The 263,466-nt window shown below is 41.7% G+C and overlaps 3 protein-coding genes, 1 long non-coding RNA gene and 1 pseudogene across 11 annotated transcripts; 3 read left to right on the plus strand and 2 right to left on the minus strand.

Moving 5' to 3' along the window:
* The first annotated feature begins 22,480 nt into the window (after window positions 1-22,480).
* NDUFV2 (NADH:ubiquinone oxidoreductase core subunit V2) lies at window positions 22,481-72,416 on the plus strand. Of its 2 annotated transcripts, XM_074944629.1 has the most exons (9): window positions 22,481-22,639; window positions 24,452-24,517; window positions 49,193-49,255; window positions 49,337-49,453; window positions 52,609-52,777; window positions 57,390-57,499; window positions 65,084-65,160; window positions 66,706-66,807; window positions 72,069-72,416. In XM_074944629.1, the coding sequence occupies exons 1-8, from the start codon at window positions 22,595-22,597 to the stop codon at window positions 66,797-66,799; spliced, it is 741 nt and encodes a 246-aa protein (XP_074800730.1). In that variant the 5' UTR covers window positions 22,481-22,594; the 3' UTR covers window positions 66,800-66,807; window positions 72,069-72,416. The 2 variants fall into 2 exon arrangements, with proteins under 2 accessions (XP_074800730.1, XP_074800729.1); XM_074944628.1 differs by lacking the exon at window positions 72,069-72,416 and having other exon boundaries at window positions 66,706-66,834.
* Window positions 29,691-32,024, minus strand: LOC141983474 (negative elongation factor A pseudogene; annotated as a pseudogene).
* On the minus strand, window positions 43,324-78,485 carry LOC141982486 (uncharacterized). The gene is made up of 3 exons (XR_012638099.1): window positions 78,010-78,485; window positions 43,781-43,915; window positions 43,324-43,500 (listed from the first exon to the last, which is right to left on the minus strand). It is a non-coding gene; the product is annotated as an uncharacterized LOC141982486 (long non-coding RNA).
* An 83-nt stretch (window positions 78,486-78,568) lies between these two features.
* Window positions 78,569-190,639, plus strand: ANKRD12 (ankyrin repeat domain 12). Of its 6 annotated transcripts, XM_074944630.1 has the most exons (13): window positions 78,569-78,736; window positions 112,434-112,571; window positions 125,759-125,906; window positions 133,379-133,447; window positions 141,172-141,318; window positions 144,374-144,574; window positions 148,488-148,630; window positions 151,255-151,402; window positions 155,834-160,557; window positions 176,485-176,583; window positions 186,170-186,313; window positions 188,885-188,980; window positions 189,389-190,639. In XM_074944630.1, exons 2-13 carry the CDS (start codon window positions 112,485-112,487, stop codon window positions 189,572-189,574), a joined length of 6,192 nt encoding a protein of 2,063 aa, XP_074800731.1. In that variant the 5' UTR covers window positions 78,569-78,736; window positions 112,434-112,484; the 3' UTR covers window positions 189,575-190,639. The 6 variants fall into 6 exon arrangements, with proteins under 6 accessions (XP_074800731.1, XP_074800733.1, XP_074800732.1 ...); XM_074944632.1 differs by lacking the exon at window positions 133,379-133,447 and having other exon boundaries at window positions 189,389-190,638; XM_074944631.1 differs by lacking the exons at window positions 188,885-188,980; window positions 189,389-190,639 and adding an exon at window positions 188,136-188,387.
* A 17,753-nt stretch (window positions 190,640-208,392) lies between these two features.
* On the plus strand, window positions 208,393-253,358 carry TWSG1 (twisted gastrulation BMP signaling modulator 1). Of its 2 annotated transcripts, XM_074944637.1 has the most exons (5): window positions 208,393-208,524; window positions 211,931-212,095; window positions 236,297-236,396; window positions 240,502-240,768; window positions 250,468-253,358. In XM_074944637.1, exons 2-5 carry the CDS (start codon window positions 211,973-211,975, stop codon window positions 250,647-250,649), a joined length of 672 nt encoding a protein of 223 aa, XP_074800738.1. In that variant the 5' UTR covers window positions 208,393-208,524; window positions 211,931-211,972; the 3' UTR covers window positions 250,650-253,358. The 2 variants fall into 2 exon arrangements, with proteins under 2 accessions (XP_074800738.1, XP_074800739.1); XM_074944638.1 differs by lacking the exon at window positions 211,931-212,095 and having other exon boundaries at window positions 208,502-208,524; window positions 250,468-253,005.
* Window positions 253,359-263,466: the final 10,108 nt, after the last annotated feature.

Consider the following 263,466-nt stretch of genomic DNA (forward strand, 5'->3'; position numbering starts at 1 on the left):
TAAGATACTGCTCATCCCCTTTTGATGTCATGTCTATACTTTCCATGTTGTAGCAATTCCAATGGACTTATTGAGTGTCTCCTTTGAGTGTCTTTTTTTTCATTTTAGCTTATGTCTCTTTTGAAGAGGTTTAAGCTAAACTGAAAAAAGTATGCTAAACCCTGAAATGGTGTGTCACAGGGAGTTATACCATCATAACTCTAGCAATATAATTATACCAGAATAGCTATGCTGGTAAATTTCCCCATGTAGATATGCCCTAACAGGAGCCCTTTAGTTCTGGACAAGGATACTCCTCCTATTCCTGTTAGTAAAAATGTGTGTAGTGTACATAAACCCTATGCCCTAGTATGTAGCATTGTTACACATCTCATGCTGTACTCTATAGTGAACCCACTATAAATTGATCTGTGCAACAGCATATATGTGCATTTGCCAATAAACTTTATGCTTCTGAAAATGAGTATGTCTCAGCTGAACAGTTAGCCCCCTGAGCTAATTAATCTTCATGTATTTCAACGCAGAGTGACACCTAGGGCCCGAAAGCCTTCCCTTGAAACTAGTAATCATCTTGAATGCTACAGTTCCCTGTCAAGTACCACAGGCTTCTGACCTAAATGCAGCAGGGTGGAAAATTGACTTTTTGCAAAGCTCAGGATACAAGCCTTCATTCAGATTTAGGTTTTTATGATTACATATAGCTCATGACAGGCACAAGATGCCTTACTGTACTCAATAAGCTCTCTGTACGCCTCTGAAATTTAACCAGCTTGAGAGGTCAGAAGACATCATTAATGTCATACTTGCCTGAGGCAAATTTATGTAAAATGTTACTCCAGAGGAATAAATGATGATACAGCATAAGGTGCGAAATGCTGCTGCCCCTGTGCTACTGTCTTGTAAATGTTAGTTAATAGGGTGAAAAATATTACAATAATCTAGGCTGACCTAGACAATACTTTGCTTTGCCATTTGGTTTGCAGCAAGGTCCCTCACTCCCTGGATCAGCAGAAACAGGGAGTTGCCCAGTCCCATGCATGAATAAAAGGGGTTGGTGGGCTCTGAAGATAGTACAATCTGCCTTGGTTGAAGATCTTTGGGGCTCCAGTAGGGATAAGGAGGAGAAGAAAAAAAATCCTAAAAATTCTTCTGCTACTTTCATTTTTAGGAGAGTCAGTTTTCACTGTACAGTGGTACTCAGACAGTACTTGATCAGTAAAGTTCTCCTCAAAGGCTAACGAGGACAGAAAGCACAACAGGCATAAATGAGCAAATAATGCCAGTTCCAGGATGACAAACGTAGAATATTTTGGAAAAATCAGGTGTATGACATAAATGAAGCTCAACTGATGGATTTAAATGCACACAGCACATCATCCCGCCAGACACAGACCTTGGCAGCATTACAAGGGTAACCTATATGCAAGGATGAGCTGGTTTTGCTCAGTGCCCCATATCTATTCAACATCTTTGTTACATCCTCTCTCACCTACTCTGGAGAATATTTAGGCCTTATTGCACAAAATAGATGCCTAAACTGATGCCATGCTGGCAACCAAAACAATTCTGAATTTGGAATTGGATAAATGAGTCTCGGGGTTAGAGACATTGGGCCATATGCTGGACTTGGACTATTAATGAGAGTTCCACTACGGATCAAGGCTGGCACATGCCGCTTAGGGCAGGTTTACTCTTAAAAAGCTACAGCACCAGTGTAGTGCTTTAGTGAAGACACTCCTATACCGATGGGAGGGTTTCTCCTGTCGGCACACTTAATCCACCTCTGCAAGAGGCAGTAGCTATGTTGACAGGAGAAGCTCTCCCATTGACATAGTGCTATACACACCAGGAGCTAGGTAGATATAGGTATGGACTTTTCACACCGCTGAGTGACACAATCATACCATTGTAAGTCTGTAGTGTAGACCTGGCCTTAGAGTCACGGGGTGACACATCAAGACTCTGTGAAGTTGCCAAGAGAAAACAGTGATGTAGCTCAAGGCTTGATTTCTGGCACGAGAAAAGATAGCCAGTCACTCAGAAATGGAAGGAAACACTTAGAAAACCAGGTGAGAATAGCTAATGTACAGGCACTATCCCTGCCTCATGATAGCAAGAACTTACAGTTTTCTGACATAATTTCAAAGCTGCCAAAACTAGATATAAACAACACTTTGTATGTGAATAAATGGCTCCACATTTCCATACATGGGTTCAGATGTTATGGGAGACATTCAGGTATTAGTGATGGAGGTCATATAAGCACCTTCTCAAGCAATATTGTAAAGGTGAAGGGCTTGGCAGGATTCAGATATATTAGTTATTTATTTAAATAACAAGTATATGCACATCTACTTGTGGCTGTATGATTACTTTAGGGAAAGCATGGTCAAAGAAATTGACATGTTACCTGGCCAACATGTAGAGCTCCTGGCGTTGGGAAGATACAAAATCATTGAATAAAATACATGTAGAATGGGACGATCTGAAAGATAGCTTAAAAGATGGGGTGCCAGACTGTATTCCAACAGCGATGCTGGTGAAAAATGATATTTTGAATATGTCCAAAGGTGGAGTTTATATTGTAACCCATAGTAAGAAGGAATATTGGTCAGTCATCGCAGAAGGGAATAGCTAAAAACACAGAAACTACTGTGGGGGGACGGGAAGACGCATTTAATCCTGTCTCAGCAAAAGAAAACAGTGTGCTCTCCACTGTGGGAGGGGTTAATACAAACTCAAATCTATCAAAGGGAAGTAGCATGCCCACGGGGGTTGGGGGGGGGGGGAGGCGTTAACAACCATTACTGTAGAAGTTGTCCCTGTTGTTGACGTCCAGCATGAAGAAAGGGCAGATCCCAGTCTAGACTACATAAGGGGGCATGTCCTAGAGGGAACCCCAGCAATGAGAAATGGGGAAAGGTATTGGGTTTTTGGGTTTTCTTTTCTGAAGAAGGAAAGTAGTACAGAAAAGCTCCCATGGGGAAGCTCCCTTGAGGAAGTTGTGCCTGTCCAGTACCATGGGCACCCTTCACGTCCTCACCCTCGTGTCCCGCCCCGACACTAAGTGGCGGGACCTCCTGCCACCTCTAGAGGGTAAAGAGCCCCAGTGGGCCGGCCTATATTCCACCCTGGTCCCGAGGCCCGCCGGCGATATCAGTTGGTGGCTCCTTCATGGGGCTGTGAGCACGGGCGTGTACTTGGCGCGGTTCACCCCAGGCCCGGACACCTGCCCCTTTTGCGGCATGAGGGAAACCCTGGCGCACATATACCTGGAGTGTGCCAGGCTGCAGCCCCTATTCCGGCTCCTCATAAATATTTTGTTAAGATTTTGGTTGCACTTTTCACCTCACCTCCTTATCTATGCACTCCCTATCCGTGGCCCCACTAAGTCACGGGACCTCTTGGTCAACCTCCTCCTGGCCCTGGCTAAAGTGGCCATCTATAAAACCAGGGTGCGGAGGTTGGCCGATGGAGTCTCCTGTGACTGTGGGGCCTATTTCCGATCCTCCGTCTGTTCACGCCTCCGGGCAGAGTTCCCCTGGGCGATGTCCACTGACTCCCTTGACGCCTTCGAGGAGCAGTGGGCACTGTCCGGGGTTCTCTGCTCGGTGTCCCTGTCCGGTTCCCTTCGTTTGATCCTTTGACTGCACTCCTGTCCCTGTTGTCCATTAGTTGTCCCCCGTAATTATTTGGTTTTCCAGGTCCTGTGGACCCCCTTCTTAGGTTTGGGGGGGGGGATCCTTTAGCAGTGGCCCGCCCACTTCCTGGATTCCAATAAGACCATGGGGAGTTACTGTTGCTAGCCCACAGCTGGTCACTTGTGGGCACAGAGAATGTGCAATAGGTTAAAGAAGAATTTTTACTGGCTCGGAATACAGAATAATGTGAGAGACTATTGCAGATCTTGTGACCCAATGTCAGAAGAGAGAGAGACCCAGAAAGCTCCTTTCACCCCTGGCCTGTGATACAAGTAGGGTGATCAGATGTCCCAATTTTATAGGGACAGTCCCGATATTTGGGGCTTTTTCTTATATAGACTGTTACCCCTCACCCCCATCCCGATTTTTCACACTTGCTATCTGGTCACCCTAGATACAAGAGATATTTTTTAGGGTAGCAATGGACATTGTGGGCCCTATGCCATGTACTACCCACAGGGAGAAGAGAGATATCTTGGTTGTAGTGGATTTTGCCACTAGATATGCAGAGGCAGTAGCTCTGTCTAACAAAGAAGCTGACTCTGCGGCAAAAGCCATTTTTAGCAGAGTAGGTTGCCCTAAAGAGATGTTGTCAGATTGTGGGTCATATTTCATGTTCCAACTATTCAGTGAATTATGGAAGTTGTGTGGAGTGAAACAACTGAAGGCTGCCCCATAGCACCCTGTCACAGGGTCTGTGCTTGCACTCCCACTTTTGTGCCTGTACCCTGTGTTTAGGCTGGTATAATAAAGAGTCCCACCACCTTCTTCAGTGGTTTCACTTTTGTGTCTTTATTTACAGTGTTCTTGTGCAGTCCCAATTCCCCTAACAACAATCACACCACAGACCCTTCCCAGGGTCTTCTGGCCCTTGAGGCTCCTTCCAGTAGGTAAAGAGAAAGAGCCCTCCTGTCTCCTCCCAGGCCAGCCCCTCACTGAGGTGTTCCCAGGGCTTTTATAACCCTCCCAGTCTTTAGCCCAGCTGATCCCACTCAGCCCAGCTTGTTGCTCTGAGCTAGCCCTCATTAGGGCTTACAGCAGGGCTCCCTGCTGCATACCCGTGTCTCTCTACCTGGCCTTTTGACCAGAGAGCCGTCTGCAGCCAGCATTTTGGCAGGGCTTTAAAGGGGGTTTTACCCTTGCCCTGCCACACACCCAAAGACAAATGTTTTGGTGGAGAGGTGCAATGGGACACTGAAATTAATGCTGGGGATGTGTGCCAATAAGTGGGCTCCGGACTGGGTTGAAATATGACCCTGTCTGTTGTTTGCTTATAGGGTAGTGCCCAAGAGTCTGGAGGGTTTGCCCCATTTTATCTTCTGTGTGGAAGGAAAATGAGAGGACCTCCTAGAGCTCATCAGAGACTCCTGGGACGGGGACACTAAGACAGAGTGGGAGCCAGTGACTGAGTATGTACAAAGGTTCAGAAGAGAATTAAGAGACATGATCAAGGTTATTTAAACTAACTTGACTGACAGCCAGACCAAACAAGCATGATAAACATGCTTGTAAATGCTATTTTGAAGTAGTGGACTTATTCCTGTGAAAAAATGCATAAATCATGGGAGGGACCTTTTGAAGTGGTAGAAGTGGTGAATGAATGTACCCCTATTATGTTAAAAGACCTCACACAAAGCTGCCCCCCAGATGGTATATGTAAATAAGCTGTAGGGATTTCACAATAGGGAAGCAATGGTAAATATGATTTATTGTGTTGAAGAGGAAACTGAGGCATCACTCCTCATTCATTTGACGGTTGAATGCCAAAATGACTCTCCACTTGAAAGTACTGAGATATGCCATGGGTTAACACCAGTTGAAAAGGCAGAAGTAAGATCTGTGCTGTGATCACACAGGTAAGTGTTCTCCAGAAAGCAAGGGAGGAATTATAAATTCATCACTGAGGGATCCCAGCCTGCACCAAGCTAGATCTACTGTACAACTGGCAAGGTACAAATTTGCACAGAAATATAGACCATGCTGGACATGGGGTGATTAAAAGAGTCTGACAGTTCCTGGGCCTCTCCAGTTGTCTTGGTCCCCTAGAAAGATAACACTATAAGATTTTTATGTTGATTATAGAAAAGTCAATGCAGTTACTGTTCCCTGTGGTTATCCTATGCCCAGAATTGATTATATGTTTGATACTATGAGCAAAGCTAGCTTTCTTAGCACGTTTCACCTTGTGAAAGGGTATTGGCAGATCCCTTTAGACAATTGAAAGGTGTGTTTCCTTTGAATACTAAATGCAGTGATAAAGAGCTTGGCCCAGATAAAGAATAGAAAATACACTGATTGGTCTAAAAATATATTTTTTCTTCCTAATATTTCTCTTGTTGCGTAACTATTGAAAGGTGTGTGTGCATGACAAATAACCATTTTTATATACCACACAGTCATAGATATAGATATATATACACATATATATAATATAAAATGTCTGCGTGTAAGTACACCTAGAGAAAGAACTCATGATGCTTTGATTGTAGCATAAAGGTTTTATCAACAAGTTTGGGATTGGGTGCATTACTCACAACTGGTAAATGCATGAGTGAATTATGCAGAAAACCATAAATGAATTATGATAAAACCTTCATATGACCTCACCCCATCATTTATTCCATATATATATATATATATATATATTACAGAAGAACTATTTTAAGCAGAAGTGAAAATAAATAGTCCTCATATGTTTTAAACATTCCCAAATGTATCTAAAATACTTTTTCTGAAACATATATGACACATACAATAAATGATAGGATAATATGAAGTATGTAGTGACGTTCATTTAGGATGAGCTGCATAACTCACTCATGGTTTCACCAGTCATGTGTAATGCATCCATCCCAAACTCATGCTGATGAATACCTTGAATACCACATCACACTATCATGTATTTCCTAGACCTCTATGTCAGTACAATACATATAGTGGTGATACCTATGTGGCCATTTTGGATTACTTGCATAACCCATTTGTTGCTTTGCTTCCTGTGTGTAATGCAACTATCCCAAACTTATACTAAAATTAATTCCCCATCATCAACATGTATTTTCTCTATATCTATGTGTCAAGACTTGACTCTTCTTTTGCATCCCTACCTGCATGCTAAAACTATTTAAAGCTGAATACCTTTTCTGTCATTATCTTGGTAACCACAGGTCAGAACAATTGACATAACTGTCCACTAGGTGGCACTACGTAACAAGACTGGGCAGTGATAGTTCCTTGTTTGAAGCAATCACTGTATCAGACATTAACAAATAATTTTAATCTAAAAGGTTACATGATGCTTCTGGCACATTTTTTTCTATTCCTAGGAAATTCCTGAATCTCAGCTACATGCTTGCCAACAGGCTGGCCTTTAAAGTTCACAAATGCACTACTGTACATCTTTGTTGCTGTGCAAAAGAACCACTGTATGGAAATAGAAGCCATCACATGACAATTTGTATTAACTCAAACGGACAGAAATCAATAGTTCAGACTGTATCTCATTGCACTAGTAATATGATTTTTAAACATCTATGTCTACATTTATTTATATAATACCTCTATAATTGATAGAGATATATTACATTTCCACTGAATGCATCCAATGAAGTGAGCTGTAGCTCATGAAAGCTTATGCTCAAATAAATTTGTAGTCTCTAAGGTGCCACAAGTCCTCCTTTTCTTATTACATAGATAGTGATCATGGTATACATGTTTTGGTATGGCTATTAAAATTTTATTGGGTATGAGTTTGAGGTGGCGGCATTACCCACAAGTGGAGAAACCACAAGTCAGTTATAAAGGTCTTCCAAACCACCACACTATCATGTAATTTGTGTGTGCCACAGATGTTACAGAGAAACGTTTTAGAGTTTTCAGAAATATGTATTGAGACTATTTTTTATCTCTCCACCTGTAAAATTAGGTGACTTAGTTCCCATGATTCCAACAGCTACAGATAGACCCATAAAACCTTTAGAAAAGATCTAGAATAGCTTTCTAGTGATAAAAATGACAGGAAATAAATCTCAGGCCTTTCCAGGGTTAGAATCAAGTGTTGTATCTCCCAAAGGAACATGAGAATTTCCCCTCCCCAATGGTATAAAACTCCAGACTCTGTACTGCATCTATGAGGGCAGCGGTGGGCAACCTGCGGCCCAGGGGCAGCACACGGCCTATCAGGGTAATCTGCTGGCAGGCCGCCAGACAGTTTGTTTAGATTTGCACAGCTGCTCACAGCTCCCAGTGGCTGGGGTTTGCCGTTCCCAAAGGATTCACCCATAACTGGAGGAGCCACAAGTCCACTATTTAGGACATCATTTGAAAAATATCTATATATTTAATATGATTAAGATCATATGTTCTGCATATGACAACCAGGTTACAAAACAGCTATTATTATTATTTATTTAAATGTTTTAGAGTTTTTATATATTTTATTTTAAGTACTTTTTTATCCCTTTCATGAGTCCTAATGTAAAAGGCTCAGATAAAGCAACAAAAACATCCTAAAATGACATAAAATAGATTTCCTATACCTAAAGATATCAACATTTTAAGGTTCAATATCTTTGAACCTTCCAGGGACTGTATCCAGTTCTGTCTGTCCCATTGGGAAGTTCCATCTTTCCTCTTTCCAATGGTATAAAGCTCCTATTTCTATCCCCTACTGAGGCATGAGCTATGGGACATTAAACCGTGCATTGGCACAGGACCGAATATTGTCTGTCCAAGGCCTCAGCCCAGTGCAATTGAGGACACATTTGGAAGGAAAAAGGAAACTGTTTCTTGAGAAACTTGCTTTAAATTTAGTCGTTGAATTATTTTAAACAGAGAAATAGAATAATAACCTCAAAATGCCACGCTGGGAGTAGGGTTGCCAACCCTCCAAGATTGTCCTGAAGTCTCCAGGAATTAAAGATTAATCTTTAATTAAAGATTCTGTCATATGATGACACCTCCAGAAATATGTCCAACCAGAATTGGCAATCCTAGCTGGGAGTGTCTTGAGAAATGAAATTTTTCACAAGACAAAAACAGGCCTGTGCGTTTGCTGAGCCTAACAAACATGTATAAAATCTCTGACAACCAGTCAGAAAGCTCAATGTATGCCCAGAGTTTTAAAGCCATTTTCTAACGGTGAATAGGTCCTCCATGAATAAGGTTCACTGAGCTAAATTCCTTTCTAGTAACAAAATTGAAAATTTAATTACATCAACGGTGAGAAATTTGACCCAATGTGTTTGTAAAATATTGTCTAAATATAACACATATTTGTTGAGCAAATAAATCAGAATAGTGCATCAGAGTTTAAAATATGCTTTAGTAGCCACAAGGGTACATAGTGAGCTGAAGAAGGCCTTGCCTCCTGGAAGATACTAAATAAGGATTCAAATCTGCTCTGACATATTTACCGTTGTTGTTCTTGTTGCATTCTCTAGTTTATTTTGCACAGCAGCAAAATGTTAGATGATAAAATGAGCCAAATTCATCCCAGGCATAAGTAAGCTGAAACTGAGCGTGAATATTAATTGGTATATTGATCCCTGAAGAACCTCAAAATGAATGAAAAATATTGGCCAAGGCCTCAATTTAGTAAGTACTGACTTCCGTGAGATTAAGCAAAGACTTAAAATTAAAGGATTACTGATGTGTGTAAAGTTAGCATCATGTTAGTGCGTCCATGAATCAGAGCCCATGTTAGCAATAACAATAATTTATTTACTGAAAAGTGGAATACAGATACTAGACAGTATATGTGAAATATTGTTGCAGTTCAGCTGTGAACTAGAGCAAATGGTTTTAGGCTACTGTTTAAGACTAATGTAACACTGTGTATTTCAGGAATAACTAGGAATAATTTAACACTGATAACGCTTAGTTCATATAAAATGGAATAGACAAAATCTTAAAAGTGCTGAGCAACCACTGAACAGGCAGATTTTTGGTATGAACACAAAATCTGGGAATTTTAGAAATTCATCATACACTCTAGTTCAGGGGTGGCCAACTCCCAGTGCCTCCCGCCCACCAGCAACCCCACTGATCAGCACCTCTCCCTCCCAATCACCTGTTTCGTGGCCTGCAGGAGGCTCGGGGGTGGAGGGGGAAGGGAGAAGAGCAAGGGCATAGCAGTCTCAAGGGAGGGGGCGGGAAGGGGCAGGGCCTGTGGCAGAGCCAGGGGTTGAGTAGTGAGCACCCTCCAGGACATTGGAAAGTTGGCGCCTGTAGCTCCAGCCCCGGAGTCGGTGCCTATACAAGGAGCCGCATATTTACTTCTGAAGAGCCGCATGTGGCTCTGGAGCCACAGGTTGGCCATCCCTGCTGTAGTTAATTATATCCTTTTGTGATGGATCAGAAAGAGCTCTCTGTAATGAGACTGGGGATTTGGGTTCCCCTCTGGGTTACACCACTTTTACACTGAAGTCAATGGCGTTAGTTCTCGTCTACACCCGTGTATGACCCTGATCTGGCAAAGACTTATGCATGTGAGTCACTTTATGTATGTGAGTAGAACCACTGACTGCAATGGGACAACTCCTGAGTAAAGCTATGAAGCTGTTGCCATCTATCTAGATTCTGATACCAAAGCCATCAAAATGGTGCCCGAGCAGCTTGAGAAGGATGAGGAAGAGAAGGGAGGATGTTGTTGGATAGGTAGATGGGGGAAAGGAATATGGACAGCACAGGGAGTTTCATTTGTATTTTATCTTGCAAATAATTAAAAAGAATGTGATTTTCATGTTAGTTCTCAGGGGACTAAAGTCTCCCTCCTCCCCTACATGGCCACATATGACCTACTTGGATCATAGCTTTAGGTGAGCAAGGGCTGTGTGCCCAATACTCACCCTCAATGAACAAGCAGGCAATGAGGGGCAAGGCCGTGGCTCTGCTTGCCATGTGCCGGCCAATGGAGCTGAGTGGATGCAAGGAGAAGACTTGTGACAGGGTACTATCAGCAGCACCTTGATTATTGACATTGCTGCAGCCTGGAGAAGACTGCAGGCCCCGCTGAGGGCAATTATACACTTCATGGTGCGGGATTGTGAACATCTGGGTGACAATCACTGGGCTAACAAGGTAATTGGGAGGAGAATATACAGGAAGAAACAGGAAGCAAGAGGCAGCTCAGGAGGTGCTTAGAAGAAAGCTTAGAAGGTGAGTTTGGCCTGGAAAGCCAAGCCAAGCCAAGCCAAGCCAACCTTACCTTACCTTACCTTACCTTACTTGTAAGTCTGTATTGCACAGTATTATGATGTAAGAGGGAAATAAATACACATCTTGGTGTAAGATAAACAGCCTGGTGTGTATTTGTGACTGTGAAACTATCTGAACTGGCCAGAAAATAAGGTTCACCAGGTAGGGATGGAGGTGCCCTGTGACATGGATGACACAGCATACTTTCCTCTTCCCTTCTCAGTGAAAATAGGGACTCCTAGAGAAATTGGACCTCAGAGAGGTTTCTGGAAAGGTTGGAATAACTTCCCAAACACAATTTGCTGTGTATGGCACATCGTGTGACTGTTTACATGATGAGAGGCAGTAAGATGTAATAATGAATGGGTGGCCTACAATGTTATCATGAATAGTTATTTATATGACTAATAATTTTCTAATATTTAAAAATACAATTCTCTCTAGTTGCATTTCTTCTCCTTTTTGTTGTTTTTTAATTCCTTGGTTTGCCTATTATATTACTGTGAATATATGTTTATATAGGTCAAGACGTTTTGACCAAATATATTTTTGTCCCACCCCCGGACTGCCACCCATGATGTATATATGAGTTTGACATTATTCAAAATTATTAAGCTGAAGTGCAGAACACTGGGAGGATTCAAAAGATTAATTCTAATACCTGCCTTGCTTTTGACAATGCATCTCATTGTTGCCACCATAAAAGAACAAAGTCGGCCTGAATTGTGGCAGTTTCTTTTCTTGAAGAGAACGAATGCACAGCTGCTAACACAGCAGTACTTTGCTCTCATCCTGTAAACACAATCTGTGCGTAAATGTGATTCTGCCACAGGGCAGTCATTTTACCTTTTGATATTGAAATGTAGAAACAGCTGAATTTGAATAATCCACAAATATGAGAAATGGGCTTTCCTGTCCCTGGCAGATTTAATTATTTTAAAGTTTTTAAAAATAAGACTTAGTTACCATGCTCATAATTATTATTCACAGAGCATTGTGACTGCATGTGGTGATTTACGTTAAGTTAAAATATACTAAACAAATAATAAATTCATTGTCCAAAGAGTCTTAATAGCTTAGTATCTTTAAATTGCATTTTAAATACCAGGAGCCCAAATTCATTCCTGATATAACACTCTTGTCTCCAGAGTTACACCAGAGATAAATGTGCTGCCTCCTATTATATATATATAATATATATATATATATATCACTGTTTTCTTTGTAACCTCAACCTCAGAAAGACTACAGGTTTACACTTTCTGCAAAGTAGTCACTTTTTCCCATATACGTTTCTCTTCTTATAAAATAATTCTTATTCTGAACCTTTTTATTTTTCTTCTCAAAAATAAAATAACCAGTCAGTTTTAACAAAACACTATCAAATGTTGCTAATACCGAAAAAAAGAAAACACTGCATCAACAGTAGGTTCTGACGGAAATTCTTAGCCAAATGTCATAGTTCGCATCCCTGAAGGCTTCTGAGCTTATGAATGATTTATTTATACAGTAACATAAATGTATATGGCACTTTACAGACAAATAAAATACAGGATCCCTGCCCTGAAAGCCTAATCCAGAAAGCCCTTCCCACATGGGTCTCCTATTGAAGTCAATAGTAGCTCCCCATCTGCAAGACCACCACTCTCGCTGGATTAAAACATGGCATGAGGAGAGAAAATAGTGAATGCTGTGCAAGGTGGGGAGGAAGTTTGATGAGAAGATGCCAACAGTTACAACAATAAGATCGTGTGGTTGCTATGGTTACTAAGGTTCATGCCTGGATGGTTCTGTGCAATTTTTTTAAAGATACCTTTCTACACAATGCTTGGAAGGCAGGGAGAATCTTCTGATGGCTCATTCCCTCAACACTGTAGAGGCACCATATAAATGGTTGGTTTGTTCATCACTCCTCATGCTGTCATGTGATTTGGGCAGCCTGGGTCATGTCATAGTGATTGGTGTGTCACTTGAGTCCAGCCAGAGCAAGCAGAATATCAGTCAGACTCTCATTTCTCCCAGAACCAGATGTGAGGTTCTAAGATGCTGCAGGTTGAGTACACAAATAATAAATGAACAAAATAATGAAGACTAGATGCACCTAATTATCGTTCTAGCTGCCCGTTTAAATAAAAGAAGTTCAAAGCTGTTGCAAAAAAAAGACACTGATCGCTTTTTGAACTGCTTTTGAACATCCCCTATCTGATTAACGTGGAAAGTAATAAGCCATCAATAGAAGTCAGGTCACCCTTTTCATATTACTGTTGAGCAGCAATGTAGTTAGTGTCTCTTGCAACAACTCATTTATTTCCACACTGAAGCATTTGCAAGCTTAAATTAATATATTATAAATAAAGAAGAAATACAAGAAGTAAAAATAAATAGTTCATACAATATTATTTAATAGATTCATTCAAATAACAGTTCTCCACTTTAGAAGACTTGGCTGTTAGTCTTTCTCACACACACGCAAAATGCCCAAATAACTACATGTGACTGGGCAACAAAATGGCTGACGAAATTCAATGTTGATAAATGCAAAGTAATGCACATTGGAAAACATAATCCCGACTATATATACCAAATGATGGGGTCTAAATTAGCTGTTACCATCAAGAAAGAGATCTTGGAGTCATTGTGGAGAGTTCTCTGAAAACATCTGCTCAATGTGCAGCAGCAGTCAAAAAAAGCTAACAGAATGTTAAGAGCCCTAATAAGACAGAAAATATCATAATGCCTCTTTATAAATCCATGGTACACCCACACCTTGAATACTGCATGCTGCTCTGATCACCCCATCTCAAAAAAGATATGTTAGAATTGGAAAAGGTACAAAGAAGGGCAACAAAAATTATTAGGATATGGAACAGCTTCCATAGGAGGAGTGATTCAAAAGACTGGGACTGTTCAGCTTAGAAAAGAGATGACTAAGAGGGGATATGATAGAGTTCATAAAATCATAAATGATGTGGAGAAAGTGAATAGAGAAGTGCTATTTACCCCTCCACATAACACAAGAACCAGGGGTCACCCAATGAAATTAATAGGCAGCAGGTTTAAAACAAACATAAGGAAGTACTTTTTCACACAATGCACAGTCAACCTGTAGAACTCATTGCCAGGGGATGTTGTGAAGGCCAAAAATAAAACTGGGTTCAAAAAAGAATTAGATAAGTTCATGGGAGGGTAGGTCAATCAATGGCTATTAGCCAAGATGGTCAGGAATGCAACCCCATGCTCCGGGTACCCCGAAGCCTCTGACTGCCAGAAGCTGGGACTGGACGACAGGAAGTCACTCTCTCAATAATTGCCCTATTTTGTTCATTCCCTCTGAAGCATCTGGCACTGGCCACTGTCGGAAGACGGGATACTGGGCTAGATGGACCATTGGTCTGACGCAGTATGTCCTTTTTTATGATCTTTGGGATCTGAATTCCTCTCAGACTATCGGAGGCAGCATGGTCCAGAAGACAGGACACCAGGTTGTGAGTCAGGAGATTTGAGTTGTATCCAGCTCTACCATGGACTCTGTGTGTGACCTTGGACAAGAGAATAATATCTATTTGCCTCAGTTTTCCACCTATAACATAAGGGTAATAATCTTTACTCCCATTCTAAAATACCTTTTCATCTATGGATTAAAAGGTCTATATAGGTGCTAAGTATTATAATTATTATTATTTTAATAACCCACATAAATGGAAAGAAGAAATCAAAATTGACATAGCTGATGCATTCCCACCTTTAAACAATTGCATTGTAATCTATATACAGTACAGATCTACCCAAGGGATATAATATATATGCATAAAATGGTTAGTATAAACAGTAAGCATATTAAGAAATCCTTAATCATTCTTTACTCTATCAGTGAAAGATTTTTCAGATGACTGAGTGTGGAGCACTGATTAGGGCCCACACTACTAAAGCAAATCTAGAAACATGAGCTATTTGTAACCACACTGTGAATAAAGTACAGTGTGTCCTTGCCTAAAGGAGGTATATTGCAAAGGAAAAGCTTACCATGTGATATGATGCTAATCATATAAAACACCATTTATATACAGAATCAGGAATATCATAGGGATGTTTAAGCCTGCTTTGTGTTTAATCACACATTTTATGATTACTGTATTACTTAAAAAATACAATACATTGTATGGTGTAAAGTGACTTTAGCTACAGCATTTATTGACATTTTACTAAGTTCATTTCTCTGTAGCTAATGCAAAATTTATTCACTCAGTGGACCTTTACACAAGGTGTTGGATCATATTAAAGAAGTTCTGTATTAAAATCACAAATGAGTTTGATTCCCCATAGTTTAAATTCCAGGGTATTACTAATTAAGAGGTCTCTTGGGTTTTGGTACTGTTTCTCTCCCTCTATGTGTGAAACTTGCAAGCTGCTAATTGTGTTAGTACATTCTAAGACAGAATCTGTTCTCAAAGCAATTCACAGAGACTCAAAGCAATACTCTAACAACAGAAACAGCACCCAGAGACTCCCCGCCCTTTTGTTGTATTAACAATTGTGATTAAAATAGAGATAGAGGATGTATGTGGACGGATGCTTGGTGTGGATAACAACTGAATGATCAGGGAGGTGCCAGCCTAAGAATCCAGTGTCCATCGGCTGAAGAAGGCGTCAAGTGGAAATAACCAGAGGACCCCCGGAGGGCAGACTGGAATCCACCCAACAGCCTCAAGAATGGGAGAACCAAAGAACAAGATAACTTCTTGGAGCCGTCAGGAATGTGCTATCTGCTGATTGATTCAGCAACAGCATGATGAAGCAATTCCCATAGACTGGCATAGGAAGAAATTCCTATAAAAATAGACTCTTAAAAAGTGAGAACTTTGGGGTCTGATTCTGCAAACCAACTTCCAGGAGCATCAGATGAGCATCTGACAAGGCCCTGCTCCCTCCTCATGTCCAGGCCACCTGGCCAGTGGCTTGGCATGAGCAACTCTAAGGCTGGTAACTATGATGACAACCTTGCAGAACCTCTGTGTGTGTGTGTGTGTGTGTGTGTGTGAATGTGTGAATAAATATGAGATTGAATGGAATGTTATAGCTATAACTAACTGCTTACTATGATAACAACCTTGCAGAACCTGTGTGTGTGAGTATGAATGAATGAGTGAATAAAGATGAGATTGAATGGAATGTTACAGCTGTAACTAACTGCTTACTATGATTCTTTCTGTATTCACAATAAATGTGGTATTTTGCCTTTTTCCCTTTAATAAGATCCTGCTGGTTTTTAATTTATTGGTACAACAAAGGTATTGTTTGAATATTGACAAAGTTGTATGTATGTTACTTAGATTAAGACACCTATTTAGTACTGGAGTATGCTAAATCTTTCTTTTTCATTCTCCATTTCTGTAGTTTTCTGCCACTACTACCATTCCTTTAATGCAAGTTGTGGAACAGAAAATACAAGCTAGCTCTTAGATCACTAGAACAAACAGAGAAGCAACAGCAGAATTTAAATGTCATGATTGTATACAATGGACAGTGGAAGCTACTTTCTTACAAACCAATGGACTAGATCCTTAGCCAATGAAAATCAGTAGAGCTTTATTCACTTCAGTTGGGACTATGCCAGTTTACATCAGTTTAGGATCTGGCCACAGTAAGTGTATGTCACTTCTTTTCTAGTGTAAATATAATGCTAACATCCATACCTTGATTTGTTATGACATTTCTAGCAAGCTTTGCTACACTGTTCCAAGATGTATTACATTTATAACAAGATTTTGCTATATTCATAACAAGATAGCAGACGCGCTGGAGTCATTCATATTATTTCCTCAAACAGTTTCTATTAATCCGTTGATACCTGTGGCTATCTTGGTGGGATTATTGGTGCCGTTTAGAGAATATAGGTATGAATTATCAACTTTTGCCTTTTATAGCTGTTCCTTGTCTGTAATCAGTAGTTATTTTTCATGTGTGCTGCAGGTGACACATCTATGGAAGAGAACTTCAGAGTTGACCTTGTCTAGCTACCTTGTGGTAAAAGCTAAAGGTTCCTTGTCTCCACTAGGTTTTTACAGAAAAATAACTGTCACACATTAGTTATCTGAGTTAAAGGTAGTCAAACATGATTGATAGGTTAAATTATTTGCACATATGCAGCTGGGAGTGCTACCTTTAGATTGTCCAAGATAGGAGTTATGAATGTCCCTGTGTGAATAATAGACTGGACATTAATTAAAGCTGATTTGTTTAGTTATGCCTTCAAGATGGAAGATAGTGAAGCACAGTCATTAAATATCCTCAGTACATTGTTATTTAAAACAAAAGTCTGAAAGCAATTGATATTTGGCATAAGGCACTTTAATAATTAAATCTGATAATAAAATAAATAACTCTTTGGTTCCAGAAAAAGCTCTATACCAATTAAATACAAACTATTGCATAAACTTAGACAATTAAAATATCTGACTATATTATTCCTTTCTGATGTATTTTTTCATATACAGTGCAAAACTATTCTTTATTATGGATAATGCTGTGGTATGATTCTTAGTGACAGTCTAGACCCCTTGATCACACATTGACATCAATGGGTTTCCACATGTGTGAAGGGGTACATACTAAGAGATTTTGATGCAGGAGCAAAGCCCAAGTTTGTAGAATCAATTTGGAGCAGCTCCATTCTTTCTGTCTGAATAGCCAATATCTGGAATACTACTAAATACAACTGTTTCCTCTGCTTAAAGTGTGGTATGTTGTGAAAGTAATTTAGTGGTAAAGAAACTTCTAGAAACTGAGGAATTATTCAACAGGGAATTAACTTGCAGTTGCTAGTAAAGCTAGATAGTGCCTTAAGTACATTCATGAGAAATGGGTAGTACATTTGTTGCAACACCCTAATTATATCCCAGGGAGGCACTGTGCTGCAGACACCCCCTAAGGCACAGTTTGCTCTCTGATTTCCCCTTGCTCTGAGAGGTGAGGGGAACGAATTAGTAATTTGCTGCTGTCCTATATCTGCAGCAAATTATGATACCTCCCTCCTCCCATCCCAGTCAGTAAAGCTAAAGCATGGAGAGTGTGTGAGGAGCAGACTCTGACCATTTCTCTCCTTTCTTTGCTCACCTCTCTGGTAAGAAAATGTATATAGGTGTGCATTGTCTATGTACTGCTGTGTGTCCAGACCAAGACAGAAGTAGCACATACATGGGTATACTGGGGGCTTTTCCTCTCATTTATGCCTCTGCACAGATGCATAGTCCAAATCACAATCACTCCCTTATTATTGAGTCATGTTGTCTGTAAAGGAGCTGTCATCCATCCAGCACTGAGTGAAAACAGTGTGGCCCAGAAAAGCACCTCTAATATATGTCTGACTATACGAGTACTTGTATATTATATTTTGTTCTGAAGTATTAGTTAACACATTGAGCCTGTACCTGGTGTTTGTTTGTTTTGTTTTGTTTGTTTTTTCAAAAACTGCTCTGTGGATAACTTTTTGGTGTTACAGTCATGCTGTCAATCACAATCTAGTGCAAGCCCCTTGTGTAGGCAAGCAAAACTGCTATAAGCCATGATTTCCACCTGTGCAGCTTAACCCTGCTTGAAACCAGGAAAAACTACACTGGGGCAAATCAAGGTTTATAACAGTTTACACTAGGAGTTTGCACCAATGAAGCGACACTTGACAAGTGTCTTTGAATAAAGATTTTGTGTGTCTGTATTGTAATTTCCATTTTTTAACACAGAATGTTTTTCAGTTTGTACAAGCCAAGTAGTCTGTGGTGCTGACCCTGTGGGAGGACTATTGCTGTTTAAATCTGTCTTTGCAGTGACTGAGGGGTTGCCTTTCTGCTGGCCCTTCTTCATTTATGAATTTTAGGAGATCCTACAATCATTCAGACTGTGACAGGCTAGGCTTTTTGTTGATTTGCTTTTCCTAGTTCTCTGGTCTCATATACTTGATTCTCCACCCCATATATTAGCCTGAGATTAGTTCCTTAGACAGTTAAAAGGCTGCTTAAAGGCTGCTATTCCAGTAGGGATAAGGAGGTTTTAATACCGTTATACAAGGCACTGGTGAGACCTCACCTGGAATACTGTGTGGAGTTCTGGTCTCCCATGTTTAAGAAGGATGAATTCAAACTGGAACAGGTACAGAGAAGGGCTACTAGGATGATCCAAGGAATGGAAAACTTGTCTTATGAAAGGAGACTCAAGGAGCTTGGCTCGTTTAGCCTAACTAAAAGAAGGTTGAGGGGAGATATGATTGCTCTCTATAAATATATCAGAGGGATAAATACCGGAGAGGGAGAAGAATTATTTAAGCTCAGTACCAATGTGGACACAAGAACAAATGGATATAAACTGGCCACCAGGAAGTTTAGACTTGAAATTAGACGAAGGTTTCTAACCATCAGAGGAGTGAAGTTTTGGAATAGCCTTCCAAGGGAAGCAGTGGGGGCAAAAGATCTATCTGGCTTTAAGATTAAACTCGATAAGTTTATGGAGGAGATGGTATGATGGGATAACATGGTTTTGGTAATTAAATATTCATGGTAAATAGGCCCAATGGCCTGTGATGGGATATTAGATGGGGTGGGATCTGAGTTACCCAGGAAAGAATTTTCTGTAGTATCTGGCTAGTGAATCTTGCCCATATGCTCAGGGTTTAGCTGATCGCCATATTTGGGGTCGGGAAGGAATTTTCCTCCAGGGCAGATTGGAAGAGGCCCTGGAGGTTTTTCGCCTTCCTCTGTAGCATGGGGCATGGGTCACTTGCTGGAGGATTCTCTGCTCCTTGAAGTCTTTAAACCACGATTTGAGGACTTCAATAGCTCAGACATAGGTGAGAGGTTTTTTGCAGGAGTGGTGGGTGAAATTCTGTGGCCTGCGTTGTGCAGGAGGTCAGACTAGATGATCATAATGGTCCCTTATGACCTAAATATCTATGAATCTATGAACACAAGTATAATGGTGCAGAGATGCTCAAGCACAGATTAAAGATTCTGATGCTAAACCAGTATTTTCATGTTTTATTGGCACCCGCCTTAGGAATTTAAGGCACCTGCCTTAAGAATTCAAATCTATGAATAACAAAGGGCATATATGATAGATTCATGGAATGTTCCTACATTCCTTGCAAACTAGTGCTCATAAATCACTAAATTAATAAACCTTTGACTATATAATAGGAAATGCATAGTGTTAATGACACATTAATTGTATAGGGGCCACCACCAAACACATTATTCAATTGCCTTGTATAAATAGAAACATACGATGTCTACCATTTTCTGCCATATATTTTGGTGTTGTGCTGGTCTCTTCAGGCTTCTGAGTGTCATGTTGATGGATACCCTGTCTTAAAAGAAAGAAAATGACATCAACAGTTGCAAACATTCATAATTCAAATGAAAATTACTTATTAAATTTGACTTTCATTTCGACATAAATTAAAAGCCAAACCCGACCAAACCAATGAACAACTTTGAATGGGGGTCCAGTAACTGCACTACCCAGGAAGTGTAGCTGTTGGGTTTGTGCCACTCTGCCTTTTACAAATATGTCATGCTGTGTCTGAGGAAGAAAATTATTCAGTTATCTAATCAGATTAATTTCCTCCAGTTCAAATATCTTAGCTGTACATGGCGAATTTTAATGTAAAATGGGAAAGGTTATTACGGGTCAGGGATTAATAGAGCAACTGAACAAAGCCTTTTGCTGACCCATGGTGATAACAATATGAATGCCTGCAGCTCAAGCTTCAAATATCCCCACAGCCCTGCCTAATGAGGAAGATGAGAAGGAAAAACTGTGGTTATTAATGACACATTAGTCCCTACAATGTAATTTCCTTTACTCTTTTATTATTACAAATGTATATTTGTTCAAAAAGGGAATAATTATTCTTCTCTCTAAAGTGTGATATGGGGAGTTAATGTTTATCGAAGGTTCTGTTTGATGATACAGATCTTGGGGTTCGTTTATGTAGTTTGATACACAATATGCATTCAACAGGATAGGAATGATGAGTTCATAGGCAAAACAGTCAGGATAGCCTTTCTCTTTCAGAATCACCAGTTATGTGTTGGCACTTTCTGGTACGCTGACATATGTGGTGAGCTCCTGAACCATGAGGTTCAGGTTCACTGTGCTATCCATGCTGTGGCAGGAAATTGTTACCAAGATTGCTGATAAAAGCGTTCTCCTTTGTGCCCTGTTTAATTTTTCTGGGCTTTGACAGGAGAACTTTTTGCTGTTTGAGGGACAGCTGGATATAAAAGGGCATTACATTGTGGAATTTTCTCTGCATTTTGCAGGGGATGTGCACAACTTTAGGAAAATTCAAACCTCTTAATTGCTTCAGTAAACACATCCCTCTTCTGAAGAGTTTGCATGCACTTTTGTAGCTCTGTCCTTACAAATGGGGTGGAGATGCCAGCAGCACATCCCATTTACAATCTGGTAGCTAGTATCAGCCCTGAGTGTGCTCATTTTCCACCATGGATCTGCCACTGATAGGACAGCAGGGACAGGAGAGCACCCCCCTTATTTTAACTATATTTGTGTAGCTCTCTGAGAGCACTGTGACTAGGGAGGACACTTGCCTGGTTTTAAATCTGACAGTCCTTTTTTTGGATGGTTTGTCCCCAGTCCAGGACTGAAACAAAATTGGATGTGCTTTTGTCTGGTATCAGATGGGGGACGCCATTTTGAAGAGTATGCCACTTTACCTCTGCTGGCATGAGAGTGGTGGTGGGGCATTACCCTCTTCAGAATGGTTCCCCTGGTGCAGTGTGACCTGGCATGCACAGTGAGTGCGATGCCACGCCAGGACAGGCTGGGGGCCACGTCAGTCTCAGAATGTCTGGCAATCTGGAAATGCAAGTGGTCACCCTAATGACCACTGATCAAATGTGGTCTCTTCTTGTATGTGTAGATTGCAAGAGTACATTGTGGGTGCTGCTGTTGCAGTACTGCCAACCTTCAAAAAACAGGAACACCCCCCCCCCCCCGCCAGTGCTTAATTTGTAATGAAAGAGGTGCCATGGCTCAAGCAATTTTTTTTAAATCTTTCATAAACTGACCTGGCAAGCCCAGAGGTGCCGGGGCTATCATGAAGTGCCAGGGCTAGAGGTGCTGGGAATCTGCCCTGGCACAAATTAAGCACTGCACCCCAGAAAATAATAAGATTCGTTTAAAAATAATGAGATTTGGGGATCTTTTTCACTGGCAGCAGAGATGCCAGTGCAGGGGAACAAATAGGTATTTTGCCCTTGCTCCCCACCCCGTGGGCAATGCTTGTGGTACAGGGCTGGGCACGTGGCGCACGGTGCTTCGCGCCAGACCAGCGCCGGCGAGTCGCCCAGCATCCCCGTGCGCGGGGCCTGAGGTACCGACGAGGGTTAATACAGCTCCTGAGCCCCGGCGGCTGCCCGCACGCCACGCTCCCACCCAACCCTTGGAGACAGGGACCGGCGCGCGCACGAGGCTGTCGTGGAGCGCGCGCTCCTCCCTCCCTCTCCCGGCCCGGCCCGGCCCGGCCCGGTCGGCAACAGCGCGCGGCCCCCAAACGTGAGGCGTGCGCGCTCCCGCGCCGACGCCGACGCCGGCGGCACAGTGGGAGGGAGCGGTAAGGGGAGGAGGCGCGCGGGCTCCGAGTGGCGGCTGCAGTGAGCGGGGCTGCGGCCTGCAGGGCCGGCACCATGTTTCTCGCTGCTCCTGTTCGCGCCGCCGCCGCCGCGCACTCGGTAAGGAAACCCGCGACCGAGGTGCCGCTCCCGCCCCCCTCCCCCGCCCCGGTTTCTTCCAGGCGCCGCGGCGAGAGACGGCTTCCTTGGTAGGGACAGGCCCGAGGCAGCCGGCAAGGGCACAGCGGCCTTCAGCTCCCCGGGAGCCCGGCCCATGTCACACCACCACCCCCTCCCCCGCAGAAAGGGGGGAAATCCTCCCCCAGTAAAGTCAGGAGAGGAGGGGCTCGGGGGGTATGGAGGAGGAGGAGGAGGAGGAGGAGGAGGGGTGCATGGGGCTGTGCACACACTTCTTAGTTATGATTTCTGTCATGTGTGATGTAGTCTAACCACAAAAAGAACAGGAGGACTTGTGGCACCTTAGAGACTAACAAATTTATTTAAGCATAAGCGTTCGTGAGCTACAGCATCCGATGAAGTGAGCTGTAGCTCACGAAAGCTTATGCTCAAATAAATTGGTTAGTCTCTAAAGTGCCACAAGTACTCCTGTTCTTTTTGCGAATACAGACTAACACGGCTGCTACTCTGAAACCAGTCTAACCACAGTGATCGTTGGTTGATTTGTTTTTCTTTTGAGTATTGTATTTGTGTTTATGGTTCATATATCCCTTGAGGCAGAATACTGTTCATCTGGCTCCATAAATAAATAGCTCCATACACATCAACATTTGCTATAAAAATGAGGGGTAGTGTGTAGTCTTTTTTTAGCCCCTCATGACATACACCTGGGAGATGTATCTCTTTTGTTCTCTCTCTCTGATCTTCAGCAGACTTGACATTGCCAAATTTATGACTCCCTATATGTTTATTTAAGATCAGTGAGATATAAAGTTCATGTCTCTACTTTCAAACTGGAAAAGGCTAGTTTTAAGGAAATGAATACTTGATATGTATCTTGGGTTATTAGGACTAAAGTTTGGAAAATAAAAGATCTTTTTCTACTCGGAAAAATAGATTTCCAGTGTTGCTGCTAACAATGCATTTCTCTTGTAACTAAGACTAAACATAGGTTAATAATCCTTCTAATTCCCTTACTATGGTCTCTCTCATACCAATCAAAGAGTTAGATTAAAAATAAGGTCTAATCTAACACTTCTAACTCTGATACTTAGAGGTTTCATTTTTTGAAAAAGATACACATCTTTTGGACAGGTTTCAGAGTAGCAGCCGTGTTAGTCTGTATTCGCAAAAAGAAAAGGAGTACTTTTCATCGGATGTGCACTGAATGCATCCAGTGAAGTGAGCTGTAGCTCACGAAAGCTTATGCTCAAATAAATTTGTTAGTCTCTAAGGTGTCATAAGTACTCCTCATCTTTGGACAGGGCCAGATTTACAAAGATACTTCGGTGCCTAAAGATGTGGATAGGCACCTAATGGGACTTCCAGACTTCCCTAAATGCATTAGATTTGAAAGAGTAGTTTATGCATACATTTAAAAACATACATGGCTGACGTGTATTTATAAAGTATGTGTTGCGGCAGTAAATTATTTAGTACATTGTTTGATATATGCTTACATGTGAGGAGAGGATATTAAGTTATGTAAAATTCTGGCTTTGAGATGGCAGGGTTTGTTTTCTAATTCAATCTGCAGGGAGTAGGGTGTGTTAAATATACAAAGATACTCCTGAAATCAGGAGAGGTCTTTAATATTCTCCACTTTGCCTTGTCAAATAATAAACCACTCGGTCTTTTGGTTGTGTTTCATTATGATTGGTATAGAAATCAAACTGTTACTGAAAGCAGTGTATGGCAATTAAGCACATAAATTTTTGCCTATAGTTTTTCATACTTCAAAAATGTTGTTTAAAGGTGAGACAGATCCGCTACTTGCATAAAACAGCTGTGCGCAGTGGAGGTGGAGGAGCCTTGTTTCTGGTAAGAAACTTTTCTAGATACTGAAAACATGAATGAATGAATGAATTGAAGTTGTGGGTTGGGTGAAGTATGGTTTTTATTCACTTTTGATTGGCAAAAATTGTTCTTCCAGACCTTAGTAGAAACTTAAAAGGAAACTTATTTTTCAGTAGAGCTCCCTGCTCTGGGGTGTGTGTGAAAATCTCTAATCACCCCCACCCGCCCCCCTCTATCCCTTCCCTATCTTATATAAGAGGCCACAGGTTTTTAAATCCTTAAATGAGGTTACTTAATGCTTGACTTCATAAGCCTCTGTTTTCATTTGGTTATAACTTTGCCAAACTTTCACTGTTAAACTTTTAAACAAAAACAATTCAGCTATTTTCTAAAGAGGTTTTGGAGAATAGTTAATTTTGCTCTGAACATTGGGATTTCCTTGAGAGGGAAGGTTTTATGCATGGCCCTGTGTAGTCATTGATTCCACTACTACTGAATTTGCCACAGAATTCACTTTGCCACTGAGCTGAGCTCCAGAATTTGACCTTTAATTTTAAAAATGTTTCTAGCCCATGTTTGTGTGGTTCCCAGTACAATAAGGCCCTGATCCATGACTGGGGACTTTAGTTGCAAATGCAATACAAATATAAATAGTTGTAATTATAGTTGCAAGAATCTAAAATGTGAACTGGGGTACACGAATCAATGGCATCTGCCTGAATCTGAAGAGAACTACTGTGAGAGGTGTGATCTGTCCTATTCCTGTCATTCATGGCCTTGTGAACTCTGTAGTTACGTAGCTGCACATTTGGCATTTTTTTTCAAGATGCAGTGGAATTCAGCACTTCTGCCACAGACTTCACCTTTTGCTGCAGCCAGGCACCCAAAATTTTGTTTTGTCTCCCTGCAGTTCTCTTCCTCTGCAGCTTTTCCCTGAAGGGAGAGTTAATTGGATTACAGTTCATGCCCTCTGCACTTTTCAATGAAGTGAGGCAGGAAGGGGTTGGAGACTTAGGGAGTGAGAGCTGATCTCCAAAGAGGGGGAGGGAGAGGGGGAGGGGGAGGGGAGAGGCTAGGCATCCTCAAGAACAGGTCAGCAGCTGAAGGCCTGGGAAGCCAGGGAGATAAGCTGCCAAAACCAGCTACAGGCTCCCCTGTTTCCTGGCACACACGGTAGGTTCTGAGGACAATTTCATGGATGCTAAGGCTTATGGTGTGGAGCCAATAGGCTTGGAGAATTTAACAAAAAAGTCATCCTCAAGACCTATTTCACCATTTGAATTTAATTTATAGCAACCTGGGGTACTGTATCTTATTAGTTGTTTGATATTTGCTGTCCTTTAATGCTCCTTTTTCTTCACAGTAGCTTTGAATTTTGGATACAATTTTATCTACTTGTTTGCCTCAGTTACGCAATGGCTTTTTTAGCTATAACTTTCAGGCATTAATTAACATAGAGCAGTGGTTTTCAGCCTATGGACCATGGACCCCTGAGGGTCTGCAGACTATGTATAAGATTTCCAAAGAGGTCTGTATCTCCATTTGAAATTTTTTAGAGGTCTGCAAATGGAGAAAAGATTGAAAATCACTGATGGGATATTTAAGGACAAATTGGGAGCATATCTACTAGATCAGTGGTTGTCAAACTTTTTTTTCATGGACCACTTGAAAATTGCTGAGGGTCTCGGCGGACTGCTTAATGATCGTTCCAAATGTTGTTTGTACTGTTAGCTAATTATTGTAAAGCGCTTTGGATAAAAGCACTGTATTTAAAAAAAATAAAAACCTTAATAATTAATGGTTTTTTGTTCTACAAATAAAAGCACACAACTCATATTTTAATATCAGTAGTCTTACCTTTCTAATGCAATGGATATGGCCTGTCTCCACCGCAGCGGCAGCCCCTGAGCTGGGGCTGGGAAGAAGGGGCGTCTTCTCCCCAGCAGCTGTAGCCCTGGAGCTGGAGAAAGTCGCCTCTTTCTCTGGTCGCTGCAGCCCTGCATGTCCCAAATTCCCCCCACCCTCTCTTGTCATCCCACCGCCCCCTCCTACCTTCCCTTTATTTCCCCAAGGCCACCACCTCACCTTACATGTGCATCTTCTCCAGCGTGCAGGCACCTAATTCGTGGAGCCACGCCTGTGCAGTTCCACAATTATGTGAGTGGCCCTTTATTCTCTCGTGTGTGGCCTCCCAGGTGCGCACCTTAGAGGGAACTGTCCGCGGACCAGCTGAATGAAGCTCGTGGACCACAATTTGAGAACCTCTGTAATAGATAATTGGTCAATTGCTCTGACTGGTTTGAGGTTAAACTTTTTTGAGTTCTTTAAGCAATATTGGGTGTTTTAATACTATCAGAAGGTGGATGTCTTATTGGCTGCCTGGTTTGTACAGAGAAAACCATACACAATTTTAAGTAATCATGTTCTTGGAGTATCACTAGTCTCAATCTTCTTTCTTGCCGTTTGCTTTGTGGTGTCGAAGGTCAATAAAGCCTGCTTGGAGCTGAAGGGGATTTACTGTGTAGCAACACTAACTTTCCTTCCAGTGTGGTGGTTCTGTTTTGATGCCAGTTTCAGTGTAAATGGTTTGCTTTCTCTTTTCACGTGTATGTTTGTTTAGATTTGTCTTGCTTATATTGTACTTGTTGTCACATTCCAAGTACCTAGAATCACAGAAATGTAGGGTTGGAAGGGAACTTCAGAGGTCGTCCTGTCCAGCCTCCCTGTGTGGAGGCAGGACCAAGTAGATCTAGACCATCCTTGATAGGTGTTTGTCTAACCTGTTTTAAAAACCTTCAACGCTGGGGATTCCACAATCTCCCTTCGAAGCCTATTCTAGTGCTTAACTATCCTTATGTTTAGTATTTTTCCCTAATCTCTAACCTCAATCTCCTTTGCTGCAGATTAAGCCCATTACTACTTGTCTTATCTTCAGTGGACATGGAGAGCAGTTCATCACGATCCTTTTTATAAACAGTCCTTAACATATTTGAAGACGGTCCCACCACAGTCGTCTTTTCTCAAGACTAAACATGCACAGTTTTTTAGCCTTTCCTCATAGGTCAGGTTTTCTAAACCTTGCATTGTTTTAGTTGCTTTTAGAGACTCTGCAATTTGTCCCCATCTTTCCAGAAGTGTGGTGCCCAGAATTGGACACTGTACTCTGGCTGAGGCATCATTAGTGCCAAATAGAGTGGGACAGTTATCTCCTGTGACTCACATATGACACTCATGTTAATACACCCCAGAATATTAGCTTTTTCGCAATGGCATCTCATTGTTGATTCATTTTTAATTTGTGATTATGACTCTCGGATTGTTTTCAGCAGTGCAACCAGCTAGCAGTTATTCCCCATTTTGTAGATTTTTTTTTTCCTTCCTGAGTGAAGTACTGAGGACTTGTCTATTGAATTTCATCTTGTTCATTTCAGACCAATTCTCCAATTTGTCAAAGTTGTTTTGAATTCGAATCTTGTTTTCCAAGATGTTTGCAATCCCTCTGAGCTTGGTGTCATCCACAGATTTTATAAGCATACTCTCCACTCCTTTACCGAGTTGTTAATGAAACAACTGAATAGTATTGGACCCAGAATTGACCCCTGAGAATCCCATGGGGATATGTCCCAGTGTAACAGTGAACCACTGATAATTACTCTTTGAGTACGGTCTTTCAACCATTTTTTTGTAATTTCATCTAGACCAGTGGTTCTCAAACTAGTGCCGCCGCTTGTTCAGGGAAAGCCCCTGGTGGGCCGGGCCGGTTTGTTTACCTGCCGCGTCTGCAGGTTCGGCCGATCATGGCTTCTACTGGCCGCGGTTAATTGCTCCAGGCCAATGGGGGCTGGAGGAAGGGCAGCCAGCACATCCCTTGGCTATTTCTTATAACCCTGTTATCCTCTAGGTGCTTACAAATTGATTGCCAGTATCTTTCCAGGTATCAAAGTTCGGCTTACTGATCCATAATTCCCTGGATCCTCTTTCCCCCCACTTTTTAAAGATAGGTACCATGTTTGCCCTTTTCCAGTCCTCTGGGATCTCACTGATCTTTCATGAGTTCTCAAAGATAATTGCTAACAGTTCTGATAGTTTTAGCTAGTTCCTTAAATACCTGAGGGTACATTTCATCAGGTGCTGCTGATTTGAATACATCTAACTTTTATCTAAATATTCTTTAACCTGTTCTTTGCATATTTTGGCTTGTTTTCCTTTTCCCCCTTATTGTTAATGTTAATATTGTGGTAGGGATGTGATTACAATTAACCTTTTTAGTGAGGCCTGAAACGAAATAGGCATTAAACATGTCAGCCTTTTTGAGTTGTCCATTATTAGCTTTCCTTCCCTGATTAAATAGAGGGTCTACACTTTCCTTCATCTTTCTCTAGCTTCTAATGTATTTACAGAACCTCTTCTTATTGCCTTTTTTTTGTCCCTTTTAGTTGTAACTCATTCTGTGCTTTAGCCTTCTGATTTTGTCCCTGTATACTTGTGCTGTTCTTTTGTAGTGATTCCTTTTTGATTTTCAGGTCATTAAAGAGCTCCTCTTACTAGTGTTTCTACCTTTCTTTTGTGTCGGGATAGTTTGCTCTCCCCCCCCCCCCCCCAGTACAGTAGAGTTAACAAAGCTTCTCAAATCCCCCTGTGACCCTGGCAAAGACAAGCTAAATATAGTGTGGATGCTATTAAATGCTGGACATCTACCACCTGCAGTAGTTAGATTTACTGAAATCAAATTATAGGAATAACTGCAAATATTGTAGTGTGCAAGTGTTCATATTTAAACTAAACCCATATAGTCAATGTAAATATTTCTGCAGTAAAATCTATGCCTTTGTTTAATGGTAAACTGTGATTCTACAATTGTCCTTTTCCCCCGGTGCTTGGAATTAAACTGCTCCCAACCTGGGAAGCAAACTTTCAGTTGTAGCCTTTATTTCTGGCATATTGAATCACAGAACAAATGTTAACTCTTTTCCCCTTATTTTTATTTTATTTTATTTTTTTTAAAAAGATCTTTGTCAGTTTGGCACCATCTTCTTGTTGCAGTCACCTAAACCCAGTTAGTTTGGATAGCCACAATTTGTGTTCTGGAAAGTAAAGAAACTGACACATGAATGCCATTTTGAACAGTTGAGACACACTATATGTGCTACCTGATTCTATGCTTGATTTGGTCCACAGTTTGTTGCTACTGAATCTTTTAGGAAACATCAGGTATAGTTTTGTACTACTTGAGCTGGGTCCACTGTCCAGTAGTACAGTTCATTTCAAACACTGTATCCGCTAACAAGATGATGCGTCCAGTGCCATTGACTTTTGGTGAAACTTCTGTATGCTCACTAAATTTAATCTGAATGATGTCATCTTGCTCTTGGCAAGGATTCTCTCTGGGTCCTGCCAGGAACCCAAATATAAGCGCCTTTTCTGGCCTGGTAACCTTGCAGTCTTCAACATTTTCTGTGGTGCATATGCTTGTTCCCTTGTGAAAGAGAGACTTTTCTTGGGTCCTGCTGCTGCTGAATTTGAGGGGCTACATGTGGTGCTTGTGCTGCAAGGGAAATGGCAGGTGGCATAGTAGATGTTGGGGCAAGGTTGGTATAGCTACAATTGGATTTGAGTTACTGTTAGTACATGTATGTTTGTTGTTTGGACTGAACAGGAAGAGAATGATGTTTGGATGTTCTGGTTGCCTGTTAGCCTCTTGCACAGATCCAGCTGTTTGAGCTTCAGAGCTTGGGATATAGGTAAAGGATGACAACATGTTGGGGAGTTGCAGGCAAATAGCTTGTAGAAGATAGTGTGGACTCATTGTTCAGAGGGCCATGGTTCTGTTTGCACTTCTAATATTGTTTCTTTGAGAAACTGCCCGTTCTCCTGAACTCCTCCTTTTTACCTTAGATTTTCATCCCATGTGACCTTACCGAGTAGTTCCCTGAGCTTGTTTAAAATCTGCTTCTTTAAAAGTCCATTGTCCTTATTCTACTGCTCTCACTCCTTTCTTTCCTTAAAATTGTGAAATGTATAATTTCATGATCACCTTCAGTCAACTTGCCATCAACCTTCAGATTCACAACCAATTCCTCCCTGGTAGTCGGAATCAAGTCTATTATGGCTGTCCCCTTGATTAATTCCTCCACCTTCTGACACAAAAAGTTGTCCCTAGTACAGTCCAAGACTTATTTGACATTTTGTGTTTTGCCATGTTGCTTTTCCAATAGATGTTCGGGTAGTTAAAGTCCCCTACTACTACCAGGTTTTGTGTTTTGGATATTTATTTGTTCTAGAAATGCCTTGTCTGCATCTTCCTCGTTCGGTGGTATGTAGTAGGGGCAATGTCATGCGGGGAGGGAGGGGGGGGTCTGTTTTCACCCCCATTTTAATTTTCGTCCAGGCATACTCAATTAGTCTGCCTCTCATCTTCTTTTGGACTCTAGAACAAGTGTACGTAATCTGGATGTATAATGTAACGCCTTCTCTGTTTTTTCCCCTGCCAGTCCTTCCTGAACAAGCTATACCCTTTTATAGCAATATTCCAATCATGAGATTTATCCCATTAGGTCTCCGTGATGGCAGTTTAGTCATAATTTAGCTAAAGGACTAATACATCCAGTTCTTCCTGTTTATTCCCTGTACTCCATGCATTTGTGTGTAGATGTCTGAAATATAGAGCAGATTTCCCCTACCATTTTCTATCTTGTTGCTCCTAAGAGCTAATTGTAATTTTCTATTCCCCTCTCTTAATAACTGGCTCAGTATTGAGGTCACCTTTTTTTATACCTACCTGGGGCTTTTGTTACTTGCCTCTTTTGAACCTAGTCTAAAGCCCTCCTCGCTAGGCTGGCATGTCAGTGGGCAGTATACACAGTGTGCTATATGCAGTGTGTATGTGATGAAGGAAAGTGCTTTATTTGCATTCCTTGGCCTGCAGAACCATTTTGAGAACTTAAAAGGGACATGACCAACTTAAAACATACTCCTTTTTTTAAAATTGGCTAAAAGTAGTCTGGGGTGCAAAACTCTCTAAGATCCTTGCTGTGACATGGGGGTTAGGTAGCCCATATGTGCACTCTCTGAGGAGTCTCTGGGAGCTCTCTGAGGAGTCTCTGGGAGAGTGGATTCTTCTTGATGGGCCATCAACACATGTCTGGCTGGTCCTGATGTAAATCTGTCTTGTCTGTGTTAGTTGCTCCTTTGTTGCCACTGAAAGGCTTGTTGTGGGCATTTCCCACTTACCACATATTTCAGTAACAAACATAACAATACTTCATTACTTCATATACAATGATAGTACATACAATTCAACAAGATAGTAATTTTCAACAGATCAAGACTTTTTAAATGGTACCTCACAAGGCATGCATTGTACAAAACAATTCATAATCGTACCACGGTGGTGAATATGGGAGTTCCAGGGTGCTATTTTGAGGTACAGAATGTCACACTGGGTATACAGAGGAAACAGTGGAACTGATTACACAAACAGAAAGGATGTGTCTGAGTGAAGCATGACCCTGCCCCGCCCACACACCTGCATAGCTGTACTCAAGAAACTCTGGCTGCACTTGTTCAACAAGTGTAGCAAGGGGCACTTCCTAATATGCTCCCTCCAGCACTCAGGCATAATTGCCTCCAGGCACTGATGCTTCAGCGATTGAATCTTCTCTTGCTCTCCAGTATTCTCCGCCTAGGAAAAGGCATAAATGAGCCTTTATTGTTCAGGGATAAAATGAGCTAGTGTACGTCCAAGATAGATGTTAGATTTCTATGAAATAGAAGAGATTAGAGACCATGAGAGAAACCGATCCTGCACAGCTGTGTGACTGGAACTCTACAAGATCTTGGTGAAAATTCCCTCAAACTCTACACAAACTCTTCCTCTTAGTCACTCAAACGAACATCAATAGGCGCGTGCGCTAAGAAGCCACCAAATGGAAATTTTTAGCTTTAACTTGCTGTATAGCTTCTAATGTAACCACTCAGAGCTCTGCAGCACAGAACTGTGCTGAGATTGTGGCAGCAGATACAATCCTCATTTATTATTTCCCCCCTCCCCCACACTTGAGATTCTTCAAGCAGACAGATACATAAGAAATAACAGCTGTAATCCAAATAGAGATGGAGGTTTTATAAATCAATCTGACTTTTTTTTGCAAACAGAAATTAAGAACATATTAACAAGGATAACTGAGTCAGAGAAGCACAACAGGCAAACAAAGCAAGCAAACAGCAGGCTAAAATCCTAAAATAAAACACAGATGAAAGAACTGAAATTTTAGGAGGAAAAACAAAGATCTAGAAATAGATCCAGGATGTGTGGCATATGTCTGGTGTGCCTATTAGAAATGACAGAAGATTGCTATGTAAAGAACTCTGTGAAGAAGCTTCCAAGAACAATAAAAGGATCCTCTTTCTGTAACTCGGAGCCCATCCATATGCTTGTACAAAGTCGCTTCTTTCTCTTCAGGTAATTTTCCTTTGGTATTCTAGTGTGTAACCTTGGTCCTCCCCCACCCTCCAAATCTTTACACTGACCAGCGGAAATCTACTGTCATTTATAACTTCTCTTATTTTTCTGTGTATTTGACATCTAATCTTAAAATCCAAAGATGGAATTTCCCAAATTCAGGAAAATCCTCCGTTACAGTAGTGCATGTATTATGCTATGTCCTGCCGAGTTGAAAATTGAATTTACAACAAATAAGTATATTCCAGTTGGGGGTTACATAATTTGGAATTGAAGTAGGAGCACATACTATTAACGTGCACTTCGAGAGCATTAGTTTTGTTAATTTTAGCATTTATATATGTAGCACTTTGAACGGGGAAGTAGTCTCCATGGTATTTAGCAAAAGTAATTTTTCTGTGGACGTGTGTTTAAATAAGGAGACTACAAACTATGCAAGGAGACACTGTAAAATGGCTAAATCAGTTGTGGGTCTGAGTATGTGAATGTGGTACTCCCATGGGGATGGCTGGTTCTATTGGGATATTCTGGATATGAATTCATATATGGGAGAAAAACTCAGTCTTACCTGGTTACATGCCACTACATGCTGCCAGTTCCTGTTTCCTGCACACTGGCGTCCAGATGGCCCCACTTCTAAATTTGCTCGCTATTATGGGTGGGATTTCAACAGACCGTAAATCCAGATCTTAATCTTTCAAGGTACCCTTCAAGGACTGATTCAAAGCCCAGTGATGTCAATCGAAAGACACCCCTGACTTCAGTAGGTTTTGGATCAGGCTCTAAGTGAAGAGAAGATCAGAGAGCATTATGTGAAACATAAATGGGTCTTTCAGATGCGTGGTGAATTACCCTTTTAGTCATTTCCCTATCTCTGAAATCAAATGCATATTTCAAGAAAGAAACCACTCCTGATACTCAATGAGAAGCTCTCAAAGAGACCAGTCAGTGTTCTGGAAAAAACAATATAGCACTAACCAAAACATTCATATTAATCTTGTTGGAACAAGAACCTAAGTCTGTCTCCTCACAAACACCAGAAAATGCAAAACTAAAGCTGTCAATTTTAATCGCAGTTAACTCACATGATTAACTGAAAAAATTAATCATGATTTAAAAAATTAATCTCGATTAATGGCAGATTTAATTGTGCTCTTAAACAATAGTGCCAATTGAAATTTATTAAATATTTTGGATCCTTTTCTACATTTTCAAATATATTGGTTTCAGTTACAACACAGAATACAAAGTGTACAGTGCTCACTTTATATTATTTTTGATTACAAATATTTGCACTGTAAAAATGCTAAACAAAAGAAATAGTACTTTTCAATTCACGTCATACAAGTACTATAGTGCACTCTCTTTATCGTGAAAGTGCAACTTACAAATGTAGATTTTTTGTTTTTGTTTTTGTTATATAAACTGCACTCAAAAATAAAACAATGTAAAACTTCAGAGCCTACAAGTCCACTAAGTCCTACTTCTTGTTCAGCCAATTGCAAAGAGAAAGAGGTTTGTTCCCATTTATGGGAGATAATTAGGGCCCTACCAAATTCATGGTCCATTTTGGTCAATTTAATGGTGTTGTAATTGTAGGGGTCCTGGCCCAAAAAGGATGGGGGGGGGGTGTCACAAGGTTATTGGGGGTGGTGTGTGGTACTACTACCCTTATTTCTGCTCTGCTACTGGCGGCGGTGCTGCCTTCAGAGCTGGGCAGCTGTAGAGGAGTAGCTGCTGGGTGGAAGCCCAGCTCTGAAGGCAGAGCCACTGCCAGGAGTGGTGCAGAAGTAAGGCAAGTGACACACAGCTGTGTCGCATCTAGCAGCGTGTGTTCAGGTGCCCCTCCCCCCGCTACTTTGCAGCCACGTTGCTCCTGCAGCTGTTCCTGGGACCCTCCTGCTGGCTGTGCAGAGTGGGGGAGGAGGATGCTGATGTCAGGGTGTCCCCTGCCCCATACCCCATCTCTGCAGAGCACAGAGCTCTCTGGCTCAGGACTCGCGGCTGCTTCTGTCCTGAGGTCTGAAGACTCCAGCCTCTGGGCGGTGAGAGTCTTTTTCTTTCTTTAAAAAAAAAAGAAAAAAAAAAAGCTCGCTGTCTCTGAGACTTCCCCAGCAGCCAACTCACAGTCTGTCTCTTTCCGCGCCCCCCATCGCCCATGTACCGCATCTCTGCAGAGCAGGGGCAGCGGAGACGGGCTCAGAGTCAGGACAGAGCAGGAGAGCTTTCAGTGAGTGCCTTAAAGAGACAGTGCACAGTGCGTCTCAGAAATTTCCCCAGCAGCCAGCACACTCTCTCTCACACTCACACACTTATACTTGTGGTGGTGTTTCTTCATTCAATGCACATATATTCTCTGTAATTCTATTCTTTCGAAGTGTGTTATTTTAGTGTTTTGACTAGTCTATGCATTTCATAATTTTTATTTCTCTTACACTTAAATTTAATTATTTGAGTAGTGAGTTCTAAAATGCCTAACCTGTCCTAGATGGAGTAATTATCCCTATGGTAACTTTTAAAAAATATATATATTATATCTAGGTTTTTTGTTTCTACTGGTGGTGCACATCCACACTTACCTTGGTGCACATAAGAAAGTGTATTCTGCACATGGAATCGAAAAAATTAGAGGGAACATTGGTGGCAATCCTGTGACGTCCTAAAATAACCCAACCCCCCCCCCCCCCCCCCCGCGACTCCCTTTTGGGTCAGGACCCCCCAGTTTGAGAGACACTGGTCTCCTCCAGGAAATCTGTATAGTATAGGGAAAAGCCCACAAAATATCAGATTTCACAGAGGGAGACCAGATTTCTTGGTCCGTGACGTGTTTTTCAAGGCCATGAATTTGGTAGGACCGTAGAGATAATGCTGCCTGCTTCTTATTTACAGTGTCACCTGAAAGTGAAAACCAGCATTTGCATGGCACTTTTGTAGCCAGCATGCAAGGTATTTACATGCCAGATATGCTAAACATTCATATTCCCGTTCATGCTTCAGCCACCATTCCAGAGAACATGCTTCCATGCTGATGATGTTCATTTAAAAAAAAAAAAAAAGTATTAATTAAATTTGTGACTGAACTCCTTGGCAGAGAATTGTAGGTCTCCTGCTCTGCTTTACCTGTATTATACCATATATTTCATGTTATAGCAGTCTTGGATGATGACCCAGCACATATTGTTCATTTTAAGAACATTTACACTGTAGATTTGACAAAACGCAAAGAAGGTACCAGTGTGAGATTTCTAAAGATAGCTACAGCACTTGACCCAAGGTTTAAGAATCAGAGGCCCTTTCCAAAATCTGAAAGGGATGAGGTGTGGAGCATGCTTTCAGAAGTCTTAAAAGAGCGACACTCTGGTGCGGAAACTACAGAACCCGAACCACCAAAAAAGACAATAAACCGTCTGCTGGTGGCATCTGACTCATGATGATGAAAATGAACATGCATCAGTCTGCTCTGCTTTGGATCGTTATCGAGCAGAACCTGTCGTCAGCATGGACGCATGTCCTCTGGAATAGTGGTTGAAGCATGAAGGGACCTATGAATCTTCAGTGCAGTGGTCACCAACCTGTAGATCGCCCAATCCTGGAGCCTCTGCCAGGCGATTGCAATCTCCGGCTGCTAAAAGTCCAGCGGGGCTAAGGCAAGCTCCCTGCCTGCCTCAGCCCCACACCCTCACAGCATCTGGGGTGGGTGGGGAGCAGGGGTCTCCGTGTGCTGCTCCTGCCTGGAAGCACTGCCCCTCCAACTCCCATTTGCCGGGAACGGGGAGCTGCGGCCAGTGGGAGCTACGGGGGCAGCATGTGCAGGCAGGAGCAGCGTGTGGAGCCAAGGTCTTCTCTCCCCTCTTTCCCCCCCACCCCCAAGGGGCCGCCGGGGCGTATTGGCTGCTTTTGGGAGTGGTGTGGTGCGGGGCAGGCAGGGAGCCTGCCTTAGCCCCACTGTGCCACCGACTGGGAGCTGCCCAAGGTAAGTGCCTCCCGGCAGGAGCCCGAACCCCAGCCCTGAGCCCCCTGCTGGAGCCACCACTCCATAGCCACTCCTGCCCCAGCTCGGAGTCCCCTCCTGCACCCAAAGTACCTCCCACCCTCTCCTGCACCCGAACCCCCTGCCCCAGGCTCAGCCTGCAGCCCCCTTCCACACTCCAAACCCCTTGGCCCAAGCTCAGAGCCCACATACCCTTCCAAACCTCAACTCCCTGCCCCAGCCCAGTGAAAATGAGTGAGGGTAGGGGAGAGCGAGTGATGGGGGGCAGGGGGATGGAGTGTTTGGGATGGGACCTCGGGGAAGGGGCGGGTTAGATCCTGGGTTGCACTTAAATTCAAAAAGTGATCTTGTACATAAGAAGGTTGAAGACCACTGCTTTAGCGCATTTGGAATGTAAATATCTTGCGACACCAGCTACAACAACGCTGTGAGAATGCCTGTTCTACCTTTCAGGTGACATTTTAAACAAGAAGCAGGAAGCATGATCTCCTGCAAATGTAAACAGATTTGTTTGTCTGAGCAATTGGCTGAACAAGTAGGACTGAGTGGACTTGCAGGCTTTAAAGTTTTACATTGTTTGTTTTATTTTTGAATGCAGTTATTTTTTGTACATAATTCTATATTAAAGTTCAACTTTTATATAAAAAAGGGTTTGTGCTACAGTACTTGTATTAAGTGAATTGAAAAATACTATTTTTGTTTTTTTACAGTACAAATATTTGTAATAAAAATGAGCACTATATGCATTGTAATGTGTTGTAATTGAAATCAATATATTTGAAAATGTAGAAAACATCCAGAAATATTTAAATAAATGGTATTCCATTATTTAACATCATGATTAATCGTGATTAATTTTTTTAATCGCTTGACAGACCTATGTGAAACCTTCGAAGTAGCTAAATTGGAGTTTGGTCTGTTAGAAACTCTGACAATTCTGATACAACCTACTGAAAGAAATCAGTGAAGATCCCACACCACAATTTACACAAGAATTTAAGGAAATCATCAAATCTGTCCTAAATGACTCCAAGAGAACCTCTACTAACTCCTCCCCCACAAACCCACACCAGGGACCTTCTACATCAGGGGTAGGCAAGCTTTTTGGCTTGGGGGCTGCATCGGGTTCAATAGTGGAACCTTATGGACAACTATATACAAGAAATGCACAGATCACCACACCTACCTTCACAGATCCAGTAAACTCCCCAAACACACTAAGAAATCTGTTATCTACAGTTAGGCACTCTCATGCCACAGAATATTCTCTGAGGAGAAAGTCTGGGATATATACCTTAACACACTTAACCCTTAGGACAACCTAAGGATATACACCTTAACTTAACACACATTCACCAAACAAGGACATTCCACCAGAGAAGTAGGTCACATCACAGAACGAGCCACCCAAATGCCCCAAGAGAAGCTGCGTCAATACAGAAATAGAATCCCCTTGGATCACATACCCCTAGTTGTAAACTATCACCGCACACTGGAACCCATATGGGGTATCATCAGACTATAATCCATACTCGATGAGTTCCCCATCCTGAAAGAAATCTTTTCTGAACCCCCTCTTCTGGCATTCAAACAACCCCCCAACCTTTCTAAGCTCATCAGAAGCAAGCTTCCCACAGAGCAGGACACAGCAACTCAAAGCAGCACCATACCCTGCCAGAAGAACAAAACCTGCAGACATATCTCCTCTGCTACAATGATAAAACACCACCCCACAACAAAGCTTCTGAGATTAATGGGTTCTACACGTCTATCATATGTGGTGTACCTAATCCAGTTCACTAAATGCCCCAATAACAACTATGTGGGTGAGCCCTGACAATCACTGTGCTCTCATATGAACTTGCACTGGAAAATGATAAAAACATAAACACCCTATCACCTGTGGGCAAATCCTTTTCTCAGACCCATCACTTTGTATCTGACCTATCGGTTCTCCTCCTCAAAGGAAACCTGCACAACGCTTTCAAAAGACGAGCCTGGGAGCTTACATTCATATCTTTGCTAGAGACTAAAAATCATGGTCTTAGGCTGTGTCTACGCTGCACTTTCAGCGCTAAAACTTTAGTTGTTCAGGGGTGTGGAGGTGGGGGGGGAGCCTGAGCGACAAAAGTTTAGCACTGAAAAGTGCAGCATAGACACAGACCATAGACAGCGCTTTATCGGCGATAAAGCTACCACCCCTTGTTCGGGGTCAGGGTGGATTTGATTTAAATCACTAGTCAGGAAGACTCTATTTAATTGTGGATTTCTACATAAAAGTGCATTCTTGTTGGTTGTTATAACCTTTATATATATTCTTCACAACTCAGATGTAAATTTCATTTTTAGGCGGAACACACTATACTTTTTTAAAGTGATTTATTTTGAAAACTTGTCAAATTTAGTTTTACAGCTATCTCAGAAAATCAATGATTGGTTATTTCATTTACCAAAGGTAATTGAAGGAAATAGTTCACCTCCCAGTGACTTCATAAATATCGCCAACAGGTTAATCGTTAATATTTGGAGGATTTTCTTGCCATGCTGTATTAGGAGGAGAACATCACCAGACAGACATTAAAATTGTTTTATTTAACTAAAACAGCAATGTTATGCATTCTGGATTTTTTTTATTCAACAGCAAACATATAATATTTTTAAAAACAAGCATATGAATTTTGGAATTTAGTTAAACATTGAGGTTTTTTAAATTCAGGTTTGTTATTTTGTTAACTAAAATAGTTAAATGAAATATATTAAAAAAATTAAATCGACTGTCAGCCAGCTCAACATGAGAAACTTAAAATATTGGCTCCTACTGCTAACTCAGTTGTCTTTCACCTTCATTTTCCTGTTTGTTCATAATCTGGAAAAGAAAAACAAGGTTTCCTGCTTTTTCAGGTCCCAAACGATTTCTCAATTTGGAATGAATTAGTCCAAAGGAAGAAAATATTCTTTCTATACCGGCAGAAGATTAAAGATTAAAAGTGAGATTATCACTTCAACAGTCTCTGAATACAAGTGCTTAAGTGATAGAATCATAGACTTTAAGGTCAGAAGGGACCATTATGATCATCTAGTCTGACCTCCTGCACAACGCAGGCCACAGAATCTCACCCACCCACTCCTGTAACAAACCTCTAACCTATGTCTGAGCTATTGAAGTCCTCAAATCGTGGTTTAAAGACTTCAGGGTGCAGAGAATCCTCCAGCAAGTAACCCATGCCCCACGCTGCAGAGGAAGGCAAAAAACCCCCAGGGCCTCTGCCAATCTGCCCTGAAGGAAAATTCCTTCCCAACCCCAAATATGGAAGTCAGCTAAACCCTGAGCATGTGGGCAAGACTCACTAGCCGGACACCCAGGAAAGAATTCTCTGTAGTAACTCAGATCCCACCCCATCTGACATCCCATCACAGGCCATTGGGCATATCTACTGCTAATAGTTGATAGCCTAATTTTGGCAATTAATTGATTATCCCATCATATCCTATCCCTTCCATAAACTTATCAAGCTTAGTCTTGAAGCCAGATATGTCTTTTGCCCCCACTGCTTCCCTTGGAAGGCTGTTCCAGAACTTCACTCCTCTGATGGTTAAAAACCTTCATCTAATTTCAAGTCTAAACTTCCTGATCGCCAGTTTATATCGATTTGTTCTTGTGTCCACATTGGTACTGAGCTTAAATAATTCTTCTCCCTCTGTGGTATTTACCCCCGATATATTTATAGAGAGCAGTCATCTCTCCCCTCAGCTTTCTTTTGGTTAGGCTAAACAAGCGAAGCTCCTTGAGTCTCCTTTCATAAAACAGGTTTTCCATTCCTCGGATCATCCTACTAGCCCTTCTCTGTACCTGTTCCAGTTTGAATTCATCTTTCTTAAACATGGGAGACTAGAACTGCACACAGTATTCCAGATGAGGTCTCACCAGTGCCTTATATAATGGTACTAACACCTCCTTATCTCTACTGGAAATACCTCGTTTGATGCATCCCAAGACCACATTAGCTTTTTCTCACGGCCATATCGCATTGGCGGCTCATTGTCCTCCTGTGATCAACCAATATTCCAAGGTCCTTCTCCTCCTCTGTTACTTCCAAGTGATGCGTCCCCAGTTTATAACAAAAATTCTTGTTATTAATCCTTAAAGGCATGACCTTGCACTTTTCACTATTTCACTTTTCACTATTAAATTTCATCCTATTACAATTACTCCAGTTTGCAAGGTCATCCAGATCTTCCTGTATGATATCCTGGTCCTTCTCTGAATTAGCAATACCTTCCAGCTTTGTGTTATCCGCAAACTTTATTAGCACATTCCCGCTTTTTATGCCAAGGTCAGTAATAAAAAGATTGGTTTCAAAACCGATCCCTGAGGAACTCCACTAGTAACCTCCTTCCAGCTGACAGTTCACCTTTCAGTGTGACCCATTGTAGTCTCCCCTTTTACCAGTTCCTTATCCACCTTTCTATTTTCATATAGATCCCCATCTTTTCCAGTTTAACTAATAATTCCCTATGTGAAACAGTATCAAATGCCTTACTGAAATCGAGGTAAATTAGATCCACTGCATTTCCTTTGTCTAAAAAAATCTGTTACCTTCTCAAAGAAGATCAGGTTGGTTTGGCATGATCTACCTTTTGTAAAACCATCTTGTATTTTGTCCCAATTACCATTGACCTCAATGTCCTTAACTACTTTCTCCTTCAGATTTTTTTCCAAGACCTTGCATACTACAGATGTCAAACTAACAGGCCTTTAATTGCCCGGATCACTTTTTTTTCCCTTTCTTAAAAATAGGAACTATGTTAGCAATTCTCCAGACATACGGTACAACCCCTGAGTTTATAGATTCATTAAAAAATTTTTGCTAATGGGCTTGCAATTTCTTGTGCCAGTTCCTTTAATATTCTTGGATGAAGATTATCTGGGCCCCCCCAGTTTAGTCCCATTAAGCTGTTCAAGTTTGGCTTCTACCTCGGATGTGGTAATATCTACCTCCATATCCTCCTTCCTATTTGTCATCCTACCATTATCCCTAAGCTCCTCATTAAAGACTGAGGCAAAGTATTTGTTTAGATATTGGGCCATGCCTAGATTATCCTTAACCTCCACTCCATCCTCAGTGTTTAGCGACCCCACTTCTTTCTTTGTTTTCTTCTTATTTATATGGCTGGTGTGACTTTCTTGAACCATCATCAGCAAATATATATTTCTTGAATGGTTCACCCTTAGCTCTGAAGTTTATTATAGTTGACATTATGGAGGGATGATTGCTGGATGTCCATGTCATAGCCAGCTCCTCTTCTTCAGCAGTTCAGGTTTGACCCTGGTACTGAGTATTGAGAATAATTGCGAGAAAATGATCTGGAGATGGTGCTTGTCCTGTTCGTTTTTTTAATGCTTGTAATTTAACTGTGTCATTGCATAGTTCTCTTTTTAAACTCTCACTCAGTTCCTTCCAAATTTCAACAGCGTCAGCAATAAAACAGCTATTTCCCTGTATTTTGTTCAAGATTACAGAAATAGGCTTCAGGGTACTCAGCATGTGTTCAACATTTCTCTTAACCCCAATGTTGAGAACTTTGGCTGTGACAGTGCCATCTATTTTTTCATGTTTTCGTTCACAAACTGTCATCAGATAAGGCCAGTTCTTGATATAGTGCTCAAAACAGTCCACTACTGAGTTCCATCGCACGTCTTGTTGGAGAGGTAGCTTAGTTCCTCCCACTTTTTTTCAGAGCAGCTGCTGCAAAGTGATTGTTACGGAAGTATTTTGCAATTTCAACAACATTAGCCTTTATTTCTGGAACACTGAACTTTGGCTAGGAGGTGCATCAAATGAGCACTGCAACCATATGTTATTAGCTTGGGACTCTCTTCTAAATAATTTCTTCTCATCTTGGATACATTTGCAGCATTGTCTGTGACCAAGCTGCGTACTAGACATTTGAATTTTTTCCCCACAGTTTGTTATAGCTTTTCTTGCTGCTACTTGTAAGTATTCTGCTGTGTGTGCAATTCCTAATGTACCAATTGTTTCTGTAAATAAGACATTCCTTTCTTCTGTTGTCAGACAGTCACAACAGGATCATTGTGGACATTGCTCCACCCATCAAGACTCAGGTTAACAATTTTACCCTCTAGACCTTTTGCACACTGCTCAGTTTCTTTCATACACTTTATCCAGCAATTTGCCTGCGACATCTGCTCTGTTGTATGGACTGTGTCCTGGTCTTAATGACTGAACCATGTTAATGAAGTGTGGGTTCTCAGTCATACCGAAAGAAGAGTTTGTTGCATAAACAAACTAGGTGATTTTTTCATCAATTACCTCTTTTTGTAGTCTGCTGGTTCTTATAACAAATGTATCTATGGTTGTTTCTGGATGATGAAAATTTTTTTTCCTTTTTGCTACAAGTGATATACTATGGCTATGTGACATACATGATGTGACTGAAACACTATCGTTGGCAGATAATTCTGAAACTATAGAAAGTGATGGTGATCTGAAGGTGGATAGTCTTCAGAATCCTGAAGTTTGAGGATAGATTCTCCTAAACAAAATAAGTCAATGCAGTTAGTTGTTTATTACCATACTGCTCATTTAGTATTACTCATTGCATTCACTGACGCTCAGTACTACTCTAAAGGTGAAATTGTAAAAGGAAGATCTGCCTATTTCAGCTATTTTTTTTTATCACAACTGCATCTAAAATGATAGTACCATAGAGTAACAACTATATTTTTTTGCTCAAACATGAGAATGCAAGAATAGTCCAGAAGGAAGATAGGCAGTCCTTAAGAAAGAAGCATGAAATAAAAAACTTTACCAACCTGAAGATCCTGCATGTTTCTTTCATAAGCTTCCTCCTGAGAAGGAACACTTCTCACGATGTTGTTTCATTCGGGCAACCAGGCCTTGCATTTCTTTGTGGCACTGTTTGCATTTTGCATGCATGCCTGGCTCTCCTACAGGTAGAGGGACTTGATTAAAACATTCCCAAACTGGGTCTCTCTTACAGCCTGCTCCCATTGTAGGTTTTCCCTTCTAGTGAGAGAATGGTATGGTCAGTGATGAGCTGCCAAAATCTTAACAACGGGTTCCCTCCTCACCCCACGAGGGAGTCGTTGCCCACCCCTGCCCCCCGGGACTCCTGCCCCATCCAACCCCCCGGCATTCCTTGATGCCGCCGTCCCCCCCCCCCGGACCCCTGCTCCATCCACCCCACTCCCCTGTCGGCCCCCAGAACCGGGCAGGAGGGTCTCGTGGGCCACCGTAGTGGGTGCCCACCGAACCCCTAAGAGCCAGAGGCACCTGCTGGGGGGCGAAGTGGGGAGTCCTAGAGGTGCTTACTTGGCGCAGCTCCCAGGAAACATCCGGCAGGTCCCTCTGGCTTCTAGGGGTGGGGGATCGTAGCTGGGGGGGAGCAGCTGCTCCCCCACTGATCACATCAAAAGTGGTGCCTTAGGCGCCAACTCCGTGGGTACACCCGGGGCTGGAGCACCCACGGGGAAAATTTGGTGGGTGCAGAGCACCCACTGGCAGCTCCCTGCCCCATGCCCGGCCCCAGCTCACCTCCTCCGCCCCGCTCTGCTTCTCTACTCCCCCCCCCCCCCCCCCCCCGGCTTCCCGCAAATCAGCTGTTCAGCAGGAAGCCGGGGAGGGCTGAGAAGCAGGCGGCGGTTTCCTGCTCAGGCTGAGGGTGGCGGAGGTGAGCTGGGACAGGGAGCGGTTACCTGCTGCGGTGCGGGCAGCTCTCCTCGCGCCCCCCTACCCCGGCTCACCTCCGCCACCCTCAGCCTGAGGAGGAAGCAGCTGCCTGCTTCTCAGCCCGCCCCAGCTTTCTGCGCGAACAGCTGATTTGCGGGAAGCCGGGGGGGGGGGAGGGGGGCGGAGAAGCAGAGCGGGGTGGCGCGTTCAGGGGAGGAGGCAGAGGCGAGCTGGGGCTGGGGAACTGCCGGTGGGTGCTCTGCACCCACCAGATTTTCCCCTTGGGTGCTCCACGGCTGGAGCACCCATGGAGTCGGCGCCTAAGGCACCACTTTTGGCCGGTTACGTTTGGAAGGCCTTTTAGAACCGGTTGTCCCTTGCGGAACAATTGTTAAATGTTAAATTTAACAACTGGTTCCAGCTCACCACTGGGTATGGTAGATCTCAAATCAATGAAGGCTACACTCAGACCTCAAGACTTCTCAAATATGCTGCTCAACCGGTTTCACTTTTGTTTCTACTGCCTGTCCCTCCCTTCTCACGTTTATCTCTAGACTTCTTTTCCTTGTCCAGATCTATTTGGTCCCCAACAATCTTCTGTTCATTGAACTTTTTGAAACTTTGCACTTTTAGAGAGAGGTAAGGGATTGACTCTGTACACAACTTTGCAGAGGGACAATAGGGTTGAGGTCTGTTATTTCTTACCTCTATCTAGCCATCCATCCATTTAAAAACATTTTTGCTGTTAACAAGCGTGTTACCTCTGGGGAGACACATCCACAGTTTGAGAACTACAAAACTAAGCATCTCTGATGGTATCTTCTAGACTGAGCACTGAGTCCCATTGGGTAGATAGAAAGATTAACCTAAATCTATACAGGAGCCCATGGAAGCCCAGAAGATTGGGTTCCTAATCCATGAACTATTGGAACTCATTTACAAAACTTTTCTTAAACATTACATTAATATATTGTCTCATACTCTAGAATTAGAATTTATAATCCCTATTCCATGATGAGATATCTTTGGGCTATAATGTATCTTAATTAAAACTATCTTTAGGTAGGTTTTTTCCTCAAAAAGCATTTTATCAAATTTATATATATATAAATCAAATATATATCAAAATATCAGATTTAAATTAAAAAAATTCGAATTTTTAATTTTTTTAAATTGATTGATTTTTATCCACCCTGGTGGCCAAATGGACCTGAACTAGTAGTCTGCAACTGTGCATGTTTCAGATTGCTTAGTGCTCCAAGCCTACAACTCTGCACTATTGTTTATTTTATATAGATCTAAAAGGAAAAATAGAGACAAGGTGAGAGAGGTAACATCTTTTATTGGATCAACTTCTGTTGATGAGAGACAAACTTCAGTGCTTACATAGAGCTCTTCTTCAGGTTGACTTGTTACTACTTGGACTGATTTTTCAGAGCTCAAAATTCATAATTTTAATTCAGATGATTTAAAATAAAGGATGGTCTGTTTTGCTTAAAAGGCAATTTACTTCAATTTTTAAAAGTCTTTACAGTTCACACTAGATGATGATTTTTATTTTTTAAAATGCCCATCCTAATGTCTTGAAATGATCCAGTGTGATAGGTTTTCCTATTTAAAAATAGAGAAGTATTTCTTTAGGTACCAGTGCTGCAGTTTATATGTCATCTGAACCCTGTGCCCTTGCTGAGTTCCACTGATTTTAATGGGGCTCTGCATGGGTACAGGGATCTACCCACATAGTCAGGAGCAGAATCAGGGCCTTAGTGATAAACCTTCTAAATCCAGAAGTTTTGTCAGAGAAGAAATAAAACAAAATAAAGGTACAAAAAGAGGAAACACCTTCAGATGGGAATTTTTAATTTTATGTCTGAGAGAAACTGAAAATAGGCTCATACCTTTTTATTTTAATCAGGGCAACTAGGATCAATTTGGACATAAATGGTCCATTAAATTGGAATAATGGTGTAATAAATGTATGCTTTTAGATGTTAGAATACTTTGTATTGCATCTGACATCCATTTTGAGATTAAAGACTAAATGTAGCATTATTAATTTCTGATAACTTTCTAAGAGTGACTTAGGAATTTGCAGGAATACTGTGAAATTTTCTTATTTGAAATTTTTTTGTCAAATCAGGTTATTTATTATTGTATTGAAACTATGTAGTGTAGGCTAATGTATCCTGATAAGATGCCTTTTAATAAATGCTATAAAGAGCATAGTATTGTTCTATGCTTTTACCAGGTAAGATTAAGAGCCAGGATTCATGGATCAGACCTTACTGTTGTCACAGAATCTCTTAGTTCGAAAACCGAATTAGATCCTGTCTACAGTAAAAAGAAAGTATTGTGCAGGTATATATTTTTCCTTTAACTGCTAATACAAATTTTCATAGTTGCTGGCCTAACATTTAATATTAGAATCCCAACTTCTGACATGTAAGAGTTAAAATTCAAGGTGAGATTTTAAATGCTTGTCGACTCATCTGAAATATTAGATAGTTTAGTGTTTATAGATATGAGAATACCTTATTAAAGTATCCTTAATTTTTCTTTAAAAACAGATTTAATGGGACCAGATGTAGGGGTTCCCAGATAATCTCCATACAAGAATATTAAAGGAACTGGTACATGAATTTGCAAGCCCAATAGCAAGGGTTTTTAATGTATCTGTAAACTTGGTGGGTTGTACCCTGTGTTTGGAAAATTGCAAATATAGCACCTATATTTAAGAAAGGGGGGGTGTGGGGAAGTGATCCAGGAAAGTGCAGGTCCATTGGTTTGACCTCAATTGTATGCAAGGTCTTAAAACAAATTTTGAAAGAGTAGTTAAGGACGTAGAGTTTAACGGTAATTGGGATAAAATTGGGTTTTATAAAAGGTAGATCGTGCCAGACCAACCTGATCTCTTTCTTTGAGAAGATAACTGATATTATTTTAGACAAGGGAAATGCAGTAGATCTAATCTACCTGGATTTCAGTAAAGCATTTGTTACAGTTCAATGTGGGGAATTATTGGTTAAATTGGAGAAGATGGGGATTAATATGAGAGTTGAAAGGTAGGTAAGGAACCGGTTAAAGGGGAGACTCTAACTGCTCATGCTGGAATGTGAACTGTAAGATTGGAGGGAGGTTATTATGGAGTTCCTCAAGGATTGGTCTTGGGACTGATCTTCTTTAATGTTTTCCTTAATGACCTTGGAACAAAAAGTGAGTGTGTGCTAATAAAATTTGTGGATGACAACTAAGTTGGGAGATATTGCCAATATAGAGGAGGATCAGAGTATCAGACAAGGAAATTTGGACAACCTTGAAAACTGGAGCAGTGGAAGTGGGATGAAATTTCATAGTACAAAGTGCAAGGTCATGCATTTAAGGACTAAAAATAATCTTTTTGTTGTAAGCTGGGGACATATCAGTTGGAAGTGACAGATGAGAAAGACCTGGGTGCATTGGTCAATCACAGGATGCCTATGAGCAGCCCGTGTGATGTAGCCATGAAAAAGGCTAATGCAATCCTCAGATGTATCAGAGAAGATATTTCCAGTAGAGCTAGGGAAGTGTTATTACCATTATACAAGGCCCTGGCGAGACCTTATCTGGAAATGTGTGCAATTCTAGTCTCCCATGTTTAAGGAAGATGCACTCAAACTGGAACAGGTGCAGAGAATGGCTACTAGGATGACCGGAGGAATGGAGAACCTACCTTATGAACGGAGATTTGAGGAACTTGGCTAACAGAATGAAAGATGAAGAGAGAGAGAGGATTGTGCTCTAGAAATATATCAGAGGGATAAATACCAGGGAGGGAGAGGAGTTATTTACATTAAGGGCTAATGTTGGCACAAGAACAAATGGCTATAAGTTGGCCATCAGTAAATTTTGGCTTGAAATTAGATGAAGGTTTCTAACCATCAGAGGAGTGAAGTTCTGGAACAGCCTTCCAAGCGGAGTAATGGGGACCAAAAAACCTTACTTTTTTCAATATCGAGCTTGATAAGCTTGTGGAGGGGGATGGTATGATGTGATTGCTATACTGGCATTTGGCGCATCCATGACTGCTAATAGTAAATATCTGCAACGGCTGGAGATGGGACGTTAGAGGGGGAAGGCCCTGAGTAACTACAGAGAATTCTTTCCCAGGTGTGTGTCTGGTGGGTCTTGCTTACATGCTCAGGATCTCATTGCCATATTTGGGTCAGGAAGGAATTTCCTCCCAGGTCAGATTGACAGAGAACATGGGAGGTTTTTGCCTTCCTCTGCAGCCTGGGGCAGAGGTCACTTGCTGGCTTGAAGCAGAGTAAACAGTGGATTCTTGTAACTTGAGGTCTTTAAATCAAGATTTGAGGACTTCAGTAACTCAGCCCGAGGTTATAGGCCTACTGCAGGAGTGGGTGGGTGAGGTTCTGTAACTTGTGATGTTCAGAAGGTCAGACTAGATGATTGTGATGGTCCCTTCTGGCCTTAAAATGAGTGAGTGTGTGTGTGAGAAATCATATTTTGAGACATTTTATTTTCTTTTTTCCTTGCAGCACAGAGATACTCCTGAAAATAACGCAGATACACCGTTTGATTTCACACCTGAAAACTATAAGGTATGGAGAAAAGGGCATGTTAAGTATCCAAATCTGAATCTTAAATAAGTGTTGTAAACAATTTTTTTTTTTTTAAACTAGAGAATAGAAGCAATAGTAAACCACTACCCAGAGGGACATAAATCAGCTGCTGTGATGCCGGTACTAGATCTGGCCCAGAGACAGAATGGATGGTTGCCCATATCAGCGATGAACAAGGTACTTAATCTGTTTGGTTTTTTTTTAAGCATTATTGTTACAATTTTTTTTTAGCTAAATCTTAGCTTTACTAATAAGATGAGAAAATTATAATTTCGATACTAAAATAAGCTAATTCAAGGATTTAAATTTGGCACAGGATCATGAGAATCCCAGGCCAAATTCATTTTAGAAATTTCCCTGTAGGAGAATCCTGCCCCTGGGAATATTTCTGCACGTGATGCTTGCCTAATACTAGAAACTCCATAAGTATCAGCAGAACAAAACTTAAGTGAAATTTATTCAGACTGGCTGTGATCTTTAATGAAGAAGGTTGAAGCAGAGGTGTGGGACTGTTCACTGCTGATGGGAAAGGAAAGAGGGACAAAGTTCTGGTTAGACTCCCTTTCTTCAGTTAGGAGGAGAGAATCCCATGTGTGCTGCTGAATGTAATACTTTATCTGGAGGAGGTGAGAGAAACTGTGCTGTAGACCAGCATTTCTCAGATGGGTCCACGGACCACTGGGGGAGGTCTGTGAGGGTACTCCAGGAGCTCTGCAGGTCCTGCGCTGATCAACTCCTTCCCCTCCCTCCCAGTGCCTCCTGCATGCCAGGGAACAGCTGTTCAGTGGTGTGCAGGAGGTGCTAGGAGGAAGAGAGAGGAGCAGGGATGGGGCGCACTCAGGGGAGGGGGCAGAGGCAGGTGTGGAGCGGGGGTGGGTAGACGTGGGACAGAGGTGTGGGGCCTTTGGGGAAGGGGTGGAGGCGGGAGTCATAAGGGTTTGGGGAGAAAAAAAATGAGGGTCCTCAGGTTGCTAAAGTTTGAGAACCGCAGCTCTAGACTATGTCTACACTATGAGCTAGGGGTATGATTATCTTGCTTATGTTCCCATACTCATGCTAGCTCTTCTTGAGCAGCACAGGTATAAATAGCAGTGTAGCCACAGTAGCATGGGTAGTGGCAGTGGAGGCCTGCCTGAGCCATGGTGAGTACACACCCACCACTTACAGGTGAGTTTTCACTGTGTACAAATGTGTAAATACAGCTACAGACAAAGATTCTCGCTCCTGTGCGCGAGAGGCTGGGGCAAGCAGGGTTCTGTCAGAACCCTGTCTGCTTTCTGTTGGACCTTTGTCCAAATAGAACTGTTTCTGTGGAACATTTCAATGAAGTTGGCGTTCTCCAGTGAAAAAATGTTCCTTTGGCAAATTTCTGACCCGGTCTAATATTAATTATGTTCTTCTGAGGAGCAGTGTTTGTTGTCTTTAACAATCTTTCCCAGCACAGCTTCAGCTGAAGTAATGTAACGGAAATGGAGACATTTTCTTCATAAATAACCCAGAATTTTGCTGGGAATAATCTAGCTGTTTCAACTCCTGTCTCCTTATATGCCCATCTAAGAGGTAAAAAAGCACTTTCCAAAATGTCTCCGGGAGAGAAAAGTCATTTCAGAAAAAAAAACGGTCTTATGGCTTTGATAGGTGATGACCATATCGCTTTAGTAGTTTTTACAATTTTCTCAGTCATGTTTGCCAGATGAAGTGACACTAAGCTGTTTTTGTGCATGGAAGTCCTATAAGTCCTTTCCCACTTAGTTGATCATTTGTAGCATCCAGTTTAAAATGAGCTTTGCTGTAATGCAGAGGCTCGGAAACAATATCATTCAATGATACAGTAATTTGTACTCTGACCTAGTTCTCCAGTGTTTTCAATTTTCATTCCGGCAAAGAATTATTTTTGATGTTGTCACGCTGCCTGCAGTGGCTCACGACTGTGAGTGCCAACCTCAGTGCAGACTGTCAAGAAGCAGGGCAGAAACTCCAAACTGGCTGTACACCTTCTATAATTAATTTCACCAACCTAGTAACAAGTTTAAGCTCCCTTAAGTGCAGTCACAGTCATACCTTGGAGTCATGGACTGTCCCCTATGGCATTCCTATCTATCTTGCCACCCAAGCAAGCTTGACTTTGTGATAAGTTGTTTTACACCAAAAATCACATCAATATTCAGGTTACTCCTAGTCCCAAAGACTGACTGGTCACTTACCCCAGGTCAGTTTGCACCTTAGATCTCACACCAAAGACAATGCTTATAGCCAGTTCTGTAACAAACTAACTAAAGGTTTATTAACTAGGAAAAAGAAGTGAGTTATTTACAGTGTTAAAGCAGGTGTGCATACACATACAAATGAGTTAGATTTTGAAAGATAATAGAATCTGCTTATTATAGAACTTCCTATCTTTTAGAGCTAACCCAGGCAAAACAGTTGGGGACTCCTTGCTTGTGCTTAGAAATCCTCTACCGTCAGAATTCAAGCAGCATAGAAATAGTAAATTCTTTCACAGGCATTTTTATTCCCTTCCCCAGTGTTCAAGCTGTGATGGGATGAGGGCTTGGGCATGCCCTCTTCAGGGCTCTGAGGGAAGCAGTTAACAGTCTTTTGTCCACAATGGCTTGTCTGATGTCTATAGACCTTTTTTGGGGGAGAAGATGACACATCTTCATGGGTGCAAACCAGTATTTCACACTTTGTGAGATTTCTTTCCTGACTGGATTTGCAGTTTCAGAGTAAACATTTTTAGTTACAGAACAAATACTTAATTATTACCTTATAGCATGGGTTACAGATATTATAAGTGAGATTAACACATGCAGCAATTTACAAATATTTAATGAAATCTAAACACTAAATACATCTTTACAAGTCTAATACCTGTTTTAGCAATATTAACAGAAAGGTGTGTCAGACTAGTGTCTTGCTATGCACTGTTCAGTGAGGCTTGGGGCTGGGCATGAGCTGGCAACTGGTCTGCCAGCATCACAGATGTAATTTTGTTCGTTTGGATATATCTTAAGTATTTTCTTTGAGAATCTGCTGTTGGTAAATCTAAATCAGAGTATGCCTGGTTACTGCTGATGAGAAGGTTTAATAGCTTAGAAACATGAACTATATAAATTTCGACCTATCGCTTGTCAAAGGTCTGAGAGTCACAGTGGTGATCTGTTTTGGCTATCTTCAGAACAAAAGAATGCAGAAGTAATTTTTGTATTTTTTCAGTGTGTACACTACTACAGTGTTGTGAACCAGAATTAATGTAATTAGTGCTTTTGAAAATATTGCATTCAGCTGATATTGTTCTAATTCCCTAAAAAAATTTCTTCCCCATCCTGTAGGTTGCTGAAGTTTTACAGATGCCTCCCATGAGAGTATATGAAGTAGCAACTTTCTATACAATGTATAATCGGAAGCCTGTTGGAAAATACCATATTCAGATCTGCACAACTACACCGTGTATGCTGAGAGACTCTGATGGTATACTAGAGGCTATTCAGAAGAAGCTTGGTATGATGCAAATGATATGTTTTCTATAACTATGTGTGTGTTTATAGGCTTACAATATTTAACATTTCACCTATCCAACAAAAACTTTCTAAACAAGGAATCGATATGGTGGTGACGGTACAAAGAGAAAATACACTTAAATTCATAAGTGAACTCTTTGAAGTCTAAATTTGAAAAACTTTAGACTTGAAATAAAATAAGTGTATTTAACAGCAGAATAAGATATAAGTGTGATGGTTGGGGAAAACTATTGCCTAGGAGTGCCCGTTGATGTTTTTATAGGCAATTTGTCAGATAATAAATCTGTCCTTTTTGAAGTTAAAATGTGAATTTTTGGGACCTGAGAACATTCAGATTATCCCATCCCCTTGAGGGTGAGGCATGTTCTCTTGTGTCAATATCCTCAAACAATTGGAACGGGGGTCTCAAATCAAGTTTTTTGGTTTTTTTTTTTATGTAGGAGAGCATTTATTTTCTCTAATGTAGCTGTGCACCATATTTTTTTCTCCAGTAATCCAAGTAATGATTGAATATACCTGAAATCAAGGACTGGTGTTGAAGGCAAGCCCTTGCTCAAAGTTCTGAGTAAAAATAACTGTTTCCAACTTAATAGGGATTTAAATGTGTTGATATGAGCCTTTATTTTTTTTCAAGCAATGTATCTTAGAGCAAGACTACCAGACATACAACAGTGAACTCAGCTAGTCAGGTTCCCTTCAGCATCCTTAGATGCATATCTACACATGGTTCAGTGTGTGGGGAAGAGACATTTGCTATATGAATGTGTTACTAATCTTTGTTTAATTTAAATGGGATAATGGGAATGTAATTTATAAATCCCTAATAGTAAAGTAAATTGAGTAATTCCTGCCTGTATATGAGAGGCAGTGATGTTCTCCCCCCCCCTTTTTTTTTTGGAGGGGGGGGTTTGTTTGGCAGGAGGGGAGGGAGAAGAAGGCAGCAGAAAGGAATATCAAGTCATGGGTTTGTGTCACAGGCTGTGCTGCTTAGAGGAAGCTGTTGGTACAAATCACTATAATTAAGGCAGTAAACAGTTTATTATAACCTTTTATTATGCACACAGATTTCCATGCTTGGTCTCTGTCCAAAGGTGAATTTTTTTTAAAGTTTGAACAAAATCCCGATATCAGTTTTAAAGGAGAGTAAAAATTGTTTTTTTCCAGTGTTAAAATTTTTTAAGTTCAGATTTTTTTGATGGCTAAAGTTTTAAAATCGTGACAACATAGTACTCATTGAGAACTAATGCCTTTTTTTGGTTTTGGAGGGAGTGGGGGGTGGGGGGGAACTAAAAAGTTATTTGGGAAAAAACACTTCTAAATATGCTCCATGGGCACTTGCTAAGAATTTTAGCAGAGCCTAAAGAAGCCCCAAGCATTTGTGACCTCACAGTGCACATTCTCCCTCCATAGTCTGACAGGAACAGGGACTGCCACTTTCATGCTTTCAGTGGGAAAACTGATATGAGAGAGATTGTAAATGTCTTGCTTTAACACCCAGCTCAAGTCTCTAAAATAATTGCTTTAACATTAAGGACAAGAGAAAAACTCAAGCTGTGTAAAACATTTTTGTTCCTCAGTTTTAGGGTGTTTGCAATATTTCCTGCATTCTACAATATTCCATAAATTCTAAGCTTTCATGAAAAGTTGGGGGGGTTTCTGTAGCAAAGATAAGTACCCCCAAAATGTAAGAGAGAAAACTCTACCACCAAAATAAAATGGCAGGAAAAGGGGTGAAATCAACACTCCATGCTGTGAACTAATGGGGACCATTTTAATAGTGGTGCTATTAAGCACAAGTTCTTCCCCTCTTAATTGTTTTAAACAAGTAAATGGAATTAAAAATATCTACAATGATTTAATATTAAGGTTGCACAGATAAAATAATAAAATCAGGAAATCGGTGAAATGATTGTCTAACATTGTTATTGTAATGGTTCGCATTTGTACATTACACTTCTCAAACACTGCTATGTATATTACTTACTAGAAATTACAGTACAAATGCCAGCAACTAAATAGCTGGTAAAAAGGGTAGCCAATGCAGCCAGACGGGCTCCCCGATCAAACAATCAAAACTGCTATGTCTTGCAAAGTGTCCTGAAGGTAACTCCCACTAAAAACCTTTGGCTTGTTAAGTCAGGGAGGAAGGGTCAAAGGCTGTCCAGTTGGCTGGTCTGTCTCTGGTATACCAATAAAATAAAAACGAGCAGGATCTTATTAAAGGGGAAAAGGCAAAATGCCACATTTATTGTGAATACAGAAAGAATCAGTTATAGCTATAACATTCCATTCACTTTCATATTTATTCACACATTCATTCATACACACGCGCACACACAGGTTCTGCAAGTTTGTTATCATAGTTATCAGCCTTAGAGTTGCTCATGCCAAGCCACTGGCCAGGTGGCCTGGATATGAGGAGGGAGCACGGCCTTGTCTGATGCTCCTGGAAGTTGGTTTGCAGAATCGGACCCCAAAGTTCTCACTTTCTAGAGTACATTTTTATAGGAATTTCTTCCTGTGCCAGTCTATGGGAATTGCTTCATCATGCTGTTGCTGAATCATCAGCACATGGCACATTCCTGACGGCTCCCTGCTGCCAGATGTTATCTTGTTCTTTGGTTCTCCCATTCTTGAGGCTGTTGGGTGGATTCCAGTCTGCCCTCCGGGGGTCCTCTGGTTATTTCCACTTGACGCCTTCTTCAGCCGATGGACACTGGATTCTTAGGCTGGCACCTCCCTGATCATTCAGTTATTATCCACACCAAGCATCCATCCACATACATCCTCTATCTCTATTTTAATCACAATTGTTGACAAAGCGAGATGAATACAACAAAAGGGCGGGGAGTCTCTGGGTGCTGTTTCTGTTGTTACAGAGTATTGCTTTGAGTCTCTCTGTGTATGAGTAGTTGTTGTTACAAAGAATTGCTTTGAGAACAGACTCTGTCTTAGAATGTACTAACACAATTAGCAGCTTGCAAGTTTCACACATGGAGGGAGAGAAACAGTACCAAAAACCAGGAGACCTCTTAATTAGTAATACCCTGGAATTTAAACTATGGGGAATCAAACTCATTTGTGATTTTAATACAGAACTTCTTTAATATGATCCAACATCTCTAGCCACAAGTGATCATATCTAAGAACTTGCAGCTCAAGAATCTCAACCAATCTTTAGTGTCAGTTTAAAATATAGGCAGTTTTTAAGATACGCAGATCCCAAATAATGAAGGACTTTATAGGTCAAAACCAATAACCTGAATTTCACCAGGAAACAAGTTAGAAGCCAGTGCAATCTCCTGGAGTACACTTGAATTCTTCCAGTTGTTTTGCCTTATAATATATGTGGTGCTTTTGCATATGTACACAAAATATCATGAATGCTTCTTGATAAATAATAAAATGTTTGACAGGCTTGCTATAATGTCCTTTAATATATGCTATATGCTTTTAGTAGTGTAGCTGAATTTAACATAACAAAAACAGTCTGTGTAGCAGTTATCCTGGTATAGAATATAATCTTTGTAATACTTAGTAATTTTGGATCTTTAGTATTTAAAAAATTAGTTCCTTAAATATTGACTCAAAATCTACATGGCTGATATAATTGTGTGGATCTGACATTAAGATGACATTTCTTGTTTGCAACCTGCTATCAAAATGGAATTTGTTGGAATAAAATATGGTTTGCAGTGCTCTTTGTAGTCCCCTGGGAGCCACATGAAAAAGTATTTCATGAAGCTGTTCCAGGGAGTATACTTTGAAATGAAATACATTTCACTGCTACAGTTGTCGTTACAGAAATTAACCACATTCACAAAATAGTGATCTCTTTGGTTTCTTCCCAGCTGCTGCTATTCATCTAATTTTGTTTGCATAGTTTCATTGTAATAATTAACCCATTGATAATTTATGCCCAGTACTGATCCTCTTTAAATCAACGACCGTATTCTAATTGACCTAGCACTGGTCATGCATATCAACAGCACTTCTTATGGTATTAAAGTTAAGCTCACGGACAACTCTTAGCAGGATTGGGGCCTTAATGCCTGAATCTGCAAGGTTCTGACTACCATGTCCTGTGCTAAGCATGCTTAGCCCTGCTCTCAGTTTCTTCAGTGGGTGTTGAGAGCACTCAGCACCATGCATAGTTAGTCCCCAGAATGGGAGCAGGAGCAGGCCCTTACATATTAGAGCTGCTGTAAAATATATATATATTCCTTTTTAAGTAACTTCTCCTATTGCATTGCTTCCTAAAAATAGAATAGCAGTTCTACAATTAATCAATAATACCTATAATTGGTTTAATAAAATATTTTTATGAAATAGGAAGCAAGTCTGTAAATCAGTTTTTAAAATGTATCTGAGGGGTTTCAGTTTATGAAGCTTTTTTTTACTTAATGGGAAGCATCTTGGAGCTGTTTAAGTGTTGATATTAGGAAAATTGTCCAAATCATGTAAAAATAAGATACAAATGTTTTACAACATGAAGTGAAATAACAGTAATAGATTAGCTAGGAAATATTTAAGATTTTGCTTTAAATGTATTAAATAATCACCACTTACCCTAATATTCCTTATTACTGTAGGTATACAAGTTGGGGAAACAACACCTGATAAACTTTTCACACTGGTAGAAGTTGAATGTTTAGGTGCTTGCGTAAATGCACCGATGGTACAAATAAATGATGATTATTATGTAAGTATTTCATTCTGTTTGAAAAGTACAATGTTTTGTTTAACTGGCATGTTAATTATTTACACTAAATTATTGTCATTGTTCTAGATTATGAAGTTCTAGTAGCTCAATATAAGTTATTTGACTTATTAATTTGATAGTTTATATTGCTACTCTGTGGGTGGCTTGTCTCTCAAAATGATATTGGAACAGGACTTCCCCAAGCTTAATTATCAATGTAAAGAGAAGCAGCTCTCATTTTGTGGGAGAGGGACAGTTTATGAGCTGGAACATCTTCTAGTGACATGATATTCTCTACATGAAAATACACATCAATGCACTGTGATATAGGTAAAGTTTCTGAGACCAGTGGAAATTTTTTTAATGTACTCATATTTTCGTAAAAGAATCATGAAGAGAGATAATTAAAATACATATAGAAATATATTTTGGGGTATCCTGGCAGTAGAACTAGGGCACTTTCATAGATACCTTTTAGTTGAAGGAGGATTTGGTTCTCTCTGGGATTATTATTATTAAAAAAATGTATATCCCTCTATCAAATCCTTTTTCAATCTTTGAAGTTTTCTGAGTGACATTCTCCTCTGTTGATTGTTTCCCTTAATTGACTACATTAATAATAATAAAAAGCTAACATATTCTGGAGTTGTAGCAGCCTTAGCAAATTTAGTTTCCATTATATGAGAGAGATTTTCCTTGATTTTTTTTTTTGCGAGCCCTCCCCTCTTCCTCTTCCCTTCCTCCTTCTCAAAATATTTTCAACATCATTATCAACATGAGTTCTCTGAACATGGTATACTTTTTCTAGCCAATTTTAAGTAAATCAGACAAGGGTTCATAAGTTATGTGACATTAAAAGTATCAAGAGTCCAAGAAGTCTTAGGTTGGTTTTTTTGTTTGTTTTTGTTACTAGAAAGCATAAAAATGGAAAAGAGAAGAGAGAGAAAACAAACATTGGATTAATCTAGTTCTAGTGAACAAGGTCAAAGTTTAGGTGTTTGAACTGTAATTTAAAGCTATGAATATTTTAAACTAGAATTTCAGAGTAGCAATTTGACTTTGGGCTTAAAACAGGGAATCAAATGACTGCTGGAGATGTGAGTTTTCATTTATTTTAAAATGTCTCTAAGCCTTTTTCTTGCATAGATGGGCCTCGTGGAAATTGATCTTTAGGGAGGCTTGTCAGTGGAGAGCAGAAGAGTTTTCTACTGTAACTGAAATTTAGAGAAACAATTTGTAAAGTAAGAAAACTAAAAAAACCCCCAAACCTCCCCCCAAAAACCCTTTCTTCCCCACACAAATCTGTATGGATACGTCATATTTAAAAAATTGATATGACACTTTAGACAGTCCTAGTTTGAGAACAGCAACTGGATGGCATTTATAATTAAGCTTATTGGATTCATGAAGTCAAGATTCAGCGCACAACAAATTTCTGCAGCTTACAGTCAAATTTTAAGTTAATGTTGAAATAAGAATTTCAGATAGTCGCAGCCCAATATGCCAATCTTTGTTAGGTTACTTAGGAGCTCAGCTGGAAGCTAACCAGTGTGCTGATGACTTTGCAGAGTTATTAGTTCAGATACTGTGCCCCAGTGTACCCATCAGCACACACTCCTACACAGATAAGATGTGCAAGAGTAGGGTACTCCTGGGCATCATGTTGGTGATGCACTTTCCAAACAGAGATGATGACGAGACTAAGGCATGACAGGGTGATGCATTTTCCCCAGATATACCAAAGACAGAAAAGCCTCCAAAGGCACTCAAGCCACCAAAGTGACTCTGATCATTTGGTACAGTGACAGGGGACCAGGTATTTGAGACACTGATGTGGCTCTAGGTGCTTGGAGCCCTGATCTAAGAATGTCTGCAGGAGAGGAGCCATGCAGCTGTAGATCAGTGTAACCCAGTATGCTTTCTATAGCTTGCTGTGCAAAAAGACACTTGAAGAGTCGTAGGCCTGGTGCAGTGTGCATTGTATGTGATGAAGGGAGCTAATCACTCATTCCAAGCTCTTAAGAAGTCTGTGGCCTAATCTAGTATGCTTTCTAAGACACTTTTATGGAAGAATGTATAGAAAAGTACTAGACCAGTGGTTCCCAAACTTGTTCCGCTGCTTGTGCAGGGAAAGCTCCTGGCAGGCCGGGCCGGTTTGTTTACCTGCTGCATCTGCAGGTTCGGCTGATTGCGGCTCCCAGTGGCCACGGTTTGCTGCTCCAGGCCAATGGGAGCTGCTGGAAGTGGCGCGGGCCGAGGGACGTACTGGCTGCTACATTTACTAATACGATCCTCGTTTTACTTGTACTAAACTGTTGGCCTCAGTATCTGTCAGTAAATGAGTTCCATTGGCTAATTATGCATTGTGTGATAAAAGGAAAAAATGTTAAATTTGCTGTCTTTCAGCTTCATTGTCTCCTTGTTTTTATATTATGAGAAAAGGTGACGAGAGAAGTGCCTAGTCTTTCTCTAAACCATTAATTGTTTTGTAGACCTTTATCATGAGTTTCAGGCTTTTCATTCTACGTATCTAAGATCTTTCCATGCATAGCCATTGTCACTGCCCATCTCTAAATACCCTCTATTTCTGTTGCGTCCTCTTTGAGATAGGGTGACCAGAAAGGAACCCAGTATTCCAGTTGAAGGTGTATCATTGACATAACATAGTGGTGTTTTCCATCCCATTCCTTATGAATGCTAACGTTCTCTGCTTTTTTGACCATTGTTGAACACTGAGAGGTCTGTTACCTTACATCTATCAATGTTGAATTTCATCTGTCATTGTGATGCCTATCCCAGCTAGCTTTGCGAAGGTCCTGCTGAAGTTTGTCGAAGTCTTTTCTGGTCTTGACTAACCTAAATAATTGTGTGGTCTACACATTTTGCAACCTCATGGCTCAGTCCCTTTTCCAGATCATTAATATGTTATAAAACACTGGTAAGATGGAACCTTGTAACGCCCCAGTATTAACATTTTTAACTTGAAAGTGCTTTATTTATTCCTAGTTTCCTGTCTCTTAACCAGTTTCTAATCCATGACAGTACTTTGCCTTTCATCACATGATTTAGTTTTCTTAACAGCCTTTTGTGACTGCAGTTTAATGAATATTTTTGTCTGGTATCATTTTTGCACCTGGTTCTCTTCATAAAGCTTCCATCAGTTGCTTTGAACACTACTGCCTGACTCTTCCTTTTCCATGACTAATTATGGGTCAAAAGAATGAAAGGGGTAGAATCACTTGCAGCTGAATATACCTGAAAAAATATTAGGCCACTGTGGGAAATCCACAACCTTGCCTTTAAGGGAAGGGAAGATGGAACAATGTTGGGAGACAAAAAGCATAGAAATAAGACAAAGGGAATCCAGATATGATTGTAAAGCGGGCTTCAAAATTTCTTTTAAACATTTTTTCTTATGCAGATACACTGGCTGTGTTTTTGTGATACTCACCAACTTATAGTTCTGAACTGTGCAGTCATGTGATTAGTGTAGCCAATAGCAGTCCAGGATTTAAACCTATTAGTGATCTTAGCTAATGTCTTTTTCAAAAACAAGTGTGATAATTTGAGAATCTATTAAGAGCTCTGAACTGAATATACAAGCCTATATTAAGTCTACAGATTGTCAAGACAGAATCATGAAATTCATAAACACATTCCTTTAACAATTTCAGTTCGGACTGTGTTGCAGTGTAGTTTGCCGCAATTCTAAACTTTGCAAATTTAGACTGTATGGTTGCTTCCAGTTACCAGTCAAAACCAAAGTAATAAACAGAAAATGTTCTTAGCTGTTGAGTGAAATGTTTTTAAATAACAATATTTCAAACTGGAACATTTAAAAAAAAAAATCAAGATGCAAATAAGAATATTAACAGTGCACTTTATTTTTAGAATTGGCCTTCCATTTTGCATCTACAGTTTTGTTGGCACAGTGGAAGTCATTTAGATGTCTATGCAATTGCAGTTATAAATCAGATAGACATGAGTTGCAGCCTGTGACAGGGCAAGCTCCGCAGAAACTACTCTGACTCCACTGGTTGTGTATCCACACCATGCCGTTCATTTATGTTCTCTCCACCAACAACTTTACAGTCCTGTGTAGTGACCCCTCTGCGTTTGGCCCTTCCCCCAGATCATGAGAGGAGCAGAGGACTCCCTTCTCTGAGACCTCTGTGAAACAGCTCAGTGAGCCCTGTTGCTTTCTCTTTCCACTTCCTGTGCCCATCTTATGAGTCTTGAGGTGATGGGCTAATTGGCTCTTTAGCTCACCCAGCCCTCTCAACCTGATTATCTCATCAGCCATCTCTGGCTGAGCTAATTGGTGTCAAAATGATCAGAGTGCTGGTTCACCTAGCTCCCAGCACTGTCATATACTCACCCACCTTGCTTTCCTCACAACCTCCCTTCTTTAGAGGAGTCACAAAGCTCTGTGCTCGCTCTGGCCCCCTAGAGAGCCTCAACCTGCAGTCACATAACTGTTTCTGCCCACAGGTCTTCTCACCGTGGACCTGTTGCTGCCCCCTTCTCCTCTATAACTAGGGATCCTCGTTCTCCTAGCCCCACAAATTGGTGCCGGGGTGGTTCTTCCCTCTGTGCTGGTGGCAAGGGTTCCTGGGAGACTTCAACTCTTGTCAACAAACTAGGGTTACTCTTTCCCCCCACAGTCTTGTCCTGGACTACTTTTTTCTACCCTCCCTTTCATTAGGGAGGTCGTATTTTACTCCTTGCTTGTTTCCTTTGATATAGGGTTTTCTGATTCTCCCCTCTCATGCCTCATTTCCTGGTATCCCTGCTTCCTGCTGCAAGGGATCCCAGACCCCTGTTCTGGTAATAAGGGAAGTGGCTCCAATATGTTCCTATAATGACTTCATGAGGCAGTCCACCCACCACCCCTACTTCCATTTAAATTTCTCTTTAACCTTTAAGGGTATCTCCACCATTAACCAGAGTTTCCTTGCCTTGTGAATGCATTTGAACTGTAAACTTCCACCTGACAACATCCTGTTGGGTTTCACCAAATCCTTCTGGATCATTGAGCATCCTGAGGCAGTGTCCGCCAGTCCCTTCTGGTGTCTCCTCCACACTTTTACAGGGATGATTGTTTTCTTCTTCTGCCCATCCTTTAGTTGTAGTCCACATGCAGAATTCTGCAAACTCACATTCCGTGACAGGGCAATCTTGCTTTATGTGCCCCAGAAGCCCACCCTGGTAGCAAAGCACTCCATGGTTACCTGAAGGAGTTCTGCTTGTCTCCCTTTTTTCCTCAGTTGTCCATGCTATGATTGAGGAAGCTCTGGAGAAATTTTTCCAATATTACGGCTGCTGCTATTTTCCTCCACACCTTGAATATCTGGCCTTAGCCAGCAGGGAGCCCAGTCAGTTAACTTTTGCAGAAAGGCTAAGCGCCATACTCCATAAGAGTACCTAGTGTCACAAAATCTGTATTGTTCTGCCAAAGGCCTACCCTGTCCAGGATAACTGCCTTTACCACATCGTAGTTGTAGGCCTGCTCCTTGCACAGCGCCATACAGGCAGCCTAGGCTTCCCGTGATAAATACGGTGCCACCCAGAAGACTCATGATACCTTATCCCATCTGGCTCCTGTTGCTACCCTCTCAAAAGTCACTAAAAATCTGTCAGGGTCATCCACTAGGCCCATCTTGCACAGGGTAACCCCCAGGAACTACTGCTGTTCACTGTCACAGGATTCGTCAGGTTCTGTGTTGCAGGCCGTTCAGCTGCTCAGCCTGCTATGCAGGGAGGGACTGCTTTTCCATTTGATGGGACTGCTGGAATGAGTGCATGGTCTCTTGTTTCTCTTTAGTTGCTCTACCAACCATTGCAGACTCTCCTCCATTGCCCTGATCCGAATCCTTGCACTGGCTCCCCGTCTGATCCTCTGCCACCACGGATGGGGGAATCACAAACTCTGATAAGCACCCACATATAACAGGGCATTCTCTGCTCCTGCCTTCTAATACCACAGAAACCATGCCAACTTCACTGGTGGTGTATTCACACCATGCCGTTTATGTTCCCTTCACCAACACCTCTATAGCCCCGTGCAGCAGCGCAATTTACAGTGCAGTTCCCTGTGCTCTCGGCCCTTTCCTCAGGGCTTGAGAGATTTCTGAGACACTGAACTCACCTAGTCCTGTCCCTGTCCCTCTCCCCCTCCCTTCCTTCCTGTGCCCTTTTTTTATCAGTCTTGAGCTGATGGACTGAATGGCTCTTTAGCTCACCCAGCCCCTCCACTGACCTGATCAGGTAATTAACTTCAATTACCTCCATCCCATTCAGCCTTCTCCGGGACAACTAAGTGGTGTCAGAGTGCTGGCTCACACAGTAGCTCCTATGACAGGTTTCAGAGTAACAGCCGTGTTAGTCTGTATTCGCAAAAAGAAAAGGAGTACTTGTGGCACCTTAGAGACTAACCAATTTATCTGAGCATAAGCTTTTGTGAGCTACAGAACAGTAGCTCCTAGTACTTGAACACAGCCCCTTTTAAAACATGGCCATTATGTGTTGGTTTAGAAACGTAAATGGCTTAAAATCAGTTCATTTTGACTAACAATTTCTTGTGTGTAACATTGCTAAGAGTGACATTAGAATGTCACAAAACTCAAATCTTTTAAGTTTGTTAATTCTTCTTTAAACTTGGATGCATATATTAACTCAGGGACGGGAAACTTTTTTTCGCCTGAGGGCCACATCGGGTTTCCAAAATTGTATGGAGGGCCAGTTAGGGCAGGCTGTGCCTCCCCAAACAGCCAGGTGTGGCCCAGCCCCTGCCCCCGCTTCTCGCCCCCTGATGGCCCCCCCAGGACTGCTGCCCCATCCAACCCCCATTCCCTGACGTGCCCCCCTGCCCCATCCACCCCTCCTTGTCCCGTAGCTGCCCCCAGAACCCCCACCCCTAACTGACCCCCTGCTGCCCCATCCAACCCCACCTCTCATTCCTGACTGACCCCCCGGGACCGCTGCCCCATCCAACCCCCCTGTTCCCTGCCCTCTGACTGCCCCAACCCCTTATCCACATCCCCACCCCCTTACCACCACCCCAAACTCCCTAGCCTTCTATCCGACCCCCGCTGCTCCCTGCCCCCTTGCTGTACTGCCTGGAGCACCGATGGCTGGCGGCGCTACAGCCGTGCCTCCCACAGCACCAGGACAGGCAGCCGTGCTGCCTGGCTGGAGACAGCACAGACCACCAGGTCAGGCCGCGTCTCTGCAGCAGCGCTGCCCAGCAAGAGCTCGCAGCCCCCTTTTCCCAGAGCATTGTGCCAGTGACACAGTGAGCTGAGGCTGCAGGGGAGGGGAAACAGCACGGGAGGGGCTGTGGGCTAGCCTTCTGGGCCAGGAGCTATGGGGCCGGGCAGGAGGGTCCCGTGGGCCATAGTTTGCCCACCTCTGTATTAACTGCTAGGATCATAGTTATCTGTGCTGGAATCAAAACTGAGTGAAGAATTCGGTTAAAAGCTAAAAACTGTTGTTTTGAGGAATTGTGAACACTACATTTCACACAATTGCTTACAAATGTTGTTTTAAATTTTCTTTAATAGCGTGGTCTCTTTCATTTTACAGGAAGATCTGACACCAAAAGATATTGAAGACATAATCGATGAACTAAAGGCTGGCAGAGTTCCCAAACCTGGCCCAAGGTAAATTGTATAATACAGGGATGAGTAATGAAAGAGAAAATCTTTTTGGAAGGAAAGCTATTTTTAATGTCGGCGACTAGTTCTAGGAAAAGTTACTGGAGTGATTACTGTAGAACTGAAGGCATTATTAATTCACTGAACTGCACAGGCATTACACATTTTCCACATTGACCTGCTTTATGCATAAACCTGAACCTGGAGAGGCTGTGTGTAGAGGTGAGAGGAAAGCTTCATGTCCAGAACTCTTCGATCCTTGGCCTGTTTGAGACTACCAAAGAAAGTGCCAGTTGAGATGTTGGGTCTGAAGTGGCTATATGCCTGATAGGAAGTGGAATGTAATCACAAACTTATTTTGCATAAATCACCCAAAACACTACTAGCTGGTAGACTTTTGATCCCTACAAACCTAGGCTGGATTTGACCCTTGTGAAAGACTGACTTGTTTCCCCCACCCCCCTTTTTAATTCCCACTGTTCCTGCACAATTTCAAACGCATAGGAAGAGGTATGAATGGGGGAGCTAATTGATGCTGAACAATAACATGAATGATAATCACCTGAACATGCATTCCCAGTGTAATGCTGTGGCCCAAAGGGCTAATACAATCCTTGTTGGACGCATAAATGGGAATCTCAAATGAGTAGAGGTTATTTTACCTCTGTATTTGGTGTCACCACTGCTGGAATACTGTGTCCAGTTCTGGTGTCCACAGTTCAAGAAGGATGCAGATAAATTGGAGAGAGTTCAGAGAAGAGCCATGAGAATGACTAAAGGGTTGAAAACATCCCTTATAGTGATGGACTCAAAACAAAGTATGTTAAGAGATAATTTTGATTATATTAATCTGTAAATACCTATATGAAGAACAAATATTTGATAATGGGCTCTAGTAGAGAAAGGTATAACACAATCGAGTGGTTGGAAATTGAATCTAGACAAATTCAGACTGGAAATAAGGCATACATTGTTAACAGTGAAGGTAATTAATAATGGGAACAATTTACCAAGGATTGTGGTGGATTCTTCATCATTGGCAGTTTTTACGTCAAGATTGGATGTTTTTCTAAAAGGTATGCTCCAGGAATTTGGGAAAGTTCTATGGCCTGTGCTATACAAGGAGGTCAGACAATATGATGATGATGGTCAATTCTGGCCTTGGAATATATGAATTCAGATGGATCTGAAACAAATAATCAGATGTTGCCATTGGTACTGCTGGAGTAAAAAAGCCATTGGCTCCTGGTTTTTTTGTTAATCCTATAGGTTTAATTTTTGTATCTATGAAGTATGTATTTTGGTTATCAAGTTCCATATTTGACATTCTACTTGAATGCCTTTGATTTACCACTAGTATTTTTACAGATACTATGTTCTGTTGTTCCTCCTCCCCTTTCTCTCTGCTCATCCTTCAGAGAAACAGGAAAAATGGTAGCCCAAAGATTGAGTCAGACTTGTCATTCATGGGTAGAAGATGATTGTTACAATACTGATGAACAAATCTGAACAAATTGATGAACAAATCTGATTGCTCTTTCATCTTTTCAGAAATGGACGCTTTTCTTGTGAGCCAGTTGGTGGTCTTACTTCTCTGACTGAACCCCCCAAAGGACCTGGATTTGGAGTTCGAGCAGACCTCTAAGCATTTCTGTAATAAATTATAAAAACATAAGTTGTCTGAAAATAAAACACCTTTAACTTCATTAAAATGGCTTTAATTATGTGTTAAACTTTTTTTAAAATTGAAAATAGTAACACCATTAAAGATGCCACAGCAATAAAAAAAAAAAATTAGTGCTAAGTGGAAAAAAAAAAAAATCTGTAGATTACAAATGGGGAAAGTTTGGCAAAGGTGTATGCGAAACATGTTGCCTTGCCCTCACCCTTCATCAAAAATCTTTGGGTGAAAACCTTGCTCTCAGTTTTATGAACACAAAAAGGACAAAATAGTTTACTGTCTTCTCTGCTGAAGATGCTGTCCTGCTATTGAGGGCATTCAGCACACAAAAGTACATACTGTATGTCTAGATGTAGATTACTTTTAAGGCATTATGACCAATATGATTACATTTGGGAGCAAGGGTTAGGAGAACAATGGAAAGTAGATTGATTGGCTGATAACACCTCACATGGTATCACCACTCAACAATAAACTTAATATTGTAGGGAATAATAAAAGGGGAAAAATAAGTAGCAGATTTACCTCTAACAATCCTGTCACCTAATCAATGAAGTCTGAGCAGGAAAGAAGTGGAAGAAGATCCTTTTGGTACAATCGATCCCACTCCCTAACAATAAGACTAATCAATGCTGAGAGGGATATGATTGCTCTCTATAAATACATTGGAGCATAAATGGCAGGGAGGGGGAGAAGAGCTATGTAAGCTAGAGAGTGCTGGCACAAGTGAGTATAAATTGGCCATGGATAAATTTAGGCTGGAAATTAGGTGTCTAACCATCAAAGGACTGAGCTTCTGGAACAGCCTTCTAATGGAGAGAGGGAATAAACCTAATTAGTACTAAAATAGAGCTTGATAAATTTATGGATTGGTTGATATGATGGGGTTTCCTGCCTTGGCAGGGGACTGGACTATACATCAGGAGGAGGTCCGTTTAGTCCCATACTTCTATATGGTAACAGAAAGACATCAAAAACTTGACTGACCAGGTCTTTAACAGGAGCATTCAGGGAATTTCTCCATTCTCAGTGGAGAAAGCAAACAAAAACCCTGAGAGCTGAGGGCACTGATGAACTATATCACTGATTGCAAGGTTGGAATCTTCCATCCACTGAATAGGGGGAGAGAGGAGTACATCCCTTCAGAATCCTTCAGCTTTGGGAGTTCTGGACCGTCTTCAACTGAGTTAAGAATCCTTTGGGAATATTTATAAAGAAAAATGCCTCCATGCAATGAAATATCCAGTGTGCACTCTTTTAAACAAACGCCAGCAATATTTCCAGTCAAATACTGCAGAACTGCATAAGAACCATGAAGTGAAACTGACTAGTAACAAAAGAGAAACAGGAGTCTAGTTTCATTGGTCCGGTCAAGAGCAATTCAAAATGTAAGCAAACAGTCTAATAAAAGAAAATTAAGATTTTTTTCAAATTCATTTATAGTAACCTGTAAAGGTGGTAGCATAACTAAACTATAAAAAATGCATTTAATAAAACAAGTTATACATTTAATAATTGAGTGACAAGAATGAGGTGTCATGTAGGGATTTGAAGCTACTTGGTTTTGTGTTCACATAATATCCAAGAGGTAGTGCAAGTATAGGGCAACTTTGCCCACATAAAAAAACCCAACCATCTTTAACTCTTAAAACTGCCTTATTATTGTAGAAGATGAAGAACCATTACAATTTTTAATGTTTATTTGACTTAATGCGCTTCACTGAGCCTGGATAGTGAAACTAAACTGTCAGTTTCATTTTCTTTTTATAGTTAAATTCACTGTCCAGTTCTCTTGCACTACTGGTACCATCATATTATTTTCATTTATTTTAAAATGTTATCAGTCCATTTCTGTTTTAATTTTGTAATTCTTCAGGCCAAAAACTTTTAAAATTATTTGTGTATCTTCACATTAATTGGTCTTATAAAATTAGACCAATTTATTAATTAAACAACCTGTTCTTAAACTGTGGTCCATGAACTGGTGCTCTGGAGAGCAAAGACCTGGCAGGTAATCTGGAGTTGGCTCTTTTCAGGTGCTTCCATCTCTGTCCAGAATCCATACATTACCATTACTCTCATCTTCTCTCCTGTTGTGTCAGACACACATCTGTGTCTCCTGAAATTACACTGTTCTGAAAAGCTTACAGGGATAATGTCTCATGTGCTTGTAAAGTACTTAACCTAATGCGGCACTTATCCTGATTGGGACCTTTGGGTGCTGCTACTAGATAGATAAATAATAATAATAAGAGCCTGGATGCCAAGAAAAGCAGCTGGAAATGAGGAAGAGCTAGCCTAGCTCCATTAGTGAGCATTGTTGATTCATAAAAGGAAAAGAGAGCTTATGTGCCAGTATGTCAGGAGAGTAGGTGGAAGAAAGGATCAGTTGCCTGGGAAGCATGTGCCAGGAAAAAGTGGCAGGGAACTAGGTGCAAAGGAAGAGGATATGTTTCAGAAAGCGGTGGTAACATACAAAAGACAAAACATCACATGAAAAGATAGCTAAAATTGCATACATTTTGTTTCCTTTAAAAAATTGTTGTAGTTAGTACTAAGATGTTATGCTGTTGCATTTGGCCAGGTAACTATTCAGCATGATCATTAAGGGAGCTGTTAATGAAGCAGTCTCACAATAAAAATGTGATCTGCACAAAGGAAAAAGACTGAGAACTCCAGAATTGCTCCAACCCATGCACATAAACAACTATTTCAAATGGAGACAAACGAAGACAACTTTTGAAATATTTCCTGAAGTCAATCTTTCATAGTCCTCCACTTCCTAAAAAAATGTAAAAAGCTGAGCCAAAAATTGCTAAATATCATAGTACGTAGTTTTATCAAATTTCCCTACCTCATTTATATTACTAATTCATGCTGAAAAGTTTCTACTTTTTTTAGCTTACAAAAAAAGCAAGTGTCCTAATTCCCTACAGCTGTCTCAAATATAGTATACTTCTATTGATTTAAATTAAAAGATAGGTTTTATGGAACTATATGTGCAATTTAATAATACAGTAGAACCACAGAGTTACAAACATCTCAGGAATGGGGGATATTGTTCGTAACTCTGAAGTGTTTGTAACAGAACAAAATATTATGGTGGTTCATTCAAAAGCTTACAACTGAACGTTGACTTAATACAACCTTGAAACTTTACTATGCAGAAGAAAAATGCTGCTTTCCCTTTATTTTTTTTTTAGTAATTTACATTTAACACAGTACTGTACTGTATTTGCTTTTTTATTTTATTTGTTCTCTGCTGCTGCTGCCTGATTGTGTACTTCTGGTTCCAAATGAGGTGTGTGGTCGACTGGTCAGTTGGTAACTGTTGTTCATAACTCTGAAGTTCTACAGTACCATCAGATGTGCCTATATTTAATTATTACATTCAATTTATTTTATGCTATCCCAGCACTTTATTTTCAGTATGCTGCAGAGTATTATCTTTAGGTTTCAGAATTTACAATCCATTAAGATAAATTAGGTGGTTTACACCTCTCAAAGGTATTGTTTCAGGCTTTCTGTAAATTGTGTGTATGTGAATGCACTGGTTCACATTTTAAGCATTTATTTTCAACTATAACAGCTAGAAATAAGGTACATGTATTTTAACAAAAGGCTAGATGCTGGAGCACACTTTAGGGGTAAAGGGTGAATTCCATAACCATTAAATACATGGGCCCTGGCTACTACTAATGCTGACACAAGTCTTAATTGATCATTGCAGAAGGTTCCTGCGTGTGTACCTATGGCAAAGTGCATGATGCTAGACTTTCAAAAAACAAGCCCAAGAATGACTAGAAAGGATCTCCAGGTCTATCAAACAACACTGACATTAGAAGGGTCTTCATCCCTACTAATTCTGGGTAACTCTGTGCATGCTCACTTTTACAATGGTTAATGAAACCACAGACTACATAAATATGGACAGCTACCACTTTAACTATAACCAATCTACAGGCACAAGTCAATGGTGGAATGTGCTTTTGCACAACTGAAATGGCTGTTAACCTCCAATAACAGTTTAGTGACTAATGTAGCCATTATAATACCTGTCTGAATACAGTAGACACCCTTGGTAGCAACATATAGGTGCTCTTTTGCTATGTTGCTCCTAAGCACCTGTTGCTGTTACAGTGTTGTCTGACTAAAAGCATATGAAGCGTTAAGTGTGTTTTGGAAAGTGTGGGTCAGCTAGGCTGTAAGGGGAAGAAATTGTGGGGTGGGGGAGAATGGGGCAGGGGAGGCCCCAGTCAGCAAAATGGTTGAGTGCAGCTACTGGGAACAGGCTGATGATGCTCCAGGTGGCAGCTTCATGCTCCATACTGGCAAGGGATGGATGGTTGGGGAGGGTACCATGCACAGCCTGCAATGGAGGGGGGAAATGCAGTAAAGATAGGAGAGGGGAAGGGGACAGGTAAATACCTTGGGGAGTGTAGTCCCCTGATCCCCCACTGCAAAATAGCACATCCACATCCTGCTGCCAGCAACTGAGATGGAGGGGACAGCTCAGTGCACAGGGGGTCCCCAATACTCCCCACTGCAAAACAGCAACCACCACTGCTTGCAAGCCAGATACTGAGGAAAGATGGAAGAAACTTTCCAGATGCTCCTCTGACCCCAGAAGCCCGCCCCGCCCCCAAAAATCCCTCTCTTCCAGACCTGCCTCCCAAACTCCCCAGTACCTATGCCCTCCATGCAGGCTCTGTCAGACAGGGCAAGTGGACAAAGCTGTGTGCCCTGGAACCGTGCTGAACATTCACTTTGGGGGGCAATGACTCTACATGACCCACCAAGCTCCACCTCAGATGTGACATCACAAATGGTGCTCTTATGTGGTGGATATGTTGCTGTTACTGAGTGGACAATTCATGGTAGAGAAAGTGTTCCCAGGGTAAATGTTTCTCGTAAGCGGTGATTGGTCTTACAAGGTGTTGCTACAAACAAGCATCTAATGGAACACGAAATCAGAGGAGGCAGTGTGACTTCCAGCAATCCATGCACAGCTTGATAACTGTTGCACTCAAAGCTGTTACTTATAATAGCATGTGCTGAAGTTTGTGTTTGCCTGAGTTGTGCACAAACTTTCAAAATGATGGTGGGGAAATGGGGCTGGAGCAGTGAAGCAAATTTTTCTTGGTTTTATTTAATCGTTTCTAGTGATGCTGGATTTCCTCTTTGTGTTTTATGTATAAACTTTTGTTAATTGTCTATTTCTCTTGCTTTGCAGGGTGAAGGAGTTTCTGGAGGAACAAATTTTTATTTTATTGATAGCGTAACAACTGGGAGTTGCTGCTATGGAAAGCCTTTATGTGCTTTGCTGGTAATGGTTTTATACATTTATCTTATGCTTTACTAGTGGTTTGTATTGGTTTTGGTGAGGAAGTATGTGGCGTAGTTAAATGATGGTGTCTTGATCATAAACACTATGATGTGCTAAGTGCACAGTGCTGTATTTTCCAGAAACTTTGTTATTAAACACAAGATTGAAGACCGTCTGTAACAGTTAACCTGTACACCAGGGGTTCTCAAACTGGGGGTCGCGAGGTTATTACATGGGGGGAGGTCGTGAGCTGTCAGCCTCCACCCCAAACCCCGCTTTGCCTCCAGCATTTATAATTGTGTTAAAATATATTAAAAAGTGTTTTTAATGTATAAAGGGGGGTCACACTCAGAGGCTTGCTGTGTGAAAGGGGTCACAAGTACAAAAGTCTGAAAACCCCTGCTGTACATTGCTTTGCCAGCAAAATATGCCTAGAGCAGTTTTCCATGCACTGAATTACAAGGCAAAGCTAAATGTCACTTCATCTAAATATGAGCAGAATGCTAGTTAAGATCCCTGCCTGGCATATGTGCCATTATAGCTAAATTGTAATATTTAAAATGCACTATGCTTTTGCTGTAGTGCCCAATATGTGATTTGCAATAAAGTTCTTATTTTTTGCCTTTTTATACTGCAGTTTGTAATTTCCCCCCACTGTTATTTTGAGTTCAGCCATCTGATAGAGCTGAAGCTAATGTTGCATATGCCAAGCTGAACTTTTTTATCTTAACCAGGAGCAGTGGTTCACGTACCTGCCAGCACAGGATGTTTCAAGGGAAATGCCAACTCAGGGGAAGTATTAGGGAACTGAACTGGGTTGACCTATGGAGGAACTTGGCAGCTGCACTTGTGCACCAAGGAGATGGAGACATAGCAAGACTGGGAAGGAAAAGGTTGCTGGTGGAACTGAAGTGATAGACACTTTCACTATTGTAAGATGCTGTTTCCTTTTATTAATCCTAATGGCGGCTTTTCTAAGAACCTGGGAAACTTTTTCCAACAATCAAGATTGCAAAATCAGCCATCTTCTTTAGATGCCCCTCACCTTTCAATTCCTCCTTCTGTATTGACTCAACTGCTGTCCGTAGATCCCCACAAGTATATCCTGCAAATGTATACAAGATCTCTTTGTTTGCCTCCTTGTCCTAATGGACTGCACTGTATGGACTTTCTGTGCTATCCAGAAGCATCTTTAATTGTGCGGAGGGGTGAGCCTTCAGGATTTGATCCAGATCATTGTGAAAGAGGCACGTTTTCTGCCAAGAAGGACCTACTGTTATTCTTCTATGTCTTGTTATACAGGACTTCCAGGCTCTTTGTCTTCTCTTGGTAACACTTCTCCCCTCTAAGCGTACATCTACACTTCCCAGCTCACACAGATGTACCCCCACTATCTCTGCTTGAGCTAGCACCTAAAAATAGTGTGTCCGCAGCAGCACAGGCGGTGGCTCGGCCAAGCTGCCCCAGATACAATCCTGCTTGGGTCCCTGGGTACGTACTCAGGTGGCTAGCCTCAGCTGCCACAGACACACTGATATTTTGAGGCACTCCCTCAAGCAGAGTTAGCATGGCTACATCTATGCAAGCTGGGAATCACACCTCCCAGCTCAAATGTAGATGTACCCCATCTGATGACCAGTTTAGCCAGTCAAACATTAAAATACTGTGAATGAACAAGTGCAGCTCCCCTTGCATATGGTCTCCAGTGCCCATGTCAGCCTCAGGCCAGCTGGCAACACCCTTATTTGGTAGCTTCCAAGACATGCTAGTAACAGAATCAAATAGCACACAACTGAGCTCCATGTTGGGTACAGTGCTATTTGAATAGGAAATTGGCTTCCAGAAAACTTGATCCCTATGTAGCAGAGTTCAGAATGCATATCAGACAGGCTGCCTAAGCAGTGACCAGTGCCCTATGGAATGGTAGCAGTAGGAATTTTTGCTTTTAGGGGTCTGCAGCAATCTCTGTCTATGCATACATTGCAAAGGCAGAGATTGGTATAGTGGAGGACCACACAATGGTTCACATTGCTCAAAAAAAGTTAGTTCAAAAAAGTGCTTGGAACTCCTGTGCACCACTGCAAACACTTGTGTGTGTGGACATCGTATGCCACATGTTAGGAAGAACCACAGTATACACAAGACCACAGCAACTCAGTGACAGTGGAAACATAATTCAGGTGACCAAGCTTCCGGTCTTATGCTAGCAGTTCCCAATTGTGACAGTCTTCTGTTCTGAAAACTTTCTCAATGACGTATTTGATTCTTGGCACTAAGAAGAACTCATTTACCTGAAATGTGGCAACGAGATGACTCCTCTGCACAAGTTTATGTTGTAAATATGACTGATTTTTCTCTTAGATCTTGTTCTATCTTATTTCTAAGATGCCTATCGCTGGGGTAACTTAGCACCTAATGACTTTAGAGGTGACCTGCAATGGAGAAAATATAGTGTAAGCTCTTTGTTTTTTATGTTGTATAGAAGACATCTATGGAGTGTTTTTATTCTTTTTGCTTTTCTTTTTTTTTTTTTACACTTGAAATTCATATCTGCTTCTCTTGCAAGACTATGTGGCTGACTTCAGAATTAGTAGGATTACCACATTTACCAAATAAATGAATGCTGATTGACAGAATTTTTATTCAAAGCATTTAAGTATGTTTTATTTCCATCTTGAAAATTTCATCTTGTAGAGAATTCATATTTGTGATTTGTACAGTAGCTATTAATAGAGAAACTCTTGCTTCTTGCACACTTAGCAACTAAATATGTTCTAGAAGGAGCTTAGGCATGCCAGCTGAAAGGGAACTCAAGAGAATCGACTTATACCAAATTTTCCCTGCCTCAAAATGCCAAACTGCAAAGGTCTGATCTACACAATGTTTCTAAAAGTTGCTCACCAGCTCATTGATGATAGCAATGTCGGGCGCCACTGTGCTGATTATACCAGCACTGAGCTAGGTTATGTAACGTGTTGGTTAAAACAGTGCAGCGGCTGACAATGTGCCTACACTAGGGCTCCCCTACATTGCCACTACTGATGGGAGTGAACCAGTATTAGCAAGCATAGGATTTTTTAAAATTTCCTTATGTAGATAGATGTTAGGAGCTAGGAGTGTATTAATAAAACACAAAAGAGCTTTGAACACCTAACCAAATATCTATGGAAGATGTTTTGTTAAAGTTTCAACAACCATTCCCCCTTTATTGAAGAATAAGAGAAAAATCCATGTTTGAGTCTTGAAAGACAACATCCAGAAAAGATAAAACTTGACACTACTAAGGGTTAAGGTTAAAAAATAAAAAGGGAAAAAAGCTTTAAAAAACATCCAAACTTATAGGCCAACTTCATATCTCACTGAAAAGCAGGTTAAGTCAATACATTTTTCCTAGTTTATTGCTGCTATAAAGGGGACAAAGTGGAAATCTTGATAGGTACAATGCCCTTCCTGTAGTATATTGCTAGATACAGATAGGAGACATGATCTAGGGAAAGGTGGTGCTACAATTATATACAGTATTCCTGGGTGAATTCTGCACCACTGCACATGTGCAGAATGTATGTCCCCCACAGATTTCTTTGCTTCCCCGCAGAAAAATGACTTTGATGGGGAAGCAAAGGGAAGCCATAAGAGAGGTCATGAGACCCTCCCCAACAGTATTTTTCATGTGCCCAAGGCAGCCGGCAGGGACCTAAATCACGGTGCAACAGGGGGCAGGACTGGGAAAGACCTGGCTGGTGGCTGCAACCCTGTGGTGGGCTCAGCTGCTAGTCCCCACTGGGCTGTGCAGGACAGGACTTCCTCTTCCCCTACACTGTATCTGGGACCAGACCCACACCCAGATTTCTCCCTCGGCTGCAGAAAGCTCTGCAAACTCCCCCTGCCGCCACTTCCTGCACCCATCGCTCCTCAGCTGCAGGGGGAGTGATCCCTGTACAGGGACCTGCTCCCTCATCCACCTAATCCCCATGCACCCAGACCTCCTCATAACCCCTCCTGCTGAGCCTCATGCCCCCACACTGAGAACCCTCAATGAGCCCCCCTTCCCCAGACCACCCTGCTGAGTCACGTGCACCTGAATCCCCACCCCACTGAGCTCCAACCAATTGCACGTGGATCCCCAACCCACTGAACTCCACTCCCCCAGCATCTGGATTTCCCACAGAGCCCCCCCACACCCAGCACCTCCTGCCAAGCTCTATCCCCCCACACACCCAGACCCTCCTGCTGAAACCCCAACCATCACCTGTACCCCCCTGCAGAGTCTCATTACTGTTGCACCCAGAACTCCCCAAGCCCCTGTGCATCCAGATCCCCCACCCCAATCCCTCACTCAGCCACCTGCACCCAGATTGCCCCCCACACAACCCTCTCAACCCACATCTGGATTCCCACCACACTAAGCCCCTCCACGCGTGGATCCTGCCTTGCTGAGCTTTCCTGCCCATACCTCGTGCACCTAATGGAGGGGCAGGACCTTGGGGTGTTTATTGGGCAGGCCTGGTCCTTGTGCAGTGTCAAGGTTGAGTACAGCCTCACCACTGAGGCCATGTCTACACTCACCTCTGGAACAATTGATCCAGTGGGGGTAGATTTATCGTGTCTAGCGAAGACATGATAAATAGACCGCCGAGCGCTCTCCCGTCGACTCCAGTCCTCCACTGGAGCGAAAAGTGCAGGTGGAGTCAACAGGGGAGCGTCAACAGACACTGCGGTAAGTAGATCTAAGTATGTTGACTTCAGCTACGTTGTTCACATAGCTGAATTTGCGTAATTTAGCTCAAACCCCCCCCCCCCCCCCCGTGTAGACCAGACCCAAGTCCATGTCCCAGGGGTGGGATGGGGGGAGGCACAGTGATCTCCCACCTCCGTGCAGCCATTGGCCTGTGCTACCCCATGCCATGCTGAAGCCTCCACATTTATTTGACAAATAAAATTTGCAGAATTTTAAAATATTCACAGAATTTTTATTTTTTTTGGTGCAGAATGCCCTTAGGAGTAATACAGGGCAGGAAACAGTACAATCTCAAATTTCGGGTTTCTTCATTTCTATAAATGCTCAAACAATGGCATATGAAAATGGATGATTTCCTTTAAAAAATATTGGGGGGAAGCATGCTGTTTTTAAAAACACTACAAACATACTAATCCTGTAAAAAGGGATTAGAATCAAGTCTAACGGGTATCAGCTGACTTCACTAAACGTTTATCATTATCTCAAGCAAGGATGCTGATTACTACTGGAAAAAGCAACGGCAGAATAAGCCAGGAACGGATTAACGAAGCTGCAGCATGTCATGCCCTCAATAAAAAGGTAAAACTGAACTACACAAACGAGTGAAAGGATTCAGTGTTAAAAGCTTGAATACAAACTGCAATGACATTGTACGGGACGTGGCTCCCCCGAGCTCAGCAGATAGGAGCCTTGAGCCGGCGAAGACAAGCGAGTGGCCCTCCTCGTGGGGGTGAAGCCGAGCGCCAACCTCCGCAGGATCGAAGCTTGTCTCAGTACTGAAAGGCGCCCCCCGTGGGGGGCGGGGAGCAGCCACTGTCCGGTGCAAGGCGCGGCAGGGCCTAGACGACACGCTGACCCCCGCGCTGCGTGAGCCACCGCCACGGGGCCAATGCTCGCTCCGGCCGCTGCAGCTTCCCTGACACACGTCAGAGCAGCTGCCCCCTTCAGTGCAGCGTGCCACGGCGCGGCCCGTAAAGCAAGCGGCAGGGTCGCGGGAGGACACGCGCCCTCCCCGGGCCCTTCCCCCGTCATATTCGGGCGCAGCGCGAGCCCGTCACCGCTTACCGGAGCCAGCCGCGCATGCGCACTCTGCGGGTAGTTAAAACTCACTGCGCCATCGCTGCCGGAAAACCCGGTGTAGCCCAAGTAGGAGGCCCTGGGCTTGAGAGTCGGGAGGAATCGGTGGCAGCTCCTACTCGGTTCCTGTCAGAAGGGGAAGCAGGTGCTCTAGTCTCTTCCCCCATCCCCTCCCGTCTCAATCTCCGGGACACCGCATCCGCCATTTCCAGAATGTTCCAGTCGCAGGAGCCAAGACCAAGACCAACCGTCCCGGCGCCTGCGCCCTGCTCCGCGCCTGCCTGCTGCCCCGCCCCCGGCCCTGCCAGGACCCGTTATTTTCCTTCCGTGTGTGTGTGTTGCGCGCGTGTGCACGAGAGATCTGATGCACCGGGGGAGCCACTGCGGAAGGAGGGCGGTGACGTTGACTCTCCCTACTTCCCCAACCGCCGCCCAACTCCCGTAACGTTCGCGGCGGCGCGTTCTCGTCTGTCTCGCGTGCGTGTTTGGGGTCACGTGGGATGGCGCGGCCAATGGGAGCCCCGCAGAGCTGCACACGGAGACCGACATTCTGACTGGGGGGGAGGGGAGCGGCAGTGCCGGGGAGGAGGCGGGGGGCACTTTCAAACCCTACAGCGGCGGCGGCGGTGGTCAGTGTGGGGCTGAGTCTCCGGGAACCGTCCGCAGCGGTTGAATCCGGTTCTTCGTCGGCCCCTGTCATAGGGGCAGCGCGGGAGGAGGAGGAGGAGGAACGAGTCCTGCTGTTTCCTCCTCTGACAAGGTAAGGAGAGAGACCCCCCGAGCCTGCCCCACTCCCACCCCGATGGGAGCCGCAGTTCTAGCGTCCTTGTGCTGGGGGCGGCACCACCCCCCGGAGCCTGCTGCGCCCTGGGGTAACCCCTTTCCCCAGCCGTGTGTGTCCCCGAGCGCGGGGGGGGGGGTGTGACCCTTCCCGTCCCCCGGCTGTCGGTCTCCCTGTTCCGGTGGGAAGGGTAGCCGCAGGGTGGCTGCCCTGCTCCGCCCCCCGCCCCGCTGTGCGCGGCCCCTTCTCCCCGGCCTGCGGGTGATGCCGGTCGCGGGAAGGGCTCTGCCAGCCGCTCTCGCAGCCTGTCACTGCCGCTGTGGGAGCCATGGCTGCCGCTGTCACTACCGCTGCGTGTCCTTTGTACGGTCCGTTCCCCCCTCCCGCGGCTGCTTTTTGGGGGACACGCCGGGGCGGGGGTAACTGCTGCACACGGGGCTGGGCGAGCCAGTCGGGGCTTCGCCTCTGCCGCGGCGCGAGCCCTGCCGGGGCGCGGGCTGTGGGTATGCAGGCGGGGCGCGGGGCTCGCGCTGTGGACAGCGGGCCGGCGGAGGAGGGGACGCGCTGCTGCAGCCTGTGACTCAGGGCTGGGATTTTTTTGGCAACATCTAAAACGCTAGAAGCTGCTCGCTGAATTTCTACCAGGCTGCCTGTCAGCGTCTTGCTGAAGCCTGCTGCTGCTTTACTGTGTGGCCGAAATGCATTTGGAATACGTCTAGGATTTTTAAGTACTTGCCTCGGGCTGAGGGATCTCGTATTGTTTTACAAGCTGGTTGCATCAATTCCATTGTCTATCACTAAAATACAGCCACCTCTGAGGTGGAGCACAGCAGCTGATTGACAGCATCAACACTAAGTAGCTATTTAGGACAAGAAAGCAAAGAATACTGTTTCCAGTTGAACCTGTAGGGATGGATTAGGTAGGCAGTATAATTACGTCAATTCAGATTTGGCCAAATTACCAGCAAATTAATATCCATCCCCTCTGTTTCAGTTTTTAAAACTGACTGGGTATCTTACGACAAGTGGAAGAATAGCAACAAATGCACAATTCCTAATTGAAAATGATCATAAACTGCTCGAGTAAGAATTTAAAAAAAATTAAGTCTGAACATGTCTCTGTTTTCTCAGTCAAGAGCCTTTTATTCCTGGAAATTAATTAGGCTTTAGAATGGTGTATTCCACATCTGTCTGGTAGCTCATGGGAATATAGTAGATGACATATGGAAGAGAATCCATTTGTGGCATTCATAACTTTAGGCTTTTGTATGTATCTATTTGCAAGACCACAGTGAAAGCCAAGAATGTCCCAACTTCATTCACTTCCATGTGTCAGCTGCTTTGTTATCCCATGAGGTATCAGACAGATGTGGAACATGTCTTAAAGTTTTGTTAATTTCCAGAAAAAGTGACCAGAGAAGGATTTAATCACAGTGCTACATGAAGTCAGGACTTCACTAAAATGCAGGAAGAAAAGGAGTATTTGTGGCACCTTGGAGACTAACCAATTTATTTGAGTATAAGCTTTCGTGAGCTACAGCTCACTTCATCAGATTCATTCAGTGGAAAATACAGTGGGGAGATTTATATACATAGAGAACATGAAACAATGGGTGTTACCATACACACTGTAAGGAGAGTGATCAGGTAAGGTGAGCTATTACCAGCGGGGGGGGGGGGGGGGGCGGAATTGCAACTTTTAGATCTGTAATTGAGTGATTACCTATCCTTGCAACAAAGCCCGTTGCCAACTGTGTCCACATATCGATTCAGGGGACACCATCATAGGGCCTAATCACATCAGCCACACTATCAGAGGCTCGTTCACCTGCGCATCTACCAATGTGATATATGCCATCATGTGCCAGCAATGCCCCTCTGCCATGTACATTGGCCAAACTGGACAGTCTCTATGTAAAAGAATAAATGGACACAAATCAGACGTCAAGAACGATAACATTCAAAAACCAGTCAGAGAACACGTCAATCTCTTTGGTCACTCGATTACAGACCTAAAAGTGGCAATTCTTCAACAAAAAAACTTCAAAAACAGACTCCAACGAGAGACTGCTGAATTGGAATTAATTTGCAAACTGGATACAATTAACTTAGGCTTGAATAGAGACTGGGAGTGGATGGGTCATTACACAAAGTAAATCTATTTCCCCATGTTTATTCCCCTCTCAGCCCCCCACTGTTCTTCAGATGTTCTTGTCAACTGCTGGAAATGGCCCACCTTGATTATCACTACAAAAAGTCCCGTTCTCCCCCCCCTCCCATTCCCGCTCTCCTGCTGGTAATAGCTCACCTTAAGTGATCACTCTCTTGTTACAGTGTGTATGGTAACACCTATTGTTTCATGTTCTTTATGTATATAAATCTCCCCACTGTATTTTCCACTGAATGCATCCGATGAAGTGAGCTGTAGCTCATGAAAGCTTATGCTCAAATAAATTGGTTAGTCTCTAAGGTGCCACAAGTACTCCTTTTCTTTTTCCGAATACAGACTAACAACGGCTGCTACTCTGAAACTAAAATGTAGGGTCCTTGATGGGTCATCGTGATATGTGTGGAGAGGGGCTCTTCTCCATCAAGGAGGAGCCTCCTCTCACCCTTTACCTTACCCTTGATTGAGGTGGGGTAACAGTAAAACACATTGCCCCTTAACAAACAGTCAGTATGTATCTGCCATGAAAATGCCAACTCAACCCTTTGTGCTTTTTTCCACCTTAGTCTTCTGTTGGGGTGGTGTAGATAGAGCATAGTCCTTCAGAGGAGTGGATCTTAAAGTTAACACCACATTGAGATGCACTGGGAAAGTATACACCTCTCAGAGCTTTGTTTTAGGCCCTCTGCAGATTTAGGTGGATGGTGGGTTACACTTACATTTCTTCACAAATATGAAGGTTAACAACTTACAATTTTTTCCCCAAATGAAAGCTCAGATTCTAATGTAATCATATGCCTCTAGGAGCTGGAGCCCTGAGCATGTGTCTGTGTCTTAATCCTGTCCTTCATGAATGCATTGGAACTCTGCAGGTTCAAAGTTCTGTCTGTGCAGATCCAACTGCAAGATCTGAGGTCTGGGTCATAGTAAAATATTGTTTTGGGAGAGTAGTGGTAAACCCATAGCAATTTCTGACAACTCTACTTGGCTACTTGTATCTTGTGAGTTAAAAATCAAGGAGAGCAAGTGCTGGAATAGAATGGTACTTACCAGCACCACAAGGACTGTGATTATGCATTCCTGTGATTATGTATGAAGCAGTTTCTTTCTCTGACTTCCTGGTTCTCCCTTGGCAGTCCCCACCATTAGCTCCAGTGCATGTATAGGATCGTGTCCTTTTACCATGAGATCCGCTGTAGTTGAGGTATGCAAAGGATTCTCCCCTTCTGTTGGCACTGGCTCTAGGCCTAGCACAGGAAAAGAGTTTGGACTTAACCATCCCCTTTGTGTTTCCTATGTTTGTTTTTCTTTCCCCTACCCAAGAAAAAACTGTGCATGCATTCTGAATGCTAGTGTTAACTAGTATAAAACTTCTGATGGATGGTGTGTTTTTAAAAGAAAAGGAGTACTTGCATCTGATGAAGTGAGCTGTAGCTCACGAAAGCTTATGCTCAAATAAATTTGTTAGTCTCTAAGGTGCCACAAGTACTCCTTTTCTTTTTGCGAATACAGACTAACATGGCTGCTACGCTGAAAAGTGTGTTCTTAGTGCACAACAAATTAAGCAAATTAAGCCTCTTCTTGGCGTGCATAACATATCTCTTGTTAGAGTAAAAGATCTGTTGTTAGGATGATTGAGCACTTGGATGAAATTACAAAAATTGTCTTCTCTTTCTAAAACACCTAATTATTCAGATAGTAGTAGGAGCACCAAAAATAAATGCAGATTTTTACCAAGTGTGGATTATCAAGTATAATCTCAAGCAATTGTTCTGAGTTTCATACGTTTCCTGATCTGTTTAAGCTTCAGCTGAACTAAAAAACACACTACCCTGCATATTTTGGCACATACAAGTTATCTAGATCTTTCAGAGCTCGAACACCAGCACCTACAAAAATCTTTGACCTTTTATTTGAATACTGATTTGTGAATATAAAAAAAGTTATCTGTTGGACTGATTTGTCTTGTTTACCAAAGGCTTTACATTGGAAGAACTCAGTAGATTTCACTGAAGCTGGTCATCTTGACTTTCAAGTTGGGCAGAAGAATTGATCACAGAATATATAGTGTTTAGCCTGTTACCACAGTGATAATACACACAGTCTTCTGTTGGTATAGAACAACTTTCTTCTCTAACCCTTTCAAATATTTGGATCCCATCTTATTGTCAGATGGGCTGGGCAAATAAAGCTTTTGGCTTAATTTCTTTTGCATATTTGATTTAAGAGAGCTGTGTGAATGTTGACTGGTCATTTAGTCTCCATGTCAGACCATGTTTTGTAACTACTTAATTACAAGTGTTCTTAGACTCCACTGACAGATGGTATGAAATAAATATTAGCCCAAACTGTATCTAGCCTTGCTATCATAACCTTGAATAACGTTATTAAGAGAAGATGAGTCAGATGCCAGTTGATTTGTCTAGTTCTTAACCAGTTTGTCATTATTCAGGATTCCTTTGTAGTCTTTGCAATAAATAAATAAATTAAATGTAATGCTTCATACTGCTCTCAATGTTAACAAATCTTGATTTGCTGAGCTTGAATAATCAACTTGCTTGTAAAGAGGAGGGGATTTACACCACCAACTTCTGTAGAATATAAGCTTTCACTTAAAGTGAACAACAGCCCCCGAGTTGATGGTAATCTTTCAAATATGAACCAAATATAAATAAATAAAATCATCCTGAGTCTGCAGAAGTTTAGTTTCCTTTACTACTCCTACTTCTATCTTACAAGCTGCAAAACTGTGAAACTAGCAAGATGCTGATCAGTTTCCTAGCTGCTGTTGGGAACACTGTGGGTAGCAGTGAAATTGGCATGAGTCAGGTCAGTTTCATGCCCTTGCTACCTGGGAAAGGCAGGAGCAGCACCAGAGACAGGTGATACAATTACTAATGGGGAACAAAATTCCTGAAAATGGAAACTCAGGAAGAGGTAGAGTAAAAGAAATCTTTTCTTCCCTCTCCATGCCTCTTTTCAGCTGTCAGTGATCTGGGGAGGAACAGAGTACTGGGAACCTCTTCCTTTTCTCCTCACTGTGGCAGCTAGGAGACCATGGAAGATAATGAAGACACAAAAAGCTCTTTCACCTAGATCCTCAAAGGCGTTTAGACACCTATGCCCAATTGAAAGTTAGTGAGAGTTTTATCCTTCCAGTAGCTTCAAATTTATTAATTCCACCAGAAGCTGATTACACTCCTGTTAGTGTTCAGGGCCACCATGATGGTAGAAATTCTAGAACATTCCACCTTTTTGATGGCAGAGGAGCTGGGCTTACACTAGGAATTACAGCTGGAGTTTCACTTTTTCCCACCCTCTTTTGTATTTATCTCTGATTAGAAGGTATCTGGTAAATTTTTCAACACCTGATAATTGGCATGGGAAGTTGGCCATCTGGTGGAAACATTTAGTTCTGGTAGGTGTGTTCTCACTTCAATTATATTCTATCAAGTAGTTTATATAAAACGTAACATAATCCTTCGCCAGTGTCCCTTTGTGCTGTGCCAGACAGTGAGTTTAAATCTTACTATCAGCAAATTGAAACAGGAAAAATTGAAAGGTTTTGTAATGACACTCCCCTCTAAAATTGGTTGATGCTACTCATTTTTTGTTTTTTCTGGCTCAGAGAAACAGAGCTCTCTCAATAGCCAAACTAGACTTTTGGGTTTTACCTTTGTTTTGGTCATCCCTGGCCACCTTTCCTTTAATCTACAGATTAGATAGTAGAATGTTCATTCTTTATCAGACAGTCTGTTAGTGTTGTCACACCGCTGCTTCGGGGGTATATCTTTTTATAAAAGTAGATTTCTCCTAAGAACCATCAGTTTTACTCCTTAAAAGTATCTGGCAATTCGCTCATCATGGTACTTCTCTGTGCTAGGAGGTCGTGGCCATGAAACGCAGTCATTCAGAGTGCTGGAATCCTTGAACTTCAGGATAGGCTGGTTGAGCTAAAGCCAGGGTATCCAGCTGAGGAAATTGGAACTACCTCAGTAAGGGGCTTCTATACTGGTGCATGTATGCAAGACCTTCTGCTTTAGGTCTTGATCCTGCAGGAAAAAAATACTCGGTCAGACCCCTGAACTCCACTGAAATTTAAAGGGGCTATGTATGAGCAGCAGGGCTCCATTGTGCATATCTCATTACAGGATCAAGGCCTTAATGTGTTTGTGCCTTCTGGGCCTGGTACAGAGCACAAAATACATTGTTTCAAATGTGGTGTTCTTAACATTATCCACCCTGGAATAAAACTTAATAAAGCCTTAAGTGTTAGCCTCCTAAGTGTTCAGGCAGCGACTATTGAGGCCTTGAAGGCAAGATAGAGCACTCTTCCTGTAAGCATCCTGTGGGTGTGGGTGTAAAAGAAAAAAAAAAGAAGAAGCTGATTAAAAATGAGGCTCATAAGTCCACTCTTCCTTGCCTCTAGTCCTCTGGAATTGCAGTCTGATGCTAAAAACTTCTCTGCAGGTGTTTCCTTTGAACCCTGACACCATCCTAAGGGATTCAGAGGAAGCACCTGTGAAGGTATTCAGCATCTGATTTCAGACCTGTAGATCTAAAGCGAGGAGGAAGAATAAGTTTGGGAGTAAGGCAATGGACTGGAGCTCATGAGATCTGGATTCAGTTCCCAGCTCTGCCACAGACTTTGTATGGCCAAGGACAAGTAACTTTTCAGAAGTTTTCAGTACCTACAACGCCTGTCGATGGAAAAATGTCAGTTCCTGAGCACCTCCAAAAATCAAAAACTCAATCTCTCTGAACCTTGGTTTTCTCAGTGTAAAATGGGGCCAGCATTTCACTACCTCAGAGGGTCTGATGAGAATAAATATTTGTGAGGTGTTTTTATTGCAGTGATGGTGCCACATAAGAACTCAGACGCCTCATACTAAAACTGGCTTTCTAGTGGCCATCTACTTAGAGTTGTTGAGCGTCAAACTTTTGTGTAGTGATTTATTTTTCTTCCTGTTTTTTTTTCCACTGGGCCTACATAGTAATGTTTAAGTTTGTCCCTCATTTCTTTCCAAAGATGGCGCTTTTTCTCTACTTGAGTCAAGAAACCTCTCTCCCATTATTCAGATGTCCTCTCAGAACAAGAAGCATCTTCAGGAGCTCTGTTAGGAGGTTTCTATGTATTTATCTGAAAAAAACTATGAAATTTAGAAAATTCAGAGGGCCATGTGTACTTATGCATTTTATTCTCTGAGAACTGTGTGCACCTCTTTTGCAAAGAGTGGGGATGTTTCCATTTAGAACTGTTTAAAGTAGTCATTTTGGTATCCTTATCTAACATCATATAGACTTGACAAAGCAGCTTACATACTAGTCAGGCTTTTCTAGGTATCTCCTTTTGGTCTATATAGAACTAGGTGTTGTCTGGGCTGACAAGATGCTGGAGGATAATAAAAACAGTGATATTCCGCATATGAAAGAGCAAAAGTACTAGCAGGAAGTTTTAAAAAAATCAAGAGATCGAATGCCTCCAAATCACAGAATATCTGAATTTCTAATACAACCCATTACCATGAATAAAACACTAAATCCTAAATTAGGGGTAGATTGTGGTTCATTGATGAATATTAGAAATAATCAGGCCTTTGACAACAGGTTTATGAGCTGCCTCATTTCAAATGTCTTTACCAAACAGATTTGGTATAATATTCTTGTAGCTTTTCTAAGACAGTTGCAGGGAATTGTTTTGTCTAAATTATGCTTTTATTTTTAATATTGAACAGACAATGCCCTTTTGTGATCTACTAATTAACTATATAAGAGCTAGATGATATCATACTTGTATTTGGTACATGAGTAATGTTGCAAAACTCTAGATTTTTTTTTTTTTTAGTGTCTCAAATTTACACAACCTCCACTAAGCCCTTCCTTTGTTTTTTATTAAGAAGGATAATTAAATGGATATTTTAACAAAATACTAGAGCTGAGGAAATACCATGCAGAGAAATCAGAGGCTTAATCACATTTGCCACAATTTTAGATTTTTATAAAACAATCTTCTACAAAACAAAATATTTAAAAAGGAAATTCTCTGTGTCTGCAACTTAAACGCTATACTGGTTGGTGAGAAACTTTAAATGAAGCCAACTAATTTATTTTCCATTATCCAAGATGAAATTCAAAAACATGATGATAAATATCAAAATAAATATAATAAATATTGGTAAGTACATTTTATATTTTAAAATATTAGGGCATTACACAGTAAACACTACTAGAGAGAATAGTCAGACTGAGAGGATTTTCCATTAGATTTGTGATAATTCATCAGCAGGAAATTACTGTAGTATAGATTATGCCAATCTGAGGAATCTTGCGTCACTTGCCTTTGCTTTTCAAGTATTTATTGTTCTGAGCATTCACAGAACAATTCTAGCATTTCATTACTTTTTTTTTTTTTGCCACCTCTCACTTGCGACTTTTAGTAATTAGTTAAGATTGTGTTCTTGCAAGCTAGTCAATAAAATATATGTGCATTCCATATGTCTCTTGTATTAATTATGTCCCCAGTCCTTCAGACTTGTATTAAGCAGCAAATAGTGTCATCGAGTGTAGTCCCATATCCATGGGACTACTTGTACTTAAAGTTAACCATTTATGTAAATCTCTTCAGAATCGGGGCCTAGCTGAGCAGTTCCCAGGCACTTATTCCATGGTCCCATGCCATTTTTTCTTTTTTTTAACTAAGAAAAATTATTAAAGACTACAAATCTTTTTAGTTTAAAAATAAAAATTCAGATTGATTATAAAGTGGAAAAATCACAGGACATATTTTCCTTCCTTTAGTTTCTTAGTTCTTAGATTAGATTGCAGTGGTGTCTTTCAACTGTCACTGTTGTACAAAAATCTCTCTCAGAGCTTCCTGTTGCTAGGCAACATCTCCCCCACTCATCTGTTTGCCAGAGTAGTTGCCATAGTGTCCCCTTCCATTGTAGGCCATAGTTGGCCAACAATAGTCTTCACTCTTAACAGGGTTGTACAGGCAAATTGATTCCTTAAAGAGTCGTTGCCTTCGTTTTAAATCTCATTTATGTCTGAGGGGAAAAATCCTCTTCATCCACTCTTCTCTTCCTTTCTTTTGTACACTCCCTAGTACCATTTTCAAAAATGGGAAGAAAGGATGGGGACTTCTTTGACAGGTGTGGCTTATTTCAGAAGGGTCTCTTAGTTCTCAGTACTATAGGCCTTGTTAATTCACTGATAGAGTGATCATGCTTTTGAAAATGCGGCCTCTTGAGGTATCAGAATTTTAATATCTAGCTAATTACATCGAGATGTTAAAGCAGAAGTAAACTGAACCATCTAGAGCTCTCTACTTGCCATTGCTTTCTTCCATTTTTCACCTAGATAACTGAAAAAAGTCAGTTACATGTAGCTTGTTGCTTCTTTTGTTTCTCAGTCTTTTTCATGTTCCATCAATCATTGTATTTCCTTTTAAATCCACAGCAGTAGCAGACTGTTTGATTATTACTCCTGCACAATAGTACACATACATGCCAACAGGTTGTGACAAAGAGGATTTTTAAATATTCGTAAAATTGCAAAAAGTGTTGCCTGATAGCATGGGGATTTGAACTCCTCCAAGAAACTAAATGCCTTATTAATTCTGTGCAACCTTCACACCCCTATTCCACATCACCTGGTTCCAAAGCAGTATGCCCCCCATCAGTTAATTTAAAGATCCCCAGCCACACATCTGCTCCTTGACACACACCCACCCACCCACACACACACCCACCTTTGCTCATGCTGTAGGTACATGAGTGGTTCTTTTACATCACCCCAAGCTCAAAGGGGGGCAGTTCTATGGGTGGTTCTTCATGCTCTCCCCATCTAAACGTGGCATGGAGAGTGGCATCTGCAGCAGGAGCATCTTGAATCCTGGGGTTGGGGGTAAAGAGAAATAGGAAGGAAGGAGATGCCAATTGATATTGTTCATGAGAGTGGAGCAGAAAGATCCCGAGCTACTGGGCACTACTTTCTCTTGCAAAAATGGTAGTCTCCTTCCCTCACTCAAAAACCTCTGTTCTTACTAAGTGGAGTGGGAGAGCTCTGCCTGTCACATACAGCAGCTTAATTTGTTGCCCTCCCCCAAGAGAGAGGCAAATCACAGTCACGCATTTTTTTCCCCACAGAAACCTGCCTCATTCTGTGCATAGGATGAACCTGCTCTAGGGATGAACCTGCTCTAGGGATGAATCAGGCCTGTGTAGTAAAGGAGATTGTGACGTGTACGACCCCTCATTTCATATGTTGCAGAAATTGGAAGGCATGTAGTCAATGAGCTGAGGGGTTGTGGCATGGGGGTTGCAAGAAGATAAAGGATGGTCTCATGATTAGGCAGTTGAGTTCTGTCCTGGAGAACTGGTTTCCTTTCCTGCTTCTGTTCTGACCAAGTTCCTATGTGATGTAAGCAAGTCACTTAAAACCAGACTATTCCCAGGTGGTCACTAATTATGTGTTCTTCTTTTTCTGGCTACCTGACTGAAACCCTAGGGTCTGATTTGCAGAAATGCTGAGAACTCATAGCTGCAGATGAAGTCAGTGGGAGCTGTGCTTTGAATATGTGAAGTGCTATGTAATGTTAAGTACTCCAAAGAATGAGGTCTTGGGTGTGTCAGGTTGGGCAACCAAAATTAGTGGATACTTATGACCTTAATCTCTCTTTGAGCTCCTCAACTGTAAAATAGGGATAATACCACCCCCTCACTTCACAAGGCTGTTCTGAAAAATGCATTAATTAATGTTTGTAAGCATTCATACTATAGTAATGAACATCCTAGAAATGCCCATGAGGAAATTTAATAATTTTTGTCTTCAGAGCAGGGTTTGAACAATGTGCAGCAAATAAGGCATAAGGCCACACATTGAACAATGAGGAAAAACCAAAATATTGAATAGCTGTTCTTTAGGTGAACACTGGTTATCCTGTGCACTGAATGAGATAGGGTCTTGTGGAAAAGACAGTACAATGTATGATAGTCTGTAATTACATGATCATAAAGATGTACACCTAAGGGAGTCAAATTAAGGTTCCACAGGCAACCTTAATTTTGGCATTTCCCAACTTTTGAGTGTATGACTTTATAACCTTAATAATGTCCTTTTAACATTGTGTGTAATAATTTGATATACATTTGTGTTCTTATTAATTTCCTTTGTTTTGTTTAGCCTTTGCTCATATGGACATTTCTCCACGCTTCTAATAATTTTAATGACCCTTCTTTGGATCTTTACTTCTTCTATACTCTTTTTGAGGTGAAAAAAAAAATAGAACTGAACTCAACATTCCTGGCAATGCTGTACCATCAAATTCAATATGGCCAGCATAATATTTTCGGTATTGCTCTATCCTGTTCTGTATATGTCCTAACATTTTGGACATATGCATGATGCATGTTGAGCAGAGGTTTCCACTGAAGTGTCCAGTGATGTTGAGTGGTTACAGTTAACTTACAACCAGCAATGTACATAAGTGATTTGAATTATTCCTTCTAACGTCTATTGCAGGGGTCCCCAGTGCGGTGCCTGCGGGCACAATGGCTCCTGCCAGGGCAGTTGTGTGCGCCCACAGGACACCGCGCTGCAGAAATGCCGCTGCCAGGCGCAGCCACCTGAGAACCACCCGCCGAAATGCCGCCAAGAAACGTTGCCGTTTCTTGGAGGCGAGGCTTCTTTCCGCTGCCGCATTTTGGCAGCGGGTGTTTGGCGCCCACCACAGTCTGTTGGGAATAGGAATGTGATATTACCACAGAAAGGTTGGGGACCACTGGTGTATTGCCTTGCATTTGTTTACAGTGAACTTGATCTGTTAAACTTTCTATGCCCCTCTGGATTTTCTTACAGATACCTGTAATCTTGTAGATGACAATTATTTTACTTTGTTTGTTTGTTTGCCACCAGTGTTCCCTTTAATTTTTCCCACCCATGTGCGGAATGAGTTTTGTTATGTTCACCAATATGGAGGTGATGTGTGACAGATGCATCTGAAGAAGTGAGGTTTTTACCCATGAAAGCTTATGCTCAAATAAATCTGTTAGTCTTTAAAGTGCCACTGGACTCCTTGTTGTTTTTTGTGGATACAGACTAACATGGCTACCCCCTGATACTTGACACCTCCATATTGGTGCACATAACAAAATTCATGTGGTGGGGGTGGGCTGAGGAGTTTGGAGTGTGGGAGAGGGGCTCTGGGCTGGGGCAGAGGATGGGGGGGGGGGCGAGGGCTCTGGGGTGGGGCTAGGGATGAGGGGCTCAGGGCTGGGGCAGAGGGTTGGGGTGAAGGGGGTGAGGGCTCCAGCGCAGGGTGCAGGCTCTGGAGTGGGGCTGGGGATGAGGGCTTTGGGGCGCAGGCTGCTGGGGGCTACGTCAGGGAGAGAGGAATTCCCCTAGTGCTCTCTCCCCGCAGCAGCACCTAGGCTGTGGGGGGAGAGGCGCTGTCAAGGTTCCTCCCCCACTCTGAACTCTAGGGTACAGATGTGGGGACCTGCATGAAAAACCTCCTAAGCTTATCTTTACCAGCTTAGGTCAAAACTTCCCCAAGGTACAAAATATTCCACCCTTTTGTCCTTGGATTGGCCGCTACCACCACCAAACAAATACTGGTTACTGGGGAAGAGCTGTTTGGACACGTCTTTCCCCCCAAAATACTTCCCAAAACCTTGCACCCCACTTCCTGGACAAGGTTTGGTAAAAAGCCTCACCAATTTGCCTAGGTGACTACAGACCCAGACCCTTGGATCTTAAGAACAATGAACAATCCTCCCAACACTTGCACCCCCCCCTTTCTAGGGAAATGTTGGATAAAAAGCCTCACCAATTTGCATAGGTGACCACAGACCCAAACCCCTGGATCTGAGAACAATGAAAAAGCATTCAGTTTTCTTACCAGAAGACTTTTAATAAAAATAGAAGTAATTAGAAATAAGAAATCCCCCCTGTAAAATCAGGATGGTAAATACCTTACAGGGTAATTAGATTCAAAACATAGAGAACCCCTCTAGGCAAAAACCTTAAGTTACAAAAAAGATACACAGACAGAAATAGTTATTCTATTCAGCACAATTCTTTTCTCAGCCATTTAAAGAAATCATAATCTAACACATACCTAGCTAGATTACTTACTAAAAGTTCTAAGGCTTCATTCCTGGTCTATCTCCGGCAAAGACAAAATGTAGACAGACACACATACCCCTTTGTTTCTCTCCCTCCTCCCAGCTTTTGAAAGTATCTTGTCTCCTCATTGGTCATTTTGGTCAGGTGCCAGCGAGGTTACCTTTAGCTTCTTAACCCTTTACAGGTGAGAGGAGATTTCCTCTGGCCAGGAGGGATTTTAAAGGGGTTTACCCTTCCCTTTATATTTATGACAGGCGCCCTCTCCCGACTGTGGCAGGTCTGTGCCAGGGCTGGGTTGCGGCCGGCAGGGAAAGGCACCTCTCCCTGCCGCAGCAGGCCCATGCTGGGGGAGAGGCATCTCTCCCTGCCGCAGCTCTGAGCCCCTGTGTGGAGTTTAATAGGCAGCTGTGCGGACGTGCAGCTTAGAGGGAACTTAGGTTGCCACATTTTTCCATGTCATGAATAGCACTTCTCTCTCCTCCAGTTGGTAGTGCACGCCCACGTATATATGAGTCAGTATAGATCCTTGAAAGAGGTGACACTTGACAGTTTGTTTCTATGCTTTGTATATTATTTTATCAGGTTTTATATTATTATAGAATTTTGTCACACCTCACAATTGTTTACATTCCTTGATAGTTTCTTGTGATGGACTTTCAAAAAATCTTTGTCAAAGTCCAGTTATCTGTAGCAACCAGTTTTCCTTTAGCCCACTATTTTCTTGACGGTCTCATTCTAGTAGATTAACGAGGTGTGATTTCCTTCTTTACAGAAGCTGCATTGGCATGTTACTGATCGTAGTATGTTAATCTAGATGTTTTATAACTCGCTGTTGTTTCAGCCAATGTAGTGGTAAGGCTAACTATCTGTAATTCCAAGGATTGTTTCCTCGCTATTAAAGAAAACAGATGTAACAATGATTACTTTCCAGTCTTCTGGTGTAATAGCTATTTTTAATGAGAGCTCAGAATATTTATTCTGAAATTTATACATACCGAAGGCTTTTTAACAATTTTTATTTCCATAATTATCAGTATTTGGAGTGCTCAGCTGCTAGCCCCGGCTGTGCGGAGGAGAGTGGGGGGAGAGGACAATGGGACTTTGTCTGCAGTGAGCCACCAGTGTCAGGTCAGACCCACCCCCAGGACCTTTCCCCCTATCCCGGCTCCAGGAAGCTCTGCACCTCTCACCAACTTCCTGCCCTCATCACTCCTCAGCTGCAGCGGGGGAGGGGTCACTGTATGGGTAGCTGCATCCCATCCACCCAACCCCCATGTATTTGGACCCCCACACACACTGATCTCCCCCCCCCCCCCACACCGAATCTCCACCCTGCTGAGCCTTACCCCTTGCATCCAGAGCCCCCCTGCCAAGCCTCATTCCCCTTTTCTCCCCAAATATAGAAGTAAAAAATATGCCTATAGGAATCTGCCTTGTTTAAATAAATATTTGGCAAAAACCTTATACCTGATCTTTTTGGCTCCCCATCTAGCTTCATGTGATTTGCCCTTTCTTCTTCGTTGACTAGTGGAAGTGAAGATGCTTCCATTGCACCTAAAGTTTAATGCTCTCTCAGTAGGTAGGAGTCTTCAACAACTGAATTCTCATTGTCCCACCATCTTTCAGAGCTTCACATTGGTCCTGAGAGAACTAAGCTATGGGGACATCATCTCAGGTGGATTTAGCTGATGTATATTTTGATGGGCTCAGCTTAACTGTTACTTGGAAGGGCTGTGGGAGGAAATGGTGGCCATTTTAGCTGAGGGCAAAGGGGGAAACGGGATAGGGATGGAGAAATGGGGGCTTGAGGAGGCACAGAGTGAACAGGGTCTAAGAGGGGAAAAAAAGGAAGCCCTCTCTCCTCCTGTTCTTCTTCCACTATGTGTCAGAGTAGATCCCACCATAGGTGTGCATGCATCTCCATGCACGTGAGATTGGATTCTTTTGAACAGCAGTGGGTGTTTCATGCCAACATGATGGACTCCAAACTGTCAGGTTCAAACACTGCTTGTCCTGTGATGGTCTCATTCTTACTGACGGACACAGCCATTGCCTTTTCTGCCAAAGAGAGAGCCATATCCTGGAGAGGTTCTCAATATGCCAATCATTTTCCTCTAGGACTTGCAAGTCTAGGGACATAGGGATCAAATTACATCTGCTTCAGCAATCCATGTGGATAACTTCAGACCCAGAGGAAATGACAACTATAAAATTGGAACTGAAAGAGTCTGCATTGGCTAGTGCTCTTTTAAGCAGGCATCACACCCTGGGATTGGGCAGTTAAAGAAAAGCAACCGAGGGTACTGTCAACTGTGTCGGTGCCAACAGCCTCAATATCTGAGCTGGTACCAACACCCCAGTCACAGAGGGATGACACCAAGAGACCGACCCTGACAAAGCACAAACACCGCTCCAAGTAACATGCAGGATCATCCCACAAAAAGGATGTGAGGTATCACTCCTCCATGGATAAAGCCTCAAGTCCATCAACACAGGAATGGAACCCTGGTATTGATGTTGGTGCCCACAACCAAACTGATGACAGGCCTGAGATGTGCACCATGGAGGCCCCAGTGTTCTCTGATCCTGTGTGATGATGATTGGTGCCAGATCAGGTGCAGAGGCCACATCGCCTCATTGCACCACCATTTGACGAGGGTTATTTGTCTTCATCCTTGGTGGCTTACTCTTTCTCACTGTGTTGACCAAGCATGCTTTTCCTTTGCCTTCAGAGAACAACCTCAAGGACGGCGCCAGAGATTTCCTGACAAGAGTTCTGTTCCTGGGAATGATACCGGGCTGGCCAGCGTCAACTAGGGGTACCTGCAGCATGTTGTCTTGGCTCTACTGGCTTTACTGGGGATTGTCATCACATATGATCAGGAAGAGAATACAATCTTGCCCTTTTACAACATCCTTAATCAGACCTCCAACACCAGTTCCTGGCATCAGCCACCATGAGCGGGAGATAAAGGAAGGTCTCCCCCCAAGCAGCCTTAATCATCCAATGAGGCAGTGAAACCAGACCTTACCCCCATTGTCAGTGACTTCACAGCTTTCCAGGATCTCCTGTCCCACATAGCAGAGACCCTGAACATCAAAACAGTCATATAAGAGAAGTTCCATAAACGGCTTCATGTTCTCAGTACACCATCTTCAGTCACAATTGCCCTCCCAATCAGCTGGGGCACACTCGGGCCCGCTAACTGACTGGCAAATCCTCACCACTCTCTCTCTTTCATCTCTAAGCAGGTGTAGAAAAGATATCCGGTACCTCCAGAGGGCTATGAACACTTTTAGGTCCACTATCACATTTTGAGGTGCAGTTCAGACCAATGAGAGGTTGTCACCTTTTGTCCTGTAACCAGAGTGCTCTGCTGCTGTAGCTTCCTGTCTGGACGCTCCCAGCTAGCATAAAAGCATGCACTATGTGTGTGTTATGCAATCCTGGTTCTGCAGCTCTGACTCCAGCAGTCAGCCTGTTACACCATAGTCACACTCTGGTCTCTACCAGCCTGGGTTACTACTAGCCAAATGACCCCAACACTTCCTCAGTCCCAAATTTCTCCAGAACTGTCTGTCATGAAATATCCAGCCCTCTTCTAGAATATTGAGGAATAATAAGGTTTGTTGCTCCTTTAAAGAGAAAAGCACAGCAGCTTGTTGCTTTAACTAGAATTGATGATTACTTCAAGTCAAACATAGTGCTGGGTTGATTTAGAATAAAAGTAAAACAAGTTTATTTAATCAAAAAGAGAGGTTTTAAATGAGTTAATGTACAAGAGATAAAGACCTAATGGTTACCAGCAAATAAAAGTAAAATACACTGAGACTTAACAAGGTGCAACCTTGGTTCAATTTAGATTTCTTATCAATCTTTTTCTTTCCAGTCTTGGATGACTTTTTTCCTCAGTGAGGACCTGCCACAAAAGTACAAGGTGCTAGTTTCCCTTGTCTTCCTAGAGGTGAAAGATCTTTGCCTAAACAGGTTTTTCAGTTATATTCAGTTCCCATAATCTTTAGCCCCCTTGGTTGAAGGACCCATCTTTCTCAGCTTGAAAGAGATCTGGCCCCTTGTCTGTCCAGTGATGAATGCCAAGATAGCTGCTTCTCTCTCCTTAGATCTTCCCAAAGTCACTATTTTGTCCCCAGACTCAGGATGACTCATGCTGTTCTTCCCTTCCTATGAATTTCCCATTCCCTTGTTGATTTGTATGTGAATGGGGGTTCCATTGTTTTTAATCACATGTTGCTTAGTTTCATTGGAGACAGACAGATAGTTGCCTTCCCTCCTGTCTGGGGGAAAATCTGCTTCCCCCTGTTTTGGTCACAGACTTTAAAGCATAATATTAAGTATGTATAATTCCTCATATAGTTTTAATATGTACATTTTACAATGGTATGACTCACCAGTGTGTCATTAGCTTTCATTAAAAAAAAAACAAAACCTTACTTGCTACACTTTTATAATACAATAATATTGTATACAGTCAGTGGATTCAATTACTTATCATTTGAGGTTCATAACCACCACAAGAGGGTATCTCTGCCATTCGGTAGGCTTTGTTTACCTTTCATGTAAATGTAAACCTTCATTGTCCCTGCCTGACAACCAGGCTGCTCAGAGAAACAAATATAGTCTGCCTTAGACAAAGGAATGTGTACTTACTGCATTGCTTGCCAAACGCATCTTAAGAACATAATGCTAGCATGTATTCATAACTTTGTATGTTATAACTCTGCAGTCCAAGAGAAATTCAGGTCTTCAAAAGGTACTTAAGGACAAAGACCTGAAGAAATCAGACCTGGTTGGACACAAAGCATACTCATCAGCCTCACTTCAACTCCGGAGGGGTAGGGGGGGCAAACTATCAGGCCTTGTTTTGAAAATACAACTTCCTCCCCTTCTTTTAAAGATTCCCTCAGGAGAACAGAGGAGTTAAGATCTCATAAAAGAAGGACATATAATATCTAGAACAGCTCTGCAGGCAGCCATGGATGCATCTGATATGGCTGCAAAGTTTGTGGTAATGGCCATTATTATGAGATGGTCCTCTTGTCTGTTAGTGTCTGGGATACCCAAAGAGGTACAAGCCATTATTGAGGACCTGCCCTTTGATGGGATGGACTCAAGAGCTATGTTAAGGTCCTTAGGGATTTACACTCTGGGTCACTACTGAAAACAATGTAAGGACCATTCCCCGCAGAAACAAAGGATACCAGCTTTCTCTCAGGGATGACCATGTGAGTAATAATCTCAGAAAAGATACCATTGATCTAGGACATGCTGGTCCTCAACTTCCTTTTGCTCACCTGGCATAGAGACAGCAGGATTGACAGAGCTGCTGCCATCTTCAGGAGTCTTTTTGCTTCTTTCTGCCTGGCTTCATTCACAGGGACAAATGAGTGTTCAGACATCTCCCATTGCTTTCCTATTCACACCTTACTCCCTACCCCTTTTTCTCATTAGGTCACAAAAAGTAGCCTTGCTGCTTTGTCTAGAAAACATAGAAGAGGTCCTGCAAGAGTCAAAGGGAAGAGGCTTTTACTCCCAATATTTTCTTATTCCAAAAAGACAGGTTGTCTTTGCCCTGTCTTAGACCTGGGGAGACTGAACAAATATTTATGCCACCTAAATTTTAGGATGATAATGCTTGCCTCTTGCCTCCCTCATTCTGTCCTTGCAGGCCCAAGACTTTTGGCTTGCCAGGTGCATATTTCCACAAAGCCATCCACCTGACTCATGAGATATGCTTGAGATTCATAGTGGGGCTGAATCACTAGTAATTCAAGATACCATCATCTGGACTTTCCACAGCACCAAGAATTGGCATGAGATGTCTAACAGTAGTTGCAGTGCACCTGAGGAGACAGGATATACACATCTACCTTTATCTGGACAACTGTCTGATCAGAGTCAGGTTCCAACAGGAGATGGCAATAACCCTAGTGCATATACTCGCGCAATCCTTGCCTTGATGGGCCTCATCGTGAACTATGAAAAATAGTCTCTCTCCCTATCACAGATGGTATACATCATGGGAGCTTTGATAGACTCAATGTCAGAGAGCATACCTGCCTGAGGACATGTTCCTGTCTTTGTGATCCCTGCTACTCAAGATAAAATCAATTCCGACTGACCGTATAGGCTTGCCCTAGGCTGTGATGCCATATGTCAGCATGCAAGTATGTGACACTGCTTGCCAGACTCCACCTGAGGCCTCTAAAGCTCTGACTCGGGTCTCTGTGCTCTCCAGCAGAAGCCAGATGGACAGGAAATGTCACGTTGCCACCTCATGTCCTCACTGAATTGACATGGGGGCTAGAACCCGAAAATGTAAGGAGGGAAGTTTTCATACCCCACACTGTGCAAATACTTTTAATCATGAGCATACTAGGGACAGGTTGGAAAGCCCACTTGGAACACCCCAGCAAATGCAAGAGGTCTGATCTTTGGAAGACCTGGGACTCCACATAAACATGGAACTCAGGGCTATCAGGCTGGCCTGTGTAACTTTTCCTGCCTGTGCTCTGAAATTCCACAGTGGAGATCCTAATGGACAACCCCTCTGCAAGGCACTGCATAAACAAGCAAGGAGGTGCCCACTCATTGTCTATCTACCTGGAGGCCATAGGACTCTAGACATGGTACCACTATCACAGGGTAGCCCCAATGGCTCTTCACTTCCCAGGAGTCAGCAATGACTTAGCAAATTTCCTGAGCAGACAATCTGTGATCAGTCACAAGTGGGCTCTGTGAAGAACCATCATAAAGCCAGTATTCCATTGTTTGGGGCTGGGGGAGGCAGGGTTCTGTGATGATGTTCACCACCAAGGACAATGCCAAATTTTTGAACTTCTATTCCATTGGGCTAATTGCTCAGTGCCTTATTCTGTAATGGCAAAAGAGAGTCTCTGATTCCTTTCTCCTGATTCCAGGTTGATTCCCAAAACCAAAAGAGATGTAGCCACGATCATTCTTGTAACATCATACTGACTGAGGCAGTTTTGGCTGACAGACTTGTTACAGATGCCCAACCTAGATGGTGACTGGTACCATGGACAGGGTCTGCTCTAGACAAGTCCAGAAGATCCTGATGCAGAGCAGAAAGATATCCACACAAAGGACTTATTTATCAACGTGGAAGATGTTCTGTCTGGGCAGCCCTAGAAGGCTTGGATCCTAAGCAGACTTTGATATCACAGGTCCTCAACTCCTTTCTGCATCTGAAATACTCCAACCTTTGTAAAGCTCCTTTAAGGTCCACTTAGCAGTGATCTCAGCTTGCTATTCTCCTGTTTGCTCTTTCTCTGTTTTCTCTGGGATATGATTCATGCCTTCAGAGGGTTTTTTTAATGCTAGTTTGTCCTAGGGAATCTCAGTCTACAGAACCATGTTGTCTCTTTCAGTTTGAAATATGGCTCAAGAATCTAGACCTTTTTTTGCATCACGGTTTACCTTTTAAGCACTTTTTGTCCAAGGTCACACAAGAAACCTGTAGTAAATCAAAGAATAGAATTATGTCAAGGTTTCAGTCCTCTGTTTTAGCCACGAAGCCTTATTCAAATGGTTTGGAAACTTTGTTTAGAAGGTGAGAGAAGGCTGATCTTAACTGGGATCATCTAATTTTGGAATAAAAATGTTTGGCCGTATTTTATTGTTCCTGTTTTTCAGCTTTTATATCTATGACTGATCTATGACTCAAATCCACACTCAGTGCAGAAATTGCCTGTAATGGACAATGTAAGTTTTGATGTTGTATTAGGGCCCTGTTATTTTGGGGGCATGCATTGGATCTTGGTCCTTTGTCTTTGATATTTCAGTGAAACCTGGTAGACTGAGTTTCAGTTTTATAGCCTCTTGTAAGGCCACCCCTTTCAAGTTCTGATTGTATGAATAAGTAAAGGCAACAGGAGAGCATTCTAGTTTGTGAGAGATATTGGGAAGATAATTTAGTAAATGTTCTTGCCAACCTATTAAATCGGTGTTACTTATAAAGTCAAGAAGCATTTATTATTCATTTACTCATGTGTTGTGATAGCATAGAGTTCTTTTCAGTTAATAAGATGACATAGTAGACAACCAAAAAGAGTTTATATTAAATGAGGAAGTTACTCACCTTGTGCAGTAACAATGTTTCTTTGAGATGGGTGCTCCACTGTAGGTGTATGTGTGCCTCTGCGCCTCTAATCGGAGATTTTTGGTAGCAGTGTCCCGTTGAGCCCATGCATGTGCCTTCCCTCCCTTGTGGTCTGTCTCGAGGCTATTTAGTACTGCTCGGGCAACCCTCCACCCCCACTTCCTTCTCTACCGCAGAGCCCTATAGACAACTCTGAAATAAAGGAGAGGCGGGCGGGTTGTGGAGCATCCATAGGGACACATCTCGAAGAACCATCATTATTGCACAAGGTGAGTAACTTCCTCTTCTTCTTTGAGTAGTGTCCCTTTGGGTGCTCCACTGTAGGTGATTCCCAAGCAGTAACCACCACTGGAGGCTGGGACTTCGGAGTGGAGTCTTTTACTACAGAGAGTACTGTGGAGTCGAAGATGTTGTGAGCAGCCAAATTCTCAGTGATCGCATAATGTTCTGCAAAAGTATGGGCAGAGGCCCAAGTCATTGCTCTATAGATTGCTGAGATAGGGGTATCCCTATGGAATGTGATTGAGGTAAAAACTGACCTCGTGGAGTGCTTATGGACTCTAGATGGAAGCAAGTTGCACCCTTAATAAGTGATTAATGCAACTAGAGACCCATTTGGATAGTCTTTGAGCCGATATCACAGAGCTTTTGGATCTTTCTATGGACAAAAGGAAGAGTTTAGGGGATTTCCTGAAGTCCTTAGTCCTGTCTAAGTAGAATGCTAGTGTCCTTCTAATATCTAGCATATGCACAATTATCTCCCAGTTGTCACAATGTGGTTTTAGGAAAAAAAAACAGGGAGACGAATCTGTTGATTCATATGGAAAGTGCAGAGAAAGTAGGGAGAAACTTGGGATATGGCCTTAGTTATTCCGTCTTTAAAAAAAAAAAAAAGGCCGTGAACAATGGATGTGCCATCAGGGCTGCTATTTCTCCTGTGTGCCTAGCTGAGGTGATGGCAATTAGTAATGCTGTCTTCGTGGACAGGTGTAAGAGAGAACAAGTTGCCCTGGACTCGGAGGGAGATCTAGTCAAAGCCCTTAGCACTAGGTTAAAGTCCCAGGCTGCAGTGGGTGGTGTCACATGCAGGAAGAGATTCCCAATGCCCTTAAAGAATCTACGCATTAGTGGGTGAGCAAACACCAAGTGGGAAGTTGATTTCGCCGTGAGATGAACCTTAAGAAAGCTGAGTGAGAGTTTAAAATGTAGTGCAAAATCAGAGGGAGGAAAGATGAGGTTGGATCTGTGTGTTTGAAATGACACAAACTTGGAGTTTCCATTTTGTAGATAAGTATGTCGAGTGGTCAACTTTCGGTTGTGTTGCAACACATCTTTCAGCTTGTCAGAGCATTCTGCCTCTAAGCCTTGGAACTAAGAGGGAGCCAAGCCTGGAGGTGGAGGACCCGTGGATTGGGGTGAAGGGTCAGCCCATTGTTTTGAGAGAGTGGGTGAGGGATGGGCTGAAGAGAAACAGGAGGGCATATTGCCATCTGTGTCAGGTAAGGGAGCCAGACTTGTCATGGTCAAGACAGGCAATCAGAATAACTCTCGTTTTGTCTCGTTGAATTTTCAACAGACTCTTGGATACAGTAGGAAACTGGGAAGAGACATACAAGTGGGCCCTGTCCCGTGGGAAGATGAGAGCAACTGTCAGTGAATGTTTACAGAGGCCGGCCCTGGAGCAGTAACAAGGACCTTTCTTGTTCCGTTAAGTAATGAAGAGATCCATAGTCAGCGTTCCCCAAAGGAAAGATATATCTTGAAGCACCTCTGAATTCAGTACACACTCATTGTCGTGAGAAAATTGCAACTGAGGCTGTCGGCTGTGATGTTCTGTATCCCTGGTAGATAGACAGCTGAGATGAGCACACTGTGATGGGTGCATCAGTTCCAAAGTTTGAGTGCTGTCTTGTAGAGGGAGGGAGATCCGGCAGTTCCTTGGTGGTTTATACAAAACATGCAGGTCACATTAAGTCCATCATGACCTTTGTGTGTTGTTTTTGATGAAAGGCAGAAAGTGTGCACAGGCACTCCTGACAGCCCTTAGCCCCGAAAGAGTGATATGGAAGGTCATTTCTGTGGCAGGCCATTTGTCTTAAACCTTGTGTAGGTGATTTCCCCAGTGTATTAGGGAGACATCTGTCCCAAGGTGGTGGATGTGGGTAGCGAGAGGAATGCTCTCACTTGTACCGCATCAAGGTTGGTGCTAATAAAGTCTAGTCACCGTACCAGGGTTAGTATGCCACTACAATGAAGAGAACCTTGGAGAATACCCTGTGTGGAGCAGTCTGTATGGAAAAAGATCCTGCCCCAGAGGTAAGCAGTAGGAAATCTCCTGTACGATGGTTGTATTGAGATACGGAAGTAGGTACCCTACTAGAAATCAATCTCCTTGCTTTAGAGCTGGTCCTAACTACTGTGAAGTAGGGCAAGGTGACTTCTGAGAGGCGTGACAGGTGTATAGATGGCAGCTGATGCTGTAAGGTATCGTTGTTCAGGCCCTCGACCAGCTCGTCAAAAGTGCTTTTGAGAGGTCACAGACTGGGGTGCAGACTGTTCCCACTTTTGAGCCCTGGTCCTCTTACACTGTGGCTCATAACAGCACTGAGATGGTGAGTATTGAGAAGATTGTGACCTGTGGTGTGGTTGAGAGCTAGATCTTCTCTTCTGTCCCACAGTGTAGGTTCCAAAGGTTGCTGATCCCTGATATAGTGTCTTATATGGTATCAGTTGAAAGCTGGAGTAATGCTGGTCATTAATATCTTTATGAAATGTAGGTACTGATGATATTTAAAAAGTTATGTGTATATACTGAAAATATATCCTGAGAGTATGTATGAAGGTATGAGGCACCACAGAGACGCATATTCTCTCAGAGCAGGAGAGTTTGTCATTCTAGCTAGCTAAATGATATGTACCGTATATACTCGATCATAAGCCGGTTCGTTTATAAGCCAACCCCCCCCCCCCCCAGATGGATAAGTAAAAATGGTAAAAACTGTATGACACTTTCATAAGCTGACCCTATATTTCAGGGGTTGGCAAACTTTGGCTCCCGGCCCGTCAGGGTAAGCCACTGGCAGGTTGGGACGTTTTGTTTACCTGGAGCGTTTGTAGGCACGGAGCCTCTCAGCTCCCACTGGCTGCGGTTTGCCGTTCCCAGCCAATGGGAGCTGCGAGATGTGGTGCTACTTCCCGCAGTTTCCATTGGCTGGGAATGGCAAACCGTGGTCACAGGGACCTGGAGGGCTCCATGCCTGCAGACGCTCCAGGTAAACAAAACGACAATGTATTAGATATTCAATTCAATGATTTCATAGAGTTTAAAATTATCAAATTTTGGTGTAGACCTGTTTATAAGCCGACCACCGCTCTTTGATGTTTCACTTTTTTTTTTACCAAAAATATTCGGCTTATGAACGAGTATATACGGTAAGTTAAGCATTGTATTGTTTCACTGTGCCTCCCATCACTGATCTGAACTGAATGCTAATAAAAAACAGACATGTGAAGTCAATAGGCACCAGAGAATAAACAGTAATGGGCTTTACTGAATGAGTGGAGAAAAATAATTTTAGGGGGAATATCAGGGAAAAATAAAAGGACACATCCTTATCTATCACTGAGGGAGCAAAAAGGACAGCACTTTTTTCCCCATCAGTGAAGGGTGCTTCCCTCCCAGTCATGTTGGTTGGTGATGCTGGGAAAGATTGCTTTAGGAGAGAAACTGCTTTAGACAAAGATTTTTGTCCTGCCAAAGATAAGTTTAGACTTTTATAAGCAGGTTATCGCTCTTGTTTTTTATGTAATCATTTCTGTTTCCATTATCTTTACTCAGTATCTCTTAAATCTTAATCTTTGATAATAAACTTATGATTGCTTCACTATAACTATTTCTCTGTGCTGTGGTGTTATAAAGGATCTGATTCTGAGTTGTGCCAGTCAAACTATGTGTACTGTCTCTTTGGGGACAGCTTACCTGGTGACTTCTGATTGTGTCCAGAGATTGGGACTGGATATTGCTGGAGATGCTCCCAGGACTTGGGTGTTGGTGTGTGTCTATCCTTAGCTTGTACAGAGCTGCTGAGGTCTGTGGAGACCTGGAAAACAGAGCTTGTTTGTGATCAGAAGCTGTTGGTTTCAGGGAGCTGAGCCACAGCAGGCACAGACCAAGACTGCTTCATGTGAAGGGCAAGTAGTAGTGGTGAGGTACCTCAGAAGCCTGGGTACCCATCCTTGCCCTTCAGGGGTCAAGACCAGGGAACTAAATTTTTTCATCCCAGAGAAAAGAGAGGCTCTGCAGATGCTCCATGCTTTCAGACCTAGCATTCATATTCACAGTTTCGGAGAAGGGGTTGTGTAGCCTTGTCTATAAAATTACACCTTGTTGATGGTGTGCTGAACTGGGGCAGAATATGGTTTAACTGCAAATGTGTTTCCCAATTCTTAGTGTTTTTCTTTCTTATACCTTTTTGTTTAAATTCTACATCTTGTGACTTTGTTTTTCATTTTATTTGAAAAAAAAATTATATGGCGAACTTGAATATGGCATTTTCATCAAGCAATATGCAATTTTTATGTGTTGTCTATTAATAAATTTGCACCAAAAAGAGTTATTTCATTGTTAGTGGAAGTCCTTTGTTTTGTTCTTTAAATATAATACTCCTCCCCCTCTCCCTTTTCACTTTGTAGATCTGCTTGTGTGTTTAACAAATAGTGCTGAACAAACTGAGATCAAGTTGGATAGACATAGCAAATTGAAATTTAGCGTTGTGATTCCACTCTAGATAATTCTTCTGCCTTCTTTCTTAAAAAAGTCTCTCCTTCCTCCTGTCTCCAACTTTTGTGTAAAATAGAGGCCTGATTTTCATAGGTCACTAGTAACTTGTTGGATGCCCAATTTGAGACGCCTTAAAAGGGACTGATTTACAGAGAACAGGTGATCTACACTTTCTAAACATCAGGCTCCTATGAGGTGTCTTAAGTTGGGCACCCAAAATTACCAGTCACTGAAATTTTAGGCCAGAAAATAGATCTTTTTTTATACTTTTCAAATATTCTACTGAACTAGAACAGAAATCCATATTAGCTCTTTTCACATCAATTAAATGACTTGCTCTTACACTTATTTGCTGCTGCTTTTGAATACCATGATGCTTCAAACTGTGTAAAATAGTTCTCTTTAAATCTTCTGTTAACATCATTCAAATGAATAGGTTGCATCTCAGATTTCTATCTTCATGCCTGGTTTCTAATATATTAGAATATTCTAATATTTGCAAAAGCAGCAAAGCCTTATAAACATTCACAGCATTTTTTTCATACCGTTTTGAAATATGGCACAGATTGCTAAAATTATTATGAGATATTTTATCATATCAGCATCTTTGCTGTTGAATATAGAGTATTAATGCTCTAGGTTGAAAATAATTCATGAGGAGTAAGAAATTATGTTCGGTCATTTGATGAACTGATGCTAATTTGTAGAATCCTATTTTTGCAGCTAGCACATACAGCAGTAACAACTGTTCCAAGTACTTCATCTTTTAGAACAAACATGACTCACCGCCCTTAGGTAAATAGAACTTCACTGTTAATGCTCTGCACATATTGGAGAGGCTTTGTTGTAGAATAAACAGTGATTTCATCATTTATGTATTTCTAATTAGGCAAAAGCGTAGGTTTAAAGTGTAGTTTGCAGCTTGGCAAAATGAATATATTTGTTAGCAGTCATTTAACCTTAAACAACAAAAAACCCACTCCTCTTTGAAATCATTTGGCACTTCTGGATCACTTGGATGCTTCAGAATGCCTTATTCTGTGATGATATAGGTGCCATAAAACAGTTTGACAGGTTTTCCCAGACTGGAGTGAGGGAGGGACTTCCCAGCAGGATAAGAGGCATGAGCCATAGGAGAACAGTAGGGGTGGAGAAGGTGGCATTATGCCAGATCCCATCCCCTGTAAATCAAATATGCTCTTGAACCTATGGATAAAGCAGCAGTGGGAATAGCTCCTTGAAGATCACCCACCCACTATCTCTGCTCCCACATCAGCCCAGTCTCATGCTTCTCTCCTCTAATTACCATGGCACTCAGCTAAACTGTGAGATTAGTTGCATGCAGCTACTAAAAGATGCCCCAACCCCTTAGCAGCATGTAGCCTTCTGCTGTCTGGGGAACAAGGAAGGCAAACCTCAGAACAAGAAAGTTAAAGAAGAATACATTTGAAAATCAAAAAGAAAATAAGAACAAAGGCAAAGAGTGGACAGAGAACAGATGACAGCAACTATGGTGCAATGTGGAGCATGAATTCCACAGGTTGTTTATATACAGTGTGAATACATGGACTTCCATTAGCTCTAAATGTAAGCTTCCATAAATTGAATCAAGTGACTCACTTGTTATGCAACAGTATATACTAAAAAGTGATTGATCACTTAGCATTGTATCGTTATAACTGGGCTTACCTCAGTCAAGTCCCCTTTCTTCTCCACATTAGATTTTATTAATCCTAGTTTGTTGTGATGTCATCCTATGTAAATGTTTCAGAATCTAATAATATTTGTTAACCTTTTAAAAATAATTTAAAGACCTTTTCAATATTACCTATATATTTTTATCTAACACAACTAAGACTGAATATGGTACCATCGGTGCTGGAACTAGAGGTGCTGGGGATGTGGCAGCATCCTCTGGCTTGAAGTGGTTTCCATCATATACAGGGTTTACAGTTTGGTTCAGTGGCTCTCAGCACTTCCACTACATAGATTGTTCCAGCACCGCTGTATAGTACTTTAAATTGGTACCACAATAGGTATACCATTGTTAATGCCAAGTTTTTGTCATGGATATTTTTAGTAAAAGTCAGAGACAGGTCATGGGCAATAAACAGAAATTCACAGACGCCTGTGACCTATCTCTGATTTTCACTAAAAATATCCCTGGCAAAAGGGTTAGGCGGGTTCAGCATCCACTGCTGCTGGGGCTCCCGGGTTCCACACCGCTGCGGTGCTTGTGAGCTCTGGGGTCCCCTGACCTGTGGCTGGGCTGCTGCAGGGTCCCCTAACCCCTGGGGCAGCTGGGAGCTGAAGGGGACCCCAGCTGCTGCTCGGGGCTGGGCAGCTGTGGGGAGTCACTGCTGGTCTTCCGCTGTGGCTGGGCAGCTGCAGGGTCCGCTCGTGTGGCTGGGCAGCTGCGGGGTCTGCCGACCACCTGCCCCCTGCCATGGCTGAGCAGCTGTGGGGCCCCCCCACCAGGGTGGGGAGCTGTGGGGGCGAGGCTGGCTGGGAGCTTCAGTCACAGAGCTCAATGGAAGTCATGGAGTCCGTGACCTCCATGACATAACCGTAGCCTTAACCATTGTGTGGTAACATAAAGATGCAACAGAAGATGAATGGACTATAAGGTGGATAGAAAGCTGGCTAGATGATAGGGCTTAATGGGTAGTGATCAACGGCTCGATGTCTAGTTGGCAGCCGGTATCAAGCGGAGTGCCCCAGGGGTCAGTCCTGGAGCCAGTTTTGTTCAACATCTTTATTAATTATCTGGATGATGGGATGGATTGTACCCTCAGCAAATTCACATATGATACTAAACTGGGGGGAGAGGTAGATACTCTGGAGGGTCAGGATAGGATCCAGAGTGACCTAGACAAATAGGAGGATTGGGCCAAAAGAAATCTGATGAGATTCAACAAGGACAAGTGCAGAGTCCTGCACTTATGATGGAAGAATTCCATGCACTGCTACAGGCTGGCGACCGACTGGCTAAGGTGCAGTTCTGCAGAAAAGGACCTGGGGATTACAGTGGATGAGAAGCTGGATATAAGTCAACAGTGTGCCCTTGTTGCCAAGAAGGCTAATGGCATTTTGGCCTGTATAAGTAGGGGCATTGCCAGCAGATTGAGGGACATGATCGTTCCCCTCTATTTGACATTGGTGAGGCCTCATCTGTAGTACTGTGTCCAGTTTTGGGCCCCACACTACAAGAAGGATGTGGAAAAACTGGAAAGCATCCAGCGGAGGGCAACAAAAATGATTAGGGGACTGGAACACATGACTTATGAGGAGAGGCTGAGGGAACTGGGATTGTTTAGTCTGCAGGAGAGAAGCGTGAGGGGGGATTTGATAGCTGCTTTCAACTACCTGAAAGGCGGTTCCAAAGAGGATGGATCTAGACTGTTCTCAGTGGTAGCAGATGACAGAACAAGGAGTAATGGTCTCAAGTTGCAGTGGGGGAGGTCTAGGTTGGATATTAGGAAAAAAACTATTTCACTAGGAGGGTGGTGAAGCACTGGAATGGTTTACCTAGGGAGGTTTTTAAGGCCCAGCTTAACAAAGCCCTGGCTGGGATGATTTAGTTGGGGTTGGTCCTGCTTGGAGCAGGGGATTGGACTAGATGACCTCCTGAGGTCTCTTCCAACTCTAATCTTCTATGATTCTATGATTTACAGACATAAGAACCCAGAAATCAGTGAGAGACTGTAAGCCCCTTAGGGTATATATGGTGAACTTGCTATAACAGGAAGCAGGTATTCCTAGAAAACCAGGGGAAGGTTGGTTGTTTCCATCTTCAGTTCAGTGTTCATTCTTCTGCTGTGATGGATGTAACATGATCATGAGTTTGTATTCTTCTTTGAGGTAGGGTGAGCTATGCCCAAAGCATCTGGATTACTGTATAATCTCCAGGAAGAGATGTTCCCTCCAAGATAACTTTTTTTTTTTCCTTCACTCATTTTTAAACATCTGAACTGTTAATGAATTTTTTGGAAAGTGTGAACATTGAGGCTGTGGCATTAAAATTTCTGGGGGCATATTGTATCATTCTTTTTGCTTCACTAAGATGAGCTGCTCTATGAATTCTTTTCTGGTGAATTGTGGGAGAACTTGTCTGTCCTTTTGAGGCATTTGCTGGGAATTTAGGGAAGGTATTGGAGGACTAGCGGTATCCACATTGCAGAATGGTCACATTAGCTGCTGAAGAGTTGTGCTAACTCAAGCTTTAGCATTTAACGCCATGACAGGCTGGCAAACTTTAATTAAAAGCACCACAATGCTCCTGGGTTTTTGTGTCTGGGCATGATTCAAGAGGGCAACACTTGACTTATCACTTGAGTTAACTTTGCACTGAAGACAAGTGCTAAGATGACAAGACATCTATAGCAAGAAAAGTTACATTACTGCATCAGAAAGCTTTCAGAACCTTTTCTCCCTTATTTAAGAAAAGTCATGAGCTCCTTCTACTGGATGTTCTAATGAATAGGTTCACTATCATCAGGAGTATGTTCAGCTTGGCTTCCTCCAAGTACAATAAAATGATCATGAACAATAATTCCAAGCAACATTACAAATAAGTGTTTGTTTTTATTTTAAAACCATCACAATTACAGTGCTATAGTGAAATGTAATTAAAATAAGAATTTACTGGGCATTGTCACCACACTATCAAAATCAGATATTGGAGTAATTCAATTATGAGGGCTAAATTACTTATTTATCAAGAGCTAAGTTTTATTGATTGTCAGGAACATGTACAGGATTATTTTATTATAGCAGAGCCATTAGCAACAGCTAAAGTTGAGACTGTGCTCAGTCTCTCCTATGCCCAAAAGAACATTAGCATTAGCATTACAAGAAGAAAAAAAACACAAACGTCTGAAAATCAGGAATTGCATGGTTAAGATGCTTCTTCACATACGGTGTAATCACACAGCCTTAATTCTGTGTGCACGGGGAGGCCAGCATCTTGATCCCTTCTCTTGGGAATGCAGAATATATTTCAAAACTGCAGAAAACTAATTTTAGGATATCCTCCATTGTGGTGTTAACCTTTTTAATTGTGACTATGTAGCTGGAAACAAAGAGGAGAGCGAGCTCAGTGTGTCCAGTGTGCTCTGTCAACCATAAGCAATTATTCCCCTATTATTGTTGCTACAGAGGCCACACTGACGGTCCTGTTGCATTGTGTGAGGATGAGTCATGGTCTGGAGTTGTGGGGGAACAGAATATAGCTTTGGGTTTTTTTTTTTTTTTTTTTTTTTTTTTTTTTTTTTTTAAGGACAGGATAAGATATTGTGAAATTCCCACTACGTATTGCCATCCCAGTGAAAAAGAGTTAAGGTTGTGTATGTGTGAAAAAGCACCTTAATTACACATTTCTTGGTTTTCATAGGTTTGTGATTTGTGTTAAAAGAAAAACATGTTTTTCTGAGAATGGAAGACCTTGACTGAACGTTTTCTGGTTTTCCGACATTTGGGTTTGGCATTTTGAAATCCCACCATCAAGAAAGTTATGAAGACAAGGTGGCACTGTTTTGTGTAGCACCCTAACCGAGTATTTTGTAAGTGAATTCCCTCTGGTTTGGGTCTGCTTTCCTGCGGCTGTGATATCAAGTTTTAGCAGACAATATTAAACTTTGTTTTGAATCTAAGAGTTTGACTCAGGCGGTCATCATTGATAAGTGTTCCAGAGACACAGCCAAGAGAGTCTGCATATACAACAGCTCTTTTCAGCGTAATTATCTTACGAAAGGAAAAGACCTAATCTTTATTGACACTTCTGTGTTACGCCAAGCACAACAATGGCCCTAAACATACACCATCTCTGGACATCCCACCTGATCTCTTCAGGAGTGTGGCAATAAAGTGGCTATAGTGAACTATGGATGGAATGGTAGCTAGGTTAGGGAATGCTACAGTAAAATGGTGGCTCCAAAAATAACGGGAGCATAGCCAGTTTAAAAAGAAAAGCTACACAAAACACAACACTGGTCCATGAGTTTTCCGTATAACCAAACACTCCACTCTTCATTTTCCTTCCTGTCCCAGGACCCTCTACAGAGTGATTCCCTGGAGCCATGGGCTGACTGTTCCTTATCCTCAAGTCAGTCAAAGTTGGCTCCTGCTTCCTGGATTAGCCAAAATAGCTTCTTAAGGTTCATGGGCATGTTGTGGGTGGCCCATATGAGCCTACTAAGGCTCAGAAGTGTAGGTGGGCCACCAGGGAGCCTAATGATGGAAGACTTGGATGTAGGCCCATCGTTTTTGGATCAGTGAGCTTCCTGAAGTTCAGTGTCCAGCTTCTCTGTGCACATCTCAGTAAATGGGTTACAGGCTCACTACCCAGCATATTCATGGCCCATGAATCTTTTTATTCCTGCACAACAGAGGTCTAGGGTTCCCCATACTTGGCGCCACCATGGCACAACTCCAGCCCTGTCTAGTGCCTTAACCACAGGACTGTCATCCCTTCCCACACCACCTCTTCCTTCCTCATTCTCTGCACAGAAATTCCATCATGTGCAACTATTTGCTAGGCAAACTTAATTATCTGTCCTTCGTAGAGCTTCGTACCAATTTTCAGGCCAACCTGACTTCTTAGTAGATTTTAGAGAGGATGCAAGATATGATTTTAATCAGTAATTTAGCTGCAACCTTAACTTAATTGGAAAAATAGCCGGGGGAGAACCCTCCAGAAATTTTCTCAAATAGTACCATAATGAACCTTGTATGGTAGCTGTGGGGACTGAACACCTTGAGTTCATACCACAAACCTCTTGAACTTCACTTAATGCATTTTGCTGATGGATTACATAACCATTTGCGAGATAACAGTAGGACCCTGGAAGTCAAGATTCCTGGATTAAATTCCAGTCTCTGTAAAGAAAGTGTGGTATGTTGGTTTGATAGGTGGTTATAGATAAGATAGCCAAGTACGTAGATTTGACACATTCATTCTGAAAGGGAGTGTGTTTAGGTGGATGAGACTTGGATCTGCCATACGAGAGAACTGAATTCTGCTGTAGCTCTTCTAGAAGTGATTTTGTACAATCTTTCAGTCTCTTTAACTGTAAAATGGGTGCAGTGATAATTGCTTTACCTCAGAGATATGAGGCCTTGGTCAGTAAGTCTAACTGCATAGAAATATTAACAGCAGTCAGTGAAAGAAGTGCGCTAGAGGGAGGAGCTGGCTCAGCAGCTGAACTCAGTTCCATTTTAACACCATCTAGTAACAGCTTTGTTTCTATGCTAGACTTCCTGTTCTTCAGCCCAAGGACAGAGCTGTACTTGTCAGAGTGTCCAGTTTGATGTAGCCATAAGCTTGAGTTCAGCTTTGAGCTGAGCCTCATCTTCTCTGAAGAGTCTGCTGTGATTCAGCTCTACTCTAGTGTGCTCTACACTGCCACTTGCATGGCTTTGATGCGCGTGTGTGTGTATAAAATACATTTTCTCTTTTTGCAGACACATGATGAACACACTCATTCAAGATACAGCTAGCTGAACAGCTATAAAATGCCCAAATTTGCATCTACAAAAGCAGTTCAGATTGAAAATTCTGACAGTGATAGCACCATGGTGGAGAAACCAACTGGAAGAAAGGTAAAAAGGAAATGTAATTAAATAAATTACACTGAAAGATTATTAATTTTGTAGGAATATATAACATGTATGAACCATAAGAAACCATATCATAGGTCAAGGTATGGCATTATAATCCTAGGAAATATATGTGAATCTGTATTTCGGTATCCTGGTCTTAAAAAATCTAGCTAAAATAGATTACAGGTTTTTGATTGTTAATACCCTCATCAGAATATGTGCAGCAGACATTAGGAATTTTTAAAAACCTTTTAATCTCTTTCAGTTTAATATTAAAAGGAACTGGATATGCTGAATTTATTTTTATTATGTCAGTGTGCTATTCGTGTCTTATGTCATCTGATGTCTTTATGTATTGATGTTGCTATTTTAGATTACTGCATTTAATTCTGTATTTTTGTCTAGAATATATATGTATGTATATTTTAGTAGCTTATTCTGAATTCCTCCAGAGAAAGCACAGATTAATGTTGTAAACACAAATACATTCCTTGCATAGGACAGGCAGTTGTTGAGTATTCGTTGACATTTGACTTCCAGCCTTAATACAGAAAAAAAGATGTATAATTATCTTAGAAATGTTGCAGTTCCTGGAGTGTGAGCCCACTTTAAAAATTGTGTAACTTAGTTTTTGAGTGAGGCAAAAAAGTAAGATAAAGCTGACCCTAAGCAGTATGGTTTGTTTGTTCTATCATTATGCAAACTGAGATTTTACTCAGTAATATTGCTGTCTCACCCATTTTCAAAACTTCTAAAACCCAGTTATGACCAACTCTGTGTGAGTGTCCTACAGGGAGCCCTTTGGGGCACCTGTACATGTAGTGAGCATCCATAATTTGTCAGTAGGGCTCAGAGACAGTGAGGGGGAGGTAGTGCTGTCTACAGTACTATCAAATCCCAGAAGGTGGTATGCCAGCATGCCATACATTGTCTTCTTCTGTACAATAGTTACACTGGAGAGAGGGTGTGCTAAGTGATAGTTTTCACAGGTATAAAGAGATGCTACCCAGTATTATTCTTCCCCTCTTCTGCCACTGGAGATATTATGACTTTCAAAAGTGTAACGCTTCTAGGTAGAAAAGCTCAGGTTGTTGTGTTGAAAGGGTGCTGGGCTTGAAGGTGTTAATGTACTGATAGAATCCTTGTTTTACTGTTGGAGCATTAAACAGTAATTATGGCTCAGATTTTACATAAACCAAATACTCCTCCTGTCAATCACCATCAATACCTCTTAAACCATTTACTAAACACCATACAAAGAAAGATAATTTGAAACTTAAATTATTAAAATTAATTTTTACTTAATTTCCCTTATTTTCTTTAGATGTACAGACTTTTAAAAGGAAAATCCATTGCTTGACAGTCTCTCAGTTGGTATTAAATAACCTTGAGAAAAAGAGTTAGTTACAGGTGTTACCTCTTGAGTTGCTGAAGTCAGTCCTATTTCTTTTGAAGATGAAGCTAAGCTAATCAATATGAAGGGGGTGAGAGAGAAAACAACAAATGAGGAGACAATTTAGATTCTATTTCTGCTGCTTGCAGTTTAACTTCTGGAAAATCACAGGCACAGAACACAAAATATTACTTTGTTTGCCACTCCTGGTTAAAATGGAAAGAGGAAGATGAGGAAGAGGTTAGAGAAATAAAGTAGGGGAAAGAAATTGACATGCAAGGGAAGAAATAATGGTAAGAACCTTATGTTCACATCCAAATTCTTAGGATTTGGCCAACCTGATGGATGAGATAATGTCATCTGGTGAGGATATCGTTCAACATCAGGAAAGTGGTTCATTGGTAAATTCTGGGGTCCCATCAGGTTCGGATGGGAAAAGTCAACACAGTGAAGCTCACTGGTACCCAGTAATATAATTTTCTTCTCCTCACTTCTAAATAAGTTGTCTAATGCTTCCAAGAAAAACTGTCCAAAAGAGATGGCAACCAAGTCTCATCAGAATTAACCAATCAAAACAATTATACAGTGGTTTCATATACGGACACTTACTGTCACCTTAACCACTTTTGTTTATTGCTGAAACATTTTTGTGATATCCCAGGAACCTTGAAAACCCATAATGCACAGATTTTAATTTACACATCCTATCTGTGCCACCATTTTCAATTTCAATTTGTTTATTTTTAATATTTTTATATAACACCTGTATAGGCTGAAACAACTTTATCATCTTTTACCCCTTTAAACAGTTTGACATTATCCCAGGGCACAAGCCTCAAAGCAAGACAGTGCACCTCTTTTGCAATGTCTAGCACATCATCGCTCTGTCAGAGGTATAATTTTACATATAGATAATACATTTGTTCAAAGATTTGAGTATATTGTTTCACTGCATTAATCACTCAGAGCAATTGTAATTTCTTAGCTGAGGGGGAAAAGGAACAAATTAATCACATGCTTAGTGACTGCATAAAACCACTTCATTGTCGCATCAGCTCTGAAGAACCTTCTCACTGTTTGGTTATTCCATCACCAACAATTTTGTTGTGTAAATTAAGGTTGCTGAAGTTTCAGTCGCCAATACAAACATTAAAAGTATGGGAAATCCCTAGTTAACTTCATCCTTACACACACTCCCATATTCATTTCAGATTACCTTTTACAATGCTACTACCCATCAACAAAGCTACCTTCTCCTAGCTTGTGCACAATTTCATACCCCAAATAGGGATTGGAAAAAGAAGTATGTGGTTATATTGATGTAAAACATAAAAATATTGAATACTGTGTTGATTAAGAAGAATGCAGGTTGAAATGGTATTTACAGTTGTGTGTGGAAGTGGGGAATATATTGAGTGATGCTGTTTTGTGACCAGAGGAAGATGTAGAACTATATTTTGGATTTTCCAGGATTATGCAATTTAAACCATGGTGTAAAACATTCACAAAAATGAAGTCCTGGGTAAGTTAATATAGTAATTAATATTGTTAATGTTTCACTAATAGTTTTATAAAGCAGGTTTTTAGCTTTGTGCAAAACCTTAGTTTAATTACTACTTTTGTCCAATTTTATATAACTAAATCTAGCAAGCAAGATTTAAAATAAATCATCATTTAGACAATCAGAAACCCAAACAGTGACTTCTTTGTATATATACAAGGGTATTAACTGACCTTTGCATTTGAAGAAGGTGCAGTCTATTCTCCTGTACAAAAAAAGCACAAACTATTACCTAGTGCTAAATTCTATGGTTCAATCTAGTACCAGCACTATAAAATCTTTAGAAGATTGGGGCAAGAGTAGATAATCTAAAATGAGTTTGAGCAACAAAAAAATCATCAAGCCAAGTGCCTACATTTAAAAACAAGTACAGTTTCAGACTTCTAAAGTAAAAGTACAATCAGTACAAATGGAGAATTTCCTTCTGTAACATTATCATTCAAGTGTGGCTAAAAGGTCTGGATAGTAGGCAAGGACAGCAAAATAAATCTCTTATGGATACTTAAATATTTAAAGCTTTATAATTTTGAAATTTTGGCTCCTTTTAGTATTTGAACTTTCTGTGAAAAGGCACTACTATATAAAGTTACTGCGGTAGATTCAGAATGAGGAGATGTCAAGACAAAGAAGCTCATTTCACTAAAATGTTTTGGTATTGCAACTCCTTACTACAGCTGTAAAACACCTCTTGTCCACACACAGTTTTTCATAGTGGTGCACAGTCAGCGTTCCTTTCCCACTCTGAACTCTAGGGTACAGATGTGGGGACCTGCATGAAAGACCCCCTAAGCTTATTTCTACCAGCTTAGGTTAAAACTTCCCCAAGGCACAAAGTCTTTGCCCTTAGATTAGGTAAAACGCTCCCACCACCAACTGATTTAACAAACAATCGGGGAAAGGACCACTTGGAGTTCCTATTTCCCCAAAATATCGCCCCAAGCCCTTACGCCCCCTTTCCTGGGGAGGCTTGAGAATAAACAAGATGAGCACAGACCAGCCTTGGATTTTTAAGACCCAAAAAACCCATCAGATTCTTAAAAAACAGAACTTTATTAGAAGAACAAAAAACTATAAGAAACAACTTTGTAAGATCAGAATGGAAGATAATCTTACAGGCAGTCGGATTCAAAACATAGAGAATCCCTCTTGGCAAAACCTTAAGTTGCAAAAAGACACAAAACCAGGAATACACATTTCCTCCAGCACAGCGAATTTCACAAGCCAAAACAAAGAAAACCTAATGCATTTTCTAGCTAGGTTACTTACTAACTTTACAGGAGTTGGAGGGCTTGCATCCTTGATCTGTTCCCGGCAAAGGTATCACACAAACAGACAAAAGCCTTTCCCCCCCCCCCCCCCCCCCCAGATTTGAAAGTATCTTGTCCCCTCATTGGTCATTTTGGGTCAGGTGCCAGCCAGGTTACCTGAGCTTCTTAACCCTTTACTGGTAAAAGGACTTTGCCTCTGGCCAGGAGGGATTTTATAGTACAGTATACCGAAAGGTGGTTACCATTCCCTTTATATTTGACATGCACAGACAATCGCATCACTGTTCGGTGAGATCAAAAGCAGTATTGATATGTGTGATAGCCACTTGAACTTTAATTCACACTATGTGTATTCTCACTTACAGGTAATGAGCCACCTAGTAGTAGAACCTTCTGCAAGCAATGTCAGAACACGTATGCGTCCTTCCTCTCCCTTCCCTCAGTGTCCTCCAACATTCTGAGTGTGAGGCTATATAAATGGGTGGTGTGTCCTCTACTACCTCAGTTCCTTCCAACCAGAGAGCCAGATGGAAGTGAACCACTCCAGTCTATTTGAATCCAGGGGTTTTCTCCACTGATTTCATCTGGAAGGTTTTATAGTTATTCTTAGTGTTTAGTTTAGTATAAGGTAGTGTTAAGTATAGGTACTTTAGTGTAGTTGTAGAGTCAATTACTGTCACTCACTGCTGTATCCCTGGGCAGTCTCCTACCTTGCCTTCTATTACCCTGACAGTGACTGCAGTTTCTCTCTCTGCAGCCCCTAGCTGCTCAGCTACTGGACTTTATACAGCCACCTCCTGTTCCTGTCCAGCTGAGCCTTGTCTCTAATTAATGCTTGCTCCCTGGCTTCTCCTCCAGATGCAAGTTAAGTGGTTAATTGGCCCACCGGTCTACCTTAATTCAGGCCTTGTGTGGGGTCAGCACCCAATCCCATACCCTCCCCCTCAAGCCAGTAACACTCAGGGCTATTGATGCCTCCTGCCCTGCACTTGCCTGAGCTGGGCCCTCAGGTCATCTAACTCCTGCTCCAAGTCACCCACCAGGAGACGCAGATTGTCCTGGGCCTCCATTCCTGAACTTTTCCCTCTGCAACTGGATGTCTTCTGCAGCTTCTTGTAAGACAGCTATTAATTTTTCCTGTAGCCCCTTTACTTGCCCCAAAGGATCCCCCACCACCTTCCACACAGTACTCTGCCTCTGTGTTCATCCCTATGTCTGTGTGGGCCCTCTCTGTCCCAATCATTTTATCTGTTATCTTCTTACTACCCACAACTGGATGCGTGGGTTGATCACCTGCCAGGTCCTAGGTCATCACCACCATGTCTGCACTGACAGTCTCCAGCATACTCCGGTCCCCACATACCCCCTCCTTTTTTTCCTATCTCTCTGGGTTCTATGCCTTTCTGTTTGCTACCCCACAGTTTCTTTAGAGGGCAGTGCCTTTTTATATGGCTGACCTTACACCACCCAAAACAAATCCATGTCCTTGCCTTGTCGGTAGGCCACGCTTCAGCCTTCTCTTGTCTAGCCAACTCCCCTGGGCTAGCCTTCACCTCACAGTTCATAAATGAGCATCTCCTTCTTACGTACCCCTGTTGACCACAGTCAACACACACCCCTCCGTTGCCTGTTCTCCCCAGGTTGGACTCTTGTTTTCTTGCCTCCTGGGTAAGGTTTCTTGTCCCCATTCAGGTAGGGGCACTCTCTTTTTAGGTGTCCTCTCCACCTGCAGGCATAACATTTCCATGGCTAGGTTTCTGGCCTCCTGGCCCCAGTACCTCCTTTCCAGTCTCGGTCTCTGCAGCTTCTGTTAATTTCTTCCCGCATAAGCTTAAATAAATACATTTCAGCCAGCTGTGTCAAATAATTTTGAAGGTACAAATGTGTCTGCTACTGTCTCTGGTGGTTCTCTAGCACCTGCCTCAATAGGGCATGGATCCATCCCATCTGTTTATCGCCCCTCCCCCCCCTTTGAAGGGAGTGTATAAGTGCCCTCTGCAAAAAAGGCTCCTGCTTACTGTAGCTCCATTGTCTCTTTTTTTTTTTTTTCCCCTGCTACGGCCTTCTGCACTCTCGTTGTATCGGGGTGACTGCTTTATACAGTCCCTTACAGTCCTCCACAGTCTCTTACACTCCCCTTTTGTCAGGGGCAATCATCATGCGCAGTCTTTCATCCTCCTTTTGTCTCAGGGGTAATCACCTGCCCGCATTCTCCACCATGTCATCACAGTGGTACTCTACTCACTGCAGTAGCACCTTCTGGCTGCATCTGGGGATTAGCTCTTCCAGGCTGATGCCCCTTCCTGTGGTTGCACTCTGTTGTTTTCTCAGTCCCTTTTTCCTGGGACTCAACTACTCTTGCTTCTTGGCGTGGCCTTCCAGCCAGGTCACTGTAGTTTTCCCCTTCCGGGGAGGGTGTGTGTACCAAATTCTCTCAAGACCCACTGTCCTAGGCAGTCTTCCCATTCACAGCCCAGTAACAGTACCACTTGCCCAGTGGCTGGTAGGGGAACCCAGACTGCCCTCTACACTGGGTTCTAGCCCAGGAACCCTGCAACACGCAGTCAGGGTCTGCCCAGTCCTGAACCTTACTGCTGTATCCCTACCTTGCCTTCTCTTACCCTGACAATGACTGCCGTTCCTGTGCAGCTGAGCAGTGGCTCTCAACCTTTCCAGACTACTGTGCCCTTTTAGGGATTCTGATTTGTCTTGCGTACCGTACCCCAAGTTTCACTTAAAAACTACTTGCTTACAAAATCAGACATAAAACTACAAAAGTTGTCACAGCCCACTATTAATGAAAAATTGCTTAATTTCTCCATTTTTATCATATAATTATAAAATAAATCAATTGGAATATAAATATTGTACTTACATTTCAGTGCATAATATACAAAGCAGTATAAACAAGACATTTTATGAAATTTTAGTTTGTACTGACTTCACTAGTGCTTTTTATGTAGCCTGTTGTAAAATTAGGCAACTATCTAGATGAGTTGGTATACACCCTGGAAGACTTCTGTGTACCCCCAGAGGTACATGTAGCCCTGGTTGAGAACCACTGGTCCAAAGGTTCTGTGATGTCAGGATCATCAGTTCCAGCTTCAGATGCTTCTATCCAACCTATCAATGTTCTGAAGTATGTCCCAAAGTATAGCCTGAAACCAGAATTATCTTAAATTATTAGAAAATTGGCAATCAGTTTAAATGGGAGAAAAATCAAATGTTTCAAAATAAGTAATAGACTTACTCTTTAACATATGGTTTTGTATCAATTTCATATTAGATAGGTATGGTGCCACCCTGGCTTAGTTTTAGATATATTATTGAAAACAAAAGGAAAGCATTATATACATGTGTATTCTTTTAACATTTGAAATAAAAGAGCTTTTTTTAAAAAAAAAGTACAAAAAGTCATATCTGGGTCTAGGACTATACCCATATTTATCTAGATAGGCTAAAACCTTAGTTGGTAGATAAATAAGGTAATAAAATGTTCACCCCTTAAGAGATAATGCATCTTTCAGTTTCTCGGTCTCTCCTGTTAACACTGAACCTCCCAGCCTCTGCTGTCAGCATGCCCACTTCTGTGATCATGACATTGAGTGGTCAAGAGGCCTATTGATTAAACTTTTTGGCTACTTTAATGGGTTTAGGTGTGAACAGTACGTATGATTTAGTGTTATCTGAGTGCTAGATCTTCTCTACATGGTATTTTCCCATTTTATTCAATCTTTCCTTTTTTTTTCTCTATTTGCACTAACCAGCAAAAAGGCCTTGTCTTACCGCATGTTAACTAACATGCGGTAACTATAACTAAAGAAAAGCCTAGTGAGAAGGTAGTTTGTAGCTTTCACATGTGTTACCAGGGCAAAGGAAAGACTTTTGGGAAACCTAAGCTAGTTAATAGAAGGTAAGAACACACCTGTTTTCCTAGTGAAGGTGCACCCAAAAAGTGTCCATCCAAGGATCTGGGCCACAGGAGCATATAGGCAGCTAGTGCCAATAATGGAGCACAGGCAGTGGTGGATTACCGCATGGGCCAATGGAGGCCCCTGCCTAGGGCCCCGGCCAATTTGGAGGCCCTGCAGGAGTGGCGGGAATTCAGGCCATACCCCCTGCTCCTCCTCTTCCTCCTGAGGCCCTGCTTCCAGCCCAGCTTGAAGCCTGTGGAAGAGTGGTGAGCAATGCATATTCTCACTGCCCCCAGGCGCTGCTCGCCTGAGCCTCATTCTAAGCTTGGCCAAGTCCCTCCCTCCAGCCCTGCACAGAGCTGAACCAAGGGGACCCCCCAGCCCCGTGCAGCATTGCACCAAGCCCCCCTCGGCCCCGCTCACCCAAGGTCCTCTCCCTCCCCCCTCTGCCCCCCGGTTTGAAGCTTGTTCACCCAAGTGTGTGTGTCTCTCTCTCACACACACCCCATGCAGCATGGAGCTCACCAAAGCCCCTCTCCCGCCATGCAGAGTTAGCCTGAGCCCCTCTCCCGTGCGGAGCTGGCCTGAGCCACTTGCTGAAATCCCCCTCCTCTGCTCACCTCCCCGGAGCCCCGCTGCTCACCCCACTCCCATTCCCCAGATGCTCCTTTTTGGAAAAACTTTTGTGATCAGTTAGCAAGAGCAAATGGGACAAATGCCCAGTTTTGGCCAAAAAATCGAGACATCTGGGGCCAAAATGGGGAGTATGGTCACCCTAGGCCAGAGGTCCCCAAACTTTTTTGGTTTCACCTCTCCCAACTTGGTCCAGGCCTCTTCTTCTCTCCCCCCCCGAGCCAGGGCCAGGAATGGGGCCCACAGTCGGGGGCTGTGAGTGGGGGTGCGGCTGGGAGCAGAGCCTGGGGTGGGGCCAGAGCGGATTTGGGGCAGGGTCCTGCCACACCCTCCCCCCCAGAATATTCCTCCATGCTCCCCATAGGGGGTGTGCCCCACAGTTTGGGGACCATTGCTCTGGGCTGTGGTAATAGCCACCCAGGGTGCCTGAGCGGCTGTGGGGAGCCCTGGACCCTGCACTTGTCTTGGGCATGGTGCCGGGGTGCCCAAGAGAAGCCCCCAGCCCTTGTCTCTATCCTCCAAGGCCCACCGCCCAGGGCTCCCCACAGTGGCCTGGGCTCCCTGGTCAGCTCTTACCGTGGCCTGACTTCTGGCCAGGCCAGGTGCTGGGGTCTAGGGGGTAAGGGGAGGAGCAGGGGGCGGGGCCCAAATGTTGTTTGTGCCCAGGGCACCAATATATCTTAATCCGCCTCTGAGCACAGATCAGAAATGGACACATTTATACAGCATAAACAGATTAATGAGTTTTGCTGCAGTTTGATTTCTAGATCTAGTACTGTAGTAATCCGATCTCAAGGTGAGAGAGGTATGGATGACAGTTGTAAGGTCTGCATCTGAAATAAGTGATCTTAACCCTTTGGTGTGTGAGGATGAGGGGGGAAAAGTGGCCTGGCCATTACGGCTACCTGCTCATCTAGTAGCACGAAGTCTAACTAGACGCTTTGATTACAAACCCATTCTCTTGTTAGTGTAATCAGAAAGGCCCGATTCTTATGTTGTCTGTTTATATCTAATATAATTTCTTAGTGGAGGATATCTGCTCAGTCACAGTCCTTCCCTCGTGGAGAGCTAGTCATTGCCATCACTGCTACTCTTTCTTATAGTTTTCCCAAACAGCAGTAGAGTGAAATTCTAATTGTTGTCAGTTTCACTGCAGTCTACAGGGTTCTGAATAGCAGCTGTGAAACTGGCCAGTCTTGTGAATTTAATTACTGCTACTATTACTTGAGAATGCTATGAACAGAAACACAAGAGAGTGGTAAGAAAATACCAATTCTAGAGCTAGTCAAGACTCTGAAATCATGAAAATCAATGATAATGCTGTCTCAATGGCATATAATGGTTGCCACATCTGTATTCCTGCTAGGCTGAGGAACTCAGTTGGCTTCCATAATAAACTGGGGTCAGTAGAAGAGGCTTCGGTTTTACAGTTTAGTGTAAGTGTAGTATACAAGAATGAAAAGTTATGTCATTTTGCATACATTTGTAATGCTGCAAACTTAGCTAAGGTTATAGAAACGGTATTATTGTGAGACTCAGTACGTAATCGTGTAAAGATAGTTCCTTAATACATTCTCATAGGGGAGCAGAGTTAAGGTTTATTACATCTTTCACCTTTCTTTATTTTTTCAGGACATGGGGCTTTTTTATCTCTAATGCACTATGCACATTTATAGAGCTGTAAAAATAATAATGCAATTTTTAAATTAGTTTAACATAGATTTTTTTGTTTGGAATATATATTGATGCATACATTTTACACAATGCTGTACTGGGAACTGCAGCAGTGAAAGCAGCCCAACAGGCTGCCTCTCCCAGGAGCTAGCACTCCAGACAGCAGCTCCTCTGGCATGGCTGTACTGCCCTGCTCCCCACTCACTGGGGCGGGCACCAGGCTCACCGGCAGCTGTCCCTGGTTGCGCTAGTGCAGTGGGCAGGGCTGGGGGTGGTATAACCTTGCTGAAGGAACTGCCAGCTTGGGGCTCTCAGTCCTGGGAGTGGCTGCCCATCGGGCTGTTGCTTTTTCTGCTGCAGTTCCTGGTAGAGCTCTCCAGCTCCGTGGATACTGATTTATATCCACGGATATAAATTTTGTATCTGCACAGAGCTCTCATCATTTTAGTGTTCACTAGTTACATGGTATTTTTTGTGGTTCCCGGGATTGTGGCACTTTGAGCTCTTTAGATGGTATTGTCAGCATTACAACTTCAGTGTCATTGTTTTCCATTTGTTGGCATTGTGGACATGACAAAAAGTCTTTTTTCAAGTGCTGTGCTTCTTGTGAAATCAAAATTCCAGTCTCTAATTGACATATGTTTGAAATATCTGCCCTGCAGGTGCACTGTTTATGCAGTCTTCATGCCTCCTTCTAACTTCTCAACTTGTTTACCTCTGCCTATGAGTACTTCATGTTACCCAGATAGTTTGTGCCAACTGTTTCTCATTCAGATACCTAACTTTCGGATGTTGAGGCAACAGGGTGATATACTGTCCACACTTGATGAGGTGACATAGAGCTAAGTGTCATGGGTATAATGCTATCATTATATCCTTAGTGTCTTCTGATCTCCCACACATATGTTTAACTATATGTTAAACCTATAGGAGGGATGGCTGGATTGAGTTGTGTGGGACACAGGCAAGAGCTCTTGGTGAGAGAGAACAATTGCCTACTTCAACCCTCTGTGTCATATCTAAAAGGTAGGAATGCACTCCTCTTAACACAATCCATGTCTACCCTTGCTAGATTTTTAAGAGGATTATCAGCACTTCATGCTCAGCAATGTTGAAGGCTGCTGATATAGCGAACAATTACAGCAGGGACATTTAAGCTCTGTCCCAGACCTTAGGAGAGCTTATGATTGGTCTTAGATTTCTTTTGTGGTGGCTTAGAAAAACTACCTGGTATCCTTTTGAGTTGACGTTTCCAATCTCAGTGCACTCAAATAGGAAAGGTAAATTTTTTAGTGGGTATCATAACTTTTCCTTCAAGAAGTCTCCCTAATTAGACTCCTGATCAGTTGTATCCCTTGTAATTTAAATCTAGTCCTGTGCAGATTGTGTTAGTTCTTTTGATTCTCTGAGGTTTTTAACTTTGATGGCTAGAAAGAATTATCTTCATTTTGGCTGTAGTTTCAACCAGATTGGTCAGATGGCCTATTTGAACTCCACTTTCATTCCTAGTTTGATTCCGAATAAACCAAAGGTGGTCTTGAGAATTGTACCTTCTTTTCTTTCAAGTGTTTTCTTCCAGTTTCATCTATACAGGAGATAAATCTTGTACATATCTCCTCTTCTCCAAAAGTGCCAGAAGAATGCTTTTGTTGTTCATTGGATGTCTGCTGTACTTTTGATATATTACTGTGACAGAATTAGTCATCTGGTAGTTTGACCTAATCATCCTTTGAGAGTGTCTCAGGATGGGAGGGATGGGGACTAAAATACCTAAATTTCGGTGGCCTACTCAGATGCTACATTTCCAAATCTTATAATGCAAAGAGGACGCCATGTCTCTTCTGTGCTCAAGTACATTGTATCATGAACAGCAAAAAAAAAAAAAAAAAAGGAGGCTTTGGCAGAGAAAATCTGTCAAGTAGGCTTTGTTGACTTTGTCCTTTTTTCCAAAGACTGTCCTTTACACGCTATTGGCTATTTATTACAGCAAAGATGTTAAATTGTATTGCCCCTACTATCCTGCCATCTTTTTTTTAATTATTTTTCTCTTCCTCGTATAAAGGTATGCCCATAATGATCCCAAAAGTTTCAAATTTGTGTATCTGAAGAGTGCAGAAAGTATAATTTTACTTGTAAATGGTGGTGCACGCACAACAACAATCTAGATTTGCCAAAACCTTTCTCAATGTTACTTGTGAGTTTAATAAAATCTTTTCAAATAAATACATTTCACTGTTTTTCCTCTCTTGCTTTCCCCCTGCCTTCTTTCTGAGGTGGGAAGATAGTTTTGAATGTATTTTATATTTCATTACTGTATTCAGTTCTGGGCCACATTTGTTCAATATCAGATTATATCTTCTTAATATGATTCTTATGGTATGGGAAGGCAAGAAAGTGAGTTGGCATCAAAGGATGCCATTATTTTAGCATTCCTTTGGTACTGTTCCTGTACTGATCAGCCCATCATTCCTGGATTCAGATATTTAAGAAACAGAAACAACATTTAGAAGTAAAATTCTACTTTTTATTCCCCTCCCCCCCCCACGCCCTTTTTTAAAACTTTTTTTTTTAACTTTTTCTAAATTTGTGTCTAGCAAGAACATACATTTTTCTATTTTTCAATAATGGTAATTTGCTTTAACAGTTAAATATGTACGTCATTATTTTTAATAAGTTTGTACTGTTTTAGTAAGTACACTATTCTCTATACAAACATTGCTTAGTATACTTTTTGTTTCTATCAGAGCAAGGACAAGATTGCATCGTACAGCAAAACTCCAAAAGTGGATAGGAATGATGTGGGGAAGGAGATGAAAGAAAAGTCTTCCATGAAACGTAAACTTCCTTTTACTATTAGTCCATCCAGAAATGAAGATCGAAATTCAGACACAGGTAGAACACTTTATTTCCTTAGCTAATCATTTGTTGCTGAAACACATCCTGATTATTTTATGTTATGATAGTGAGTTAAATGCAAAGGATACTAACTAGTATAGATGTGCGTGCTTGCTTGCTTGTTTCTGATTCAGATCTCAGTCCCATCTGATAGGCTTTCATCCCGTCAGGCACTTGCCAAGAACTTGTATGCTGGCACTGTTCTTCTCAGCTACTTTTTCCAGCAATTCCCCGAACTCATCCTTCTGCTTCTATTTTAGTCATAAATCTGCCTCCTTCATTGGCATCTCTAAATGCCCATTTGCTCAAAGAAACATACTGATGAAAATGAAAAGACAGAGGTTTAAGTGCCACAATTGAAATACAGCTCCTCTGCCTTCTGTAGGGTCACATTTTTCCTCCTATGTGGGAAGGACCAGGAAGGCTAAGCTCATGGAACTAACTGGTCTCAAATCAACCCTGGAAAGAAACTTTTCCTATGGTATAATCTTCTGTGATCTATATAGGAAGCAACTGTGTGACATATTCAAGCATATCCAACTAGAATCAATTTCTTTGAAATTCCATGGTATATCTTAACATAGCTGTTTTAGAATCAAGAGGGGGAGTATTAGGAACCCTCACCCACCACCCCACCCCCACCCCCGCACCAACCCACAGTATTTTAACTTTATTGAACATGACACTAGTCCAGTGAGAATTCTGATAGTAGCAAGAAAACATCATGCTCTCAGAGGTGATTGGAAGGCAGTATCCACATATAGCATTTCTTCAGTAGGTTTATTATTACTTTTTTTTCTTAAGTGCCCATAATCATATATTCTTCTACCCATAATAAGTTTAACTATCTCTGTAAACTTCCTCCATTAACTCCTCCATTAACAATTTTAGAACTCATTGCAAGATAAGAGTATATCCACCACTAGTCATTTGTCTTTCCAGGGTTCATTCATGCAGTTGATTTGCCTCCCGAACATGTAGGCCCACTATGAAGTTGCATAATTTTTTTTGGCCTGCTAGAGAGACTATCACATGTTATCCCAATTTGAGAATGGCTAGTAGAGCCATTTATGTTACATTCAAGATGAGGTATTGGCATTAGACCTCAACTTTTGGTAGTACTTTGGAATAGTTACATATTATGCTAATTAATAATGCTCCCTCTCGTTTCTGAAAAAGGCATGTTCCTAACATTTAGATTTTAAATGCGCTATTAGTATCCATCTCAGGTAGAGCTTTTTGTGTTAGTCACTAGTAATAGTGTAATGTCTGATGTTAGAAGCATTTATTAGTAATATTTAGCATTTTTATATAGTGTTTTGCATGTTCAGAACTACTTACAGATATGAACTAAGTAATCATCACAATGTCTTGTGACGTATTACTATTAACTGTTTAACATGTATATTGTAGCACCTACAATAGCAATCATCACAACCAAGTTGGGCTCCATTGTGTTAGGTATCGTACAGACTTACAATAAATGACACTCCCTGTCCGAAAGAGTTTACAGTCTAAAAGACAAGACATAACAGATGGATGAGATAAACAAGTGGGTAGGGCAATGTAACATAATAATAGGATGTTCACTTTAGCCATTCTGTAGCAGTGATCACCACTCAACACCTGGCTAGCTGCTGTCAGTCAGGTTGCAGATCTCTGTATGCATTATGGCACCGGTAGGTAGATTACTGCTGTTATCCACATTTTATAGATGAGAAAATTGAAACGTAGAGGTGAAGTGACTTGCCTGAAATCACCGAGAGTCATTGATGTTGCTAGGACTAGAACCCAGATCGCCTAACTCCAAACTCCCATGACTAATCCATTAGATTAATTATGCTGCCTCTGACATTATCAGTGCTTGCTCACTGTATTTAGGAGAGATTGCTGATAGTTTTGGTTGACTGTACTTAAAGGGGGTTGGAAGTGGGAGAAAAATAGCAAGAGAATAAGTTTGGAGAGAAGTGGGATTCATTCTTCTCTCAACCTACCTGCGTCTACACCAGTGGTTAGGTCGGCAGAGCTATGATGCCCAGGGATGTGGATTTTTCACATCCCCTGAGTGCAGTGGTTATGTCAACCTTAGTTTTAAGTGTAGATCAGGCCTAAAAAAAGGGTTCTGCAACTGATGAACTGCTTTTTAAAATACCCCTTAAAATGCCTCTACGAAGGCTAAACTATATTCTGCACCATAAAATTCAAAATTCTGCAACAAAAAAAATGAAAAATTCTGCACACAGTATTTTAAAATTCTGCAAATCTTATTTGTCAAAATAACAGTTAATCACATCTGTTTCAATTATTTTTGGTCATTTATTTCAAAATACCTGTCAGCAAGCATGTCTGTAACAATACAGAAAACAAAAAAGACACAGGAAATTTTTTTTGACAACTATATTCCTTACTAGGCATATTAATACAGAACTCTGAGTAATAATTCACTTAAACTATAATACAGAACCGTATTTCCTGCATCCCTCAGAAGCAGTGTAAAGGCTTGGGGGAGTCAGGGGTAACACAGGAACTGAGGGAGAAGGAACTAATTGCTGGGAAGGAGCCTGGGTGTGAACTTGGAGGGTTGTTGGGTATGGGTGGGAAAAGGTATGGAACAGGTTTTCGGGGGGGGGGGGCGGGGAGGGATTGTTAGGGAGCTTCCCCCATGGAGACCCTGGCTGACCCCTAGCCTCTTCCATTCAGATAGGCACATCTGCCCCTGTCCCCATGTGTCCTTGCACCCCCTGCCCATGTGTCCCTCCACCCCCACTCAGAAACCCACTCCCCCCATCCCCATGTGGCCCTGCACCTCCCTCCCTCCCCATCCCCATGTGGCCCTGCACCTCCACTCCCATTCAGCCTCTGCCCCAGTCTGTCCTCCCCCACTAGCCCTTATGAGCCTCTGTCTGACTCCCCTCCCCCAGCAGCCCCGTGCTGTCTGTCTCCCCATAGCCCCTGTCTCCCAACCTGGCCCAACAGGTGCTGTGAAGAAGGCAGGCTCTTTCCTAGCTGGCCGGGAGCTGCTGTTCTATCATCACAGTGCCTTCTGGTGGGCAAAAGGCGTAACTGCAGCAACTTTCCAGCCAAAGTTATTTTCTGCTGAGACTGCTCTGTTCTAGCAACATAGCACCCTCTGGTGGGCAAAAGGTGGATCTACATCAACTTTCCAACAAAAGCTTTTTTCTGCACAAAAAAATAAAAATATATGTGGCTCATTAATTATGCACGCACGCAGTGGTGTAGATTGCCCCCAGGAATAACTATGTTGTGATCTTAAAGAGAGGGCTGAAGAAGTAAGGCAGTCACTTGGCTTCTTACTTACCTTTACCACAACAAGTTTACTATCAGAGCTCTTCAGATTTGACTGTAATATTGACAGTTGTTTTATATTTTAGAAATGTATTAGTTATTATTATCATATTTTATCATACTTTCTTTTAGTGGGAATTTTATTTGGAGTTATAGGTTTGGAATTATAGATTGGATGAGAACATTTTTCTTACCTGTTATTAAGCATTCTGTAATTCGTCTCCCAATCCAGAGCCAGTCATTTTATTGAAAGGAAGTCATTTTACCTAGAATATTTCAATTTTTCCTCTCTTCTGGTAGTCAGAGGATGAAGCAGTAAGACAAAACTGTTTTTGATATGAATGCTTCTGTTTGATTCTTATGCCTGTTTAACAGGCAGAAAGGTAATTTAGTTGTCTAAGTAGTAGCAACTTTATTGAAGGTAAGAAAATCTTTCTTTTCCCACTTACCTTGAGTAATGAGGTATAAGTTTTTGTTTATAAGTTCTTTACATTGTTGATTGCGGTTCTTTCTTCTTGTGAATAATTTAGTATTTGGGCAAAACTTAAATATGTTTGATTCTCTTAACCTCTTGTCACAAGTCTTGTTTTCCAAACCTTTTATTATTTTTTTTTAACAATAACTTTCTTGTTTTCCCCTTCTTGTTTCTTCTCCAATTTCCCTTTTTTGAAAAATGTGATACCCAAAATAATAATACTTCAGTTGAGGCTTAACCAGTATTAATTATAGCTTGTTTTCCGGGTGCAGATCTTATTAATAGAACCTATGGCCCTGCTCCTGCACCCTTCAGTTTACACCCTTGAGTAGTCCCTTTGAAGTCAATGGGACTACTTGCATGCTTTAAATACTTATACAAATGCTCAATTTTAAGGATTGTGGCATTTAGCTTTTTAAAAAATGTTATTAACTCTTAATTTGTGTTTTGGTGGTTTTTGTTTTATAAATGTCAAATAACTGTCTATCTCAGGCTTTCTAATTTAATATCCACTAGAACCCACACACATTTCTCTGTGGTATACTTCCTAATCAGTATTTCCTTCATCCCTATTCCCCACCATTCTATATTTATTCATTTGACTTCTCCTTCCTACATTAAATCATATGTTTTTCTTTAAAATCATTTCATGACTTCAGAGAATTTACCAGGATTATACTAGTTTAAATCTAACCTCAAGATTACTTTGTCCATCCGTTTTGTATTGTCCTTTTAATTTGGTCATCTTTCTTGACTTTGTCCTCTGACATTATTAATAGTAAAGATACTTCTCACTTCTACATGGTTTATAAACATTAATTTCCTCTCAGTCCTAACCCACACCTTGCCTTCACACAGACCTATTAACTACTCTTGTTTCTGGTTTGTTTGTTTTTTAAACAGATGTGTACTCATATTTCTCATTTTAACCTATGGAAATTTGTGCATGGGATCATGTGATATGTCTTACTAAAGCTCTAATACGTTAATTATACTGCATCTCCTTTATCCACTAATGTTATTACCCTACCAAAGAAGCATTTGGGTTAGTTTGGCATGATTTGTTTTTGAAAAGCCCATGTTGCATATTTTCCTAAAGTGCTTAGAGGTTGATTTGTTGTTTTTGTTCTAGGAATTCACCTTTTTTCTAACCTTAAAAATAGGTACAATGCTTTTGCCTTGTGACATAATCTGTCTTCCATAAATTCTCCAAAATAATTGCCAGTGGTTCTGACGTTTCTTCTCTAGTTCCTTTATCACTTCAGTATGAATTTAATCAGGCCCTGATCATTTGAACCTCTACAGTAAGAAGTGCGGAAAAACATCTATTGCCCTTATATAGCTTTAAACATTTTTAATTGTTTTTAAAGATGTTAAGAAGAAGGCTACAGTAAAAGAGGAAAATGTTAAAGGGATGCTGTCCAACCAAATTGGGCCCAAAATTTTGAGGTTGCTTTTTAAACCTTTTACAAAATATAGTCTCTTGCAGAAGAAAGGTGGTTTTTTTAGGGAAAAAAAGGAAATTCCCTTACATATAGTTTCTAAGGGTAAGTCTACATTACGAAATTAGGTCAAATTTATAGAAGTCAGTTTTTTAGAAATCGGTTTTATATATTCGAGTGTGTGTGTCCCCACAGAAAATGCTCTAAGTGCATTAACTCGGCGGAGTGCTTCCACAGTACCGAGGCTAGAGTCGACTTCCGGAGTGTTGCACTGTGGGTAGCTATCCCACAGTTCCCGCAGTTTCCGCTGCCCATTGGAATTCTGGGTTGAGATCCCAATGCCTGATGGGGCTAAAACATTGTTGTGGGTGGGTCTGGGTACATATCGTCAGGCCCCCGTTCCCTCCCTCCCTCCATGAAAGCAAGGGCAGACAATTGTTTCGCGCCTTTTTTCCTGAGTTACCTGTGCAGACGCCATACCACGGCAAGCATGGAGGCCGCTCAGCTCACTGTCACCGTATGTCTCCTGGGTGCTGGCAGACATGGTACTGCATTGCTACACAGCAGCAGCAACCCATTGCCTTGTGGCAGCAGACGGTGCAATAGGACTGGTAGCCGTCATCGTCATGTCCGAGGTGCTCCTGGTCGCCTCTGTGAGGTCGATCAGGAGCGCCTGGGCAGACATGGGCGCAGGGACTAAATTTGGAGTGACTTGATCAGGTCATTCTCTTTAGTCCTGCAGTCAGTCCTATTGAACCATCTTAAGGTGAGCAGGCAGGTGATACGGATTGCTAGCAGTCCTATTGCATCATCTTCTGCCGGGCAGGCAAGAGATGAGGATGGCTAGCAGTCCTATTGTACCATCTTCTGCCGAGCAGCCATGAGATGTGAATGGCATGCAGTCCTTCTGCACCGTCTGCTGCCAGCCAAAGATGTAAAAAGATAGATGGAGTGGATCAAAACAAGAAATAGACCAGTTTTGTACTCATTTGCAAACCCCCCGCCCCCCGACTAGGGGACTCATTCCTCTAGGTCACACTGCAGTCACTCACAGAGAAGGTGCAGCGAGGTAAATCTAGCCATGTATCAATCAGAGGCCAGACTAACCGCCTTGTTCCAATAAGAACAATAACTTAGGTGCACCATTTCTTCTTGGAACCCTCCGTGAAGTCCTGCCTGAAATACTCCTTGATGTAAAGCCACCCCCTTTGTTGATTTTAACTTCCTGTAAGCCGTGTCATCAGTCGCCCCTCCCTGCATCAGCGCAACGGCAAACAATCGTGCATCTGAGTTGAGAGTGCTGTCCAGAGCAGTCACAATGGAGCACTCTGGGATAGCTCCCGGAGGCCAATACCGTCAAATTGTGTCCACAGTACCCCAAATTCGACCCAGCAAGGCCGATTTAAGTGCTAATCCACTTGTCGGGGTGGAGTAAGGAAATCGATTTTAAGAGCCCTTTAAGTCGAAATAAAGGGCTTCATCGTGTGGACGGGTGCAGGTTTACATCGATTTAACGCTGCTAAATTAGACCTAAAGTCCTAGTGTAGACCAGGGCTAACCCTATCATTGTAGTATTGTACTAGTACAGAGAACCTGAAAGTGAAATTGATCAGTAATTCACTATAAATAGAAAGAAAACTGACTTTTCTGGTTACAGGCGGAGAAATGTAAAAAGTAAACAACAAAATAGTGAAAGAGAAGTTAGATTTTTAAGACTTAACTTTTAACAGTCTAGGATATTCTGAGTGAAATCCGGTAGGTTAGGAATTTTTTAAAAATTTCATATTTAAACGTACACTCACTTTTTTAATAAGAAAATTATTTCAGTGCAAATAATACCTTTATAAAACAAAACAAATTAAATACAACAAGTTGTGAAGACAATAGTGTTCTGAGACCCAGAAAAGCAAGAATATTTTAACTCAAGGTTTCCATAATGCACTTTACTAAACCTTTCCTGCCTATTGCAGTATATTGTACAGTGGGCTCTATGAAGAGATCTTGGAGCAGTGAGTGATTTTACATATCGTATATGTTGCTATAATTGGTTGCATGATTCCAGGGTCCTGATCATTAATCAGAAATTTTCTATGGATTTATGTGATTATCTATTAAAAGCTGTGGAAAAACTAGTCCTGTAGTCTGACTAAATATCTAGAGATCTTTTTAAATGGTGTGTCAAAGTTTCTCTTTTGTATGCCATACTTCCCTCCACCCCTTTTCTCCTGTGTCTTCTCATTCTGTAGATTCAGATCCAGGACATACACATGAAAACTGGGGGGACAGATTAATACCTTCTTACAGGACATATTCAGGTAAATGTATTATCAGGTGCACCTGCTGTAGTCCAGTGACTTTTTGTTAACATTATTGTTAATTTCAGTGTTTATCGACTATTTAGAGTTTATTTTAAAACAGTTTGTGAATTCTAACAGAAAGGTGGATAAAGAAATGTTTCCTGAATGACAAAGGAATGACTGGAAATAATGGAAATAACATGAACATAATTTAATTTATATGGTACCTTTCATCACCAAGTATCCATAAGTGCAACTGTTTAACAGCATTCTTCAGTGCTAAGCAGTTAGGACAGGAATGTATTACTATCATTTGCTGAATACACTGTTCAAAATATAAAGTGGTGATAAACATAGGTAAACAGAAAACGTACAGTATACTGCACTGCAAACATGCAAGACAGATCTTTAAAGTGTGTCTAACTATATCAGTATTGGTTTTGGCCCATTATTTTGCCACGTTGAACATTGTTAAAATGACATTGAGGTGTAATTCTGAAATAAAAGTTAAACATATAAAACTTTTTTATAGAAAAGAACCATGGGCAATAAGTAGTATGAATTTATAAACACAAATCATGCCAGACAAACTAAAGCACTTTCTTTTGATAGAATTACTAAATTAGCGGATGAAGAGTACACAGTAAATAATCCATGGAGTGGATCACACCTCTCCATAGTTGAAACCAGAATAAAAAACTATAAATTCAGATGTGCACAGTTCTATAATTTTTCATGCTTAAAACAGTTTGGATTAAAATTGTTTTTGAAATTTTAAAACAAAAGTATGTATATATTGTTTGCTTCTCTTTTCCTCAGGGAGCATTAAGTCTGTAGAAACTGTAGGAATAACAAGCTTTGCAGGGAGGTGGCAGCAGGAGGGGAGCTTCAGAGTGGTCAGCAGACAGGAGTCTGGGTCAGGCAGAGGAGGGGTTTGTTACAGTAGATCTATGACAGAAAAGAAGGGAGGTGGGAAGGGAGAGGATAGGAGCAGAGGAGACTTTTTGGGGTAGGGGAGGAAGTGGACACAAACAGAGAAGGGACTGCAGGGAGCAAAGGAGGGCAGCAGAGAAGGGACTATTGCAGAGGACTAGAGGAGTATGGAATATGGTGTAGTCCTTAATGGAATTTAGGTTTCTAGATTCTTAAGTCACTTGAAAATTTTGCACTTAGTATATCAACAATGCCAACAACTCCTTTGCCCAGATTGACCTATTTTTTGCTTTATATGAAGAGTTTGCTCTTTTAGTGCACTTGCAATTTACCTCCTCTGTTACTACAGTCTGTACTAATAATATCTCCTCCAGCATTAAGATTATTGCTTTCACAAACTGCAGAATTCTTAAAAGCTTTCATGAAAAAAGATGATGAGGGGAAGATGGAAGAATGATATTGTACCACTATAGAGACTCCTCCAAATTTAAGATGTCTGCAGCCATAGTCTGCAAACTTCTTATATCCCTTAGAAAAAATCCTTGTTTTTAAAATAATGCACTTTATGGTCAGGGTAGGTTGATTTAAATCATGATTAAAACTGGTGATTTAAATCATTTTTATTTAAATCAACAAGCAGGAAACATAGATTTAATAATAACTTTTAATCTTCTTTTGCATTTGTAATTTTTAGTTTCTTTCCTAAGAAAGGTTGATTGTCATTGGCAAGTAACCATTAAAACATCTTGATATGCAACTACATATAGCCTTTATGCTAAATTTAGTACTTCTTTTTCTACTTTGAGTGATTGCTCATGTCCATTCCAATAGGTGCGTGCGCACACTGCGTGAACAGTCGTCGGAAGTTTTTTTACCCTAGCGGTACCCATTGGGTCGGCTGTGGAGCCCCCTGGAGTGGCGCCTTTATGGCGGTGTATATAGGTCCCTGCCGACCTGCTGCCTGCTCAGTTCATTCTTACCGCCAGTGATGGTCGTTGGAGCAACTGGTCTCTTGCTTTAGCAAGTGCTTCCTTGTGGTTTTCCCTGTATATAGTTGTTATCCTTCACTATCTTAGTCAGTTAGTTAGTTCATTAGTATGTTTAAGTTGGGGGGTTCCCCCCCAATATTTTTTCCCGTCGCCGGAGCATGCCACAGCCCCAGGGGTTCAAGCCATGCGATAGGAGCGGTAAGCCTATGCCCAGAGGGGATCCACATGCCGCTTGTCTGGGAGAGGATCATTTGCAAGACAAGTGCACCATCTGCAGAGGCTTCAAGCCCAGAACTAAGAGGGAGAGAGACTATCTCCTCAAGTTCCTTTTGATGGAGTCTCTCCAGCCCCAACTGGCTCAAGAGCCGGCAGCCTCGGTGCAGGACACTGGATCGGTGCGACACTGATCGCAATCCCCAGTGCTGCATAAGAAGAAGGCAGAATGGGGCCACTCCCCCGCCAAGAAGAGTGGACAGGACTCCAGCGTGGTGCTTCTCATGGTGGAAAACCAGAAGGCTGGTCCATCGGTCCTGGTACCATCGACTCCGGCCTTGAGGGGAGGTCCGACGACCCCAGTGTCGGTGGGCTCTCCAGTCCGGGAAGTGTTGGAGGAGGACCTGGACCTCCTCTCCACACCAGACACTTCTGAGGCTGCGCCGGATTTAATTGCCATGACGGCACAGTCCTTGGCCTTCTATTCCTGTGCACCGGTTCAGGTGCAGGTGGCGCAAGCCCCGGCTGTTGCACCACTTCCGATGGGGGCACCTCCTATCCAGTACTGGAGCAAGTCCACCATGATGCACCGCCATTCCCCATCGCTGTGGTACCACTCCCAGGCACCATCGGGATCCACCCCACCCTAGTCGGGCTCAGACTATTCATCGGAGTCAGAGGCAGAGTTGTACATGTCCTAATGCAGCCGGTACTGGTCAAGATCCCATCAACGGTCTTAGCACCATAGGGTGGAGGAACACTCGGTACTGATGCTGTCCTGGCCTCCCCAGTGGCAGGGACTGGTACAGTGGCCCTTTTGGACACCTTGGAGCTACCACCAGGGCCAACGGCATGGTTCCAGGGCAGCATCGGTGGTCTCTGTTGCCTGTGCCCCTCCTTCTGCAACATCCATTGCCTCTGATCAGTCCAGGGCTCCCAAGGACCCACCATGGGGTTCAGACCCTGGGCCTCCCGCATTGAGCGCAAGTCTACACTGGTCCTAACCCAGAAAATAGAGTTCATCGGGGCTCTCCAGGACTCCACTCAGGTCAGAGCCTCCCTACCCGAGTCCTGGTTCTAAAGCATCCAGGACATCATCGATAGCCTCCACCGGCTCCCAAATACCTTGGTCAGAAACTGCCTGAAGCTTCTGGGGCATATGGCAGCCTGCCCGTATGTAGTGCAGCACACCAGGTTGCGCCTCTGCCCCCCTCCAGGCTTGGTTGGCGAGGGTATACAGACCCAGATGGGACTCTCTGGAAAGACTGGTTACCCTTCTGTCCAAGATTCTCAAGTCCCTCAGCTGGTGGCTACAACCTCAAATGGTGTGTGCGGGAGTACCCTTCGCCAAACCTCAGCCCTCACAGTCACTGGTCACGGACACATCGCAGACGGGCAGGGGAGCGTACCTGGACAGTATCAGCACTCAAGGCATATGGTCACAACTAGAACTATCGCTGCATATCAACATCGGGAACTGAGAGCAGTTCGCCTGGCTTGCCAGACGTTCCAGGCCCATCTTCAGGGCAAATGTGTCTCCGTACTGGCGGACAACACCACAGTGATGTTCTATATAAACAAACAGGGTGGTGCTCGCTCCTCTCCTCTGTGCCTGGAAGCTGTACAACTGTGGGACTTGTGCGTTGCACACTGCATCCAGCTACAGGCCTCATATCTGCTGGGAGCAGAGAACTAACTAGCGGACCACCTCAGCCACTCATTCAATACTCATGAGTAGGCACATTGCCCTTTCGATCTTCCAGAGGTGGGGCTATCCCCACGTGGACCTGTTCATGACGCGGAGCAACAGAAAGTGTCAGGTGTTCTGCTCCTTTCAGAACCACAGTCATGACTCCATAGCGGATGCCTTTCACCTACTGTGGACAGGTCACCTGATATATGCGTTCCCGCCCTTCCCCCTCATACACAAGGTCCTCCTCAAGATCTGGCAGGACAAGGCTTCAGTGATTCTCATAGCACCAGCGTGGCCCTGACAGCACTGGTTCACCATGCTGCTGAACCTGTCAGTGGACAGGCCAGAGGCACTTCCTATGCTCCCAGACCTCATCACACAGGATCATGGCCAACTACATCATCCCAGCCCGGAGTCCCTCCACCTCATGGCGAGGAAACTCCATGGCTGAACTAGCTTGAACTGCAGTGCTCAGACTCTGTTAGGGAAGTTGTATTGGGGAGCAGGAAGCCTTCCACTTGCGCAATGTACCTGGCAAAGTGGAAGTGTTTCTCCATTTGATCACTACAGAAAGATACCACAGCAAGCCTCTGTTCCCCTTGTGCTACGCTACCTCTTGTACCTGAAGGAACAGGGGTTGACGATATCATCTATTAAGGTGCACCTGGCGGCCATCTCCGCCTTGCACCCGGGTGTGGCGGGCAGGTCAGTCTTTAGGAATCCCATGGTGGGCTGGTTTCTTAAGGGCTTGGATAGGCTTTACCCCCATGTGAGGCAACGCATTCCTCAGTGGGATCTTAACTTGGTCCTTTCTGGACTCATTCCTTTTGAGCCCCTGGCAAACCTGCCCCTTATCCTACCTTTCCTGGAAGGTGGCCTTTCTGGTGGCCATAACCTTGGCCTGAAGGGTCTCCAAGCTCAGAGCGCTGACTTCCGAGCCCCCCTACATGGTCCTTTACAAGGACACGGTGCAGCTACGCCCTCACCCAGCTTTCCTACCCAAGGTAGTATCACAATTTCACTTTAACCAGGACCTATTTCTACCGGTATTCTTTCCTAAACCTCATGCCAGCAACAATGAGCAAGCACTCCATTTCCTGGATGTCAGGCGTGCCCTAGCCTTCTACGTTGAATGCACAAAGCCATTTTGTAAGTCTTCACAGATTTTTATTGCAATCGCTGAGAGGATGAAAGGGCTTCCCATCTTGTCCCAGCGCATCTTGTTGTGGATCACGTCCTGCATCAGAACGTGCTATGACCTGGCTAAGATCCCAGCCCCAGTGTTGACCGCACACTCCACAAGAGAGCAGGCCACTTCTGCTGCGTTCCTCATACAAGTCCCCATTCAGGACATATGCTAGGCAGGAAAGTGGTCTTCCGTCCTCACCTTCACATCGCACTATGCTATCACTCAACAGGTGAGGGATGATGTGGCCTTCGGCAGTGCAGTACTGCAATCAGCAACTCGGTGAACTCTGACCCCTTCTCCGTCGAAACTGCTTGGAGTCACCCATTGGAATGGACATGAACAATCGCTCGAAGAAGAAAAGACAGTTATCTACCTTTCGTAACTTGTTCTTCAAGATGTGTTGCTCATGTCCATTCCAAATCCCACCTGTCTCCCCTCTGTCTGAGTATTCCGGCAAGAAGGAACTAAGCAGGCAGCCGGTTGGCAGGAACGTATGTACACCGCCATAAAGGCGCCACTCCAAGGGGCTCTACAGCCACCCCGAGGGGTACCGCTAAGGTAAAAAACTTCTGACAATTGTGCACACGGCGGGTGCGCACACCTATTGGAATGGACATGAGCAACACATCTCAAAGAACAACAGTTATGGAAGGTAGGTAGCCCTCTTTTTTTCCAAGCAAGAGGATACACTATATCCATAATAGGCATGGTGAGTGAAGTAATATCTTTTGTTGGTCTCTCTCTCACAAGAGAAGTTGGTCCAATAAAAGATATTGCCTCATCCACCTTGTCTCTCTCATATCCTGGGACCGACATGGCTACAACACAACTGCATACATCTATACACATTTATTTAATCAGTTACAGCTTAACCTATATTTATTCAGATTCTTAATCTTTATATTTTTATTATGTTAGAAAATGAATGATTCATTTTTTGTTTTCTACATTCTGAATAAATTTTACTTATTTGTGTCAAGCTGTATTTGGATAGAAATTGGAATTCAATCAAAATGAATGAAAATTGCATTTTAAAATATTTTTTTAGTTAAATAAAACTACCTTAAATATGTTGGATGCTTTTTTCCCCATATGTAAGTTTATCAAAGCATGTTTTGCATTTAAAATTACTATTTATTAAACAAAGGAAATTTGTTAGTAGTTACTGAATTGAACTCATTGTGGTCCTTCAGGGTTTTAGAACTAGTAGATCTCATTCTCTCAGACCTTGTTTTTATTCATAGATTGGAAAAGGAAAACAGGCTTTCCTGCTTTTTCAACTCTCAGGCATTTTCTCAACCCTCAGTGAGCTAATCCTTGAACAGAACTAGCTGAATAAACTGAAATGGAGAAAATTATTCTCTCTGCACTTGCAGAAGAGGCTACTGCAGTCAAACGCCGGTTTAACACTTCAGCAAACTATGGTTCCATGTGCCTAGCCAGTGACTTCCTCTAGTTCAGTGGTTTTTCTTTCTTTAAAACTTCAGCAGTAAACACTTACTACTTGGATATTTTTAAGTTCAGTTTTAAATTATGTTAATGGATTATGGTTAGTTTTGACCTTAATGTATTGTCATAATTTCTAACTTAATTTTAAATAGATTTATTTTCTAACAGAAAAATGTTTTTAATTTAAATTTTAAGATATTATTTTAATCATAGATTTTTATCCACTTTGCTTATAATACATGGGTTCTGTGCCTGCAAACCCTTAATGTGAATAATAGTTTTCAGGATCTGATCATGAAGGGAAGGGAAGATGGGAAGCTAGTGTCACTAGAGGGACAGAGCTGTGGTTGTAAGAGTAACGTAAATGCATTTCCATACTTTAAAATATTTGAGTTTTCTTTTGCTAGTATCCCAAGATATATTAAAGGACTAATTCAAGCTGACTTGGCTATGAGCATTAATTGAATTGAAATGATAATTAATTGAAGTGCTGATAAAATGTAACATATTCAGTTAGGGAGGTGTCTGCCACAGGAATGAGTGTGAGAGCCAATTTTACTTAGACCTTGTCTACACTGCAGGGATTGATCTAAGTTACGCTACTTCAGGTATATGAATAATGTAGCTGAAGTCGACGTACTTAGGTCGACTTACTGTGGTGTCTCCACCGTGGTGAGTCGACTGCTGCCGCTCCCCCATCGACTCCACCTGCTCCTCTTGCAGCGATGGAGTACAGGAGTCAATGAGAGAGTGCTCGGTGGTAGATTTACCGCGTCTAGACTAACCTCATGTCTGAGGTTAATGACGTGAATTCCCCATTATTTCTGATGTTTTCAAACTGGATTCTACAAAGCTCTAGAAGATATAGTTGGGAACCCTCTTGCATTGGGATTGGGGTACACTAGAGGTCCTTAAGGAATTTTCCACCTCTTGATTCTGTGAAAACTCGAAATTGTGACTACACATCAGTCTGAAAACAAGTTACTGACTTTATAGTTTTGTTATTTGTATGATATACTTTTAAAATCTTTAAGTGCTTTATTCATGAGCATATTGTTCCAGTCAGCTGAGAGCTATGACAAAACTAGGAGTTCATGCCCTTCTGACTGAAGAAAGAGTAACACAAATATACAAAGTGGGGCAGCATGACATAGTGTATTTTTTCTCCAACCTCCAGCTCACATAAATAATTGAAAATGGCTATTTCTGTCTGTGTGAGATTCTGTACTATAGTTGGCTATTTTTCAGAATCTTATTAGTGTGCTAATATTTCCAGAGAAAGAAGGCCCAGAGAAGAAGAAAATGAAAAAGGAAGCTGGAAGTAAGAAGTCGACACCAGTTAGCATTCTTTTTGGTTATCCACTTTCAGAGCGCAAACAGATGGCCCTTCTTATGCAGATGACAGCTAGAGATAACAGTCCAGGTGATACCAACTACCACTGAGTTACTGTTTCTCTCTCTCTCTCTCCTTCCTATAAACCCCTTCCACCTGTCAATTTTTTTCTTGTGTTTTTTAAAGCAGTCTTTGATTTAATCAAGAACTCTTCTGAATTTGCAGTGCAAAATTCTTCCCTTGGAAAATATCATCTTTGTAGAAAACTGCATTTTCTGTCAAATACTTTGATGGAAAATTCCTGACTATCTTTAGTTATAATATACAAGGGTTGCTGTGGTGACTGTAATTATGAATTTCCCATTTTTGAGTATTCCATCTCTCAACTGTCATGTTACATTTTCATTGGATTTTTGGGGGGTCGGGGAGAGGATTGGCACTTAATAATATATTCTTACTAGTTTAGGGTGCAATTCAACTGTCACTGAAGTCCATGGGAGTCTTCATATGAGGTGACATTATGGCCCTCTTGAAATCAGTGACAAAATTCCCATTGACTTAAATAGTCAGGATTTTCAACTGTGGGCTGGATCAGCTCCTTAGTGTCGAATGCTGTTTACAGGAATAAACTATAAAAATCATCCATCATAGGAGCTGTAATATATTTTTGTTAACATCACAACAGTTTAACTTCCATTTTAACATAAGTGTTTGTTTATGAAGTTAATACTTTAACAAAGATAGTCTGAAGGTAAATGACTAAATTAACTTTCAGAATTTGGTGGTAGTTGATAAACCAAGTTGTTCTGTTGTGGTTATAACCAGAGCTGTGAAGAGAAAGGTATTTCCATTTTGTGTAGGATTTTAATATTTCAAAATTTGGTTTCATTCTGATTTGGAAAGGAAATAAAAAATTTCAAAATTCTCCATGAAAGGGGATCCTGGAGAACCTGGTTCAGGAGCAGACTTTCTAGCTGGCTTCCCTGAAGCTGTGGACTCCAGAAGCCCTGGGGTCCTCAGCTCAAGGGCAGGCTGGCTGGCTACCTGGGAGCCACAGACCCTGAGAGCCTGGGCTGTCAAGAAGCCATGAGCTTGGGAGCAGGTCCTTCCAAAGCTTTCCAGCTCCCTATCAGCCTACTAAGTGAGTTGCAGAGGAGCCTCAGAGCTTGAGAGCCAAGGCTTCTAGGCTCTCAGCTGCCCAGCAGACAGGCTCCTGAAAACCCAGGAACCTGGAAGCCTGGGCTCCCCAGAAGCCAAGCTGCCAAAGAGTTGGATGGGGAAGCTGGTGCTTTTTCCACTCGGCTTATCCAGAGCACTTCATCCCATACTCAAAGTACACTTTATCCAGTTCTCTGGAATTCAAGAAGTTAGTTCAACGCTGGACTTGTCACAGGTTTCTTTATTGGCATACAATCAAACTACCCTTGAATTGATCTGGCTCAAGTATAGGGGATGGTGACAGATTATACCACACTTTCAGTTTACATAAACATGAATCAGCTTACATACACACTGACAATGTATTAACCAACTTACTACCTATATCACACACTTTATGATTGGGATACTAATTATTGTAACCAATCCATGTACACATCATGACCTGTTCACAAACTACAGAGTATGGTAGTAAGCAAAGCTGCATCTGGAAGCTTATCATACTGTTCTTGCAATTTATTTATCTACTAACTACATGTTATTTACAAGGCCACTTATAAGTTTATGCTTCGTACAGTGTTAACCTCTGTTTCCTTACTTCTCTTCCTTCCTACTTCTTACATTGTTCATGCAAGGCCTACAGCTGGCACGAAGTCGGGCAGGTTTCCCGTGGAAATCTGCCTACTCTGCTAGACTCTAAAAATCATGGACTGAACAGAGATGCTGGATTTATGGCTTATTACAACAATTTGAAACCCACTAACCCCCTCTTTTTGTCCTATGAGTGTAGACATGTTAACAGGACACTCTACCTTGAATGATCCCTTACAATATGTGCTAACTACTTATCTTAAACAATCTGTTCCACCTTGCATTTTGCTGTGATGCTGGGAGTATCTTTTCCAGACCTGAAGAAGAGCTCTGTGTGGCTGGTGTCTCTCACCAACAGAAGTTGGTCCAATAAAAGATATTGCCTCACCCATCTTGTGTTTTCTGTCAGACCTTCACCAAAATTGTCTCCACAGAATGTTTTCTCTGAGTATTGCTGACAATCTTTAATTACAATCTCATGACTTATATTTTCTACTTGAGTAGTACCTTCTGATTATTCTAGAACCATCTGTTATTTCAAATGGGTACATTTTTCTGTTTGTTTCTTTTTTTAATTATAAAGGATTTTTACTCCTGGAAGAGGCTGAATTGACATTCCTATAACTTGAAAACCGCTATATCCACAAAATATGTATATTTTGGGCAGCAGTTATACAAGCTGGTCACACTGCCTTACTCTGGGTTCCCATCTTTGTTGCTGAGAGGATAGTTCAGTGTCCATATACATTCAATTCTTCACCTCTCTGCTTAGAGACAATGAGAAGATTTTGGTGAAGTAGACTTAGGGCCAGATTTTTGAAAGTATTTAGGTGCCTAGTGGGATTTTCAAAAGTGCCCAAGAAGCTTAGACACTTTTGAAAGTCCCACCAGGAACCTGTCTGCACCATTAGATACCTAAATACCTTTGAAAATCTGGCCCTTAGCCCAGTAGGTCCAAAACAAATTGCTAACTTGTTACAGGTAGGCCACTGAATAGTCATCAATTGGTAACAACTTAGCAAAATCACCTCTTGTGGGAAATGGAGCCTTAGGTTGCTCTAAAAAGAGGCAATGCTGAAGTTTTTTGAACAATATTACTAAACTCAGATATGGAATTCATCCAGTCCTATGGTTTCATGAAATCTATTTGCAAGGAAGTGAGAGACTGTAGCAAATAGGAGGCCTTTGTACGCCTCCTTTACCTTTGCTACGTAACAAAGGAATATTGTGTTCCTGAAGGGATTACAGGATATTTCCATAAACTATGGAATCTATTAAAGGACATGACCAATTGTGGACACTGAAATTTGAAGATAGTGAGAATTTTTGCTTTACTTTATTTTACTTTATCTGGCTACAAAATTTATTATTGACTATTTTAAAACTTATTTTGTAGATTCCAACCTGCATCATCCTTTACAGACAACACCAACGCAAAAGAAAACACCAAGCTCCTCATCAAGACAAAAAGACAAAGTTAATAAAAGAAATGAACGAGGGGAAACGCCTTTACATATGGCAGCCATCCGAGGGGATGTTAAACAAGTTAAAGAGTTAATCAGTCTAGGCGCAAATGTGAATGTAAAAGATTTTGCAGGTAAGGTTGATATGCCTTCATTTCATTCAAAGTCAGCATTAGTCCCGAATTTGTTACTAGAGATCAGACTTACTTCCAATTTAAATCTGATGTGAATTAATACTGTAACTTAAAAAAAATTACCAGAAGTCTCTCAACTTGTGTTATAGTGGTTGTGAAGGTAGCTGGGGTAGTTGGTTTGTGTATATATTTTATTATTATTAATACGAGCATACAGAGGCCCCAATTTTGATCTGGACCTTGTTATGCTATGTACTGTCTTAAACTAGGGGTCTATATTTGAAGAACTTCTAACTGAAGATAATGACCAATATATGATGGGTGGTAAGAGAGAGACCAGCAACTTATACCATTTCTATTTATTTATACTGTCTTTCTCTCACTTGTTGGTTTTTAGACAGTTTTTGTGATTACACTAAAAAGAGACTTTTTTCTTACCTGCTTCGGAGTCACTTGTCTCATTAAACATTGGCCAGTTTTTTTGTTGACATCATGGTTGGAAAGGTATTTGAAGGAGGAGAGAGTAGTATCTTTGCAGATCAGTTCAGTGAGGCTGTTTTGTGCACATGCGGCAAAGTAGAAGACACCACAATGATACTTATAGGAGGCGGATGGCATTATTGGTGGGGCAGAACAGTAGGTAACATTTCATCAGCTTTGTCTTTATTGCTAATTACAGCTACTATTAATTTTTAATTTTGGTAGCACCTAGGAGCCCTAGTCATGGACTAGGACCCCATTGTGCCAGGCATTAGACAAGGAGCAGGGATCATCTTTTGGTTCTGTGCTTGTATGAGTATAAGACAAGAGACAATAGATGGATATTGGCCGATGGGAATACAAGGAAACAATAGTCAGCATGACAGGCAGTGGTCTTATCACACCTGCAGCCTAGTTGTTGGGGATTACAAAGAAACAGGTAGTTTTTGGTCAGCATGATCATCAAATGGTCTTAGCACACCAGCAGCCTAGTGCTTTTCATGGTTTTGTAGACATAGTGGAAAAGGAGAGTTTTAAGGAGGACAATGTGTTAGTTTTGCAGATGTTTATGGAAATCTTCTCCAAGCATAAGGGGCAATGTGGGAGAAAGCACAAAGATGCTTATTTGAAAATGTAACAAGTGGATGATGGAAGCTGGTATCATTGGCTGATCAGAAACAGGAGTTGGCATCTCGATAGTGAGTGAGAGATGATAGGCAGGGTGAGGATAGGCCAGAATGGGCCTTGAAAGTGAAGTCAAGCCACATATGTTTGTTGCAATAGAGAGGGAGGAGCCAGTGGGGGGATGCAAAGAGAGAGAGGTGTGACATGGTCAAAGCAATGGGCTAGGAAAATGATCTTGTAGCAGTATTCTGGTGGATATAAATTGGACAAGATTTTATCTTTCGGTGCCAGAGAGAGGATGTTGCAGTAATCAAAATCAAGGGATGCCTAGGAAATAGCTTTAGTTGTGTGGATGGACATGAAGAGTTGTATGTTAGAGATGTTTTGAAGAAAATCTGCATGATTTAGATTTTTGCCTAGATGTGAGAACCTATATAGCACTCTGAGTCAAGGATGACACCTGGATTACAGGCCAGAGTGACTAGCAGGATGGTGGTGTTGTCCACAACGATCGGGAAATGAGGTAGTGAGGTGAACTTTAGGGTGGAGGAAGATGGAGTTATGTTTTAGCCATGTTGATATCGAGCTGACAAATAGACGACAAATTGATGTCAGGCTGACAAGGTGAAAATTTAATTTGCCCAAGAGAGGGGTCTGGAGGAGAAAGGGAGATGTGAGAGTCATCATCATAGTGATGGTAGCTGAATTTGAGTTTGTCAGTGAGGTTACCCACTGATAAGGGGCCAAGGACAGAGTCCTGTGGAACCCTCTCAGAAAGTTGGTTGAGCATTGAGGAGGATCCTCTGGTGGACATGCTGATGAAGCAATGATTAAAGGGATATGAGGAGAACCAGGGCAGGACAGACTCACAGAAGCCAAGGCAGGCTAAGATTTCGAGATGAGCATGGGCAACAGTGTCACAAGCAGCTAAAAGGTCAAGGAGACTGAGGATGGAGCACTGGTTTTGTCCATTGGATAAGATGAGGTTATTAGACATTTTATTGAGAGCAGTTTAAAGGGAGTGCAATGGGTGGAAACCAGATTGGACAGGGTCTAGGTTTGAATCTGAAGAGCGGAACGGCAGACAGCAATTGTAAAAAATGGATGCAGTGATCTTAGAGATGAAAGGGAGAAGGGAAATGGAGCAGTGGTTGGAGAGGCAAATGGAGTTGGTAAAGGATGGGGATTTTTTAAGATGGGGGTGATTAAAGCATGCTTGTATTATAAGGGGACAGATCCAGAGGCGAGTGAGAAGTTAAGGAGAAGAGAAAGTGGGGAGGTGAGAGTGAGCGTAAGTTTCAGGAGACAGAATGGGGTCACTGGGGCAAGTGAGGGTATTAGGAGCAAAGCAGATGACAAATGTCTGTGTCTTTGACAGGGAAGGAGGAAAAGAAAGTTGTAGGAGGAGAAGGGGAAGGTCCTATATCTTGCCAGTTTTCTGTTGGAAGAAATCTATAATATTCTGCATGGGAAGAAAAGTGGAACAAATAGGAAAGGAGAGAATCAAAGCAGGCAAAAAGGTGGCTGCAGGCATGAGATTCATTTACGTTAGAGAAGTAGTGTTAGTTAGTTAGGCAAATAGCAGAACTGAAAGGGAAGAGAATTAATTTGTAGTCTACAAAATCAGCCTCATCCTGGGATTTTTGCCAGAGATAGATATTCAGTGGGGAGGAGAGGTGGGAAGCTAGGGATGGGGGGTTGATAGGACAGACTTTGTGACGGGAGATGGGCAGAGTCAAGGGTGAAGGAGATTGGTGCATGGAAAGAATCAACAGTCATATCAAGGGAGGAAAAGGCTGAGAACAGATGAGAAGTCTTCAATACTGATGGACTGGAAGTCACAGAAAGGCCAAGTATGGGGCGAGAGGGGAGGCTCTTGGATGATGCTGAAAAGAGGCCAGCTGATGGCTGGAGAGGGGTAACTCGGCAACAGAGAGAGGGAGAGTGAGCACTGCTTGGTGAAGACCAAGTCAAGTAAATGGCCCTTTAGTGAATGGGGGAGTTTAACTAGGGCTGCAGGTCGATTTAAGGAGTGAGGTAGAGAAAATGTGCAGCCTTGGTGGCAGATGAGTTTTTAAGATGGAACTTGAAGTCCCTGAGGATGAGAATTAATGCTAGTGGCTTTAATAAATAACTAAGAAATACCAGGAAATAAATTGGTTGGTTTATTTGTCAGTAGCTTATCTAGATTGATAAGGGGTAGGTGCTATTCACACCTGTACTCAACAATGTGAAACTGTCAGTCATTACTGTTGTATGTTCCATTACTCTAGAAGAACAGAGATTGGCAATTAGCATAAGCAAATTTCTTAAGGTGGAGGTTTGTTGTAATTCCAAATGTAGGCTGATTCAGTCATTTGCATATAAATCAAATAATGATGTGTCTAAAATATTTATTTACCAAGAAAGAATGAAGTGTATAATTAGGGTGGTGTTTTCTGGTCAGATTCTCAGTTTTGCCACAGACTTGCATTGTGAGCTCTGTGCTCAGTTTAATCATAATAAATATAGGATGCTTACCTACTCTAGTGTGCTAATGTGAGGCTTAAGATTTATAAAACACATTTGATCCTGAGATGGAAGGTGTTACAATAGTGCCACATTATGTATATAAAGTCCAGTATAGCACAGGAATTGGCTTAGGATATATATGTTGTGTGTACACACACACATAATATACACAACTTTTGAAATGACCCACATAACAATTATGTTTTATGCTGATGTTTTCAAGTGGTTTGTTTGGTTAAAAACAATACATTAATATTATAAGATCAAAAATTAAATATTCTGACCTCTATGATTACAGGTTGGACTCCGCTTCATGAAGCTTGTAATGTTGGTTATTATGATGTTGCTAAGGTTCTGATAGCAGCAGGAGCAGATGTGAACACACAAGGACTGGATGATGATACTCCACTTCATGATTCTGCTAGCAGTGGGCATAGAGATGTAAGTATGCTTTAGGAAAAAAAAAAAAGTAAATATCTGTATGTGCAAATGTTGAATCTAGTGAAAAAAGCATTGTAGTCTCTACCAAATGACCATATAATCTTGATTCTGCTCTCTTTGTGATATCTTAAAATCTTTTGTCTTGCTTTTTGCCCTTGTCAGTACTCCACTTGACAGATCTTTTGCCCTACTCTCTGCTTCAAAAAAATGTAGAAAGACTCTAAAAGCTATTGAATGGAAGCAGGTTAAAAACCAAAACATTTTACCTAAAGCTTTTTCTACAGTGTGTGTTTTTCAACAGAACACTTCTAAACTGCACTGTAGCTTCTAGTAAATATTTTAAATTGATACTTTATAGAGAGTATTTTTATAGTATTTCATACACTTACCTAGCTCCATACATAAGTCCATAAATAAATGGATCTCCTAATACTCTTCAAGACTTGACAGCAAGTATTGAATTCTTAAGGAAATTGAAATTATTTCTGTAGGTTTAGCTCCATCTATTTTCTCCATTTCTGGATTTGTGTTTTTTATCTCTGTACAGGATTTCTGCAAACTAGATGCTCCAGTCGTTGATCTTTTGTTTATTTGTTAGCACTTAAAATAAGGATTATTAATAAAGCTATGTGCTTTAATCACTGTACAAGAAATAAAAACATAGATCATCTGTACATCAAATGGATTATATTCTTAACAAGATAGGGTAATTTGGGAAATCTAGAATTGGAAATGACAAGGTTTTTTTGCTATATTATAATTGACTTCCTTCTTGTGGGTATCATGGCAGAAGAGGGCCTTCAGAATGGAGCTGAATGAAGAAAAGGATAGTAGCTTGGAAAACAGAAAATTGAGAATTCTAGGCATGTAGGAGGACCTGGATGGACAAAGTCACCAAGATAGTTGTGGAAGAAGTGTACAAAAGGGGCATGAAAGTTTCTATCATTAAAGGAATTAAGGGGATCATGTGATAAGAAACAAGTTCAGAGATGCATGAGCCAGGGCAGAATTATCTAGGCCTGTAAGGTAAGGACAAGAAGTTTTAATTTGTGGACATGGGGAGCCACTGGAGGGATTCATAGAGGGTTGGTGATGTGATTAGATCATCAGGCAAGGAAGATAATTTTAGACAGGATTTTGTAGTTTCCTCTTGTTTGTTCAATGCTTTCTGTTTTGTTACAAAAAGTATTTGGGAATGGGAAAGAGATTATTCTCCTAATGAATGATGGCAACAAAATTTTTAAATCTTCCTATTAGTTCATCTACTTGAGAGAGCTGAGTAGCTGTCCAGTTAGTATAATAAGTTACCAGAAATTCATTTTACAACTACTGAATTACAAAAAGACAAACGTTTCTTTTATCTAGTTGTACTTCTAAACCCAGTTATAGAATAAATACGTTTACAATTTACTAATTATATAGTGTAATTTATGTTTTTTGTCCATGTGGTTCAGATGGCCCGCATCTGGCCCCCACTGATTTTGTCTGGCCTGTTCATTTTTGTTAATCACAAGTTAAATTTCAAGTCTTGTGCATTTAAAAAAATATGCTAGCCAAACACTTCTCTCGTACCAGTTACCGCTACGAAGTTCTTGAGCCTCAAGCACCACTGAAAGGCTTGTATTGATATTGCCTACTGCCATTGCCTGTACTACAGGCCACAGCTGCTGCTGTGTGCTGGGTTGTTACCTCAGTTACCTGCACTCTCAGTTGTCAGCTCCTCTGCTGTCTCCCTCAAGCACTCAGGGAGAGCTAAATCGTTCCAGGAAGAAGTGTCAACCACTCAGATCTGGCTGCCAAATAGTGCAGGATATTGAAAGGGTCTGAAGAGAAGGAGAACGCTGGTTAATGTTGGAAGGAGAGGAGAATTCTGGCATGAAGGTATGGGACAGCCATCAGTAATGAAGAAGAGGAATAGGTCATGGCATGGGAATGCATGCTTGGTAAAAATAACTCACCATGCTGCCTTGTCTGATTCAGTTAGTTAAAAAAAAAATATTGTTACAACTTCTTTTCAATTTGAAAACAAGTAAATTCTTTCTTAATAAAAAGTTGTGGTCCTGCAGTTTTTCATCATCTTGTAGCAGTGGCTCACAGCCATTTTCTTCCTAAAACCCCAAAACCACCTGAGGCTTCTTGTCACTACACTTCTTGAAGTGCCACTTCCCCCTCCTCAGAGCAGAGTGCTGTGCGGATGGGTCAAGAAGAGTAACGGAGACCTGAGCAGTTGCAGCTGGGTGAGTGCGAGCAGGACTGGAGCAGAGGGGACAAGAGGGAAGAGCGGCTCCTTCCTTTGCTCTCCCTGCTGTTGCTAGGTCCAAACAACTGTAAACATTTTAATTGTGTGGGGAGGGGGTGCATTTTTTCTCCTTCATCTGATGGGCTCCATCCCACTTCAGCAGGTAGGATGCAACCCAGAAGTCCAGTTCTGCCATCTGGACCTCCGTAGGTAAAAGGTTGGAGCACTCTGTTATGTCATTACAGTATACATAGCCCATGTCAAATTGGAGATTATTACTCAAGAAGTCAAAAATGAGGAAGAATGCACAATTAATGTTTGTATGTATTTTGCAGGTCACTTCTTAGCTCTTACAAAATGTAAAAACCAAGTTCTCACATTGCAGATTGTGAAGCTCCTGCTTCGACATGGTGGAAATCCATTTCAGGCCAACAAACATGGGGAGAGACCAGTTGATGTAGCAGAAACAGAAGAACTGGAACTGCTACTGAAAAAGGAGGTGCCTATTTCTGATGATGAAGACAGTTGCTCAGGTTAGAGAGTTAGACCTTAATTGCACAGTACTAGAAAAATGCATTTTAAATAACCTCTTATATTTTTTTGAAAAAAGAATATAGATTTGTTCACCTCAGCTTGCATGTTTTGACCGTCTTTTAGTAATGATTGCTAGCACAGTTTTTTAGAGGAAGAGTTTGTAGCAACACCTGTAGTTAAGGTTGTCTAACGCTTTGCATTTTAAGACCCTGTTTTTACATGCTGATTAGTGTATTCAAGTAAAACCATTATTGGTGTGATGGAAGAATCTAGATATACAGTTATACCGTAAAGGGAGTATATAATTCTGGTTTGTTTTTTCCCTGATCTTTTCAGTTGGCTAAAAAAAGCTTTAAAATGCAAGTCTTAGGAAGGAGGAAAACTTTTTATTTCAGTTACATAACAATGTGACCGTTTGTTTCATATCCCTTTAAAAAAAAAAAAAAAAAAAAGCCTAGTTTACTCAGGGGGTTTAGTTGAGTTGACACATGCTTTTTGATGCACGGTACATAAGCCATGCTAATCGCGTACATGCAGGATGGCTATGCCCTCCTTCAATCTGCATCATTTGCGAGGGCTTCTTGGATACTAAGCGCATGGCATTCTGGGAGGGTATCTCATGGGCCTTTGCTGGTGAGCAGTGTGCATTCTGGAATTTTTCTTGCTGTGCATTGTGGGGTGCATAGCAGAAGCCAGTGGAATTTAAAAAAATCCCATGATTCTGATCTGCCTCATGCTTCATCGCTTTCTGGGTGGGCTAATGCCATTTCTGAATTGCTGTTAGCCAACATGGACCCAAAAATCTTTTGCACCGCTATGCTGGCAACCGTGAATACACAGAGGCTGCTTGGGCTTATTTGAGCTCTTGAAGCTGAGTGGCTTCAATTTGGACTTCACCTTCAGCACCACCAGACAGATGATGTTACCACAGTAGCAGCTTCTCCAGCAGCAGCATATTTCTCCAGGGTCTTCCCAGAACATGGTTGACCACCATGAAAGGTTTACAAACATAAATGCTGGGAAGGTCCATGATGCTAGGATCTTTCAGAACTCCGTTTTGTTTACCTTAATGAATAAGAGTTTGCCCCAGGATCACCGTGGACACCAATGGCATGGAGATTGCTCTGGTCATCCTGGGAGACCCATTTTATCCTCTGCTTCCCTGGTTAAGGAAGCCATTCAGAGTATGTCTACATAGCAGTTAAACACCCGCGCTTGGCCTGAGTCAGCTGACTTGGACTCACAGGGCTCAGGCTGCGGGGCTGTAAAATCGGTATGTAGACGTTCAGGCTTGGGCTGGAGCCCAATCTTGGGACCCTGCAAGTCAGCTGACCCAAGATAGTGCGGCTGTGCCACAGGTCTTTTATTCCAGTGTAGATGTTCACTTACAGGCCACTTGGACGGAAGGAAGGATTTGTGTAACTGTTGCCTCAGTAGTTGCAGCATGACAGTTGAGTGTGCATTTGGCCATCTGAAACGAATGACACTGCTTATGGGCTAGGTTAGAGGCTGCAGAAAAAAACTTGCCTAAGATTATAGGTGCATGTTGTATTTTGCACAATATTTGTGAGACTAAGGGAGAAAGCCTTAATGATGGGTGGTAAGCTGAGATGCAGAAACTTGCTCAGAGGTTTTAGCATCCATCAAGACGTCCACTGAAAAATGGAAACAGCCAGGATAACTGTCAGGGATGCCTGTTGCGGCTGCTTTCAGGCCTGAGACTCAGAGCATTTAAATTGTGCAGCTGTATATCCAGCTTTTATCCTGGGGAGAGGGGCGAATGGATTGTGAGCATTGCAGTGTCTTCGATGGGGTGGTACAAGTAGCACATTGTGGCACTTCTTTTATCTTATGTTTTTGTAAAAACCTATGACATGCTCAGTTTAAAGATTTCTGTGTAAAATGTACTGTCAGTTCTTCATGAATGAATTTTTAATGTTTTTTCTTATTAAACAATGTGTTATATAATGACCAGAAATAAACCTTTAATTAAAACAACAATGAAACACAGTTTTAAAGTGACACAGTACAGAGGAGGGCAGAACACAGCAATGGGGAGGGGGACGCTCCAATTCACAGGCAAGTATACACTTTGCCTCTGCCTCTTGTTCTTGGGCCTTACGGTGTTCAGTGTCAGGGCTCTAAACCAAAGGCATTAGATGGCTCTAAAAGCTGGGTTACCAGGTGCAGTTGTTTTCACTGCCCTGACCTTGGGCTGGGGACGGAAATGGTCTTTGGGAGCAGGGGTGCAGCAGAGAACGTATGCTGGTGTTCCCAGTGCCCAGTATTGTCCAGGGGCTGCAGAAGATGGCTGGGTCCTGGTTGAGAGCATTAGATTGTCTGTGTGCCTGCTAGCAGCAGAATGTTCTGATTCTTGGTTGCCTCTGAACATCCCTCTTTTTCTCCATAGTGTCTTTTGTCATTATGACACTGTCTCTGGACACTGCAATGCTCTCTTCGGGTAGTTCTGTGTGTTTTTCCCTCTCCAACCTCAGGCTTCTCAGAGAGCAAATGAACCCAAGACCCACAGGATAGATGCAGGGAGAGGAAAGGAAAATAGGTATGTGCCCTCCATGAAATGGACTTGTAAACAGTGAATGGCTGGGGCATTAGTATGAGACAGAAGCCGACTGTCTGGCTAGACCAACCACCATTTTGAAAACATGTAGAGGGATGGGGGGAGAACAGACAGTGAGATCCAAGGAATTGAGGAAGGCAAGGGCTGGAGACTCAGGCTCCTAGCTCACATCTGTCAAAAATGGCTGTGGTCATGGGGCACCTGGAACAGAAGCTAGGACAGCAGAATAGAATAATATGCTGTAAAGACAGATACTTACATGCTAAGGCTCCCTCTCTAGGATCTGCCTCCTTAATCTCAGCCTGGGTATCTGGTTGGGAATTGGACTTGCTTCTTACACAGTTGGTTTCAAGGTCTTGAGATCCTGGCTTTGCAGGGAGAGCTCTTTACTGCTCTCCTCATGTTCCTCCTCTAATGATTTTTGCCGCTTGTCATCGGCGGAGGTGGGGGGAGGCCCATGGGAGAAGGGTGGGTAGCAGGGTACATATCCTCCTTTGGGTTCAGTAATGGTGTTATTGCTCAAAATTCTGTCCAGCTCCTCAAAAAAAGGACAGACTATATTCTGTCTCGACTGTTTCCTGGCATCCCTGGTTTTAATGCAAGTCCTCCTGAGCTGTTTGCTTTTGGTCTGGCACTGGTCAGCATCCTGGTGGTGACGCTTTGCAGACATCTGCATAGCAATGTCCACAAACACGTCTTTAATTTGTTGACTGTCCACAAGAGCTTGCTGCATCAATGCTTCTCTCCAGATGGTGAAGAGATCTAGGCTCTTTGCACAGCTCCAAGCAGCTGCTCGAGGCTGGTTGTAATACTTCTGGAGTAATTGCAGTGACTCTGATATATCTGAATTCAAGAGCAAATAGGCAGATTCTGGCCCTCTGCCAGTTTTTAAGCAGGGGAGGAGGACATCTGGTTAACTTGACCTCAGAGCAGTGGAAAGCACATAGGCAAACAGACAGATCAGTAACAAACACACAAAGTAGTGTGGGATAGCAGTTGGAGGACTGCCAGAGTAGTGCATGGCAGCATTACATGCAAATGAACAATAGGTTGCATTACCTCAAGTTCTATCAAACTTAGCACAGCTTGAAAGAGGACTCTAGAGTAACCGGTGATTGCAGAGTTAGGGCACTGTAATGAATTACGTTGTGTGTAGGCAGGCATTTTCACACCAGACTAACTCGTGATACTGCAGAATAAACCCCACATGTAGACAAGCCATAAGTGGCAATTTTGTGATTAAACTGAGATAAGACTTGCAAATTCTTACTGAATTAAATGAGAACTTGGTCCTAGTTCACCAGAGCTGAAAAACTAATGCATGAAACCAGTGTATTACATTGTATTCACTTAACTGTAGAAAATATAAAGTAATGTAACCCTGATTTTGACAAGTCACAAACTAATATACTGCTTGTTATATGCTGTATACAAACGTATTTCACAATGTATTATTAGTCATACTCTTGCTCTTTGTTTTGTGAATTTGAAAGCTATAAATAAGTTTACTATAGTCAATCTTACTGGATGCAAAAAAAAGTTTTGTTTGGTTTTAAGTTTGTATGTGTAAAAGATGTCTGGTTAGGTCAGACTACTACTTTAAAAGGACTGGCTTTTGAGGTATAGAGTATGTGACAATATTGTAATAGTACTTTGTGAATTCTCTAATATGTGCTATTTTATGCTGTCTTTTATAAAACTATTGTGCAACAGTAAACTTATATTTTGTCGTGAAGATTTTCTCTGTAATTAATGAATAATTTATCCATACATGTCCATAATATTTATAATATGATTCAGAGTTGTCAATATCTCCATCATTATTTTCTTTGTTTTTGTCTTCTCAATCTAGATTTTGAAGAGACTCCATCTGTAAATCCTTCCAGTGTAGACGGGAATGTTGATTCTGAAACAGAAAAAGAATCTCTAGTCATTGACAGCAAGCAGATGGTCCCTAGTAAGGCACCACTTTCATCTGCTCTTGATGAATATGAGTTTAAAGATGATGATGAAGATGAGATAAAAATGATTGATGACAGACGTATTCTTAGAAAGGATCTAAGAAAAGATGATGAGTCTGAAATAGAAAAGAATAATTTATTTGTGAAACAGGAAAAAGTTGTTTTTCCAAAATCATTTAAAAGTAAAAAACAGAAACCGTCCAGAGTTTTGTACTCAAGTTCTGAAAGTTCAGATGAAGAAATTCTTCAAGACAAAAAGGTTGTCTCTCCTCCTTGTTCTATCACAGAAACTGCAAACTCTGATATAAAAATGAAAAAAGAATACATTGTTTCAAACGACCACAAGCAAAAAGGGAAAGTTAAAAGGAAGCTAAAAAATCAGAGCAAAAATAAAGAGAATCAAGAACTAAAGCAAGAAAAGGAAAATACTAGAGTGACAAATGTAGTTAGTTCTGGACTAGATTCTTTAGACAAAGCTAGAGAGGAGGAGATGTTTAAAAAATCTTTTAGTCCAAAAGAAGATTCTTCATTACCCTTATTTCATATTACTGCTAGCAAATCTCCTAAACATCCCTGTGGATTAAGTGAAAAGCAGTCAACACCACTAAAGCAAGAAAACACTAAAGCATGCTTATCACCCGGAGGTTCTGAAATATCATTGCAATCTGAAGTAGCTAGGTATGATCATAATACAGATTCTGAATATCTAGTGGAAAGTTCTAGTGGCAAATCTTGCAAACACAAAGAAAAAAGCAAGCATCAGAAAGATTTTCACTTAGAATTGAGTGAAAAATCTAGTCCTAAAATTAAAGAGGAAGAAAACAGTTCAGCATTTGAGAATTCAGAATGTATGCTGAAAAAAATCGACAAGGAAGGTAAAACACTTAAAAAGCATAAACTGAAGCATAAAGAAAGAGAAAAGGACAAGCACAAAAAAGAACAGGATGGGGAAAAGGAAAAACACAAACACAAAGATAGTGCTAAGGAGGTACAAAGAAATATTGAGTTTGATAGAGAATTTTGGAAAGAGAACTTTTTTAAAAGTGATGAAACTGAAGATATATTGTTAAATATGGACCATGAATCTCTTCCCTCAGAGAGAAAATCAAAGCTGGAAAAAACTATGCTGAAAGAAGATAAATCAGTAAAAGAGAAACATGTCCAGAAAGAGAGAAGTTTTAAAGATGAGAGAGAAAAAGAAAAAAACAGAAAGGAAAATGAAAAATTATTTAAGGATGAAAAAGTGAAAGATACAAAAGAAGAAAAAGAGAACATGTTCACAGATAAAGAAACAGAATTGTTCTGTTCAGCTGTAGGTACTAAAGATGAGCCAGCTAGTATGCATTTAGTAGAAAAAGAAGCAGATACTGAAAAGCAGGAAAAAAACATCAGAGAAAAAGCTGAGAGGCGAATCTCAGTTAAAGAAAAGGACATTGAGAAGATAGAAAGAAAAAATTTAGATAAAGAGAAAAAGATAAAACATGACTATAAGCCAGAGAAAGAGAAAGCAGAGCTAAATGAAAGTATAGAAAAAGCAAAGGAAAAGATAAATTCCCAGCAAGTAGATAAGTGTCATAAAGAAAATGATAAGATAAAAAATGTTAGTACTATTAAAAAACTTGATGACAAAGAAAGAAACAAAGAAAAAGTTGATAAAAAACATGACAAAGAAAAGACTGACAAAGACAGACACCTGTCTGAAAGCAAAGAAAAATACTGCATTGAGAGAAAGGTCAAACTATCAGAAAAAGAAAGTGAGTATAGTAAACCAGAAAAAGGCAAAAATAAAGACAAAGAAAAGGAGGCTGAGAAAAAGGAAAAGTCCAGAGATAAAGACAGCTTAACAGCAGCAAACTCAAAGCACATGCAAGAAGAAAGGAAATGCAATATTGCAGACAGTAGTAAAGCATTGCATGAAAAGTTATTGTCCTTGAAAGAGAAACCAAAAGATGAATTGCTGAAAACTCCAGATGGTAGAGAGAAAGATAAAAAGGATAAAGACATAGATCGATATAAAGAACGAGACAAACACAAAGATAAAATGCAGCAAAATAATTTTCCTAAACTAAAACTTGAATCTGAAAAACTTAAGCCTAAACCATCATCAGCACCAAAAGATACTCGACCTAAAGAAAAGAGACTAGTGAATGATGATTTAATGCAAACTAGTTTTGAAAGAATGCTTAGCCTCAAAGATCTGGAAATTGAACAGTGGCATAGGAAACATAAAGAAAAAATAAAACAAAAAGAGAAGGAAAGATTAAGGAATCGGTCCTGTTTAGAACTTAACAAGATAAAAGATAAAGAAAAAACAAAACATTCACTAACTGAATCTAAAAACAAAGAGCTGATTCGTTCAAAAAGCTCAGAATTGTCAGACATTTACACGAAAGAGAAGCAGCCGAAAGATGCTACAAGTAGTAGATCCCAATCTGTAGATACAAGGAACTTAACAAATTCTGGGAAATCGTCATTAGTTTTAGATAACAACTTAAATAGATCTCCTAGGTCAGAAGGTGAAAAGACAGGTCTAAGCTCCAGGTCAGTGTCAATGGTTTCAGTTGCTAGTTCAGAAGATTCTTGCCATACTACAGTAACTACTCCAAGACCCATAATTGAATATGATTCAGACTTTATGCTAGAAGGTTCTGATTCCCAAATGTCCTTTTCACAATCACCATTTTTGGCCAAATCACCGGCCCTTCTTGAAAGGGAGACTGATAGCCTAGCAGAGTTGCCAGAGCGCATTAAACCTCCTTTTGCAAACAGACTTCCACCAGCCTACATTAGATCAGCTTCTGTTGAAGATGTTAAAGTGGTTTTAAATGACTGTAGACCTGTTGTAGAAGTGCGAAGATGCAGTATGCCTAGTGTTATTTCTGAACACGCAAAACAGCCTCGATCATCTGAAGAAAATAGTCAGAGTGTTTTACTAGGAGTCCCAAGTCATACTTGCACTTCTCCCAAACCAGAAGTATCTTCTTGTAGTTTGACTGAAAGGGATTTTCAAAATAGTATGTCTGGTTCACATTCCAATTTTACATCTTCTCCAACTAAAACTGGTAGCAACAAGCATGTTACATTGGATGCAAATATTGTTAAAAATACTGCTCAGTTTAGCCTTTCCGAAGAAATTCATATGCATCTAGAGCCATATAGTCAAAGTGGTCTGAATCAGCTAACTAAATCATGGGATGTGCCTTTTGACAGACTTAATTCATTAAATAATGGATCCAACTGCTCTGGTTATGGAATGTCAGAGCAAGATACTAGTACTGTCGTAGCATTGCCTGATTCTGAAAACAGGACATTAAAAGAGCAGAAACAGTCTGAATTTTTACCTCAACACACTGAAATTGTGGGAAATTCAAGTTTTCAGGAATCTACATCATTTTTACCTTCACAGTCACCCTGCTCTTTGCATATCCAGCCACTCCCAGATATAGAGTGTATGTCTAAACACATATCTTTACCAGGTATTAGCAATCAAGAGCCAATATTTGTACAACAGCAACAAAATCTAGTTCAAACTACCAGTTCTGTTTTGAACACAGACACCAATAATACAAGAGAAGTTGAAAACACTTTGTTCCCATCAAACATTAAAAAGGCCAGTGTGCTTATCACTGTATATCCTGAAAACGTCACTAAGGATATTTCACAGAATTTTGGAAGAGCTAGTACTCTATCTACATTACTGTCAGAAAAGGATTTTACGGTAAATGATGCTTGTTCACAACTAAATACAAATTCTTATGCGTTCAGTAAAATTGTTTACAAGAATTCTCGTGCTGATGAAGTAGATAGCAGCACAGCTAACACTCAAGAAACCCCAAATGAAAAAGCCCAACTAGAAAATTTGGTTTCAGCACATTTAGATAATAGTAAATCTGACATTGATCTATGTGAACTAAATGCAGGAATACCAAAAGGAATTATAAATGAATCGGCTAATAAAAATAATTGCACTATAGATGGCGGAGAAAATATTTCAACACATGACCTGCCACAGTACCCGTTGTCTAATTTGGAAGATAATTCACAGCAAACTGCACAAGAAATAGTACATAAATACAGTCAGACAGTTAAACTAGAAGTAGAAGAAACTGTTGAGGATCATAAAACAGATCAGCAAGAAGTTCCTCAAAGAATTACTAGAAATAGAGCAAATATGCTTGCTAGTCAGAGTAAACAGAATTCTATTGGTTGCACACAAACATCAGAAAAAGACTGTGAGTCAGCTGCATCTATAAAAGGAAGGATAAGATTAATTGAGGAAGATGATGCTCAAGTACACCATCCACGCAAAAGAAAGGTGTCACGTGTGCCTCAGCCTGTACAAGTGAATCCCTCTTTACTGCAAGCTAAGGAGAAAACCCAGCAGTCTTTGGCAGCTATTGTAGATTCTCTGAAACTCGAAGAGATTCAGCCATACAGTTCAGAAAGAGCAAATCCATATTTTGAATACTTGCATATAAGGAAAAAAATAGAAGAGAAACGTAAATTATTGTGTAGCGTTATTCCTCAGGCACCTCAGTATTATGATGAATATGTGACCTTCAATGGATCATACCTACTGGATGGCAACCCCTTGAGCAAGATATGCATTCCAACTGTAAGTAACAAGATCTTTTGGTGTGTATTCAATGAATGGCATGTTTTCAGCTCACTGTACAACGTTCATATTCTTGTCAGTTCACTTGGGCACATTTGAAAATGTTATCCCTGGTTCTGGTATGTTGGGCAGAGAACACTTGCGGAAAAGCATAAGCTGACCAATATTTGTGGGTACTGCCCCGGAGTGCACATGGTTTCCTCTGCATAAGCAATGAGCAGTGGTATCACAGCAATCCCCATAATAGAAGGTAGACAATAATGTGTGCACGATATATGTAAAAGGTATGCACAAAAAACGTTTCTGATACTTAAAAGCATTCTCCAGTTTAAAAGCCCTGCTAAGGGAAATCAATGCTAAAATTATATTTTCTTTTTTAGGACCTCCGTTCTCTCTCCCCCCCCCCCCCTTTTTTTAAAGTAAATTAAGATTCTTAAGAATTGTAGCAGTTTTAACAAATTAAGGAGTTGGTAGTAATGTAGGTAGGGAAATTTGTTCTTTAAATGTTGTTTTTAATCTGACAGTGTCAGTAATTTAACCATTACTTAAATGTTTTAAGCTATTTGGTAGAGGTGAAAGTCAATGGGATTTAGGTTCCTAAATAATTTAAGCGGTTCTGAAAATGTTATGCTTAAACTCTGTCAATTTACTTATAATACTTACCTTACACTTTGAGATACTTAGATGAAGGGCACTAAATAAGTTAAAAAATAGTTGCCAAAAATGTGGTTGGTGTTGATTCAAAGTCCTTCATAGTTCCTTTGAATAAGAGAAGTATTTATAATAGCTACATAACATTAGCAAAATAATTATAAACTCTGATTATGTAGTTTACAAAAATAACTAGGGATTGTACCAAAAAGTACAAAGAATTGAATACCATTAATGTCCTTAATGTAAGATGAGAAGCATAGCTTACCAAATGTATTTCTATGAAGGTTTGAGAGAATCAAATATAGGCAGATTTCACCCATTGCCCAGAGAAGTAAAAAAAAAAAAAAAAATTTAAAGACTTCAGCTGTAAGAGTCTCTGAAATCATAGTTTTCCTGATAAAATTTGTAGAATGTTATGGCCAGATTTTCCTGAGGGTGCCTCCCTTTTTGTTACTTAATTTGTGCCTGTTGTCTTTACCCTTGTATTGGATTCCAGACACAGACATAAACAGGTAGATGGCTAACTGTAATTTGCACTATTTACTAATATTACATGTTATATACAACATTGTTGTAAACATACTAGTATAATACAGCTTCCTCAGTTAGTCTTTCCGCTGCCTTTTGTTTTGGGTCTTGAAGTCCTCAGTATCACACAGTTATTCTCAGTTTGTTTATTAGTGTATTTCTTAATGTTCTGGAAGTGACAGTGGGCTTGATGGTTTCATTTTTTTTTAAATTGTTAGAATTAAGAAATGATCTAACCTAAAGATTCTTCAGCCCAAGACTTAATTAAGTCAGGTGAACACTCTTCAGGAGAAAAGGAGTACTTGTGGCACCTTAGAGACTAACCAATTTATTTGAGCATAAGCTTTCGTGAGCTACAGCTCACTTCATCGGATGCATCCGATGAAGTGAGCTATAGCTCACGAAAGCTTATGCTCAAATAAATTGGTTAGTCTCTAAGGTGCCACAAGTACTCCTTTTCTTTTTGCAAATACAGACTAACACGGCTGTTACTCTGAAACTCTTCAGGAGGTGACCATTACAAGAAATCTCCTGTCTGTCGGTTGAAAAATGTTGAGTGAAGTCTCTATAGTAAACACATATATGTGTCAGTGATCCCAGTAAGTCTGGGTAGTTTAGGTTGTGTTTAAATACATCTAGCTTAGTCTCTCCCAGTGTAGTTTCACATACTACACTTTCCTAAAGAGTTATTTTTTTGCTTTCTCAGATCAGGGATGATTAGTTTATCCATCTTTGACTGGAAGATTCATGTCCTAAACCTATTAATGGCCTCTTGGCTTCTCAAGGCTACTTCTAGAGCTTTATGAGGTCTTTCTAGCATGCATGTTTGCCTTCATAACAGAGAGTGGGGAAGATAAGAGTTAAAATTTTGATTATTCCACCAGTAAGTTTTCTGTTTGGTGGTGCCCATTCTGTGTCCTTTGCAGAGAAGGCACCTTCCTATGAGCAGTATTCTTCTCCATAGGATTTTCTCCTCTGCAGCCCATTTAGCATGAAATAAGAAATGGGAAGGACCCTCCACCTCCACCCCACGGCTCTCCCAACTCTATCCCGCCTCATAAGCTTCTCAGTTTGGCCTTTGCTAAGGCCAGAATGTATAGAAGCTGGGTATTTGGAAGTCTCTTTCCTGATGGACCCAGGGCCATCCTTAGGATTTATAGGGCCCTATACAGTATTATTAAACTGGTGCCCCTGGGCTTGCATGTGTATTTTAGATAAGGATAGTCTTTTGAAGGATTTATTTAAAAAACTATGTGTCTGAAGATCCAAGCATTTAAGGCTAAAGATGAATACTCAGATTGTACATCTAAAAATCTATGCAAGAATTTTTTAGAGATGTGATTTTATAATCTCCAGCAACACACTAATGAAATATTTTTAAAGCTAATTTTAAACTAAGGTCCTGTAGACTAACATGTTCTGAGTAAATATTACAGTAATGCACAACTGTTTTTTATCAGTAAATTCAGAAACTGACAGTATATACCTGGGGGTTGGCAAATGCCTGTTAAATGGCTTCATTACCACTTGAATGGCTCTTTAACAGTTTCAGTGTTGTGCTAATAGGTCTGGAAGGCTTTTTCACTTTTAAGTACTAGAGCCCCTCTGGAGGAAGACACACCAAGCTGCCACAGCCAGTTGTAGTGGGAGCCTGCAGGAAGGGTCAGAACAGGGATAGAGAGTGGGAGGCGGGTGGACACTAAGACCCAGGGGTGCCCCAAATTTTCAGGTGCCCTACACAGCTGTGTATGTTGCATATGCCTAAGGATGGCCCTGGATGGACCCACTCTTCATTAAAATGGGTCTTATTCAGAGGGCTGTACTTACATTCTCCTTTTCCTCCCTTTCTGTCCCCAACAGCATGGGAGCAGATGAGGTCATAGTCAGGATTTCTCACTGTGCACCCACTGCACGTTTTCCTGTCTTCTTTAAAACTTCCAGATTTAAAGGGGCTTTGCCCTGGGCATCCTCCCTTAGTAAGGCCTTTTCCAGTTCTGAGGAACATGAGTGTTCATCAGGCAAGGATAGACAGCAAACCTGGAGGATCAGGATAAAGAGCCTTCTGTTCCATCTCAGGAGTATGCAAGGCAATTCCCTGTGGTGGCTTCAATGCTCTTATACAAAACCTGACCTTCCCTCCAAGACCATACATAGTTGTTATAATTCACCAAACAGTTCTTTGAGACTGAGTCCCTTTAGGCAAAAATATATAACCTCCTTGGATCTGAGTTTTGCCTCATATTAACCCATATATGCTAGTTAAAAGTATACCTTCTTATTTACATTTTTATTATGTTTTTAACACTATTATCAATAAATATATCAACATGAAGCCACCACTGTCAACTCTTTTCACCCTCATAACAGTTTGTATGATGGACTGCAGTCTGCAGAGGACTTCTGAAAACATGTTTTCTCTGTGTGTCAGTCAGACACAGACACATCAAACACCCTGTAGCTTAGGGCAGCGCTTCCCAAACTTTTTACTAAGGCAATCAACGAACTGCATTTTTTCTTTCTTTGCAACCCATCATTACATATATGCACCTTCAGCTTCGGCACCACAAACCTAATCCTGGCCTGTGGTGGAGACGAGGCCCCAAGAAGGAGGGCCACAAGGTTGTAGAGCTAGCATGCCTACACTCACTCCACAGTGGCAGCGTCTGTCCTGTGCGGCTAGGCCCAGTTCCCTTCTCTGGGCATTGAGACCTGGTGCAGCCTCCAGCCGTGCCAAACCTGAGCAGCACTGCGACCCTGGGCACCAGGTTGCAATGCCTTGAGCTGGGTAGACAAACCCAAACCCAGCCCCACCCCATGGAACAGGAGCTGCCAGTACAGACTGGATGCAGCACAGGCTCGCTGTCCAACATCCCTCCCCTTCCCCAAGAGTCTCCCTGCCACACCAGGCTGTGGAAAGTGTATGTTTGCCTAGGTCAGGGCCCAGAGATAGGTTCATCCAGCCCTGGATGTGGTAACCAATGGAGAACCTTCTTGTGACCCACTGGTGAGTCAGGACCCACCATTTGGCAAACACTTAAGGGAAAGTTCTCTGAGCTGGGAACCAGGAGACCATGTGTTTAAATCTCCCTCCTACTGACTGTTTACATTAACTGTGACGGGGCAAGGCCAGATGGCTATAGAAAAGTAGTGGGAGATAGATATATTAGCTCCAGGCTAAACAAATCCCTGGTACCAGGATAAATGAAATGGCAGCTGTTCCAGGTCAATTAAGACACCTGGGGCCAATTAAGAACTTTCCAGAAGGCAGGGAGAAGGCTAGGTTGATTGGGACACCTGAAGCCAATCAGGGGCTGGCTGAAACTAGTTAAAAGCCTCCCAGTTAGTCAGATGGGTGTGCATGTCAGGAGCTGTGGGAGGAAGTTGCGCTGTTGGAGAGACTGAGTAGTACACACCATATCGGGCACAAGGAAGGAGGCCCTGAGGTAAGGGTGAAGTGGAGCTTGAGGAAGTGGGGGCTGCTGTGGGGGAAGTAGCCCAGGGAATTGTACATGTCATGTTTCTAAAAGGTCAGCTACCATAGCTGATACTATTAGGCTCCCTGGGCTGGAGCCCAGAGTAGAGGGTGGGCCCGGGCTCCCCCCGCCCCCACACACCTTTGCCCCCTGATTAATCAGTGAGACTGGGAGACAACAGAGACTGTGCAAGGAAGGATAACTTCTCCTCACTTCCCTCGCGGCTTATGATGAAAATGGCTCAGTAGACTGTGACCCTTGTCTCTAGAGAGAGAAGGGTTACGTGGAGGGTCACAGTGAGCCTCTGAGGCTAGCGAAATCTGCCAGGAAACGCGGGACCCACAGAGGCAAGGACAGAGCTTTGTCACATAACATGCATTTCGTCACTCTTACTGCCAAATAAGGCCATGACCGTAGCTCTAGATTTCAATCAAGTATGAATTGCCATCTTCTCCTCTGCCCCTCCCCATAAATATATTAACAGAGAGTTTACAGCAGGTCACTTCCGGCACAGATGGGAATAAAACCCAGGTCTTTAATATGATAGATTCAAATCTGAGCCACTTAATCATGCTACTTTTTAGATTGATAAATCCACATGTATGTGGCTTTTGTTCTCCTGTATTTACCGCTACCCTACATTGCTTTTTCAGACCCAAGGAAAGAATCCAGGATTTGTAATCTCCGGTTATCCGCTGTTGCCTAGCGAGTTGTCGTGCAACTTTCTGGGAAAGTATGTGTTCAGTAAAACAACAAGGAGGCCCAAGTAAATCTGTTAGTGTTTAAGGTGCCACCCGACTCCTTGTTGTTTTTGTGGATACAGACTATCACGGCTACCCCCTGATATTTGACAATATGTGTTCAGTAGTACCCCTCTAGTGGGTACTCCTCGTACAAGCTAGCAATTACTCTTGTAGCTGAAGTGAAAAAGATCTGACCTCAGCAATGTTAAAGGGAAAGAAGGAACTTCTCAGATGAATGATAAAAGAGCATTTGAGATCAATAAGGTTTTCTATTCGTGTGAGTTTGAAGTTAGGGTACATATTGGTTTTTGTGGCTTTTAGAGGTGGAACTGAAAGCCTTATGGAGTTTTGTCTACAGTGTTGTAGCCAATATGAAGGTGGCAAGGAATATAGGAAACTTTTTTTCTCATTTCTATGTTCTTAAGGTTTTGGGTGTTTGGGGCTATATCCTAATGCAGTGGTTCTCAGCCTGTGGTCCACTGACCCCTTGGAGTCTGCAGACTGTCTGAGATTTCCAAAGGGATCTGCACCCCTCCATTTGAAATTTTTTAGGGGTCTGCAAATGAAAAAAGGTTGAAAACCATTGTCCTAATGCAACCTTCACTGTCACTAAATAAAGTTTTTTTGTTTGTGTTAGTGTGAGCCATCTTCTTGTGTCACTGCCTCTTGGGCAGTCTTGTCTTTGTGTAGAAATCTTTCAAGCCACAAACTGTTGGTCATTGTAAGCTTTCATGAGGTACTACTATGTGGGTATTGGTGGACACAGCATTTGGGTGTAGGGATCCTGAATACCATGGAGGTCCTCAGCCTAGATTTCTACATCTTTTACCCATTTTGTTTAAGTATAACTAAACAAAACGCAGCGTCCAGTTTGCTGGAGCTTCTCAAGTGGAGCAATTTGGGGGGGGGGGAGTGTGAGAGAGATAGTAGCCACAAAGCATAACTAATCTGTTCTAAGGAACATAGGATAAAGATTTTTTTTTTTGTGATACCTAGCAGATACTTTAGATGCTCCAGTATGCCAGTTGTGAGACATTTCACAGTATATTTTCTCTTTGCCTCAGTTAGATATGTAGAGCTTAGAGAGTTGACAAACTATAAGCCACTTCTGTTGATCTTCCACTCCTAATCTTTTATAAAGATAAAGTTAGATCTCAAGATAACACTTGGAACAAAGATAGATATATCTCCGTCGTTTGTCCTTGTGTTTTTCCTATACACATATATCCTAGCTGAATTCATCTTCCATAAATTAGGAACCAGTTTTTTAAAATACTGTATTCAGTTGTAGTAACTGTGCATCTAACTGATTAGACATGTTGCTTAAGGAAATTGGAAAAATCTAGCCCAAGAAGTACAAGTGAAACTCTTTTAGATCAACAGCTTTTTGTAACCAAAAAATAGAAAAACTGAGGCTGAAATCCTGGCGTCATTGACATCAATGGGTATGTCTACACAGCATAGTAAGCCTGGGTCTTTGGGTATGTCTACACCACAATTAGGTACCTGTGCTTGGCCCATACCAGTTGACTCTGTCTCACAGGACTCAAGCTCCGGGGCTGTCTAATTGTAGTGTAGACCTGGAGTTTGGGCTCTAGAACCATTAAACAGCCCCACAGCTCGAGCCCCAAGAGCCCAAATCAACTGGCATGGGCCAGCTGCAGGTTTTTAATTGCATTGTGGGCATCCCCGTTGTGACCTGCGTCTGCAATCTCTGTTTTCTAAGCACACACTTGTGCATCCACTACTGCACTGGAAACCCTCAAAACCTGTCAAAGCTTCAGCTTCTGTGGGCATATACCATCGTGTCCTAGGTTTCCTAGCTTCTTTGTCAATCAGTAGTCGCTCTAGGGCTTGATTCATTAGTGGATTGTGAGAGAACTTGTCTGTCCATCTCTCAGGAACTTACTAGAAGTGTTTTAGATGGTTTTAGTCTGCCAGTACAACCAGCCAAGCCATTTTGAAATTCCCATCAGCTGGAGCCATCGATATGGATCCTGACCCACTAGAAGAATTTCTCCACCTCACGCTTGTCCAATTTCAGGAATCAGGTGAAGCATCTTCAAAATCCTGGTAGACATTTCAGCAGCAGTTTTTGGCCTGCCAAAGGCAGCTCTCTGTGGATTACCAGCCGTGCCCCAGCAGATGCTGCTCATGCCTATTGCTGTAGATGCAGATTCCCCCCAGGTAGACTGGTGCTTCTGGAGCAGGGCCACAAGCACCGACTGATGGTATCACATTGTCATATGGAGCTGGGATGACCAGCAGTGGGTCTAGAACTTTTGAATGAAAAAGCAAGGTGTTTCTGGAGGTTCATGAAACCCTGCTTGCCCCAACCCTCCACCACCATGACACCCTCATGAGGAAGGCTGTGCAGGTCCAGAGGTGGGTTGCTGTAGCCATTTGGAAGCTGACTACCCCTAACTGGTATAGATCTGTGGCTAACCAGTTTGGAGTTGGCAAATCAACTGGCACAGGTGGTTGTGGCAGAGATTTGTGAGGCCATCAGGACAGTGATGTACCCAGAGGTGATGGGCATTACAAATGTTCCTGAAATAATTGCTGGCTTTGAGAGAATGGGCTTTCCAAACTGCACTGGGGCCATTGATGCGTCTCCTGTCCCCATAGTTTGCCTTTCGGAAGGAGCATGAGTACATAAACTGAAAAGGGTACTCCATAGTTATGCAGGCCCTTGTCAACCAAACGTGCAGATTCATGGATACTAATGTGAGATGCACTGACAGCGTGCATGATACCAGAATGTTCTGAACATCGGGACTTTACCTTCCTGGAGAAACTGGGATATTATTCCCACCAGATTACATTGTTATAAATGGAGTCACTGTCCCCACTGTTACTCTAGGGGACCCTGCTTGCCTCCTGTTGCCATGGCTTATGAAACTGTCCCCTGATTTTAGAGGACCTGGCAAAAGAAAGTTCAACTTAATGCTAATTAGCTGTAGGATGGTGGTGAAGGGTGCATTTGGCAGACTGAAATCCCAGTGGCAATGCCTTCAAAACCATTTGGACGCTAGTGTTGTCAATGCAGACAACATTTTTATAGCCTTCTGTGTTCTGCACAATGTCTGTGAGGAATAGGGGGAAACTTTTTGCCAGGAGTAGACTCAAGAAAGTGCTGGATTTCTGAATTGATACAGCCAGATGAAAGTGTGAAGGGGACTCGGTATGGGGCTGGAGCAGATGCCGAAAGAGTCACTAAAGCCTGCAGTCTGGTAGCAGCGAGCACAAGTAATCACTCAAACAGCTCCTTCTGTTGCTCTGTCTTCCTCCCTCAACCTATGGTCATGCTCCATGAATCTTTCTCCTGTGCAGCCTCTCTCTATTTCCACCCTTCTTGAATCCTTATATTTCTGAGATGCAGTCTGTTCCTTCTGAAACTATTATCTGCTGATTCGTTTTATCTAGAATCTCTCCCAACTCATCTTGGACTCTTTCTCTTTACCCCACAGTAGGCAAGTCTCTTCCCTGGGCTTTTGGTGCTGTGTGTTTGTCCTGCAGAGACGGAAGGGTCTTGAAAGGAAAATGAAAGAGCACTTTGTCTGACCATGATAAATTACGTTTTCCTTTCTATCAAAATGGCTGCTTTAATTCAAAGTCAGAAGATGATACTTTATATCGATGGCCTTTAATTTATTCACACAAAAAATACTGGCCACTTAAGTTGTACCTTTTGAGCACCACTGAAAGTCATCATACATCATGGTAGGAAATACAGTTGAAATGATTTCTACATTCCCCTTCACTTTTTTCCAGGTGTGGGGCGGACTTATGAGTGGTCTAGTCATTAGCTGTTTTTTTCAGTCCTTTCAGGCAGGGCAACCTCCGAGAATATTGATATCCTGGAGGTCCCCAAGTGGAAGCATGAACCATTTATTGTGCCTTTGCTGAAGCTGAACATCTTGCTCACTTTGCACCAGAGGGCTGTGTTCCTCTGGCCAGCTAGCAGCATGCTGGATGCAGTGGTTCTTCCTAGTGCTGTCCATGCTAATACGTGTGAGGGTTAACTGTTTCCAGTTGAGCATTCTTTATGGAAGGATTAAACGCTGTTTGTTTAAAATTCTTCTTAAGAAGTCTTTATATGCAGTTATAGTGCACCTGAAGTCAGATAATGTGGACGAGTGAAGATTTGTTAACAAATATTAGATGAAGTAACATTTTTCTTCCCTTTTAGTTACTCATATGAAAGTCAATGTGCTGAGTATTATTTTTTTTAAAAAGCAGTATTCAGTGATATGAAAAATAAACTTTTTCCCATGGGCAGTATCAGTTTTTCACAGAGGCAGAGTTGTCATGTACATTGTGGGGGAATTTATTTAAATTTTGGTTTGAGGATATTTTTCTTTGCGGTCTATTTTTTTGTTTTTACTATGAAATTACATATTGTATGTGAATTTTGGGGTGGGGGGGGTTAAAAAAGGTAAAAGCTTCAGGTTGTTCAAGATAGTGTGAACACTTGCCCATTTTGATTTTTTTTATTTTATTTTAAAAGAGAACTCGCATAACTGGATAAATTTGAATAAAAATATCTGTAGACAAAGCAAGTTTACTTCACCTGTAACTGTCACTATTCCTCCACTACAGAAGATACTTATATTTTTGAAAAAGATCTTCTACTTCATTTTTCAGTGAAGTGTCTGACATAACACTTGGGCTATATAGTCATCTCTGTATAATGAAACAGGAGACAATATGCTTTTGGCAAAAAAAAACAAAAAAAAAAACACAAATACAACTGACACTCAGCCAGACTCAAAACCACTACCATGGAGGCAGACAATCCAGTCCAAATCGCAGAAGGATATTGTCTATGAAGTACATGGAAAATTCCTCAAGTAAGAAATACTCTAAGTAAAATCAGCCCAGATTCACAAAATTCTTCACTGAGTTTGTGTCAGTGTGGATCCCACTGTAGGTACACATGCACCTCTTGCATGTGAGATCAAAGTCTTTTGAGTAGTAGTGTCTGGGGCTCTGCCTCCTCATGCTGCCATGAAAGGGCATAAAGGGCAGAGCAGCTGCAACCCTCCTTCCATTCCCTCTTACTACCCATGGCAGCGAGAGAGAACCCAGCAAGTGGTACCTTCTTCAGAACTTCAAAATTCATTTTTTCACAAATCTTGTAAGAACTACTACTTCACAAACCCCGAAATTTGATATTTCCAAAGAAAAGAAAGGAGAAACTTTCCAGTAAGTCCTCTGCACAGCAGTATGAGGCACTTTGTGCTAACTGCCACACCTCCTGGCAGACTCAGAACTGTCAGGTTTCAAACCACACCCACCCTGTGACAGCCTCATCCCCCTCAGTGTTGGTCATAGTCTGAGTATTCTGATTAGGGGAAAGCCACATCCTGGACTGGTGTTCAGTGTGCAGGTCTTTGAATTGACCTGTGGGTCCTCAAGGAAAAACTACTGCTAAAGCAGTCCATGTGGGCCACTTCTGACCCTAAGGAAGCAATAACTGCAGACCAGAACCAAAGAAATTCTCATTAGTGAGCATGCCCTCAAGCAGGCACCATGATCTTGGATCTGGTGAGGAAAAAAGGCATCACTGAGGGTGCCAACGATACTGGCACTGACAACCTTGACGCCGATGACAAAAGCCTTGGCACCAACCTCAGTAGTGATAGATCTCATACCTATGCCCTGGCACTGAAAAGCAACAGAGAGGTGGGACAGGACAGAGCATAAACCTGGCTCGAAACACCACATGGGATCATCTTGCAAGGAGGGCATAAATACCAGTCCTCCAGAGATAAAGTCTGCAAGTCCTCCACTGCTTTTAAGACTGGAAATGCAACACAGATTGCTGGTATGGCACACAGGAGTGACATCAGTACTAATGGCTAGGCCCATCAGCGTCTGGAGATATATCCTAGTGGAGTAGCTTATGTCCTTTGCTGAAACATTCTGGCTCAGAGGCTACACCATTCTAAGGTACCATCTTTCGAGAGAGAATACTTCCAACTTACTAGATTTTACTGACATCAAGCAGACCCCCTCTCCCCTATGGTCAGAAAGTGACCCTAAGGAGGATACCAGAGGCTTCTCAGTTAGGACCCTCCCCTCAAGCAAGACATGAATGGCACAACGGTGACCTACCTTGACCTGGCCAGTATCCTTACAACATGCCATATTGGCCTTAGTGGAGAGCATCATTACACATGTCCCAGAGCTTATCCCCCACTCATACATCAAGGAAGAGAGCGAGCTCTCACTTGTGGTGTCATTAGTCAGGCCACCCAGGATGAAGCAGGACATTGGTTTCTGTGAGCAGCTTGAGGTGACAGAGGGACAGCAATAACCTTCATCCTCTCCCAAGGAATCATCGTTGTTGCCAGATGAGGCAGTGACACCAGCCCCAACAATACTGAACTCCACATCCCCAGCCAGGATTGCACTCCCAACCAACTGGGGTATACTCAAACCAGCGAAGGTACATCTGATTGTCTCAGGCCACTCTTCCTCCCACATCTAAACAAGTGGAAAGAGATACTCAGGTACCTCTAAATGTTTTCAGACATTTCTATTTCTAACAAAATCCAGGAACTCTGCTGTTATCAGTGGTGCAAGAGAAATCCAGGTCTACAAAGGGCACCACAAAGGAAAAAAAGACACTAAGAAACTAGAACTCTTCAGGTGCAAGGTGTATTCCGTTGCCTCATTACAGCTCCAGATAGTTTGCAGTCAGGCCCTGTTCCCAAAATTTAACTTCCTCACCTGAGAAGGAGTCACACGCTTTCTGTTTAAGATTGCACAGGAAAATAGGGAAGAATTAAAAGACAAAAAAAAAAAAGAGGGCCAGATGGTCACAGAAAGGCATTACGAGTGGCCATGGATGCATCCAATATAGCCATGAGATTGATGGCCACAACTGTCGCCATGACACTGTCCTCATGGGTGCTAGCAGCCAGCATTCCCAAGGAGGTACAGTCCACCATCGAGAACTGCCCTTTGAAGAGATGGAACTCTTTAGCAGCAGAACAGATGAAGAGCACCATTTGTTTAAGAACTCCAAGGGCCACTCTGAGATTGTTAGAGAATTACATACTGGCTCCCTTTGGAAAGCCTGTGATGAACGTGGGAATTTTGTAATATTTTTATGAACCATATATAAGACTCAAGGTACCTACCCACTTTGTATGGCCACCCATTGGATGGGACATGGGGCGGGGCGTTGTTCTCCTGGGACAAGGGAGAGAAGGATGGTGGGGTTGAATTATGTAAAATGTCTGGATTGGAACCAGATTAACAAGGACTCACTGGAATCTATATACATGTGAATGGAAGACCCTGCATTGACAATGGAAGAGCCAAGAACTTGGCCATTAACACTTAATGAGTGGTTAACAACCAAGAGCAGGCTGCTTCCTTCAGTACTCTGAAGAAAGCAGAGTAAAAAGACTGCAACTGGAAACAAAGGCATGAAGTGTCATGGGGACTCTCTCTTTTAAGGTTCATGCAGCGATCAGACACTCACATAGACAAGGACAGAGAGTGAAGATGGACCTCAGAATCATGGCTTGGTATAGCCATTGCTTCAACCAATATGGATGCTGTCTTAAACCTGGCTTTTCCCTGCTAACTTAATGACTCTCTGAAGCTGTATTCCAACTGACTAATAAATGCTGCTTTGCTTTGAAAAGGCTGTTCTCTGTCACTGCAGTACTTACTCAGTTGCATTGCTCCCTCAGAAGGTGGATTTTCTGTAGGAGCTCTCTGGGGGTGCTGGAGCCCAAAGACTGAGTCACTGAGGCTGTGTGGACGCTGGTGATCTGGCACAGTAAAGGGATTACTCCCAGGAGATTGAAGGCTGGGGCATAGCACCAACCTGGTAAATCTGTGATAAAGCCTTACAAATATCAATCCCAAAAGAGGCAAAGGACACCATCCTACTCATAGGACTCACAGTCCAGGTATCCACCAAGAAAAAGACTTTGGTGCTCCAGGAGACTCCCATCATTCTCCTCTTCCATTGCACACCCAAATGCAGAAGGTTTGACTCAAGTGTCAGGAGTTACAATGAAGCCAATCCAGACCCTGTCACCACCTTCAGGAACCACCTTGCCCTTTTCTACCAGGCTTGGTCTGACAAATTGGCACAATCATGAACCAAACAGTTCAGACTGGCTTCTCATTTATTTCTGATGGCTATTCTAAAGGTCAGACCATCTCCTCAGAGATATATAAGTACTGTAGATAATCTATCATGTGTTAGCAGTTGGCTGGTGTACTTATCCCACAGAACATCAAGACACTCCACCACAGCTCAAGTGACATTCTCTGTCTGCTTTAAAAATATGCTAAAATCTGCAAAGCGGTGATGTGAAGTAACATTGTCAAACATTATGCATTGATCTATACAGCTGCTAGATCAAATTCCAGAGAGCATTGCTACCATCTTTTTGACTGAATTCAGTTTGAACTCCTCATTACCACCATCCTGAGGGGATACTGCTTGCCTGTCACCTACAGTGGATCCATACTGACACATACTCGAAGAAGAAGAAAGAATGGTTACTTACCCTTCATGTTGTTGTTAGCATAGATCCTGTGACCTGCCCTCCATCCCCACTTTTGGAGTTTTCAGCTGACACAGGCTTTGAATTATGAGAACGGAGGGAAACTCGCAGCCTCTCTGCCCTTTATACCCTCGCACAGGAGAGCAAGGAGGCAGAGGGCCCATGTGTGGCCTGACAGAGTCTGCTATTCAAACAGATCTGATATCATGTGCATGAGGTGCAAGTGCCCCTATAGTAAGATCCACACTGATTACATCTTGAAGAACCACAATTATTGCTGGATAAGTAACTGTTCTATATCAACCATATAGAATAGTTCTACTTCTTGGCTCTTAGTGTATGCCACTATATTGAAGAAAACTTTTTTTTTTTAAATATACCGCCATGAATACCATGGCACTTATTTATAGTATCTTAGATTATAGAGCCAGACTCTATTGGGGAGTTTCAAAATTTACTATATTTACTGTGAGATTCTTGGCATGTTAGAGAGCATAATTTTGAGTGTCTGGAATTTCCCTTGTTTGTTAAGCAGGATTTAAGATCTCTTTACTCCCTTTATAATTAACCATAACAGATAGGCACAGCTATGAGATGTGCATTAAGCTCATTTAAAAATGTGTCCATGAGTTGAACATAATTGCAAATGCTGAATGTTTTGTTCAACAGTTCAGAGACCAAACTCTTTTTCATAAAAAGTAGATAGATAATGTTAGCAGTATGAGTCTTTCAGGCAGTGTATATATGTCTTATATGCAGTAATAAAAGGGATTTTGTTCATTATCCATGATAAATCCTGCTTTCAAAAGAGACTGCTTTCATTTTCATATTCTATGGTAAAAATTATTTCAGGATATCAGTCATTAAATAAATCTTTATAGATACATCACTCTTTCACAATCCCAAAAATATCCTTAATGTAATGTGTGTGTTTAATGTGAGGTAGGTATAATACCTTGTACTCCAGAGTAGCCACAATAGCAACATATGATATTAGATCAATTTGTTTTATATACAGTGGATAATATTACTGATTCATCTATAAACGTATTTCTGCTGTGCTATCTAGACACCAGTTATGGCAAACAATATTTCAGCTAGTTTTGAGTAGTCCATCCAAAGTAGTATCAAGTGTTCTTCTATTTATCAGATAGTTATGAAATATTCTTGCTAGGTAAAGAATAAAAATACAGAAATGCAGTATATATAAAACAAGAACACTTTGGACAAAGTTTTAATGAGCATTTCAGGGTTCTGATGACCTCTCAGACAACTCTAATTTTGCTGTCTGGTTACTATCATGACTACAATTATGTTTACAGTGTTTTGTTGTACAGACTAGTTAACTATATAATACTTATTTCCTTCATTTAAATCTGAAGCTTCCCATATAATAATAAACATGTGCAACTGCCCTCAACTTAATACTAGTACAAAACAGCAGACATGGAAATATATGTGAATGTTTTGCTATCTTAGAGTGGGACGTAAAAAATGAGGTCCTCTACCCATTATTAAAAATCAATACCACTTCTATAAATACTTCCTTTGGACTGTCCAGTGCATTTTGTCTCATTTGTGTGTTCTAATTGCAAGATTCTTGGGATAGGGACTTTCTTCTTTTGTGTGTCTTATACAGTCCTAGGTGCACTGTCTGCACATAACAAATGATGCTTAAATAATTTACTTTCCTTTTAGAAGTCTTTATAGTTGTTTTAAACTACATTTAACCACAGATGGACAGATTTTAGCTTTTTTTAAATGAATCTTTAATTCTATGATTTAATAAAAGGGTAGACAGTGGTGTAATTAATAGATTAGAACAAAAGTCTGTGAATTCAGTTACATTCCTGGGGCTGTTTATGATCTACTTTTCCAGTGAAAAATATTCTGTTCATGCTTTTATTTTTAAATGCATATTTGCAATTATAAAGCCAGTCCAGGTAAACTGTATATGTTAAATTCAAATTTGTAACAATTTTTTCCTAGATTACACCACCGCCATCGCTGTCAGATCCACTTAAGGAACTTTTTAGACAACAGGAAGTTGTAAGGATGAAATTGCGTTTACAGCACAGTATCGAAAGGGTAAGAATACAAAAAAAAAGTTCATTTCCCTATTTTAAACTCTCTCTCTCTCTCTCTCTCTCTCTCTCTCTCTCTCTCTCTCTCTCTCTCTCTCTCTCTATATATATATATATATATATATATATATATATATATATAAAAATCTAGTCTATTAAATTATATAATATATATTGCATTATATACAATATAATATATATAATATAAAATATTATATATAAAATTAACATTGCTTTTAGAAGTAAATTCCTTACGCTGCTGTTTTACAATTCAGAGAAATGTTGCGCACATTCATACTACAGATCAAACTAGAAATAACACAGTATAATTTCAGTACTGTACATGAGGTAACATATACAACAGTCCTTTATATACTAACATGAGGACTTACTGCACCTTGCTGCTTATTGCAGTAAAAACTTGCTCAGTTGTCCAAATAGCAGTTTCCTTGTGAACTGTGGGAAACCAAGAAAATAAGACATTTTTAGATTTGTTTTGAATGCCAGTACTTCTAGTAAATATTACAACTGGCATGTACTTGATTTACTTGTCTATTTTGTACTCTGTTAAAGAAATAATACAATTTATGTCCGTTTTGCTAGTTAGTTAATTAATAATAATAAAACTGGGTCTGAATCGTGGTGTAATAATTCCCAACTAGAGTTTTATTCAGTTTTAAATCAGGAAACTTACCTGGCTCTGAAAGATATATCCTAGATTACAAATGTTAACTAACACGTTTTGATCTGCTTGTTAGAATTTCACCAACATTTTTTTTTTATGGCTACGCTTGCAGACTTCATGGAAGTTAGAAATAGAAAAGACCATCTATCTGCGAATGTATATTCTTTAAATGTTTATTTCAACATGGTCTTGGCCTGTGGGCTTTAAGAAATCTGCACACTTCAGGAAGGAAAATTTTCTGGGGACCTTTTAAAGTCTTTTAATCCAACAGGTTATGCCAAGAAAATCAAAGAGTCTGAGGAGTTTAACTGTCCATCGGGAATGAGTACATTAACCCAGAATTTTGATTTAGGGCATTTTTTCCCAATTTTTCCTCCTTTAGACCCTTGCAAACAAGGCTTGCACACTAGATCACAAGTACTCTTGAATGAAACATATATGAAGTTTCTAGGTCAAATTGCTTTTAAGGTGACCTGAGAAAAAGCATTAGAATTTTCAGAAAGTGAAAAACATCTATTTTTTTCTAAGATTGGTATCTTTATCAAAGACAACATATCAAACTTTGAGCACAATGGATCTATTTTGGACAATGTAGAAGTGGACCAAAATCTTCCTTTGAATAAAAAACTGGTTGCAACTTCAGGGAGAGGCTATTGTTTCTCCATAATATTGGCTGTTCCTTGTTCAGATTGTCTATTTACAAATCCACTATTGTTTTCCTTTGATGGGAGTCTGATTCATTTTATAGCAGATTTTTTTTTTTAGTTGCTTGCACTCTAGGGATATTTGTGTCCAGAAATAGAACTTATAAATAATTTTACTTTGAGGAAAGTATAATAATTAATTCAGTTGTGATTCTACTTTAATGTTATATTAGGTCCTGATCCTGCATTGTATGTCATAAAGGTGGACTTTTGTACCAATACAGAGTCCAATGAAGCTTTCTGCAAATGCAGCAGTCTACGACGAGCTACACAATACAGGATCATGGCCTTATTGAATCTTTATACCTAATGAAAAAAATTCCTTTTACTTAGCACACACACACACAATTGTGTCTTTTTAGATGTTCTACCAAATTCTGTATATATTTAAATTGCACATTTTAGTTATTTTAATCACTGGCTGAGTGGAAATATAATGTATTGTTATGTAGATCAGGGCCAGCTCTGGGCTTTGTGGGGCCTTAAATCAAGTTACATATGAGAGCATTCTCCTCTTTTAGTACCACAAACCAGGACCAAATACCCAAAAACTAACAGCAAAAAAAAAAAAAAAAAAAAAAGTGCAAGTACATCAGAAACAGGAAGCCTGCTAAACAATCAGTGGGGCCACTGGACGATCGAAGTGCTAAAGGAGCACTCAAGGAAGATAAGGCCATTGCGGAGCAACTAAATTAATTCTTTGCTCGTCTTCACTGCAGAGGATATGAGGGAGATTGTGTACACCAGAGCCATTCTTTTTAGGTGACAAATCTAAGGAACTGTACCAGATTGGGGAGTCAGTAGAGGAGGTTTTGGAACAAATGATAAATTAAACATTAATAAATCACTAGGACCAGATGGTATTCACCAAAGAGTTCTGAAGGAACTCAAATATGAAATTGCAGAACTACTAAGTGGCATGTAACCTGTCATTTAAATCAGCTTCTGTACTAGATGACTGTAGGATAGCTAATGTTTTAAATATTTTGTAAAAGGCTCCAGAGGCAATCCTGGCAATTACAGGCTGGTAAACTTAACTTCAGTACTAGGCAAATTAGTTGAAACTACAGTAAAGAACAGAATTATCAGAGACACAGATTAACACAATTTGTTGGGGAGGAGTCAATGTGGCTTTTGTAAAGGCAAATCATGCCTGACCAATCTATTAGAATTCTTTGAGGAGGTCAACAAACATGGACAGGGGTGATCTAGTGGATATAATGTACTTAGATTTTCAGAAAGCCTTCAACAAGGCCCCTCACCAAAGGCTCTTAAGCAAAGTGAGCCCTCATGGGATAAGAGGGAAGGTCCTCTTGTGGATCTGGTTAAAAGACAGAAGACAAAGGGTAAGAATAAAGGGTCAATATTCAGAATGGAGAGAGATAAATAGTGGTGTCCCCTAGGGGTCCATACTGGGACCAGTGCTGTTAACATATTTTTAAATGATCTGGAACGAGGGGTAAAAGTGATGTGGCAACATTTGCAGATAATATAAAATTACTCAAGATAGTTAAGTCCAAAGCAGACTGCAAAGAGTTGCAAAGGGATCTCATAAAACTGGGTGACAGGGCAACAAAATGCCACATGAAATTCAATGTTGATAAATGCAAAGTAATGCACAGTGGAAAACACAATCCCAACTATACGTACAATCTGATGGGGTTTAAATTAGCTATTACCACTAAGCAAAGAGATCTTGGAATCCTTGTGGATAGTTCTTTGAAAACATCCGCTCAATGTGTAGCGGCAGTCAAAAAAAACTAACAATGTTAGGAACCATTAGGAAAGGGATAGATAATAAGACAGAAAATATAATAATGCCTCTGTATAAATCCATGGTTTGCCCATAGTTTGAATACTGTGTGTAGTTCTGGTCACCCCATCTCAAAAAGGATATATAAGAATTAGAAAAGTTACAGAGAAGGACAACAAAAATGATTAGGGTGTGGAACAGCTTCCATCTGAGGAGAGATTAAAAAGACTGGGACTTTTTGTCTTGGAAAAGAGAGGACTAAGGGGGGATATGATACCAGTCTATAAAATCATGAATGGTGTGGAGGAAGTGAATAACAAATTATTTATTCACGTGGTTCTCAACCATTTTCCATTTGAGGACCCCTTTGGAAATTTTGAATGGAGGTGCAGACCCCTTCGGAAATCTATTGTCTGTATATATAGTTGAATTCTGTTCAGTCAGTTTTTTAAATCTTTCAGGGACTCCTTAGACATAGTTGGGTCTGCAGACCACAGGTTGAGAACCAGTGGTTTACTCCTTCACATTATACAAGAACCAGGGTTCACCCAATGAAATTAATAGACAGCAGGTTTAAAACAAACAATAGGAAGTACTTCTTCACACTAAACAGTCAACCTGTGGGACTTGTTGCCAGGGGATGTTGTGAAGGCCAAAACTATAACTGGTTCAAAAAAGAACTAGTAAGTTCATGGAGGATAGGTCCATCAGTGGCTATTAACGAGGATGGTCAGGGATGTACCCCATGCTCTGAGTGTCCCTAGCCTGCGTTTGCCAGAAGCTGGGAGTGGACGACAGGGGATGGATCACTCGATGATTGCTTGTTCTGTTCATTCCCTCTGAAGCATCTAGCTTGGGCTGGATGGACCACTGGTCTGACCCAGTATGGCCGTTCTTATGTACCCACAACTACCTCATGCTTTCGCAACATCATCTCTTTTCCCTGCATTTTTACTAGAGGGTTGCACACTTTGTTGCTTTCATAGGCTGAGCTTGTACACTCAGAGAGAACAGCATATTAAGCATATAAGAAATTCTGTTCCCTGCAGCACCAAATGGACACACTGGTACTGATTTTCCTCTCACAGCAGTGGAAATCAGGCTTCTCTAGTTTTCCAATTTTCACCAAAATAATAAGGTTTTGCACATTGATGCCTAAAATATTCCCTGACATTTTGGAATTGATTGGCTGCATGGTGCCACAACTCTTCAACCTAAAGCTTATGTGATTGCTAAGGATTCAGTCGAATTGTCTGTTGTTGGCAGGTGGTGGGAGGGAAAGGGGCAGGAACACAGACTCTACTCCTGAATTCAAATACCCAGCCCTCCTAGAGCACTGCCATCTGAGGACTGGTCTACATTGCAATGTTTGTCAACAAAACTTTTGTCTTTCACGGGTACTTTAAAAAGCCCCCCCACGAAAGACAAAAGTTTTGCTGACGCAAGCAGCAGTGTGAACGCAGCTTTGTTGGCAGGAGTGCTCTCCTGCCGACAAAATTAATGCCGCTCACGGGGCTGGAAGTATTTTGTCGGCAAAAGTGCTGACAAAATACTGACTGAGAGCGTTCACACATGCTGACTTTTAGTAGCAACGCTGTGTCAACAGCCTTGTCGCTAAAAGCTGTGTAGTGTAGATAAGCCCTTAGAGTATTTTATGGGTCTGAGGGAATTCACTTTCCAATCCCCTTTGGCCTACAGGGGACAGAAGAAAAAAGATTCATTACAGTAAGTTTCTGCAGATCTCCCCACTCTGTCCCCGATTTCACCACCGCTGAGGCTTACAAATTCCATGTTGCCATTTACTCCCCCATGTTGCCTCCACCCACACTCAGGCTGCCATTGAATCCTGTCTGTTCTCCATCCCTATGTCCCCACCCCTACCCACACACATATGCCCTGATTCCAGCCTTGGTGGTCATCTCCCTTGACTATTGCAGCAGACTCCTCACTGCCTCTCTCCTTACTTCCCCTCAGCTCAGCCAAAGTGCTACTCCTAAAATCACCTTCCTCCCCTGATTCTCTGCTCTTGTCACTCAGTTCTTCAGATCTCTACACTGCACTCCCTGTGCCTGCTGCATTAAGATCAGACTTCTCACCCGCAATGCCCTACCCAGCTCCACACCTGCCTACATCTCCTCTGTACTCGCCCAAGCCTCCCTACTTGTCACCCCATTGTATGCCCTTGAATGCCTCTCTCCCCTCACCCCATCTTTCTGCATGGAACAATCTTGCCTCCTTCCCATATCATGTGACTTCCTGCTCTTCCTTCACATGTCTCCCCAGAGCTCACTTCTCTTGGGAGAGACTTCTGTGAGTTTCCTGCAAACAATCCCTAGTGTGCTCTATGGAGCTTAACTGTTCAAATGGGTCTGAGCTGGAGTGTAAGCTCTTTGGGACAGAGACTGTTTTCTTATGTGTCAGCTATATCTTGCCAGAGGCAGTTCTGCATTGTTGGTACAGACATCTCTGGCACCTTGAAAACACTTTGTTGCTTTTGTAGTCCAATCTGTACAGCCAGTGAGAGAGTGCTGTATATTAAGCTACTGCCTTGTGACGTATTTAGGCAGCTTTAAGGAATCCGGTGCCTGTAACACCAAATGGGCACTCTGTGGGCCTGAAAGGTGGAAATCGGGCTCTTCTGGCTTTCCAGTTTTCACCAGAATCAATAGAATTCTGCCCATTGATGCCTAGAACATTGACTGAAATTTTGGAATTAGTGAGATGCAGTGTTCAAAAGTTATCACATATAGACACAAAGAGAAATGCCACTGAGTTGAGCATTGGTCCTTGTTCCACTCAGCCAGCTAGATTTACCATAATGTGCTGCATAGGGAACGAATTTTTGTAGAATGTAATTATCTGCATGCTTAGTGGTTTTAACTGCAAGGAAAATGAGTTTTCCAAAGACTTTACTGGCTCCCTATTCACTTGCAGATGCCATAAGTATGTTAATATTGCTCTGTAAAGCCCTATTTATCAGAGTCCTAGTTATCTGAGAAATTGCCTCTGTTTCCCTACTGTGCCACAATATTTGAAGTCAGATTATTATGAATTATTTGTATTAGTGCAATACTTAGTCCCTATATTTAAAGGTTTGGGCGTCTACTGGCAGAGCATTTTCAGGGCAGCGGCCCTAAACTTTGGAATTTTCTTTCCTCATTGGTCCAACTGAATCAAAGTTTGTGGACCTTCAAGGCATAGTGTGTTTAAAATAACTCTCTCTATACGCACACCTTTGCCTAATGGGAGTATACGTTTCTGGGTCTGTGTCCTCTCATTGATTACAGCCAATGTAACTAAATTTTATATTGTTTATAAATTAGGGCTGTCAAGTGAGCAAAAAATTAATTGCAATTAATCATGCGATTAAAAAAATAATTGCGATTAATCGCACTGTTAATAATAGAATACCATTTATTTAAATATTTTGGATGTTTTCTACATTTGCAAATATATTGATTTCAATTACAACACAAAATAAAGTGTACAGTGCTGACTTTATATTTATTTTTGATTACAAGCATTTTGTAAAAACCAAAGAAATAGTATTTTTCAGTGCACCTAAAACAAGTACTGTAGTCCTGTAGTGCATGAAAGTTGAATTTACAAATGTAGAATTATATACAAAAAAAAAACCCCTGCATTCAAAAATAAAACAATTAAAATTTTAGAGCCTGAAAGTCCACTCAGTCCTACTTTTTGTTCAGGCAGTCACTCAGACAAACAAGTTTGTTTATATTTGCAGAAGATAATGCTGCCCACTTCTTGTTTACAATGTCACCTTGAAAATGAGAACAGGTGTTTGCATTGCACTGTTTTAGCTGGCATCACTAGATATTTATGTGCCAGATATACAAAAGATTCATATGTCCCTTCATGCTTCAACCACCATTCCAGGGAACGTGCGTCCATGCTGATGACGGGCTCTGCTCGATAACAATCCAAAGCAGTACAGACCGATGTATGTTTATTTTCACTATCTGAGTCAGATGATACCAGCAGAAGATTGATTTTTCTTTTTTGGTGATTTGGGTTCTGTAGCTTCCGCATCGGAGTGTTGCTCTTTTAAGGCTTCTGAAAGCATGCTCCGCACCTCGTCCCTCTCAGATTTTGGAAGGCACTTCAGATACTTAAACCTTGAGTCGAATGCTATCGCTATCTTTAGAAATCTCACATTGGTCCCTGCTTTGCATTTTGTGAAATCTGTAGTGAAAGTGTTTTTAATATGAACAACATGTGCTGGGTCATCATCCAAGACTGCTATAACATGAAATATATGGCAGAATGCTAGTAAAACAGAGCAGGGAACATATAATTCTCTCCCAAGGAGTTGAGTCACAAATTTAATTAACGCATTTTTTTTTTTAACGATCCTCATCAGCACGGAAGCTTGTCCTCTGGAATCGTGGCCGAAGTACGAAGGGGCATGCAAATGCTTAGCGTATCTGGCACATAAATATCTTGCAGTGCCGACTAAAAAAAGTGCCGTGCAGATGCATATACTCACTTTTTGGTGACACTGTAAATAAGAGGGAGGCATTATATCCTGTGAATGTAAACTAACTTGTTTGTCTTAGCAATTGGCTGAACCAGAAGTAGGACTGAGTGGACTTGTAGGCTCTGAAGTTTTACATTGTTTTGTTTTTGGGTGCAGTTATATAACAAAAAAAAAAATCTATTTGTAAGTTTCACTTTCACAACAAGGAGATTGCACTACAGTACTTGTATGAGGTGAATTGAAAATTACTATTTCTTTTGTTTATCATTTATCAGAGCAAATATTTGTAATAAAAATCATATACACTCTGATTTCAATTACAATACAGAATACAATATATATATGAAAATGTAGAAAAACATCCAGAATATTTAATAAATTTCTGTCAGCACTCTATTGTTTAACAGCGCAATTAAAACTGCAATTAATCGCGATTAGTTTTTGTGAGTTAACTGTGATTAATCGACAGCCCTATTTTAAATGTTTTTATGTGTGAGGATATACAAATGCACACTTCATAAATAAAGACTAATATTCATGATGTTGCTTGTGGGCCCTGATGCCCACCCATACTTTTGACCCCTTCAGACATACACAAATAGCTACCACTAGCAGGAGATTTGTGGAAGACAGCAGAAGAGACATAAAATCAAGTGTGAAATCCTGGGCCTATGAAACAGTGCAAGCTTTTCTGCTGATTTCAGTAGGGCCAGGATTTCACCCCAAAACTTGAATCAAAGTTGTAATATCTGACTGTGGCTGAGCCAAAGGAAAATACAATTTTGCAGATATGCCTAAGATCACCACTGCACAGCTTTAAACCTACAATTGCAACAGAAAATGCTTTTAAACAGAAAATTAAATGTAGAATGATTCTTTCTCAGCGAGGGGAGAAAAGTTGGCCACCATCTGTGTTAACTCTGAGGTGCCATCAGAAAACAAATTTGCTTTATGTAGAATGAGAATATTCTCTGCTTTAGTGTGCCAGCAGCTTTTTGTGTTCGCTCTTTTCAGTCAGGCTCAGAACATAGACAGCTGAGTTGTATAAGCCAGCCAGCATAACTGCACAATTTATCAAATAAGGGGGAAGAAGTTCAGATAAAAATGCAATTTCAGAAGCTGTGGTATTATATCTGGCCTTAGAACGTAATAAAATAAAGAAACAGGGAACAGAGACTTTGTCGCTTCAGAGAGCAAGCAGTCTGTCTGAAGGAGTTAGAGGTACTGTGGCTGGTAGGTTGGTAAATACAATTTGCATGCAAGGCCCCAAGATGCATGGGATCCATGTAAACATAAGCCACAGGCAGCATATCATCTACCCTAAAGCTTCCAGCTGTCATTGCTGCAGATAACAAACCTCAGGTAAACATTTTGAAATTCAAGCAGACCACAAGGTAATTCTGAACTTAGTAATGAAATAGAAAGAGAGTACGCAAGACCAAACACTACAAGATTTTACTCAGACCCTTATTTTTCATGCCTAAAAATAGAGAGCAAATACTGTCAAAAACAATTTTAAAAGTAGAGCAGAACATTTTTTTAGGCCCTCATAAAACACAAAAGTTAGTGTGGATCCCATTATTATAATAGGGCATATTGCTTCTATTTTAAATTATACTTTCAGAAGTTTCAATTAATTCAGTGACATCATCAAGTAGAGCCACATCTTTAGGTTTCTAATGAAATTTCTAGAATGAAAATTCACAAAAGTTATTTTATTTTTCTTTAGAAATCTGGTGACATTCAAAATGACAGAATGTAAATGTTGTCAAGCCAGCAAAATATGGGAATGTTGCTTCTTTTCACTAAAGCCCTAAAAAAAAAAAAAATAAAAAAAAAAATCAAAGGCCCAAAAAGAAGAATTTTGGTGTGCAAATATTTTTACAAATGCAAATTAAAAGGACAATTCATGAAGTATTCAGCTATATGTTAATATTTTTATTCAATTAGGAAAAGCTTATTGTATCCAATGAACAAGAAGTTCTCCGTGTCCATTATCGAGCTGCAAGAACTTTAGCTAATCAGACGCTACCATTCAGTGCCTGCACCGTACTGCTGGATGCCGAAGTATATAATGTGCCCCTGGACTCTCAGGTAAAAGGAAACTTGTTTTAGGATTTCAAAACATCCAGTTAGATGATTCTCCTATTACTTATCTTTGATAAGTACTTTTAAGTCTGACTTGAGAGAAGATATTTTGGGTAATGTCCTGGTACCAGTGAAGTCAATGGCAAAACTTCCTTTGACTTCCTGGGTGTCTGGAGCATGGATGGGGGTGCGATTTTGCACAAATGTTGACTGGAAAAGCTCATACAATACCCTGCCCTGTGTAGGGCAATAATTAGTTTATTTGAAAAGTGAAAGTCCTTCACTTTCATAACCACTAAAATTTCACCAAATAATTTTAAAGATGTTAGCCACATTTGTAGTTAAACAAGCCAAGGTAAAGGTAGTCAGATCTCATGCATAAACTATTCGCCTGCAGAGCTGAGGAGGGATTTCTTCTCCCTAGATAACATTGCACAATTAACTAGGTTTATTATAGGGGCTTGTTGCCATCTTCCTATAATTACTGTTGGAGCAGGATACTAGACTCATAGACAAAAGACCCGATCCAGTATTTCATATAATCTATTCAGATGATTTGCTATCATGGTTGCTACCATAGTTTTAGGGTTTTTGTGAAGGGATGGATGAGTGCGGGATTCCAATGTGGTATAAGAAATGAAGTAGAAGGATATATCTGAACAATATTTGCATGAAAAAACTTGTATAGTGTTTAATGTTTAAGAGATGTGATACCCTAAAATACTCTTCAATAGTCTAGTACCTGGTGAAGGAGTGTGGCAGTTTTGTATTGTAAAATATCTGCCTGTTCCCTAAGGAATTTTTGAAGTATAGCAGTGTAGTCTTTCACTGAAGGAGTACTGTGGTGGTGTTTTTTCTTTTGGTGTTTGTTCAGTTTAGTGTTTATATACCTTATTCTATTAACTATACTCCTCTTTGTCATAAAAATTCATAATTGCAAATGTGAAGCTCTTCAACGCTGCCAACTGATTTTCTTCTTAAAAGCATAGTATGGTTTTTCCCCAGTTTTCATCCTCAATCCATGTTTGTTAAAAATAAGCTGTAAACTCTGAGACTACTCTGTATATTTAATTGTGTGGAATGACACTAAAGTTTGCTGCTGTCATGATTCTGAATATGCTTACACATTATGAGCCTTCCACGAATAGTCCCAACAAAGAATGACAATGGAAATATAATCAGACCCCCATTTTGATGGTTGTGACCCCTTTCGTAATAGAAGTAGTTTGATTTCTCCGTGGCTATAAGAAAAATACTAAGGCACTGAATGATGGACATTTTAAGGTGGAACATCTTTGCAAAGGGTTTTTGTCATGTGGAGTAAAAAGTAATATGGATCTTTCTCTTGTCCTGCTTTTGAATATCTTCTGCAGCCAATCGGGTCAGATTGCTGAACTTCCATTTCGTTGCTTTCCCTGAACCTGAAAGACAGTTTGGTTACTGGCTTTTTTAAAGTAGAACAAGTAGTTTAGCAATGTTGTGGTAGATTTCTTAGTGTATATGAGCTAAATAAAATTTTGAAAGACATACTTAAATCTTTTACTTTTCAGAGACTCTTATCCATAATTGTTATACCTGGTATACAGCAGATAACTTTGGGTCATAGAATCTACAAACTCCAGTCTTTAGTAAGCATGGTGACTTCTACATCATTTGTGGTGTCAGCATGTAAAATCTTGATACGTTGAATCAAAGTCTACTATTTGTCACCTAAAAAAGTATTTTTAATGTAGGCCCCTGTAAAGGGGGATGCTTGCCACCAGTGCCACCTCATGGTCAGGCACGGGTGTGGCAGGTTGTCTTCTTCCCTGACATCCCCCCTTTTCAGTTACAGTTCTCTCTTCTTGGTCTGTCCCTCCTTTTGTGGATCAGTCTCCCCGCTCCCGCCCCAGCCAGGTCACATGTCCCATCCACCCATTTTGGGGTATACAAAAAGGAAGTCCAATCACAGAGAAGTCTTCAGCACCTGCAAGGGCTTCAGGGCTTTCACCTTTGTTTGGGGACTTTGCGATCTGGATTCTTGATCAGCCCGGTTCTTCCCATTGTGGATTTTCCGCTGAGGTAAAGGTCTCTGTTGTCATATCTTTTGGAGTTGGTAGGGGAGCCTGGGGTCTGATCCAGGGCCCATGGTTAAGTTCTGCTCTTTGGGGTGCTAAGCAGCTGCCTCCCTGGATCACTTCCTACCTAAGTCTCCTTTTTCCCCATGGAGTAAATTTAAGAACCACAAATAAAGTTTCTGGCCTTTGTAATCAGTCACCAGTCTCTCCTTTGCAGGCTTTGTCAGGGCTGTGTTGCCAGGTCTCAGGCAACAAGAGTTCCTGGGCCATACTTGCCCAGAGCTCGGAGCAGAGGTCTGCTCCCTTCCACTACCTGCCTCCCCTGAGTAGCTCTGCTTCCCTTTTTAAACTCCACCTCATGCTTGTGTAAATTTTTCAGGTGTAGCAGGACAGAGCCATCTGGACCCAGAGCTGCTTTTTAATGCCTTGTTTTCCAGTATTGTAACAGGAATAAGTAATTGTTAACAACTTGTGTTACCTCATTATTTGAAAAACTGTTTCTAATGTGTTTCTTTTGTAGGCTGATGACAGTAAAACATCAGTTAGGGATCGATTTAATGCAAGGCAGTTCATGTCATGGCTACAAGATGTAGATGATAAATTTGACAAATTAAAGGTATGTATCTGCATTTGTCCTTTCAAAGCCAAAAAATCAGACTACAAATGCAACTACAAAGATGAGATGCATAAGCATGGTATGAGTGCAGTATCCATACATTTTTTGAGTGCAGTATCATAAATTATTATAGTCATGTAAGGAGCATTTAAAAGAAAAATTCATAATCTTGAGCAACTTTTATGTTGATATGTAAAGAAATTATTTGGTGGAAGAACCTGTTTTGTTAGTTTTTAATTAAATATCCATACACAATTAAGCCAAGTAAATATTATATTAGATATGGATTTCAACTTTCTAAAGTTTCCTTTAAAGGTCTTTGGTGTTACTTAAATGCAGTTTTCTTTTTAAAATGTTTGTTTGTTTTAAATATTTGAAAACATTAACCTAATTTTTCATTTTGAACAGACATGCCTTTTGATGAGGCAACAGCATGAAGCAGCAGCTTTAAATGCTGTACAGAGACTGGAATGGCAGCTTAAACTACAAGAACTTGATCCTGCTACATACAAATCTATCAGTATTTATGAAATTCAGGAGTTTTATGTTCCTCTTGTTGATGTTAATGATGATTTTGAGTTGACACCTATATGACAGCTGGCTGTCTTTCAATGGAAACAGTCTGAGAGAAATGGACAGCAATGGGCAGAAATGTATGCATCTCTTGAGGTATAGCACTTAATTCTGTGGAATATCTCCTTGTCCAATAATCAAGGTATTCTTTCAGAAAAATAGTTCAAAGTCTTGTTAAATATGGTAAATGGATGATAGTAAATACCGTGTCATTTAGTGATAAATGACATTAATTATATTGGATGCTAGTTCCAAAAAGCAGTTTCCCAATAAATGCCATTATTTATATTTTAAAAGTTAACTACAACTTTAGAGCATATTCACTGAAAAGATGACAAGATACGGTGAGTTAACAGCGCTGGAAGTTGTTAACAAGTAAAATAACCACTGAAAAGCATTTGATATTTAATAAAGCCTGCTTTAAAGCTTTGTATTATGAAACTTCAGTAACAGTTGAACTCCCACAGAAAAACAATGACAAAGCCTGTGGAAGAAATACAAGATTTGGAAGGGAAAAAGTCTGTTCATTTTATTGTATTTGTAAATTTGTATAGTTTTCTTTTTGGAAAAGATGTAATATTGTCATTTTTAAATAACTTATTTTATACATATTGTGAAAATGTAAATAGTCTTGTAATTAATGTTGAAAACATGTACAAAAATAGATATTTTAATTGTAAAACTGTTTTGTCTAATGTTTTATTGGACCAAAGTTGTAGTTTTTATTAAGTGTAGTGTATTTCTGGTTGGCAGTTCTTTTAGTAAGGCATGTGTTTGATTTAGCTGCTTGTTTCATCACCATAACTGTAAAAGATTTGAAACTGAATGGTGTTGCATGCTTCACTCAACTTAACTCCCTTACTTCAGTAACTGATACCTAAATAACTGTAATATTTACAAAACCACATTTCATATTAGTCTGCTATTGTAATGCCATATCTATGACTTACTATGGTGAAAATATTTTTGTTTAAACTAAAACACCTTTTGCTCTTATATGGTGGTCTCACAATAGAGCCTATTTTTTTCCCCCAACAAAATGCCTTTGAATGAAAATTCTTAAATTGTACATTGTCTATTTTAATATTTACCTATGGAAAGATATGTAAATAGTTGTAAATATGTTTAATAAATTTTATTGGTCATGTTAACAAATGGCTGGATTTTTTGACTGAAATTAAATCTTGAAGCTTTAGATACTATTTAACAAAAATATTTTAAAATTGATTTATAATTAATAAGTTGAAAGGGTCCAGAGAGAGAGAGTGTGTATAAATATATATACTGATCACCTGTGCAGCAGTTTATGAATAGCTGATGATCAGGTAAGGTTTTAATCACTTCTGTCATAGCCCCTGGTCTACACTACGAGTTTAGGTCGAATTTAGCAGCATTAGGTCAATTTAACCCTGCATCCATCCACACAACCAAGCCTGTTTTGTTGACTTAAAATCTATTTCTGTACTCCTCCCCGGCGAGGGGAGTAGCACTAAAATCGACCTCGCTGGGTTGAATTTGGGGTAGTGTGGAAGCAATTCAACAGTACTGGCCTCCGGGAGCTATCCCAGAGTGCTCCATTATGACCACTCTGGACAGCACTCTCAACTCTGATGCACTGGCCAAGTAGACAGGAAAAGCTCCGGGAACTTTTTGAATTTCATTTCCTGTTTGGCCAGCGTGGCGAGCTCATCAGCACAGGTGACCATGGAGTCCCAGAATCGCAAAAGAGCTCCAGCATGGACAGAATGGGAGGTACTGGATCTGATCGCTATATGGGGAGAAGAATCTGTGCAGGCAGAACTCCGTTCCAAAAGATGAAAGGCCAATATATTTGCCAAAATCTCCAAGGGCATGATGGACAGAGACTACAAGAGGGACACACAGCAGTGCTACGTGAAAGTTAAGGAGCTGAGGCAAGCCTACCAAAAAACAAAGGATGCAAATGGTCACTCCGGGTCAGAGCCCCATACATGCCGCTTCTATGATGAGCTGCATGCAATTCTAGGGAGCGCCCCACCACTGTCCATGGACACCTGCAAGAGGGGAATCTCACGCAACAGGAATGAGGATTTTGTGGATGAGGAGGAGGAGGTTGAGGATAGCACACAGCGGGCAAGCGCAGAATCCCTTCTCCCTGGCAGCCACGAACTGTTCATCACCCTGGAGCCAATACCCTCCCAAGGCAGGCTACCGAACCATGAAGCTGGCTGGAGAAGGCACCTCCAGTGAGTGTACCTTTGTAAATATAATACAGGGTTTAAAAGCAAGCGTCTTTAATGATTAATTTGCCCTGAAGACTTGGGATGTATTCGCAGCCAGCATAGCTACTGGAAAAGTCTGTTAACATGTCTGGGGATGGAGCGGAAATCCTCCAAGGACATCTCATTAAGCTCTCCTGGATGTACTCTAAAAGCCTTTGCAGAAGGTTTCTGGGGAGGTCAGCTGTATTCCGTCCTCCATGGTAGGACACTTTTACCACGTCAAGCCAGTAGCAAGTAATCTGGAATCATTGCAGAACAAAGTATTGCAGCGAATGGGCCCGGGCTTTGGTGGCATTCAAGCAACATCCGTTCTTTATCTCTTTGTGTTAGCCTCAGAAGAGTGATATCATTCATGGTCACCTGGTTCAAATACGGGAAATTTGTTTAAGGGGACATTCAGAGGTGTCCACTCCTGCTGGGCTGTTTGCCTTTGGCTGAAAAGAAATCATCCCTGCTGTTAGCCACATGGTAGGGGGAGGCCTGTTCATGCTGAGCTGTTCGCATTTGGCTAACAGGGATCTTCCCTGATACTAGCCACGTGGTTGTGGTGGGGGAGAGGGTGAAGCGATCATCCCAGAGAACTGGGGGGGGGGGGCGAATTGGGTTGTGCTGCACATTCACCCTAAAACTACAGCCCCTCCTTTTAAATGGCCATACCAATGGGCTATGCTTGGTATGGGAAAGGAGGGTGCTGCTGTTTGAAACCGTTCCCACGTGTTATGAAGGCTGAAGAAGCCGAAACCCTTTGCCTTACCATGACTGCCTGCAAGCCGAATTCTGTTGCCCAGCGGAACGTATATGATGTCTCTCACCAAACCAGCAGACACTCAATATAAGAGGCAAAATGCAACCTTCTACCAAAAGCACATGTGCTGTGTAATGTGAATTGCTTGATTCAGTATGAAATAGTCTTCCCTTTGTTCTCTAAAATGTATCTTTTTTTAAATACTACTCTCCCTCTTTTTCCTCCTGCAGCTGCAAATGTTTCTATGCTCCGTCCCAGAGGCTAGTGCAGATTAGAAGGCAAAAAAAACGCGTTCACAAAGAAATGCTCAGAGCTCATGCAGTCCTCCTGCACTGAAAGAGCTCAGCAGAATGCGTGGAGGCAAACAATGGCAGAGACCAGGAAAGCGTTAAATGAATGCGATGAGAGGAGGGAGGAGCGTGATGAAAGGAGGCAGGATGCAATGCTGAGTCTAATGGGGGAGCAAACTGACATGCTCAGGCGTCTGGTGGAGCTGCAGGAAAGGCAGCAGGAGCACAGACCACCGCTGCAGCCCCTGTATAACTGCCTGCCCTCCTCCCCAAGTTCCATATCCTCCTCACCCAGACGCCCAAGAATGCGGGGGGGAGGCTACGGGTACCCAGCCACTCCACCCCAGAGGATTGCCCAAGCAACAGAAGGCTGGTATTCAATAAGTTTTGAACTAGTGTGGCCTTGTCTTTCTCTCCTCCACCACCCCTCCTGGGCTACCTTGCGAGTTTTCCCCCTATTTGTTTGATGAATTAATAATGAATGCATGATTTTGAAACTATGACTTTATTGCCTCAAAGCGGTGATCGAAGGGGGGAGGTCGGCTGGCTTACAGGGAAGTAGAGTCAACCAAGGGGGTGGGTTTTCATCAAGGAGAAACAAACAGAACTATCATACTGTAGCCTGGCCAGTCATGAAACTGGTTTCAAAGCTTCTCTGATGCGCAGGGCGCCCAGCTGTGCTCTTCTAATGGCCTTGGTGTCTGGCTGCATGTAATCGACCACTAGGTGATTTGCCTCAACCTCCCACCCCACCATAAACGTCTCCCCCTTACTCTCACAGATATTGTGGAGCACACAGCAAGCAGCAATAACAATGGGAAAATTGGTTTTGCTGAGGTCTAACCTAGTCAGTAAACTGTGCCAGCGAGCTTTTACATGTCCAAATGCATATTCTACCACCATTCTGCACTTGCTCAGCCTATAGTTGAACTGCTCCTTACTACTGTCCAGGGTACCTGTGTATGGCTTCATGAGCCATGGCATTAAGGGGTAGGCTGGGTCCCCAAGGATAACTATAGGCATTTCAACATCCCCAATGGTAATTTTGTGGTCTGGGAAGTAAGTTCCTTCCTGAAGGTGTTCAAACAGACCAGCGTTCCTGAAAATGTAAGCGTCATGCACCTTTCCTGGCCATCCCACGTTGATGTCGTTGAAACGTTCCTTCTGATCCACCAGTGCTTGCAGCACCATTAAGAAGTACCCTTTGCGGTTTATGTACTGGCTGCCAAGGTGGTCCGGTCCCAAGATAGGGATATGCATTCCATCTATCGTCCCACCACAGTTAGGGAACCCCATTGCAGCAAAGCCATCCACTATAACCTGCACATTTCCCAGAGTCACTACCATTGATAGCGGCAGCTCAGTGATTGCATTGGCTACTTGCATCACAGCAGCCCCCACGGTAGATTTACCCACTCCAAACTGATTCCTGACTGACCGATAGCTGTCTGGCATTGCAAGCTTCCAGAGGGCTATTGCCACTCACTTCTCAACTGTGAGAGCTGCTCTCATCTTAGTATTCTTGTGCTTCAGGGCAGGGGAAAGCAAGTCACAAAGTTCCATGAAAGTTCCCTTACGCAGTTGAAAGTTTTGCAGCCACTGGGAATCATCCCAGACCTGTAACACTATGTGGTCCCACCAGTCTGTGCTTGTTTCCCAGGCCCAGAATCAGCCTCCCATGGCATGAACCTGCTCCATTACCACCAGGATGTCCAAATTGCCAGGGCCCATGCTTTGAGAGAAGTCTTTGTCCATGTCCTCATCACTATCGTGATTGTGCTGTCGTCGCCTCCTCTTGCAGGTTCTGCACGTACCGCAGGATAATGCGCGAGGTGTTTGCAATGCTCACAACAGCAGTGGTGAGCTGAGCAGGCTCCATGCTTGCCATGGTATGGTGTCTGCAGGACAGCAGAGTTGCAGCGGAAGCGGTGGATGACAACGGATGACACAAGAATAGATATTTATACAGAACGACGAGAGGACCTGTGAGGTAGATTCATGGCCCCAGGAGAGCAGAGTTGCAGCGGAAGCGGTGGAGGATGACAGTTAGCACCGCGCACATTTCCTGAGGAAGAACACAAGTACCCGGGAGCACATGACAGACAACATGGAGAAATTCGCTATTGAGACAAGAGCAGCAGAGTTGCAGGGGAAGCGGTGGATGACGACGACGGTTAGCAGTCCTACTACACCGTCTGCTGACAGCAGTATGGTGTCTGCATGGAAAAAAAGCACGAAACGATTGTCTGCCATTGCTTTCACAGAGGGCGGGGTGACTGACTACATGTACCCAAAACCACCCCCGGCAATGTTTTTTGCCCCATCAGACACTGGGAGCTCAACCCAGAATTCCAATGGGCAGCGGAGACTGTGGGATAGCTACCCACAGTGCAATGCTCCAAAAGTCGAAGCTAGACACGGTACTGTGGATGTACTCCCCCAACTTAATGCGCTTAGTGTGGATATATGCAATCGACTGTATAAAATCGATGTCTAAAAATTGACTTCTATAAGATTGACCTAATTTCGTAGTGTAGACATACCCATAGTCATGTAAGGGTTGAGAGCAGATATAACACTCAACTGTTGGAAAACTTCCCTGTGTTATTACATTTAACTTTTTTATAATCATTAGCATTACTAATGTGTGGGTAACGAAGTATTTATTGGAAGAAGGTTACAGATATTCATGAAAAGATTTTTGTACTATCTAGTCCGGGAAATATTCAAGAATACTTTAGATCTGGTTTCCGCATCTGAGATTACTTTTGAAGGTATTCATAGAATATCAGGGTTGGAAGGGACCTAAGGAGGTCATCTAGTCCAACCCCCTGCTCAAAGCCCAATCCCCAACTAAATCATCCCAGCCAGGGCTTTTTGTCAAGCCTGACCTTAAAAACTTGAAAGGAAGGAGATTCCACCACCTCCCTACGTACCGCATTCCAGTGCTTCACCACCCTCCTAGTGAAAAAGTTTTTCCTAATATCCAACCTAAACCTCCCCCACAGCAACTTGAGACCACTACTCCTTGTTTTGTCATCTGGTACCACTGAGAACAGTCTAGCTCCATCCTCTTTAGAACCCCCTTTCAGGTAGTTGAAAGCAGCAATCAGATCCCTCCCTCATTCTTCTCTTCCGCAGACTAAACAATCCCAGTTTCCTCAGCCTCTCCTCATAAGTCATGTGTTCCAGTCCCCTAATCATTTTTGTTGCCCTCTGCTGGACGTTTTCCAATTTTTTCACATCCTTCTTGTAGTGTGGGGCCCAAAACTGAACACAGTACTCCAGATGAGGCCTCACCAATGTCGAATAGAGGGGAACGATCACGTCCCTCGATCTGCTGGCAATGCCCCTACTTATACATTCCAAAATGCCATTGGCCTTCTTGGCAACAATGGCACACTGACTCCTACCCAGCTTCTCGTCCACTGTAACCCCCAGGTTCTTTTCTGCAGAACTGCTGCCTAGCTATTTGGTCCCTAGTCTGTAGCAGTGCATGGGATTCTTCCGTCCTAAGTGCAGGACTCTGCACTTGTCCTTGTTGAACCTCATCAGATTTCTTTTGGCCCAATCCTCTAATTTGTCTAGGGCCCTCTGTATCCTATCCCTACCCTCCAGCGTATCTACCTCTCCTTCCAGTTTAGCGTCGTCTGCAAACTTGCTGAGGATGCAATCCACACCATCCTCCAGATCATTAATGAAGATATTGAACAAAATCGGCCCGAGGACTGACCCTTGGGGCACTCCACTTGATACCGGCTGCCAACTAGATATGGAGCCATTGATCACTACCCGTTGATATAACACTCTAGCCAGCTTTCTACCCACATTATTGTCCATTCAACCAGCCCATACTACTTTAACTTGCTGACAAGAATACTGTGGGAGACTGTGTCAAAAGCTTTGCTAAAGTCAAGGAACAACACATCCACTGCTTTCCCCTCATCCACAGAGCCAGTTACTCGTCATAGAAGGCAATGAGATTAGTCAGGCATGACTTGCCCTTGGTGAATCCATGCTGACTGTTCCTGATCACTTTCCTCTCCTCTAAGTGCTTCAGAATTAATTCCTTGAGGACCTGCTCCATGATTTTTCCAGGGACTGAGGTGAGGCTGACTGGCCTGTAGTTCACAGGATCCTCCTTCTTCCCTTTTTTAAAGATGAGCACTACATTAGCCTTTTTCCAGTCATCCGGGACCTCCCCCGATGGCCATGCGTTTTCAAAGATAATGGCTCTGCAATCACATCCACCAACTCCTTTAGCACTCCTCAGATGCAGCGCATCCGGCCCCATGGACTTGTGCTCGTCCAGCTTTTCTAAATAGTCCCGAACCACTTTTTCTCCACAGAGGTCTGGTCACCTCCTCCCCATGCTGTGCTGCCCAATGCAGTAGTCTGGGAGCTGACCTTGTTCGTGAAGACAGAGGCAAAAAAAGCATTGAGTACGTTAGCTTTTTCCACAACCTCTGTCACTAGGTTGCCTCCCTCATTCAGTAAGGGGCCCACACTTTCCTTGACTTTCTTCTTGTTGCTAACAAACCTGAAGAAACCCTTCTTGTTACTCTTAACATCCCTTGCTAGCTGCAACTCCAGGTGTGATTTGGCCTTCCTGATTTCACTCCTGCATGCCTGAGCAATATTTTTATACTCTTCCCTGATCATTTGTCCAATCTTCCACTTCTTGTAAGCTTTTTTGTGTTTAAGATCAGCAAGGATTTCACTGTTAAGCCAAGCTGGTCTCCTGCCATATTTACTATTCTTTCTACATATTGGGATGGTTTGTCCCTGTAACCTCAATAAGGATTCTTTAAAATACAGCCAGCTTTCCCCGTCATGTTATTCTCTTAGGGAATCCTGCCCATCAGTTCCCTGAGGGAGTCAAAGTCTGCTTTTCTGAAGTCCAGGGTCCGTATTCTGCTGCTCTTTCTTCCTTGTGTCAGGATCCTGAACTCTACCATCTCATGGTCACCGCCTCCCAGGTTCCCATCCACTTTTGCTTCCCCTACTAATTCTTCTCGGTTTGTGAGCAGCAGGTCAAGAAGAGCTCTGCCCCTAGTTGGTTCCTCCAGCACTTGCACCAGGAAATTGTCCCCTACACTTTCCAAAAACTTCCTGGATTGTCTGTGCACTGCTGTATTGCTCTCCCAACTGATATCAGGGTGATTGAAGTCTCCCATGAGAACCAGGACCTGCGATCTATTAACTTCTGTTAGTTGCCGGAAGAAAGGCTCGTCCACCTCAGCCCCCTGGTCCGGTGGTCTATAGCAGACCCCCACCACGACTTCACCCGTGTTGCTCACACTTCTAAACTTAATCCAGAGACTCTCAGGTTTTTCCGCAGTTTCATACCGGAGCTCTGAGCAGTCATACTGCTCTCTTACATACAATGCAACTCCCCCACCTTTTCTAAAAAAGAGTTTATCTGAGAGAAACTGGCAGTTGGAAAGCTGTTATAAGTATGGAGGGTAGAATTTACAGAATATTATGCCATGTGCCTGTATGAATGCAGAATGTACTTGTTTTCAGATGAAGAAAAAACAAACTGAACAGGAGACCAGACTGACACAATATCAAGGTCTCACTTGTGTAGGTCTTAACTATGCCCATTCCAGGATAAGACACATGAACTCAAACAGAATAGGGCTACGCTTTGTGCTAACTACAAAAAGTAATTAAATTTTAAACTTCCACACTATACCACCTACTGTTTTTCAACTTGCATTTACATTCACAAAGATCAAGAAAGTAACAAAATCTATTAGAACAATAATGAGTAACTTAAAACTATGGGTGGTGAAATCCTGGCTCTACTGAAAGATTTCACCATGGCATGTATTATAAGCTTGCTGAACATCAAATGGTTATGTGGCTTCCTCTCCAGGACTCAAGTTTGTTAAGAGACTTTGCTATCCGTCGTCCAGTGGGCAATAGGAACAGTAACTTGTCTGGTTTAGGGCACGCAAAGGAAGACTCATGGAAAAAAGTCCCATTCAGACCTCAGATTCCATATAAACGTTGTAAGAGCTATAAGATGTTTGCATCCTAGCGGTATTACCAGGCAGAACGCATCCAGTGCTTTCAGTAATTTATTTAAACTGGTAAGAGGACCAGAAACCAGATGTTCCTCTTAAATCCGATCTGCTGTTCCTTTTAAAAGATAGAAGACTAACTGTCCTCAGTTTCCCACTGCACATAAAATGTACATTTTCTTGTGGATGGGTAAAGCAGAAATTCAGTTATCCTGAGGAAAGGACTGTGTGTCCTAGTGTTGCAGTCCCTTGTAGACAAATAAGGGCCCTTGGCCATCGAGCTCTCCCAGGTTTTGAGTTGTTCCAGTTGTTGAGTTTCTCTAGATTGCCTTCTAATCCACCGTACAAGGATTTCTTATATATGTCTTACCACATACCCCATTAAGAGTGTTGGTGTGGTTTAAAAAATAATCAGGCTGAAAATAACCACTACTCATGGTAGTGGAAAAAGCCTTATTTCATAGATTGTAGTCAAACTTCTTCAGGGAGGTGTCTTACCCCAAATTCACAATTTTTAATCCTAGGGATCAAGTATGTCACCCTGGCACCTGATAGTCACATATGTAACAGGCTTAACCTCTAATGTGAGGAAGTCTCAAGAAAGTAATTGAGACTTTCCTGAAGTCCAGGGACCCCTCTGCTGTGTTAGAAAGGTCTGGAGAAAGTTCTCCTTTTAACTTCCCCTACTCACTCATCCTTTCCATGCTTGCTGACCTGCCAGACAGGAGACACAATGAACAACTCTTTCTAACTATCCTGTTTGAAATGCCCATTTTAACCTTCTCTTTGAACAGAATGCTCAGTTTAACACTTTCAGCATGTTTCTAGAACACAAATACTACATCTTTAAACATCAGGAGGGTGGATAAAAATCAATTTTTTTTTTAAATTGGATTTTTTCATTTAAATCTGATTTTTTGATACATTTTTTCCTCAAAAAGCATTTTATTTAAATATACATTATAGCCCAAAGATACCTCATCATGGAATAGGGATTATAAATTCTAATTCTATAGTATACAACAATATATTCATGTAATGTTTGAGAAAAGTTTTGTAAATGAGTTCCAATAGTTCATGGATTAGGGGCCCCAATATTCTGGGCTTCCAGGGGCTTCTGTATAGATTATTTAGGTCAATCTTTCTATCTACCCAATGGGACTCAGTGCTCAGTCTAGAAGATACCATCAGAGATGCTTAGTTTTGCAGTTCTCAGATTGTGGATTTGTGTCTCCAGAGATAACATGCTTGTTAACACCAAACATGTTTTAAAGTAAATAATATAGAGAGGTGAGAAATAACAGACCTTAACGCTATTGTCCCCCTGCAAATTTGTGTACACAGAGTCAATCCCTTACCTCTCTCTAAAAGTGCAAAATTTCAAAAAGTTCAATGAATAGAAGATTGTTGGGGGTGGAATAGATCTGGACAAGGAGAAGAAGTCTGGAGATAAATGTGAGAAGGGAGGGGCAGGCAGTAGAAACAAAAGTGAAACTGTTTGAGCAGCATATTCCATAAATCTTGAGGTCTTTCTGAGTGTAGCCTTCATTGATTTGAGATCTATCATACCATTCTCTCACTAGAAGGGAAAACCCATAATGGCAGCAGGCTGTAAAAGAGACCCAGTTTGGAAGTAAGATCCATTCAAGAAATATGTTTCTTTAAAACATCAGTAAAGTCACATCAGTGAACTGGTGGAAATCACTTAACGCACTTGGATTCAGAAACTGTTGAAGTGATAATCTCACTTAGCAGCAGTAGCCTCTTCTGACGGTGTAGAAAGAATATTTTCTTCCTATGGACCAATTCATTCCAAATTGAGAATTTGGAACCTGAAAAAGTAGGAAAACTTATTTTTCTTTTCCAGATTATGAATAAACAGGAAAATGAAGGTAAAGGTGACTGAGTCAGCTGCAGAAGCCAATATTTTAAGTTTCTCATGTTGACCTGGCTGACACAGTTGATTTTTTTTTTTAATATTTAATTTAACTATTTTACTTAAAATTGTTTAACAAAAACAAACCTGATTTTAAAAAACTTGAATTTTTAACTAAATTCAAAAAGTCATATGCTTGTTTTGTTAAAATATTATATGTTTGCTGTTGAAGAAAAAATCCAAAATACATAATGTTGTTGTTTTAGTTAAATAAAACAATTTAAATGTCTATCTGGTGATGTTCTCCTAACACAGCATGGCAAAAAAATCCTCCAAATATTAATGATTAACCTGTTGAAATGGAGATAATTCACCTCCCAATTACTTCATAAATATCTGCTTCAATTACCTTTGGTAAATTAAATAACCAAACAATCATTCATTTTCTGATATAGCTGTAAAACTAATCTGAAGTTTTCAAAATAAATCGCTTTAAAAAAAAATGTATAGTGTGTACCTTCTAAAAACGAAACCTACATCTACCTCTGAGTCGTGAAGAATATGGATTAAGGTTTTAACAACCAACAAGAATGCACTTTTATGTAAAAATCCATGATTAAATAGTGTTTCTGACTAGTGATTTAAATCATGATTTAAATCGAATTCACCCTGAACATCAGCAATTAAAATGTCATTCTTCCACAGCCTACACATTCCACCTGCACTGTAAGCACCAAAGTCTCCTCCCTTCCCATGTGCCCACACTAGTTTAAACCCATGTGAGGATGCAATAGTATAAGAAGCAGAACTGAGGGAACCCAGTTCAAAATGTTACTCTTGTCTGGAGATGTTTTGTCCCCTCCTCCCACTTCTCTCTTTTCCACCAAATGGTTAAGAACATAAGAACGGCCATACTGGGTCAGACCAATGGTCCATCTAGCCCAGTATCCTGTCTTCCAACAGTGGCTGGTGTCAGATGCTTCAGAGGGAGTGAACAGAACAGCGCAATTTATCAAGTGGTCCATCCTGTCACCCAGACCCAGCTTCTGGCAGTCAGAGGTTTAGGAAAACCTAGAGCATGGGGTTGCATCTTGGCCAATAGCCATTGATGGACCAATCCTCTGTGAACATATCTAATTCTTTTTTAACCCAATTATACTTCGGGCCTTTACAACATCCCCTGGCAATGAGTTCAACAGGTTGACTGTGTGTTGTGTTACAAAGTACTTCCTATTCGTTGGTTTTAAACCTGCTGCTTATTAATTTCATGGAGTGACCCCTGGTTCATGTGTTACATGAAGGGGTAAATAACACTTCTTTGAGTGATGTTCCCTCTATGTATTCCATATGTGGGTGCAGATGCACACTATGTGCCTGAGTCCAGAAGTGTTTCTTAGCAGTGTCCATAGACCTGCATGTGTGTAGTACATCCCCTTGTGCTTGCAGCCAAGAGTATAATAGGTTGTGCAGGTTGATACCTCTCCAATTCCCTCTTACTGCTGCATGGCCTGAGTTGAAACCTCCTGTTCCTTCACACTCTTAATTTTGACTCAGAGAGTGAGTTTCTCCATTCTTGTAGATAGTTGTATATAGATAGTAGTTGAATAGCAGATAGTTGTTAGTGATAGTTTTTCCCCCATTTGGGAACTGTCTCTGTCCTTCCAGGAGACGATGCTCCGCATTCCAGGATTTAAAACTGTCTTCTACTCATTCTCATGAGCAACGAGCACCAGAGATGTCTTTACTGCCTCGGCGAGGCTCACTCCTTCCTGCTCCGACAAGACCTTCCTTTCCCCGAACCTGGGAAGCTCAGGAGCTCCGCCAGTGTAAATTTCTAATGGAGGAAGCAATGAGACCACGTACACACTTGGATCCGGGACCATCAGACCCCCCGTACAGCAGCCGTCATCAGTGGTGAGCATCCCTCCAAGTACTTCGCATGCCCCAGATCCAGCAGTACCAATGGTGAAGGACAAGCCCAGACATGAGAGTAAGAAGCACACTCACAGGCACAAGAGCAGATCCCTGCAGCAGACTGCTCCCATGTGCAGCGTTTCTTCCCCAAGCCAAGCCAGGTCAGCTGAGATGATGCCCGCAGATCTGGCCAGATCCGCGCCCAAGCTTTCCCGAGTGGAAGATTAAAGCTCAGCACAAAGGGATCCGCTGGAACCCTGGTACCTGTGCATTTGGAGTGCTCACTGGCGCACACACTACCCATCCTGTCGCCACTGCCATGCTGCTCAGACAAGACAGCCCAACAGATGCCACCCGGATCCTCTGACATCTCTACAGGCACTCGAAGGACTTCCGGCCACTCTGAGCCCCTCATTTTGGCAGATGAGCTGATACTCCTGTACCCACCCACTCTGCTCCTCTCCAGACCCCTTTTCACTTAAGAGATCTCCACTCCAGAGGACAAATCTCTTTTACTGCTGCCGGACAGGCTCCTACTAATGCCACACCACAGCCCATCTGTAGTGCTGGTTCCCCTAGTGCTGGAACTGTCCTTGGAGTCTGAGGAGTTTTCAGAGCCGGAACCCTCATTCTCCCCAATGTCATGCCACAGTTCTGACTCACATCCCTGACCACCTTATCCACTGGCATATGATCCAGCAGCGAGGGTCTAGTACTAGTACCTGTGGGGCCCACCGCAACCACAGGCCCCTTCCCCTTGGCTGTACTGGGCACCCTGGGACTCCTACCACCAACGCTACCCATCCTGCCAGGCATCCTATTACAAGTGCCCGGCTCCTCTACTGCCACTGTCTGAGGAAGAGGCAGATGTCCAACTGGTGCCACTTGCTCCGCCAGTCCCCACAGCTGCTTCCTCTTCAGTGGATGAGGTGCTTATTCCTTTCTCCCTTTTTCACCAGATGACTACCGGCAATATCATGATTTGCTCCAGAGGGTAGCAGCAGACCTGGGCATCCCATTGGAGGAAGTTTGGGAAAAGCAACACCAGCTCCTGGACATTCTCCAACCTCAGGGGCCCTCAAGGGTGGCACTACCTATTAATGAAGTCATCCTTCACCCAGCATGAGCAGTGTGGCTCACCCCTGCCTTCTGTGTCCCCACACATTAGCGGACAGGGCGGAGGTATTTTGTACCTGTTAAAAGGGTGGATTTTCTTTTTTGCACGTGGCAGCTGAGCGAGAATGCCAGCAGACTGGGCAGCAAAGTATATTCCTCAGCAGTACTACAGTTCTGGATTGCAAACCATCAGGCTCTGCTAGACAAGTATGATTTTAATAACTATGCTAAGCTTGCAGAATTCTGGGACAAACTACCAACAGCAGCAATATTAGGTGCTGGTAGATGAGGGGCACCTGGTTGCCCAAGTGAGTCTCCAGGCGGCTATAGATGTGGCTGGCAAATCCTCTCGTTCTCACACGACTGGGGTGGTCATGTGCCAGGACTCATGGCTCCAGACATCTGGCTTCCTAAGGGAGGTCCAAAATACAATCGAGGACCTCCCCTTTGGCGAGTACAAACTTTTTCACAGCAAGACAGACAAGTCCCTTCACTCTTGAAAGACTCCAGGGCCATGCTACAGTTCCTAAGGATATATACGCTTGCCCTGCAACGCAGACAACAATGGTAGCAATTCCGTCCATGCCCACATGCGCCCTACACAGCATGCTACTAATGCCAGCAGGAGGCCCCACATAGGTGGCACTGCTCTCAGCGACCTTGCTTCCCTTCCTCTGCCATGACCATCCTCTTTCACCAGCAGCCTCAGTTTTGATGCGATGGTCAAGACCCACGAACCTCCCCCGATGCCACCTGCAGAGCCTCATGTTGTCTTTGGGAGCTGTCTTGGCCTATTTGCCCACAATTTGGACTGTTGGGTACTGGAAATCATCTACCATGGATACTCCATAGAATTTCTCTCATTTCCCCCTCACCCCTGGATACCCGCAGGGGACCCTTCCCTTCAATGTGTTCTCAAACAAGAAGCAGACTCTCTTCTCCTAAAGGTAGCTATAGAGTAGATCCCACCTCCTAACATGGAATGAAACTTCTACTTCCTATACTTCCTCATCCCTAAGAAGGACAGAGGGTGCTGCCTCATTCTCGACCTTCGGCTGCTGAACACATTTATCAGAAAATCCAAATTCTGCAGGCGGACGCTGGCATCAATTATCCCATCTCTCCCCCAGGGGGCCTGGCTCACGGTCTTGACATTAAAGATGCCTACTTCCATGTGGACATTCACCCGGCCCAGTGGAAATTTCTACATTTTCAAGGACACACTACTACCAATTCCAGGTTCTCCCTTTTGGCATAGCCATGGCTCCACAAGTCTTCGTGAAAGTTTTCGCCACAGTAGCAGCACAAATATGCCACCTCAGCTGTTCGGTATACCCCTATCTAGACCGCTGGCTCCTTGTCACGCTATCCCAACAACAACTCACCTTTGCCATCCTTGCCTGCTGTACTCTCTTGGGGTCTCTAGGTATTTGCATCAACTTGGAAAAGTCAGTGCTCAGACCTACATAGATGATCCACTTTATTGGAAGCATGGTTCGACTCCATCCATAACAAGGACCTTTCTTCTGGTGGACCAATTTGCAACACTGACTACCATTATTGCAGAGCTGCGTTGCAAGCCACGTGCTACGGTCGGCCATTGTCTCTCTGTCCTTGAACATATACACTGCATGCATGTCTGCATATGCACTGCTTCCAGATGTGGCTCCTCTCCATCTACAGAGTCAGCATGGACCATATGGAGGCCAGGGTCCTTATTGCCCAAACAGTGTTCACTCCCTCACATGATGGACTGATCCTTCCAAGGTCATATTTAGTACCCCCTTCACCCCTCCCACCACACAGACTACCATTACAATGGACGCCTCCCTCATAGGTTGGGGAGCCCATCTAGACGGTCACACAGCCCAGGGGGTGTGAATGCCATGGGAAGCCAGGATGCATATAAACATGCTAGAACTGTGGGAAGTCAGTTTCACGTGCCAGGCATTTCTTTCTCTCATCCAGTCCCACCACTACAGCAGCTGTGTACATGAATAAGCAGGGTGGTGCTAAGTCTCCCTCCCTCTGTTCTGAGTCTGTCTCTCTTTGGAACTGGTGCATCAAGCACCAGCTGATGCTCCAAACCATATACCGCCCAGGTACCCAAAATGCCCTAGCCGATGCGCTCAGCAGGACACTCTACCTCAACCAAGAGTGGGAGTTACATGATGCCATGCTCTGATACCTCTTCCATAAATGGGGTACCCTGTGGTGGGGCCTCTTTGCCACTCGTGAGAACTGCAAACTGCCCCTTTATTGCTCCAGGGGAGCCTTAAGGGAAGACTCACAGGGTGACTCCCTTTTCCTCCCCTGAACAGGCAACCTCCGCTGTGCCTTCCCCCCCTCCCCCATTTCCCCTCCTCCCACAAGCATTGCACAAGATCCGCTTGGACTAAGCCATTGTGATACTTGTAGCTCTATTCTGGCCCCGCCAATTCTGGTTCACAGATCTGCACAGACTCTCCATCCACACACCACTCTGCCTCTGAACACTCCCAGATCTCCTCATGCAAGATCGGGACCAAGTCCAACATCCCAAGCTGGGCTATCTTCACCTCACAGCCTAGTATTTGGATGGGGCTAAGGGATAGACAGGGCATGCTCCACCCCAATGTAACACATCTTTAACCAGAGAAGGAGGGCATCCACCAGGGTCTGCTACAGAGCTAAAAGGAGACATTTCACTGCCATCCCCATCCACTGAGAGCTATATCTATACCCATCATCCTCAACAACTTCTCAATCTTGCCCTTAGACTCGTACAGAGCTATCTGGCAGCACTCAGGGTCTCTGTCTCCCCATGGATAGCACCTCTGTGTTTTTACAAACCCTACCACCATCCGTTTCATTAAGGGTTTACTCAGTACTTTCCTGCCAGTACTCAAGCCCACATCCCTGTGGGACCTTAATCTCGTTCTCTCCGCCCTCACAAAGCCACCCTTTGAGCCACTGGCAACATGCTCCCTCTCCCACCTCTCCATGAAGGTGACATTCTTGGAAGCCATTACCTCAGCTGGACAGGTCAGTGAACTGGCGGCCACGATGGCAAACCGCCCTTACACTGGGTTCCACAAGAATAAATTTTCCTTGTGGCTACACCCTAAATTCCTCCCAAAAGTAGTGTTGACCTTCCACCTAAATCAGTGTACCTACCTATCTGTGTTCTGCCCCAAACCACACACCTTCCACGTGGATAGGATCCTACACTCCCTAGACATCCGGGGAGCACAGGCATTCTACCTCCACACGACTCGCTCATTTTGCACATTGCCAAAACTATTTGTGGCCATTGCCAACTGATCCAAGGGCCAAACCCTCTCCTCCCAGTGACTCTCCAAATAGGTCTCCAGGTGGATCCATGAATGCTATACACAATCCAATATGCCTCCGCCTGAGGGAGCTACAGTGCACTCTATACAAGCGCAAGCAGCTACAGCAGCCTGCCTTGCTGACGTCTCATAGCAGGACATCTGTCATGCAACAGCCTGGCACTCCGTCCACATCTCACAATGCCATCGCACAAGTAGCAGCTACGAACTCTGTTGTGGGCCAAGCTGTACTGCTGATTGCACTTCCTATTGCATCCTCTCATCCACCTCTGCACTGATCACTGCTCGCTAATCACGCACATATGGAGTACATATAGGGACCATGACTTGAAGAAAAAGAGGAGACTACTTACCTGCAACTGGAGGTTCTGTGAGCTGTGTAGTCCCAATTTGTATTCCAATTCCCACCCTCCATCCCCTCTGCTGTGGACTGGACTGCACAACAGTATGAGGGACACTGGAGAGGTGTTCACACGCAAGACCTATTATACCCTCAGATTTGAGCATGCACTATGCACATGTGGGTGTACGGCTACTGCGAAGAAACACTTCTGGACTCGGGCATGGTGCGCGTGCGCACCCACGGGTGGAATACAAAGAGGGACCTCACATTTTGAAGAGCCTCCTGTTACGGATAAGTAACCCCCTAGTCACATTCTTCATACCAGTCATGATTTTATAGACTTCTATCCTATCTCCCCCTCCCACCTCTCTTTTTTCAGCTGAACAGTCTCAGCCTGTTTAATCTCTCCTCAGGCCCAAGCTGTTCCACACCCTTAATCCCGGCTCTTGCCCTCCTCTGTACTTTTTCCAATTCCAGTACAATTCTTTTGAGACGGGGCGACCAGCGCGGCACAGGGCGTTCAAGGTGATTTTCCACCAGGGAGTCAGTCCAGTGTGGAGCTGCTGCCACGTCTGGCCGCCCAGGGGCCCGTCTCCTGCGGAGGTGGACGGTGCCCCGGGGCTGCGCCGCCCAGGGACCCGTTTGGAAAGTCTGGCAACTGTGGCAAAACTCACCCGCGAAATGGCCCCGGTTTGGAGCCGGTGAGGAAGGTGGAGCAGGCCCAGCCCCTCCTTGGGGCTCCTTGGATGGGACCAAGGGGGCCCAGGCAGAGCCAGGCACGCGGGGCGGGGGCACCCTCGTTTCCCCCAAGCGAGGGGGGTGGGGGGGGGAGTGTGAGCCAGCCCCTCCCCCACGCCAGGCAGAGCGGGGGAGGGTCCTGTCCCTTAACGGTGCCCCTAGGCGGGGCGCTGCCCGGCCCTGAGTGAGCGGCGCGACGCGCGGGCCGCCTCCTCGCTGCGTGCGGCCGAGGCGAAGGAAGCCGCGGGCTGCCGAGCGCGGCCGCTGCCGCCGCCTCTCGAGCCGCCGCTAGGCACAGGGGGGCTGCCTAGCCCACGACGCCCTGGGGTAAGAGACCCGCCGGCGCGGGGGGCTGCTGCGAGCCGGGTGGGGCGCCAGGGGCCGTGCAGAGAGAGGGGCTGCCGGGCTAGGAGATCGGGGGGCTCCGGTGCCAGGAAGGGGGAGGGAAGCGAGGCTCCGGGGTGGGCGTCGCGTCGCGTCTGCGGCTCTTTCGGGAGCTCCGGCTCGCTCCGCTTTGATTCGAAGCGAACTGCTCCCCTTTGTAGACAGACCGGACACCCCCAGGCAGGGGGCGCTAGTCTGCCCTGGGGAGGCCACGGCTGCCTTTTAACGGCGCTTTGGAAACACGCCCGGCCCGGCCCCGAAACGCCGCCTGGCACACGCTCCCGGGAAAGGGTGGGGGTGAGCCCGGGAGTTGCTGCTGTTTCTTGGCTCTGCCTGTGGCTGTGGGTGGTGCGGCTGCCTCCCCCGAACCTCGCCCTGCAGAGGTGCGGGGGGGAGGGGGCGCTGCCGCTGCCGCTGCCCCCCCGCCCTGCCTTGAAGTGGTTCCCATCATATGCGGGGTTTACAGGTTGGTGCAGAGGCTCTCCGCATCCCCGCCGTACGCATTGTTCCGGCACCCCTACCCCAGAGAAGGTTGGGAAACTATCAGAAGCAAACTAAAACGGTTTGGGCTTGTTTTCCCCCTCTGTCGCCAGTCCCGGGAGGCCTGTGCCAGGGCCATCTTTGGTAGGAAAATGGTGACTCGGTTAGAAGGGCAGGGTGTGGGTGAGCTCGGACTGTTCTCCGTGGAATATTAAGTCAATTCAAAGTGTTTTGTGAGCAGTTAGCACATGAGTTCGTAGAAAAATGTTTAGGGGGAAATGGTTGAATTGCAAAAAAACCAAAAAACCCTCCAACCTTTTATGCATATTTCACGTTGTTCGGGAGATCAAGTTCAAGTTGGCGTCAGATATATTTGTGAGTAGTTTCTGTACAGTCATTCACTTGAAAACTACCTAGCCACCCAGGACAAAATGGATCTCTGAGGAACAGAGACCTCAGTCTTATTTCTGTGTATGGAACCCAATGATATGAAATACGGAACACCAACCCTTCAGCCACTTCAAGGGGCAAGATCAACGTAGATAGTGAAGGGGAGCGCTCTGCCATACCAGGGCCCTAGTGACCTTATATTATTGTAGCACTTAGGCTCTCTGGTCATGGACCAGGTCCCGATTGTGCTAGGTGCTGTACAAACACAGAACAAAAAGAGGTTGTCCCAAAGAGATTACAGTTCAACTACCTTGCTCCTCATTTCTCCACATCATTCCTACCAATCACGTGTTGATCCAGACCCATGGAAAGAGAGTGATCTACTGCTTTGCTGCCGTAGCAGCCTCTTGGACAGCAGTACCAGATGTTTGTGCAGGGAAAGGGAGTTAATCGCCAGTACTCATGGTGGACCTTTCAGGGGTATTTTTCTCCCCTGTGTCATGGTTCTTTTGTTTAGATTAGAAAAAAATGGACATTTCGGATGAACTTAGCTAACTCAATCACCTGAAATCAAGCTAAAGGTGTTGACCACTTTTCATAGTGTAGATACAAGGTGAGTAACTAGTGTTAGTTAAGCCAGACTTAAAATTGACCTTCCAAATCAAGCTTTAGTGTGCAGTTTAGGACGTGAGTAACTGGGAATGAGCCAACTGAATTATGAAAGGTTAAACAAGAGGGATAGGTAGTAGGCAGAAACTGAATATAGGTAAGGAATGAAGACAGCCAGTGAGAAAGGTTTGAGGGCAAGCAGGGAATGGGGTGTAGTGAAAATGTAGATTGAAAGGGTAAGTGGCAACTAAGAATAAGCAGTGAAGCATGGAAATTGTTAGCCGCTCACCCCACAACACACATCTGTATTAAATTATTAATATAACTCCATTGCAGTGTATTCATATTAGTGACATCTAGCCAGTTGTGTATTCAGAAGCCCTTTGATATACAGTGACTAAATCCAGATTGATGGCATTGAAACAATTTGGTGCTGTGTTAAAACATATCTTTATTCACTAATCTATCAGAGCTTCTCCTTTATAAAATAAGTACTTGTTTACTTACCATATATTTATTTTAGTTCCTGCCATTTTTGATTAAGATATTTATTGTTAAATCAGGATTATAATTTATGATAGAACATCAAGCTTTATGTATGTTTGATTAACTACTAAACAGTGAAAGTAAATGGCTCTTGATTGTGTGAAAGATCCTCTGTTCTTTGTATGTGCCCCTGGATTGAATTGGGGAACCCCCCCAAAACTCTGATTGGATACAAATAATGCTTTTTTTTTTAATTTAAAAAAAAAACTATTACTTTTAAATGATATTCTGTATTTAAATAATTTTTATTTACATATTGGTATTTATTTAATTTCTTCCCATTTTATAGTGTTAAATTGCTCAAGTGGATATGTTGTACTTGTTTTTTAATGAGTTTCCTAACTGCTAGTAGAATTTTAGTTTACATAGAATTTTTTTTCTACTAAAAGGTTCATATATGCTGAACAAGACAAATCTAGGGCCTCATTAACATCCTTACCATAAGAACAATACAAGCTCATTCTAAGTTCCTTGTGACAGGGATTTTTTATTATGTATTTGTACAGTGCCTACCAGAATGGGGTCCTGGTTTATAATTGGGGTCCATAAACTATTTTAATAACATAAATAATGAAGTCAAACACCTTGTATTTGCAACCATATCATCTACCAATATACTGAACTTCCAGAAGTGAAGGAAGCTGAAATTCTTTGACCAAGCTATATTCCTCCAATTTTAGGTGCATGTGTCTCATTGACTTCAGTCACTTATATGCTTTTGAAAAATCCCACCTTCAAGTGTTTAAGGTACAGGTTTAGGAGCCTAACTTTAGGCTCTTTTTTTTTTTTTTTTTTTGAAATATTGGCATGTGTGTATTGTTAATATATTGAAAGTCTAAACATCTTATTGTTAACACTGAAGCGGTTTTGTTTTGAAGTGATAAAGATTTCATGCCACTAAGAAGTTTTTGATGATAAAACAATTTTAGCTCTTGATGCTACGTACACCTGTGTACCTACTTTAAGTGTATTTGTGTGAGTAAAGTAACACAGCTGTTTTGGGGGTTTGCAGGATCAGGCCCTTAATTTTAATACTTTAAAAAACATTTTTTTTTGCATACAGCAGATTTACAACATTTAAATAAGATTCCCTAATCAGTAGTGGCAATTAAGAAAACCCACACATTTATACTTTAATTTTTATAAAGTTTAATGTTGCAATAGCATAACTTCACAGTGATTTCACAGTTTTCAACTTGATTTAAATCACTCCACCTTGCCAAACCCTTAAAGTTGGTTTAAAGGAATTACATGAGAAAAACAAAAAGGATTTGGCTTCTACTCCAACAAATACAGTATTTTCAGTTGCTTTTTCTTATTTCAGTGCTGATTGGAGGTTCCAGAAATTGACTGCCTGCAGGAAATCATGAGGTCACAGTACGTCACAGTGCCTATAGTAACTATCCTGCTGTTCTTATTATGGATTCCACCATCAATGGGCTGCAATAAGGCTCTCTGTGCTAGCGATGTCAGTAAATGTCTGATACAGGTATTTCCTTTCTTTACCCTAAAGACTTAAAAACAAATTCTGAAACTATGTCTTTCAAATAGATTCAGTGATTTAAATAAACAATATTCAATGATACTGAAATATGCTGAAATAAAAAACAAACTTTATTTTGCTTAGCTGCTTATTAGTACTTTGAACGGCAGCTGAATCCTCATTCTCTTTATAAGCAATTATATTTCTGACATATTTTCTCTATTTTTATTGCTAAGAATGGTTTCATGAAAACATTAATTCCAAATTTAAACACTAACACAAAACAAGAGTTCATTTGACTCCTGTACGTTATAAAGCCGATGAAGGTGGATTCCTTTGTTTGTGACAGAAGAGGGAGGGGATGTGGTTTGTATTTTTTCTGAAATCTATACTACTAACAAAAGATTCTAATTTCATCTGGGTTATAACAGGTACCAGTCACGCTTTTAATAATCCTAGTAGCAAAGAAGAGAACTACAGAAAACCTACATCTGAATTAAGTTTGCTTCTTTAAATTAGGATGCTTTCAGTGTTTTCCATGAGGCTCCTAAAGCTCTTTAAAACTGTCTCATGTAGACATGGAAACTTCTTCGGGTTCCTAGATGTATAAGGAAATCTTTAAATTTTGCTTTGTGGCAGCTGTAGAAATAAATATGGCAGCTGGAAATGATGGCCAAGAATTCTTAATGTGCACCTCAGCTCAGGATGATGTACTAGCATCAGAAATTGCAGGCAGTGGAGCACAATGCTTTTTCTACAATTAACCTCAGGTTTTAGATGAGTGAAGTTAGGAAATGAGGGAGAGGAGAGAGAAAATGTCACATCTGCAATGTATTTTGTCTGTTTACTTAAAGTATGCTATAGTCTTAAAAGTGACTAAAAACAACATTAAGAGTTTCCAACTTTGTTTCATTGACTTCCATATAAAATTTGCACAGTTTACAAATAAAAACCGTTGCCAAACATGCATGTTCGCCCTGGGATCTGAAAACCAAACTGGTTTTTTTGGCTCCTGCATTGCCTCTATTACTGTAAGTTGCTGCATCTGGAAACTAGTTAATAATTCTGTGGATAATGGATGAGCTAGAAAAGTGCTAACAGGAGTGGGGTTTGGTTTTGTTTAAAGTAAAAAATGTACTTTTGGAAGTAGAGCTACCAGATGGGACTCAATGTCTACAGAGAGCTGATGTGTTGTAAGAATCATTTTTAATGTCTCATTTCTGAGTAAAACTGCACTTGAAACCTCTTTAAAAGGAGTATACCAATTATAATTTTAAAATGTACAGTGCATTTGAAATCTAGTTACTGTAAAGTTCTCTAACAACTTATTTGTTTTGGGAATAATTGGTAGGATAAAACAGTTTAAAATGCCTACTTAGTAAATATCCGGATACTCAGAGGCATTGAGCACTTATGCCTCTTACTGATGGTGATTGGAATTGCAGGTGCTTAGCATCCCTGCAAATAGAACCATAAAATTGGAAGAACTTCAGTTTCAAAGACTTGTGACTTAGAGAACCATAGCAAATGCTTATATGCATTGTCTTGAATTGACACTGTCATCTACTGAGATAGATCTCATTTTTAAAAGTTTATATTTCATAGTTTGTAATACCTTCTTAGGCCTTGTGCAAATTGGGGATATGCGTGAGTTACAGCGATTGGTGTAGCTATGTTCTCCAGCCCAGAGAGGCCTAGTTGCTGTTTGCACTAGTGGAGGTTAACCCTGCTTGAAACAAGGTTAAGCTCCCCCTGTACAAATAACAGCTCTGCCTTTCTGCACTAGAGTTAGCACCAGTGCAGCTACAATGATGGGTATTCAGAGCAAATTCCAAGTCTAGACAAGGCCTTATATTAGAAAATAAGACTTTTTTCCCCTTCCTGTTGTCCATTTAAGTTGTCAAACACTGATTTCTCTCTCTCAAGCATTCATCTGGTTTTAATGGAGTACATAGGGATACTGTTGAGCTTTAGAGGCCCAACATCTAACCTACCTTTATGTTGCTTTTAAATTCACATGGTCATCTCTATCCCTTTTAAAATATCTCCCTAAAATGAAGAATGCAAAATATGTGCAATTGTACTGAGACCCTACAGTAATTTAGGGTGTCTCTACAACTGAGAAATACGTGGGCTGTTCATCTACTCTGCTTGTCTGCTTTCATCTTATGAACAGGAATGATGTGCTTCAGTAAAAGGTAGGAACAGTGAAGGGATAACCTGGGTGCAAACCTAAAACAGCTCATGAATAGAATAACTCTTGAAGTCTTGACTGTCCCTCTAAAGCATTATACCGTCTTTTATTTGCTTCTATGCTTCCGCAGCACAAGCACGTAAGATATTAGCATAGCTCTGGGACTAGTGTTTGAAAGCTACGTGAGATATATATTATTTCTGACTGAGCCCTGAGTCTAAGGATGTGGTGGGTGGTGGTTGTAACTTTACATTTTCTTAAAATTTTCTTGGTAATGGAATTGTGAACTTAAATAAGTAAAACTACTAGATACTGAATCTGGAATATAAAGGATTTTCCCTATCAAAGTAGAACAGCCGTAAAGTAGGTAAAACTTGTGATCTGGAATATGGATAATGTCTCTTTAATATTACTGTGGTACTGCTGCAGCATGTGAATATTTGTCATTTTTATGTTCAGATAGTGAGGCCACCTGGACTGAAGAAATATTGAAACAAAACACATGCTCTCTCTCATATGTAGCCCACAGTTATGTAAATATTTTTGCCAGCATGACTGGAAGGCAGTACAGTCATTACTACCACTCCTTACAAACTGCAGTGCTTAAGGGTGGTCCCCACATAAATATTTATTTAGTTAGAACCATAACAGAAAAGAGCACGAGATCAACAACTTCTTATTCATAAAGCTTTTCTTGTATATTTCAAGTACAGTTGCTTCATTTGTGCCCTTGGTTTGCTGGCTAGAATTCTGTATCCCTTTAGTCTTTCCTCTAAACAAACATTATAATAAATTAACTTGAGACTTCTATCTCAAATGTTTAGAAGACACAAAGATTTAACAGTCTCATGTCTGAAGAATTGAGGGTTAGCTTTTATGTGTGTGTATGTGTGTGCAGGGCTGTTTTGTTTTTTAAGAAAATAAGCAGTGCAAGACCATGAAGCTAGATTTCTGCAGTCATGCATGTACCTTAGTTAGCCAGCTGTTACTATTACTGGAAGTTCCTTCCCATGTTGATGAAATTTTAGTGGAGTCAGCAATTGAAGTCATAAGATGCTAAAGCAACCAACTTCTTTTTCAGGGAGTGGGAGTTCAGTCTATATGCTTTACAGGTGCACCTAAAAGTAAATGAATAAATAACAAATTAGCTGTCAGTTCATGGGTGGTGGTTCTCTGCCTCTGTGCTCAGAGTGAGACATGCTCAGTGGGTTGTGTCCCTTTTTACAGGTGTGTGCAGTCCCTATGAGCCCCTTTGTAGCCTGGTGTGGCACTGCAGGTGTGACCACCTTCATTTCGTGCGATGGGGCAGCAATAGTTTTGCTCTAAAAGCCTGGGTCAAGGACAAGCCAGCACACATAAACAAAGTAGCTTATCCCCTCTTTTATTTCAATTGCAAAAAAACCCCTATATTAATGCAGAGGTAAGGGTTGCTAGGTGCCATGTCATCCTCTTGCAAAAAGTTGAGTTGAGTGAAATTCAAACACAGTTTGCGGTTGGTTGCCTATGCAATTTCTGCTCTGCCAGCCCCTTACCTTAGTCCATCCCGTGCTCTGCTGCAAAGTTGGGCTACCCACATTTGCCATCCTTGCCTGTCAACTGCCCTTCTCTCCAAATCTTCCCATTTCGTGTTGAGGTGCTTGATGTTCAGAACTATTTGCTTCCATGTTATTTGCGGTCTTCCTCTCTTTCTTCTTGCGTTTTCTGGCTTCCATTCAAGGGTGGTATTTGGTAAGTGTACTTTTTCCATTCTCAGCACATGTCCCAGTCACTGATATCTTTTTTTGTAGATTATTTGTGAGAGGGTGCCTTGTGCAGTAATTTTTGACTTCTTTATTCATCTTCCTATCTCTATATGTTATTCCCAATATTCTTCTCAGACATTTGTGATTAAATACATCCAGCTTTTGTGTATCTTTCTTGGCAAATTGCCATATCTCACTGCTATATGTTGTGACAGCAATAACAACTCTTTGTACATGTTCAGTTTTGTCTTGAGGGAGATGTTTTTGAGTTGCCAGATGTTTTTGAGTCTTCCAAATGCAGCGTTTGCCTTCCTTTTTCTTCTTTCCTTAGAACTAGTAGCATCTTGGCTGATGGTACTTCCCAAATATGTAAAATTGTCCACCTTCTCCAGTTTCTCTTCTTCTATTTTGATTTCTGTCCCTGTAGTCCCCATTAACATGACTTTACATTTCTTTGCATTGTATCTCAAACCTATCTTCTCCATTACTTCTTTGACTTGGTTTGTACATTTTTGTAGTCCATTGGCATCTTAATTGATGAGTGATGTCATCAGCAAAATCTAGCTCAAATAACCTTGAATTGTTCCATTTTTAGGCCATATGTATTACTGTTGCATTATTTTAATCCATAGTCGATGACTAGCATAAACAAAAAAAGGAGACAGGACGCACCTCTGCCTTATACCTGTCTTGATCCTGAATGGCTTACTCAATCCATTTTCCATTTTAATGCAGCATTTTGAGTTGGTTTAGAATGCCTTCATAATGTTAATTAATTTTGTTTGAATTCCATATCATTCCACAACTTTCCACATTGTTTCTCTGTTTACGCTATCAAATGCCTTTTGAAAGTCCACAAAATTGATGGCAAGACTGCCTTGGAATTCAATTGTGTTCTCAATAATCCGTCTCAGGGTGAAAATAGCGTCTGTGCACGATCTCCCTTGTCTAAATCCAGATTATTGTTCATGTAGGATGGTATCCATCTTTCCTTTCATTATGTTTTGCCAACCCCACAGTTGTTGAAATGTACAAGCTCTTTACTTCCTTCTGCAGCCAGTTCACTCTTGCCTACAAGATTCCATCTAACACTATTAAAGCAAAAAAGGAAAAAAATAAGGTAGCCTTCTTCATCTTCCCTCTACCCTCTTCAAGCAATGCCTCAATATGCATTGGCACTATAAGATTCAGATCGTGGTGTACAGTCACATACTTTGCTAGCTCCCCAGAAAGAATACCACACATCTCCACTTTAAGAACTGCATCACAGTCTTTTATATCTCCAGGCTCGTTCACCTGCACATCCACCAATGTGATATATGCCATCATGTGCCAGCAATGGCCCTCTGCCATGTACATTGGTCAAACTGGACAGTCTCTACGTAAAAGAATAAATGGACACAAATCAGATGTCAAGAATTATAACATTCATAAACCAGTCGGAGAACACGTCAATCTCTCTGGTCACGCGATTACAGACATGAAAGTTGTGATATTACAACAAAAAAACTTCAAATCCAGACTCCAGCGAGAAACTGTTGAATTGGAATTCATTTGCAAATTTGATACAATTAACTTAGGCTTGAATAGAGACTGGGAGTGGCTAAGTCGTCATGCAAGGTAACCTATTTCCCCTTGTTTTTTCCTACCCCTCCCCCCCGAGGTTCTTGTTAAACCCTGGATTTGAGCTGGAAATGGCCCACCTTGATTATCATACACATTGTAAGGAGAGTGGTCACTTTAGATAAGCTATTACCAGCAGGAGAGTGGGTTTGTGGGGAGGGGGGGGTGAGAGAACCTGGATTTGTGCTGGAAATGGCCCAACTTGATTATCATACACATTGTAAGGAGAGTGATCACTTTAGATAAGCTATTACCAGCAGGAGAGTGGGGTGGGAGGAGGTATTTTTTCATGCTTTGTGTGTATATAAAAAGATCTTCTACACTTTCCACAGTATGCATCCGATGAAGTGAGCTGTAGCTCACGAAAGCTTATACTCAGATAAATTGGTTAGTCTCTAAGGTGCCACAAGTACTCCTTTTCTTTTTATATCTCCCTTGCACTCACTCATCGGTTTCACATACATAAAGGAGTGAAAGAATAAGAATTATCTTATAAACGTGGATCTTGGTGTGCTTCTGTAGGTCATGGTCTGTGAAAATGCATCAGAGCAATTTCCCAAAGGAAGCACTTGCGCACTAGATCCTGTGCTGGATCTCACTGTCGATTTTTGTGTTTTGAGAAAGTTGGCTACTGAGGTAACAGAAGTACTCGACTCTCTCCGTGGTGTCCCTCGATAGTGATTTGTGGTGGGTCATGTGCAAGGCCTGAATCAGGCTGATGGAGCACTTTAGTCTTCTCAATATTGAGTGAGAGTCCCATGCTTCAGTAAGCTTGTATTAAAAAAAAATCCAGCGTGGACTGAAGGTCATTCTCAGTGTGTGCGAGGATGGCACAGTCATCAGCATACTGAAGATCAGTAATGGACGCCCTGAGGACTTAGAGTGGAGACGTCAAAGATTAAAAAGACACCAGTCTATTTTGTATTGGATGTCAACTCCACTGGGGAGGTGGTCTTTAACAAGGACCAAAATAACTGCTAAATAGATGGAGAGCAAGGTTGGGGCAATAATGCATCCTTGCTTAACCCCAGTTTTAATGACGAAAGGATCCATGTCCAGGCCATTACAGAGAATGGTGGCAGTCATCTGATCATGAAGAAGCTTTAGAACCTTAATACATTTGGAGGGCAGCCAAATTTGGCCAGCACCTTTCACACGGCTTCACGATTAATGGAGTCAAAGGCCTTTGTCAAATCGAAGAAGGCCATGTACAGGTCCTGATTTTGCTCCCGAGACTACGGATGGGAGACCTGGTGACCTATTGACAGCACTTCAGGAGTCTGGAGAGGTACCACCAACAATGTCTCCGGAAGATACTTCACAACAGGTGGGAAGATCTCTGCGCTAATGCCACTCACTGAAGCCAGTGTCACCAGAATCGAAGCAATGATCCTCATGCACCAACTCCACTGGGCTGGACATTGTGTGCGGACGTCAGACTCTTGCCTTCCAAAACAAGTCCTCTACTCTCAACTCACCCATGGTGGGAGGTCCCGGGCGATCAGAGGAAATGCTGCAAAGACACACTGAAAGCGTATCTCAAGAAAACTAATGTGGACATCACAAGTTGGGAGGAGCAAGCCACCAATGGCGCCACATTCTCCGTCAGTTAGTGGCTCACTTGGAGGAGAAGCGCCTTGCCCTTGAAGCTGAAAAGAGAGAGAGAGAGAAGGAAGGAAAACAAAGAACTTTCTCCCAGCAGGCAGCTACCCTCCAGAAAATGTCTGTACCTACTGCAGGCGGATCTGTGGTTCCAGGATCGGACTCCTGAGTCATCTCAGGACCCCTATATAAATCTGTGGTACTGATCATCCTCGAATCGAGGGATCGCCGATTATGATGACGACACTTACTCACAGAGGTCACGGATTCCTTAACTTTCCGGGGCCTCCGTGACTTCTACAACGGCCGGAGCGGTTGGCCCGGGGGCAGCTCAGGTAGTCCCTGGGTCAGCCGCACTGGCCGCTGCTGGGGCAGTCTCAGGTCGCTGCCCCTCTCTCCCCAGCAGCAGCAGCGGTCTCAGGCCACCATGCACCCTTCCCTTCTCCCTCTCCCCCAGAAGCAGTGCGGGTCCCGGGTAGCATGCCGCCACCTGACACGCCCCAGCACCAGCAGAAGTCCTGGGCCTCACGCCACCGCCCCCTCCCTCCAGGCCACCCCCTGCCCCAGAGCACCCAAGATTTAGTTAGGGTTATATAGTACAAGTCATGGACAGGTCACAGGCTGTGAATTTTTGTTTATTGCCTGTGTTAGCTGTACTTACAGTAAATGGTACAGTAAATCATAGAATCATAGAATATCAGGGTTGGAAGGGACGTCAGGAGGTCATCTAGTCCAACCCCCTGCTCAAAGCAGGACCAATCCCCAATTTTTGCCCCAGATGGCCCCCTCAAGGATTGAGCTCACAACCCTGGGTTTAGCAGGCCAATGCTCAAACCACTGAGCTATCCCTCCCCCCAAATACCCATGACTAAAACATAGCCTTACTCATAGGTACCATTTCAACTTACACTTTCACTTAGCCATCATTAAAACATTAGAATCCTCCCGTATTCCACTTTACTCCTGACAATGGCCTTTGTAATAAAAGCCCTATGCCGTACTACTGACATAACGTACACAAATCTTCATTGAAATGATGCATATTGGGTCCTAAAAGTATATAAGCAGTTCTTCCCTTTGTTCACATATGAGGGTGGAAAACCTAGATCGCCTCATATCACGGTCGCTGTCACACACTTCAAATAATCCCCAGATCTTGCAAACATACCTATACCAAGGAGAGCAAACTACTGCCCCACCATTCAGTACAGCTGTGCCTGATACTGACCGCATTCACTTTACATGAGTGCATGCAGATAAATGGTTAGACTGCTCTCATATCCCAACTTGCTACTGACAACGCCCTTTGTAATAAAACCCCTGTGACCTGCTAATTATATAGCATACACAATTTTGCATTGAAATTATACATACTGGATCCTGAAGATACATATGCAGCTCTTCTCTTTGCTTGCACACATGGGAGGGTGCAAAACATATATCACCTATCAGAATCACAGCTCTGTCACACACCTTAAAGTAGTTCACTCATCCTCATCTCAGAAACACACCTTTACCAAGCAGACCCAACTGTTGCCTGTACCATTTACTGTAGGTACAGCTAACACACTGATTGCCCCTGGAGTCTAGGCAAATAATTCCCAATCGCCTCTCCCAGCTCCAGGAGAACAGAGGTAAAGTGAAGTGGAAAACTTTTTTTTTCTTTTTGTCCTTTATAGTGTTGATGGAATTCTGTGGGTGAGAGTGAAATGGGTTGTAAAAGGAAGTGAAGAGATTGTACATTTCAGCAAGCATGTGGGTGGCAGAGTAAAGGTATGTGTGTTAAAGAGGCATATTCAGGCATTGCTCAAAGAGGGCAGAGTTAAGGTTACAAGGGCAACTTTAACTGTGCATTTCTTGGTTTTTAGAAGTTTGAGTTTTGCTCACCTCAACTTTCTGCAAGAGGATGACATACCACTAAGCAACCTTAACTCTTATTAACACTTCTTTGCTGTTGAATTTCCTAGTTTTTTGAAAGGAAAAGAAATGGGGTTGGTAAGAGCTCATAGTCTTATGCAGTTGAAGATATCATGTCCTGCAATTTGCACACCCAGGCAGCCCGCCTACCCTCCTCCTACAGCCCCGAGCAACTGGGTCCTGCTTTGGCATATCTCCCCAGCCATACCCTGACCAATTTACTGCATTCTATCTTCTCTCTCTCTCTCTCCCCCTGCGCGCCCCTCCCCATCCAAAGCAGGAATGCATCTCCCTGAAGTCTTCACTCCCTGCTGTACAAACATTTCTATTGCTGTTACTCCCCGCCCCCTCCCCAACATGACTGACATGTAGTTCCTGGCGCGAACGACAGCTACATTACAGTGGAATGGTGTTCCTGATCATGTTTCAGAGTGATTGCAGGGTGGAGTTTGAGGCACGGCTGGTGCAAGAAATCACAGACAGGGTTTCTGTTCCAAAATATTGAGTTTTATGTTTGAGAGAGAGATTCTCTGAGCTCTGTCCAATAGATGTACCCCATCTCTGAGAAACAATGATATATCAGAGCTTGTAATGGTTCTGTGCCATACGATGTACATTTTGTGGTCAGCCATGGACTCTCCAGTTTCCCAGTTATTGTTCTTCCAACATTTAATAGTTTTCATAGTATCACTATAGCAGTTATGCAGACCCTCAGCTGAATCAGAGAAAACTATCACATAGTGTTCACAGTTCTTGGACACAAATCACTGTGGTACAAATCTGTTCTCATACATTGTATGAAGAGCACACCAGGAGTAAGGCCCAGATCATTTTCACCCAAGTGAATCATCATAGTGTCCAGTGGATCGCAACCTCTTATGTCACAGGTTAGACACAGCAGAGTGGGCAAAACACATCCAAATGAGCCATCCCCAGGTCATGATGTACTCCTTGCTCTCCTGCAGACTTCTTCAGCCTGGTGACCCGGGAATTGCCCAATGTCCACTCATTGGCAATCCTGGTAGAACAAACATTTCTTTTCCTTCAGTGATCAAGGTTCCAAACTCTGCAGTGTGTATCTTTGGAAACGCTATTCTCCCTCCCTTCCGCGCACCCCTCCCACCCACAGGGGCTAATAAAATACAGATTCTCAGCCGTGCATTTGAAGGGTCCATATTTCCCACCTTCTCTGTAGCCACAACCACTCTCCCAGTTCCCCACATACACATAGTCCTCTGTTTCCAATTCCTCCCCACCCAGTAAAACAATAGTTTTGGTTAGAAAATCTGCTGACTATTCTGTGTTCATAGTAATCCTTCCTTTAAAATAAAATAACCCATTGTTATGACAGACAATTTGTTGCAAGCAATGAGTTATTAAATTTTTATTGCCCAGGTGTACAAAGGCTTTGACTAGATATGGCGGTGGCAGGTTGTTCATCAGGGCAATGACATTGGCATATTTCCTTGAAATTCCCAGGCAAGAGACAAGCATGAAGTGGCTGAATAGAAACCCTCTTAAATGTTTCTCTTTAGTTGTGCATGTGCACCATAATCCTTGCAGACTACACAAAAAATGGTTTCCTTCTGCTGCCTTTTACTGTTAAAGTGAGAGGTAGTAGTGCCTGGATGAATCACAGAATCCAATTAACAGAACGCTCAGTCCAGAACTCCTTTTGTCTTAGGTAGAGGCTGGTGATTAACTTATCCTTAGCTATATTAATAGAAGGGTGTGTTCACAGCCATCAGTCTCAATGAGGTCTATGATTCATCCAGTCATTAGTACCTCTCTCACTTTAAAGTACAAGGCAGCAAAAGAAAACTGTTTTTTGGTGGGCCTGTAAATCAGGACCCCCTCTGTCAAATGATTCCAATCTTGAAAGACTAATGCCACCATGTACACCCAAAAAGCCCACCAGATTTGAAAGCAATCAAATTAACCTTTCAGATTTTAGAGCATGTACAAGAGTTGAGCTTTCAAGCATATAAAATGGTGGGAATGGAAGCCCTCTAGTTATTTTTCTGTACTGGTGTATGCACAATGTACACAAAATGTACATTTTCTTAAACACTGTTCTCAATTTGCATTTCACAAAGTTTTAGTTGGTGCCAGGCCCTACCTTGGGTAAAAGTTGACAGATAAAGACCATTTTGACCCACATCATATCAGTAATTTGATCCCTAGCTCTGTGCAAAAAACAAAAAACCACCCACCTAGAAACTTTTGAAAAAATTCAATTTTTTCAGGACTTGTGTCTCCACAACCCATAGCTCAAATTACCCCAATTTGGGTCATCAACCTTACATTGCACCCTCCTGAGGTGCACTGAATTTCAAAGGAATACTACTAAGCATGTCAACATTAGAGGCCATGTCTACACTAAAAAGTTAAATTGACCCAGCTATGTTGCTCAGAAATATGAAAAATTCACACCCCTAAGTGACGTAGTTACGCTCTCTTAACTCCCGGTGCAGACGACACTAGACCAACAGATGAATTCTTCTGTCAACCTAGCTACTGCCTCTCAGGGAGGTGAATTAACTACACTGACAGGAGAACTCTTCCCGTCTCTGTAGCTAGGGTCTATGCTGAAGCACTACAGTGGCACAGTTGCATCTGTGCTGATGTAGCTTTTTAAGTAGACAAGCCCTTAAAAAGGACAACCTTTAAACAGAACTTGTGATGTCATGCAACCTTGACTATATCGCACTGTAGCATTGATATAACAAGGCTTCAGGACAGGAGCAATTACAACAAAAACTTATACGGTTCTCATCTCAGGACCCTGGTTCAGAACTCCCAAACTTAAAATCGGTAACTCTAAGTCTGGTGAGGCTGGTTTCCTTAAGTCTGAGAGAAACCACCACCAAATACAGACTACATGGCCTGTACTCCCCCCACCATTCTCCCTTGCTTAGCTTCCTCTTCCCGTTTATATAGCTCAGCCCTAGAGCAGGGTAGGGTCTTATTCATTACACTCCAGACTGTTCCAGCTATAAGCTCTAGTCTGCCCTTTAGCGAAGTAGTACACGCCTTCACACACTTCAGTACACAGAACAAGCCCTTGAAACTAGAAACTTCTCTGATAGGGGTTTTCCCACAATCACTCTGCAAGGAACAGGTTTCAGAGGCAGGAGCCATTCTGGGTCCTAGAGTTTGGAGAGGTGTGGGAATTTGGGTAAAGACATGCATATTAAATTATGATATTAGCATTAAACACTAACTCTGAACATAGGAGCAGACCCTTTAAAAACTTGAGTATTTTCCCTCCTCCCTGCCCCTGCTCCCCAGGCACTTGTAACAAAAGAAACATGTTTCACTTTTGTCTTCATTGGTAAGATCTACCAGAGCTTAAGCAGATGTATAGAATTACTTTGAACTCGGTACTGAAATGCACTATTTCTTAATGACTGTTGTAGCTAGGAGGCAAAATATGCTATAATTCAAACTTGGACTAAAGATCTTTCCTTGAGAAAGGAGTTTATTATATCAAGAAATGAAAAGAGTTTATTGTCAACTCAGCTCTGCATGCCTGAAACAACCATGGCTGGTATAATTTCATTCTGTTTTAAGATGTATTTTTCAATGAAGATGATTTGCTGTTTATTTTTTGCTTAAGCACTTAAATCAGCTATAAAGGATTTTTAAGTCTTTTCAGCACTGTAATACTGAATAAAGAATATTTTGTAACTTTTTTTTTTTTTACTATGCCACAAATAAACTTTGGATATGTTTATATGTTGTAGGTCTAGTACATAATAAAATTGGGTTAACAAAATAATTTTCATCTGGTTGCTTGCAACAGATTTTTCTCATATTAAATTATGTGGGGGAAAAAAAAGAAAAAGCATTCGCTTCTTCAGCTGTTGCCAATACCCTGAGATCACGTTTCTCACTGAACTCAGAAATTGAAGTCTGTAATAGAGGATATTTAATATCTGCATCTCTCAAAGCCTTTGTGGAAGGACACAGGCTTTCCAGTTATTTACTAGGGCCGAGTGTACACTACAAAGTTAGGTTGACATAAGTCGCCTTGCATTGATCTATTTGTGCATGTGTCTACACTCCAGTTTGTCTCTGGCTGGCATGAGCACCTCGATACAGGAGTGTAGTAAAACCACCTCCCCAAATGGTGTGGAGCCACGGTCAATCTATTGAGGTTGACGCAGTGTGAGTGTAGACAGTGTGTGACCTGTGTCAACCCTAACAGTCCTCCAGTAGCTGTCCCACAATGCCCTGTTCCCTGCAACAGTGACTGCTCTGGTCACAAATGTAAACTTTACTGCCCAGACATCCGAGACTGGAAGCCACCATTCCACCTTTATAAAACCACCTGTGTGTTTTTGAAATGCCTTTTCCTGATTGCCCACCTTGGTGAGCACATTTAGCAGCTCACCCTTGTGTGCAACTGCCCAGCTGACCACGCACTAGATGCACTTCTCCCTGGAGTAGACCATTGATATTGGATCTCCTGGGCCTATGCGGAAAAGAGGCTGTGCAAGCACAGCTATGGACCAGCAGGAGAAAGTGGACATCTGTGAAAAGATTGCACAGAAGGTACAGTAAAGGGGTACAACAGGGATCAGCAGCAGAGCTGTGTGAAAGCAAAGGAACTTCGCCAGGGATACCACAAGGCCAGGGAGGACAACAATAGATCTGGTGGTACCCTGCAGACCTGCTGCTTTTACAACAAACTTCATGCCATACTGGGTGGAGACCCCACCAGAACCCTGCAGAGCACTGTGGATACCTCAGAGGCGCTTGAGAAAGAGGTCCCTGCCATGAACAGCGAGAGGGAAGAGGAAGGAGATGCAGCAGGGGACTGCAGCTATGCTGCGAGCCAGGATCTGTTCAAAACTCTCTGCCACAGCCTCGCCAGTCCCGCTTGCTGAGCATGGAGGGGTTTGATGAAAGGAAAGGGATCTTGGATAAATGTGTGCATTCATTTTCCCTTACAATGTTTAAATTTAAGGGTGGGGCCCAGCCCAACACCAAGTTACCAAGACGCAGGTATCTACTCTTCATTGTTTTACTCGTACAAGAAGAGGTAGAGGTACAACAGAGACAAATTTTGTGTCTGCTTTGTATTCCCTTCTTGGATTATACGGGGAGGAATGCAATTATCCCGTTTATGCTCCAGAGAGGTTGATGAAACGTTCATGGAGATACTCTGCAATCCTCTCCCAAAGGTTTCTAGGGATAGCTGCCTTATTTCTTCCTCTGCAGTAGGACACTTTCCCTTGATGCCCTGCAATGAGTTCGGCTGGCACCATTGCAGTAAACAGGCTAGCGGCATGCGGGACTGGACGTCTTTGGGACATCAGTAGGAGCTGTATTCTCTGTGCCTTTGTGACCCTCAGGTGCTAGATACCAGCTAAAATCACTGCTGCCTGTGGAAAATAGTTCTCCTGGTAGGCCATGCCCACAATGGCTGGGGTTGAAGAATGGTGCCATGCAGAGGCACTCCAAAGCTAAAGTGTTAATCAGCATGTCTTTTTAAAAGTGTTGATAAGAATAAAGGAAGGTCGTTGTAAAACATATCTTTCCCTTTCCATTGTGACTGTAATTTCAGTGGCCCATCAGTCTGTTTTTATCGGTAGCTTCTGGCATTGCAGCTTTGAGGGGTGCCCCATCCACATCTGCAGAATGCCTGACGCTGGTGGGGAGGAAAAAGAAGAGGACAAGGGAGGACATAAGAATGGATATACTGGGTCAGATCAAATGCCCATGTAGCCTAGTATCCTGTCTTCTGGCAGTGGCCAGTGCCAGGTACCCCAGAGTGAATGAACAGAACAGGTAATTGTCAAGTGATCCATCCCCTGTCACCCATTCCAAGCATCTGGCAAACAGAGGCTAGGGAGACACCATGCCTGCCCATCCTGGCCAATAGCCATTGATGGACCAATCCTCCATGAACTTATCTAGTTCTTTTTTGAACCCTGACACGTTCTGCGAGATCCTGCAAGCCAACGCTGCATTGAATCATGAGCAAAGGACTTGAGGGCCACCACTGGCTGACGGCATGGAGGAGAAAAGAGAGGACAAGAGGCAGGCTCAGAAGTCCCAGCAGGGCCAGGAGAGGGAAATGCACCAGGGGTTTCTCAGGCAGCAAACACAGATGCTGCAGATTATGGTTGACCCACAGGTCCAAAAATCCACCCTTTGCAGTCCTTGGAGAGCTCCTCAACATACCACGTGGGATCACAGGCTGCATTCCTACCCCTACCACTCTGCACCTGGGGACAGCGAGGAAAACCACAGCTTCACATATGCTGACCTGTGAGAACCACCACTGGAGTTTGTAGTAGCCACAACTGAATACATTATTGCACTGAAATGGATAGAAATGTTTACTGCCTTTCCAATTGTAAAGTTAATTTATGTTAAAAATGTATATTACACTGTCTCTATTATTTTGCATGTTGTTTTTCTGCCCTTTTTTCCCCGCTCAATAAAGTTCTATTTTTGAGAATAAAATTATTTTCATTAGTTCACAACACATGTTGCAGAATGCATAGCAGTACTCAAAGCAAACCTGTAAATGTACAGCAAACAACATAATTCTTAGTTTCAGGAACACACCTAGTTGTATTTACAAATATACAGCTAGCACGACACACTTCTTAGCAGCACCCAAAATTCCAGGCTCAGAGGACAGTCCAGCAGAGAACACTACTGTGGCTGACCACTAAAGTGTTCTTTCAAAGCCCTCCTCAATTACATAGCTTCACATTGGGCTCTTCTATTAGTCCTTGGGTCTCACTGATCCATCAGTGTTTGTATAACCACAGAAAAGTAGCCCTTTCTTTTTATGTACTTTGTGGCAAGGTGGGCTGTAGCATTGCTAACTCTCCAGGAATTAAGGATTAATCTTTAATTAAAGATTATATCATGTGATGAAACCTCCAGGAATATATCCAACCAAACTGGCAACCCTAGTGGGCTGGTGCCAAAATGGTGATATGTGTGCTGTCTATCGCCACATTGCACTCCGGGAACACCATTGCTGCAAATCCATTCACTATGTCTCGCACGTTGCCAAGAGTCACAGTCCTTCATAGCAGGAGATGATTAATAGTCCACTGTGGATTTTCCAACTCCAAAATGATTTCCCATTGACCAATAGCAATCTGGTGTTGCAAGCTTCCAGAATGCGATCCTTGCTCACTTCTCCACTATCAATGCAGATCTCATTCTGGTGTCCCTGCGCTGGAGGACTGGCATGAGTTCAGGGTGGCCTTTCACATCCAAAAGTTCTGTAGCCACTGCTCGTTGTCCAAAATCTGCATTAGGATGCGATCCTACAGTCAGTTTTCCTTTTCTTGGGCCTAAAAGCAGTGTTCTACTGTCTGCTGTGCTCTGTGAACACCATCACCAACCTTGAATTGTTTTTTCCTGTGTCCCTTAGCAAACTATCCTGAAAGAAATCATCATGTCCCCCATTGTTGCAGTACTTCCTGTGGGTCTGCAAATATGGAAGAATCAAGCATACTGTAGTTGTAATGTTCATGAGAATAGCGCAGAGCTCTGCAGCTCCTGGCTTCTGTTAGAGATGGGTGACAGTGAAAAATGCCAAGCAGGTTTGTGGGATTTAAAAAAAATACATGAAAATTATGGGATTTGGATGGCATTATGGGATGGAGAAAGTTGCATGCTGGAAACTTGACCTTTAGGTCCCAGAGATCCCTGGGCACATCATTTCTTTCTCACAACACATTGAGAAAATTTCCCAAAAGGCATTGTGCAGGACAGTGGTGCATGACACACTGGGATACCTACCTGTGATGCACCACACTTTGCACTGATACAAGCACTCTTGGTGAGTACATCCAGTGCCGACACAAGCAGCCAACTATGCATGAGCGATATACAAACTTTGGCATCTGTACTCAGCGTAGTTTGTGTCTACCAAAGTCTGTAGTGTAGACATGGCCTTTAAATCTTGTTCTTCAGAGCAGAAATATCTTCACTGTGTGAACATGTCTCTTTCCCACTTCATGCTATATTTTTATGTTAAAAGACCTGTTTTTGTCTAGCAAAATTTACTCTTTGATGTACCTTCAGCAGTTCAGTTTGGAAAGTAGCCAGGCTTATGAGTAATATTTTTTCAACTATATCTTCCCAACCCCTCAGCTATCAATAAGGTACAGTTTTCATTCTGCTTTACTTCACCCAGGTCTCATGCTAGCTTGCTTTAAAAAGATTTACAAATATCCAGTGTGGATGAGTCAGTCTGAAAAACTGAAAGTGTAGGTTAGAAAAACATATATGGAAAAATGTACAGTTCCTGCCCTAAAGACAATTCCCCTTCCAAACTCTGAGGAGGCGGAGTAGGGAGCTGTGCATAGTACTAATTTACCTCTCCTTCTGTTTTTTCAAGTGGAAGAAGAAAAATGTTTTAATGTTGATAAGCATTTTCCCTTAAAAACGGTTAAATTAACTTATTTAAATACTCTTCAGTATAACTGAGTGATCCTCTCCCAAGACAGTTGATACAGAAATTGTTAAGATGCTTCTTGGCACCACTAATTTTGGCAGAGGGTAAAGAATTAAAAATGTTTAGTGTTTTTCTACTCCGTCGTGTAAACAAGACTTTTACTTATTTCAAAGTTTTAACTTCTGACCTTGGAATTTGGAAGCGAAGGGTTGTAATGAGGAAGGGGAACTCAAGCTGAAGAAGAAACTTGTAGCAATAGTAGGTGTTAGGGAGCTTATTCCTTCACCCACGTACTTCCCTGGTCCTTCTCGCATGAACAGAGAGCAACAATACCCGAAGTCCAAAGGTGCAAACAATTCGATGTTTATTGGGGTGAACTTCCAGCAAGCATGATTCCAGTTTCCTTCCTTAGTGTCCCCCTTACCTGTGGCCCTGTTCCCATTCCTGCCCTTAGCAGGACATGATTCCAATTTCCCCACCCCCATTCCCTGTTCCCATTTCCCCCTCCCCCCTCCACACTTCCTGATTGACTGCAGACTATATAGTAAAACTTGAGTTCGGCTTAGCTATACCTTAACCAATCATTTTACTGAAATTTAACTAACCAATCCTAACATATTGTAAGATGATTATGTAACCAATTATATCCCACCACCTTAATTAGTTTACACCCAGCAAAATTAATTATACAGCAAACAGAAACAATCACAGAACCAGACAGAGATTATACAGACAAACAATAGGGAAATGGGGACTACAGTGATAGAACAACAAAGAAATGAGGATTTCACATCCCAGCTATTGATAAGTGAGTTCTTGCCAGACAGGATAATATCAAACTAAGTTTCCTTTTACATCTTCTAGGCACTTCCCTTTCTCTGGAGGCGATAGGCATTATCAGGACAGGATTGTATTGTAAGGTGCGAATAGCACCTTATTTCAGTGTGACTAGTTTGGAATGTGAGTATGTGACCGTTCGCTTCCCAGCTTATGGCTGCCTCTGCTGCTTAGCCAAAGGCCTTAGCCTAAGAACAGGGCCTCAGACTGTCACAGTAAGAGAAGGCTCTTACACCGGCAGACAGTGATTTTGATTCTTTCTTTTATACTTCTATAACTAGCCAAGTGATAAGAATACACCTAAATTCTTAGCGTATAGGCCTTTACAGACAGGCCTGAATATCTATATCCTAACCATAGGGTGTTATCTGCTATGTGGTCCAGCCACTAAAGATCCTAGCCACACTTTGTCAGTGGTTTGCACAACTTTTTGCTCAAAAGCAGAGAAATGTTGATGATCAGGGAATCTTGGGTTTTATTCCTGGTTCTGGAAGGGAGAGTGGCCTAGTAGTTAGCACTGCCACAACACAGCTCTGGTACATGCCAAACCAACTTAATTTCCTTCTTGGACAGGTTTACTGGCCTAATGGATGAGGGGAGTCTACGGACATGATATATCTTGATTTTAGTAAAGCTTTTGACACAGCCCCACATGACATTCTCATAAGCAAACAAGGGAAATGTGGTTTAGATGAAATTACTATAAGGTCGGTACACAACTGGTTGAAAGCCTGTACTCCAATAGTATTATCAGTGGTTCTCTGTCAAATGGGGACACGCCTAGGGGAGTCCTGCAAGCTCCGTTCCTGGGTACAGTACTGTTCAGTATTTTCATTAATGACTTGGATAATGAAGTAGAGTGTGTGTTTATAAAATTTTCAGATGACTCCAAACTAGGGGGGGTTGCTAGCACTTTGAAAGACAAGATTAGAATTCAAAACGACCTTGATAAATTGGAGAATCGGTTTGAAATCAACAAAATGAAATTCAATTAAGACAAGTGCGAAGTACAACACATAGGAAGCAAAAATCAAGTGCACAACTACAAAATGGGGAGTAACTGCCTACATGGTAGTACTGCTGAAAACAATCTGGGGGTTATAGAGGATCACAAATTGAACAATGTGATGCAGTTTCAAAAAAGACTAACATAATTCTGGGCTGTATTAACAGGAGTGGCATATGTAAAACACAAGAGATAATTGTCCCACTCGACTCTGCACTGGTGAGACCTCAGCTGAAGTACTCTGTCCAGTTCTGAGCAACATGCTTTAGGAAAACTAGTAAAAACTTCTTAACTTTAATTATAGTTAAGCACTGGAATAGACTTCCAAGGGAAGTTGTGGAATCCCTGTCATTGGAGGTTTTTAAGAACAGTTTAGACTAACACCTGTCAAAGATGGTCTTCTAGGCATACTTGGTCCTGCCTCAGTGCAGGGGGCTGGACCAGATGGCCTCTTGAGGTCCCTTCCAGACCTACATTTCTATAATTCTGTGATTGATTCTGAAAGGTAGTATTGATGAATAGACGAGGCTTGGATCTGCCGTATTAAATGCTAGAATCTGGTCCCAGGTCTCTGTGATCTCTGTCTGCTACTGAAATAGCATAAAGGGAAAATAAAGTGGTCAGGATGGCCCATGCTAGTATTTCTCCAGCACTTAGGTTACTGAGCCATTGTCCCTACAGGATGCCAGCCTTTCTAGCCCAAGAAGCTCTTCATAGGAAGACTTTTTCACAAGCACCCTAGCACTATCTCCATTGTTGCATAAAAATCAACAAAACTATTAGATTATCTTCCTTCAAATTTCTTCATAAAACCCACTTCTGATATGATACCAACAAAACACTGTGCAATGGCTAGGCAGACAGTATACTGTTATTGCTCTTTACTACACCAACCAGAAGAAATACTTCAAAGACACTCAAGCATAACTTGAAATAGTGCAACATTGAGGTTGACAACTGAGAGTCATCAACAGCAGGTAGATCATGCTGGCAAGCCATAGACAATGATGGGGTTACCCAGTTTGAGATTAACCACCATATGGATCTTGAGGCAGAGAGGCTGAGTTGTAAACAGCGGCAGACTCAGCAGGTATAGATTATAATACCTTCCTCAGCATAAAGCTATCTATGTACTTCATGTGGGAAGGACTGCCACTCATGCATGGGTCTTTTTAACCACAACTGTATTCTCAAGAAGTTAAAGCGTTGTCAGTGTCATCTTCGGTCACAAAAAACAATAAAACTCCAATCATAATTGTCTCAACTATATTCTTGTGCTTCTGTATGTTTGTTGTATCCACTTGTTTTCTCTAGTCTTGTCCCTAAATGGTAAGTAAAGCTGACTGGAGAACAGAATTTCCTTCCTAGTACCAATTATGAATAAGAAGTTTTGTACGGATTTCGGATGAAAAGTCAAAAAAATTCTAGAGGTTTTTTTGGCAGGAGGAAGTATCTCAAATTTCCTTCTAGGAGAACAGAAATAGAATTTTTCTGCTTGCTGCCTAGGGAGTCTGGCAGCCTGGAAAGCTGTGGAACCAGGAAGCCCCAGCTCCCAATGTCCCAGCCACAGCCACAGATTTGGGGAATCTGGAAACCCGGGCTTCCCAGTAGCTCATCAGGCAAGGAAACGCAAAGCTTGGGAGCTTTCATTTACATTTTCCCGATGGAAGACCACATGTTTCCAGCAAAATCAAAGTTTTCCATGGGGAAAATTTTGATTTTGCGGAAACTGCATTTTCTATTGGAAAATCATTCTGACATAAAATTCATGACCAGCTGTAATTGCAAACTCTTCGGGGCAAGGAGCATCTTTTAATTTTGTATGACCAGGGCCTAGCACAATGGGGCCCTGAGGCCTGAATGAGGCACCAGACAATATCACCGTAAGATTAACAAAAATCCTATTTTACAACAGATTCAACTTTAGAAGGATAAGAAAATGAACTATCTTTCAAAATCCTCTTTCTAACATTGTTTTTATAAAGCTTATCTGAAATGAAGGTAAAACCAAATTGTTTGTCTTAAAAGATGAATATTGGTTCTCCAAATCCCCTTTAACTCCTCACAGAGGTCAAGATGGCACATCTGCTCTATGCCTAGAACTCTTGCTCCTCTGTCAGAGTTACAAAACTAACCCTCTTTCTGTAAATCCTCATAGTAGTAAGTGCTATGCAGGTATAGACCCCCTTATGATGAAAACAAATCACTTCAGTATATACTGACAGCCATTTTGTAAGGGGCTGGTCAACACTGTTAAAAGGACGCAATCTACTTGGGAGCAGGGAGAGATAAAAGTAACTTCAGGTATTGCCCTCCCATTGAGTCCCCCCTTCCAATTTTTGTGGCTTTACTACATTTTCCTATTTCTTAAAATGTTTTTTCTCTGCCCTGTGGCTTTGTTGAAAGACCCACATAGACAAGAAAAAATGACCATATCGGGAGAACCGTGAAACTGAGTCTCTAAAGTGCTGGCAGATGTGTAAAGTAAATTGGAAACATTTTTCTGATATTTCAGTTCTTGAGTTCTGAGTTTTTAAGACTAGGATTATTTTTTAAATTGATAGTGTTGCTTTAACAAATGGTGTTGAGCCCAATAAAAAAAGGCATGGAGAAGGGTTTCTTTATAGCTTTACATATGCTTTACATTGTTACCTTTATTGATGTTTCTACATCAGTTAATTTCCTAGTGTTCTTACCATGATGGGTTATAGGCTTTGTAGTTCTTAATTCTGTAATAAACAAGAAATGTAAATAAGAAAACAAAACCCTATGTTCAGAATCTATTTGCTCAGTCATTTGACTTGAAATAGAAAATTAAGAATTATACACAGTAATTTTCAAATAATGTCAAAGGGGACTGAACTGTCCTTTGCACTGCATTGGCTCTGCCTCGGCTCTGCCTCGTACACTCAGGTAGATGGACCCCGTATAGCCAGACCTGGTCTTATAAATGTACTCTTTTTGTTTCGGACCTTCTGCACAGTTAAACAGAGTGAAAATCCATTGATGTTGTGTGCATATTTGCATTTGCCTGTGTTGTGGTTTGCTGTGTTAGGAGAAGGGTGGAATGAAAGTGGAGAAGCAGTTTTACAGGAAAACATCTGGGAATCTGAGCCTTAACTTATTGAAGTTCAGGGTGAAGGTACCCCCTATAATAACTGATACTCCCTTCTTCTCTTCCCCACGCCTTGTGTTTACACCTAACTGTAAATCAAGAGTGTATTGAAACTCATCCTTCTGCCATACCAGAAAATATATACAAGAATAGCTTGACCATTGAAAGGATGTGGCAAGCATACTCCCCCTCCCCACAATATTTTCTTAACAAGATATGCTCAAGTAGCTCTGCAAAAGGGTTTGATGTTCCTTAACGATGACGGGTAAAGAATTTAAAAAACGGGTTTCTGCCCTCTCACTGCTTCTTTTAAAAGATAGCAAGAAGGCCCCACAGCTGTTCCAAGCTTGTTTTCTGTGTGCCTTTTTTGTTTGTTTAACTCAGTAATTGATATTTCTGATGTTTCTGTCTGTCTTGGTTTTGCTGGAGTTGTCTTTGGAGGGGACCAGAGGAGCTTTCTCAGCCTTTATTGGAGGAGTGGCATTACTGAATTTTTTAACAGAAAGAACTTCCTTCCAAGTTGTTTGTTGAGGTTAGAATTAAATGCATTGTTATGAAAAACTAAGTCTTAGACCATCTGAAGTAAAGACCCTCCCCTCTCAGTTGTTCAGGTTTCACCTCGTGTTGTGATCTAATTTGATATGTGTTCTCCAACCAGCCAACCCTTCAGTCATTCAGTAAAAGCAGGTTAGCTAAAACACAAGTTTCTAATGTAAAATAAATAAATAAAATAAGCAGAACGCTTTTTATTTTTCCAGGCTTCCTTTATACATCAAAGATGTTTCCATACTTAGAGACTCTGTAAGCACTTTTTCTTCAGTAGGGCAGCTCAACCATTGCTCCCAGGCTTAGGTGATGTGTCAAAAATGCTTGAGTCCTCTCCCCCAAAAAAGCACAACCCATTTTTCCTATGTAGGTCACCTTTAACTTTCTATTAACAAAAGAAAAAATAATGAATAAAAAATCCTTGTGATAAACTTCAATGTGCTCTTTGACTATTTAAATACTTTATTTCCATAACTAAATCGTAGTAGTGTGTTTGTGATAGCAAAAATACCACTGCCATCTGTAAAGGCAGGGGACAAGTTATATATCTCAATCATTATCAAAGGCTGGTCTTGACCACGTATCTGTCTTTTCTCTGTCTAACAAACAATATTGCTGTTAAAAATAGCATGTAGGGCAAGAAAGAGATATTTCTAAAAGTTTATTAAAATATGGTGACAATCTAGTGATCTCTTTCAAATATTGTATAAGAAAACTTAGAAGTTGTACACAAATCTTGGGTTCAAGTGATTGCACCAAATGTGTTGCTATCAGAATCCATGGATGGATGCATCTGTGTACATTTCATAGGTTTATTGCCTATAGTTATTTGTTGTTTGTAGAAGTTACATTTAAGAAACAACACATTTCTATTATGAAAAGAGAAAATCTCTTAGAACACCATGCCCAGGCTGCAAAAATATTCACTTAGCTCTGCAGAGAGTTTGTAAATCCAGGTGTTCATGGGGGAAATGGTGGTACATTCTCTCCTACACATAATGATTTTGTGTTAAATGCTCAGTATCCCAGTTGTTGATAAAAATGATATCCTGACCTTAAGGAAACCTAAAATAGTAAATATCTTCCTTTGAAAATGCAAAGAAATAATGCTTGCTAGATGAAGAATTGTCATAACTTATTAGTATTCTACATCTCAGAAAGCTCCAACATAATGTGCTGTGTTTTCAGGAGCTGTGTCAATGCCGACCTGGCGAAGGAAACTGTTCCTGTTGCAAAGAGTGCATGCTTTGTCTAGGCACACTTTGGGATGAGTGCTGTGATTGTGTTGGTAAGTTCATTATTTATTATCTACTGCTACTGCTCATTGCATCATTTCTGTAATTAGATTGTAAATTCTTCAGGGCAGGATCTATATTAAATATTTTAATAGCACACTGTGGGAGCTGAATAGCTAATTATAAGCAAGTAGATATTACTGCGTCACTTGATGTACATTATCTGTGGTATTCCTGATTTTATTCAGTTAATGTCACGGTAACTGATTTGCTAATTCTGTTTCAGATTATGGAAAACCCCTTAATTTGTCACCTGAGAGGAACTCAGTACACCAACAGTGTTCAATTATCACATTTTGTGATGCAGTGGAAGGACTAACTACAAAGTGCCATTAGAAATATCATACAAACAGTGGCGCTTAAGGTTTGCTGTCTTGTGAACCCTGAGAGCTAGAAACAAATACTCAAAAACTTTACCAGATGCCTACTAGCCAGAAGACTAAACTTACTATCCAGAAATGGGTATGGAAGATGAGGGTGAGTGTTCCACCAGTGAGGCTGAGGGGATAAAGCCCTGACAAGAAGCCCAGTGCTAGTAGCTAAGGCTTCTACTAGTGAGCGCTATTCCTGGACCCTGCTTAGGGATTCCATCTTCTGTATTATCCACATCCTTATATGTGTCTGATATATTAGAAGCTTCAACCCTCTTCTGGATGCTGGAAAGAAGAATAAGTTTCCTTTCTTTTCACTCAAGATCCTCCTGGCTGCTGTGAGAGGGGCAAGTCTCCATTGTTCTACCTTCCCCACAGTTTCTTTTTCATTGGTCCTCCCCTCTATTGAAGATAATGAATAGCTACAGCGCCTGACTCTTCTACTGCTGCTTGTAGCTTCCCAAGCAATAGCATGAAATGGATGTGATTGTTGGTTGTTCTGCTCTAGTCACTGGTTTCTGACTGCCCACTTTGAAACTGGCCAGTTAACTATCAAAACTTCACTTTGCTTGTAGTTTTGCCAAGTATCAGCAACAGCAGAGGCGCTGCAGTTGTTGGTAGGCAGACTCAAAAAGGGAACTATACCTAGACTTAAACTAGATTCATAGCTGAAAGATTATTTTTGCAACCAGGAGACTAGAAATTTAACTTTTTAAATGGAAGCTTCAGGTTTGCAGAAATTGATGACTGAGGCACCCATGCTCAGCAGGGGATGCTTTCAAATCAACATGAGAATGTTGTTCCTGCAAGTCCTGCAAATACTGCTGAACAGTTGTAATGCTTAGTGTTCCAGGGGCATAAAGAATTTCTAGCTCTAGGAGGCCACATGATTTTGGAACTGAAAACCACATTACTGGTAATGATTGAACTGGTATTTGGCTTTTTTCCATTGTGACTTTTGTCCTTACTTTCAGTGCGCTTTTCAATAAATAAACTTAATTTTTTTAAACTCCCAGAGACTAATAAGAATTTTTATTTCTAGTTGCAATGGCAAGCACAAATAACATTCAGATCTTATATGAAAATAAGGGTGGGCCTTATTGCCTATGTGAAGTGTAAGAATAGTAAAGTATGTTCCTGTGTCATGTTCAACCTTTGAAAGTCCATTCATCTGGGGAGGTAGGATGATTTAGTGGGTCAGTGCTTACTGCCTTCTGCAAGATGTAAGTTTTAATATTAAAAAAAAAATACGTCTAGCCCTTATGGTTGTGGAGAAAAGCTTCCAACAAAAAACTAAACAGATGCAACAGCGGCACAAGAAGGATAAGTGTTTCACACAGTGCTGCCCTGCAGCAGCTACAGGAGTGAAATTAAAAAGTTTCTGGTCAGTTTCACTGGTGCTATTCAGAATTCTCTTGATAGCTTCACAGTTGTCCTCAATTGAGTCTATTTCATGCTGCTCCTTGGGTGAGCTCTGAGCAGCAGTAGAGGTAGCCCCTAGAACTAATAACTGGAGAGCAAGGAATCAAAAGAATTTATTAAAAAATGGAGGCCAGGATAGTGATGAAGCAACATAGATCCCTACCACCCTTGCAGCAGTTGGCAGTCAGGGAACACTGAGGGAGAGGGAGTGTCGTGGCTCATAGAAAAGCAATCAAGAAGAGCTTCACTTTTGTCAGATACCTACTGTCTGGATGCTACAAAATGGGGAGTCCCCACGCAGGGTCCAGGGAGAGCACATTAGTAGGAATTTAAACACTCTTCCCTTTCTCATCTGCAGAGAAAAGGAAGGACACTGGGCCCCCTCATTTTAGTTTGTCTTCTTGCCTTTAGCTTTAGAATCAGAATCTCCTGGGCCTAATGGCACATGTGGCAACCCATTTTTCCCGCTGCTGTCTGTCCACAGCAAGATGTTTGACTCTACCATAAGTTGTCTCCATTGTGGCAGCATCTTTTTTGATTGTCCTGCAATAGGTCATTCTTTGTCCTCCACCTCTTCTTTTCCCTCCAGGTGGGATCCAGTCTAAGATGTACCTTGTGCTTCTGCCACAACATAGCCTGACATGGTCAAACCACTGTTGCCATTTCCGTCTGAGTACTGAGTCCTCATTCTGCTGACCTTTGTGGTACACTTCCACATTGTTACACAGTCTCTCCATTTAACTTCCTGTTGTGTACTTCCACCATCTGTTGTCTTTCTGAGGCGTACAATAGTGTTGTGAGGACAATTGCAGTGTACAGTCTCATTTTAGTGTGTACATTTTTCATCTTACTCTGACAGATGTTTGACAAATGGAAAAAAGATCCACTGACTTTCCCAGTTCTTGCCTGCACTTCTTAATGAGCTGTCCATTAGTAGACATACTTTAAAGATAGATGAAGTTGTGAACTCTTCCATACTCTTCTCCACCAATCACACATCCATCAGCGTTGACAGCATTTTATTGTTTCCATGATCTTGGTCTTCTGCGTACTGATACAAACTCCCACTTTGGCCACTTCTGCTTTTGTTTTCATTCCATTCAAGTTGGTATCTAAGTCTCGCAGCTTACCTCTTGCACAAACAATATGAGTGCAGTAGACAGCAGCCATTCCTGTTCTCATCCCAAAGTCTATGACCATGCAGAAGAGAAGTGGGGACAGTACACAACCTTGCCGGTAGCAATCTTAAACCATTCCCTGTCACTGATCTGTGTGCTGATGCAGCATGCAGTTTCGTCATACAAAGTGTATATCACATTAACAGTGTTTGCTGGAATTCCATAGTGTCTCAGGATCTTTCAGAGGGCTTTTCTGTGGACCCAATCAAACACCTTCATAAAGTCAAGAAAGTTCTGGCCATTGGGTGTCTGGCAATGTTTTCAAGCTCTGTATATGAACTATTAATAATATAAATGGGGGTGGTTAGAGTTGAGGGTGTGGGAGAGAGCATAAGTATGGTACCAAGAGACTGGGGAAGTGAGGGGAGTGAAAGATAGAGGCAGAGCCAGAGAACATAGTGCAAGGAAAAAGAGAGATGAGCACGTGTAGGGGAAGAAAGAAAAGAGGAAAATGACTGGAAAGCACCAAGGAAGAGGTGCACTATGATCTCAAGTAGAAAAGAAAGACGTGGAATAAAGATGAAACAAAAGCAAGAGAAAGAGCTACATAAAATGTTGACATGAATATTGTATTAATTGTAACACACAGTAAACAATTATGTGTTCCTTTCATTTCCAGCAGGCCTGGCTTTAGGGGAGTGGCGCTGTAGGTATTTTTCACCCTGGCTCTTAGGTTTTGGATAAACTCTTCAAGTCCTGATCATACTAATGTAAACAAATATCTGTTTTCTTTCAGATGCTGGTATTGTAGTATTTTTGTTCAACAAAACAAACAACTTCAGTTGAACTTTTCATACCCTAAACCATAACAGTAATGGAGAAAGGGAAGCAGAGTGCTGTGCACAAACTATCTTGTGGTGTCTTCATTTATGTACTTCAGTGTTGCCAAGGCATCTCACTTAAAACTTTAGTGCATCACTGCAAAGATCTTAAACCCAATGGGTGAAATACTGTCCCTAATGAAGTATATGAAAGTTTCTCCATTGATACCATTGGGGGTCAGGATTTCACCCTTTTTTTTTTTTTTTTTTACAAAAATTAATTTTATTTCTAAATGCTGCCCTTCCTGGGGATGGACGGGAGACAGTTTTAAGACTTTTCACTTTACACTTTTCATTCCTCTGCAGGTATGTGCAATCCTCGCAACTACAGTGACACCCCTCCAACTTCCAAGAGCACTGTAGAGGAGCTGCATGAACCAATCCCTTCCCTCTTCCGGGCACTCACAGAAGGGGATACTCAACTGAACTGGAATATTGTCTCCTTCCCTGTAGCAGAAGAACTGTCGCATCATGAGAATCTAGTTTCATTTTTAGAAACAGTTAACCAGCCGCAGCACCAGAACGTCTCTGTTCCAAGCAACACTGTCCACACACCATACTCCAGCGACAAAGGTAACAGTTAATTGTCTAAAGGCTAAGTTCCTAGTTTTAACTTTGTGAAGGGGCCCTAAAAAGGACAAAACATTTTTATTAACCATGCTCAAGTGTGCTAGCCTCCTTAAAGTACAAATAAAAGCCATGGTCCCTGCCCTGAAGAGTTTGGTCTAATTTTTGTCACAATGGGACAAAGGGGGAGTAACACAACAGCATGGGCAAAGGGAGGAGCATATGACAGTCTTGGGCGGGGAGGGGGGAAATGAACCATAAAACAATTTGTCAACATGGAATTCCCCCTCCAAAATGTGGGGTTTCATCAGTTCACACCACTCTAGGTGGGATAATGTAAAATGCTGTCAGAAGCTGAACAAATTGCCTCTTCTGACTCCAAGAAAATCAGACTCAGATCAGGAACTACACCTAATCTGTCCCATAGCAATACAGAAGTAGGCTGCTGGAACAGTTTTAAATATGTAGCTTTAAAGAGCTAAAAAGGGAAAATTCAGAGAGCTGGTGTTTTTGCTGCTGGATCTGGAATAGAGGTTAAACTCTTGGCTCCAAGATGGCATGTTTTGAGCATCTGAGTGACAAAATGATATTCCAGGTAATACTGGATTAACTATAGATATGAGTAAGTGTTATCTCTTTCTTGGCATTGATGACATTGATTCAGGGGATGTACGTGATTGGAGGAAGGATGATAAAATATTGATTGCCAGGGGGAAATGATGCCAAATTCAGTTGTTGTGACCGGGAGACTCCTTTTTTGACGGTTGACTTTTTTAAACAGAATTTACAGTATTTTGTCCGACACCCTCCCATGAAACTTAGAGAAACATCTTAAACTGTTCTTTCCTCTTAACTAAATGATTTCTAACTACTTAATTTTTTTAAAAAGAGAAATACCGTCTGATTTGTTAGTCATATCTATAAGCAGTGCTGTGTTTGACTATTGGTAACTTGTGCTGTTCTTCCTGTGCTGACTCTTCTATTTAACTAATGAAAGTAATACAATTGATATGGACGTATTGCATTTCCATGTAAGTGTGAACCTCTGACCTAGTTTTGTTTCTAAACAAGACTGATCTTCATTAAATGGAACTCAGAGAGAGACTTTTCTTATTTCCTTTGATTTTAAGGCACATTAAGAAAATAAATTCATTCCAGATGCAGGAAACCATATGGTCAGAAAACATCTAGTTCATATCTGTGTTTGACATTATTAAAATATTTGCTCTCTGGTATTAGAATAATGAAATTAACAATGTTAAATGGTAAACTGCAGAAAGCCATATGTGCACACAGTACAGTATTTAAAGATGTGAATTATACAATAGAACCTCAGAGTTATGAACACCTAAGGAATGGAGGTTGTTCAATACTCTGAAATGTTTGTAACTCTGAACAAACATTATGGTTGTACTTTCAAAAGTTTTCAAGTGAATATTGACTTAATACAGCTTTGAAAATTTACTATGCAGATGAAAAATCCTGCTTTTAACTGTCTTAATTTCAATGAAGCAAGCACAGAAACAGTTTCCTTACCTAGACAAATCTTTTTTTAAACTTTTTCTTTATTTTTTAGTAGTTTACATTCAACACTGTACTGTATTTGCCGCCCCGCCTCCCCCCCCGCCCCCCCCACACACACACAGTTTTTTCCCCCCTCTCTGCTTCTGCCTGGTTGCATATTTCCTGTTCAAAATGAGGTGTGTGCTTGACCGGTCAGTTTGTAACTCTGATGTTCGTAACTCTGGAAGGCATTTGTCAATTTTACTTGCTGCCTTTTTGGATTAAAAGTTGGAGATTTGGGGCGGGGGGGATTTTCTCAAGACTTTATGAAAAGGGCAACTTGTTCTAATAACAATTTGCATTTTATTCATAGTGGGAAAGGTCCCAAATCCAAGTGTTTTTTTTGTCTATTTCATGAGACTGCCTGTTCCATAAGCAACATTGTATTCAATATGAGGTTCAAAGATCATGCATGCTATTGCTAAATTCCGAGAATGACAATTGGGTTAAACTTAGAAATAGGTACTCAATGCCCCTGATTAATAGGCTATGGTAGGAATTCAGCATAGAAATAAAAGTGAACTTTTTATAGTTAAGAAACTTGAGCAGATCTAATCCTTTTCAGATCTTCAGTGATTGTAGATGGGGAAGGTGTAAAATTGCTTCCAACATCATGTACTTGGAGGAGGAATAAAAACTGCTGGGCAGTATGGACACACAGATAATATGCTTGTGCAGGAAGGCTTTCGTACAGCTCATGTAAGCACAAGTATTACAAAATACATGTACATACTATTCATACTATAAGTAGGACATACTAACCAACAGCCTGTATTGTTTCAAGCTAAAACATCTACAAGAAAAATGCTCTGCTAGAAATACCAACATATCCTACAATCAGTGGTGCTCTTCAGTCTACTGAACCTAGGGAGTCCCATAAAGCCCTGCACATCTAGGGCCCTGGATGCCAAACATCCATCAGTTCCACTAGTAGTGCTGCTAACAATTGTAATGGGGCTACTAGAAAGCCACTTGGGTTTTTTGCATGCTCTGGTTCCTCTCTGCTCAGCTTGTCTTTCTTCTGTGGACACCTGCCATCCGGCACTAGCATTGCATGCTAAGAGGGTACGGCCCAGATATCCTCTTTCTACCTATGCCTCTTTTACTTGTTGCCCATAAGGTGCAATGCTGGCTTCCATATGCCCCCTCCACTTTTTCCCTAGCTTTGGAGCTGGGGGTGTGTTGTCAATAACTAGAGGTTTGAAAGAGGGGTTGTCAGAGGTGGATGGGACCCAGCTTATTGTACGTTATTTTGTATAGGGTCCCACAAAACTTGGAATGGGCCCTGCCTGAAACTACACTTGCCATGTTCTGCCACAGCCTTTCTGACTGCCTTGATTCCATACAATGCTTATGCAGAGATTGAAACTAAACTTGTGTGAGGTGTTGGACTTACTATTTTCAGTTCTAGATGAAAAGTATCGCTAGCCCAAGGGACCTCTGAGAGTTGTAGTGACAGATACCTCATGAACCACTGGGGCTAGAAAGGACTGCTTTATATTACTGGAAAGCTGGAACTTCCCTTGGTACAAAGCATTCCTTTCTAGCCCTGGCATACTGCAAGCTATTGGACCTTAAAAATCGCATTCTGTTACCATGCTGCTGATTTCCTCACCCCCAGCTTGACTCTGACACTTTAGATATCATTTTGAACTACTGGAACTAGTGATAATTGTTCATACCAAGGGTTGTCAACTCTTTAGTCGGAACTTCAAGCTGTTTTTCTGGGAATCAAATTTTTTGTTCTACATGTTTAGCTTAAACTCCTTTTTGGTGGCCTCAGAGCTCAGAACTTGCAGTTCAGTACCTTTTAGAATGAACTTAATTGTCACAGGTGATGACAGAATCTTGGCAGCAGGAGGAAGGATAGCAGAGTATCTTTTGGCAGCTGATGAAACAAAATCCATAGTGCAGTGAAGGGTGTCTTGACATTAACCATTGGTTACTCTCTGGATGGGCTCTGAATTCACCCTCTTCTGGAACCTGAACCAAGTAAGAGAGTTTGTCACCAATAGTGTATCTAGCTTACTGGATACAACAGGTGGATGCTGAAATAGGTCTCTCTTTTATCATCCTTAATTACCAGAAAATTGTATACTGGTTTATTTAATAATATATTTACTTCTTTTGTTAAGTGCTTTGATCTACTGATGAAAAGCACTGTATATGACTACCTAATTATTTTCTCTTACGAGAAATGTATTGTCTCTCTTTCATTTGTTGGCAACGCTGTAAATGTAGTTTGGCTTGGAGAGGATCAGAAGAATTTTTCATCTCATAGATAAGATTTTAAAGACAAATATTGCATATCAGACTTGGTGTGCTCTGAACTTGTGACTTCCCAAAGTCCTCTGCTGTGTAGTTCTTTTATAATTATTGCTTGCACTGGAAAACATGAAGATTATATCAACATGCTAATGGAAACATGATGCTGTCTTGTTTTGATTACTTTGAATTCAGACTTTGTTTTACGTTATTCTCTGCCACACACACCTCCCTTTATTCTGAATTTAAAAAAAAAATCTTCATTTTCTGAGATAGTGAGTTATTTATCTGCAGTATTTTCTTCCCCTGAGAACTCTGTCTTCCACATTCCTTTTTGGACATATGTGAAAATTGTTAAAATGCTAATGAAAGAACTGTTACTGCAATAAGTAACATCCTTTTTATCTACAGTGAGACAGTCAAGTGGGTGTTTTACATAATTGGTTCTTGAAATTGACAACAGTTAAATAGATTTTCCAGAATACATTGTGAACCTGTAGGTGTAACCTTTTTTACATGGCAGCATTTCACAAGTCCAAGAAAGAATCATTTTAGATAAGGGCTCCTGAACTTGCTAGAAGCAACAGGCAGAATTCCATTGCCTGTCATATGTAAACAAAGATTTGTTCTTGAACTGCTGGAGAAGAGATAGTCAGTGATGTAGCAGAAACAGTGTGCCTGCTTTTTCTTTTTTCTGCATCAGACAACTTGTTTTGTTTCTTTATTCAAGATTCTTTGCTCAAGATTCTTCAAGATTCTTTGCTCAAGATAGTTAAGAGCAAAGCAGACTGTGAAGAACTTGAAAAAGATCTCACAAAACTAAGTGATTGGGCCGCAAAATGGCAAATGAAATTTAATGTGGATAAATGTAAAGTAATGCGCATTGGAAAAAATAATTCCAACTATACATACAATATGATGGGGGTTAATTTAGCTACAACTAATCAGGAGAAAGATCTTGAAGTCATTGTGGATAGTTCTCTGAAGACGTCCACGCAGTATGCAGCAGCAGTCAAAAAAGCAAACAGCACGGTAGGAATAATTTAAAAAGGGATAGAGAATAAGACAGAGAATATCTTATTGCCCTTATATAAATCCATGGTACGCCCACATCTTGAATACTGTGTACAGATGTGGTCCCTTCATCTCAAAAAAGATATACTGGCATTAGAAAAGGTTCAGAAAAGGGCAACTAAAATGATTAGGGGTTTGGAACGGGTCCCATATGCGGAGAGATTAAAGACGCTAGGACTTTTCAGCTTGGAAAAGAGGAGACTAAGGGAGAATATGATAGAGGTATATAAAATCATGAGTGGTGTGGAGAAAGTGAATAAGGAAAAGTTATTTACTTGTTCCCATAATATAAGAACTAGGGGCCACCAAACAAAATTAATGGGCAGCAGGTTTAAAACAAATAAAAGGAAGTTCTTCTTCACACAGCGCACAGTTAGCCTGTGGAACTCCTTGCCTGAGGAGGTTGTGAAGGTTAGGACTATAACAAGGTTTAAAAGAGAAATGGATAAATTCATGGAGTCTAAGTCCATTAATGGCTATTAGCCAGGATGAGTAAGGAATGGTGTCCCTAGCCTCTGTTTGTCAGAGGGTGGAGATGGATGGCAGGAGAGAGATCACTTGATTATTACCTGTTAGGTTCACTCCCTCTGGGGCACCTGACATTGGCCACTGTCGGTAGACAGGATACTGGGCTGGGTGGACCTTTGATCTGACCCAGTATGGCCATTCTTATGTTCTATTCCATTGTTATGAGAGATTTTCAAATGCAGAGAAGAGGGGAAGATCCCAATACATATTCACAGATGATTTGGTCTCCTTCAAGGAAGGAATTGGCGACTAGAACTATTAAAAGCCAACTCAAACAAAAAGCTTCCCATTCCTGAGAAATAACCATTTTTGAAATTGTACATTTTGTTAACTTTTAGGTCTCCTTTATCAATCTTTAAGTATAAATTTGCAATTTCAAGGTAAGGAGGAAAACAAGTCCAACTCCATCATTTGTAGAGGTGCTATATCTTGATTGTAATAAAGCTTTTGACAGTCTCACATGACATTCTCATGAACAAATTAGGGAAATATGGTCCAGAGATTAAATTACTATAAAAGATGGGTGAAAAACTAGTTGAAAGACTGAGTTGTCCTTGTTCGCTGTCAAATTGGGAGGGTGTATCTGGTGGGGTCCTATAGAGGTGTGTCCTGGACCCAGTTCTATTAAATATTTTTATAATGACTTGGATAATGGAGAGTATGCTCATAAAATTTTCAGGTGTGACACCAAGATGGGAGGAATTGCAATCGCTTTGGAGGACAGGATTAGAATTCAAAAGGACCTTGAAAAGTTGGAGAATTGATCTGAAATCAGCAAGATGAAATTTAGTAAAGACCAACGCAAAGTACTTCACTTAGGAAGGAAAAATCAGATGCACAACATCAAAGTAGGGAATAACTGGCTAGGCAGCAGAACTGCAGAAAGGGATCTGGGGTTACAGTGGATCACAAAATGAATATGTCAGCAATGTGATGCAGTTACAAAAAAGGCTAATATCATTCTGGCATGTATTAACATCAGTATCATCTGTAAGACACAGGAAGTAATTTCCGCACTCTGTTTGGTACTAGGGAGGCCTCCTCTGGAGTACTGTGTCAAGTTCTGGATGCCACGCTTTAGGAAGGATGTGGACAAATTGGAGAAGAGTCCAGAGGAGAACAACAAAAATTATAAAAGATTTAGAAAAACCTGACCTATGAGGAAAGGTTAATAAAAACTGAGCATGTTTAGTCTTGAGGGAAGAAAACTGAGTGGGGACCTGATAAGTCATCAGATATGCTAAGGGCTGTTATAAAGAGGATGGCGATCAATTGTTCTCCATTTCCACTGAAGGTAGGAAAAGAAGTAATGGTCTTAATCTGCAGCAAAGAAGATTTAGGTTAGATATTAGGGAAATCTAACTATAAGGATAGCTATGTTTCAAAGAGTGGCATATGTTTCAAAGAGTGGTTGTAGAATCCCCATTATTGGAGGTTTTAAGAACAGGTTGGACAAACACTAGTGAGGGTATATGTGGTCCTGCCTCAGCACAAAGGGATGAACTAGATGACCTCTCAAGCCCTACATTTCAATGATTCTATGATTTGGTATGGATTAAGGATGGTGTCAATAGAGTTTCCATAACTTGTAAAAAAAATTTCTTAATAGTTCATAATAAATCACTGGCAAATGGGAAACTGAAATCTGTATCCTGGAAACAAAGATCTTTCCTCCCTAGTGTGCACATTGGTTGTTACTGTAGTTATTCAGAAGTGCTGGGCTGCTGTTTGCTTTTTCCCAAGAGACATGACCTTTGTTTTTGGAGTGAGGAGAAATGTCTGATTATATTAAGAACTATGTGGACTTTAGCAAACAAATCTATAAAATGTATACAGTGGTGTTGTGGCTGTGTCCATCCCAGGATGTTAGAGAGACATGGTGGGTGAGGCAATATATTTTATTGGACCAACTGCTGTTGGTGAGCGAGACAAGCTTTTGAGCTTACATAGAGCTCTTCTTCTGGTCTGGGAAACATACTCAGAGTGTCGCAGTTAAATACAAGATGGAACAGATTGTTTAGCATAAGTAGTTAACACATATTTCAAGGGACATTCAAGGTTAAGTGGCCTATTAACTAAATAAAATCACTACCGTCTCAAATGAACTCACACAGGAAAATGATAAAACATAAAAGCACCATATCACCTGTAGGTGAACACTTTTCACAAAGCGATCACTCTGTAGCTTGGTCTACACTACATACTTACTTAGGTATAACTGTTGCTCGGGGGGTGTGAAAAATCCACACTCCTGAGCGATGAAGTTATACTGACCTTAACCCCACGTGTAGACAGTGCTATGTCAGCGGGAGATCTTCTCCCACCAACTTAGCAGCTGCATCTCACAGAGGTAGAGTTATTAAGCTGAGGGGAGAGCTCTCTCCCATCAGCTTAGAGCATCTTCACCAGACGCACTACAGTGGCATTGGTGCTGCTGTGCTAATGTAAATTTGTAGGTCAGCCTGCCCTATATCTGACCTATTAGTCCTCATCCTCAAAGGAAACTTGCAAAACTCTTTCAAAGGACAAGCCTGGAAGCTTAAATTCATAACTTTGCTAGACACTAAATATGGAGTGAATAGAGACACTGGATTTATGGCTTATTACAACAATCTGTAACCCATTAACAACCCCCACAGTTGCACCCCCTTCTTTTTCCCACTATGACTGGTGAGGTGTTAACCAACCACTTCACCTTGAATGGTCCCTCGAAATATAGGTTAACGACTATTGCTAAACAATGTATTGCACCTTATGTTTAGCTGTGACACTGAATATGTTTCCCAGACCTGAACAAGAGCTCTATGTAGGTTCAAAAGCTTGTGTCTCTCACTCACAGAAGGTGATCCAATAAAAATATATATAAAATAGTAGCTCAGAATTTGGGATGTCTCTCTAATCCATCACTTTCTTTTTTTCTTTAATTGGCATGTGCCTTGACACATTGCCCAAATTTTTTTTAGTACTAGAGACTAGGTATTAGTATTTGCTGACTAGGAAAAGGCTGTTCCCCATTAATTGATCTGCTACTTGTATTTGACCCCTCCACAGCAGAGCTGGAAACCTCAGTCTAATTGCTAGATAGTGTAAGCTTTCACTAACCCCTGGCACAGGGAAGCCAGAAGAGTGAGCTTGTCGGGGATACTGCAAAGAGAAGTTTACTGCTGGGATCAACATTAACAGATTGAAAGCTAGAGATGATGCTATGAGCATCCAGGAAAGTAGTCTGGCATTTGGGATGGAATTTAAGGTGGCAAATGGGAGAGTTAGAGTTGGTATGGGCATCGCCCGGAAGCAATCTAACAATTTTTCAGTTAAGAGCTGGATTGGTAGTCTGTGGTAATAAAATATTATAGAATAGAGAAACGATGGAACTAATGAGACATGATTATACACACACACACACACACACAATTACTTGCCTGTTAAAGCAGCTTACACACTTGGTATTTCACAAAAATTGTATTAAAAATACTTTTAGCTTGCACAGGTAAGCACTCAACTCAGGAAATGCCAAAAATAGGTTTGCATGTGCAATCTTATCTCTGCTCTCTCATGTATGTAGTTGGACTGTATTGGAATCCATGACCATACTGTTTTTCAAGCAATACAATATTCCTTTTGTTTTTTGTATACTCCTCAATATAAACCTGCAGCATCTTGCAGTGCTGAGTAGAGCAGAGTTCATGAAAATCAGGCTTTTTAAAGGGGGTACATCTACACTGCAGCTGGGAGGGCACTTCCCAGTATGAGTAGCTAGACAAGCACTAACTTTGCTTGAGCTAGCATAGCAAAAATAACAGTGTAGCCAGGGGTAGCACAGGTGGCAGCTTGAACTAGCTGCCTCAGTATGTATCCATGGGGTCCAGGCGGGTCTGTCTACCTGTGCTGGCAAGCATGATCCAAGTTGCAGTGTAGGCGCACCCAAGACATTCGGTGATTGAGGCAAGGGCTCCTGTGTAGCCCTGCCTTATCCACTCTGCATTTTACAATTTGCTCCTTGTAATGGTGCAAAAAGTGGTATGACCATGTACTTGAGAAATAGTATATGATCATAGAAGTAAAGACTACGGTACTCCCTACAAGGGGGTTGAGATCCACAATATGAAGAAAGTATCCAGGCTGGTAGAGTAGGCCTTACGTTCTCACCTCTTCTCCTCTCCTTCCCCTTCCGTTTCCCCCGTGGCACGTAGTTTGAATGACTTGCACTCAAACATCTGACAGCTAGATACTTAACTAAAGTAATCTTTTAAATTTTTTTCTCTCTTTGTTTAGAAAACATGTGCACGGTGGTCTATTTTGATGACTGCATGTCAATACATCAGTGCAAGATCTCTTGTGAGTCCATGGGAGCATCAAAATACCGGTGGTTTCACAATGCCTGCTGTGAGTGTATTGGGCCAGAATGTATTGACTATGGCAGTAAAACTGTAAAATGTATGAACTGCATGTTTTGAAGCAGAGAAGCTGTATAATAGTAATGTGGAGGCCAAAGCAACGTCTCTTAATTAAAAAGGTGGGGATTGGAAGTATTGCATTATGGGATATGTTCTGGGAACAACTAAACATGAATGATTTGAGAAAAGATGTATAAAATTCAAAGCATAGCTGTATTTTTTTTTTAATCCTGCAAACAATGCTAATTGGCAAATGTTTCAACTGTTATGTTTACTTTTTCCTTATTCTTAGTCGAGTAGCATAGCAATCCTCATGCTTCCTGTCCTGATTGTTTTGCTTTGATCTGAATATATTGCCTATACTCATTTTCAGAATGTAATGTCGTATTTAGCAATTCAGAATAGTGAAGCCTCAACAAGATTCCCATTATTTAGAAGTTCCACAAGTGCTCAAATAGATAATGCTCTTGTTTTATACCTCTCCAGTATAAGAGCCATAAGACTCCAGTGGCTTATGGTCTTACACCAGTGGCCCAGACTCCTATTGTGAAAAGGATGTCCTCAAAAATAAGAAAACAATTTTTTTTTTCAACTTCAAAACAGGCGCTGTAATAGATAAAATCCCAGCTTCTTAGCAGGCTGCACTACCCACTACAATACCATGAGTGTGACATCATTCCTCCAGCTGTTATATGCCTCCATTCCTGCAGGCAAGATATTGCATTTCATAAAGAAATCTTGTTGCCGTCAATGCGCTCTTCTTATAAACCAAAATAAAGCTGGTAAGTTTAGTCATGTCCACATGCTATCGCACTCTTTGTGGGTTGTCTTATCCCTGGAAACTCAGTGCGGAGCTGCAAATTTGCAAGGTGGTTGTTATGAACGGACAAAATAGCTTGTATAAACTGGGAATTAAACTGAGTGTCCTAGTAAGCTCAGCAAGGTTATTTGTTGAGTAGCTGGCAGATGTCACATTACCACATTTGGTACTGCTCTGTGGAACACTTATTCTAACTTTGGTTTTGCTTTGAGGTTGGTTTTCAGATCATTCAGATTTATGATATAAAAGGGCTTAATGGGGAAGTAATTATCCTCTGAGACAAATGAGCATTCTCTGAATTTGGAACACTTTGTCCATTTTGCTGTGTTTTAATATATGGAGTAGTAGGCAACTGCAAATTATAAGGTAATTACTGTGGTACCATTAGGTTTTTCCTGTGATGACGGCATAGAAAATACAAGAATAAAGTCTGAGTACAATTGTGATCTTGCCAGAAACTCATGATAGTGTTTATAACAATAACTTTTTTTAAGTTTACTAATTTTTTATATAGATGGATTTGACTATTCCTGTTTCTCCCTCTCGCCTCCACCTCTCATGGTCACACTGACTCCTACCACCATGTTCCTCAACACCGAGATCAGTTTTTTCAACTCTCATTTTATTTGAAAAATTGACTTGGGAATTTTTAGTTATCCTGATACATACAACTCTTCAAATAAGAAAAATCTAAACATGGCTGCTGTTGTGCAGGGCTTAAGTTTTTAAACTCTTTTCCAGGTATTACTTGAAAGCTGGAGGTTTGCTTAAGCTTTTAAACTGGTGGTAAACAAAATTTCTTACTATTTAAAGTTGGGATTTATGGGAGAAAGTTTTGAATTCATGGTTTCTGGACGAAGGGCAAAGATAGCCTAAACTGAAGGAAATGTTATTTCTTCTTCTTTTTATGGTTTGTTCCTTGCATCTTTTCCATTTTTTTGTGCAGAGAAATTCCTCATGAATTTCTTATAGTGAAGGGGGAGAGAGGATATGCTTATGTTGTGCGTATCTGTATTTTGTGTTCTTGAGGATTTCTGATCAAGATTTAATAAAACTTTTTTCAAGTGTCCCTGCAAATCAGTGGCACACTGAAGGCTTTGAGTTATCATATACTGGATTATTTGAAATGTAAAATATTATGGTTTCGGAATCTTAAAATGAATCAAGGTTGATTATCTATTTTGGACCCTGTTGCATGGATTTATGACATCACCCTTCTTTACTTTATGATTTTACTTCAAGATCAAATAGGAGTGATAGAGAGGTTGTGTGTGGAGGGAGACAGAACTTCTGTTTTAAAGAGATAAATGTCCATAAAAATCATGGAAAATCACAAAAGGTAAATTTTTGTTTGTGTAATACCTTTAAAAGTTTTTGCTTGTAAGGACAGTCCACTTTAAATTAGGTTTGCTCTATTTTTGTAATGTATGATGCTCTCCAGAGAGTCTGTGCTGTAAACTCAGTGCATATGCAAATGATCTATGGCAACGTCAGATGTATTTTCTTATATTTCATTTGTTTAAACAAGTATTTTAATAAATAATGAGACATTATTGGGTTGTGTGGTTCTTTTATCACTGCTGCTTCTTCCTAAGCTCTGAGGGCAAAAGCTTTTAATGGAGTTGAAGTATAAATTTGTTTTAGTGATTTCACTAATTTTAAACCTATTACTGTAGTCTCAATTGGTAACTTTATTTTTCTTAAGATGTAGTGACAAAGTGCTTTTTTAGCAGCTGGAAAATTGTTTTACAGTTAAAATTGTAATTTTGCTCTAACTGAATGTATTTACTTTATATAAAATATGAAACCTACAAAATGCAATTTGTGTAACATTCTGAAATTGTCTTATCTATGAAAATCCCATTATAGGAGAATACTATGTAATTTACATGGCATGGAGGGAAAAATAATAAATATTTTATTGTTGGGACACATCTCACTTAAGCTCTGATTGTAGGAAAGCACTTAAACATGGGGTTGAAGTGAAGCATATGTGTAAGTACCTTGCTGAACTGGTATCTTATCCAGTTGAAGCATCTGGGCAACTTATATAATTAAACACTCACAATAAAATTGTAAATCCTTAAACTTTAAGTACTCAATAAAAAATGCCCTTGTGTAACAATCAGTGGTATAAATCCAGGTAAATTCTTGATCCACTAAATTCTCTTTGTTGCTATCTGTGGCTCCACTAATTAGGTGCCTGGACCCTGGAGAAGACGTACATGTAAGGTGAGGTGGTGACTTTAGGGGGAATAGGGAGTAGGTAGGAGGGGGCAGTGGGGTGAGAAGAGTGGGTAGGGGGAATTTGGGACGTGCAGGGCTGCGGCGGCCAGAGAAAGAGGCCACTTTCCCAGCTCCAGGGATGCAGCTGCCAGGGAGAGACGGCCCACCTTCCCAGCCTCAGCTCTGTGGATGCTGTGGCGGGGGAGAGAACCCCCTCCTTCCCAGCCCCAGCTCGGGGGGCAGCTGCGGTGGGGGAGAGAGGGAGAGACTCCCCTCCTTCCCAGCCCCAACTCAGGGGCTGCCCCAGTGGGGGAGAGAGGGCACATCTATTGTATTACAAAGGTAAGACTACTGATATTAAAATATGAGTTGGGTGCTTCTATTTGTAGAACAAAAAAAACGTAATTACTATTAAGTTTTTTTATATAGTGCTTTTATCCAAAGCACTTTACAATAGTTAGCTAATGGTACAAACAACATTTGGAACGATCATTAAGTGGTCCACTGAGACCCTCAGCAATTTTCAAGTGGTCCACGAAAAAAAAGTTTGAGAACCACTGCCCTAGGAAACATCCACTGCACTTTCCCGTTCTTAAGCAATGGATATAAGGGGTAATCACGTCACCACATCTATAACAAGAACTGGATTTATACTTGCGGGACTCACCAGTTCCTACTGTTGCTATTTTCTGAGTGAGTGGATTCTTTAGCCCTTTTTGGTTGAATGGGGAGAATGTTTTTACAATCTATTTACCAGGAAAAATTGGTACTAGAAGTTGTCACTTCACATGGCTGAGATAGTGCTGATGGCATGAGCTGTTCAAACAAGCAGGGTGTGAGTCTGGTGGGTGACACTCATCCATGGCAAGTATAAAAAATGCCTGGGGTAAAGTATGTAGCTTTCAGACGAATCTGATACATACAACATAGGGTTGCCAAAATTCACTCTGACCTTATCATTCCCTTATATGTATTTTAAAGATTTCTTATTCTTCTAGAAGTTGTTTGAAAGAGAGAGGTCTAAGCTGTGTAACTCCATAACACTAATGAGAGTTATATAGATAAAGCTTGTTATGTTGAGTAGATCATTTTTGGTCCATAGCTGTTTTAACTCTGGGATTTACTGTCAGTTTGTCCCCAAACTTTTGCAAACTAGTGATATTTACATATATCTTTACATATATACAAATATATCTTTTCACAGGCTTTCCTTTACTCTTATAAAATGTGTATGCCGAGATTTAAGGTGAATGCAAAAATCACACTCAGCCAAGGGAAAATTAAATGTTGTCTAATGCAATGCTTGCCATTGTAGCTTGCATGTAGTCTTTTGTGTTTGTGTTTTGTATGTCAGGTTAGCCACTGTCCTAAATCAGATCTGCCTTTGTTACTGCATACTTGGGTTGCTGGCAAGAGTTAAGTAGTCTCTCTACGGATTGTGTGCATGGAAGTTATTCTGGAATAAGGCAGGCTGTGAACTTGGACACTATAGCTATTCCAAAATAGCTTCCTGTGTGCACACTTTATTATTCCAGAATAAAAGTGTTCACATGGGGATGCACATGGAAAACTTATTCTGGAGTAGCTATGCTGGTCAATTTCCCCATGTAGCCAGTAACACTGAGTGTTCAACATTTTAGAGAAGTATCTAGAAGTGATAGTTCAGTCCGTTCATCAGAACCCGACATTTCCATTTCAAGGTAAGTGAAGGGGTGATAAGTCTTTGAAGTTGGTTCCATGCATAACTTTCATTCAAAAGAGAGGATGTCGGGTGCTAAGTAATCTGCCAAATATCATCAGAATGTTCTTACCTCACTAAACACTCTCCTTGCTCCTCCCTGAGCAAAATGGGGACAGACTTCAGTAAGCTCCCCTTTCCCAATGCTGCTGAGCAGCCAACTAGCTGACTCCCATGCCCTGTTCTTCATCAGCTGAAGATGAAGAAGAGGGCATGGGATGCCCTCAACTGAATATGGAAAGGCAGCCTCAGGCAACCTCCTGCCTTTTAGCAACCACAGCACCAGTTCATATCACTTTCCTGATTCAGGGGCCAAGGCAGCAAAGGTAGCCTCTTTTACTTTTCTCCTCGTCAGCAGGGACGGAATTGAGCCTGATCCTATAATGTAAACTGGTTGGGGTCTTCGTATTGAAGTAGTTCTTTTCCAAGGGTGCAGGCAGCCTACCTTCAACAAGTTAATCTGTAGCCAGAGCACTATAAAATAAAATCGTTAAGTAAGCTGTTCTTGCAAGCACTCTTTAAAAGCATCTTTTTAATTGACCAAATATAATAGTATTGTAGTTTGACCATGGCAAAATGTCTTGACCTTTATTTAAATCAATGGATAGTTTTTAAACTGCTACACTAGAAAACAACAATAATAGTGAATTTAAGGGCAAGGAGGGAGAAATTGAAAGTTACTTCACAAAAATGGCCTCTTAAAGCAACTACTTCCAAAAAATGCCAACAGCAATAACATTAGGAAAAGAGGCTTCCTCTAGCTCCTCCAAAAATCATTTTCTACTTGTGCATACTAGTTCTTATTTCTTTCCAAATCTGCCAGCATCTTGTCTGCTCCTGTTCAGAGAAATCTACTCGCTGACTATGTACTCTTTCTGCGAGTGGTATCTTATTCTGTTTTGGCCACTGCTTTACCTAAGGCCACCTTAGTTATTTCAAAATTTTTGTTAACTGACAAATTACAAAGTGTACCAGGATTCTTAGAGCTGTCACATTATTGCGTTCCTTAGTATTGGCATTATCCAAAAAGCTACTCCCAAGTTATCCGCATTGTAGATTTTAAACTTAATAGTAACTAGATAAACTCAGTGCAAAATGTAACTGCCATTAAATGTAAAATTTAAAAGTAGCAGTAAAGTCTTAATGGAGTTAATCAAACTTCATTTTCCATCAAGGATTTACGGCAGGTTTGCTGTCACACAGGGATTTTTTTTCACCTTATCAGAATGTATATTTTATTATGTTATGATATATCGCAGAATTCAACTCTCACTTGATACGCAGGGATTTGCTGCTCGGAGCACAGCTAAGCCATGTGTTTTTTCTACACTGAAACATGAGGAAATATGAACATACTTACTTGAGCCCTTATGCTTGAGGTTGAATTAATTTCCATCAGTTGTCTAATACTTTTCACTTTATATATAGCGCCTTTGATTGGAAGAGCTCAGTTCTTTACAAAGGGTTTGATGCTCACATTACAAATGGCAGGGAGGAGGACCTGTGACACAGGTAGGACTGGTCAGATAGAGTGGGTACCAGTCAATAATTGAACCTAGCTGTCTTTGCCAGTCCTCTGCACTAGCAACTAGACTTGCTGCCTTCCTGAGGAGAGTTGGCGCTTTCAGTTGCTTTAAAAAATGTATGCTAGTTTTGTTAACAAAATATCATGCAGCAAATCTATTCCTGTAGTCTTCCCAGCTGCCAGCGAGTGGAGATGTGTGGCATCCCTGGGATCAAATTAAAAATGGAGAATAATTAAATGAATCTTTAATTCCTGATAACTGAGCTTATCAAAACTGAGGGCCAGACCCTGCAATGTTCTCTTGAATTCTTGGGCGGGGGGAGGTGTTCAGGATATTTTCACTATCTGTCTAGTATTGTTAAATTGTGTGGTGGGTGGGTGGGTGGGTGTTTTTTAAGGCAATTGTCATTCAGGATCCAAATGTGAATTGATGAATTGATTCTGCAATTCTCTTAAGGCAGTTTCCTTTCTTTTTTCCCCTTCCCCTTTCTCCACAAGCTGAGAGATGAATGGTGACCACCTTTGATCAGCAGTTGTGATCTTTTCCAGTGCACATAAGAACATAAGATTGGCCATCTAGCACAGTATCCTGTCTTCCAACAGTGGCCAGTACCAGAAACTTGAGAGAGAGTGAACAGAGCAGAGCAATTTATCAAGTGAACCATCCCTTGTTGTCCAGTTCCAGCTTCTAGTAGAAGTTTAGGGACAGCCAAAGCATGGGGTTGCATCCGTGACCATCTTGGCTCATAGCCATTGATGGACCTTTCCTCCATGAACTTATCTAATTCTTTTTTGAACCCAGTTATACTTTTGGCCTTCACAGCATCCCCTGGCAACAGTTCCACAATATTGACTGTGTCTTATGTGAAGAACTGTTTCCTTATGTTAGTTTTACACCTCCCATCTTTTAATTTCATTGGGTGACCCTGGCTTGTGTTGTATGAAGAGGTAAATAACACTTCCTTGTTCAGTTTCTCCATACCATTCGTGATTTTATAGACCTCTGTAATATCCCCCCTCAGTCATTTTTTTCCTAGCTGAATAGTCCCATTCTTTTTAATATGTCTTCATATGGAAGCTGTTCCATACCCTTAATCGTTTTCATTGCCCTTTTCTGTACTTTTTCCAATTCTAATACACCTTTTTTGAGATGGGGTGATCAGAACTGCATGCAGTATTCCAGGGGTGGGCATATCATGGATTTATATAATGGTACTGTGCTATTTTCTGTCTTATTATCTATTCCTTTCCTAGTGGTTCCTAACATTCCGTTTGCTTTTTTTGATTGCTGCTGCACATTGAGCAGATGTTTCTGGAGAACTATCCATGATGACTCCAAGATCTCTTTCTTGTGTGGTAACAGCTAATTTAGACCCCATCATTTTGTACATATAGTTGGGATTATGTTTTCCAATGTGCATTACTTTGTATTTATCAACACTTAATTTCATCTGCCTTTTTTTTGCCCAGTCACCCAGCTTTGGGAAGATCCCTTTGTAACTCTTTGCAGTTCGCTTTGGACTTAACTATCCTAAGTAATAACACGGCTGCTACTCTGAAACCTAAGTAATTTTGTGTCACCTGTGAACTTTCCACCTCACTGTTTAGCCCTTTTTCCAGATCATTTATGAATCTGTTGAATAGAACTGATCCTAGCACGGATCTTTGGGAGACCCTGCTATTTAGCTCACTCCACTGTGAAAACTGTTTATTCCTACCTTTTGTTTCCTATCTTTTAACCAGTTACCGATCCATGAGAGGACTGGTTCCCTCTTATATCCTGACACCTTACTTTGCTTAAGAGCCTTTGGTAAAGAGTGGAAGGTAAATAATTTGGCTTTGCATACACAGACCTTGTCTCCACTACAGTTTACTTTAGTATAACTTGTGTCATGCACGGGTGTGAATAATCCACACCTCTGAGCAACAAAAGTTTATACTGACCTAAGCACCAGTGTAAATAGCACTATGTCAGCGGCAGAGCTTCTGCTGACAAAGCTACTGCCTCTCACAGAGGCAGAAGTTATTAAGCTGATGGAAGAACTCTCTCCCATTGGCTTAGAGCATCTCCACCACAAGCACTACATCGGTGCAACTGTGCTGCTGTAAGTGCTGTAGTGTAGCTGTAGCCTGAATCAACCCTTAATTTTAGTGTTCAAGTTTACCAATGGTTGTCTCCTTGAATCCCTCTGCAATATTGAGAAGCATGCTGCAAAGATACAGTAGATTTTTCTCCTCTGTTAGCCTCTTCTGCCTTTTTATTATGGTGGTGTTGGTAAAAACTCCGTAACTGAATGCTGCATTAAGATTTCCAAGTAAAACAGGACTAAAATCCCTGTTTTATACCTTAATGATAGAATACAGTCTTCAAAATTGCCACAGTAACTCTTCATGGGACAACTAGATTTTCTGTAACTCTTTAAATAAACCTACTTCCTCAGAGACTGGAATGGCTTCTCCGGAAATGGTCTAGCCTGTCAGTTCAGCAGTGTACTTAAAATCTTCCATGAAATAGTTTTCATGATTCCTAAACAAACAAACAACTGCCTTTCCTGAAGTAGTGTTAAAGCTGGCAGGAGAGGGAATGAACACTTCTTAATTTATACAGCTGTGCTTTTCTTGGTTTCTCTAAACACACCCTTTCCAAAACTCCAACCCATTATTTATTATACTTGTGAGGCTCAGTTGTAGCAGCAAGATTGAATTTCAAAGTGAGGGCCTGTCATTTCAGATACCCTACCCCAGCTCCTATGCACTCTCTCCTTCAGATAGCCAACAAGATTCTGCCAGCAGTAAATGTAATGAGATGGACAGAGTGAGACTATTTCTGAGGTAACCGGGACCCTGGCCGCTTAGAGCTTTACAGACATAGAAACTGATATAGTGAATTTCACATGACAGTGTACTGGAAGCTAGTGCAGTGTAATATGCTTTCACCTGTCTGCCCTCAGAAATTGGGAAAGTTTCATTCTGCATTAGTTAGCCAATGGGATGATTGTGGGCTTACATTGAGAATTGCCTATATGAATCCCCATTCTTGGGAGTTGAGTGTTCTGGTGAACATCACCTAAGAATAGGGATCCATACAAGCAATCATCTAAAAGAACTATAGCGGCTAGTGAAGGAACCTTTGTTTCCTCCTGTTGCCAGCTGTATTATAGCCTTTGTATGACAAAAATATTGCTTGTAATATTAAACTGTAACAGTTAGTCTTTGACATTAGGATTTTCTTCTAAAGGAATGTGTGGGAGTTGCTTGGTTAGGAAGTACATTGTAGGAAAATATCTCTATGCTCATGAACACTAATCAGAGTGTTTACAACCCTCCCTTTTGTATTTTCCACTGAATAGACACATACAAATTCCTGTGGGGGACCCTTACGTTACCACAGAAAGTTGCACAAAGAATCCATTCTGTAGAGATCAAGGAGTACTGAATCTCAAGTGAATAAATGAAGCAGGTGGCAAACTGCCATAGTATTAATGTGTCCAATAGCTCTAGGATTATGCTTGAAGGCTGTGGAAATGAGTCAGAGCACTACTTACTGAAACAAATTCCCTTGTTGATTAGACTCCTGAAAGAGATTCAAGATAAGCAGGTGTTTAACATACCCAGAAACTCACATTTAAAAAGAGGCAGAGTACAAAAATGTATTTAAGGGACACCAAACAAAGTAGGCACTGAGATGGAAGATACATTTCCTGGCACCGATCACATGCTCAACCAACAGTCAGATTATTTCTCCATTCTCTCGTATTATATGGAAGGGCGAAGACGAATCAAAAAAGATGCTAGGTGACTCCTTGGCAAATGCGGAAGTCAAAATATATTGCTGCTTTGTGATATAAGTATATCACTGGTAACCATGAAGCTTCATTCTAAGTTTATTCCAAAAGCAAAGTGAATGTGCAGACCTATAGAGCTGACTTGATCCTTATGTGTTTATCGATGCTTCTTAAAGAGTGGTTGGGTTTTCTACTCTTGCAACATTTTTAAGGAGAATATAACATGACTTAGTTATATTCTAATTGAATTATGGAAAACACTAGGTATTTAACAAAACCTCTGTTCAGAAGAACGGATGTGCTGCTGAGTTTCTAGGTGCAGGCCACATCACATTTCCCTCTTTACCTAACAACTGCTGTTTTCCCCAGCTGTTCTTTGTTGGGAATAGACTCGTGGTTCGGCATTGGGGTGGGAAGAGTCAGTGAAGGCAATGTTCTACACCATCCTTACTACAGGACTACCCAGCTGCATGTGGCTCTCCTCACACCCACTACTATGCTCGCAGGAGGAAGAAGTGAGACCCACAGCATTTCTCTTTGTATAGAATTGCCCATAGTGTTTCAAAGTGAGATTTTCTAGCAGATAAGCTCCTCTAACTGCATTGTATAATTTTATTAAGAGAATGGAAGAGGTCCACTACAGTAAGATGAAGACACTTGCATGAGTCCTCCACTAAGATGGCAACTACTGCAAATCTATAAAAATGGTTGTGATGCACAGACTAAAAATATAGCCGTGTGTTGTGGTTGGTAGTGTTGAAAGATGACATCCACTTTTTGAGGAACACTGGGAACTTTAGAGAATTTTAAAAGTACAGTGACCTCCACACCCTAAGAGTCCCTAAACTACGAGGAAGATGCTGCGAATGTGGTGGAGTTTCCTCTGTGAGCAAGATCAGGCAAGGAGTAAGAACTGTGCTTCCTTGCCCCAGCAGGAGGAAAGCTCTGACACTCCAGAAGGTGACCAGGCAAAAGATACCTGTTGTTGCTCTCAAACTCCTCCCCTTGTCAGTAGAAAGAAGAGGTCTTGGCTCCTGTATCAGAAGGAATCTACATGTTTAGTGAACGGAAGAGAGCCTTGGCACTGTGTGTATGCGATGCCTACAGTGGGAAACTGAAAAGCCTAAGATTAGTCTCCCTAACACCCACATTTACTTTTTCCATTTGAAAACAAAACAAAAACATCACATATCTATTTATTTACCGATCATAAACATCTATTATAAACTTTTTTTAGATCTGTAATTAATAATTTCTTACTGTACAATTACTTACTGCACTAAATAATGTCATTTGCCAGGAAAAAAATTAGTATCAAAGGAAGAAAGCATACATAGTATTCTGGATATTTCCAAAGTGCCTGTCCAATAATGGGAGAACCAGCTAGCACTTTTCAGTCAATCAAAAACACAGATTCTAACAACTCCAAAATAAGATTTACCAATTACGGTAGAAAGGGTGTACAAAACACTGGAATATGGAATTATTAACCTTTTGACAGAACCTCGGTTAACTAGGGCTCTGATGTATGTTAACATTTAATATTTACTGTACTAAATGGAAGCGAGGTAGCAATTCTACAGTTCAGATTGTAAATAACTTTCCATTGTAAACTTAATTACAAACCCCCCACTTTAAGATACACACACGCACGCATGCAAAAAGAATTTTTTTAAAGGTCTGGTTTCTAGCCAAAGGAAATTTCTGGCAAACTTGGAGAATTGGACCAGAAGTTTCTGTGATATGAAACTCTGAAAAATGAGGATGTTCATATTTTGAATAGTCTTCTAATTTTAGTTTTCTAAATCCCAAACTCAAAAATAGTCTCAAAGTGATTATTTTTCTAACGTTCAGAAGCCTTGATTACCACTAGTTTATAGGATTATATCTGCTACAGTCTGGGGCTAGCATTAGGAAGTTTTTCCTATGGGCCTCTGGACACCTTGTGAAGTTTGCCATTGGTCTGTAAAGATTGCAAGAGGTCTGGCTGTATAGGAGGCTGTACGCTCTGCCAGCCAAATCATTTGTTCAAGAAAGTTAAAAACTCCACTGGCATGTCCTGTTGTGGTGCACATTTCACCTCTAATAAATTATAGCAACAGAGACTTGCAGAGCATATGAACTATTTACAGCAAGTTTTCAATGATCAATGGGCCAGTTCATCCAATCCTGCACTCAAATGCAAGCAGGGCCCTCTGGGAAGGAAAAATCTACGAGAGGATCACTTTGTGGAGACTCTCCCACCTCACCAATCCTCCACCAATGATACTCCCTCCCTCTTTGAAAAAGGCTGCAAGACCCACTCCCAAACCTACCTAATCCTTCTAGCAGACCACCCAGAATCCTTCATAAGGACCTCAGATCCCAGTTCACATGGGGGGTGGCGGGTAGGGAGAGGGGCTCAGACGCAGCCAGAAAGGCAAACCTCCTCTAGAACCTGGTTCACATGATGGGGGTAAGGAAGAGGGGATCACACCTCTGTAGATGGGAGAGGAATGAGAGGATGGATGACAGCCTGGTACTTTTGTCTCCTCCAAGGCTTCCTCCCTAGTGTCCCACCCCTTCCCTCCTCATTACTTGATCCCCCAAATCACCCTCCCCTCCCAGCGAGCATTTGCCTGTGTACTTTATTGTCTTTTCAAACCAAGTTTCAGCACCTTCTGACCATTCTGCGGCAGTCCCGTCACCTTTCCTGAAATAAACACCCCCCTTCGACAGAGGCAGAGGCAGCAAGATATGCTGTCCCCTTGGGTTGTTTCAGATTGCTGCCCTGACTGCACGGT

The sequence above is a fragment of the Natator depressus genome, chromosome 2 (genome assembly GCF_965152275.1).
Source record: "Natator depressus isolate rNatDep1 chromosome 2, rNatDep2.hap1, whole genome shotgun sequence".
NCBI classification, from domain to species: Eukaryota; Metazoa; Chordata; order Testudines; family Cheloniidae; genus Natator; species Natator depressus.

What these genes read in the sequence shown, in the direction of transcription:
- NDUFV2 (XM_074944629.1), top strand. Translation starts at nt 22,595, where the DNA reads ATGTTTCTCGCTGCTCCTGTTCGCGCCGCCGCCGCCGCGCACTCG. An exon ending in CCATATCAGCGATGAACAAG is followed by an intron (nt 49,454 to 52,608) that starts GTACTTAATCTG and finishes CCCATCCTGTAG; the next exon opens with GTTGCTGAAGTTTTACAGAT. An exon ending in GGCTATTCAGAAGAAGCTTG is followed by an intron (nt 52,778 to 57,389) that starts GTATGATGCAAA and finishes TTATTACTGTAG; the next exon opens with GTATACAAGTTGGGGAAACA.
- ANKRD12 (XM_074944630.1), top strand. Translation starts at nt 112,485, where the DNA reads ATGCCCAAATTTGCATCTACAAAAGCAGTTCAGATTGAAAATTCTGAC. An exon ending in AGAAACCAACTGGAAGAAAG is followed by an intron (nt 112,572 to 125,758) that starts GTAAAAAGGAAA and finishes TGTTTCTATCAG; the next exon opens with AGCAAGGACAAGATTGCATC. An exon ending in CTAGCAGTGGGCATAGAGAT is followed by an intron (nt 148,631 to 151,254) that starts GTAAGTATGCTT and finishes CTCACATTGCAG; the next exon opens with ATTGTGAAGCTCCTGCTTCG.
- TWSG1 (XM_074944637.1), top strand. Translation starts at nt 211,973, where the DNA reads ATGAGGTCACAGTACGTCACAGTGCCTATAGTAACTATCCTGCTGTTC. An exon ending in TGAGTGCTGTGATTGTGTTG is followed by an intron (nt 236,397 to 240,501) that starts GTAAGTTCATTA and finishes ATTCCTCTGCAG; the next exon opens with GTATGTGCAATCCTCGCAAC. An exon ending in ACCATACTCCAGCGACAAAG is followed by an intron (nt 240,769 to 250,467) that starts GTAACAGTTAAT and finishes CTCTTTGTTTAG; the next exon opens with AAAACATGTGCACGGTGGTC.